We start from the raw sequence: 224,824 nt of genomic DNA on the forward strand, positions 1-224,824 counted from the left end.
GAGTTATCTCCTAAATCAGCTTGCATCTCTTGCAAATTGCTTCATATGTCTCTTCTTTCTTATGCTCTGCAATATACTAGTAATACTTCTTTACTTTTTAAAAATGCTTTGAAACCTATAGCACAAAAGTGCAATTTATGTTTATTGGTCAATTACATTCTGGCAGCTTTGGTCAAGGGTGGCTGGGTTCATCAATCGCAGAGCATTACACAAAGTTTGAGATTTTTTTAAGAAGTGTATTTTATTTATGAGCTCTGTGTTTAATCTTTTGCAAGCTAGCAGAGCAGGAAGTAGTGGAGACCGAACCAATTTATTTTTGAGTGTCTCCTATGCAGACGCTTGAAGCAGCATTAGAGTTAAGCCCTCCAACGTCAAGAAGCCAGTTAAAATGAATGTTGCAACTTTAACTTTACCTCCTTGAGCCTCTGCTTCATGACACTCTTTAATTACAAATTCAAAATTTAAAATTCAAAATGATCTGGATAAACTGGAGAAATGGTCTGAAGTAAATAGGATGAAATTCAATAAGGACCAATACAAAGTACTCCACTTAGGAAGGAACAATCAGTTGAACACATACAAAATGGGAAATGACTGCCTAGGAAAGGGAGCTGGGGGTCATAGTGGATCACAAGCTAAATATGAGTCAACAGTGTTATGCTTTTGCAAAAAAAAGCAAACATCATTCTGGGATGTATTAGCAGGATGCGAGAAGTAATTTTTCCGCTCTACTCCACGCTGATTAGGCCTCAACTGGAGTATTGTGTCAAGTTCCGGGTGCCACATTTCAGGAAAGATGTGGACAAATTGGAGAAAGTCCAGAGAAGAGCAACAAAAATGATTAAAGATCTAGAAAACATGACCTATGAGAGAAGATTGAAAAAATGGGGTTTGTTTAGTCTGGAGAAGAGAAAACTGAGCGGGGACATGATAACAGCTTTCAAGTACCTAAAAGGTTGTTACAAGGAGGAGGGAGAAAAATTGTTCTTCTTAATCTCTGAGGCTAGGACAAGAAGCAATGGGCTTAAATTGCAGCAAGGGAGGTTTAGGTTGGACATTAGGAAAAACTTCCTAACTGTCAGAGTGGTTAAGCACTGGAATTAATTGCCTAGGGAGGTGGTGGAATCTCCATCATTGGGGATTTTAAAGAGCAGGTTGGACAAACACCTGTCAGGGATGGTCTAGATAATACTTAGTCCTGCCTTGAGTGCAGGGGACTGGACTAGATGATCTCTGGAGGTCCCTTCCAGTTCAATGATTCTACATGATTGGTGCCATTTTTCTGGTACAATAGTTCTACGACCTCTCATGCCCACTACATGGTACCATCTATTCATTACCCTTCCTAGGCTAAACAGCCCATCACAGTAACCTACAAAAAGGAAACCTGATCCCTGACCTACAGCTTCTCTGCTCCAACCAGCAGGGCCCTGGCAGAGGGTGGAGGGGGCTCTGTGACACCGGATCCGTCCGCCGTCTCCTAGTGCTGCCCTGACTGTAGTGACACCTGATTCCCCACGCCGAGGGGCCCAGGCAGAGAAGGGAGGGGGCAGGGTGGGACACATGATTCACCCCCCACACACAAACTCCCCTGGGCACTGGCAGAGGAGGGAGGGGGGAATGTGGGACACATGATTCACCCCCTACACACACACACACACACACACAAACTCCCCTGGGCACTGGCAGAGGAGGAGGGGGCAGTATGGGACACACGATTCACACACACACACACACACACACACACACACACAAACTCCCCTGGGCACTGGCAGAGGAGGAGGGGGCAGTATGGGACACATGATTCACCCCCCTCACACACACACAAACTCCCCTGGGCACTGGCAGAGGATGGATGGGGCTCGGCCCTGGTCTGCTCAGCGCCCGCCCTGGGCAGGTGCAGTCGCAGGCTGCGCGGTGCCGCCTGCCTGGGCGGCTGCAGCCGGGCGAGCCCAGGCGGCGCGTCCTACCTGAGGCGGCTCCCGAAGCTGCGGGCTGCGCATGGCGGCGGCCCCCCAGCCCGGCGGGGCCCCCAGCCCGCGGGAGAAGAGGCGGAGGCTCCCGCGGGTGCCGGTGGTGAGGGCGCCCCGGGCGGCCCGGCCCCCTGCGCTGCCGGCCCTGGAGCTCTTCATGCCGCTGGGGGAGCAGCCCCGCGTGGGCAGAGCGGCAGCCCGGGGCCCGGTCTGCGGCCGCCGGCGACCCGGCCCGCAGCGCCCCCGCCACGTCCGGACCATCTTCGAGCCCGAGCCCGAGCCCGAAGGCCAGCGCGGGCAGCGGCACCGCTTCAGGCTGGAGGAGGCGGTGAGGACCTGGTGCGACCTCTGCTGCCACTTCATCTTCTCCCAGAGCCTGCGGTGCGCGGGTGAGAGCGCCTCTCCCCCCCTCCCAGCGCTGGTGCCTCCCCGGCCCTCTCCCCTGCCCTTGGCATCGTCTCTCTCCCCCTTCCCTCTCCCCGCCCTGTCCTGCCTCCTCTTCCTCTGCTGCCTTTCTCACCCCCTCTTCTTCAGTGGCCTCAGCTCCCCTCCTTCCCCCCTTCTGTTCCCCTCCTTCCCCGCCAGGGCCAGGGCGATGTTCGCTTAGAGCCACGTTCAAACAAAACTCCATGGTCTAGGTCTGTACCTCGCCTTGCACAGGGCCTTTGAACATGGTTGGGTACCTGACGCGAACCAGCTAAAGCTGACTAGAAACCTACTTTGGTCACAGTCATGCTTAATCCAGGTGCCTAGTTATGAAATAGGGTTGTAAGGCATCTAATGACATGAGAAATATCTACAAGTATTTGCTGGTGTAAACACCTGCGAGGGCAAGAAGCTGCTTAGGGTGGTTACAAGGAAATACAGAATGACTGAGTAATGAGGTGGAATTTAACAGAAACATTTAGGTTGTACATCAGGAAAAACTGGCTAATACTGAGATCTGTTCCTGTGGAATAGTTATCTAAAGGGCGTGGTGGAAGCTTCATGACTTGGAACATTTAAACTAGACTAGACAAAAAACTGAAAACACATAGTACAGAACAATCTTATATTGGCAGAGGAAGGGATTATGATTTTCGAGATCTTGCTCAGCTCTGACTTCTGTATTACACAGAACTGTTGTAGGTACAATCATTGTAATTATTATAATTTTTCATATTCTATAAGTTAGAGAAGGAAAATGTATTAGGTCATCTAGTCCATCCCTCTGCCATCACAGGGTTGTCCTTGCAGCATGTTTTCCAGTAGCAGGGTTTTATTTTTTGTATTATTTCTGATGTGGGGAAGAGGAAAGCCAACTACTGGGTTTTAAGTACAACCATTTTCTTAAGATCTCAACTAGTTTTAGTTATATCTCCATCATTTTCAGTCTCATTTTTATGTTGTCATTGCTCCAATAACATACTTCATATATTTGTATAGGTGTGTTTTTGAAAGTTTGTACATGTAACAAAACCACTACAAAGAAAACAATAATTATGCTCTGTGAACCTGCTTTTGTGTGTGAAGACTAGAAGGAGATCTGAGGTGGTTTTTAACCTGGTGCTCTGAAACTATGGTAGTTTTATCTTGCTCAGTAAAGCTGTTTTGCAACCCAATTTTCAAACTATACTTCCTCCTTTTAGCAGAACACCATAGCACATACCTTAGATACAACAGATTTGTGATATAATTTATGGAAGTGTGCCCTATGGACCAAACTAACCTTTCCTGAAGCAGTCCTGAGATTCAGTCCAGACAAATATGTTTCCTTCAGATCATTGACACCATAGACAGGTTTGTGGTACATCCTCAATCTGGTTTTCAGCAGTAAGTATCTTAAGTTTGTTGAAGAGACACCATCAGTCTGAAGCCTACTCAAGTCTACAAAATGAGTTAAAAGTAGCTTCAGATACTACACTTGCCCTCGCAGCTACCTGCTAATTTTTGTCATTTTAGGACCATATTTGTAATCTGATGTTAACACTGAAAATGCCTTTTTCTGTTTATGTGTATTAAAATTAGGAGTTGAGATGGGATAGGACACTGGTTCACATTTCTTCAGAGGGGTACTGATATGTCTTTTGCTGTTTACACAACAAACCTAATCTGAAGGAACCGCATGGGCACAGTAGGGTCCAAATAACTATAAAGAACATGTAAGGCCAAGCGCCCTAGCTACATATATACACTGCTGCTGTGGCTGGATTGTGGTAACTTCTGAAACGCAAAAAACAAATGAGGGCCACTAGAGCAGTGGTCTCCAAAGTGGGGTATGCGCAAGAGGATCCTTGGGGGTGTGCGGCAGGAGAAGCGCTTCCCCCTCTCCCCCTTCGTCCGAGCGGCTTTATTTTATTTTATTTTTTTGCTTCAGCAGTTTGGGCGGGAGTCCGAGCGGCTTTTTTTTTGCTTTGGCAAAAATGGTAGAGCCGGCGCGGCAGGGGGTGCGTGCTCAAAATTTTTTTACTGATAGGGGTGCGCGATCAAAAAAGTTTGGAGACCACTGCACTAGTGGGCCAACAAACTCTTTGAAGGGATACTACCCAATTCCTACACACTATCTGTACAATGAAGAGTAGTCATATAATGTAAAAAGAAGAACAGGAGGACTTGTGGCACCTTAGAGACTAACAAATTTATTAGAGCATAAGCTTTCGTGGACTACAGCCCACTTCAGTCCATTCCCATACACTTGAGTTTTCATGTGTCCTCTATAGAGACAATATGCCATTAACTATGTTTCTAAGGCCTTGGCTACACTTACCCGCAAGTTCGACGGCTGGAAATCGAACTTCTGGGTTCGACTTATCGCGTCTAGTCTGGACGCGATAAGTCGAACCCGGAAGTGCTCGCCGTCGACTGCGGTACTCCAGCTCGCCGAGAGGAGTACCGCGGAGTCGACGGGGGAGCCTGCCTGCCGAGTGTGGACCAAGGTAAGTTTGAACTAATTCGAACTAAGGTACTTCGAACTTCAGCTACGTTATTCACGTAGCTGAAGTTGCGTACCTTAGTTCGAATTAGGGGGGGTAGTGTAGACCAAGCCTAATTTGTGCAGTTTCACTAGCTAGTCATCAGCTTCTCATAACTCATTTTAGACTAAGATGTCCTTTTCTTCTACCAGGTGAAATACTAATTAATTGTTCTTGTTCCATTCTTTAGTTCTTTCATTTTAATTACAATACTGTAATATAAAGTACATACACACACCTCCTCATTGTTATTTGTTACTTTAGGAAAATGTTCTGTGTTTAAAATTTTTAATTTAGTGCTTGTGAACAATGCTAGCTTGACATCCTTGCAGTCTGAAGTTTTCTTTTTGTCACATAAAGGATGAGCAGCTGCAGTGTAAGGTTCCCCGCACTATCCTACCAATATCACTCTACCATGTTCGGTAAGGCTTACTTCTATGGCTGTAGCTATACTAGTCTTTGTTTCTAAAATTTCCCACTATTGCTTACAGTGCTGTAGTCCTAATGGTGGTAGGAAAAGTGGGGGTTTTATTGAACACAGTGAGTCGCTTGCATTTTTACCATCATGTCATCTAATCCTGATCTGAGCAAGTCTAGATGATGTGAAAAAATCACCAGCAGTGAGAGCTGCCTTGTCCAAACTACATCTCGCATTGATGGGGGTGCAGTAGGGTTGGCAACATTGGGAAATTTTAGGGAAAAAGCCACTGAAGACAAGGAAAAAGTTAGTGAGAGGGTAGTTGTCTCCATATCCATTCAGTGCTTCTGCTTTAGCTGCTATTGTATCAACACCCCTATGCATCTTATTCAGGTTTGAATACTTGTATACAGTATATTGAGGGGCAAAGGTCTCCTTATATGACGATTGCGGTGAGATCCATTCTTAGTAAAATAGTTCCAGTTCAAAAAACTGAAACAGTTGTCATACTATGCTACTGAGATTAACCTAGTGTAATCCTCAGTGGACTGAAGTGTTAGACTGTAGGAACTGTTATCTCCTTTGCCTTTGATTCACATCACCAAGCCTTTGATTAGCAGCTGATATCTGAAACTCAGGGAAGGACGGAAAGATCAATCAATGGATAATTTTCTTATATAACATTCCATTCTGGCTGAAGAGAAGGTAGTAAACTTGTATTGGTTTCTGTTAAAGCAACTCTTATACTTTAATTATTCTCCTTGCTGTTCCAGCTTTACGCAGTACTGTATTGGTTTGAATGAGAATACTTAATACAACTTGATTGTGTGCGAAAAACAATTTAGGTTTGGTATAACGGTGAGAGGACCCATAATGTTTTTATATAAAAATTGACTTTTTAAAAAAAATATGGAATTTATTAGCTTATGTGAGGGATCAAAAATTTTGGTGCTAGCAGGAAAAAAAACCTTAAAATTTCAGCCTTGATAATATATCCTCCAGCAAAACTTTCCCTTCACCGGCACAGCTTTCAGTGATTATATCTTCTCTAAAACTAGTGCCATCTTTATGTCAAATTGCAGTTTCAGTAGCACAGGAAATGGGCAGATAAATAATTTACAACCTCTACATGAATAAATCTTTTTAAAAGCTGTAAACAATAGCTCAGATATTTCAAAAAGCTGATATTTCATAGTTTTGTAATATTTGTTTTGTATTGAGGCAGTCATTGGCTTTATTTTTTTCAGCATGAACTCAAACCAAAGCCCAAAATACTAGAAAATCCGGGAGAAAGGATGGGGGATGGGAAAAGTAACCATATGGTGAATGATTTTACCTCAAAACTGGAAAATGGTAATTGCCTACCAGGGCCATCAGCATCATATTTTTCACAGCCTACTCTTTGCAAGTATTTTGAAAGGACTGAAACTAAACTAGATCCAATAGTAATGGTTTATATATCTATCTATCGTGCCTTCCATTTGAGGATCTTGCAGCACTTTCCAAACATTGGGCCAGGTCCTCACCTGCTATCAATTGCCATATATTCACTAACTTAATTACAGTGATTTAAACCTGCTGAGGATCTGGACCATTAATGAGTTTACCCATGCTATTATAATTCCCATTTTATTTATTGGGGAACTGAACAGAGCGGTTATTGACTTTCCCTGAAGACATCTCTGATAGAGCCAAAACTAAAACTCAGATCTCCTCGCTCTTAAGATATGTCTATATTTACACAATATTTGGATGTGTAATTCTCTCCTAGTGACATTCTACAGGTAAGTTATCCCCACTCCTTTCCTCAGCTCTTCCTCATCTTCCTTCTTGTTGTCCTCCACATTTCAGTTGCATTTTGTAACTATCGTGGTTAAAATTAAATGAATCAGCAACAAGAGGTAGGGGGCACGCAAAGACAGACATCAAGGTTCAGTTGGAGAGTTCAGATCTTTCACTCTACTCTAGTTCCCAAAAAACTGACTATTTGTAGAGTATATATGTGAGTATTCCCACGTATGAATTCCCCTCCATCAGCTGTGGTACTTGGAGAGGCAGGATAGTCTTCTGATTAAAGTACAGCTATGCCAGTAGTAGCAATGGTGGAAGTTGCAAGGTCCAAGTATTTTTACAACTGTATCATTGAATCCTGCAAGGGGAACTCACTTGTTTTTATATTCCCACAATTCAACAATAAGGTATTCTGACAGCTGAAGCAGAGGGAGGACTGGCTGACTAGTAGGCTAGGTCTGATATTGCAATGCCAATAACCTATAAATGTTTCCACAGTTATACAGAATTTAGCAGTCAGAGGAATTCCTAAACGCTTTAAAACTCACTTTACCCACCACTAAAATGGTTTATACCCCATGTGTTAAATAGTAGATCACACCATTACACCACATTTTAGGAAAGGAAGTGACGAACAACAATAACGTTATATTGAAACTCAGATAATTTAGTTAATCACAATGTAGTTTTCCTAACCATAAACTAGACTAAGATGCCAGGACTAACAGCCCTACTTTTGCCAAAAATGTCTTGGGTTTTCTAATGCCCACAAGAGTTGTATGTCTCATGTGAAAGTCAACACCACCAACACAGCAGCATCTCCCAGCTGGATCATTGGTATGCTACTGGGAAAGAAGTAACCATGTACCAAATCACCAAGATACAGACATTCCAGGATCACCAGAGGTGGTTGGGGTTTTTTTTTTTTTTTTTTTTAATTTTTTCCCATCCAAGTTGTGACCAGGATCAATTCTGTTTGGTTTGACAGCTCAGACAACATCAGAACTTGAGGTGCTCTCACTGTAGACAAAGGAACATACAATTAAAGAGAACATCAAAATAAAATTAACTCAGAAAGTTCTTTATGGCTGTATCAAGACAATGCGCTAAAATAGTGTGCACGCACAGGCATGTATGTAGTACCGACTAAGAGAAAATGACTGCAAGATCTGTGCATCAGGGACTGTCTTTGTGTTTGTTGTATTTAGCACAATGGGACCATGATCTTCATTGAGGCTTTTGGGCATACCACAGTACAAATAATACAGAATTAGTACATTGCTTGAAGAACTGTCAAGGACATGACCGGGATGTCAGGTCAGAAATCAGTCAGATCTAATGGTCAGAGCCTTGGGGTTAGCCAGGCCTGCAGTTTAGAGCAGAGCCAAGGATCAGGGGCACAGGATACCCCAGGGCATAGTCAAGAGCAGAGCTGAGAGGGTCAGAACCACAATCAGAAGCCAAATACCTGAGCCAATGGGTGAGCCAGAGACTTGGTCAGGAAGCAGAGCCAGGGCATGTCAAGGATGGAGAAGGGTAGGGGCGGATGGAGGTACAAGAGCAGGTTGGGCAGGAGGTGGCACAGGAAGCAGGATCAAGCACCACATATTGAGTAGCCAACAAGTTGTGGCTGTTGCTGGATTTAATAGTAGTTAGCTCCACCCCTCCATCCATCAGGAAGTGCATTCAATCAAGCAGCCCCTCTAAAGATCAGCTGTGTCTAGTGTGTTGCTAGGAGACTGCCCCTGCTGCATCTGGCTCCCTCATAACTAAATACAAAATGTTTTGGAGGGAAACCCAAAAGTCTTGTGACTGATTGTTTTCAGACATCTGATACAGACTGAAACATATTTTTGAACAACTTGGATGAATAAGATCAGGATTGAAACATACAGTTCAAAGGAAAATGTTCTTCCATTTCGGAAGCAAAGGGACAAGGTGCACATTATACAAGCAGCAAAGAAGCAGATCTTATTTCTTAGAATAAACTAAAACACTGATTGTATCTTTATCTGGATGGACATCAGCCCAGAAAGACAAATCAAGTGCTGTGAACTACTTCGGTTAACAAGGGACTTTGTGGTTGAGCCCTTGTTGCTGTTTGGGGAGACTTTTCAAGGGAAGTCTTTCATTTTTTTAGGAGACCAGAGTTGCAAACAGCCTTCCGAACCTTCCCATCCCTAATTTTCCAGATTAAGAAATAGATAATACTCCAGATCTACATAATGCTGTTGTCTAATTTGACCTATACAAACAAATTGGTTTGAGACTTGTGTGGTCTGGATTATTCAGATTGAAACTAATTTAATTTAATGAGTTATAATAAAATACATTTTTTGTCATTTTTTTTAAAGATCCAAAATACTGAATTTAAGAATTCAATGAAGTAATAATCATTAATTGCTTGTGTTTTGCTACTGGCATCATAATTTAATGTTATGTACTATAGAAAATGTGGTGTTCTTGCATCATGTGACCTGTTCTGGCATTTGGAAAAAAAAAATAGGTGTTTATATTGTTGTTAGTTGGAAAAGACAGATTTTTAACTTTTGGCTGCCAGGATTTGGAATATTGTTTGTGGGTTTGGAAGAACAACATTTTTTAATCTGGTTCATGGAGTGGATGCATGCTTGTTGCAATGGGAGTAAAGTGAGTGATTTTGTATATACTAGCTCTACATTTCCTAGTGCACATACACATCTCTGGAATAGTTTTTCTTTTTCCCTTTCCTCGGTCTGGAGGCTGGCATTATTATTTATAATACACTAGTTCATTGAATCATAGGAAAATGTTACTGATTATTTTCAGGAAATTTATCCATGGTGATTAAATCTTTTATTTTTTTAGCCTTATTAACAGCATGGTATGTATTTCCATGTATGATTATTATAAGTATACTTTTAAAATATGCAAAACATTGCATACCTGAACAAAGACAAGTTAGGGAACCCAACTGTCTATGCGGAGAAGAGTCCCAACTTCAGGAAAAGATTAAATCAGATGATATTTAGAGGCACCATCAATTAAGAATAGGCAATTCCTTTTAGGCAATTCCTTTTAAGCATTTAGTGATGAAGCAGTTCTGGGAACTGCCAGACACTCAGTTTAAAAGCTGGCACTTATGAAGTGAAATCTAATACTTTTGATGACCATACTCTGTATATGTAATTAAATATATACAAATGTAAAAACTGTAAGGAACTGGGAACCAAATAAAGATTTAAAAACAGGTTAATGCATGTGTTGTGCTTGCCAGGGCTGCCCAGAGGATTCAGGGGTCCTGGGGCAAAGCAGGGGAGCTTGTACTCACTGGGCGGCGCTCCAAGTCGTCGTCGGTGGCAGCATTTTGGCGGCGGGGGGCCCTTCAGTCGCTTCGCGTCTTCGGCAGCACTGAAGGACCTGCTGCCGAAATGCCGCCAAAGACCCGGAGCGACTGAAGGGCCCCCCGTTGCCGAAATGTTGCCGCCACAGACTCAGAATGCCGCCGGGTGAGGAAAGGGATTCTCAGCCAGGGCTCGCGGGGCCCCTGCAGGGCTCAGGGCAAATTGCCCCACTTGCCCCCCCCCACCCCCCCACCCCCCCCCGGCGGCCCTGATGCTTGCATACTAAAAGGAAGAAACAATACTTGCATCGGAGTTCTGACATTTGAAAATCAAATACTCCTCGCTTAACGTTGTAATTATGTGCCTGAAAAATGCGACTTTAAGTGAAATGATGTTAAGCAAATCCAATTTCCCCATAAGAATTAATGTAAATGGCGGAGGGGGTTAGGTTCCAGGAAAAAATTTTTCACCAGACAAAAAACTATATATACATATATATATATATATATACACATACATACACATACACACACACTAGAAGTTTTAAACAAACAATTTAATACTGTACACAGCAATGATGATTGTGAAGCTTGGCTGAGGTGGTGAAGTTAGAGGGTGTGTGGTGGGGCGACGACTCACCGGCGTGGCACCTCCTGCTGGTTGTCTCGGGAATTAGCTCTTCCAGGCCAGAGCACCCTCTGCAGGCCAGTGTCTTGCCTGCCGCTGGCCCCCGTGTCCTTCCCAGACCCCGGTGCCCTTTGTCCAGGTGTTCTGCCCACCGCAGTACCCCTCCAGTCTGGGTCTCCCCTCCCAGGGGAACCCCCAACCCCCTATCCCCACCTTGCCTCAGTTGCTACTGTCAGTCATCATCTAGCCCCTGCTCCCTGGGGCAGACGCAGTTTGTAAACCACTTATCATCAGCAAGGGGGGATTGGACCAGCTGCCTCTGCCTATATCTGGGCTACCCCTCTGCAGCCCTAGTACGCTTTTGTGGACCCTTAGCTTCGCCTGCAGCCTGGGGCTTTGCTAGGCTAGAGCTCCCCAGCTTCCTCTGCCCTTCCCCAGCACTGCTCCACCCTCGACACCCTTCTTAGCATCCCAGGCAGCCAGGTCCTTCTCTCTCTGAAGCTAGAGAAAGTGTCTCTTCTTCAGCTTCTGGCCCGCAGCCCTCTTATAAGGGACAGCCGTGTCACCCAGAGCTGGAGCCGTGCCGCCCCGCCAGAGTCGGGGCCGGGCCAGAGCTGCACCGTGGGGCCGGAGCTGCTCAGCCGGGGCCGGAGGGAGCCGCTCGGCCGGAGCCAGACTGGGCCTCGCCGCGCCTCCTTGGAGCCCTCCTTGCGCCCCCTCGCCCCAGCTTACCTGCCGCTGCTTGTTTCCAGGCTTCCCGCGCAAACATCTGATTCACGGAAAGCGGGGGGGGGGGAGGAGAAGGGGGACGGAGCATTCAGGGGAGGAGGGGAAGGGGAGCTGGGGCCGGGGGAGGGGCGGACAGCTGCCGGAGCTTGGGAACCGGCTCCAGCTCACCACTGGGCACGGGGCCCTCTTAGGCATGGGGCCTGATTCAGGGGAATCGGCCTAAAGCTGGCCCTGCTCCCAGGGCTGTTTTATGCCCTTTATGCTTTGAGCACTATTTTAAAGGGATCTTTTAATCCTTAATCAGTGTCCTGCTTTTATTGTAATGTTGTAATTTATACATAAAACATTGCTTTATGCCATGTTCTAATAGGTTATCTACACTAACCATGCGTAACCAATATAGGAATACCAATGTAACTATACCAGCAAAGTTGTGGTTTGCACAGGTGTGGTAAAATCACCCTCCATGAACAAGACAAATAATACTGGTAAAATCTTTGCTGGTATAGCTGCATCTACACTACGGGCTTCTGCCAGCACAGTTATGTTGGTCAGGGGCGTGAAGAGGTCTGTTCCCTGACCAACATAGCTGTGTTGGTGGAAGCCCCTAGGGTAGACACAGCCTAAAAGATCTGTCAAACTTGGGCTATATAGACTTTCTTGGGCCCTGAGGCTGCAGAGATCTTTGCACAGCCAGACCACTGCTCCCTTGCAGAACTCATTTGACTTCCATACTGGCAGATCTGATTGCAGGATTGAGGCTCCATTTTGTAGTTCCTTTTATATTCTTTAGTTCTTTCTTTATTGCTTAGATTTGATTGTTACGTTATGCTGCATAAAGAATATCGTGTTATAGTAGGGTGTTGGTTTGTCTTTTACAGTTGAAATGCCCCCAACAAGAATCTATTATTTGCATTTCTTTCTCTCTCATTGAGAGGATCTTCTGTTTTCCCCTTCTCATCACCAAAAGGATCATTGTTCACTCAATCTTCACTCAAAACTGGCACGGTTTCTTTTGGAGTTCATTGGTGACATTCCATTTTTCCACCAGAAGGATGTAGTGGAGAAGTACGTGAAGGACTCATTAATATCATAGAATCATAGAATATCAGAGTTGGAAGGGACCTCAAGAGGTCATCTAGTCCAACCCCCTGCTCAAAGCAGGACCAATTCCCAACTAAATCATCCCAGCCAGGGCTTTGTCAAGCCGGGCCTTAAAAACCTCCAAGGAAGGAGACTCCACCACCTCCCTAGGTAACGCATTCCAGTGTTTCACCACCCTCCTAGTGAAATAGTTTTTCCTGATATCCAACCTGGACCTCCCCCACTGCAACTTGAGACCATTGCTCCTTGTTCTGTCATCTGCCACCACTGAGAACAGCCGAGCTCCATCCTCTTTGGAACCCCCCTTCAGGTAGTTGAAGGCTGCTATCAAATCCCCCCTCATTCTTCTCTTCTGGAGACTAAACAATCCCAGTTCTCTCAGCCTCTCCTCATAAGTCATGTGCTCCAGACCCCTAATCATTTTTGTTGCCCTCCGCTGGACTCTTTCCAATTTTTCCACATCCTTCTTGTAGTGTGGGGCCCAAAACTGGACACAGTATTCCAGATGAGGCCTCACCAATGTCGAATAAAGGGGAACGATCACGTTCCTCGATCTGCTGGCAATGCCCCTACTTATACAGCCCAAAATGCCGTTAGCCTTCTTGGCAACAAGAGCACACTGTTGACTCATATCCAGCTTCTCATCCACTGTGACCCCTAGGTCCTTTTCTGCAGAACTGCTACCTAGCCATTCGGTCCCTAGTCTGTAGCAGTGCATGGGATTCTTCCGTCCTAAGTGCAGGACTCTGCACTTGTCCTTGTTGAATCTCATCAAGTTTTTTTCGGCCCAATCCTCTAATTTGTCTAGGTCCCTCTGTATCCGATCCCTACCCTCTAGTGTATCTACCACGCCTCCTAGTTTAGTGTCATCTGCAAACTTGCTGAGAGTGCAGTCCACACCATCCTCCAGATCATTAATAAAGATATTAAACAAAACCAGCCCCAGGACCGACCCTTGGGGCACTCCGCTTGAAACCGGCTGCCAATTAGACATGGAGCCATTGATCACTACCCGTTGAGCCCGACGATCTAGCCAGCTTTCTATCCACCTTACAGTCCATTCATCCAGCCCATACTTCTTTAACTTGGCGGCAAGAATACTGTGGGAGACCGTATCAAAAGCTTTGCTAAAGTCAAGGAATAACACATCCACTGCTTTCCCCTCATCCACAGAGCCAGTTATCTCATCATAGAAGGCAATTAGGTTAGTCAGGCACGACTTCCCCTTCATGAATCAATGCTGACTGTTCCTGATCACTTTCCTCTCCTCTAAATGTTTCATAATTGATTCCTTGAGGACCTGCTCCATGATTTTTCCAGGGACTGAGGTGAGGCTGACTGGCCTGTAGTTCCCCGGATCCTCCTTCTTCCCTTTTTTAAAGATGGGCACTACATTAGCCTTTTTCCAGTCATCTGGGACCTCCCCCGATCGCCATGAGTTTTCAAAAATAATGGCTAATGGCTCTGCAATCTCACCCGCCAACTCCTTTAGCACCCTCGGATGCAGCGCATCCGGCCCCCTGGACTTGTGCACGTCCAGTTTTTCTAAATAGTCCCGAACCACTTCTTTTTCCACAGAGGGTTGGTCACCTCCTCCCCATGCTGTACTGCCCAGTGCAGCAATCTGGGAGCTGACCTTGTTCGTGAAGACAGAGGCAAAAAAATCATTGAGTACATTAGCTTTTTTCACATCCTCGGTCACTAGGTTGCCTCCCTCATTCAGTAAGGGGCCCACACTTTCCTTGATTTTCTTCTTGTTGCTAACATACCTGAAGAAACCCTTCTTGTTACTCTTAACATCCCTTGCTAACTGCAACTCCAAGTGTGATTTGGCCTTCCTGATTTCACTCCTGCACACCTGAGCAATATTTTTATACTCCTCCCTGGTCATTTGTCCAATCTTCCACTTCTTGTAAGCTTCTTTTTTGCGTTTAAGATCAGCAAGGATTTCACTGTTTAGCCAAGCTGGTCGCCTGCCATATTTACTATTCTTTTTACACATCGGGATGGTTTGTTCCTGCAACCTCAATAAGGATTCTTTAAAATACAGCCAGCTCTCCTGGACCCCTTTGCCCTTCATGTTATTCTCCCAGGGGATCCTGCCCATCTGTTCCCTGAGGGAGTCAAAGTCTGCTTTTCTGAAGTCCAGGGTCCGTATTCTGCTGCTCTCCTTTCTTCCTTTTGTCAGGATCCTGAACTCGACCATCTCATGGTCACTGCCTCCCAGGTTCCCATCCACTTTTGCTTCCCCTACTAGTTCTTCCCTGTTTGTGAGTAGCAGGTCAAGAAAAGCTTTGCCCCTAGTTGGTTCCTCCAGCACTTGCACCAGGAAATTGTCCCCTACACTTTCAAAAAATTTCCTGGATTGCCTGTGCACCGCTGTATTGCTCTCCCAGCAGATATCAGGGTGATTAAAGTCTCCCATGAGAACCAGGGCCTGCGATCTAGCAACTTCTGCTAGTTGCCAGAAGAAAGCCTCGTCCACCTCATCCCCCTGGTCTGGTGGTCTATAGCAGACTCCAACCACGACATGACCCTTGTTGCTCACACTTCTCAACTTTATCCAGAGACTCTCAGGTTTTTCTGCAGTTTCATACCGGAGCTCTGAGCAGTCATACTCCTCTCTTACATACAACGCAACTCCCCCACCTTTTCTTCCCTGCCTGTCCTTCCTGAACAGTTTATATCCGTCCATGACAGTACTCCAGTCATGTGAGTTATCCCACCAAGTCTCTGTTATTCCAATCACATCATAGTTCCCTGACTGTGCCAGGACTTCCAGTTCTCCCTGCTTGTTTCCCAGGCTTCTTGCATTTGTGTATAGGCACTTAAGATAACTCATCGATCGTCCCTCTTTCTCAGCATGAGACAGGAGTCCTCCCCTCTTGCGGTCTCCTGCTTGTGCTTCCTCCCAGGATCCCATTTCCCCACTTACCTCAGGGCTTTGGTCTCCTTCCCCCGGTGAACCTAGTTTAAAGCCCTCCTCACTAGGTTAGCCAGCCTGCTGGCGAAGATGCTCTTCCCTCTCTTCGTTAGGTAGAGCCCGTCTCTGCCTAGCACTCCTTCTTCTTGGAACACCATCCCATGGTCGAAGAATCCAAAGCCTTCTCTCCGACACCACCTGCGTAGCCATTCGTTGACTTCCACGATTCGACGGTCTCTACCCCGGCCTTTTCCTTGCACAGGGAGGATGGACGAGAACACCACTTGCGCCTCAAACTCCTTTATCCTTCTTCCCAGAACCACGTAGTCTGCAGTGATCCGCTCAAGGTCATTCTTGGCAGTGTTGTGAGAGGCTACCGGTGTGGTGCTTCTGCTTCCTCCTGTTGATATTACTCGGCTGCGTGCGTGTGTTCCCTCTTTGTGCTGCCCCAGCTCTGCGCAGATAGCTGATACAGCAGACCCGACGAGAACCCCCAATAACCACAGAGTCTACTAAGATACAAAGGCACCTCAGCCAGGTTTATTGCGACCCTGACACAATTTCAGTTCCCCGTAGATTACTTAGTCTACCGGGCATACTGCTAGAAAGTGCCGCTCGGCAATGGACTCAGCTCAGTGGCGGGACTTTCCACTGCCCCCTCAGCCGGACAAAGACACCACCCCAGGGACACATTCTTATACACAGGTACAAACAAGTTACACATCACTCCTGACGTATTGAGGTGCAACCCCTCTACGTAGCAAGGTGCCGCCTCACACCTTGTACCTGTTGGTTCGATCAAAACAACTCTATCCATCATTTTACTCTTTTGCCCCTGTCATTGGGATGGGTCGGCCTGTTCCATGTTATCTGTGGAATGTTCCGGTATAGTGTGTCTTGGTACCATGTTTATACTGTAACTATGCAACATCAGCCCTTTCCTTGCCAGCTTCTGTGAGCAGGGCCTGCCTCTTGCTCACAGCTTAACTTTGCTTCATATTAGCAAAGTCTTGACCATTACTTTAGTTTGGTTCAGGCCTCATACTGGGCCTTCATTAGGCCTTTACTTACTACATTGCCTTCACTTACTACAGGCAGTATCATTGGTGCCCACGTGGAGAAGCAGGAAGGGGTAGCGATCCAAGGGCTTGATGAGTCTCAGCAGTCTCTCCGTCACATCGTGTATCCTAGCTCCTGGCAAGCAGCAGACCTCTCGGTTTTCCCGGTTGGGGCGGCAGATAGATGCCTCAGTCCCCCTGAGGAGGGAGTCCCCGACCACCACCACCCTCCTCCTCCTCTTGGGAGTGGTGGTCGTGGAACCCCCATCCCTAGGACAGTGCATCTTTTGCCCTCCAATCGGTGGAGTCTCCTTCTGCTCCCTTCCCTCAGATGGGTCATCTAGTCCACTCTCCGCATTAGTACCTGTAGAGAGAACATGGAAACGATTGCTCACCTGTATCTCCATTGCTGGTGCATGGACGCTCCTCTTTCTCCTTCTGGAGGTCACATGCTGCCAAACCTCCTCACAATCCTTCTGTCCCTGCTGCGCCTGCTCTGAATCTTCAGAACATTGTGGCCGTAGAAGCATCTCCTGACATCTGTCCAGGAAATCTTCATTTTCCCTTATGCAACGCAGAGTCGACACTCCTTTCTCCAGCCCTCGAACCTTCTCTTCCAATATGGAGACCAGCTTGCACTTTGTACAGACAAAGTCGCTTCTGTCCAACATAGCACTTGCAGGAACCAAGTTTAATTTTTAACAGTATTTTATGATGATACTCAGAATATTCAGTAGAAAGCTATTACTGAAGCATAACAAGCTCAGTGCAGGTTAAAAGGATATAAGATTTAGATATTCTTCAATATGTAGAATATGTATGTAACCAAATGTCTTTTTGGTGTGTGGGGAAAAGAAAAGAAAAACACCTAAATCAAACTGACAAACAAATAAAAATCCCGTGTGTATCAGAGTATTCTAAATGCCTCCTAATTATCAACAAGGTTGATGTCCTCCACTGAAGAAGTGAAGGTAAAATGTGGAGAGGGAAAGCTTAAGTATTTTTAACATGTTCCTCTCACAAATATTTCTTTTTTTCTCTTTGAAACAAATGTGTGGAACGTACTCTTGAATTTTATGCAATAGCAATTTAGGCTCCAGGAACTCTCTTAAAATGTTATTATACACAGTGAGAACTGAAACAGCTTCTGGATCAAACTAGAAAGGGTTGTTAATTTTTTTCTTAGGTGAGTTGTCTTATGACATCCAGATTCTCCATGTTAGAAATATCCCAAAAATGTTTTTTGAAAATCAAATTGCATTGTGTACAGGTCAAACTTGCATTCAGAATATTTTACTTTAAAATTGTTACATAGCAATTAATGCTGCTCAATATTTAGTAAAGAAAGTGTTCTGCTACTTCTTCATTTGGCCTAACAGGCTCCAGGCCATTCATCACTTAATTGTAGTGTACCCATCATTTATTTCCCTTCTCCTCTTGTCAAGTTCTGTCTTCCCTCCTTTTCTCTTGGACAGTTTCTTCCTTCCCCTTGTTAATCTTTCTCCCACCTAACTTGGCCACAGAAGCCGCTTTTGCAATGGTTCCCTCTCAGCTCCATGGGAGGTAAGCTTTTCAGGACAGGTGTATTTGTACAACATCTAACGCAATAGGCCTCAATCCTGCTGACTGACAATGAAATTGAGGTGGGAGATCAATGTGCTATCTCATTGGATGGACCGATCAGGGTATTTAAGTGCAGGTTGGCAAAGTGTCGCAGGAAGTAAGTAATGACACCTTTTTTTTTGTCTAGATGGAGTTTTGGGCTGTAAGACAGTTTAGTTTTTCCTAGCTTACTCTGAATACTGACAAACACCTTTTTGATTTTGCTCATTAGTGTCTCAAAAGAGCACAGAGTGTATGGAATCTTAGGCACAGTAGTCTGAGAGCGTGTGTGTGGGGTGGGGGATTTGAAGGAAGTGAAAGGAGTGTGATGAAAAATAGGTTGTGCATTACCTCTTTGTATGTTTTTCTTTCGTCTTCCAATTCCAGTTAATATGTTCTAACAGCTGCCAAAACTATGTCAAAAAGTAGAGGGTACAAGATACATCCTTCTGTTTTCTGCCTGTGGAGAGAAAATGTACAAGATTCACATCCATTCATTTGAAGTGCAAACAGCTTGTAATCCCTAACTCCAAATGCAAGCTTCAAAAAAGGATATTTACAGCATTACACTACGTAAAGTAGGTTCAAACTAATTTTGTCTTAAACTGACCAAATTAGAATGCAATAACATAAGAACAATAATCTCTAATTGATAGGTGATAGGCTTCATGGTTAACACAGTAATATTTTCTGTTTTCTATCTTTGACCACGTTCCCTTTGTAGTTAGCTCTGTGCAAGCTCCCAAAGAGAAATCTACTCATTTTGGCACATAGTAAACCAAAGCCTACAGGCAAGGTGATCTATCATCCACTGAGTCTAATACTGTGTGTCAAATCATATGATAAGACTGCTCAATATCCCCTCTCCAATCCTAGCCTTTGGCTTTATTTTCCTCTGTATTCTAGAATGTAACTGCTTACAAGAGTGACCTTTCTTGCTGACTGTCAAATCAAATACCAGTCACTTATAATTAATTATTATTATGACAACAGTACCTGATAGCTGGCTAAAATTAAGATTAATTTGCTGTTTCCATTATAAACCTCTCTTTTAATCTATTAGCAGCTTTTTGTGTTTAATTCATATTTAATTTTTACATACCTACACACACACACACACACACACACACACACACACACACACACACACACACACAGAGTACATCTACAACAACTACCTTAAAGAAAGTTAAAGTTGCAATGTGAAGCACAATATAATTTCCCAAGAATTAGCCCATTACCATCATACTTAACCACATAGCGTACATATACCCTCTCTAACTTTCATTTCAGCATTAGCACTATTCTGTCTTGACATCGCCACATTCCAAACACCAAAGAATACAAAATAAATCACATATGCCAAGTTACTTACCTTATCAAAAATGTAAACAAACGTCTCCTGTATATTTACATTGTGAGTTATACAAAATCAGCTGTATTATACTGTACAGCACAGTAACAAACAAAAACAGCCCCAAATATTATTGAAATGTACACAAAGACACTTATCAGAGGGGTAGCCGTGTTAGTCTGAATCTGTAAAAAGCAACAGAGAGTCCCGTGGCACCTTTAAGACTAACAGAAGTATTGGAGCATAAGCTTTCGTGGGTGAATGCCCACTTCATCAGACGCAAGTAATGGAAATTTCCAGAGGCAGGTATAAATCAGTATGGAGATAACGAGGTTAGTTCAATCAGGGAGGGTGAGGTGCTCTGCTAGCAGTTGAGGTGTGAACACCAAGGGAGGAGAAACTGCTTCTGTAGTTGGATAGCCATTCACGGTCTTTGTTTAATCCTGATCTGATGGTGTCAAATTTGCAAATGAACTGGAGCTCAGCAGTTTCTCTTAGGAGTCTGGTCCTGAAGTTTTTTTGCTGTAAGATGGCTACCTTTACATCTGGGTTGTAGATCCATCCTGGACAATGATCCCTCACTTTCACAGACCTTGGGAGGCAGGCCAGTCCTCGCCCACAGACAACCCACCAACCTTAAGCATATTCTCACCAGCAACCACGCACCGCACCATAACAACTCTAACTCAGGAACCAATCCATGCAACAAACCTCGATACCAACTCTGCCCACATATCTACACCAGCAACACCATCACAGGACCTAACCAGATCAGCTACAACATCACCGGCTCATTCACCTGCACATCCACCAATGTTATATATGCCATCATGTGCCAGCAATGCCCTTCTGCTATGTACATTGGCCAAACTGGACAGTCACTACACAAGAGGATAAATGGACACAAGTCAGATATCAGGAATGGCAATACACAAAAACCTGTAGGAGAACACTTCAACCTCCCTGGCCACACAATAGCAGATGTAAAGGTAGCCATCTTATAGCAAAAAAACTTCAGGACCAGACTCCAAAGAGAAATTGCTGAGCTCCAGTTCATTTGCAAATTTGACACCATCAGATCAGGATTAAACAAAGACTGTGAATGGCTATCCAACTACAGAAGCAGTTTCTCCTCCCTTGGTGTTCACACCTCAACTACTTGTTTCCCATGTATGTTCATAATATGTTATATAATGAAATAACAAATTAACTTGTTGGAGTTAAATTTGTACTTCGCAGTGTGATTTTCTTCCTTCATAAAAGCCAGCAGTGGAATTAGAGAATTGCAGGGAGTAGGAAGGCTCCTCCTGGGTTGGGGGAAATCTAGAGTATTTATGACTCTCAAGCAGATGGCTTGAAGAGTTTAATCCTGCAGGGAGTAGGTTAGGAAGGAAAGGGAGTAGAGAGGCTTGCCTTGAATCCCAGGCAGATATAGTCCCATTTTACAGAAGTGAAAATTGGAAAAACAAAAGAGGTTAAGTGACTCATCCAGACTCACCAAGGTTCATTAGAATCAGGACTAGAACTTGAGTTTCTGTTTGTCTGCCCTGGACTGAGTCCACTAGATCAGTGTTTCTCAACAACTGGTCTGTGGACTGGAGCCAGTCCCTAAGATCGCCCTTAGGAAGTCAGCAAGCTGGTCCATGGTATCAAAAAGGTTGAGAAACACTGCACTAGATCACACTGCCAGAGTACTTGAAATCATTTTTGGTTTACTACAGTGGCAGGACTGGACATGGACACAGCTATACAGTAGAGACTCACTTCTTTATTTAAGTCTTTATTTTAGAAGTGTCTTTCAGGATATAATAATAATGATAAGTAATGTATCTCAGGATATCTAAATTATATTTATTCCTTCCTCAACTTGAAAGATTTGTTATTTGATTGGATTTATAGAGATCCTGTTGTATTAAACACTTTTGGCGGTATCATCCCCTCCCACAGGAGAAGGCGTACTTGAAAAACTTTAGGGTGTTGACCCAATGGCATTCCCAGTGCACCAAAGAGTCCAGGACATGGTACTATGTCTCTCCAACTGCTGTGGGCCAGCTGCAGGGAGGACTGGTACATCCATGCTATTCACTGTTCTGCCTTCCCCCATGACAAAATGGCTCCTTTGAATGGGTCAGCATTAACATATCACATGCTAGAATTTCCATGGGTGAACAGAGAGGTAATGCACAGAAAAAGTTGCATAGGTTCATAAAAGAGAACAAAGCTGCTTAAGCCCATCTTTCCCGTTACATGCTTTCTGTCCAGTTTTGGACTCAAAAAATGAAGGCAATATTTTGGCACTTTAACAACAGGTTACATCCTAATCCCAAAAGCACCATTTCTTATGTAACTCCCACTGAAGTCAGTAGGAGCATTGTGTATGGAACAGCTGCAGGATGTTCAGTGCTCAGTGATTTAGATACACCAAGTAATGCATCTTGGTGCACCAGGATGATTGTCCGGTGCAATCTTAATTTAGTTGGTTTTAGCACTTTTTTATGTCTTTCGCTTATAACTATAATTCATGTAATATTTTTATAAGGTTTCTGCCATTTTTCTCCTTTCCCTTCTTAGTCCTTGTTTTCTTTATTTCAGGGTGACATTTACATTTCTGGTATCTAAATAATGAGAAATCTTAGTATTTCAGTGGTAAACACAGGGGCCAATACGTGTGAAAAACCTTTAATCTCACACCTACATAAAAGTACAAAAATAAAACAAAACCAACAAAAAATCCCACCATTGGAGCTATGCCAATTTATTCACAAAGGCATAAATTGTTAAATTTTAGGACAGCTTGTTTTATGTTACTGAGAAGCAGGGAGATACAGTAGATTTCCATTTGTAAAGTCTTTTAAATGGAAGCAAGAGTCTGGAAGAGTCATAGATTACTGATTGCTGGTTAATTTTTAATCCCTTCTCTTTGTGTGTGTGTGTGTAGCTGCTGGGAATTTTTTTTTTTTTTTTAAAGCACAAAGATATAGCTACTTGCTGGAAGAAAGTTTCTGTTTGGAGTGGGTGAACAATTAAGGTGGAAATCTGAACCAGCTGTGGTGGAATTTGCTGAGCAAATATGGAGGAACTTTAGTTTTTACAGTCTTTATCTCAGTGTTTATTTTATAGCAACTGCATAGGCTTGACAGGCATAGGATTGTTACTGTTAAGAAATTATGCTCTGGTAAGGAATCTGTGTCAGAATAGTTTGATGTTGCAATGTAGATATCATCCTGTAGTGCTGCAACATAAGATGACAAGTCAAGAAGAGGGTTTCTTATGTTGCATGGGTGGGAGGAGGGGACTTACAACTTCCCCATGGCTTGGAACCTGTCTTATTTCTATTGTTTCAGCCCAGGTGAATAGATCTAGCAAAGCTATTAAATAGGTAAGTGGGGAAGCTTGTCATTGTGGTAGATGGCTACAACACTTGTAGCCAATCCTATAATAATAATAAACTATCTAAAGATTTATTAACTTGAAAAAGGAAATAAGAGTTATTTACAAGGCTGAAGCAGGTAAACAAACACACACAAATAAGTTACAGTCTTAAGTTTCAAAAGGTAATAGAAGCTTCTGTAATAAGCAAACTCTATGGGTACCTGTATATAGCAACTAGACACCTGCAGCTGGCTTGTGCCAGCCAATTCGGGCTGATGGGTCTTGGGCTGCAGGGCTATTTCATTGCTGTGTTGTGTTGACTTGGCTCAGGTTGGAGCCGGCACTCTGGGACTCTCCCATCTTGCAGGGTCCTAGAACTTGGGCTCCAGCCAGAGCCTAGACTTCTACACAGCAGTGAAACAGCCCTGCAGTAGGTCTCGTTTTCATGGGGTGGGGACAGCCAAGACTTTTGTCCTCTGTTCGACAATGGTTCATTTGGTATTGATGGGCCTTCTTTTGTTAGGCTGCACACTCATGAATTCATCTCTCCTGTCTGGTGATTTACAGTTACAGAGCAAACGCTCAAATATTACCATATAACATGAAATATTGATATTGTAAGTGAGATTAATGCATGCCGCAATTTACAAGCATTCCTTAAAGTCTAAACACTAAGCACATTTTATATAACTCTAATGCCTATTTTAACAATACTAACATACAGGTGAGTCAGGGTGGTTCCAGCTATGTATTTGTCAATGTTTAGTTGAGACTGAGGGGCCTTGGCATGAGCTGGCACCTGGTCTACCAGCATTACAGGGCTCTCGCAGTCTCTTCTGTTGAAGTTGTGCTCTGGATAAATAGTGAAAGGGTAAGGGCCTACTTGAATCTCAGGATGATTGTCAAATAATTGTGGCTGAGTTGTGGACAAGACATGGAAAATCACGGAAAAGTAATAATGGACCTTTATTAATTGCAGTAATCTGGAAAAGCTAGCTGAATGCATCTGATGAAGTAGGCTGTAGCCCACGAAAGCTTATGCTCAAATAAATTTGTTAGTCTCCAAGGTGCCACAAGTACTCCTGTTCTTTTTGCGGATACAGAGTAAATGGCTGCTACTCTACAACCTATCATTTACTGGTATTCTTCCCAAAACCTCATGCTTCCGAATCCAGTGAGGAGAAGAGATGGCACTCCCATGATGTCAGAAAGGTCTTGGCCATTATCTGCAAAGAACAAAAATGGCTAGGAAAACACAAGCCTCTTTTTCACTATAGCAGAGCTTTTTCACAAGGACCAAGCATTATCTGTCCCCAGACTTTCTAAGTGCATTTCTGGATGCATCATTCTTTGTTATCAGTGTCACGTGTTCTCTGCCCTCCCCTTCACAATGGGGAGAGGACCCACTCTACAAGAGCACAAACAACCTCAACTGCATCTCTTTGAGAAGTACTGATGTTGGACATTTGTAAGGCAGCTTCCTGGAGCTCCATCCACACCTTTCTGAAGCAGGATGCCATAGTCCAAGACTCTTCTGCAGATGCAGCTGGGGACAGCAGTATTACAGACATCCGTACCAACTACAGCCTCACACCTTCCTCCTGTTTGAATATCCATGTGTGGAATACTCATAGAGACTAGCACTCAAAGAAGAATGAGAGGTTATTTACCCATAACTAGAGGTTCTCTGTGATGTGTGGTCTCTATCTTTATTATACTACCCATCCTCCTTCCCCTCCGCTTTGGATCTTATCTGATTAGTGATGGAAGAAAGAACTGAAGAGATGTCGGCCCACACTGTTATTTATGCCCTCTGTTCAGAGCACAAGCAGGGCAACTGTACAGGTGAGGACCAAACAGACACTACTTGCTACAAATCTCCAGTCTCAGGAGTATGGTGTGGAATACAGATAGAGACCACAAATCTTGAAGAACCTGCAGGTACAGATAAGTAACCTCCATTTATGAATATAACTACAGAACACTAAGAATTAAAATCATTAAGGTTTATTTAGCAACTAAAATTGCTATCTGACAGACTGGACACTATCTGCCATAAGTAATATATATGTTTTATTAAGATATTGAAAATTGCAAAATGTAAAACTTCTCAGTTGTCATTCTTATCAGTAAAGCCATTTTACCACTTCATTGAGATGATATGTTTTGATTTTTTATACTGAATTTTTAAAATGACTAGTAAAATACTAGTACTAACAAAAATAATGTTAATGTTTTTATTTTTTTAGATGAACAAATATCCCTGTCTTCTGAGCCTCCTGCTAGCAGTAACAGTAAAGCCTTTACATTGAAGTATTAGTTTTAAAACATTGATTTCTGAGTGGACTCTTAATCAAGATGTAAAACTCATAGACTCATAGACTTTAAAGTCAGAAGGGACCAGTATGATCATCTAGTCTGACCTCCCGCATGATGCAGGCCACAAAAGCTGACCCACCCCCTTTCCCTTGACTCAGCTGTTGAAGTCCCCAAATCCTGTGATTTAAGGACTTCAAGTCGCAGAGAATCCTCCAGCTAGCGACCCCCGCCCCATGCTGCGGAGGAAGGCGAAAAACCTCCAGGGCCTCTGCCAATCTACCCTGGAGGAAAATTCCTTCCCAACCCCAAATATGGCGATCAGTAGAACCCCGAGCATGCAGGCAAGATTCTCCAGCCAGACCAAAGTCAGTGGTATGATTTTCATAGGTTTTTAGATTCAGTTTTCAGTGACATAATTATTAATTATTCATTTATCCAGTAATTGACAAATCCTGTTTATTTAACTCAAAATTATTTCATCTGATGAGAGAAACAAGTTATCTAATGGGTCTTTAACTCTGGTTCTTGCATTTTCTGAACTGGTGACCCATTTGTGCTAAAACTGTCACTTTGTTACTAGATGCCTGATGGCACGCATGTGTGCAACTAGAACAATAGACAGCTCTCTCAGCTGGAGTCCTGGCTCCTCCACTTTAATTGACACTGACTGAAAAATTGTGACAGATCTGGTATAAATGGAAATGTTTTCTTTTTCAGAGCCATATTGACCAAAGGAAATGCAATCTATCTAGCTTGTGTCTGAGAAAGGGCAGTGTGTTAAAAATGCCTGATGTATAAAATGGAGTTAAATATTTGACATATTTTAGCCTATAGGAGTACAACATGAGCTCTATTTACTGAAGTTTTGTGAACTTAAAACACTTGCTTACTGCATTTTAAAATTTTTGTCTGAAAGGATCTGTGTTCAATAATTTAGTTAGTGTTGATTTTCAATATGCTGTAACATTTGGGCTTAGCAGAAAAAAGTCAAATAGGATATGAGGAGCTGAATTGAAAGATGTAACATAATTGGAGGAAAACATACCAAAATTTGGAAATGTAAATGTTCATACAGTTTAAAAAATACATGCAAGAACAGATGCTGTGTGTTTGTATATTAGTGCATGGGTGCATATATTAGTATATTGCATCTCTGGCTATATTTAAATTCATGTCTTGTTTGAAAGCACATAGCAGTGAGATGCCACATAAAAACCTTAGAAAACTAGATAGCAATAAACAAATGGACTCTTAAATTACTTTGACTTTGCTTTATAATGCCTTTATACTGTTGGGGTTTTTAAAAAAATAGTGTTCATCTATAGAAATCTCTTTTTTTAATGCAAAGAAGCTTCATAAAATAATTTTACAAGAAGCCATCCATATGGCACCATTTAGAGGAAAATCCTTTTGTCTCAAAAAGAGCTCTTGCGAGGACAATTATCATACAGTTATCTGACATTAGTTTCAGTTTGAAAGCTAGACATGGCAGCTAGAGGGCATCAAGGGATTTTAAAAAGTCTTTCTATGGAATACAGTTTATTTTTTTGAAATTATTGAAAAGACAGCACCAGGTTAGGATTCTTCATCAGCCCTGAAGCATTATTCTTTCTTTAGCCAAAACATCTATTAATATAGCTGCTGTTGCTTGTTTTAAGGAGGGAGGTCTAAAGGACATCCAACTGAATGACTGAGAGGGAGGGGATTTAGGACTAACAGGTGGTCTCGAGACATACTGGCTGAGTCTCAGTTCACATCTAGCATATTATATGTGGGTATTCATGGGCTTTCCTTTCTCATCTCGTCTGCATATTTCTGTTATTCTTGATGTAACTACAGAGTACTTTTAGCTATGGCAATAAGAAATGATTTTAGCAAAACCATAAGAAGGATAGCACAGTTTTTTTACTGGTTCTCAAAATCACTGAGCAGCTCAAGAAGAAGGAAATTCAAGCTTCTCTGGAAGTCTGCTGGTAAGTCTGATGCTGTGATTAAGACAATTATCTTTTCTTTTTTTCCCCTGCTAAGAAGAGAAACTAAAGCTGAAAGTATGTTTACTTTATTGAGAAAACTTTTCCAATATAGTATTCTTTGCTCTTGGGCATCCTGTAATAGGTCCTTATGGACACAACTGTAGAAATTATTTGGAGGTACATATAGTGTATTGGTCAGGATTGCTTACATGCAGGATACTACTACAGCTTTATAATTCAATCTTATTAACTTTCATTTCTACAATATTTGGTTTCCCTTTTTATGGGGTTAGGTTTAATTCTTTGTCTCTCTCACATATGTGTACTTAGGCGCTCTGAGTCAGGAACTTCTGTCTCAAAGATCAATCAATTTAAATTTTAACATCCATTCATTTAGTGCTAAAATGTCGGAATGCTAGATGAAGAGAGAATTTGCTGAGGACCTTGACCCACTATGTCAAACTAGCTGGTCTTACAAAATGGGAAGCAAGTTAGAAGAGGACTTGGTTTGGTAATGAGATACAATCTTTAATTTCTGTTTGCCACTTGAAATCCAGCCCAGCTCAGTAGTGACTGAATGTCATTGAATCTGAAGACTATTTAGTGCTTTATGTCAAATGAGTCAGTGGCTCTATTGAAGTTAATGGCAAAATTCCCACTGACTTCACTGAGGCCAGAATTTCAACCCTAATCTTCCCGTCCTCTTAAAGTATACAGTCGTACTAAATAATAATAATGTCTAAATAGCACTCTCAGAAGATAAGTTTAAACTTTACATATGATGCTTTTTATGTTAAATAATATTCTTGTGTACATACACAAACCAATTAAGAAGGTAACAATAGACATATTACTGAAAACTTTAGTCAGGTCATTTATATGTCAAAATGATTATGCAGGTCTCTTTTACTCAGTGCCACCGAAATGTAAGATTGTCTACGATTTATGAGGAGGAAGGAGGAGGATTCTGAGGTCCAGGCATATAAAACAGTAAACTCCAATGTGTTTTTCTCTCTCCCCTCCCCCTACATCCAGTAGTTTTACTGGAATAAGGCTTAGTTTTCTGCATTAATTTTATATGTATTTTTATTACTTTTGCCTTAAAGGTGCATATGCTGTCAGAAATGCCCTGGGTATCATTCTCCATCAGTTCCTTGTGCTGATAATCACAAAGCCTGTGGTGTTACTGGAAAGATGGCACATAAAGAAATATTGGAGAATGTTGTACCCTAACACAAAAGAATAAACACTAAAATCAGCACAGTATTTTTATAAGTGGTATTCCCTGATCCGTTTTGTAGGACCCAGGCACATTTTTAACACACCAGAGGTTGAAAAAAATGTGAAGGAGAACCAGGGCCGGCTCCAGGCACCAGCGGAGCAAGCACGTGCCTGAGGCGGCACATGCTAAGGGGTGGCATTCCGTCCATTCTTGGGGCGGCACAGTCTGGGCGGCTTTTTTTTGTGTGTGTGCTTCGGCAGTTCTGGCGGCAGCAGTACGAGTGGGTTTTTTTTTTTTTTCCTGCTTCGGCAGTTTGGGCGGCAGCAGTCCGAGTGGTGTTTTTCTTTTTTTGCTTGGGGCGGCAAAAATGGTAGAGCCAACCCTGAGGAGATCCTATCAGTTTCTGTTGCAAAGGAACTGATACAATTCATAATCCTATTTGGACATTAGAAACGTAATAAGAATTGTACTAGAATTCGTGTTTTACAAGAGAAGTGAAATGTGGGCTCCATTGAAGTCTGTTAGAATTTTACCATTGACTTCAATGGGGCCAGAATTTCAAACAGGGTTCCTTCCTCCACCCATGATCACCAAACTAGCCTTTGATGATTCCCGAACACTTTAAAAACAAAAAAACCCTATTTATTTAGGAAATTTTAACAAGTTTACAGATCCTTGCCATGTAAATATCAGAAACAAAACCATCATTACAACAGTTATTCTTTAAAGAGACATTATACAATCTCCATATACACATATTTAACAGACCAACCAGTTTTCCCCCCTATCTAAGCAAGTGGCATATTCCCACCCTGCTCCTAATATGGTACATCACACTTGGGTGGGCCTACTCCAAATCCCATTTATTTCCAGTCCCAATACTTCCCTTGGGTTTGCCTTTATTGTTAACTTAAGCAAGAAGAAACAAGTTAATTGTGTCACATGATGATGGTAGGCCTTGATATTCAAAAGGCATAAATTTGATAATGTCACATGTAAAAAGATATATCAGGGTATATATAATTAGGCTCCTGCTCCTGATTCAGAGGCCCTGTAGATCAGCCTGCCTACAGTTGCTGACCTTGAAGAGAGAGAGGGAGAGGAGTACTATATGAAGTCATTTTGTTTTTAAAAAAATAAATCAACTGTAAAAACATTTTTGGAGATTTCTAATCTACTGCCTATAGATCAGTGAAAATTCTCTATAGCTATCTTACTAATTTTTTGCTTGGATGTTGGAGAAATCAGAACCAATATACCATTTCTTGAGGAGGGCTCAGAAAGAGAGCAGCCTTTTTTTAGGAAGAAATTGCCACAATGAGATTGATTGATTTGTTTCAAGAAAATGTTTGGTAAACTCTGGAATAGAATCAGAGCTGGCCTGCATTACATTAGGAAAGTCAGCAATAAGGGCTTTCAATTCTCAATCTTTACATTACAATTTACAGCACAAATCCTCTAGGCACTTGCTGCACAACTAAAACAATAGGTTCTAGACACTGTTCACATATATTGATTAACTGCTGCTGCTAATGCTTTAAGTGCACTTAGTTTATTCATCAATATATAACATTTTAAAATATGTTAGACTAGGAGAATGCACTGTTTAAGGTTCTGGTTTCCTTTTTAAAATGCATTATGTGTTTGTGCAGAAGGGGAAACTGGGGGGCTGAGTGCAAAGGGAGCTTGTGGAGGGGCTGGGTGCAGGTGAGATGAGGGAGAGCTCTGGGCCCCTCCTTAGGAAAATTGTGGTTGTGTTCCTGAATGCTGGCCACTGTCAGAGACAGGATAGTGGATTAGAGTCTACATAGGTCTGATCTTGTATGGCAGTTCCTCTGGCGCTACGGAAGGAAAGCAAAATTTAGGCCTGTTTGTAGTAACAGGGGCCCCAGTGCATGGTTTCTTCTGGAAAACATATAAAATTACTCCTAAGGGAATTTTGTCCAAAAAATTAAAAATCCTGCGCCAAAAAAATGTAAAGTTCTGCATACAATATTTTAAAATTCTGCAAAATTCTGCACATTTTATTAGTCAAAATAATGCAATATAATCACCTCATTTTCAATTATTTTGGTAATTTATTTAAACTACAGTACAATGAATGGAGCTGGAGGGCATACCGGGTGTACCGCTATAGCAAGCCAGAGGGACAGAGTCTCTCTCATTCGCTCACTTGTATGCACGCCCAGCCCTGCTTCCTCCCCCTACGGTGACTGACGTCTCCCCACACATGCATGCACTCTCCCCCACCCTCACGCTAATTTATGTCTCTGCCAGCTGCTCCAAGCTGCCGGGGAGGAGTGACCACTCTTGCATCTTCCCTTTGCTTCCCCATAGAAGTCATTTTTCTGCAGGGAAGCAAAGAAATCTGCATACAACATGAATTCTGTGCCTGTGTGGTGGCGCAGAATTCCCCCAGGAGTATAAAATACAACAGTTTAAGTGGTGGGGGATGGGTGGGAATTGAATCCCACTTGTTCTGAAACTATTATAAAATGTTCAAACAGGGGCACACATATCAGTGAGATTTATACGGGTCTGTTCTAACCCAAATTGAGTCTTGTAAGAATTTTATTCTAAGGGCTTGGCTACACTTGTAAGTTAGAGCGCATTAAATCATCCCCGGGTACCCTAACTCCTGAGGTGTCCACACTGACAAGGCACATAGAGTGCCCGGACTCCGCGGCTGGCGCGCCCCTGGTAATCCACCTCCGCAAAAAGCATAATGCTTGCTCCGCCCTGGCTGGAGCGCTGCAGCGCCAGTATGGACTTCCTGGTCTATTAATGTGCTCTGATTGGCCTCCAGAAGTGTCCCACAGTGCCTGTTCTAGCCATGCTGGTCATCACTTTGAACTCTACTGCCCTGCCCTCAGGTGACCAACCGTCAGACTCGCCCTTTAAATTCTCTGGGAATTTTAAAAATCCCCTTCCTGTTTGCTCAGCCAGGCATGGAGTGTATCAGTGAAACTTTCCAGATGACCATGTCTCCACGCACCAAGTGAGCCCCAGTATGGAGCAATGGTGAGTTGCTGGACCTCATCAGTGTTTGGGGGGAGGAAGCTGTCCAGTCCCAGCTGCGCTCCAGCCGTAGGAATTGCGATACCTTCAGACAGATATCAAGGGACATGATGGAAAGGGACCATGAGCAGGACGCACTGCAGTGCAGGGTTAAAGTGAAGGAGCTGCGGAATGCCTACCACAAAGTGCAGGAGGCAAAACGCCGCTTTGGTGCTTCCCCCACGACCTGCTGTTTCTACAAAGAGCTGGACGCGATACTTGGGGGCGACCCCACCTTCACTGCAAAGACCACCATGGATGCTTCAGAGTTCAACAAGGCAGGAGGAGGAAAGCGGGCGTGAGGGTGCTAAGGAGGAGGGGGAAAGCCCGGCATCTCTAGATGCATGCAGCCAGGAGCTGTTTTCAAGCCAGGAGGAAGGTAGCCAGTCGCAGCGGATGGTGCTTGGGGAAGATCAAAGAGCAGAGGAGGTGCCCGGTAAGTGGCTTTATTTTGGGAAGGTAGTTGTTCAGTGCGGGCTCTTGGGCCGAGGAGGGTTGCAAGGTTAGGGCTGCATACATGCCTAGATGCGGAATAGGGTGTTGATGTGCTCTCTCACATTGGGGTAATCAGCCTCAGTGATCTCTTCAAAGGTCTCATGCAGAAGCTGGGCAATCGGTTTGTGCAGGTTCCTTGGCAGGTTACTTGTCCCAGTAAGGCTAACATATCCGCGCCATTGTGCCATGACGGGCCGGGGGACCATTGCTGCACACAGGCAAGCTGCACAAGGGCCAGGGCGGAAGCCACATTCATAGAATCATAGAATATGAGGGTTTGAAGGGACCTCAGGAGGTCATCTAGTCCAACCCCCCGCTCAAAGCAGGACCAATCCCCAACTAAATCATCCCAGCCAGGGCTTTGTCAAGCTTGACCTTAAAAACCTCTAAGGAAGGAGATTCCACCATCTCCCTGGATAACCCATTCCAGTGCTTCACCACCCTCCTAGTGAAAAAGTTTTTCCTAATATCCAACCTAAACCTCCCACACTGCAACTTGAGACCATTACTCCTTGTTCTGTCATCTGGTACCACTGAGAACAGTCTAAATCCATCATCTTTGGAAGCCCCTTTCAGGTATTTGGAAGCAACTATCAAATCCCCCCTCATTCTTCTCTTCTGCAGACTAAATAATCCCAGTTCCCTCAACCTCTCCTTATAAGTCATGTGGTCCAGCCCCCTAATAATTTTTGTTGCCCTCCACTGGACTCTTTCCAATTTTTCCACGTCCTTCTTGTAGTGTGGGGCCCAAAACTGGACACCGTACTCCAGATGAGGCCTCACCAATGCCGAATAGAGGGGAATGATCATATCCCTCGATCTGCTGGCAATGCTCTTACTTATACAGCCCAAAATGCCGTTAGCCTTCCTGGCAACAAGGGCACACTGTTGACTCATATCCAGCTTCTCGTCCACTATAACCCCTAGATCCTTTTCTGCAGAACTGCTGCCTAGCCATTCGGTCCCTAGTCTATAGCAGTGCATGGGATTCTTCCATCCTAAGTGCAGGACTCTGCACTTGCTCTTGTTGAATCTCATCAGATTTCTTTTGGCCCAATCCTCTAATTTGTCTAGGCCCCTCAGTATCCTATCCCTACCCTCCAGCATATCTACCACTCCTCCCAGTTTAGTGTCATCTGCAAACTTGCTGAGGGTGCAATCCACTCCATCCTCCAGATCATTAATGAAGATATTGAACAAAACCAGCCCCAGGACCAACCCTTGGGGCACTCCGCTTGATATCGGCTGCCAACTAGACATGGAGCCATTGATCACTACCCATTGAGCCCAACAATCTACCCAGCTTTCTATCTACCTTATAGTCCATTCATCCAGCCCATACTTCTTTAACTTGCCAGCAAGAATACTGTGGGAGACCGTATCAAAAGCTTTGCTAAAGTCAAGGAATAACACATCCACTACTTTCCCCTCATCCACAGAGCCAGTTATCTCATCATAGAAGGGAATTAGATTAGTCAGGCATGACTTGCCCTTGGTGAATCCATGCTGACTGTTCCTGATCACTTTCCTCTCCTGTAAGTGCTTCAAAATTGATTCCTTGAGGTCCTGCTCCATGATTTTTCCAGGTACTGAGGTGAGGCTGACTGGCCTGTAGTTCCCCAGATCCTCCTCCTTCCCTTTTTAAAAGATGGGCACTACATTAGCCTTTTTCCAGTCATCTAGGACCTCCCCGATCGCCATGAGTTTTCAAAGATAATGGCCAATGGCTCTGCAATCACATCCGCCAACTCCCTTAGCACCCTCGGATGCAGTGCATCCAGCCCCATGGTCTGGTGTTCGTCCAGCTTTTCTAAATAGTCCTGAACCACTTCTTTCTCCACAGAGGGCTGGTCACCTCCTCCCCATAGTGTGCTGCAGTAGTCTGGGAGCTGACCTTGTTCATGAAGACAGAGGCAAAAAAAGCACTGAGTACATTAGCATTGTAGTAGAAGACCTTCCCTTGCTTCCCAGGTCACCCTCAGCAGCGAGGTATCTTCCAGGATGAACTCATCTTGTGGAAAATGTGGGGACAGTGTTCAGTATAGGGGCCCTCTGCAGCTGTTGGCTCTCCCCAAGGCACAGAACCCCAGAGGACAGTACGGCCGTGAAACAATCAGTCCGCCTTGCCCCTGTGTTTACTCACCATTTTGGGGCTCCTGTGGGTTATGTGCGCTCCCTTTGGGACGGGCAATTTCTGCTATTGTGTACACTGTACTTGTCTTTAAGTATGGTCGAATCATTGCTCTGTCTGGTGTGAACAATGCTGCCTCTGTTAAGTGTTGCATTTTGGCTTTACAGATGCAACCTTGAGGTCCCAGCCGTCCTTGTTATCAACGTCCGAAAGACTCCAAAGAATCAGGAAGCATCCGTGAAGAAGCAAAGAGGACCCTTAATGAAAATCAAAAAGTGCAGGAGTGGCAGGAGACTGAAAGGAGGCTGCGCCAGCAGAATACGGATCGCCAGCACCAAAGCACGGAGCGGCCGCTAAGCATTATGGAGTGCCAAGCGGACTCAATACAGGCATTCATAGCAATGCAGACGGAGCACATCTGCACTCGCCCCTCCCTGCAGCCCTTGTCCGAAAACTCTTTCCCTTGTGCCCCCATGTCACCGCCAACCCACTTTCCCAACATCCGGGTTCTTATCACCACCAGCTGCCTCCAATACCTGTAGCTTCACCACCCAGACCTGAAAACTACGACCCTTACCCACTGCACTCAACCCCCATCACCATGCATTTTAGCCAGCCAGAAGTGCAGCACTCATTGCACGGCACTCCAGACAGGAAGGCTGAGTGTGATAACAGGACATATGCAAATCTGTGATTGTCCCGCTCCCCACCTTGCTCCCTTCCCTCCTCCCACACAGCACAGATGTGTTGTGCCCTTTCTGTTTCCCAAGCAGTTGTGTTTCTTTTCAATAAATGAATTTTTTGGCTTTGAAAATATTCTTTATTGCATTAAGTAACAGATACCGTAGCCTGGGAAAGCAACAGGCACCGCAAGTCAGAGCATCACATGTAGCAAACACAGATGCCTACTAGTATTGGAACCACTGCACTTCACTCCCGTGCAGGGCACCAAACATTACTGGTGGCTTTCAGTATCAAATTGCTCCCTCAAGGTGTCCCTAATCCTTGCAGCCCCGCGCTGGGCCCCTCTAATAGCCCCGTTCCCTGGCTGTTCAAATTCAGCCTCCAGGTGTCGAACATCCGAGGTCCATGCCTGAGTGAAGCTTTCACCCTTCCCTTAACACATGTTATGGAGGGTACAGCATGCAGCTATAACCGTGGGGATGTCATCAGCCAGGTCCAGCTTCCCATACAGACAGCACCAGCAGCCCTTTAAATGGCCATAAGCACATTCAACAGTCATTCTGCACCAACTCAGCCTGTTGTTGAACCACTCCTTGCTTCTGTCAAGGCTCCCTGTATAGGGTTTCATGAGCCATGGCATTAAAGGGTAAGCGGGGTCTCCAAGGATCACAATGGGCATTTCGACTTCCCCTACGGTGATCTTCTGGTCTGGGAAGAAAGTCCCGGCTGGCAGCTTACTGAACAGGCCAGTGTTCCGAAAGATGCGTGCATCATGCACCCTTCCAGACCAGCCTGCGTTAATGTCTATGAAACACCCATGGTGATCCACAAGTGCCTGGAGAACCATAGAGAAATACCCCTTCCAATTTATGTACTCGGAGGCTAGGTGGTCTGGTGCCAGAATTGGAATATGCATCCCATCTATTGCCCCTCCACAGTTAGGGAAACCCATTTGTGCAAAGCCAGCCACAATGTCACACACGTTGCCCAGAGTCATGGTTCTTCTGAGCAGGATGCAATTAACGGTCCTGCAAACTTACATCAACAGAATTCCAGCAGTTGACTTTCCCACTCCAAACTGGTTAGTGACCGATCGATAGCTATCTGGAGTTGCCAACTTCCAGATTGCAATAGCCACCCGCTTCTCCATCAGCAGGGCAGCTCTCAACCTCGTGTCCTTGTGCCGCAGGGTGGGGGCAAGCTCAACATGCAGTCCCATGAAAGTGTCTTTCCTCATCCGAAAGTTCTGCAGCCACTGCTCGTCATCCCAGACTTGTATGACGATGTGATCCCACCACTCAGTGCTTGTTTCCCAAGCCCAAAAGCGACGTTCCACTGTGCTGAGCATGTCCGTGAAAGCCACAAACAATTTTGTGTTTATATGCGGTACGTGAGTCAACATCATCGTTGGACTCCTCACTGTCACTTTGTAGCTTAAGGAGTAACTCGACTGCAATTCGTGACGTGCTGGCGAGACCCATCAGCATATTCCTCACAAGTTCAGGATCCATTCCCACAGACCGAAAGGGAAGACAGAGCGTGCAGTACAAAAAAAGTTGAAAGATGGCGCCAAATGTGGATGGAAGCACAGGGATTGCTGGAATGCGAAGCGATGCATCACGGGGCATTGGGACAGGATCCAGAATGCTCCACACCCTCCTGCCCCCTTCCCACAAGCCACAGCGCCAGAATGGGAAGAGGTGCTCTGTGGGATAGCTGCCCATAATGCACCGCTACCAATGCTGCTGCAAGTACTGCAAATGTGGCCACGCCACTGCGCTTGAAGCTGACAGTGTGAACACCCGGCAGCGCTTTCCCTGCTGTGGTCTCCGAGGGCTGGTTTAACTCACAGCGCTCTACATCTGCAAGTGTAGCCATGCCCTAAGCTTTCAACTAAAGGAAATGCTTAAAGCTTAGCGGTTCTGTGTACATCTGAAAAAGCTTTCATGAGAAGGAAATGAGAAGTCATTAGCCAATCTTTAAACTACCCTGATCTTTCTCACAATCAGCAGCAAAAAGTTACACTTTACCTCCAGCAGGAATTTGCTTATGAATTTTGGCTTGGATTGCAATTTTGGAGCCTCATCTAAAGCTCACTGAAGTCAATGAGAGTATTTTCATTGATTTCAATAGATTTTGGGTCAGGTCATTGGAACCCAATCAAATAAATCCATGTTAAAGGTACAGACATGTAAGAATACATGTTCTGCACAATAAACTGAAACAAGCATAGAAACATAATGACATCCTTTTAAATGAATGCACCATAAAAATACATTTATGAAGGTTTAAACTTCTATAAAAACTAAAGTTAAAATAACATGAAAACTGACAGGATAAAAGGAAAGCCTGTTTTTAACTACCTATCCAAAATACGTTTACTTGACCAACAGAGCCCCCTGATACCTAATGAGGGCATAGAGCTACTAAAAGAATGCAATAAGAATATCAATTTTTTCTATGTTTACTTTATAGTTATTTGTGAATTAAAGCTTTTATCCTAATAATACACCAGATTATATGGAGTAGCACCCTTGCTTATATTGAGTAGCACTCCCTCCACAAAGTCCTATTGACTTAAACTGGGCTACTCTATTGGAGTAAAGGTAGCGGAATCTGACCTACTATTTGTAAGACTACATAGCTGGGAAACAAAGAAATAAATGGTGTCAGTAGATTACTCTACTCTTGTCAAAACAAAGTATTGCATTCTGATTATTTTCCCTTGTAGGGAACAAATTTAGAATACACTAGAACTTCAGAGAAGTATAAACACCTCAGGTATGGAGGTTGTTCATAACTCTGAAATGTTTATAATTCTGAACAAAACATTATGGTTGTTCTTTCAAAAGTTTACAACTGAACACTGACTTAATACAGCTTTGAAACTTTATTAGGCAGAAGAAAAATGCTTCTTTTAACCATCTTAATTTAAATGAAACAAGCACAAAAACAGTTTCCTTACCTTGTCAAATCTTTTTTTTTAACTTTTCCTTTATTTTTTTAGTAGTTTATATTTAACACAGCACTGTACTGTATTTTTTTTGTTTTGTTTTGTCTCTGCTGCTGCCTGATTGCATACTTCCACTTCCAAATGAGATGTGTGGTTGATGGGTCAGTTCATAACTCTGGTGTTTGTAATGCTTAGGTTCTACTCTAATTACTTTCTATAGTTAAGTATCAGAGGGGTAGCCGTGTTAGTCTGGATCTGTAAAAAGCGACAAAGAGTCCTGTGGAACCTTATAGACTAACAGACATATTGGAGCATAAGCTTTCGTGGGTGAATACATGCGTCTGACGAAGTGCGTATTCACCCACGAAAGCTTATGCTTAGTCTATAAGGTGCCACAGGACTCTTTGTTGCTTTCTATAGTTATAATTGTAAAAAGTGATAGGCTATGGTACACTTATTTAATTCTCTTATCTAGTGTTGAGATGCACATGTAATTTCCATTTTGTTGTAGTAGTTATTTATTAATTATTAATTATTAATATTATTTATTATTATGCAGTGCTATAGATGTAAATGGTACTTCAACAGATTACAGACAAGTTAAAAACAGTGGCCATTCCCTAAGGACTTTACAATCTAATTGCAAATATATGAAATATGTCCATGTGCAATCTTTTCAGGTACACTTATTTGTCTGATTTGGAAAATTCAGCCCTACTGATCTGAATGCTCTTAATATTCATTGAGTAACGTCCACCTCTAATGTTCAGATAAGTATACATAGACTGTTAGTGAAAATATACAATTTTATGATTATTTGATTACAATAAGCGTGTTCTTTAAGGTTCAGTTTCCTTTAAAAAATATTTTCTGCATTTGTTTTACATGTTTCTTTTTATTCAGAGCATGTCTGTAATTTTTTATATTGTGGTACAAATCCTTTGAATGAGACTGCATCACGTGACTCCCAAAGTGCAATATCAGAGGGGAGAGAGAAATGCAATCCTCATTCAGTGTTACTGCTTTCCATTTATTTCCTCTTCCCTTTGCTATCCCTGTACTAGGTTAGTTTTCTCCAGCTATATTTTCTAGGGGAACATTATTTTGTTTTGTGCTCACACTTCTAATCTTTCTAAACTACTTTACATAATTTCTCTGTACTGATTAGTATTCATAACTCCTTCCAGTTTAATACCATCAGCAAATTTCATTAATAGGGTTTTTTACTCCTGCTTTCAGATAATTTAAATAAGATGTTTAATAAGATTAGACAACACCAGTCCCTGTGGTATCCTTGTAGATATCTTTTTTCCCTTTCTCCACTAAAAAAAACCTCCAAATTTACTTGGCAAGATTTATTCTTTATGTCTTGTAACAATTTGGATGGAATAGGAAGCCAATAAAGGTGCAGTTGTAGTATTAAACAAAGCACTTTCCTCATCAACACTCACTTTGGCCGTGTGCTTCAGGATGCAAAATGAGAAGTGGCCGTCAACAGCGTTATCTGGAGAAGAAGCTGTGGACCAGTGGTGTATGTAAAGGAGTAGTTATTAGTTTGCTAGGATATGAGTGACTTACCAAATGAAGTGATGTAGTGTTAGCGTGAGAATGATTATGCTTCGCATTACAAATAACTAAAACTAAGCTGCGTCTTTCATGTCATTTCATTTTGGATAGTTTTGTTTTAAATTGAAGAACAAATGAAAGAAGAGTACACATTTGTGTTAACTTTATGCCTGCTATTTTGGTACTCAGCGCTAGAGGGCACTAGAGTAAATACTTTTTGAAACCAGTTTAATTACAGCACTGCTTTAATTTTCACATCCAACAATTAACTGCTGGAAGAAATTTGCTTAGAGTGGGTGTGTCAATTTTTTCCATTTTATTAGCTTTTTAAATGTAAGAAAGAGAAAATATCAGTGCACATGTAATTCCAAAAAGACAATTATTAGAGATAGTAGATCTGGGCAAATATTGCAAACCATTTTCTATGGTTTTATTTTTAATTTTTAAACAAATTTGCTTCAGCTATCTTCCACCATATTTTGTGTTTACCTTTGCAGAAATTTATTCAGCTATGTTTTATTAACACAGATGTTTGCTGAAAGTGAAAGGAAAGCTTGTTGACTCTACTACTCCTAGAAGGTGAATTTTAAATGCATTTTCTGAAAGTATCCCCTCAAAAATATGCTTGTGATGAGTACAAAACTTATCCAATAAGGAAATGGGAAAAATTACTATAGGATTTAAGGAGCCAATCACAACTAAGAACAGAGATTGAATTTCAAAAAGCAAGCTATAGAATAAATTACTTCTATAAAGGATTTTACCAAATAATTTTGAATAATAAAAAGTTTGAGAAAACCATGATCTGTTCACAGAGGTATCATAAACATTACAAGAGGTGAAATTTGCGTAAAAATTATTTGTTATGAATTATTCATTCATTTCTAATAGATTAAAAATGCAAATATTACTGTTGTCATCTCTCAGTTTAATTTCAAATCTTGTGATCTTTAGTGTTTCTCTCAAAGGCCCAGGTCCGGGAGTAAGTGCTGACATGAGAAATTCAGCTTTTCATTTTTTTAAAAAGTGAGTTGATAGCCTTTGTGGTAGCTTGGAAACTTGACCCAAGTGCACTCTAAAGGGTTAGAAGTCAGAAGACAAATACAATGAATGTTTTTTTAATCTTATGATTTAAAACTAATTTCATGATATTTTGAGGCCTGACTCATGATTTTTTAATTCGTAGGGCTGGCAATATGGAAATCTAAGATAAAATATATGTAGTCTTTTGTATCCTTCCCACAAATAACTACTAGTTTAGGAAAAAAGGTTACAGAGATGCTGACTTCATTGTCATGCAGTTTTCACTAAAACAAGTCCATGTATTATAATAATTTGTGTAATGGTCTTACATGGCCATGAGCTTTACAATTGTCTGGATATCCCATCTCTTAAATAATATTTATGAAGATTTATGCTTTTCCTGAATCAAGCAGCAGGAGTATGAAATTTTAGCAATAATAACCTCTAGGTCAAGCATTTCCTTGCAGTTAATGATCAGTTTGGTTGGAGTTGTGGACCCTTGAGTTTTACCTTGGGATTGTAACTCAGCCACTCATTAGCTACTAGAAAATGCTCAACCCTAGCAATATTTCATAAACAGTGTGAAAATATAAATACTTGTCACAGGATGGCTGGCCGCTGTAACTGAAGTAGGTCCCTGTGCCAGAGCAGGTGCTCCCAGTCAGGCTGCATCTGGTCTATAAAGAATCTGAGGGAATCTAAGAGCTGGAAGGGAACAGAACTGGCTGTGAGAAAGAGAGTGAGACAGGAAGCTGCAGTAAGCTGTAATAAACAATGGGTAAAAAATGTTCTTACAATTATGCAAAATAAGTGTGTTCTTGCAAAGGGAAAGCAATTTTTAAACATACAGGGTCAAATCCTTCAGGCCTCAATTCAGCAAGGTACTTAAATCCATGCACAACTTTAAGTACATGAGCAGGTACACTGAAACACGAGCTTAAAGATGTTGTGCATGTACTTAAATACCTTGCTGAATCAGGGCTCAGTCCTTACTCAGGCACAATTCCCATTGTGCAACATATTTAAGACTGATCGTTAGACTGCATTTGTAGTTCATTTAGTTACAATACAATATCGCAATGTTTAGAGCTGCCTAATAATTACTAGAATCCTATACAAATAAATGAGCATAAGAAAGATATATTACTCATATTACGGTAAATCAGACGATAAAAAAAATCATAGAAACTATTATTGAGGTGAAATTGAACTTAATAGTCTAACGTTAGGTCTGTTATTTTGGTTCTTTTGTGGTGGATCTCTACTCCAGTTGTGCCAACCTATAGCACAGACAATAAAGCTTACAATTTCCTACTTCAGAAATATAGGCCTTTACCAATTGAAGTAATGGAGAAATATAGCTGTCATTAGTAGTAGCAGCTGAAATGTAGAATCTTAGTCTTTCTGCTACAAGATGGTCACAAGCTTGAGACAGTCTGTCATTCCATTTGAAATAGTAGTGATGCACCTACAGGCACCAGCCAATATGTAGGCAAAACCAATTATTAGTACAGTGGCTATACAAAATATATTGCTCCACAGATTCTTAAAAATATCACTACATTCCTGTGTGTTCCACCTATGTACAGTAGGCAAGTGCTCCTGCATTACGAAAGCATCCTTTGAACAAGAACAAACTATAGATGTTTAGTAGCGATTGGACATCTAACATAGTGAATACCGGTGAAAATGAGGTAGGATCAGAGGCTAAAATAGGGAAAGAACAAGTTAAAAATTACTTAGATGTCTTCAAGTCACCAGGGCCTAATGAAATACTCCCTAGAATACTCAAGGAGCTGACTGAGAAGATAGCTGAGCCATTAGCGATTATTTTTGAAATGTCATGGAAGATGGGAGAGATTCTACAGGACTGGAAAAGGACAAAGATAGTGCCAATCTATGAAAAGGGGAAAAAGGACAACCCGGGGAATTGCAGACCGGTCATCTTTACTTTAGTACCTGGAAAGATAATGGAGCAAATAATTAAGCAATCAAGTTGCAAACACCTAGAAGATAATAAGGTGATAAGTAACAGTCAGCATGGATTTGTCAAGAACAAATCACGTCATTATAGCTTTCTTTGACAGGGCAACAAGCCTTGGGGATGGGGGGAAGTGGTAGATGTGGTATATCTTGATTTAACTAAGCTTTTGATACTGTCTCACATGACCTTCTCACAAACAAACTAGGAAAATACAATCTAGATGGAGCTACTATAAGGTGCGGGCATAAGAGGTTGGAAAACATTCCCAGAGAATAGTTATCAGTGATTCACAGTCAAGCTGGAAGGGCATATCAAGTAGGTTCCCACAGGGATCAGTTCTGGTTCTGGTTCTAGTCAATATCTTCATCAGTGATTTAGATAATGGCATAGAGAGTACACTTCTAAAGTTTGCGGATGATACCAAGCTGGGAGGGGCTGCAAGTGCTTTGGAGGATAGGATTAAAATTCATAATGATCTGGAAAAATTGGAGAAATGATCATTGTAAAATTAACAAAGCTGCGGTTCAGTAACAGATCGACTGTTGGCCTCCCTTGCCTTGTGGCGTGCCTGCTGTAGTTCCTTTGCTTTCATGCAGTATTGCTGCTGATCCCTGTTGTACCCCTTCGCCTGCATACCCATGCAATCTGCTCATAGATTGTCCACATTTCTACATCTGCGCCATAGCTCTGCCTGCACAGCCTCTTTTCCCTACAGGCCCAGAAGATCAAATACCTCTTGTCTGCTATAGGCAGGAGCATGTCGGAAGCGTGTAGCCAGCATGGTCGGTTGGGTAGGTGCACGCAAGGGAGCGCTTCTGTGTATGCTTACCAAGCTGGGCAGTCAGGAAAATGCATTTTAAAAATACGCAGGTTTTTAAAGGGGGGAGGGAGGGCTGGCTCAATGGCTTCGAGTCTCTGATCCCTGGGTAGTGGAGTTGACAATTGTGACTAGAACGGTCATTGTTAGGCATTGTGGCAGAGCTGCTGGAGAACTGTTAGGGTTGAGATAGGTAACGCAATGTGTATACTCACACTGTAGGTTGACCAAGGCTCAAGACAATGCTGGGAAGTGATGTTACTGCATTGCCATAATGGGGCCCTTACATCAACCGGAGACAAATGTGAGTGTAGATTCACGCACAACTAGGGTAATGCTAGGTGACTTATGTTGACCCAACTTTGTAGCCTAGACCAGGCCTAAGTCATAGATTTATAGAAAAGTCTTTATTTTCTAATTTCTATTAAGGAGAAAAATAGAGGAAGGAATACAACATTGTTATATATAGCCCTTTCCCCTCATAAGTACAGATTAAGGCAAAAAATTTTAAACTTCGGACGTCTGTGTTCAAGTTATTTTCAAATGCAAACACTTCCACATTGTCCTATCCCCCCACTTTTATCATGAACAATATTGTTAGAATGAATAATTTGGCTCACTGTAGTTTTTCAGTACTACACTCGATTTTAGTAAACTGGACCATCTCTAAGAAGCCAATCAATATTCAACGTGAGGTGTAACATATTACATCCTGGCTTCTATGACTTTCAACAAGATTACAACTCTTTAAAGTTATGGAAAGATTATAGTTTAGTTCTTGTTGCTAAACCATTTATCTGCAGTTGTACCTCTTTGATTTTTTAGCTCAAATTTTAGTTTTATACAGTAAATACACAACTTGTCAGTCTACAGTGTAACCAGTAAAAAGCTTTTGTAGGTGACAGGCATAATGATGGATTAGTGTTGTAGTTTTACATGAATTAAAAATAGTAATAATCAAAATTATATTTGGCAGCTGTATAAAAGAAAAAGATCATTATTTTATCAAAAATGATTAAAAACTGCACTTTGTCCTTTTATACTATTAATATGTACTATCAAATAGCAATTTTTTTCATTTGCAGTTACATCCTTCACTTTTCTGTTTGAAGCTCAGTGGATTTCTATATATTTTATTATTCCTTATAAACCCACAGTGTCCTTTTATGAGACCCTATATCATAACTACATACTTTTTGATCAACTTTTTTTATCTGCTACAGAGCAAAGGTTATATTTTTGAAATACAATAGATCAGCTGTTCCATTTTTTATTCTTATTCTACAATAATGAATAAGCTTGTTGCACCTTTTCTGTTTTGGCCACTGGAGCTTATTTATTTGCATACCAGACAGGAAAGAGATGAAGGTCGGTTGTGCGGCATCCCATGTTCTGATCTGCATTGCAGATGAGGAAAAGCAGATGATATGCCTGGCATGTTGGCCAAAGTTTTCAAACCTAGGCATCTAAATAATCACTTGATTTCTCAGAGGTGCTGAACAGCCTAAACATCACTTGAAGTCAATATGGATTCTGAATGTTCAACACCTCTGAAAACCTGCCCATTTCTAGGTTTCTAAATACGGATTTTGTTGACTAACTTTATGCATCCAGATATTAAACTGTTACTTATTTATTGCTTATATATATTTCCACTAGTATTTTTAAGTGGATTGGGACAGTTGTAGAAAGAGAGAAGAGCTGTGAATAATTGATAACTTGTACTTTCCAGTAGAGCATTAGTTGTTGTTTGAAAGATAAGAGACCTAGGGTATGTCTGAACTGCAATTAGACACATGTGGCTGGCACATGCCAGTTGACTTGGGCTCGCGGGGCTCAGGCAAAGGGGCTGTTTAATTGCAGTCAGGGCCGGCTCTAACTTTTTTGCTGCCCCAAGCAGCAAAAAAAAGCGCCGCCCTGCCGAGCCCCCCCGCCCACCGAGCGCCGTGCCGCCGGAACCCCCCCCCGAATGCTGCGCCCTGCGCCGCCGAGCGCAGCGCCGCCAGACCCCCCCCCCCCGAGCGCCGGGCGCTGCGCCGCCCCCCCGCTGAGCACCGCGCGCCGGAGCGCCCCTCCCCCCCTGCGGAATGCCGCGCCGCTCCGCGCTGCCCCCCGCCACCCCAAGATTGGCCGCCCCTTACCAGGTGCCGCCCCAAGCATGTGCTTGGTTGCCTGGTGCCTGGAGCAGGCCCTGATTGCAGTGTAGATGATCTGTCTCGGGCTGCAGCCCAAGCTCTGGGACCCTCCCACCTCACAGGGTCCTAGAGCTGGGCTCTAAGCTGAGCTCAAATGTCTACACTGCAATTAAACAGCCCCTTATCCTGGGCCCAGCAAGCCGGAGTCAGCTGGCACAGACCAGCCGTGGGTTTTTAACTGCAGTGTAAAGATACTCCCACTGCCACATCCTCTGACCTGATACATCCCCTTTGTGCCATTCAGTGGCACAAAGATGTTGTGAAGCTGGTTTAACAGCCTTCCTGGAGATTCTTCCAGTTGGCTTAGCTGGTTTCCAGCAAATTTCCCTTAGAAGCTGGTTAAGCCAACTTCATAGTCCCTTTATGCCTCTGGAATGGCTATGGGGAATCTCTCTCCAGATGACGAAGGCCTCATGGCCTTTGAAGTGAGCCTGAAGACAGAAGGAGTGGCCATATTACTGCAGACAATCCTTGGCTGACAGAATAACCTTTGAGGGCTATTGCAGATGGGCACAATTTACAGCAGTCGGGAGAATGTTCTATGTTCTGAGACAGATTGAGCTAGCCCTGGGCATAAAGATACTGCAAATCAGGAATAAATCCATTTAGCAAAGGGAATTATAGAGAGGTAAAACCAGCATAAGAGCAGAACTGAGCTGCAAACAACCTATATTTAGCAATTATTTGAAACCCAAGTAATCCAATTTGTTTTTTAATTTTCCCATGACTTCTAATGAACCTGGTGAACCAGCCCCAGTTTGGAAACAAAAATGGAAAAATGGAATGTAATCATCTGAGACTTATTCACTAATGTAAACATAACCAAAACAAGTCCAAACACTTAAGTCAAGTATAAGTTAAGTTCAAATTCAAATGTAGGACATTAATAGTAAAGGCACTATATAAATACAGTGTAAATCAAAAGGAGTCATTGCCACATGGAAATTACTTTGGTTTCTCCTTCCTTCTGTGATCTGTTGCCTGAAAATAGACTTTTGAATAAAAATATGAACCATTTTCCAGGAAGCTCTAAAATAGGGTTACCATATTTTGTGCCTCCAAAAGGAGGACACTCCACGGGCCCCGGCCCCGCCCACGCCCCCCGCCCCAACTCCGCCCCTTCCCCAAAGTCTCCGCCCCCTCCCCTGCTTCCCGCGAACATTTGATTCGCGGGAAGCCTGAAGCAGGTAAGGGGGGCGTGGGGGGAGGAGGCGCGGCCCAGTCTGGCCCCCCCGGCGTCTCCAGCCTGGGTTGGCTCGGGCCCTGGGGTGCCGGCCCCGGGCCCGGCCCCCAGCCGAGCACCCCCGGCCTGCCCAGCACTGCCAGTCCCCGGCCCAGCCCCCGGGCCCCCGGCCGAGCACCCCCGGCCCGCCCAGCACTGCCGGTCCCCGGCCCGGCCCCCGGGCCCCCGGCCGAGCACCCCCGGCCCGCCCAGCACTGCCGGTCCCCGGCCCGGCCCCCGGCACCGCACCGCCGGCCCGGCATCGCCGGCTCGGCACCGCACCGCCGGCCCGGCCCCCGGCCCGGCCCGGCACCGCTCCGCCGGCCCGGCCCCCGAGCCCCCGGCTCGGCACCACCGGCCCGCCCCCGAGCACCCGCACCGCCGGCCCGCATGTCCCGATTTTCCCGGACATGTCCGGCTTTTTGGGATTTCCCCCCGGATGGGAATTTGGAGCCCAAAAAGCCGGATATGTCCGGGAAAATCCGGACGTATGGTAACCCTACTCTAAAAGTATACCTCTCTTGCAGCAACTGTAGCAGTCATCTTGCTTGTGATGCTGGGAAGCAAACCACAATCAATCAAGTAACATAGGTTGTACTGGCTAACGTCCTAATCTATGGAGTAGTAGAACTATACAGCATAGCTTCCTCAGAGCTTGAAATAAAGACTTATTCTGAAGGATTTATTTCAGTTAAAAAAGATACAAGCATATGTCTGTTTTCTCTGTACTCTTTGTTTTGGTTCCACACAGTCTATAGTATGCATATTCATTTGAAAGTCAAATTTTCCAGGTCATCACAGGAATTAGTGTTCTAATTTACAAGGGCCAGAAAAAAGACAACATCAGAATGTAGGGACTTGTGCTCTTGAGCACCATATTTCTTCCTTGCTCCTATCTGAGCCAATGAAGCTCAATTACCAAGGTCTGTTTGTTGTAGCCTCTGCTCAGCTGCCTGCCTGTTCAGTTGCTTGTCTATTTCTGCACAACGCTGCAGAGAATCGGTTATGGGAACTGCTATTTACAAGCTATCAAGCAAAATCAAGTTTCAAGTGAAGAAAACACAAGCGTCAGGTAGGGACTATGCACCTAAATGAATGCTTGGGACTCTCACAGTTTACCACAAAAGCAAAATACAAGTGTTCTCAATATCACATAATTTTAGAATTTATTGAACTGCTTTTTTCTTCAACTTTAGGCTGTTGAATAAGGCAATTTGAATCTAATGCAGTAGTGAAATGCTAAGTAACATAAAACGTTAGATTTTGCCTCAGCAATTGACAACACAATTTTTAAAAGATAATATTTGTATATTTAATAAATATTTACACATTTACATTTGCATTTTTAATTTATAACACCAGTGAGATAAGTATAGCTAAAGTTTTCATTATACATATACCTCACTTTTACAATAGTTTTATTTCAGAAGACAGACTTAATATCCTTACTGATTAATTTGAGCAAGTCCTTTTTTTTAAAAAACGTCAGTGAATGTTTTTGTTAGCAGTACTTGTTAAAGGTTTTGATTTCTTCCAAGGCAACAGACATTTCAGATGCCATCAGAAAAGAATACCAGATTCTAATAAATTTCCAAGCAGAAGTCCATTGATAATCTAGCAAAATACTGATCTTAGAAGCACAGATAATTTTTTCTGAAGTTCAGATATTTTGGGAGTGGGAGTAGTAATAGTTTCAGTAAAGGATCATCCAATAAGTAAATTCCCTTTAGTTTGACAATACCTGTACCTCTGTTGTACATTGTACTCTTATCTGTGGAATAGTTTTTTAAAAAACTGAACTGCGTGGGTAAAATGTTCTAATTGCGTTTCTGTTATAGTAGAGATAATCTTTTCTTTTCCAGTCTCACTCATTAAACTTACATTCTGTCTGTTAAAATCTAGCTTATGACAGAAAGCTTTAATTGGATTTACAGAGATGAAGCTTTTATGTTTTCTGCAATTATGTCTCTAAGAGTCAGGAGGAAGTTATGGGCCTGTCTTATAAATGACATTAAAGTTACACAGATTAAAATGAATTATAAATAAGAAACAAAATAGGATTGAAAGAGAATGTTTCCTAATTTCATTAGTTAATCCTGTCTTAGAATACTATTTAACCAACACACTGTTCCCTAATATGATTTGTCAAAATGATTGTGTATATAATGGGAACAAGCTCTATATACACACACAAACTACATAAAAACATTATTAAGGTTGCAAAGTCAAGTACTCAAAAGTTAGGAATGCCAGTGCTACCTTAATTTGACCCCCTCTCCCACCTAGTGTATATGCATTATGAGACAGTCTTTAATTACATGATCACATGCTGTTTTTCCACCGTAGGACCCCTGCCTCAGTCAGTGCACTGAATGGACCATACTCACTAGCTGAGCATCTATTTAATGTATTATTTTATTCTTGTTATTCATAAGTGTGTGCTTTAGGACTGATTGACTGAATGGCACTCAGACCCTACTCTGAATAGAGAATTATTAACTTCCTCATGGGCTTTTTTATGGTGCTCATCATTATAGTATCTGAGGTCTTCACAGACATTAATGATTTTGTTTTCACAATGCCCCTGTGCAGTGAGGGGTAGTATCTAATATTACAGATGGGGAACTGAGGCACAAAGTGTTCAAGGTCAAAAGTGTTCATATATTTTGGTTGCACAACTTGAGACACATGGGACTTGATTTTTCAGAGGACTTAGCATTATATAGTACTTTATATGTTCAAAGCACATCTATTAATTTCAGATGCAGCTCTTAATGCCTAGCACTTCTGGAAATCAGACCCAGGGTTTCACGTTGTACATCCAGAAAATGAGGAACACACAATTAGTTGATGTTTGGTTGAGGTGCCTTGCCCAACATCACATAGGAACTCTGTGGCAGAGGTATGGATAGAATCTAATTCTCCAGGGCATCATTCGGCTGCCCTAACCATGAACTATCCTTCCTCTTCCTTTAGTCTCCTGCCTTATTGATTACACACCCTGCCAAATGAAAACACAAATTCCATCATGTAGACACCCACATGGCTCATCAGCAGGGTTTGAACTTTCAGATCTACTACATAGACCTCCTGCCAGTTGATCTAATGGAGTAACTGATAGCAGTAGAAAGGGACAAGACACACAAACTTTGCTAGTGAGCTTCACAGATATTTGCTGATAGCTGAGGAATGATGAGACTCAGAAATGTCCTTCCCTGATCCCAGTCTCTTTTCCCAACCAGTCTTCTATCACCACCACCTTAGCTCCCAGTCTCTCCCCCAGACTCCTTGCCCCAGTATCCCCACTAAATTATCATCTCAATCTCTCCATCTCCCCCCAGAAACCTGGTCCCACTCCCAATCTTCTTGTTTAGACTCCTCATGCCAGTGTTCCCTACCCCAAGGCTCCTTGTTCCAGTCTCCTTGCTAATCCAGTCCCAGTCTCTCCGCCCCTACCTAACTCCTTATTTAATGATGATATGGCCCACAACAAATGGGGCAGTTTCAGGGAAAGTCCTACTTGGTCCCTTGGTCCTTAAGCTGGACCATGCTCATTGCAGATGGAATCTTTGGAGAATTTAGCTGCCTAACTCTAACAAGTCTTTACTAAACACGTGAACTGAGATTTTTCAAAGGCTTATAACTTTGCCAAATTTGGATTTTTATTCGCATGAACATGAAAAGGCACAACCCTGTCACCAGAGCAAAGCCCCTACCAAATTTGAAATCTTTGCTCTAAAGGATAGAAATACTAAAGTTTTCAACTAAATGTTTATAAGTTGTTGTTTTGTTTTGTTTTTTTTAACATTCCTAACCTCATGCTCAGAAATGGCTGAACCATTTTAGCTGAAACTTTTTGAAAAAACTCAACTTGAAGCAGACAACCCAGCATGAAAAAATTCAGTCTGAATGGTTAAAGTTTGGGAAAACTTTAAAACAAGGTCTTAAAATGGAAAATGTTGTGAAAACTTAACTATAGTTGGCACTACCAGCTCTGCCGGTTTTTGATTATCTCCGACAATATGAAAACAGCAAAGCTAGCAATGTTTCTGAGCAAGCCAGCAGTTGCTTTAAAAACGGCATAAAAATAAATATTTACAGGTTTGAGGGTAGAAAATTGAAACCTGATGAGCCTTTTGTCAAAATAGAATTATGTTCTACGTACCTATTGTTATTGATTTAAATATCTGTGGTCATCACAGCTGATCTTTGTGAGCCAGGAAGTGAGGTTTATACATCACTACTGAATGCAGGTTTCTGATGGTAATACTTTACCACACAGAGTACCTGTGACTTGATGTGTGTTTGTTATCCAGCTGTCAGTGTGCATTAATTTATTCCTAAAGGGCACTGAAGCTGGGGTCATAGAATCATAGAATCATAGAATCATAGAATCATAGAATATCAGAGTTGGAAGGGACCTCAAGAGGTCATCTAGTCCAACCCCCTGCTCAAAGCAGGACCAATTCCCAGCTAAATCATCCCAGCCAGGGCTTTGTCAAGCCGGGCCTTAAAAACCTCCAAGGAAGGAGACTCCACCACCTCCCTAGGTAACGCATTCCAGTGTTTCACCACCCTCCTAGTGAAATAGTTTTTCCTGATATCCAACCTGGACCTCCCCCACCGCAACTTGAGACCATTGCTCCTTGTTCTGTCATCTGCCACCACTGAGAACAGCCGAGCTCCATCCTCTTTGGAACCCCCCTTCAGGTAGTTGAAGGCTGCTATCAAATCCCCCCTCATTCTTCTCTTCTGGAGACTAAACAATCCCAGTTCTCTCAGCCTCTCCTCGTAAGTCATGTGCTCCAGACCCCTAATCATTTTTGTTGCCCTCCGCTGGACTCTTTCCAATTTTTCCACATCCTTCTTGTAGTGTGGGGCCCAAAACTGGACACAGTATTCCAGATGAGGCCTCACCAATGTCGAATAAAGGGGAACGATCACGTTCCTCGATCTGCTGGCAATGCCCCTACTTATACAGCCCAAAATGCCGTTAGCCTTCTTGGCAACAAGAGCACACTGTTGACTCATATCCAGCTTCTCGTCCACTGTGACCCCTAGGTCCTTTTCAGCAGAACTGCTACCTAGCCATTCGGTCCCTAGTCTGTAGCAGTGCATGGGATTCTTCCGTCCTAAGTGCAGGACTCTGCACTTGTCCTTGTTGAACCTCATCAGGTTTTTTTCTGCCCAATCCTCTAATTTGTCTAGGTCCCTCTGTATCCGATCCCTACCCTCTAGTGTATCTACCACGCCTCCTAGTTTAGTGTCATCTGCAAACTTGCTGAGAGTGCAGTCCACACCATCCTCCAGATCATTAATAAAGATATTAAACAAAACCGGCCCCAGGACCGACCCTTGGGGCACTCCACTTGAAACCGGCTGCCAACTAGACATGGAGCCATTGATCACTACCCGTTGAGCCCGACGATCTAGCCAGCTTTCTATCCACCTTACAGTCCATTCATCCAGCCCATACTTCTTTAATTTGGTGACAAGAATACTGTGGGAGACAGTATCAAAAGCTTTGCTAAAGTCAAGAAATAACACATCCACTGCTTTCCCCTCATCCACAGAGCCAGTTATCTCATCATAGAAGGCAATTAGGTTAGTCAGGCACGACTTCCCCTTCGTGAATCCATGCTGACTGTTCCTGATCACTTTCCTTTCCTCTAAATGTTTCATAATTGATTCCTTGAGGACCTGCTCCATAATTTTTCCAGGGACTGAGGTGAGGCTGACTGGCCTGTAGTTCCCCGGATCCTCCTTCTTCCCTTTTTTAAAGATGGGCACTACATTAGCCTTTTTCCAGTCATCTGGGACCTCCCCCGATCGCCATGAGTTTTCAAAAATAATGGCTAATGGCTCTGCAATCTCACCCGCCAACTCCTTTAGCACCCTCGGATGCAGCGCATCCGGCCCCATGGACTTGTGCACATCCAGTTTTTCTAAATAGTCCCGAACCACTTCTTTCTCCACAGAGGGCTGGTCACCTTCTCCCCATGCTGTACTGCCCAGTGCAGTCATCTACAACCTTTTATCTGAACTTTTGATCTGAAAAATGCGAAGTGTTGTTATGTCCATTTAACAGACTGGTAAATTGAGTTTAAGTGACTTGTCCAAGATCATACAGCAAGTCAGTGGCAATGCCAGGAAAAAAATTCAGGAAACTTGACAAAATCCCCTGTTCTGCTTTGGACAATATTTTCTCTCTGGTAATTAAATGATAATAGTTAATAATACCTACCATATACCATTTGTAGACCTCAATTCTCTCTAGAAAGGTGCGTTTTCATTTGGCAGGGTGTGTACTATTATTAGTCACATTTTACAGATGGGGAAACTGAAACTCAAAGAAGTTAATTAATTTGCCTGACGTCACACAGGAAATCAGTGTCGAGAGATCTGGTTTCTGTTGCTGATTCTAACCCCCAGTTCCATCTCCCATCTACAAGACCACGCTGCTTCTCACAGGTATACTAGATAGTTCATGAAATTCATAAGTTGTCTAAACATAAACTGTTTAAACAGCTTAGGAATTTCACTTTGTAGCTTACTTTGTGGGAGGGATTTTAAAAAAATTATAGCATACATTACATTAAACTCGTGCTATTTTGGAAAGAGACCTATTTGCATTCAGACTCTAATTTGCATTAAAATGATTTATGTTACTCTCAAAGCAACAGCAAGTTCTTCTCTAAATATCTTTTCTTTATATATATGTTTCAGATTGCAGATATACATGTCACTCTCACTGCCGAGATCTGGTGCATCTGGACTGTCAGCAGAATGGAAAATTAATGGAATGCATCTCCATATATGACGAGTTGGATCAAACCAACAACGGTCAGGTAATATGTTTTGCATTTGCAGAATTACTACTATCCAACTGTCAGTTACATAATAAAGAACCTTCTTCCTGTTCCACCCATCTATTCAAGATCAAAATGTACTTCTACTGGTAATTCAGTAGCTGTACCAGAAGTTCGTGCTGCTGGAGGTATTATATTCTGGATAAGAAAGAAGGCCAAAGGCTTGACCGTTTGTGATAAAGATCCTGCTCAAGTTTTGTTGCGAGAGAGTAAGGGTTTTAATCCTTCTGTTGTGATCAAATTCCAGTTTGGGTAATTTCATATTTGCTTATGTAGATACTTCTCAAGTTTTAAATAGACACAATGTGCTTTTTCCTTTCTTTTCCTTAACTATTGTGTTATGTCACTGCTTGCTTTCCACCCCTGAGGAGGACCTCATATCAATGTTTTTGGTTTTACTTGTGGTATACTTCAAAACAGTACAAACAGAGGAGTTTTTCTCCTCACCTGAAAAGGCAAGGAGTTTACACCCTATGACTAATACACTCTTCTGCATGCGTGCACACACTCACTGTCAGTCAGCTCTATAGCTAGGGCAGATAGCGCCACCTATTATTAAGGTTACCCAACACTTCCCATGATAAGACCCTATTTTCAATTGTTTATAGCTTTCCCAAACTTTACTGTTTGGGCTGAAATTTTCCATGCCAGGGCATTGCCTCAGTTTAAATTCTTCTTTTATTTTATTTTTTATTTCAGCCAAAACAGTTCAGCTGTTTCCAAAAACAAGGCTAGGGGAAAATACATTGTTTTGCCCATGTTACATTCTGATGACTTTTTAAAAAAACTCTAGTGCCCCCAAGCTTTGGGAAAGAGACTTGCAATTTGGCAGGGAGTAGCCTTTGTGTCAGGGATGTGCCATTTGCCATCCCCATTAAAATCGACCCAAATTTGGCCAAGTTATAAGCCAAATGGCATAAGCTTTGAAAAATGGCAGTTCATACATGCTTAGTAGAGGCTTCTTAGATTTTGGAAGCTAGATGCCCTAAATAGTCCATCCTCCAGGGCTGGCTCCAGGCACCAGCCTTCCAAGCAGGTGCTTGGGGCAGCAGTCTGCCAGGGGCGGCAGTCCGTGTGTTTTTGCCCCCAAGCAGCGCGCCAAATTGCCGCCGCGGACAGCGGGGGCAGTCCATGCGCCGTTCGGGTGGCACACGTGTTTCCGCGGCGGCGGCAATTCCGCGGCAGCTTCTATGTTCAGCTGCCCGCGGTGGCAATTTGGCGGCAGCTTCTGTCTTCCGGCTGAAGCTGCCGCCAAATTGCCGCCGCGGCGGAAACGCGCGTGCCGCCTTAACGGCGCACGAACTGCCCCCGCTGTCCGCGGCAGCAATTTTGCGCACTGCTTGGGGCGGCTAAAAAGCCGGCCCTGCAATCCTCAATGGGCATGCTCCAGCCTGGGGATGAGCAGGACTCTTTAACTACAATTGTAGCTCCAGGCTACTGCAAGCCATGCTAGGTCCAGGCATCTGACCTGAGAGCAAGGAGCCTGTCTCTCTTGTGTTCTCAAGGACTTCCTGCTGGTGGAGGAGGAAGCAGACAAGTCAAACGCAGAGAGGACTAGGACATATGAGTGATCAAGGGAGTAGATTGGGACAAGGAACCTTGGGGCAGGGGGAATAGGACTAGAGCCTGGGGCTGGAGAGAGAGAGGAAAACTCAGACTGGGAGTTGGGGGGAAACACTTTTGGCCTTAATATCTCTGTGCCTTAGTTCCCCCATATGTAAAATGAGATAACACCCCCTCACCTCATAGGTGTGTTGTGAAAATAAATTCATTAATGTTTGTGAAGCACACAGATACTATGGTGATGAGCACCATAGAAAAGCCCATTATGAAATGTATAATTCTGTCCAGGGCCGGCTCCAGGCACCAGGCACCCAATCACGTGCTTGGGGCGGCACCTGGTAAGGGGCAGCGGGAGAAGCGCGGCGCGGCGCTCGGCGGGGGGGCGGCGGCGCAGCGCTCGGCGGGGGGGGGTTCCGGCGGCGCTCGGCACACGGGGGGCAGGCTCCGGCATGCGGCAGTCGGCAGGGGGGCAGCGCGGGCACGGCGCTGGAGGGGGGTGCCGGCGGCGCTCAGCAGTGGGCGGGGGCGGGCTCCAGCGGCGCGGCGCTCGGCGGGGGGGGCAGCGCGGGGCTTGCGCTGGGGGGGGTGTGTTTCCGGCGGTGCTCGGCACGGGGGGCGGGCTCCGGTGCGCGGCGCTCGGCGGGGGGGGGCAGCGCGGGGCTCGGCGCTCGGCTGGGGGGGGTTCCAGTGTGCGGCGCTCGGCGGGGGGGCGGCGCTCGGCTGGCGGGGGTTCCGGCGGCGCTCGGCTGGCGGGGGTTCCGGTGGCGCGGCCGCTCGGCTGGGGGGGCTCGGGGGCGGCGCTTTTTTTTGCTGCTTGGGGCAGCAAAAAAGCTAGAGCCGGCCCTGATTCTGTCTTCACAGCAGGGTGTGAATAGTGTGCTGTAAATAAGGCCTGGAATCACCTTATTGACAAGGAGAAAACAAAATATTGAATAGCTGCTCATTGAGTGAGTACTGTCCTTTTGGGTCACTGAATGAGTCCCATGTAAAAAATAGCAGGTGATTATATAATTAGTGCATCATACTATATATGCATAAGGTGGCCAAATTAAGGTTGTAGAGGCAACCTTAATTCTGGCATTTCTTAACTTTTTCAGTGATTGACTTTGGACTGAAATAATGTTCTTTCAACATAGTTTTGTTCTCTGTGTGTAATACATATATATATACACACACAAAAAAACTAACTAAGGGACATATTTGGTGCTTATGTGTTATGCTCCTTCTCCTTAATGGAAATTATGTGACTAGGAGAACATATGCCTAAAGTGGCTTACAGGTGAGGAGATGGCTGCAGTGGTAAGAAACCACAGTCTGATGAGAAAATTAAAACATTTGCACTTGCAGCACTAAGAAATGGAAGCAGTCAAATTCAAGAGAAAATGTACTGTGATTTAAAATAGGAGGTGAAACAGTTATTATGACAATGAGTTCCCCATTAACAACATAGGCAGGATTTGTCCCAGACAGCAGATTTCACAGAAACAACAGACAATCTCCAGGGGCTCATTGAAAGAGGCCCCCCTTGGATAGCTGAAAGAAAATTGGGCAGGGAGAGAGAACACCCCAAGGAGATTTGGATGGGAGTAAATCAGTCAGGGTTGGTGATTTGAAGAAGTCCTGGCAGAAAAATACTATGTAAATAGGCATGCTTGTGTCATTTGTAATTTGTAAATTATTTCTTTTCTTTCTATTTGGACTGATGTTGTGGGGTCTGCTCACCACTAGTGCACTTCCTCCTAGTTGCTCTGGGGATTAGCTGATGCCAGGTCTGATGCCCCCTTTCCACCTCTTGCCACATGCCCTGCCTTCTCTTCCTGACTTTCAGTGAGGCAAGATGCTCTGTGTATGTGGCTTAGCCCTCTGGCCAAGTCAAATGTGTCCTACCCTTCTAGGGTATCAAAGTCTCTTCCAAACAGGCTCAGGCAGTCTTCCCATTTGCTGCTCAGCTGGTGCCACTTCCCCAGTGGCTGGCAGGGAAACCCAGGCCCATCCTCTACTCCGGGTTACAGCTCACTGCTAGTGTGCCTCCTCCTGGTCACTCTAGGGATTACATAAACCACCTGATTCCCCTTAGCTGTGGCCTGCCTGGTTAACTGTCCCCCTTCTTAGCCTACATTAACCTCTTCAGACCAAGCATGAGGTGAACACCTGATCACAGTTGGGTCATACAGGGCATCACCATTTTGGACTCCATTGGCACAGTGGGTGGAATTGAGACAGATGGGGGGATGTTGTGCTGGGGATTGGGTGAAATCTCATTGAAGCTGTTGGGTGTGACAGCCACCCTTCATTCAGCACAAATTTAAGAAGCAGTCAAGCTCCTTTTTGGAGCAAGATACCTGAAACAGTAGGAGACACCACCCAAAACACAGGGTACATACGAAACCGGTCAGAAGCCAAGCTCAGAGGCAGATTAAAATTTATTGTGGCCCTGAGCACAAAGAACATTTGGACCCCCCTTGCAATGGGGCCCTGCCCATAGTCTTTCTCTTCCTCCCAAGTCCCCACCCTCTGGCCAGGCCAGAAGCCAGAGCTGAGCAGTGGTAGGAGCCACTCAGGGAGCCACTCCACCTGCTCTGGGCAGCACAGCCCAGGAGGCGGGGACATGGGGTAGGGACTGCTCTTGGGCACCCTGGCACCCTGCCCAGGGCAGGTGGAGGGTCTAGGGCCCCCGACAGCAACCCAGGCTCCTTGGGTGACTCCTACCACTGTCCGGCTCCGACTTCTGACCTGGCCTGCGGGCGGGGACTCAGAGAGAAGAGGAGGAGCAGGGGGCAGACCACTGAGGAGGAAGAGGAGGGGCTGGGGGTGAGGCCACAGTTCCAGCACTGGTGGCCCCCTCTACTTCTACACAAGTTCCAGGGGTCCTATGGAAGCCCCCAAATTGGCTGGGGATCCTGGGCATCGGCCTCATGGGCCCTTGTGTTAATCTACCACTGCCACCTGGGCAGGAGATGATGGAATGCTTTATATTCTGCTGCTCCTTTAACGTCAACATTTGGAATGTGTTGGCCTCAACACTGAGAGTTTCCCTGTTGCGTGGGCAGGCTTATGGACAATTGGCTTTTGGACTTTTTCAGACACCAGAGGATTCAGCATCTACCTTGCTAAGGAAGGCAGAACGACATTTGCCGTGTAGTTTCTTTGAGCCCCTGGCAGTTGCTAACACAGTAGTTCTGTGTTACCTATAGCAAAGTTGTTCAGCCTGTTTTCAGGCACAGGCTGACTCATCTGACACTCTAGTTCAGACTATTCTTACAGATATTCAGTTGCTAGCAATGGCGGAGAGCAAACAGATAGTTTGGCAAAATGGCAGTTGGCATAAGACCTTGTGGCATCAAAATGACCTTTTCATTCTTAGGACAAAGTGTCTGGCAGGGAGAGGGTTCTGATGTTTTCTTTTTTAGCTGTGTATTGTACCCATTGTGACTGTGGTTTGTGGGGTTTGTTTTGAAGTTTTTATTTAATACACATGAACAAAGACAGAGCAGAGCTGTCGGTCCAAAGTGGAGGGGCTGGGATCATTTCCTTTTGGCTTGTTGGTGAGTCACATGCCACTCGCTTACTGTAATGTTTTCCTTTTTGACGGATGTTATAGAACAGCTGGGTTCCTGCTCCATTTTAGCCGGATAAATAATGCAGGGATAGGAAGGCCCATGAAATATTCAGCACTGGACATCCTCCCCTAGCTAGGGTTACCATACATCCGGTTTTTCCCGGACATGTCCGGCTTTTTGGTAATCAAACCCCCATCCGGGGGGAATTGCCAAAAAGCAGAACATGTCCGGGAAAAATACCGCTGGACGGGCACTTCCCCTCCCGCGGCTGCTGTGCTCCCTACCTTGACTCTTCTGCTCTGTTTAAGAGCTGAGCTGCCCGAGCGCTACCGGCTTCGGGCAGCCCCCTTGCCTCCGGACCCTGAGCCGCCGGCCGGGCACTTCCTCTCCCGGGCTCCGGGGTCACAGGGTCCAGAGGCATGGGGGCTGCCCGAAGCCGATAGCGCTTGGGCAGCTAGGCTCTTAAACAGAGCCGAAGAATCAGGGGAGGAGCAGAGCAGCCGGAACCCGGGAGGGGAAGTGCCCGGCCGGGGGCGCAGGGTCTGGAGGCAAGGGGGTTGCCCGAAGCCCGAGTGCTACCGGCTTCACGGTTTGCCGGGCAGCCTCCAGACCCTGCGCCCCCGGCTGGGTGCTTCCCGTCCCGGGCTCCAGCTGCGCTGGGGAAGCGCCGGCCGGGGGCGCAGGGTCTGGAGGCTGCCCGGCAAACTGTGAAGCCGGTAGGGCTCGGGCAGCCCTTTTCGTGTGGCTGGGAGGGAAGAGGGGGAATGCGGGGCCCTCAGGGAAGGGGGCGGAGTTAGGGCGGGGACTTTGGGGAAGGGGCAGGGAATGGGCGGAGTTGGGCAGGGAAGGGGCGGAGTTGGGGCGGGGCCGGGTGGGGAAGGGGCGGGGCCAGGGCCCCGTGGAGTATCCTCTTTTTTTATATTTTAAATATGGTAACCCTACCCCTAGCTCACAGCAGCTTCTCCCCGCACAGTATTCTAAGTTGAACATTCCAGTCACCCTTTCTTCCCTCTTTATGCATGGATGGGCCTGCCAAGTCCAGCTCCTGGTCTGGGGTGGGGTTCTAATGTCGGTTACGCTACATTTTGGATCAGGCCCGAAAGGTCAAAATCTCAGTCCTGTTAAAAGTAATGGCAAAGCCCCTGTTAAGTTCAGAGGGAGCAGGATTTGACACTGCTTGTGTGCCTTTGTTCAGACCTGACCGCTGGGATGATACCCTCTTCTTGGACTTCACCAGCTGAATCTTGGGAGATCCCTCCTCCTAAGCCTCTTGACATTGTCTGACCAGTACTGTCCTTCGCTTGATTGCTGGTTTATACCCCTCTCCATTACAATCGCCTCAGCTTGTATTGGAGTAAGCAAAGGGATTTGCTCTGGGCAATGGGTCGCATTGCATTACAGCTAGTCACAATTATTCCATCAAAACTTTTTTTTAGACAAAAAATGGCCATTTTAATGTTCTGGGGTTTGGGAGTTTTTTTTAAACAGAATTTTTTTTTAAACCTAAAACTGTTCCATTTTGGGTAATTTTTTTCAGTTTTGAAAAATCAAAAAATGTTCCTGCAAACCAAAATGTTTTCACTTTTTCAATCAAAACCTGGAAAGTTTTTGCTTTTTTTTTTTCATTTCTTTCAAAAAAAATTCTGAAAAATACTTACCATTATCTGATCAGCTCTGACCAACTCTTCTGTCTGCCCAGCTAGTGGGGTAAAATCACTCCGGCTATATCTTCATTGCAAAAAAATGTATTTTTACATCGAGATAACTAACCTGAGATAGCGCTCTTGCTATAAAATCCTAGTGGAGACAAAGCACTGTAGCTTTTACCTCCATTGTCTCTGTCTCTGTAGCTAGTTGAGGTCAGCCCCCTAGCTGTGGTGCTTTGTGTTGACTTTGACTAGCTACATGAAGGTAAAAACTACTCTGCCTTGTCTCCACTAGGATTTCACATCAAGATAGAGATATCAATATATTTATTATTATTTATTGTATGTATTCTCATAGCACCCAGGAGTCCTAGTCATGGATTAAGATTCTGTTGTGCTTGGCACTGTACAAACAGAACAAAAAGATAGTTCCTGCTCCCATGAGCTTACAATCTATGGGTATGTCTTCAGTACCCACCGGGTCGGCGGGCAGCGATCGATCCAGTGGGGATCGATTTATCGCGTCTAGTCTAGACGCGATAAATCGACCCTGGAGTGCTCTCCCGTCGACTCCTGTACTCCAGCTTGGTGCGAGGTGCAGGTGGAGTCGACGGGGGAGCAGCAGCAGTCGACTCACCGTGGTGAAGACACCACAGTAAGTCAATTTAAGTATGTCAACTTCAGCTACGTTATTCACATAGCTGAAGTTGCATAACTTAGATTGATCCCCCAGTGTAGACCAGGGCTAAGTATAAGACAAGAGACAATAGATAGATACAGATAGCGAGGAGAGCACAAAAGCAGTAAAAACAACTCTTTGGCATTGAAGACATAGCTTATGATAGGGATTGTCTTTTGGGTGCTGTCTCTCTGGGAGACACTGCTACTTTTTGTATACATAGGAAAGTTGCACCACTTTAATTTAGGCTATGGCTACACTGGCGCTTTACAGCACTGCAACTTTCTTGCTCAGGGGTGTGAAAAAACACCCCCCTGAGCGCAGCAAGTTACAGTGCTGTAAAGCGCCAGTGTAAACAGTGCCTCAGTGCTGGGAGCCGCGCTCCCGGTGCTGTAAACTAATCCCCTCGTGGAGGTGGAGTACCTGCAGCTCTCCCAGCGCTGGTGTGCGACCACACTCGCACTTCAAAGCGCTGCTGCGGGAGCGCTCCCACGGCAGCGCTTTGAAGTTTTGAGTGTAGCCACGGCCTTAAATTGAGTGTTAAACTAGTTTAGTTAAACTGGTGCAAACCCCTCTGTGGGCAGTCTGATTTTAGTTTGATCACCCTATTTTGGTTTAATTTCAACTTGTTCCCAGGCAACTTAAACTAAACTGAAAAAGCCGCTTTCAGATTGTGTTTTAATTGCAAAAAAGTAGTGGCTTTACACAGACGTGGTGAATTACAGATTCCTATCTCAATGTAAAATCCTAGTGGACACAAGGCACTGTAGTTTATACCTCAGTGTAGTTAGATGAGGTCACCCTATATCCCCCAACTGGGGTTTAGCCAGGGGTGAAAGTAACTAAAAGACTTACTGGTACGCAGGGCCAGGGTCCTGAGTAGGGGGCAAGGCCTCAACTAGAAGGGGGCGGGGCCTGAACCAGAAGAGGCAGGGCTTTTAAATCCCCAGGCCCTTTAAATCACTACTGGAGCCCCATGGTAGTAGTAGCTGCGGCGGTGGCCGGGAGCCCCGGGGCTCGGGCGGCCGGGAGCCACGGGGCTCGGGCAGCGATTTAAAGGACCTGGGGCTCCGGTTATTGCCAGGAGCCCCAGGCTCTTTAGATCACTGCCCGAGCCCTGGGGCTCCCAGCCGCTGCCGCTACCCCGGGGCTCCGTCAGCTGGGAACCCCGGGCCCTTTAAATCGTCGCCAGAGCCCTGGGGCTCCTGGCCACTGCAGGGCCTCCCGGGGGAGGGGGGGCAAGTGGGGCAATTTGCCCCAGGCCCCACAGGGGCCCCCACAAGAATGTAGTATTCTATGGTATTGCAACTTTTTTTTATGGAAGGGGCCCTCAAAATTGCTTTGCCCCAGGCCCCCTGAATCCTCTTGGCAGCCCTGGACCACTGCTGCTACCTCGGGGCTCTGGCATCAGGGCTCTGGCAGTGATTTAAAGGACCTAGGGCTCTGGCCGCTGCTGGGAGCCCCGGGCCCTTTAAATTGCCGCCGGAGCCTTGGGGCTCCCGGCCACCGCCACTATCCCAGGTCTCTGGCAGCGGGCCTCTGGCGGCAATTTAAAGGGCCCGGGGCTCTAGGCCCTTTTAAATTGCTGGCCTAGGGAAGCTGCCCCCTGCTGGTACGGTCGCCTATATACTGGCTCTTGCCGGTACACCGTACCGTACCGGCTTATTTTCATCTCTGGGCTTAGTCCTACTAGCTACATCAAGGTCAGAACTACTTGTGCCTTCTCTCCATTCAATTTTATATTGAGTTAGTGATCCCAATATCAAAACACACCATTTTTGCAGCGAACACATAGCCTTAAACTGAAATAAGAGCAGCCACGCTGGAGTTTGCACTGGTTTAACTAAATCAGTTTAAATTCACCCATTCAGTTAAACCAGGGCAACTTTTACATGTAGACAGCCCCCATGATTATTATATTGCCTTACATTTGATGCCATCAAAGAATGAATCAAAAACAGCAATATATTGACAAGGCAACACATGCAGGATTAGGATTACTGCAAGGCCCAGGGTTACAGTTAGGCAAATATTCAAAAAAACATGAGACAGACAAATCAAGACCATAGGCTCTTCCATAGGCTGTCGCTTAATAAATTGATGATCTTACCTCTCCATCTCCTGTTGTCTTATCCTCTTGCACCGCTTTTATACCAGTGTAACTCCTTTGACTAGCAGTGGAATTAGACTGGGGGCCAGAGCCCAAAGTCCTGCAGCCACATCCCAGGGCCCAAGCCTGAAGCCCTGTGGGCTGGGGATGGAGCATACAGCCGAAGCCCAGGCCAGAGAAGGTGGTGGGGGCCAGGAGTGATGGGGAGGAAGGGTGGTGACCTGGGGCCCTGTGGCTGGGGGGACAGAGCCTGCCACTGTGCAGCCAAAGCCCAGGGTGGCAACGGGCACTAGGGCCAATTGGAAGAGGGGGGTGTGAGCTCGGGGCCAACACCCGCCACCACACGGCTGGGGGCCCGAGCCCGAAGCCCTGTGGCTGGATCCCAGGGCCCGAGCCTGAAGCCCTGTGGCCGGATCCCGGGGTCCAAGCCCACAGCCCTGTGGCCAAATCCTGGGTCCCAAAGCCCTGCAGCCAGGGGATGGAGCACATGGCTGAAGCCCAGTGCCAGAAGAGGTAGCAGGGATCAGGGACTATGAGGGGGGGGAGAGAAGAGATGAGTCCGTGGCCGGAGAAGGCAGCGGGGGCCAGGGATAATCTGAATACAATATATATTTAATGTAAAATACCATCTGTGCTTTTCTGTGGCATAATTTTTTTTGCTAACTCAAAGTTGTTAATTTGCCTGTAAAATGCAACTGTAGAGCTAACAGCGCCTACATCATATGTAAACACTTCTTATGGAAACAATATAGGTTTGTGAAATTCTGTAAGTGGGAGGTGGTGCCTTGTAATTTGAGGGGAAAAAAACTGTTGCAGGACTTGCTGCAGTGAAGAGTTTAAGCAGAAATGATTCTATAAAACTTGGCTGTATATATTTGTGCAAATTATATAATATTATACATGCACACACAACCAGGGGTAGCCATACTTTTGCCTGAGGAAAGGGAACACTGCAACTTGCTAAGAGATGCAGTTATGATAATTTGCATTATGTGGATTAGATTGCAGTTTTATTATTATTTCTTGTCTTTAATAGTGCAAACAAGGACAGCAGTGGTTGGGGCAGCACTGGAGACATTTTTTTGTTGGGATGTGTTCAGACAAGTGGGTTTTGGTTGCCTGGAGAAAGAATTGTGGTGAAAGCTGGAAGGCTGATTTTACTGTTATATGATTGAATGTCTTTTTATATGTGTCAGACGCCCAATTGTTTGGCGATAGGCAACAAAATAAATGTCTCAGTATGATAAATAATTAAGTGTCTCACTGATGTGAAGGTAAATAACGAGACTCAAAACATACACCCCCAGGCAGAGAGCCAGTACTACCCAAAAAATGAATGGGTGCTGGCTGGGGAATTTGTGTGTGCAGGGCAACAGGCAGTTGTGCTAATTCAGTGCATCCTTGCAGTCGCCTGCACCAGCTCAGCTCCTATGGAATTCCAGCTGTGACTTCACGCTGCTTTCCCCTTGCAGAAAGCTCCATGTGAGGCTGGTGATGGTTTAAATGGGTGAGAATTCAAAATGTAATGAGTGAGAGAGTAAATGCCTCATTGGACACAATTTCTAGAACTCTTCATTGCAAGAGTGAGGGCTTTGCTATACAGAGAAATTGACCAGAACAGCTATTTTGGAAGAGCTTCCCGGAGGGACACACTGTTCCAAAATAAAAGATTTTTTAAAATTCTAGAATAATTACTCTACTTTGGAAGTGCACCAATTACTCTGGAATAAAAGTGACTTTTATTCTGGAATAGTGTGTGTCCATCTGGGGAGAATATTCCAGAGCTACTCTGGAATAGCTATGTCAGACAATTCCCTGTGAAGACAAGCCCTGAAGTATTAAAAAGGTAGCAAGTAGAACTGGTCAAAAGAATTATCAAGATTTTTAGTGAAAATTTCATCTTTTTTTAAATTTAAATTGAATGTACTTGAAATTTTATTCATTTATTTTTTACCAGCTCTACTGTCAGTGTTCGTCTATTGACTTATCCTATTTGCAGCTGTTGGAACCTGCAGGGAGAGATAGTCACTGCTGACTATTGACTCAGTGCAGCAGGGGCCAGAACCAAAGTCCTTTGAGGTCAATGGGATTCTTCTGTGGGCTTTGGATCAAGCCCTAGGTGTGGCCCGGGAACGCCACTCTGGTTATAAGAAAGGTGAGGAATGGCTTTTTTTTAATCTTAGCCTAGCAAAGCTATGGAAAAACAAATAACCACATAAGGATATAAACGCATGTATTTGTGTAATAAAAATGTGTATTAATTAGTACAATTTCTGTACAATTCTATTATTTAGGTAGTATCAATGCCCTAGCTATTAATGACACATCTATTGGAAGCTGTACTGTCACTAGAGATGTGTCTTTTAAAAGCAATGGCAATGATGTCATGTTGTTTGAACTTTTTGGGTGTAGCCACTGAGTTTACCCAATGTAAATAAGTTGCAGACTCTCCCTGGAGAAAACATACAACCAGATTCTGAGCTCATTAGGAACAAGCTCATCACTTCATGGGCTTGAGGGTCATAATTACCTTATATGGTGTAATGTTTTGGTCTTGATTTTCATTCAGTCTCTTGTATACCTCCATTGCTTGATGTAGGTTCAACTCAAGTAGGGACTTTTCATCTCTTAATTCTTGTGACTATGATCTTCCACTGCCCTACAAGTTCCTTGCAGCATTTGGGGCTACAGAAGCTGTCATAAGACAAAAGGCTGCTACTTTCAAAAGCAGTGTGACAGCAATGCTAAGGAATATCTTCCTGCAAGCATCACTGCTCTGAATTTTTTGTTTTTTAATGCCAGCCAGAATTTAAAAACTGATATGATGATTCACAGATGCCATTACTTGGCTTCTCTAGTTTTCATTTATCATGTGGATGTTATATCCATTCCATCAAACAAAATCCAGCACCCTCACCTAACCTTCTTCATGATCTACATATTCATACTATGGCTGTGATATCTTTAATCAGATCTTTCATCCCAGAAGTGTGTTCTGGGTTTGGATGACTTTTCACAGTGGACCTTTTATTTATTAAGCCACGTTATCTACATTTTGTTTGATATGCTGACCAGAAAATGAATTCAGGAATAGTCGGCCAGAACAAAAGAGGGAAATTGCGCTGTGGGAAGCTTGTACTCAATGTGATACATCCACCAAGTAAATTAAATTAATTGGCTTGCAATCTCCCTCTTACTAAAGGTATTTCCCATAGGTATCACTACAAACATTTCAAATATAACTCCCCAGTTATTCCTCAACTGGCCCATCATGGAAAAGACCAACTGGGCAGACTTTATCTTCATATTGTGTGTGTGTATGGTGGGGTGCAGCTACCTCCACAGCACTATCCTGTTCTGACATGGACAGGCCCTCCATAGTGCCAGGAGTTAGTAGAGGGTTGGCGCAAGGTGGGGTCATGAAGGGAGGAGATATCGGAATGGGGATGCACATTGCTCTGCCCTTAAGACTTATGGAGAATCTGGAGGAAAATGTGTGCATTCTAAGTCTGTGTCAGGTTCTCTGTGAACCTTCTCTGCTCTGTAAATCTCTCTTAAGCGTGAGTTCTGGGGCAGCTGCTGGCTTGGGAGTCCCTGAAGCCATGCTGCTTGACAGCCAGAGAGTGCCCCAGGAAGAGTGCAGAAGTACTGGGCCTTTGTATGTCTCCCTCCCGTGGATACTTCAGGAGGCTGCACGACAGGAGGCAAAAACAGCCTAACCCTCCCTTCCGTTTGTTGGCAGAACTTTAATGAGAGGACCCCACAAACCCTTCCAGAACATCACTAGTAGCCCTATAAGCCAGTGAAGCACTGCAGGAGGAAAGACCTGTGATGTCTGACCCTGTAGAGAAGCATTACACTTGTTTTAAGCTATATTGCTGGCAGAAGTGCTGAAGTGAGTATGGTAAGCAGAAGTACTTGCTACACCTTTGAAAAGGTGTAGCCTGTGCTCCCCTTAGTATTGACCTGCTTTTGCCTGCCAGCACGCTGGATGTGTGTGGAGTCATGGCCTTGCCCCTTCTAAGGCTTTGTCTTCACTGATACAAAGGTGTTTTTAACATTGAGATAATTAATGCACAATAGGTATTTGACTGAAAAATCTGAAATGGTGATAAGGCACTTGTAGTTTTTACTGTGAGATAGATAGGTGATGTCAGCTATATACCTCCAACCCAGGGCTGACCCTGCCTAGTTTACGTCATGATAAAAACATAGTGGAGACAAGCCACTTTAGATAGGTGCTAAAAAGGTGTGGACATGGCAGCATGGGTAGTGGGTAATGTAAACCCATCACTTGCAGTCAAATGATTGATTACTTCTGAGTTGGGGTTGGGAGGAGAGGACCCTTGTGTTACCCCTATTTCACCTCCCAGAATGTGGGTTTCAGCACCACTCCTCCACAAAGTATTCTCATCAACTCTTTCTACTTGCCACCCTGATCATCATCTTTCTTTATAGGATTCCTCTGCCTACAAATATAACTAATCAGAAAGATCATATGATTATTAAGAAGCAATTTGTTGGAAGTGGAATGATGTAGGGATTAGAGCATGATACTAAGAGTTGGGAGACCAGGCTTGTAGGCCTAGTTCTACCACTGATTTACTGTGTGGCCTTCAGGAAGTCACTTAGGCCACAATTTTCTGAAGCACCCATTAATTTTGAGTGGCTCCAGTTTTTGGGTGCCCAACCTGAGACAACTTGGGTCTGATTCCCCTTCCCCCTCCCTGAGTCCTGCTTCAACATGTCTCAGGTTAAGCACACAAAATTAGCAGACATTTAAAAAATGGTGGCATTTACCTCTGTTTGTTTCCTATATAGAAAGTGGGGATACCAATACTTACTATCTACCTACCTCACAGTAATATTGTGAAGATTATTCTTTATAAAGAATTTGGTACAATTTTCATAGTATGTTTAATACTATAGATGTACAATACTATAAAATGGTTAGTAGTATTATATTCTGAAATTTATTTCTTAATCTCTATACCATAAGTATGCTTTTACTGTATTGGAAATCTAGATATGCTTAAGATTCACTCAAGAACTGATGTAGAATGATTTATCTTGGAAGAGGCTTTGATTGTATTTGTTAAAGAAACATTTATTTTGGGGGAGGGAATTCTTGAACCTAAGGTATTACAAATTAGGGCAATTTCCAAGGAGTATCAATTCTGGGGCCAGTCTTTGACTATGTCCTTTGTGAGTGGTGATATTGCAATAGCTAATTATGTCTGAGGTTAGGATCAGCAGAAGTAATTCTCTAGAAGACACAAAAGTGAATTAGAAGCACCTGAAACTCATGCTTCAAACTGAGCATACAGGTACGCTAGACTTTGCACAGGTCACTAAGTGAGGTCGAAACCCTGACTCCATTAAAAAGAACAGGAGTACTTGTGGCACCTTAGAGACTAACAAATTTATTAGAGCATAAGTTTTCGTGGACTACAGCCCACTTCTTCGGCTCCATTGATGCCTATGGCAAAACTCCCATTGATGTCAGTGGGTTCAGCATTTCACCTGGAGACAGTCGGCATTTATTAATTATAATTTGACTTTTAATGCTCCTCTGTCAATAACTTCATTGCCTCTTTAAACTGTGCTTGCCTGCTGCAGATTAGCATATTTTAGTCCCAGAGCACTCATGGGCTGAGGGGAAGGAACCTGTTCCCTCCCTCCTCAGCCAGAAGGCTGCTTGGTTGACCCAAGACCTCTTATGTCAGGAATGTAAGCCTGCACCTCACCCTTCCCAAACCTTTGTAACTTTAAGAATAACTGACATCTACCCATTACACAATGTGCAACAGCAGCATTTCACAAAGAGGTCCATTAGGCTATGTTATAGCAAAAGCTGCAAAAGTAATATTTCCTGGTCATTCTACACTCTTCCGTGCACTTTCATTTCTTTTAAGGCACCTGTGTTTTTTGGCTACAATAAGGAAAGGGAAAAAAAAAAAAAGCTAAATTTTGCCAACTCCCTTCTAGTTTTGGCAGTTTCACTCTAGTTACTTCCAGGAATTATCTCCCAGTCGCAGATAGGCTGTCAGTGCCAGATTTCGGAAAACCCTCCTTCTTTCTTGTTTTGATTAGGAAATGGATTCTTTTCAAAAGCATTCCCCTCCCCCACTCTCCCACATTTTCACCATGGTCATTCGGTGATGGCTGCTTCCAAAATGCAAAGTGTGCTGAAAATAAATTTGATAAGTGCCCTGCAGAATCTGCTGCCAAGGATGCTATAGACAGTTCAATATTTGCTCCACTCCCATCTGTCTGTTTCACTTTGGCAGAGGCTGATACCTGGTGGCTCAGGCATTTGCAGACTCTTGTCAGTGTTACACTGACAAGAGGATGTGGCTCTTAGAATGTTACACATGAAGAATTAAACCAAAGAATACACAGCCATTGGCTCCTGAAGCTATTTTAAAGGGACCCTGTAAAGATGTTTTTTAGGCAGATGATGTTGTAAATACACCACACCCCCAACAAGAAGATGAAGTGAATAAATTTCCCAAGAAGGATGGAAAAGTACCTGCCACATGGATTGTATATGCTGTCGGTCCTGGAGGGGAGGAGCTAGCAGCTTGGCATCTTGAGAAAGCAGGCTGTCAAGGCTGCTTCCCCACTCTGAACTTTAGGGTACAAATGTGGGGGCCTGCATGAAGACTTCTAAGCTTAACTACCAGCTTAGATCTGGTCCGCTGCCACCACTCCCAAAGTGCTAATTCCCTTCCCTGGGTAGCCTTGAGAGTCTCTTCACCAATTCCCTGGTGAATACAGATCCAACCCCCTTGGATCTAAAAACAAGGAAAAATCAATCAGGTTCTTAAAAAGAAGGCTTTTAATTAAAGAAAAAGGTAAAAATCATCTCTGTAAAATCAGTATGGAAAATAACTTTACAGGGTAATCAAACTTAAATAGTCCAGAGGAATCCCCTCTAGCCTTAGGTTCAAAGTTACAGCAAACAGAGATAAACACTCTAGCAAAAAGGTACATTTACAAGTTGAGAAAACAAAGATAAAAACTAACACGCCTTGCTTGGCTGTTTACTTACAAGTTGGAAATATGAGAGACTTGTTCAGAAAGATTTGGATGTCTGGTCCCTCTCAGTCCCAAGAGCGAACAACCACCAAAACAAAGAGCACAAACAAAAGCCTTCCCCCCACCAAGATTTGAAAGTATCTTGTCCCCATATTGGTCCTTTGGGTCAGGTGTCAGCCAGGTTACCTGAGCTTCTTAACCCTTTACAGGTAAAAGGATTTTGGAGTCTCTGGCCAGGAGGGATTTTATAGTACTGTACACAGGAGGCTGTTACCCTTCCCTTTATAGTTATGACACAGGCCTATGAAGGGATTAGCTAATGCTGGCTCAAGACCATCTTTAGTGACAGGACCACTGAAGAAAACAGGCCTGAGAATGAGCTGGAGACGTTTCTGGTCACCTTCAAAAGGGTATTCGGTGACTTCAACAGCTGGGGCCATACCTAAGTAAGGAAACTCCCTCCACCTACTGGGCCCTGGATGCAGTTCATCAGGACTACATGCAAGTGAAGGCAGCTCTTCTAAACCATGTTGTAGCCAGAGGCTGCCCTAAAAACAGGTTCTCGGGCAAGAGAGAAGGCCACATCAGGGACTTGTCCATACTGAATACACACAGAGGGACGCTTTGTGATGAGGACGGAAGTAAGGCCTGGTCCACACTAACCCCCCACTTCGAACTAAGATACGCAACTTCAGCTACGTGAATAAGGTAGCTGAAGTCGAAGTACCTTAGTTCGAACTTACCGCGGGTCCAGACGCGGCAGGCAGGCTCCCCTGTCGACTCTGCATACTCCTCTCGCGGAGCAGGAGTACCGGTGTCGACGGCGAGCACTTCCAGGATCGATTTATCGTGTCTAGACAAGATGCGATAAATCGATCCCAGAAGATCGATTGCTTACCGCCGGACCCGGAGGTAAGTATAGACGTACCCTAAGACTCCATGTAAGACCTACAGCCCTACTAAAGCTGCAACAAGGTCTAAATATTTTCATTAAAAATTGTGCAGGGTTTTGCTAAGAAGTTCAGTTTTCATGTAAAAACTGAGCTTTCAAAGGGTGACAAATTTTTTAAAGAACTCTTAAGTCCGAACACAAACAAGATGGCTTTGTGCAAATAGCTGATTTGCAAATGCAGTATTCTTTTTTCTTTAGCTACTTCACAGCGGTATTGCAAGGCCAAATTAATGTTTTATGAAATACTTTGAAGGTCTCAAATGGACATGCACATTATAATCATTTATTGATTGCTTCATAGTCCTGGACATACAACTGCCCCTTTAACATTCCAGGATAGTTGGAACTTAAGTCCAACAACAAGAGAAGAAAAAAACTTTTAAGTCAAAATCATGGGGGTGGAGGTGAGTGGGTTTTGTTTTGTTTTTTGAGGACTGACTCATGATTTTTGAATGCTTGGGATTGGTAATACTACTATCATTAACACATAATGGTAGCCAGCAGGGTAGGGCTCACATTCAGCTGGTACATGGTACTGGTACCTCTCTTAAGTTGCTGTCTTGTTTGCTGGAATCTCACTTACTTTTTTAAAATTAAGCCTTTAGCTCTATGGTTGCAAAGAAGACTTCAAAACTGTGAACCAAGAGTGATGGATGCAGAGATATCAGCAGAAATCCTGGTTTTATACTGGCAAGGAGAATGCCAGGAACTGGAGAAGAAAGTATGTTAAACAAACAGTGTGAAAATGCAGTAGCAAGATTTACCACTGCAAACCTTGCTACTGCAGTGGTACAAGTAGTAAAGAAAATGTCTTTGGCATCTTTGCTCATTAAATTTCATTTTCTGCTATGGCGATGTTTGTCAACCCGAGCACTGTTTTCACAGTGACAAGGTGGGTGAGGTCATCTCTCTTATTGGACCAACTTATGTTGGTGAAAGAGACAAGCTTTCAAACTTCACAGAGCTCTTCTTCAAAGTAACTAACAAAGCCATTAAAAGTGGTTGAAAAAGCTCTTTTCCAGAAGAGGTGTAAACAAGCTAAAATCACTTACTCAAGCAGTTATTAGCACTCTAAATTTTGACCTTGAGCTATGTCAATTCACTGTGATTCAAACCATCTGCACTCTAGAACAATTAAAAACCTTCAGACCTCCTATGAGTTTCCTTCCTCTGATTATAACTTATGTGGTGTAGTAAAACACAGAGGTAAACAGCTAGTTAGTGCAGACTTTTGTGCCTATTTAATTTTATAGTGCAATTCACATACAACAATTCCCCTTTTAATGGCAGTTAGCTTTCATCTGGAAAACATAACATTTCAGTATAAAGCAAATGCTACAGTTTATATGGCTTCGAAACAATTTGAGTTAGAAGTGCCTGCTCTCACTCATTCACAGACTTCCAAAAAAATTGTCCTTTGGGGTATACTATTTTCCACACTTGATCTTAGCTGAACGGTTAATTTTTAAAAAAAGTTTGAGGAGAAAATCTGTCCACCATTTTGGATATGCAGTGCTGAAATATAAACGGTGTCCACTGTATGTTTAAAAGAGAAAAAGTCCCTCCCTCCCCCTTGACACAGAACTCAAAAAACATTTAAATTCTGAAATGCACGAATGTAAATAGTTCTTCTTTTGGAGTTTGTCCATGATCACATTTGGATAAAGATTCTTACAAGCAATTTGAAAATTCCCTTCTAAGCATGCTTAGTTTGCAACTAAGGTTTTTATTCTTTTTAGCAGAGCCTAAGCCTCCTTTGGGATATCCAATGCTCATGCTCACTTCCTCACCAACTGCTTCCAGGCTGCTGCTGAAATTGTTTTGGTGAGATGTCTACACACATCTCAAGCTCCAAAACAATCAAACAAAACCACTGCTTGGACATCCAGAACTAGAAACTACTGTGGTGTGAAAACATTGAGACCTCTCCACAGAGCTTCCTATAATCTGCAAATTCTGAGCTTTTACTTTAAAATACTGTTTCTCTTAATTGCCAATGTACTTGCATATATGGTGCTGTTCTGTTACCCCAGCCGTTACCCCAGCCTTAAAGAAAACTATCTCCACCTAAGTTCCCTGTAAGCTGTGCCGCCATGCAGCAGCCTATTTAGCGCCACTCAGAGAACCCGCCTGGGGACCTGTCGTGGCCTAGGGAGGGGCGCCGCTCCCCTGGCCCCAAATTAGCCCAACCCTGAACCTGCTGCGGCTGGGGTGCCCGGACTTGCTGCGGCCGGGGCACCCCTCCCCCAGCCCGAAGCCAGTCCTGGCCTGGACCTGGAAGGCTGGGGGATGGGCACCTATCCTGTGGTCCCTGTCCCGGAGCTGCCGTGGCAGGGAGAGGCGCCTCTCCCCTCAAGCCCAGGTGCTGCTGCGGGCAGAGAGAGCTGAGGAGGAGTCCTCTCTCCCTGCAGTAGCCCCGGAGCACCCTTCTGCACCCCAAACCCCTCATCCCCGGCCCCACCCCAGAGCCCGCATCCCCAGCCGGAGCCCTCACCCCCTGCACCCAACCTTCAGCCCAGCCCTGAGCCCCTCATCCCCAGCCCCACCACTGAGCCTGCACCTCCAGCTGGACCCCTCACACCCTTGCATCCCAACTGTCTGCCCCAGCCCTGAGTCCCCCCGCACACACTCCAAACCCCTCGGCCCCACCCTCACCACATGAATTTTGTTATGTGCACCAAGATGAAGGTAATGCATCACACATCACCTCCATCTTGGTGCACATAACAAAATTCATTCCGCACATCGGTGGGAAAAATTAGAGTCTCCAGCCAACTATAACCAGAGTAAAGTTATGCATTCTCTGTTCTCCAACCCATTCCCATCAATGAGGTGTGACCTTCAAAGCATAATACAGATATGGATCATTTAAATATTAACATTAATAAGACCATGCTTTCCTCTTCTGTTTTAAAACACAAGGAAATTATATGTGAAACAAACACAATTTTAAGTTTTTTTTTTTCCAATTTAAAATTATAGGCAGGCGGGAATGCAATACAAGGCACCTAACTCGGACATGTTGCAAATTCTGTAAATCTAACAGTGTAGAGCTAATAATTAAACTATTAGTTATTCCTTTTAAAAAGCATATGTGAAAACAGTTGTTTAGGTTGCAAAGACATGCAGTAAAAATTAGGAAATGCCAGATTTACAGATGCCAGTGCAACCTTAAATTGACCCCTTGGCTGTACCTATAGACTGAATGAGGCAGGGGCCCTGTGGAAAACAGAATGTGATCATGTAATTAAAAACTGATATTGGCGAGGGCTCCTGACCTATGTAATTTGTGAGAATGTTGGATTTTTCTTGTTCTCTGTTCTTGCTGCAGTGCCTATTGCTAGGGCTGAGTGATGGAAAGTAGAGGAGAATCAGAGCTGTACAAAAGCAGGAAGCCTCCTTTCATCAGTGCCTGAGCAATGTAATGCCTTTAGCTCTGCTGGACAACTCATTAATGTAAAGACATTTCCCTCCTTTATTCCCTGCTCTTTTCTGCTGTCTAGGGATGAGTCTAGGCTAAGAAAATTAGAGTTCATAATTCCCCACCAATGGAGCTTTGCCAGTGAATACTGTAGACAAGACTCAAGAGTAAGTCTTACAGCAAGGGAACTCTTACAGCAATCTCAGACATTCCTGTCAGCTTTTTAAAAAGATGAACGTCATTTGTAGTGTATGAGTAGGTCAAAACTTGCAATTTGGGAATCCCCCTGCCATCAGTTCCAAGCCAGGAAATTGATCTTAAATCCATTAAAATGTGAGTTCAAGACACTGTATGTATCACTCTTTAATTTATTTTAATAATATATTTCCATTTTCTTTCTTTGCTTTTTCCTATCTCCATGTTTCCTTCTATATCTTGATACATCTTTTGTCAGTACTTTCTCTTTCTTCCTAAAACTTTCTCTTTAACATTTTACCTATCTGATTTGGTTTTTCTTTGGCCTAATACTTCCTTTGTGTGTTTTGTTCACTGTATTTACCCCATTTCAACCCTCCTTAGTCCACTCCACTTCTACCCTCATCCTCTTTGGATAGAGGCAGTAGCACTCTCACCATCCAAATGTGGTAGGATGAGAACACTTTTGTATGGTGAGCAGGAGATGGAATAAATTTGTAGATGTTGGCTTCCAAATATGGCGTGAGTTGGTGAACCCTGTGTGACAATGCGGTTCTGGCGGAACCCAACTGAGAGTGCCAACTCAGGACAAATTGCTAAAATAGGGCAGTTACAGCCCAAGGCCGGGGTTTTTCCACCTCTAAGGCAAACCAAACCAGCCAGACTAAGACTTCGGTCTCACCCCACTGGCTAACCGCAAGTCTCACAAGCAATCTCCTTAGACACTCCAGTTTCCCAGTATTACCACCAGTGCCACACGTTATGGGGACAAATGGTTATAAAACCAATACCCCAGTAAAAGAAAAAGGTTCTCCTGATCCCAAAGGACCAAGCCCCAGACCCAGGTCAATATACAAATCAGATCTTACCCACAAATCACGCTACTGCCAATCCTTTAGAATCTAAAATCTAAAGGTTTATTCATAAAAGGAAAAAGATAGAGATGAGAGTTAGAATTGGTTAAATGGAGTCAATTACATACAGTAATGGCAAAGTTCTTGGTTCAGGCTTGCAGCAGCGATGGAATAAACTGCAGGTTCAAATCAAGTCTCTGGAATACATCCCCAGCTGGGATGGGTCATTCAGTCCTTTGTTCAGAGCTTCAGTTTGTAGCAAAGTCCCTCCAGAGGTAAGAAGCAGGATTGAAGACAAGATGGAGATGAGGCATCAGCCTTATATAGTCTTTTCCAGGTGTAAGAATACCTCTTTGTTCTTACTGTGGAAAATTACCGCAAAATGGAGTCTGGAGTCACATGGGCCAGTCCCTGCATACTTTGCTGAGTTACAAGGCGTATCTGCCTTCTCTCAATGGGTCCATTGTATAGCTGATGGTCCTTAATGGGCCATCAAGCAGGCTAGGCAGTGCTAATCTCAGCTTGTCTGGGATGTCACCCAGAAGCATAGCATAAATTTGCCATACAGACAGTATAGAGCCAATATTCATAACTTCGACCATAAAACTGATACACACATACAGACAGCATAATCACAACCAGTAAACCATAACCTTGTCCTAGACACCCCATTTGACCCCCTTTATACAAGATTTGGGTGCCACTACAGGACCTTGGTTGCAACAATGATCTATACGGTCCCAGTTTATGTCAATAACGTCACACCCTGGCTAAAGCAAAACTAGAATTATGGTAAAATTTTCAAAGGTACCTAAGTCTCATTGAAAGTCCAGAAAATTTTGCCCTTATAGCTGTGCTGTAGAAGTACAGAAAATTATCATTAATTTGTTTTAGCAACTGCTAAACTTAATTTTGTAAATGAACAAACAGACAATGCATCATAAGGAATGCCCTACTCCACCTAGGTACAGGAGGTATTCTCAGTAGAGGATTATCAGGAGGACCTCCACAGGATGACTTTCAACACAACATCACAGAGATACAGAGTTGTTGATGACCAATGTCAGGATAGTGACAACATCATTTCCTTCTGAGGATGCAATTCTATTTTATGAATTGGTTGATAGGATGACCTCAAACTTTTTTTTTAAGATGGTGGTTGAGGGTGAGTGGAAAAGGCTAGACAATGGCTTTCAACAACTGGCTTTTAAAAGTTAGGTCCAATCAAAAGTTATACACCCTTCTCGTGTCACTGTGTTGATCAACAGTTTCCAATACTGGTTATTAAAATAATACTCTAAGTTCCAAGCTGCAGTGTGGATGATCCCTAAAAAGTTTCCACTGCACCTCTAAGCAAGTTTGTAATTAAATAGAAAAAATGACACATCTCAAGGGTAACAAGAGGATCTCTTTTTCTTTGCCTTAGAAATCACACTGCTGACTTGATTGCGTGACTGGAAGGCCCCACCTCTCATTTATTTCCTGGTTTCAAGACAGATGCTGGGAATCAAATTGCAGTTATAGTATATTAGGACTGGCATTTTCCTGGTATTCATAAGCATGTAAGCTTCCACAGTTGTGGTGTCTATACTTAAAACAGAAGGTCTGGTTCATTTTTATTGCTCCAAATACTCTTGCCTACTGTTAACAATTAGGAAAAGTGTAAAAAGCAGAAGAAGTTTTGTTTCTGTTTTAAGTACACATTATTATAGAATACATTTCCTTAAAGTTGTATTTTCACATAGAGCCTCTACCATTGTTATAGTTTAATCATTATGGAAATTCCTGTGTTTTACTGAAAGTGTGAATCTTGATAAAAGAAGGGAAAATATAGATGGTGTTTCAGTGGTATCAGCACTGAACAAAGACTATTGGATGACAACTGATCAGAGGGGCTCAGCAGCATTCAACAACTTTGTGAAAGGAAAGTTTTACTAACTATTGTTATTTATTATTCATTATTATTATTTCAACCATGATATCTGGGTACACAAGATATAGCAAACACTATTTAAAGTTACAAGACAGAGATCCAAACATTAAATCCGTCTCTATTACCAATTAATACTATCTGGGATTTCTTAGCATACCTCACAAGAAAAGACAATAAGATACTTTGTTATACAGAATTTAGAGGAAATGAATATTTGGCTTTTTTAAGTTTTGAAGAAAAATCAGGATACCCAGCAGCCTTGTAACAGTTTATCAGTGCTCTGTTACCAATTGAATGACTATCAGGTTGATAGAATCTGAACCTGAATCTTTTTCATTTGGCAGGAAGGATTAACTCTCTGTTCAAAGCTTTTCCTATTTTATTAGTAACCCTCTAATTTACAATTCTTCTCAGTATTTCAGAATGCTGATTGCAGACTAGCTGTAATACTATTTACAATGAAATTAGCTTTCAGAATTATATCCTACCGAAATTATTAGCATCCTTATAAAACAATATTTTAGAAATGTGTATGTTGTAATAACATACAGTAGTTACCAGTATCAATCACAGATATTGTATTTATAATCAACATTGCAGGAAACTAATACATTCATCTTTCCTCAGTCACTTTTTTAATGCAATCAATGACATTCCTCAGAGCGCTCTCTAATTTTGGGGATGAATTTACTTTGATTGCCTCTGATTTTTGCAGCTCATCAATTCCTTCTCTTTTCTTAGCTCAGTGATATCTTGCTGAACATGTGCTTATAAAATACAGTTGGATTTTCCTTCATTAATCTGTGTATTTTTAGCTTTCTAAATGTCAGGAGCAGAATTTTTGGGGAGGTGTTTTATGGTGGAGGGTTTGCTTTTGCTTTTGGGAGTCCTTTCAGTGCCCTATGGTTCTCTCCCTTGTCACCTGCCTTACACCTTTTAGGAGGCATTAACCTGATCCTTCAAAGGCTTAAGGACATGCGTAACTTTATGCACAGGAGACGGAGTAGTCCCTATGGGACAGGCTCTGTCCCCCACTGTGCCCCCATATGTCACTTGGGCAGAGAATGGAGCAAGCACTAGAAAGAACTGAGAAAGGATTCCTCTGAGACAGGCATGGTATAGAGCCACCAGAAGTGGTCCAATGCTACACCCCCTCACAGGCCCTGGCATAGATATTGTGCAGGAGAGTTGGGGAGGGAGAGGGCCTATAGGACATTGCAATATGGAGATTATGGGCTGTGACATAGCTCTTGGGAGATTGCCAGGGACTGTTTTGGACCTTTGAGCAGCCCAGAATCTAAGGATGCAGCACAGGATCAGACCTATTATCTTCAATGTCAAAGTCATGTACATGCTTAAAACTCTGCTCTCCTTCCGATTGTTCTGTTGTTTAGCTAGAGGCTCAGTTATTCTTAAACGACGTAGGACCTTCTAAGCCTCACCCCATCTTTTACTTCCTTGCTTCCCAGGGCCCAGTACCTTTCCCATACTCCAACCTTGTGAGCAAGAGAAAAGACTGGGACTGGTTTATGGAGCTGGGTCTTCTGCCCGGTGGTGCAGAGCACTATTACTAGGCCACCCCAACTGGCCAGTGAGTGTCTGGTAAATTTCCTTTTTGATGAGATTACACACTCTTAAATCATCTGACACAGAAAGCAAGAGCAAACACAACACAGTTATTGCTGGAACTGATATAAACTCCACAGAGTTTTTTTTATCAGTGAATAAACTACTACTTTAATGCAAGCAAACAAAAAATGTTTACATAATGAAGTCACTAGACTCTGAAGAACAGTCCACCTTTATTAAATTAGATATCTGACTTCATGAAATGATGTTTGACAATTCAGAGTCCTTGCCAGGTTAGTCAAAATGTTCATGTTTGTTTTCCTGTTATAAGCTTTACTGTGCAGTTCTTATGAAGCTGAACCTGGTGTTGCATTTCAATAAAGTGAACTTCCAAATCCTTGATGCAAGTATAAGGCTGCAGGTTAGCTCTACCTATAATGGAAAATATTCATCTTGTTCTTTGTGTAAGATACAGCTGTATTATACAAAGTTCATATTTTCCTGCACTTGCTTTATATTAATGATTATTCATGAGAACATTGTTCCAGAACACTGTATGCCTGTTACTATTTCTGGTCGCAGATGTATTATTTGGTTCACAAACTTTTTAACTTATTTTGACCTTAGAAGGGCAGTAGTTTAAAAACCTCTTTTAAAATTAGATTTCTATAGACACTATGCTTTTATAAAATGATGTTGTTCTCTAGTCCTCTTATGTGGGTATTTGTAGTATTATTTGGATTCAATTCTGTTTAATTTTTTAAAATGTGTTCTCCATTATCTATTATCCTCTTGCCAGTTGCTCAAATGATCACAACAATGGATTGCCAGACTTATTTCTCAGCAGATTTAGTTTTTCTTTCTTTCTGTGACTGATTGACAGCCAATGCATTCTAGAATATGACCCAATCATTATATTATGATTTGCTATTGTTGTTCAAGAGAAAATATATGGTTAGTAAAGACAGTTCATTAAGCAAACAGAAACCAGCAGGAATTCTGGTTGATTACATGGGCTGTGACGCTTGTTCCATCTGACTTTGGGAACCACTTGAACATCTAGCACTTCTGCCATAGAAAAATATGCTATGTTTGAACTGAGCTTTTCCTAGATAGATATTCACCCCCTTTGCCTCCTTTCTCTTCCACGTATTGCAGCATTTATACAGCTCTATACATCTGTTTCACAAACACTAACTAACTTTATGCTGCATAATGCTTGTAAGTGTTGTTTAAATCTTTGCCATGTTCCTTGACTTCTCACGTCATTATGTTCAGATAACACTTCATTAATTCTGCACAAAAACAAACCTGCCTTCAGCAGAGTTATCAGTAAGTATATCTTCCAACTGTGGATCGTTGTTTTCAGTATGCACTATTACTTTTTTTGGTTAACTAATTGGTAAAGCTTGTCAGGGCGGAGTAAGAAAAAATCTGTGCCTGGTAGTCTGTGCAGGACCCAATCCAATGCCCAATAAGCAAATGAAAAGCATACCTGGAGGAAGATTTAGGTAAAATGAAATCCATTTGGAAGGGGGCAGAAAGACTTGGAGGAAAAGTGCACTTGAGGTGGGTGGAAGAGGAAGATCAAAGTGTTGGTGCAAGTGTAACTCACAGTTCAGTGTGCCTTCAAAACCTTTTTTTTAAAAAGATCAAATATAGGATATAGTTGGGGGAAAATCTGGGATCTCTTGTTTCTTTTGCAGAGTGTTCTGGAGAACAGTCCCACCTAAATGTCTCTGCTTGCGTGGAAATGGAGAGCTTCAAGAAATGGATGAGGCCATTTGCAAAGACAGTGGAGAATGATGGAAATGGAAAATTTAAAAAAAATCTAGTAACCATCAGCCTACTTCTCTGCACTGATCTCTTTTCACTCTTGCCCCAACTGAGCCATTCAAATAACTGCCCCCCTTTGGGCCTCCTACTCCTGCCTCCACACCTTTGCCAATGCTGTAGTTGAAATTCCCAGCTTGATTGCCATTCCTTCATCCGCTCCTTCTTCAGGTCTCTCCTTAAATATCACTCCTCCCAAAGGCCTGTATCTCCTAATCATCCCTTCAAGGAGAGAACTTTTAAAAACAACTAAACAAAAGTTGTAGACCCAGCAACACAGTTACTAATTCTTATGCCTAATTGCTTTGTTGGTTGTGGGTTCCCTTATCTCTATTGTTTAGGTGCATCTTGCTTTAGGACTATCCTGGACTAGAATACTCTAGGGCTAGTCAGTAATGGGGAAGGAAGCAACCAATGTGTGTGGATGGACAGTTTGTTGGTACAAGGACCCCAAAACGCCAAGTGAATTGATATTTATATTGTGCCAATAGCATGCCAGACACTTTAAAGACATGTGTGAAGACAGACACCCTACCCCCTATCTGAGAGTTGGTGTATGCACAGACTTGCCCCAGTTTTAATTCACACCTTTTGTTACCACAGTGCCAGTCTGGGGGTGGACATTCTTCTTGGGGAATAACAGTGTTTGATTTTGCTTAAATTGGAAAATTGCTTTAAACTAAATTGAAGTAAAACTGACAAGCTACATAAGAATGGCCATACTGGGTCAGACCAATGGCCCATCTAGCCCAGTATGCTGTCTTTAGACAGTGGCCAATGCCAGATGCTTCAAAGGGAATAAACAGAACAGGGCAATTATGGAGTGGTCCATCCCATCATCCAGTCCCCCAGCATCTGGCAGTCACAGGCTTTGGATTTGCAGTTTTGTTGTAACCCTGTTGGTTAGAGAGACAGAAACATAAGCCACTTTTATTTCCCAAGAAGAGTATGTGTACACCCAGACTTCGCCTGAAATAACAAGTGGTGGGAGTTAAAATGGTTTTTGTTGCTTGGATGCTAGTTTGAGAGCAGAGCAGAGAAGGGCGGGCCTGGTCTCTTGTCTTCGCTCTTCCTGCTGAAGTGCCTGGCTGGCAGCTTATTGGCACAACGTAAGTAATCAACGCACTGAAGTTGGAGGGTTTTGAGCTATCAAACTGGCTCTCCCACTGCGCTGTCTTCTTCCTTCCCCGTTACCGATCCCACTCTCACCCCAGGCGTCCATAACAGAGGCTTGCGCGAGCGCTGGATGTGGAGTTAGTTGCATAGAAACGAACTGCCCAGCGCTGGCTCTGCAGGAGACGGTGCCTCCGCCCAGCTCACCTGCTGTTCGGGGACTAAAGTCCATCCCAGCCCAAGGTGAGCAGGGAGAGGCGCCGGGGGCTTCCGGGCTGTTTGCATTGCACCACCCGCCCCCTCCTGCGAGGTGGGGGCGCTGCCGGCCGTCAGGCCAGTCCCTGCTGCCGGGGGAGGAGGCAGGGGCGAGGGCGGCGCTGTAGCAGGAGCTCCCCTTTGGGCTGCGCTGCCCCGTGTGAACTTGTGCTGCAGGGAGGCTGGGCAGGCGGGAGCCAGCTGCTGCAGCCGCATCAGCTGTTGCTCCCGCGTCCCGGAAGCCTTGGGAGGGAGAGCAGCGGGCCCCCATGCGGCGGCAGGGAAGGGGGTCTCCGCCTGCGGGCCCCTACAGCAGCGGCGGCCGCTGACGCTGCCCTGGACTAGCAGCATGAGCAGCGGCTACAGCAGCCTGGAGGAGGAGGAGTCCGAGGAGTTCTTCACCGCCCGCACCTCCTTCTTCGGGAGGCCCCCGGCCAAAGCCAGGCCCGAGCTGCAAGTGAGTGCAACGTCCCCGGGCCGGGGCAGCCCCGGCCTCTCCCCCCGGCGCGCGGGCAGCATGTGCTGCCGGGCTGGCCCGAGTCGGGACCAGATCCTCGGGCTGTGCCCTGGCTCCCCCCGCTCCAGGCGGCCTCCCCCCGCCGCAGCCGCTCGCCAGGCACTGATCCCCCCGGCTGTCTGATTTCAGGCCTCCACGTGTCCCGGGCCCGGCTGTGAGGCAGCAGCAGAAGTTGCCGATGTTTTTTCCACCCCAGCGAAGCACCTTCGCCCTTTGGGGACAGGGAATATTTGCCCTCGGTCCTTACTGCCCGCCCACCCCCGATTTAGAAAATGCTCTTTAGGGGAGCTGTGGCATAAGCTCCTCCGTGTAAGGCTGGGATAGCGCATGCACAGCCTGATCCGGATCGCCCCGGTTAGGGCCGGGGTCCGGGTCCGACTCCGCTGCTCGGTCCTGCTGTCTTAGTAACACTTGCATGGATGCAGTGGAACAGCCACTAAACCTGAATAGGCGTTAACCCAGCTCCAGGATTCCCTGGTAGCCGACAAGAGTGGGTGACATATTCCAGGCACCGAAATCAGGAGCATCTGTCTCCTTATTCTGCCTTAGATGGTAATGAGGCATCCTCCTCTCTCGAGGTAACACTGATACCTCCTCTGCACCCTTCCAAACCCAACCCCTTCCCTCCCAGTAAACCCTCTACCCCTCTGGATTAAGGTGGATATACAATATTGAAATAAAGGTTTTCAAATATTCTGTTACAGATAAGCCATAATCAGTAATTTAAAACAGCATGCACATTCCGTTTAGTGACTTGGGATCTCAACAGTTAATTTATTAAATGTGTGGCAGTTCTTTTTTTAATCCTATCTGTTAGACTAAGGTGTGACTTGACAACTTGTTTTCTTTAGTGTTAGCACTGGAGGCATGTTCTATAAATGGCAGTATGGCAGATTTTCCTTCTATATATTGGATTGAAATGAAATAAAAATAGATTTTGTTTACTGACTTCAGTGCTTTAGATGTCCCAAAGTGCATTACAGACACTTCAGATACTGATGCTGGGATAGCAACGTGGCATCATTAAGTACTCAGCAATAATTCACACAGTCTGGATATGAAATAATCCTTACTGAGAAAGGGAAGGTTGTCCAGATCCTTACTCCATTTGGGGAAATGTCTTGACATTTTTAATATACAATACGTGTAGAGAAAAGACACCAGTTTTACTAGTGTGGCAGCCCCTAATAGTGCTCAACAGGTATAATACTGGATATGTTGTTAAAACTGGGACTTGAGCTTTCTGGTCTGGCTTAGAAGCAAGAGTGCTACTGAGAGTGAGCACACTGACACTAGATTGATAATTTAATTTAACAAATATTTTAATTGGGAGTTTAAATTTTTTTTGATACTTTTGTGTTTTGCTTTTTGTGGCAGGCAACCAGATACCAGGCTAATGGGCAATCTTATAAAAACTTAGATAATAAACTCAAAATTCTTCAGTGTGAAAGCAAAGTTATGGAGCCTAGATGTTGAGATAAAAATCACGTTTTCCTAGTAGTGAGTAATCACACTCTCAGCTTTCCGTTTCCCGCTTTCCTTTTAGTTGTAGTGTGGCTCTGTACTTTTGTTTTGAACCCGGCAAGCATGAGTTGAATTGAGGTAAGGACCATTTCTGCCTTTTGATGAGGAGCGAGGATATGAGAAATGTAAAGTGTCTTGTTCAGTAATACAAGATTTTTTTTAAACTCTGCTAAATGGTCAGTACTCGGGTGTTATCAAATAGATATTTCATTAACTAGATGTACCCTAGTCTTATGAGTTCAAAATACTGAAAGTTTGGAGGTTTGAAAATGAAGCAGCAGCAACTCACCTCTACCAGTACCAGGATTCAATTAAAAAATGTCAAGTAGATGCAGTGTCCCATCAAAGATGCAAAATAGGGGTCAAACATTCTATAGTAAACTTTGTTCCTCTTTTTTTGATTGTCTTTAATCAGAGGATTCAGCCCTCCCTCATTAGTCTTTCTGCTTCCAAAAGCCTGAGTTGACTTTTCTAGAGATGGTTGTTCTTGTCTTTGGAAACTGATGAGCCATTGTTTCTTTGTGGATCTTTTCTTAGTGGTAGTTCTGCTTCCATCCATTTTTTAAAAAAATGTTCCCTTTTAAGCCTGGTCTACACTACAGAGTTAGATTGACGTAAGGCAGCTTACATCGACCTAACTCTGTAGGTGTCTACGCTAAAATGTAGCTCCCACCAATGTAATTCACCCATTACAGCAACTTAATAACTCTAGCTCCATGAGAGGCATAGCCCTTAGGTCGATGTAGTTAAGTCGATGCAGTGTGAATGTAGATACTGCATTGCTTATATCAACTGTTGCAGCTTTTCCAAAGCCCTCCCACAATGCCCCACGCTGACAGTTCAATCAGTGGAGGCACTCCTGGTGTGGACATGCACCCTCAACATGAGGAGCAGAGTGTGGACATGCAAAAGTGATTTAATTACTACGGTGGCTGTACATCGATGTAACTTAGATCAACTTAATTTTGTAGTATAGACTTGCCTTTAGTTTTTATTCCTTTTCACTTTCTTACTACTCCTTCTTGCCACTGTTCATCTTCCTCTCCTATGTTGTTAGCCGTTCTAGGCCCTGTGCCTGCAAGCTATGCCCCTTCAAAACTTTGCTCATATGAGTCTTCCTGTTGAAGACTATTCACGTGAGTAAGGCTAGACAGTGTTTGCCCTTGTGTCTAACATTAAAAGCTCTTACCAGCAATAAGTAGCACTTCTAGTGTCTAATCCGGTAATGATGCTTGATAGTGCAACAACACGTTGTCACAGCGTACAAACAGTGAGACTTTGATATTGGGCAGCCTGAAATAGAATTCAGCTCTATCAGTGACTCTGCAGTCCCAGAAATACTCAGCTAAATATTTCTAGTCACAAAGCTTATGCTTATTATGAGTTGCATTGGTGCTCCTTTTTTTTAACCGAACATAGATTTCAATGGTCATGTGACTACTGAAAGATTCTTTTCCCTGGAAGGGAAGCTGTCATAATAAGACTCTTTGTGTATATATGAGGATGTTACTTTGGTTTGGGTTTGAGGCTTAGTCAAAAATGCATGGTAAATCCCCTGATAGCTAGAGGGCAGTTGCTGTTCCTGTGTCTCTTTTCAAATGCACACACTGTAATTTTGCAGTGTCCCCCCGCCCGTGTAAGACTAACCAGTGGTACTCATATTTAAATATAACCAATTTAAGTACTCCATCTTAACTTTGTTTTACACCTCCACACCTCTCCATACACACCCACCCAAAAGAAAGAGTGAAAACTTTTAGCTTGCAGCTTTGCATGCAGAGAGAGACGTTGTACTGGCTTGCAGGCTTCTTTTGTCTAACTGTCTAAAGAAATCAGCACTTGCGTTGGATCTTTAGGTCATGTTTAAGTTGCTAAGGGGGCAGGGAGAAAGGAATTGGAAGCAAAGATCAGTTAATCTGTATAATTAGTGGACTATTGAGTTTTCGTCCTGGAGTTAATTGTCTGCCCACCATAACAACAGGAATTAAGTTGCATAACAAGAGAAATTAAATGAAACCACTTCTGGGTTAGAAATTTAAAAATCTCATAATGGTCTCTCTTTATATCCTTATAAAGTATAATGTCTTCAGTGGAGTTTTTTAAAACCAAGGTAACAGGTTGTGATGTCTCTCCTTTTTTTTCCTTTTCCCACCTTAAAAAAAATCTAAGTAGAAGTATTGAAATTAAAATAATGTGAGATGAAACACTATTTGTTGCATCACATTGCTGTCGCTGAGTTTGAGCACTCTCTCTTCAGGGCAGGGATCTTGTCTTCATAGCTGTCTGTCAAGTGCCTATCATGCTGTTGGTACTCTGTAAATAAGAAGCATGTTCCCTTTCATGTAGTACAGATTGCAATTAATGGTCCTACCTATATGACATGATGCAGTTAAAAGGGCACTCTTGGAGGTGGTAGATCCCAACTTGAATGCCATGTCCATATCATTATTCACCTGTATGGCTTTTTTCCTTCCCAAAACAAAAGCTTTAATGCTTTTCTTTTAGACTAAATAACTTTTCCAAATTCCATCAGCCTATCACTTGTAAAACTGCATGCTGGAAGAACACAAAGTTTTGATATAAAGTAAAATGAAATCACTACTAAGCTTCCAAGGGGATGTTATGCAAACAACACAGTAGCTTTAACAAGATTTCTAAGTAAATTAAAGTATTTAATGGTCAAACTAATTATATACATTTTTCAAATTACATCAGTCATCTTATCAAAAGGGAAATTAAGCTGGGAAGAAAATATGTTTTCATGGTTACGGTAGGGTGCTCAAAATGCAGCTTGCTTTGTGCCACATTGTGGCCCATGGAAGGGGATATTACTTTTTTCTGTGTTTTCTCATATCTTCTGTGGTATCAGTAATACAGAGACAGGAGGAACTGTGGAGAGACTAGACTACATAAATATCCAGGAGGGCCTGGACTACTGTAGCTCCTTGTATCACTGTTATGTTTTCTAGATGAAATGGGAAGAACTGTAGAAAGTTGGGTCCGGAGATTGAGACTATTAGTATGTGAAGTTATTCCGGTGTGTAAGTCTCTGCAATATCAGGTCTTATCGCTTTATATGATCTAGTTTGTGTGGCTCTTCCATTCCCTGTGCAATGTTTCTAAAAATTTTGAAAGTTGAGCTCTTTCTTCAGGAAAACACAATCATGTCTGCCAACCTGTCATGTTGTTAGCGGCCTACAGATCTTCATTTATACATCTTCTAATCTATGCCTTCTCCTTCCCCAGCTAGTCCTTTGCATTCCCCCCTTTTGGGCAATGCCAATGTAGATCTTCATTATACTTCCTTGCTTTTCTTACAGGCTTTGATAGCTGGTGAAATAGTTAACCGTGTCGGCTGGAATCTAATTTAGCACTCTATTGAAATGCCTGGGACAGTGCATATCTCCGAGCTATTGTTTAAGGCTTTCTCTATACTCCTATAGACAGCCATATTTGGTTACAACTTGCTTGACATTGTGAAGGTTTTCCCATTGCACTTTTCATCCACTTCATAGGTCCTTGTGAAGTGTGTACGTGGGTGTTTTCCATTTCTTTGCGTCAGTCTCAGATATTCCTCTCCCACCCCCCCGCAAATCCTCATTCCCTACGTCTTGGCTTAGTCTTTCTTGTCCCACTTCTCCATTCTTTTCCTCCCTTTTCCTCTTACAGGTACAGGGCCTCCATGGCCTCTCTTGCCTTTCCCAAGAGTCAAGTTGTGGTTTTTTCCTCTGCACTGTCTACATTATGAATCTGATGCTGGCTTTATACCTTAATGTCCACAATTAGTCTGAGTTTCACACTGTTGGCCATTGTGACCCTGTCTACAGAATCCCATGGAGTTTCCTCTCAGTAACATTCACTGGAGAAAACATCTCCTCTGATTATTAGAACAAATGATTCTATTTTTAGATTTTCTTTTTACCCAGAAAGGTTAGACTTGTTTGACAAGCAGTCATGAAGTTTATTAAAAGTAAAACTAAAAATATCCAGTAATGTGGCTTATTCTCTTTATAATTCCTTTGGCAGTCAGGGGATATTATGCTATAAACATTCTTTCTTACAGCTAAAAAAATTGAAAGTCAAGAGAGACCTTTTACCCTATAGTGATGAACATAGTATAAAACCCTAGATAAAAATCAGTTGCTGTCCATACTGCTCTTGTTTTATCCAACAGGAGGCAGTGCACTCCAACCACTTACTTTCTCTCCATACCAATGCTGGGAAAGGAGATGCTGAAAGATTTAAGCGAGCTTTTTTACACATATAGTGACACTGTCTGCCAACATCACTAATGGAGCAAACCTTTTTGAGGTTCATGTTTGTATCTTTTTTTGTTTCTGTCATTGGGCAGACTGGTGTGGAGTTTTGGTGCATGTTGCTTGCCTTAGAGCAAGGTTGATGTACTTTAGCATTAAATTATTACCCACCCATGCTTTTGTAACAATCTCAGAAGCCCACAGAGTACTTTTCAATCAAAATGTCATAACGTACATTTAAGTGTTCTTTTTTTGTACATAGCAGAATTATTGCAAGTGGCTTACTATAAGCTGAGCATGATCACAGTTGGGGTCTGATATTCATGCGATTGTATTTTTGGGGCTTATCTAATGTCAATACCTGAACTCCAGAAATGAGGTAGAAGTTCCAAACTTGTGTCTTAAATATTTTGCTTGCCGGTAGGAGATGAATGTAATGTCCCTAAGGTGGTTTGAGTTACTGGAACATCTAACCTATGCTGTTACACTCAGCAAATCAAATTAAAGGTGTCATGGCTTACTTCCGTACAGTGATATTGTAGATAGAAGAATAGGGCATGGAGAAAGGATAGCGTGCAAACGGGGTGACTAAAATGTTATCCTTTTACTTTGTTTTCCTTCTACCATATCAATACACGTAAGCCCTTCTCCTGAAATCTGATCTGTTTGAGCAAACCCATGCAGAGCCCCACTCATGTGCTATAGGATTTGTTAGAAATTTCAGGCTGGTGATACTCATGTACACCAAACATGCACTGACACGTCTTGTTCAGTTACAGAAAACCCTTGGTTTAATATATCTAAATGTTGAAGTACAGTAACTAGACTTATTGTGCTGAAGAGTTCATAAGTTGTCAGAAGTGTACAGTATATCTGTATGGTTATCCATATAGATTTCAGTGTTTCACTATAATTTGCCAGGTGGTAACCAGAGCCAGCTCTCGGCACCGGCAAAACAAGCAGGTGCTTGGGGCGGCACATTCTAGGGACGGCATTCTGGTGCCACCCATCATAGGCACCGACTCCGTGGCATGGAGGAAAAAGTGCCCCAGCTCACCTCCACTCCGCTCTGCCTCTGCCCGCTCCCCTGAGCACACCGCCGCTGCTCCGCTTCTTCCCCCTTCCCTCCCAGGCTTGCCGGGTGGAAAACAGCTGTTTTGTGCAGCAAGCCTGGGAGGGAGGAGAAGCCGAGCGGCGGGGTGCTCGGAGGAGGCAGCGGTGGTGGAGCGGAGATGAGCTGGAGCGGGGAGCGGTTCATCTACCCGACCCCCAGGTTACTTCCTGTGCCCCCTCACCCTAGCTCACCTCCGCTCCGCCTGCGACCCTGAATGCTCCGCTTCTCCCCCATCCCTCACCTGGGGGGGGGGGGAGAAGCGGAGTGGCGGCGTGCCCGGGGTAGCAAGCGGAGTGGAGGTGAGCTAGGGCGGGAGGTAGCGGGGGGGGGTGCAGGAAGCAATGGGGGGGTGGAAATGCGGCAAGCCCGGGGCAGGAGGCGGGGCCGGGGATTTGTGGAAGGGGTTTGGAAGGGGCGGAGTTGGGGCAGGGCTGGGGGTAGGAGGGGACGAAAAAAAGGGGGGGGCGGCCAAAATTTTTTTTGCTTGGGGCGGCAAAAATGCTGGAGCCGGCCCTGGTGGTAACATATGGTTAAAGTTCAGAATTGTCCTCTGGACTTTGTTTTCTAGTCTACAAGACTCAAAGTGTCCAGCCATCAGTAGGAGTGTTGTGTATTTCCCTCTTAGTGCACCTACTATAGACAGAATGAGTAGGCCACAGGGACATCTGAATTAGCGAAAACAAAGGTAAATAGTAACCTCTAATAACTGTCTTAATGGGGAAGAGGGGAACCATGTCCTCCTAATCTTCTTTTCTGCTGTACACTCTCTGTATAAACAGTATCAGGGCAGCCAGAGATAGGAAGAGATGCAAATACCCACTGATGGCTGGAGTTTAAGACACACAGATGCAGAGACGCACAGAGATGCACACAATACTGTATATACACCTCTACCTTGATATAATGCTGTCCTCAGGAGCCAAAAAATCTTACCGCATTATACGTGAAAACGCGTTATATCGAACTTGCTTTGATCCACCGGCGTGCGCAGCCCCGCCCCCCCGGAGCACTGCTTTACCGCGTTATATCCGAATTCGTGTTATATCGGGTCACGTTATATTGGGGTAGAGGTGTATATGTATGAGAAAAGGAAAGTTGAAACTGATACTACTTGGAAAAATATTTTGTCACAATGTGCAAAAACCATTAATGCTGGTATGGATTAACGGTTCTGGGTAAACATATTAGAAGAGGATTTGAGGTGAGGCAATAGATCTGTAATGCAGCGTAGACTCATAGCAATATCCTTAGGAGCCAATTTAAGCGTCATAAAGATATAATTGCGGTGGACAAATCCTCTTGCCTTACATCCAAGAATCTGGACTAAATTCTACTTTCATTCATAGCAAAGTAAATCTGGAATGACATCAGTGGAATTGCACAGGGTGTAACTAAGGGCAGAATTTGTGTAGCTATAATTTTCCTCTTTAAGGCTCCAGTTCAGCAAAGAGCTTAACCCCTTGCTTAAGTCCTATTGACTTGAATGGAACTATAAGCACATGCTTCAAGTTAAGCACGTACTTCACTCAGGCGTACATTCAGCAAAGCACTTTTCTGTTGCTGTTGCAGTTATTTCAGCGTTGTCAAGAGGCACACACACACACATATAGAGGCACACACACACACACACAGATGCACACACACAAATGTCCTACCACATGGTAGGTTTTAGTTACTTTGGAACAAGTGACATCCCATGTATTTCTTTCCCCCTGTGAAGAACTGAGAATTGCTTTTCTGTAAGGTTGGCAAAATGCAGCAGAGTTTTGAAGAGCGAGTGTCCTGTACAATCTTGTATTTGGATAAGTTAAACAGTCATGTGCTTTTTGTAGCAAACCTCACGTAGTGTGCAGGAGAGGAATCTGGGTGCCTGCATATAAACAACGAGGCGTCCTTGTGGCACCTTAGAGATTAACAGGTGCCACAAGGACTCCTTGTTGTTTTTGCTGATACAGACTAACACGGCTACCACTCTGAAACCTGTGCATATAAACAGTCTGCTGCAGTCAGAGTAAAAGGAATAGCAGTTCCTCCATGCCTAGGTCAGAAGAAATGGCAAGTGTAAAATATCCCCACCCATGTGGGAGTATTTTATAGTTACCGTGTGTGGGTTTTTGTTTTGTTTTGTTTAATCAAGTTCACTGTCCTTTGCTTCAAGGTTGCCCTTACAATAGGGTTGATGTACTTACGGTGTGTTAGCATTTCATCTGTTTCATATTTAATAGGCTTTCATTAACAGACATTGTTAGGCTTGGTGTAGTTTGATCAACATTTTCTGAAAAAGTAATTTGGCCATTTTTTAACTTAAAGTTGGGGCGGGGGGAAGTCTGAGGATTTCAAGGACTGGTCTTGTTCTCTTTTCCCTTCTTTCCTAGACAGCTTTGAAAATTCCAAACTGCGTAACTGTTGAAAATGACATTTGGTAAGATATTACCCTTTTTTAAAATGAAGTAATTCCTCTTCAAAAAGGTGTACAACGATAAAAGTAAATATTCTAAAACCAATTGGATGTATGTTTTTATATGAGGTACAGAGCATGTGTAATAACTACTTTTCTTTTTCTTTTTTTTTGTTCTCCTCATTAGTTACTAAGTTTTAAGTAGTACTGGCTGAAAATTTTCCATTGAAACTCTTTCCCAACAGGAAATTAGGCTTTCACCAAAATGAAACTTCTCAAGAAAACATTCTGTTTTTCAGAGAACATTTTGACTTTTTTTTTTTTATTGACAAAAACACATGAAAATAAACAATTTTGTCTGTAAATCAAAAAAATTGTATTCAGAAATAGCGCTGCGGTACCTCATGAGAGTTGTGGTTTGGGTAGGGTTACCATTTTTTAAAATAACAAACAGAGGACACTCCAAGGGGCCCCGCCCCCTTCCCCGCCCTGGCCCCACCCCAACTCCGCCCCTTTTCCAAAGTCCCCGCCCCAACTCCATCCCTCCCCTGAACGCTCCGGCCCCCTGCTCCTCCCTCTCAAATGTTCGCGGGAAGCTTGAAACAGGGAGGCAGGCAGCAGATAAGCTGGGGCGGGGAGGCGCGGCCCAGTCCGGCCCCCTGGCCGAGCGTCTCGGGCCCTGGGGCGCCAGCCCCAGTTCCAGCCAAGCGCGCCAGCCCCGGCCGAGCGGCTCCAGCGGCTCCGGCCCAGCTCGGCTCGGGAACCGGGGGCATCAGGCCCCGGAGGCGCCGGCCCCGGTTCTGGTGGAGCACGCCGGCCCCGGCCCGCCCCGCCCCTGGCGGCTCCAGCTTGGCTTGGGCCCTGGGACACGGGCACCGGCCCCGGCTGAGTGGCTCCGGCCCCGGTGGCTCCAGCCTGGCTTGGCTCGGGCCCCGGGGCACTGGCACTGGTTCCGGCTGAGTGCGCTGGCCCCAGCCGAGCGGCTCCGGCCCGCCCCGGCCCCGGCGGCTCCAGCTCGGCTCGGGCCCCGGGGTACGGGCACCAGCCCCAGCCGAGTGGCTCGGGCCCCAGAGCACCGGCCGAGCGGCTCTGGCCCCGGCGACTCCAGCTCGGATCGGGCCCCGGGGCACCGGCCCGTCCGGCCCCAGCACCGGCCCTGGCCAAGCGGCGCTGGCCGGCAGCCGAGCACCGCCGGCCCCAGCGGCTCTGGCTCTGGCCCCAGCGCGGATCCAAGCCCCACGACGGCTCTCTATTTTCCCGGACATGTGCGGCTTTTTGGAATTTCCCCCGGACGGGGATTTGACGACCAAAAAGCCGGACATGTCCGGGAAAATCCGGACGTATGGTAACCCTAGGTTTGGGTGACTCATGCCCTCATTCTATTTTATGGGTCAGATTCCCCAGCTGGACTACATCTCCCATGATGTAGCATGATGGAACAGCAAGAGGGGAGATGGTGGTGCATCATGAGAGATGTAGTCTGGCCAGGGAGCCCAGCCCATACAGGAGAATGGGGGCATGAGGCACGGTGGCAGCAATTCCAAATAGAAATTCTTGGTTTTCATTCAACAACTCAGAGTTTTTGACTTTTTGTCCCCAAAAATAAAAAAGTCAAATCTTTTCTGTGGAAATTTTATATGAAAATGATTTATTTATTTTTAACTTTTGTCTGAATTTTCCTGAGTAATTTTTTTTATTTAGTGCTTGTTTCAGTACAGTACTGATAATTACTCTCTATTGTCCACAGCTACTGTGGTTACTCCTGTTTATTAAGGCTTTGTATTGATCTAATCGTAGGTGTACTGTATTTCTCTTTGTGTGTACACACTTGGAATCTAGATTCTTAAGCCATGACCCTCTCAGAGTATTTTCGTGGCCATGTCACTCCAAATATCAGGCAAAATCCTGGGATGCCCTCGGCCCACCCTCTTGGGGGATTGACTCTACTAAAGTACTAGTAAAAACTGAGGACCAGATTGTGCTCCCATGTAAGTTAATGATAACTTGGCCATAGACTTACATGGCAACAGGATTAGGTGTTGAGTTAAAAATTTATGGATTTAGTTTTTTGTTTTTGAAAAGTGGGGACATTAAGCTTCTTATGTTAAGCTATCTTTGCAATATTCATACCAAGTTGTTAGGTAGTAACCTTTATTACAGTGCATGTCCTCTTATTACCTTTTTTTGGTAGCATGTGTACTGGACTACAGCTCACCACTTTAGAAAAGATTTCAAGGAAAACAGTAGTATTTAATATACAGAGCATCTCCTTTTTCATACTGCTTAAGTACATTCTGAAGGATGATGTTAATCAGAGCAAAATTTATCTAAAACCCATACAAACTTGGTGGGATTATTTATTACTTTCATATACTTGCATATAAAGAAGTTAAGAATATGGAAATCTCTTTGCTTTGTTGAACTAATCCCATCTAATTGCAAACATCAACCGTCATATTCTTTTTGTGGCATATCTGGCAAATTCTATGTAAATTAATAGTAGGCAGCTGTGCTAATGATTTCTATGTGACATGATCATGTGACCTATGTATTCTGTGGTGCAGTATAAGAGTAAAAATATGGTGTGTATTATGTGACCTGTATTGGGTCATAACTGCGTGCACAGTGATTGCAGTGTATGGGATTGTGCATGGTATAATACTGTAGAGTGACTTGGTGTACGTGTTGATGCAAGACTTATTTGAAATAGATGTTACTTGTGCCACTGATGACAATGGGATTTTACATTGTTGAATTTTTGTGCACATAAATAAGAATGTGTGGATGCTGACTTTTACCATTTCTGAAGCAGGTGATTAATTTGATTGCAACCCTGGTTAGCAGCAGGAGCAGAGTTAACTTGTAATAGGTCGCTTATTGACCTGGTAAGTTAGGAACAGGAAGAAAAAGTATGGGGAATGGCAGAGTCCATCTTAGATATCTACCAGCCACAGAGGGTGCCCTCAATTGAAATAAAGGTTAAAAAGGGGTATTGCACTCTATATTTTTGTAGTGTGTGAGATAGTGTGACACTGGATCACAATCCGGACTAGGTGTGGGCTGTGTCACCCCTACCTTGTAACCTGGGGTGCCCTTTACATTGCCTTGCTGCTCTAGCCTCCAACCTGGACTGCTCACAGGAGCCTCCAGTTTGTAAGTCACTCTCAGCTATGTCTGTGTATGCTACAGTTAGGCACACTTTGGCTCTCACCAGCCTTGGATATACTGCACAGTGACCCCAACACCTACCCCCCAGTCCTGGATCTTCTCATGGAAATATATATCCTCTACTGCCAAGGACAGTATATATTAAGTCTATTATTCATTTAAGGGAATAATATGCCAGTTTATTATTTTAAACCCAGACACTTCAACCTGAATGTGCTGGATTAGATAAAACAGTAAAACAAGTTTATTAACTACAGAGAGAGAGAGATTTTAAGTGAGTATAAGTAAAGAGGCATCAAAGTCAGAAATGCTTACAAGAAAAATAAAGATAAAACATTTACTAGTGCCTATCTTAACAAACTATATTGGATTCAAACAAAGTTTTTCACCACATGCTCCAGCAGATTACTGACCAGTCTCTCAGGTAAACCCCTCCCCCCCAAGTCCAACATCCGTTTTCCTGTATCATCTTAGGTGTATTGCCAGGTGCAGACGGGGAGAGAGGAGGATGTCTTGGGGTGTCTGCCCCTTCTTTTTATAGTCCTGTTCCTCCTTTTGAGATGCATTTCCAATTGGCAGCAAGGTAACAGGCAGTCTGATGAAGAAAGGAAACTCCATACTGTTTTTCTTTGCTAAGATGTAGTTTTTTGTCCCTGTCCACTTCCTTGCCAAAGAATGGCCACTTAGCAGGTAGTGGTCCATCAGCCTTGTTGGCACCTGGCTGAGGCATCAGTTTGCCCTTTGTCTCTGAGGAACTAGTTTAGCCATCCCCCATATTTATTTGGGTAACATACTTCAGTCGTGATTTCAGCTTATGTTCATAACTTTACATATAATGTTGCTATGTGCATTTTGCCATGATGTTATTGCTCCGCAAGTTGAGTGACACTTCACAAGGCATACCTTGTTCAGATATTATTACAATAGTGTGTAGGGTGTGAGGACGGGGGTATGTCCTGTAACAGAGCATCCTTGTTGCAAAGTGGCCAATAGGACCTTGTGCCAGCCCTTGAGAACAAAATGGCAGACTGGAGAGAGTTTGTGATTGAAGTCTCTTTACTACCTTAAGAAAAACAGATGGGAAAAAAGGAAGGAAAGGGGACTACAGCCCTCTGGCTGCAATAACTGACTTAAAAAGGGAGTTTCTGGTGATTTATTATTCGTGTTACTGTAGTGCCTATGAGCCTAGTCATGGGCCAGGATCGGTCATGTACACAGACAGTACAAAAGGAGGAGAGCTCCACTACTCACAGCAACTACAGCATCTAATCCCTATACGCAGTGATTGGCATTGGAAAAATTCCAGGAGTTCAGTCATAGGGGGCGTTATCAGTACAAACAATCTTACACTGCAAGTAATCAGGGCCCCATGTGTTGTACTGCACAGAATTTATCCTTTTGCCATATGATTTGTGAAGCAGAACATAAGGCCTTTTTAAAAAGGAAAGATTATCTTCTCAGCTGTAACCTATCCTTCCCATTTATCACTGGGCATTCCACCCATTCATGATTGCATTTGCATGTACAGCAATTGCTTACATGGAAAAGTAACATTAGGAAAGATTTGTTGAATTAGTATATTTTTAGCTGTCTTTCAGTGTAATTTAGTAGCCAGAACCATGAAGAGCTAGTACCATATATCTAGCCAGCTCTTAAAGCACCAGTAAGTGCTCGGACAACAGTCTGAGTTAAATAAAAACAGTATTTCTTCACTACATTATTCTGTTGTCCTCATTTAAACTCAAGTTGTATTTAATGGTGTTGCCCTTCTTAAATTCCTTTTTTTGCTCTTTACGTTGTGTTTATCTCATGTTGATGCCCAACAGAGGCTCCACAACTGACAAGATGCAGTGTGCTTTTTCTCTCTACTGTCTGCCCCTTCCTCAAGACCTCTCTTTTCGAGATGCAGGATGAAGAACGTCTGATATGCTCATTAAGGTGTGGGAACAAAATCACTCTCCACTTCTGATTTCAGTTTGAGCCCATTTTGCACTGCTATACCTCAGGTTTATTGGCAATTCTGTTATAAACCCCTTCTTTAGAGATTCTGCTGTATCTCTGCTGGAAAGATTTGCTCTCCGCTTTAACTTGTCTGACATGTTCTCAGCCTGGGAAATTTGTTTTTATAAAATTTGAAAAACGGTATTAAGCTGTTCAGCCAATCGTGTGATCTGATTGGCTGAACATTCTTTCGTCCGTTATTATGTAAGAGGTATTTTACCATTTAAAAAAAATAAAGAAAGGTCTGTGGGAGTTAAAACTACCTAACATTCAGGTCCTAATTCAAATATAACGAAGCAAAGAAACTGGAAAAATAGTTCATTTTTACAGTACCCATAGTTTTATATGTGCTGTAACTACAGCATTGTTCTAAAGCCAAACCGCAGTAAAGAATGTTATCAAAGGTAAAAACAGAGTGTGAATGCTCCCTTGCTAGTTCCTGGCATTGTGCATTTTGATTTTGCTGTGGTGGCATGAGTTGGACATGGGTCTAGGACCTCAGCCTGGATTTATTTATCTTAATTCTGAATTCTCTGGCTCTTGTGACTTAAATTCAGACAGCTAATATATTTAAAGTTATTTTTTATTTAATATGATGGTTGTTCAGTGGCATTTTAAATCCAGGCAAACTGGCTGGGCTAGCGCACCTTGTGACCAAGCCCAAGGGTGTAAGAGATCATCTGGACAAATGGTCAAATTTTGGGGGAAAACAGTACTTGTATGAAGATAGTAATCCGATGTGACATGACCCAGGTAGCTGCTAATGCAGCATACCCTACAAAGAATTTCCCTAGAGCTTAATAAACCAATAAGCCATGATAAAATGTGCATTAATAGCTACGGAGATGATATGATGGACATATTATAAATACTGAGAGAAAGAGTGATTGATTGGTTCTCAGCCTCTCCACAATGTGAGCTAGAAAGAGCTTGATTATCTTACTGTTACTGCTTAGAAACTCCATTACAGTCCAGCTGTCAGAGATCCCATTGACCACATGGCAGTTCTGGTAATACAATACTGCCTGAGAATACTTTCATTCCAAAAACACATAAGAATCATAAGATATTAGTCCTGTGTTTTGTCCCAATACTTCCTGGATAGCTTTCTCCAAAATCAATAGGTGAATTTGTGATCTGTTATAATAATGTTCAGTAGCGGTGAAATCTGTTGGCAGTGCTTTGTGCTGGCTTGTTCCCATGGGAAAACATTTGGTTTATTCTTAACTGTTATTACTGCATGACTTAATTGCAAAAAGTGAGCACAAAATTCTCCTGTTCAACACTGCATCTGTTGAGTTCTAGGAAAGCATTTACATCATCTTTTTGTGTGCCATCTTGCCAATTGTTCTGCCACTTCTACAACTATGACAGGTTTATCTAAGAGCTTTAATTAAATTATTGGAAGAAGAGTTTTAGTTTGTCAGATGTCTCTGATGTTGTTCCATTGCTGCTCACAAGCATAGAAAGAAGCATGCCATGTCTTAAAATAAACATTAGAGGGCTAACTGTGATATAAAGTGTTCTAGTGGGATGAAGATTATGAAATGCTTTTGTTAGCATCTTTTTAGTAGTTTCGCATGTTTTCAGCACACATCTATCTAGTCCATGGAATTATGCAGTATTTTACAATAGGAATACTAGAGGAATTTGGTGGCTGGTGTTTTGTTTTAAGTGCAGGGTTGATATATTCTGCCTAAGTTGGCAGCTGCTTTTGATGCAGTTACAAGCTCACGTGATACAAGTCTTATCTCAAGATGGGGAAACATGATTGTTTATACTGTGTTGAAAGGCTGATTGTTATATGCAGTGAAACATCAAAGTGGTTTCCAAATGTAATATCAAGTTCTGAACTTTAAAACTCACAACTGATTAAGAACAAATATGCTTTGAAGAATTTTTTTAATGAAGAAATAAAGATATGCTCCCCTCTCTTAGAACTGAGCTCTTAAAGTTCTAATTGTCACTGGGATATGAAGACATAGCTTTTGAATTGTGAAAATAATAGATCCACAGCTAGACAGGTGTGTGGCTCAAGAATAAGATGATAAAATAACACGTTCCATGAAAATAGCATGGTATTTAGTTACCAGAAGTGCAACAGAGAGCCTAGTGATTTTCTTTAAACAAAGTTGATGGGAGACCTGGAAAGACTTTTTCTCTTTGTAATTACTGCTCAAAATAGCTCTATAGGGGCTATGTTTAATGCGCTCATACTTTATCGTTGGTTTCAAATTTAAATTGGGGGCTCTAGTAGAGTGAGTTTAGTTTTAGCCTTGTCTCAGTTATCAACATCAAAGCACTATCACAAAGTGGAATAGAAGTTGTCTTTTCTCACGATTGGCCCAGTAATGGAATGTTGAGTTGTGTGAAGCAAACAAAAGACCAGACATAGCTGTATTTCCTTGCAGTAATCATTTCTGGTAGTGCTCACAAATACTAGATGATGATGTGCTGGATGCTTTCCAAACAGAAAAGGAGGAATGGTCTCTGCCCCAGGCAGCTTACAATCTAAAATCAGACAGAGGGTTGTGGAGATGATAGTTGAAGCTGTGTGTGATTGACGTTGTCCAAAGAGAGACTAAAGTGAAAAGGTGAGACGGCCAAGGACAGAGCCTAAGGGTTTCCCCCAGATACTGTGAGAAAGGAGGAACCACCAAGAGAGATGCTGAAGGCAGAGTGAGAGAGGCAAGAGGAAAAACTCCGTGAAGATGTCAACAAAGGAGATGATTAACAATGTCAAAAGCAGCAGACAGATAAAGGAGAATGAGGATGGAACAGAGATCCATGCTACAGTGAGTACTATAGGGGGGAGAGATGGGGGGGAGAGATGGAGATGAGTGGTGACAAAGGTTTGGTGCATTCAAGAGTATTTTCTTAGTTTGGAAATGTAGTGGTAATGTTATGTTAATTATAACTGATCTCTTAATTGTTTTAAGGCTTTGACTTAGTTGTGCAGTGAGTAAGTACAGCCCCAGTATGGACACAGCAGCTTGTGTTACTTTGCAGTGTAACTGCTCTCACTCCAACTAGACTAGTTTGAGAAGAGTAACTTGAGTGCAGATAACTCCAGTAAACTCTGCAGTCAAGTCGTGCACTTAGACAAGCATCTTTCCTTAGCCTTGGTCTACGCTACGAGTTTAGGTCAAATTTAGCAGCGTTGGATCAATTTAACCTGCACCCGTCCACACAACAAAGCCATTTTTGTCAACTTAAAAGGCTCTTAAAATTGATTTCTGTACTCCTCCCCGACGAGGGGACTAGCGCTGAAATAGACATCGCCGGGTCAAATTTGGGGTAGTGTGGACGCAATTCGACGGTATTGGCCTCCAGGAGCTATCCCAGAGTGCTCCATTGTGACCGCTCTTGACAGCACTTTGAACTCAGATGCACTAGCCAGGTACACAGGAAAAGCCCCGGGAACTTTTGAATTTCATTTCCTGTTTGGCCAGCATGGCGAACTCAGCAGCACAGGTGACCATGCAGTCCCCACAGAATGTTTCTACGCTCCCTCTATCATCTCCATCCCTGAGGTTATCGCAGATTAGAAGGCGAAAAAAACGCATTTGCGATGACATGTTTTCCGAGCTCATGCAGTCCTCCCACACTGATAGGGCACAGCGTAATGCATGGAGGCATTCAGTGGCAGAAGCCAGGAAAGAATTGCTGTGTTTGCTTAACGGCAGAAGTATCATGCCTCGCTAGCGATTCTGTCCGAGCCAGGTTGCTGTGTCACGTGCACTCCGCGCTGTGTCAGCCTTGGGCGGGGGCATGACCGCTTTGTGAGCAGGAAGGCCATAGATATAGACATTGCATTAGGTAGCTTCTGTAGCGAGAGAAAACATTCCTGTACATTCGGCAAAGTCTGTGGCAAAAAAAGAGAAGCCCCATAGTGTAGTGGTGATCACATTCACCTAACATGCGAAAGCCCTGTAGTGTAGTGGTGATCATGTTCACCTAACATGCGAAATGTCCCCGGTTTGAAACCGGGCGGAAACAGGTCACTGTTCCTTTTTCTGACTCCCCTCCTGCATTTTTAGTCTTAGAACAGACCACGCTGTGAAATTTTACTTTGAATTATATCAATTATGAGTTAAATAATATGGAAGCTCTCTCTAAGTTATAGTCCCATGTTCCTTACCCTTTCAGCTGCTCTGATAAATTAACATTTTTGTTAGGGGTGAGGGGAAATTTTCATGAAGCCTTTTATAGGGACTAAATGCTATCTAGGACTCTGAAATAATCTTAACGTGGCCCATAGAGTGCAATCCTTCGTTCTGGATTTGTCATTCCACAAGTTGAACTGCTCCTTACTACGTCCAGACTTCATGAGCCATGGGAGCAAGGGGCAGGCTGGGGTAGGTGCGACCGCGCGGTGCTGCTGACTGGGAGAGCAGCTTGAGGCAGAAGCCTCCAGCTCGCATGATATTTCAGGCAGGACTGAATCTCCATGAGACAAAACTTAAAGAAGAGAATGACCTGGAGTCACTCCCATTCGGTGCTCTAAGAGGAGGATAGCCATGTCTGTCCAGACATCCCTGATCGACCTCACCGAGGTCTGCCAGCTGAGCGGGACCCCGGCTGGCAAGAGCCAGCGGATGGAGTCCCAGACCGGCAGCAGGCTGAGCCACTCAGCCCACTGCTGGTCTGGGGCTCCGTCCGCCGCCCTGCTCAGCTCACTGCCTGCCTGGGGTTCCGATCATCCAGGCAGGCAGCGGGCTGAGCGGGTCCAGCGGATGGGACCCCTGAAAAAAGGCGCGAAACGATTGTCTGCTGTTGCTTTCACGGAAGGAGGGAGGGACGGGGGGCCTGACAACATGTACCCAAAACCATCTGCGACAAAGTTTTTGCCCCATCAGGCATTGGGAGCTTAACCCAGAATTCCAATGGGCAGTGGAGACTGCGGGAACTGTGGGATAGCTACCCACAGTGCATCTCTCTGTAAGTCGATGCTAGCCGCAGTAGTGAGGACACACTCCACCGACTTAATGCGCTTAGTGTGGACATACACAATAGACTGTATAAAAATTGAATTCTAAAAAATCAACTTCTATAAAATCAAACTAATTTCGTAGTGTAGACATACCCTTAATGTTTCGCAGTAATGTTACAGATAACCATAAGGTGGCATTGTCACTTGTCCCATGAATATTATTAATTTATTTTTCCTCTTCCTGTATTTCATTGATTAGACATTAGGATTAACTAAACTGGAAAAAATTATATACATATAAGACAAGAAGAATAGTAGTTATATGCTGAGCAGGACTATAATAACTAAATTTAACTTATACTTGCTACTTCATGATATAAAAAAAATTGCTTTATTCTATATTTATCTTTTATAAGTCTCTCTTCTGTGGCTTCAAAATTGCAATATATTTAAGGGCTACAATTAGATGTTAGATGCAAGATTTTAGAAGCCATTTTGGTTTTTCATTTAGGGAACAAATGAAAGAGTGACTTCAACTTCACTTAAACTTAGTAACACTTTTTTTTTTTACAAAATCCTGCCAAATCAGAAACTACATCTTGCACTCTTTGCCTGACTTGGATACTATAGTTATTCAAACATATTTCAAATTTTCCATTGGAATAATGTATTTGCTAATAAACATTTAGTACTAAAGTCTTTGATTTACTTTTTAAACCCTGCAGGTAGGTGGGGGTTTTTTTTGGGGGGGGGGGGAGGGAATGGGAGATAGGTGTAAAGCAGGGGTATCAAACTCAAATAACCACGAGGACCACATGAGGACTAGTACATTGGCACAAGGGCCGCATTTACTGACACCTTAGTGGGGATTTTCTCCTTTACCTTAGTATAAATTATAAAAGCAGTGATCTTGGAAATATAAAATTTGTTTTTGTGATATGCTTATTACACACTATGAATTATTAATTATTATTTATCATTACAGTATTTTTATTGCATTATGAAAACGGCAACACTCTTCCAAGATCTCACTTTCGTAGCTTGTATCACTTTGAATAAGCCTGTTATAAGACAAGGCTCCTATGTTTCATCAAGGAGTATTGGATATGAAACAGCATGACGATATTTAAGAAGCCAACTCAAAGAGTTCCTCCTACACAAGCTTTCAGGTCTTGAGCAGTCCAGGCAAACAACGCACGTTACAACAAAGCTTAAACTTGTGCTTCATAATAATTTTAAAAACAATACTAGCTGCCTGTTTCATTTTAAAAACAGCAAAAAATATCAACCTTCAAGATTCCTTATAAGAAATGGAAAGGGAGGTGAAGTCTCCTCAGTGTGATAGATCTGCTTGCTTTGATCTGCTTAGCTTTTGGAAGTCCAGGGGCTCTGGGCTGCTGGCCTCATGCTGCCTGGGAATTGTCTGCCATTAGGGAATTTTTCCCCAAGAACCCCCTGTAACATTTCACGAACCCCCAGGGGTTCACGAACCCCAGTTTGGGAACCACTACTCTAGTGCCACCTACCCTACTGCAGAGACAACTGACCTAAGTGGTCTCAATGTTTACTGCTGTTTTTTTAGAGTTCTGTGAATTCAACAATGAAACCGACAAAATTCTCAGTTCAGTTTCACTCTGCTGTCACTCTGTAAGGATATAGAGCAGAGGTATCTTTCACTCTGGCCAGTAGGCTTAATCTTCATTGGTAGCCTGGTGTTAGTTACTTTTTTTTCAAGTCCTTAAGAGAGTATTGGATTAATTGGTACATTAGTTGCTAATAGGCTAATGTAGAAGTTACTACAGTCACAGCTGATTAATTCAGATTTGTATCCAAAGATGTTAGTGTGCCACCAGTGTAATTTGTTTTGTCCTCCTTATTTGTTAATCTGCATAAAAATTGATTCTGTCAAGTGATTTGCATTAACCAGATCTAACTGTGTACTCTTTTACTACTTTCAAAGCACAATGGAAGTCAACACATTAATTCCGCTTCAGACCTGTAAGAAAAGGTTTTGACTAGAACTGGTCAAAATAATTTGTCAAAATCTTTTTGACAACATTTTTTTGTTTTTTAAAGGAAATTAAAATGTGTGGAAAAAATGTTCCTTTCCTTTGAGTTTTTTTTTAAAGGTTTCAAATAAATTAATGATGGGGAAAAAGTTGTTTGGTTTTCTTTTTTGGTATCTCTTCTCTTGCGTCCCCCCTCTCCCCAATCTCTCTCTTCCCCTTTTTTCCCCCATTGGACCAGGGAAGCGAAGGTTAGAGAAAACCAAAACATTTTCATTTTGTATCGCGTTGAACATTATTATTTGTTTAATTGTAAAATCAAAAATTTCTATGAGATTTTTGGAGTGAAACAATTTTTGTTTTGTTTTGCCCAATATTTTTCAGGGAAAATATTGACCAATTGTTTACGTTTTTTTTTTTAAACCAAGGTCAGAACTATTAAATATCAACCCTTCTCTTGAAAGAGAGAAGACAAAAAATAGGACAAGACTCAGTTGAGTAAGGCAGTGCTCATAACCAGGATGGTGGAGAATGGTTTAGTTTGAGCCAATACCATATCTGGAATAGCTTAATTTTTTATAAAGTGTAAAATGATCTGCTCTTTTATGAGGATTAAAGCTAGTTTCTACCTTGATAACATTTAAACAGCAATTGCAGAGTAGAAAAGTTTTTTGTTTTATGTTTGTCTCCCTCCCCACCCCTTTTTGCCCTGATAAGTCTCTGAAATGGACTCTAATAGTCTATGTAGAAATACCCAAAACCTGCAGGTTGGTAACAAGGGACCCAATAATGATGAGAGGCTTAGAGCCTTCATCTCTTAATTGACTTTACCAAGGGCTTGTCTATACTTGCAGCACTGCAGCTGCGCCACTGTGAAGGGCTTCTCCATTGGCATACGTACTCTACCTTCCTGAGAAGCAGTAGCTATGTCAACTGGAGAAGCCTCCTGTCGACCTAGTGCTGTCTACACCAAGGGTTAGGTTGGTATAATGGCATCGCTCAGGGGTGTGGAAAATCCTACGTAAGCCTGTACCAACATAAGTGGTCTCAACAACTTGCAGGATAAGATTAGTTATTAGCAGCACCTTACTTGGGATCTTTGAAATGGGTTTAAATATCTTGATGTTTATAAAATGAAGTGTGGTTCTGCTTATTTGAATGCTTAGAGCCTTGTGTATACTCCTTTTTGAGAGATGGCATTGGCTCTGTGCTGTGCAGACAAGTCAGAGAAGAGCAGGTCAGTGTATTATTTTTAGTCATCTTTTCCCTGCACATGTTTTTTGTGTGTGTGTGTGGGAGGTTGTACTTGTCCAGATACCTGTTGGACTGGCTTTGAAGCTGGTGCCATCACTTCCGCCTTTGATATTTGTGCATATGTTTTTAGGCCTCTTTCATGGCTGTGCTTCCTTAAGAGGTCATAAAACATTACAGTGTAATTGTTTTTTAGAAAACGTTAATTCCACTTTACAACAGACCTTTGTTAAGCAACTGTATTGGTAAACATGAGTATTCGGGTAGTTATTAATTGTAGTTGCTCCTTTTATCAGAAAATGATTGGTTAAAGCTGGAACCAAGCTGGTCTTTCTCAAGCAGGTCTTCAGCATGCTCAGGCTGTACTTCTACAAATATCTTGTTTGAGACCAAACATAGAAGCCAGGAAATTGTGTGGAAGTGAGTGGGTGACTGAAGTCTGAAATATTGCCGCTGTTAACAGGCACATGCACACTTTTTCTTTGCCACTGCGTTGATATAGAAAAGTGCATCATTTTATTTTGGGCCAGGCAAGCAATCCTGGAGCACGGAGTGGAAGCTGGTCCATTCTGTCACCCTTTGTAGTTTTTTAGATTCTTTGCTTATGACCTTCTGAATTCTGGGAAAGTGTCCAAGTCTTTTACGCAGTCTGAAGTGCTTATCTCCTGAGATTTTTATTCTGTGCAAGAGAATACACAGATCTACTTAGCAAATGCCCACACTATCACAGTTATATGTCTAAGTAATCTCTCTCTCTCGCCTCTACAGAGGGGATGCAGTTACAGTTCTCCTTGCTTTTTCTCCTTCTTGGAAGCCTTTGGTTTTTCAGTTCTTGCTCTTTTCCTTTTGCGGAGAAGCTGTTTCTTTATTTTTTTTATTTAGTAGTGTTGTTGTGTTGACTGTGCATTACTCACCATTCATGTGATCTCTGTCCTCTTATCACTTTGTTGTCTCTGGAGGAAAAAAATAATAGCCAATGAGCAAAGGAACTATTATTTTTGTGTTTGTGTTTTGCTGTGCACTTACGCTTTAAATTATAATTTGAGGGGCTGTGGGGGATAAGACTTCACAAATATTTTTATTTTAGTAAAATAGTATCAAGAATAAACATTTATGATCTGTACTAAATGTAGTCCTGCTTTGAGCAGGCGGCTGGACTAGATGACCTCCTGAGGTCCCTTCCAACCCTGATATTCTATGATTGATTCTAGTCAATTAAAATAATGTTTTAAAAATATTTGTCTTGAAAGTCCCAAACTCCCTCTAGCTTGTTACTCTGTCTGCAGAACACAAACACCATTCAAGTCTTTAAGACATAGACTGTCCTATATCCGTCCCCTCTCACTGATACTGGGAGTCTAGTGCAGTGGTTTTCAAACTTTTTTTCTGGCGACTCAGTTGAAGAAAATTATTGATGCCCGTGACCCAACAGAGCTGCGGATGAGGGATTTGGGGTGTGGGAGGGGCTCAGGGCTGGGGGCAGAGGGTTGTGGTGAGGGCTGCGGGGTGGGGCAGTGAATGAGGGGTTCAGGGTGTGTGTGAGTACTCTGGGCTGGGGAAGGGGGTTGGGGTCTGGGAGGAGGCAGGACTCTGGGCTGGGGGTGCAGGTTCTGGGGTGAGGCCGGAGATGAAGGGTTTGGGGTGCAGGAAGGGGCTCTGGGTTTCGGGTGGCTCAGGACTGGGGCAGAAGGGTTGGCGTACAGGAAGGGATCAGGGCTCTGGACTGGGGGTGCAGGCTCTGGGGTGGGGCTGTGGATGAAGGGTTTGAGGTGCAGGAAGGGGCTCCAGGTTTAGGGGGGCTCAGGGCTGGGGCAGGGATTGGGGCACAGGGTTGGGGCACAGGCTTACCTTGGGTGGCTCCCAGTCAGCAGTGCAGCGGGGGTGCTAAGGCACTGTGCACCGCACTGCGCCACAGAGGCGGCCAGCAGCAGGTCCGGCTCCTAGGCGGAAGCATGCAAGTAGCTCTGTGCGGCTCTCGCCCGCAGGCACCGTCCCCCCCACCAGCTCCTGTTGGCTGGTTTCTAGCCAATGGGAGTGCGGAGCCGGTGCTCAGGGCGGAAGTAGTATGTGGACCTAGGAACCGGACCTGCTGCTGGCTGCTTCCGGGGCGCAGTGCGGTGTCGGAACAGGTAGGCACCACTGATGGGACTTCTAACGGCCCGGTCGGCTGCCGCGACTCAGTGTCTTACATTCCGCGACCCAGTACTGGGTCGCGATCTGCAGTTTGAAAACCACTGGTCTAGTGCACAGTAAGCTTCTTGTTTTGCATATTAACACAGTTAACTGCTGTATTTCCAGTTCTTATTGTAGACAGACCTAATAGTCTTTTCGATTATTTTATTTTTATTTGGAGCAGTCGTTCCATTTTACAACTCATAAAAATATGATGTGAATGTCTTTGACAAGTGAGGAATGGTCTGACAATTCCCCATCCTCCCTAAAATTCCATAAGTTTATTGAAGTGCAGCAGATCACCTTCCAATGCCACATACGTGGCCTTCCTTCCCCCCTAAAAAGATCTTGCATTTTGATATCTGCTTTTCCAGGCAGAAACTGTACATGATTCCCTCTCAAGTGCTACTCTTTATTTGGCCAGAAAGCTTTCTGTTTAGCCTTTTTAGGCTTTAGAGTATGAAGCATTCTTCACCCAAAGACTGAGCAGATGGACAGCATTCAGGATGTCCCGCCATAGGAAGGAATAGTTAGTGGAGTAAAGGGGAAGACAAAATGTGCATCTAAGAGTTACAAACTCTGAAGGGTATAGTTTTCATTTTAAAGCAGGCATCCAATATTAAACTTGTCTTCTCCCTCCTGGAACTGACTGTTGCACCCATACCTCAGTATTGTGCTATGTCTTCTCTCTTCCTCTTCTCTCCCCGTTCCCTCATGATAAATGTTTTGTACAATATTGGAGATGTTTCCTGATGGACACTGTAGCACAGTAATGGCTCCCGGATGCAAACAATGTGGCAGGCTTCTAATGAATTTTCTGGAGCAGCTTCAAAAGTTACTGATATTTAATATAAAAAAAGAATGACAATAGTTTGTTAAAATCTGTGTGTAGGGGGAAAATGGATCTTCTGTCAGGCAAGGTACTTCTATGTGAAGCACACCTTGGCATTTCTTTGTTATGAAAATAGATTTGACCTGTTTTTCCTCTTATCTCATCAACATGCTTGCTGTGTTAAGTGAAGGGAACAGAATGTTTTTGCTTCTTGCAGTGTGTGACCTGAAGAACTAGCAGAGAGAGAAGGGATGAAGTCTTTATAGGGAACTAGGATAACATGCTTGAGACCTCTTTTAAAAAACACAACTAACCTGAAAACCCGCAATTTGGTGCAATCTGGTGTTACAAAAAATCAACAAAATTTGTTCTTTAAAAGTGTATTTCTGAGCCTTGGACAGAAGTCATGTGACAGGGACTACTTATCAGTATCTGGAGCAAGGGATGTGATATTTCTTTCTTCCCATGCTACTCTTACCATGTTCAACATGAACGCAGGGCTACTGGGAATCCTTTGTAACTGCTGGATATCCTGCAACCCTCTACAAAATGATGATTTTAGATCTGAGCCTGACCATTCACATGACACTGCATATGTTCCCAGTATCAAATTGATTATATGAATTTCACATATTTAATACACACCTGAGAGTTACTTTCATTTACTCTTCCCGTAAGGAACGTAACAACCTAAGGAGCTGTGAAGGGAAAGATGAGTATTTCTCATTCCCAGGCTTCAAACCCTGTATATGTGTTTTTTCTTTTTGTAGTTAATACACCATAAAGCAGCAATGTAATATTTAAATAAAAGACTAGGAAAGTCCCCAATCTAACTAAATTTCTATTTCCCTTTTCACACCCAGAAACCCCAATCTTCCTTTTACATGGGAAACAGTCTTATTACCAAAGCTGATCAATTGCATGAAATACTCCTTGGCTTAATATGCAGCATGAAAGAGTGTAATGTTAAGGCTATAATAAAGGTCTAAACAAGGCTGAGGCTTTGTTTTCAATTTTATGGGCACCCTGTCACAAGCATTCTGTGATTTTAAATGTTAAGAACAGACTTTAAGGCTTATCTTTAAAATTCTTGGCACTTGTAATTGTATTACAATTGTTTAAGCAGATACTGTATTTTTGTTGCTTTTCTTCCTGTGGGACGAGGTGAAGGATTTTTGGTGTTTAAATGGACCTGATCATTTGCTGAGCACCACAAGTTCAGTAGAAGTCTGTGAGAGCTCAGTTGCGTGGCACCCTTGAAAATTAGGTCCCAGTTTGCTTGTTTAAATTCCAAAAAAGCCTTCTCTGCATTCTGACCTAATGAGCTGATAAATTTTGTATTTAAATTAAATGTAATTTGAGTGTAACAAACAACATTTGAGGCCTGCAGACCTCTAATTTAAAACTCTATGTAGCTTGTTCTTTAACAAACATATTTCCAGTGCTAAGAAGCTATTATAATAGGCACTTTTAAAAACAAGGAAGTCAAAACAAGTTTAATAATGGAAGTGCTGCTTGAATATGACAGTAGGCGCAATCTTGCTTTTGACCTTTAATTTACACAAATAGAGTTCAAGTCAGTGACACTTGGCAACTTCCAGTTGGAGAATATGAATGGCTCTATGCATTCTGAATGGTATGTTTGGTTGGGTGTGATGTTTGAGTGCTGGCTTCTCCCAGGTTTTAGAGAACATTAGAATTCAGTTAATGTGTGCAAACACTGGCGGAGAATCTACTTTTCATTTCCTCTTTAATGGGCAATTCCAGATCCCTTAGCTCTATGACTGCATATGAATAAGAGTTTAATTTCTGTGCCCTGGTGTCCACCAATCCAAATAGATCCTTTATTAGTCAGGCCAAGTAGCAACCAATATTCTTTCAAGTTTTGGCTCCCTCTGGTCAAACAAAGCTCTCTTGCTTTTTCTGCCTCCAGTTTTCTTCCTGCCTCTTGCTGCAGCAGAGGAAGCGTCTGCCATTTTGGTAATCTGTCTAGTTTTAGTCTGTTCTTCCCCCCCCCGAAGAGAGCTTGTGCTCTTTTCACAGCATAAGCAGCAACCCCAAAGAAAAGAGGTGGCAATGTTTTGCAGCCTCTATAGCCAGCTCCTTCCTGCACTCCGAGAATGCCTCAGGCCTCTCCAAAGAGGCATGGCTGTTGGTGGGAGATCAAAGGCAAGCTTCAGATAACCCAGACTGCACAACACCAGGGAAGCCTCCAAGCAAAGGCAGAGCCTTCCATCGAAAAATCTTTTGAATTCCAAACAGCTGGAGGCTGTGAAGTGGTGGGTATCCAGGACTTCTACTCTGCACAGCAAACCAAGAGGCTGGGCTAAAGAAAAACACTTGCTCCTGGGATAATCTTTTGGATTATCCAAATTTATAGCTCAGTCCAATGTGAATCTTTTTAAGATTCCTCTCCTTCAGAAAGCTCCCTCGCCTGGGTCTGGAGTCCATTGGGCCCCCTTTTCTTACGGCATTACTTTACTTGAAAACAATTTTGTTTGACATAATTGCAGTATTGCCAGTTCTCATAGTATTGCAATCACGTGATTTCCCTCCCCCCTTGTTTCAGAAGCTCTTGTGTGATGACTTGAAGAGTTTCTGGCCTCACGTGATTGGGGAGCGCTGCTGATCTCCCTTCCCTCCCACTTACAGTAGCTACCTGATTTCTCTCTTCCTGTTCCAGCAGCCACCTAATGTCCCTCTCCCTGGCTTCACCAGGTATCCGGTTCCCTGCCACCTAATCTCCCTATGATTGGTCTCAGATCCCTTGAACTCCTGGTGCCCCTCCGCTCCCTCTCCCCCCCCCCCCCCCCCAACCTCGTTGTTGCAGCTCTCGCTACTATCCAGCAGGTGCCTACTACACATCCCCTTCCCCAGCCCACTCTGCTCGCTTCTCCTTAATGCTCTGCTTCCCTGGTCCTTTCCTTTTCCTTCCACTGACCTGGCCTGGGCAAGTACCTGCAACTCAGACCCTTAATTCCATCCCCTCCCGCCATCCCTGCTCTACCTTCTCCCTCCTTCAGAGTTTCTGCTTCCCTGATCCCTCCTCTCAGCCTTTGCCACTCCTTGGCCCTGACAGGTACCTGCTTCCTGGCTCTTTCCCTCCCCAATCTGGGCTCCCCACCAGGAACCTACTTCCCTGAGCCTTCCCTGGGCCCTGCAGCCACTTGCTTTCCCAACCAGCTAGAGCTTCTCCCCCTCCCAAATTCCATCAGCTCCACACTGCCCTATCTCCCAAACTGTTTCTTCTCTCCCTGGCTCAGGTCCCACATCTTCTGCACCAAAGGGATCACTGTCCTGCCCCCCCAGTCCATGCATCCAGTGAGGTTCTGCTGTCATCAGCATCAGAGGAAGGACCGCTTCTCTCTTGCTGGGCTGGTACAGCCAGTTCCCACACTTAACCAGCTGAGCTCTAAAGGCTTGGGATTCTCTCTGGGATAGCCTGTATATGGGTGTGTGAATCCCCTGATATGAAAAACAAGGCTTTCCGAGGGCCCTGTCTATCAAAGGGATGGGGGTGGGAGTTGGTATTCCATTGTTTTCCTCTGCATCCCTCCAGTCCTGACTGAGGGCTTCCTGCAGACGAGCAGCAAGATCTGGGGCAGTAGTAGGGTCCACAAAAATCTAGGTGGCACTAATTGAGTGTTTTGGGAGAAGGAGGTGGCAGTAACAACTGACTTTTTGGAGGCAGTGAAGTTTTGTACAGCTCCATGTGTGATTTTACTCGTCAGTGAGAGTCGCTAATGTCCCACTCAAGCAGTGGAGGTGAGATCAGTGACTTTTTCATGCTGTTAAGAAATGTCATATGTGGAGCTGCACAGACTTTGGCAGCTATGGGGACAGGTGGCTGCCACAGCCTGGGAGGGTGAGAACTAGGGAGTGGGACCTGCTCCAAAATTCTGGAAAGGCAAGAGCTCTTTGCATTATTTTGAGAGGGGCCAAGATCATCTTAGACCTGCAATAAATATTCAAGAGCTGGCAATACTGTACTTGTCACACGCATACGATCGGAGTAGGCCTGGGGAGTTCAAAACTCAGACTAAAGATCATGATTAAATTTTTTTAAAGAATAATGATATTTAGCCTAATCTTGTGATTTGGGGAGGAGTATGTGACCCCTTTTACAGAGCAAGCCTCTGAATGCGACACACCTTATAAATTAAAAATATTTTTTTAATATTTAACACTATTATAAATGTTGGAGGCAAAGTGGGATTTGGGGGTGGAAGCTGACAGCTCATGACCCCCACGTAATAACCCTGTGACCCTCTGTGAGGTCACAACACCCAGTTTGAGAACCCCTGCTCTAGTTAGTACGACTCCAGTAGTACCTGAGTCTAAATACGCTATTTCTTGGTCATGCTGACAGCTGTGCCAGATACCCCAAACTTAGGGCTAATCTTGACTGAGGCTAGGTCTACACTACCCGCCTGAATCGGCACGTAGAAATCGATCTCTCGGGGATCGAATTATCGCATCTTGTCGGGACGCGACAATCGATCCCCGAATCGACGCGCTTACTCCACCAGCGGAGGTAGGAGTAAACGCCGTCGACGGGGAGCCGCGGAGGTCGATTTTGCCACCGTCCTCACAGCGGGGTAAGTCGGCTCCGATACGTCGAATTCAGCTAGGCTATTCGCGTAGCTGAATTTGCGTATCTTAAATCGACCCCGCCCTGTAGTGAAGACCTGCCCTGTGGCTGATTCGTGGCAGCTCAGTTGCATAGCTGCCTGTGTGGACAGAGCTCAAAGTTAGAGCAAACAAGGCAAGTTAGAGATGTGCAGTTTTCATTTCTAGAGATTTGTTTGCCTTTGGCCACCGGACCTGTAAGTCACATTTCCACCTCATTCCAGGCCACTGGCTAAGACAGGGATGGGCAAACTTTTTGGCCCAAAGGCACATCTGGGTGGGGAAATTGCATGCAGGGCCATAAATGTAGGGCTAGGGCAGGCAGTTGGGGCCTGGGAGAGAATGCGGGGCATGGGAGGGGGTGTGGTGTGCAGGAAGGGGCTCAGGACAGGGGGTTGGGGTGTAGGGAGGGGTGTGGAGTGCGGGAGGGGGCTCAGGGCAGGGAGTTTGGGTGTGGCAGGGGGCTCAGGGCAGGCAGTTGGGGTGCGGCGGGAGGCTGAGGGCAGGGGGTTGGGGTGCACAGGGGTGCGGCAGGGGCTCAGGGCAGACAGTTGGGGTGCACAGGGGTGCGGGGTGCAGCGGGGGCTCAGGCCAGGGGGTTGGGGTACAGGAGGGGTGCGGCAGGGGCTCAGGATGGGGGTTGGGGTGTGGCAGGGGCTCAGGGCAGGGGGTTGCGGTGCAGGAGTGGTGCGGGGTGCGACGGGCTCAGGGTAGAGGGTTAGGGTGCAGAAGGGGTTTGGGATGCGGGCTTCGGTCCGGCGCCACTTACCTTGAGAGGCTCTGGGGTGGCAGCGGCGCGCTGCGGGGCTAAGGCAGGCTCCTTCCTAGCCCTGGTCCCGCACCATTCCCGGAAGCGGCTGGCACCACGTTCCTGCGGCGAGGGCAGCGCGCGGGGACCTCTGCGCCCCCTCCCCAAGGGGCCACAGGGATGTGGTGCCGGCCGCTTCCGGCAGCGGCGCGGGGTCAGGCCAGGCATTAGCCCCATGGCACCACGGGGGTGGCAATCCTGTGGGCCGGATCCAAAGCCCTGACGGGCCATAGTTTGCCCACCCCTGGGCTAAGAGGATGAGGAAATTTATTCCCTACAACTCAAAGCAGAATTCTCTGTATCTTCCATGAGAGCACTGTCAGAGGAATGATGTGTCCTATTCTGTCCCCTGAATAGTCTGTTTTAAAATAGATCTTTGTTACAAGATGCAACAGGCGGTGGGACCCTCTGGCTTTCACCCAAGCTGAATTCTCAGTCCCAGGGTACTTCAAGCAGGTTTCTCCCCTACTCCCTCTACTGGGGAAGGCATTGCAAAAATGTTCAAAGGACCAAGTGAAGGTTGGCTTGATTTTTATTTTTGCCGGCCTAATGGAAATGTCCTAGCACCATCAAATTTATTTGTCCATTGTACAAGTTAGTTGTTTGCCTCTACCAGCATCCAGAAAGCTCTATCTATTGTTCTCGCTGTTGTGCACGTCTAATAAGGGGTTTTGGACAAAGTTCTATTTATTTTATCCAAAAAAGAAGGAAATGCAATAGTTGATTATAGAATCTGGACTATTTTCTCTCACTGGTGTTACTGTAAGGATTGCAGCTAAAAAAACTGACCTCCATCAGCCCCTGCTGCATACTTCCTGCAATGTGTGTCTAATGAGGGATTGGCCTCTAGTTACCTCAGAGGCCAGGTTTGGTTCTCACTTCCATAAGGAATATTTCTCACAGATCTCATCAAACGCCCCACCCCTCTTGGGCACTCACCCGACTGCTGTGAGGGAACCAACTGCTGGATCCTATGTGCTTTAAGACTCCACAGTATGAACAGAGTGCAGGCAGTGTCCCTTTCTTAGGGACACCAAGCACAATCTCGGGGTGCCAATCCTCTATTTAGCGCCCTCTCCTGAGAGCTGAGACCTCGTGATCCAGCTGTCCCACCCCTAGACCACTACTGACATCCCAGAGTCCACTGTAGCTTAAGCACACCCTCTCACAAATCACTGGCCACGTGCAGGCTGTGGGTCTGCAGTTTAACTCTTTAGGAGCATGTGATAGGTGAAACATACAAAATGTACACAGAGAGACCTTACATAGGAGTCTAAAAACAACCACTTCTTGCCTTTTATAACATGAGAAGTACACAGATCTATTTCAAAACAAAACAAAACAAAAAAAAAAAACCCTACATACACTTCCCTGCTTTGGTTTCCTCACCATTCTGAATATTCTTGTACTGGGGTCAGGGTTCTCTGCATGTGAAAGGAACCTCCTGCTGCTGCTCATAGCTTGACTTCTGAACAATGGAGCCTCTCTCCCTAGGGCAGCTTGCTTATTCTGACCTTGGTTGGTCCTGCAGCTAAACTCCCTCTCCCTCCCCTTCTTCCGCGCCCCCAGTTATGAAAGCATACCTGGCTCTTTTCATCCTGCCCAAAACTCTGAGGCTTCTCCTCAACCCACCCAGTCTCTGTGATTTGTAAAGGCTAGCATCAACATCTTGGTTTCATTGTCCTGTGTTTTGAGAATTTTCAACTCTCTGAAAGGCAGCAGACAAATAGGAGGAAGTAGCTTCTCCCAGGCATGTGTTAACCCATTGTCCCTGAATAGGTGGTGGTTGAGTTCTGCCAACCCCTCCTTTGTACTTCCTCTGGGAGAATCATACTTACAGCCTTATCAGCACTGTCGGATTCCATGATACAGCAATTTCATAACAACTTCATTATATCAATCAGAATTCATAAGTTGTACAGTCATCACATCACCATTGGGAACTACCTGTTGGTTTCCACACAATAATTTGTCATTTGTTTAGGATGGTGTCCTGCTCTGTTGTTAAGGTTCCACATAGCTCGCTAGTGCCTCCCTGAAACCTGACTGCAGTTTTGAACTCTTGACCAGGTGACCTGTCTATCCACTCTCTTCCCCCCCCCCCCCAACATTGCAAGGGGGTCACAATGTTGTTTTAGTAGGGGTTGCAGTATTACCGTCCTTATTTCTGCACTGCCTTCAAAGCTGGGAGGCTGGAGAGTGGCAGCTGCTGGCTGGGTACCCAGCTCTGAAGGCAGCACCCCACCACCAGCAGCGCAGAAGTAAGGGTGGCAATACCATACCATGCCACGCTTAGTTCTGTGATGCTGCTGGTGGCAGCTCTGGTTTCAGAGCTGGGCTTCTGGCCAGCAGCCGCCACTCTCCAGCTTCCCAGCTCTGGCCTTGGCTACACTTGCAGCTGTACAGCGCTGTGAGGTAAACCTGTCTTCATACAGCTGAGTAGGGAAAAGTGCTGCAGTCTGTCCACACTGACAGCTGCCAGTGCAGTGGTGTGGCCACACTTGCAACATTTGCAGCTGTGTTGGGAGTGGTGCATTATGGGCAGCTATCCCAGCTTTCATGTGGCTGCAACGTGCTTTTCAAAATGGGGGGTGGGGTGGGGTGGATTGTGACAGGGAATGTGGGGGGGAGAGAGAGTGCTTTTTGGAGCATGTCAACTCTCTATTTTGCAATTTCCGAACTCCCGCCCCCCTGCTCATTCATTTACTCACTCAAAGCAAGCTGCAAACTGTTTGCTTTTCTCTGTGGTACGAGCTTTGAAACCAGCACTTCCGCATTCCTGCAGCCGGTCACAACAATGGAGAGGATTGGCCACTTGACAAGGTGATTAGTACAGCGCTGCAAGCGTTTACATTCACACCCGTGCGTCGTAGCCACTCCGCTGCAGCTGTTATTCCTCTTGGGGAGGTGGAGTACCTGTAGCGGTGTACCCAGGGAGATACAGCGCTGTAAGTGCCCTGCCAGTGCGGACAGGGAGTGAGTTACAGCGCTGGGGGAGGCTTTACAGCGCTGTAACTTGCAAGTGTAGCCAAGGCCTCTGAATGCAGTGCCGCTGCCAGCAGCAGCCCAGAAGTAAGGACAGCAGTACCACAACCCCCCCTACAATAACCTTGTGATCCCCCCAGAACTCATTTATGGGCCAGGACCCCTAAAATTACAACACCGTGACATTTCAGATTTAAATAGCTGAAATCAGAAATTTACGATTTTTAAAATCCTATGACCATGAAATTGACCAAAATGGATCATGAATTTGGTAGGGCCCTATGCTGATCACATCTATCTCCAGTGGTGGCAAAGGGGAGAATTTTTACATGCTAATTTCTTTCTGTGTCCCACTTCTGTCCATTCAGAAACTGAACTAGCAATCGCTTCGTGCCACCTGGCAAGGGGCACAGAGGGGATGTATAAGGGTGACAGATCTCCTAAGCATGGTATTTACATTCTAGTTTACTAAAGAGTATCATATGAGATCTCTAATAAAAGCCTGTGTGTCACTGGGCATCGAAGTAATTGTGAAATGAATGTGCAGATGTTGTGTAAGGAGTTATGTATATACAGTGAAAATTATGTTCTTAAGAGCTGTGTCTAGGGGACTGGTCACCAAGACAAGTGAAAAACAGGTTTTCTTTCAGGCAATAAATGGTTATCTATATGTCTGTTTACACATTGTATGGTTAGCAAAATACAGTATTGAGATGCTGAACAAAATTAATCAAGGAATAAAAGGACATGAAGAACAGATATTCTTCAACTGCCTGTACACCAATGCTAGTAGTCTGGGTAATAAACAAGAAGAATTGGAATTGCTCATTTATGAGCATAAATTCAATCTCAGTGTATTACTGAAATCTGGTGGGATGATTTGCACAACTGGCATATTAGAATTAATGGTTATAAACTATTTAGGAAGGATCGAATGTGCAAAAGGGGAGGAGAGCGAGTGGCACTCTGTCAAAAATGGCATGACCTGTTTCCAAGTCACTGATAACCAGGATGAAAATGATCTTGAATACACATTGGCCAGTATCCTAACAGATAAAGCACAAGATGGTATCTGCTACAGGCTACCAAATCACACTGGGGAATGGGATGACCACGTCTTTACCTACCTATGTACAATGTATATGGAAAAAGAACTGTGTGATTGTGGGGGATTTCTTTTAAAGTGGCATAGTCTGGAGGTCTTATGCTGCCAGTACTAAAACTTCCTTGGAACTTCTAAACATTATAGGTGACATTTCCCAACTTCCAAAAAGTGTTGCAGCGAACACTGGAATTCTGTATAAGAACTTGTTCTAACAGATAAGAGGAACTAATCACAACTAAAAAAGTTATTGGTAGCTAGCTTAGGTATAAGTAATCACATTTATAATGTGCAAGCAGAATAAAGTCAAGACCAGTTATAGATATACTTGGTACTTTCATAGGGTCAGTATGACAAAGCTGAAAACAATTATGAGCCAAATCAGCTGGGAGGAAGAACTTAATCAAAAAAATATGAAAGATGATTTTGAATCACTTAAGAACACCTTATTAGATGCCCCAAAAGCCACAATCGAGGAAGAAGGCTGTGTTGGTTTAAAAAAAACACAACCTGATTTGAAGGGGAAGTGAAGGCAACTGTAATATATATATATATATATATATATATATATATATATATATATATATATATATATATATATATATATATATATATATATATATATATATATATATATATATATATATATATATATATATATATATATATATATGTGTGTGTGTGTATATAACTGCCTTATATATATATATATATATGTGTGTATATAACTGCCTTATATATATATATATATATGTGTGTATATAACTGCCTTATATATATATATATATATAATGTGTGTGTGTGTGTGTGTATATAAAAAAAAAACAAATGAAATAAAGTGGAATTTGATAGTAATGAATATGAATCAGAAGTTAAGAATTCTAAAATTGATAAGGGAAGCCAAGGGACACCAGGAGAAGTCCATGGCCAGCAGAGGTAAGGACAATAAGGAGGCATTTTTAACATATATTAGAAACAAAAAGAACTCTGATTCTGGTATTAGTCAGTTACTCAATGGAAATGGTAGAATTATCAATAATAATGCAGAAAAGGCAGAAGTGTTCAGTAAATATTTCTGTTCTGTATTTGGGGAAAAAACAGATGATGCAATCTCATCAAATGGTGATAAAACTCTTTCCATTCCACTAGTATCTCTAGAGGATTTACAGAAGCTACTAAAGACAGACATTTTTAAATTAACAGGGTCTAAATAACTTGCACCCAAGAGTTTTAAAAGATCTGGCTGAGGAGCTCGCTGGACCGCTAATGTTGATTTTTTTCAATAAGTCTTAGAGCAGGGGGGAAGTTCCAGAAGACTAGAAGTTAGTTAATGTTGTGCCAATTTTTAAAAAGGGTAAACGGGAAGACTCGGGTAATCACAGGCCTGTCAGCTTCTCATTAATCCCGGGCAAGATAATGGAGTGGCTGATACAGGACTCAATTAATAAACAACTAAAGAAGGATAATGTAATTAATGCAAATCAACATGGGTTTATGGAAAATAGATTGTGTCAAACTGATTTTTTTTTATGAGATTACAAGTTTGGTTGATAAAAGTAATAGTGTTAATGTAATATACTTAGACTTCTTTAAGACATTTGACATGGTGCTGCATAATATTTTGATAAAAAACTAGAATGATATAAAATTAACATGGCACACATTAAATGGATTAAAAACTGACTAACTGATCTCAAAACGTAATCATAAACCGCAAAAAAAATCAAGCGGTTCTTCTTTGAGTAATTGCTCATGTCCATTCAACTTAGGTGTGTGTGCTCGCCACATGCACTGGTGCCAGAAGTTTTCCCCTCAGCAGTATCTGTAGGGGACTGGCTCCGGCGCCCCCTGGAATGGCATGCACATGCCACGGTATATAGAGCGCCACCGGTTCCGCCCACCCTCAGTTCCTTCTTGCCGCCAGTGACGGTGCTGGAACTGTTGCTGCTTCAGTTAGTGCTATAGCTGCTCATTCGTATGAACTAGTTATCTTCTGTCTTATACTGTATATAGTTTCTATTAGTGTTTATAAATCCCTTAGCTATAGTTAGAGATTTTGTAGGTCCCGAATGGGACTTTGCCTTGTGACGGAGCATGCCCCGATCCCCAGGCTTTAAGCCCTATGATCGCTGCAAGAGGCCCGTGCCCGTTGGTGATCCACACAGCAGTTGTCTGCGTTGCTTGGGCGAAGGACACATTAGTGAGAAGTGCAAAATTTTCAAGTCCTTCAAGCCAAGGGCTAAGAAGGAGCGCGATATCGTTTAAGACCTTTGGAGGCACTTGTCCCCCTGCAGGAGTACCGGTCCCAGCACCTGGTATCTCTGAATCCAGGCACCCGTTGAGTGATTGATGGTACCATTCCTCGGACTGTTGCCGATATCCTAGGAGGGCATCACCGCATGTGGGCGCTTCCTGGCACCAGGCCCGCTCCGACTCCCGGTCCCACTCCTCATCCCGGTGCTGCTCGTCAAGCGCAAGACGTAGATTGCTGGCTCCAAGCTGTCGTGGATCCATTGAGCACCACCAGTCCCTAAGACTCCGCTCCAGATCAGACTCCAGGCGGAGTGACTGGCACTGGTTGGGATAGAGCCACCGTTCCGCTCCGTCCTGATCACCTGGGAGTGACCGCTCAGGATCCAGCCCTGGTTCGGAGTGAAGTTCCCTGATGGCAGAACAAGCTCCGGTATTGGCAGTACCAGCTACATTGTCAGCACCAAAACCAGCCCCATGGCCTCAGGCACAGTGGCTGGCACTGTGGTACCATGGAACCAGTGGGGGTTCACCCAGCTCTTCCAGGCTACCTGCTTAGTATCCGGAGCCCTGGAGAGACCAGTTGCCTTTCCTTCCCGTCCCCCTCCAGTGCACAAAGCCTCGGGCTTGAGGACCCCGCAAGTCCAAGAGGGAGCAGGGGAGCAAGCCACTGGGCCACCAATGGTTGTGGAGGACCCTACGGCACCGGCATTTTCCTTGTCCCTCCCCCATTCCTCCAGATGACGCTAAAGCGCACCAGGAACTACTGAAGAGGGTCGCTGCCAACCTAGGTCTTCAGGTGGAGGAGCTAGAGGAGCCCTCAGACTCTCTCTTCAATGTCCCCTGCTCCACGGCACTGGCCAGGGTGGCTCTGCCCCTTCATGATGGGGGCTCTAAGATCACTAATGCCCTGTGGCAAACTCTCTCCTCCCTGCCACCCATCTCCAAGGACTGAGCGCAAGTACTTTGTGCCATCCAAAGGCCACAAGTACGTGTACACCTACCCTGCTCCCAACTTCCTAGTAGTAGAAGCGGTTAATCACAGGGAGCAACAAGGTCAACCCAGGGCTAACCCTCAGAACAAAGACTCCAGGAGACTAGACTTGTTTGGGGGTAAAGTTTATTCGTCCTTTGGCCTCCAGTTGAGGGTGGCCAACCATCAGGCCCTCCTGGGGTGCTATGATTTTAACATGTGGCAAGCCATGGCCAAGTTCAAGGGCTCCCTTCATGAGGCTTCCAGGAAAAAGTTCTGGGCTATTGTGGAGGAGGGCACGACTGTGGCCAGGGCGATGCTCCAGGCGGCATCGGATGTGACGGACATTGCTGTCTGAACCATGGCCTCGGCCGTCGCCATGTGCCGGGCATCCTGGCTGCTCCTCTCTGGCTTGTCCACGGAGGCTCAGCAGTCAATGCAAGACCTTCCCTTCGATGGGCAAGCCCTGTTTGTGGAACAGATGGACAATAAGCTCCATGGTCTAAAGGACTACCGCACGACCCTTAAAATGCTGGGCCTGTATGTTCCTGGCCCTGCCCGCAAGCAGTTTAAGCTGCAGCAGCCTCAGGGCCAAGAGCCTGTCCATAAGAAATCCAGAGGCTACAAGTGGCGTCCTAGCCAACAGCCTTTGCAGGCCTTTCAGTCAAGCTCGACCCCCAATAAGCAGGCGGGCAAGCGCTCGTTTTGAGGGTATGCCCGAGGGCGACATACCGAACTGTTCCTAGGATCCCTCCATCCCTTATTTTTGCCAACTGCCTTTCTCCTTTCCTCCTTGTGTGGGCATCTATAACATTGGACCGATGGGTGGTGCATAGTTACACCCTTCAGTTGCTTTCTACCCCTCCTTCCCACTCTTCCTCTCCATCCCTCTTCAGGGACCCTTCTCACGAGAGTCTTCTCGCGCAGGAGGTAGAGGGGTTACTGCAGCTAGGTGCAGTGGAGGTCGTTCCTCCAGAGTTCAGGAACAAGGGGTTCTATTCACACAACTTTTTAATCCCAAAGGCCAATAGGTCTACGACTTATTCTGGACCTGTGAGACCTGAACTGCTTCCTAGCAAAGCTGAAGTTCCGCATGGTCTCCCTGGCCTCCATCATCCCCTCCCTGGATCCAGGAGACTGGTATGCCGCCCTCGATCTGAAAGATACGTACTTTTACATCGCCATCTTCAAGGAACACAGACACGCTTCCTCCTGTTTACAGTAGGTCCCAACCACTATCAGTTTGCAATCTTCCCGTTTGGCCTAGCCAGAGCACCGCGGGTATTTACCACGTGCATGTCGGTGGTGGCTGCCTAACTCAGACATTGGGGTGTCCAGATCTACCCCTACCTTGACAACTGACTAGTCAAGAGCAGAGCCAGGTTCCAGGTCAAAAGGGATGTCGCGATGCTGTTAGCCACCTGCCGTTGCCTTGTCCTGTTGGTGAATGACAAAAAATCTACGTTAGTTCCAGTACAGAGGATAAAGTTCATTGGAGCGGTGCTCTATTTGACCAGCCGCAGGGCGTTCCTGTCGCTGGAGAGATTCAGGGCATTGACGGACCTTGTTGTGGAAGTCTATGCGTTTCCCCTGACCACAGCCAGGGTTTGTCTGCACCCTACTAGGTCACATGGCAGTGTGTACATATGTGGTATGCCACGCCAGGCTCTGGATGCGACCCCTGAAGCAATGGCTGGCGACATTCTCCATGTGGTCCCTGGACTGGGGGTAGACCGTCATCCATCATCCCCGCGACAGTACTTACCTCACTGCGATGGTGGACCGACCCCAGAAAAGTCCTGGAAGGAGTTCCCTTTGTCAACACTCCTCACTCAGTTGAGTTGGTTTCGGACACCCCAGACCTTGGCTGGGGGGCACACCTCGGCACCCTCCAGACCCAAGGTATGTGGTCCCCAGAGGAATCAACACTACTCATAAACGTCAAAGAGCTCAGGGCAGTGTGCAGAGAATGCATGGTCTTCCTTCCTCACCTGTCGGGTGGAGTGGTCAGAGTCCTCACGGATAACACAGCCTCGATGTTCTACATCAACGGACAAGGCGGAGCGTGATCCTCGGCCATTTGCCAAGAGGTACTCCGTCTCTGGGACTTCTGCATCGACTATAGAATCCATCTAGAAGCATGTCACCTTCCAGGGGCCAGGAACAGGCTAGCAGATCACCTAAGCAGGGACATCTCCTCTCACCATGAGTGGGTGCTCCACCCAGAGGTAGCCGGCATGATCTTCCAGAGGTGGAGAACTCCCCAAGTGGATTTGTTCACTACCAGGCAGAAGAGGTGCCACAGGTTTTGCTCCAGACGGGGTGTGGGCAAGGGCTCCCTCTCCGACGCAACATCCGTGCGTTGGACTTAATCCAGATGAATGGGCCTGTTTGGAAGGGGTCTGGAAGGTCCTCCTCGAGAGTAGAAAGTCGTCGACTAGGCAGACCTACCTGGCAAAGTGGGCGAGATTCTCCCGCTGGGCGGCCAAATGGGGCATCTCCTCTTTGCATTCTTTGATGCAGTTGATCTTGAACTACCTGCTTCATTTAAGGAGTCAGGGCCTCGCGCACTCCTCTATCAGGATGCATCTGGCGGCCATTTCGGCCTTTCATTCGCCAATCCAGGGGCAGATGGTGTTCTCCCATGACATGATGGTCAGGTTCCTTAGAGGCCTCGAGAGAGACTTTCCTCAAGTTTGGTCCCTGGCCCCTCAGTGGGATCTCAACTTGGTTCTGTCCAGGCTCACGGGCCTGCCCTTTAAGCCTTTGGCCTCGTGCTCCCTGTCTCATCTATCATGGAAGGTAGCTTTCCTGGTGGCGGTGACGTCAGCAAGGCGAGTCTCTGAGCTGCAAGCCCTGACCTCAGAACTGTACACGGCCTTCTATAAGGACAAGGTCCAGCTCCGGCCTCACCCAGCCTTCCTTCCCAAGGTGATGTCCACTTTCCACATGAGCCAGGACATTTTACTTCCGGTCTTCTGCCCTAAGCCCCATGAGACTAGTGAAGAAGATGCCTTCACGCTTTGGACGTAAGAAGGGCTCTGGCTTTCTACCTAGATCAGACAAAGCCTTTCTGTAAGTCAACTCAGCTTTTCATCTCTACAGCTGATAGGAGGAAGGGCCTCCCAGTGTCCACGCAGAGGATTTCTAACTGGATCACCTCTTGTATTCAGACATGCTACGAGTTGGTGGGAGTCCCTCTACCGCCGATCGTCAGAGCCCACTCTACTGAACATTGCAATGCTATGGCCAAAAGAGCTAATGTGATCCTGGTATGCATAAACAGGGAAATTTTGAGCAGGAGTAGAGCGGTTATTTTACTCTGTATTTTGGCACTGGTGTGACGACTGTATCCAGTTCTGGTGCCCACAATTCAAGAAGGATCTTGCTAAATTAGAGAAGGTTCCAAGAAGAGCCACAAGAATGGTTAAAGGATTAGAAAGCCTGCCTTACAGTGATAGACTGAGCTGCTTGGGTCTATTTAGCTTATCAAAGAGAAGGTTAAGGGGTGACTTGATTACAGTGTAGAAGTATCTATAAGAGGAACAAATATTTAATCATTGGCTCTTCAGTCTAGCAGAGAAAGGTATAATGTGATCCAATAGCTGGAAGTTGAAGCTAGACAAATTCAGACTGGAAATAGGGTATAAATTTTTAATGGTGAGAGTAATTAACCATTGGAATAATTTATCAAGGCTTGTGGATTCTCCATCGATGACCATTTTAAAATCAAGATTGGTTGTTTTTCTAAAAGATCTGCTCTAACAATTATTTTGGGGAAGTTCTATGGCCTGTGTTATTCAGGAGGTCAGATTAGATGATCATAATGGTCTCTTCTGGCTTTAGTATCTATGAATGTATGGTTCAAAATGGGTGTCTACTCGCCAGTCTGAACCAAATGCTAATGAAGGATTGAAGTTTTCACAGAGAGAGAGAAGTAACAGGAAGAAATAAACAATGGACGGGGGAGGGCAGGGAACACCCTATCTTGAGGTGCACATCTAAGGTTTGTTCTAGCATATGTTAGGGGACAAAGAAGACACCCTGTCATCCTTCACTTAGGAAGTAAACAGATAGTGAGTTTGCTTCACAAAAGAGGGATCTCAGCCAGGCTTGGTTGAAAACATTGGAAAGAACTGTGGGTGAGAGAGGATTCTTTAGCCAAGAAGATAATTTGTTAATTAAATTTAGTCTCTAGAAAGCATGTTATGATTTTGTTTTATATGTAACCATTTCCCCCCCCTTTGGGAACAGTGGTCCTGCTTAATCTGTGAGCGTTCAGTGGAACAGGGTCTGAGCACTCCAGAGAGTTGGTGGTCTCAAGAGTTGGCGTGTGCCTATTGTTAACCTGCACAGAGAGAGCAAGGCCTGGAAGGCTGGGTTTGTGTTGCCACAGGCTTATTGTTTCAGAGAGCTGTTCCATGGCAGGCACAGGCATAACTTCCTCACACTAAGGGCAATTGGTGGTGAGTTGCCCCACAACGTTAGATACCCTGGGAAGCGTCACAGGTACCCTCTGTTTAGTTCAGAGTCCTGTTTTGTAAGTAAGACTGTAGTTGTAATGATGAGTGTAGAATTTACTGTACTGCTCCGGAAACTCAATCTGCAGAGACAGAAAAGGGAACAGAGCCTAGCTAAACAGGCTTATGCTCTAATAAATTTGTTAGTCTCTAAGGTGCCACAAGTAGTCCTGTTCTTTTTGCCGATACTGACTAACACGGCTGCTACTCTGAAACCTAGCTAAACAGAAGCTGCTAAAATCTAGAAGGATTTCATTAGTTTCTATTCTTTCTGATTGAATGGATAAGGAGGCACTAACTATCGACCTGCAGTGATGGAAATAGAGCAAAGAAACACTCAGGAGATAAGTGTCATGTTTTCCAGGCCAACTGAACCTCTGACCCCCCTTGGACTTTTCAAGCACAACAATCTTGGGCCTCAAGCATTCATCTCTCTCTTGGGGTAGAATTATTGCCGTCTGACTGCATCCTGGGCTTCAGTCCCCTGTTATCCACTGTGATTTACCTCAGCAAGGCTGACTTGGGTTCAGTACCTGCTGTTTGTGTCCTTCCGGGAACAATGACAGTGGTGTCCAGTGATCAGAGAGCCTTCTTAAAGCACAGTGGTATTTATTTAGAACAAAAGTATTAAAAAAAAAAAAACAGATCTTAAAACAAAATAAAGTCCATACTCACACCTGCCTCTCCCATAGGCTTACCATTGTGTGGATCTTGGGAACACCCAACTGCTTCAGACCCCCTCCACAAAGCATCTCTTTGGGTACATATACATGTCAATAAAAGACCCATGGATAGCCTAGGTCAGCAGACTTGGGCTCATGGGACACCGGCTGAGGGGCTAAAAATGGCAGTGTAAACATTTGGGCTAGAGCCCAGGTTCTGAGACACCACGAGGGGGATGGGTCTCGAGACCAGGCTCCAGCCCTAGCCCAAACATCTACACTGCAATTTTAAGGCCCACAAGCCTGAGTCAGTTGATCTGGGCTCTGAAACTTGTTGCTATGGGTTTTTTTTACAGTGTACATGTACTCTTTGTGTCAGACTTAGGGATGCCAGGCATCTGGTTTTTGACTGGAACACCCGGTTGAAAAGGGACCATGGCGGCTCCTGTCAGCACCGCTTACCGAGCCATTAAAAGTCCGGTTGGCTGCAATGGGGCTGGCAGGCTGGGGTGCAGGAAGGGGTTCGGAGTGCAGGCTCTGGGCAGCTGAGCTGGGGCGGGGGTTGGGGTGCGGTAGGGGTTTTGGGGTGCAGGTTCCAGGTGGCACTCACCTCAGGTGGCTCCTGGAAGCAGCAACATGTCCCACCAGCTCCTAGGGCAGGGGCGGCCAGGGAAGCTCCGCACGTGTCCCCACCCTGAGCACCAACTTTGTACCTTCAATTGGCCAGGAACCGTGGCCAATGGGAGCTGCGGGGGCAGTGCCTGTGGATGGGGGCAGTGCGTGGAGCCTCCCTGGCCACCCCTGTGCCTAGGAGACGGAGGGACATGTTGTCTGAGGTGAGCGCCACCTGGATCCTGCACCCTAATCTCCACCCTGGAGCCCCCTCCCTTTAAACTAGGTTCGACAGGGACAGGTGAGCAAAGCCCACAGGTAAGTGGGGAACATGGAGACCTGGGAGATGGGTCGGAAACAAGAGGGAGTGTGGGCTATAATGGCAGAGAGAAAGGAGGGTCAGGGCAAAACTGGGAGGCAAGATCGAACCAGTATCTTAGCTGCCTATATACAAATACAAGAAGTATGGGTAATAAGCAGGAAGAACTGGAAGTGCTAATAAACAAATACAACTATGACATTGTTGGCATCACTGAAACTTGGTGGGATAATACACGTGATTGGAATGTTGGTGTGGATGGGTATAGCTTGCTCGGGAAGGATAGATGGGGAAAAAGGGAGGAGGTGTTGCCTTATATATTAAAAATGTACACACTTGGACTGAGGTGGAGATGGACATAGGAGATGGAAGTGTTGAGAGTCTCTGGGTTAGGCTAAAAGGGGTAAAAAACAAGGGAGATGTCATGCTAGGAGTCTACTACAGGCCACCTAACCAGGTGGAAGAGGTGGATGAGGCTTTTTTTAAACAACTAACAAAATCATCCAAAGCCCAAGATTCGGTAGTGATGGGGGACTTCAGCTGTCCAAATATATGTTGGGAAAATAACACAGCGGGGCACAGACTATCCAACAAATTCTTGGACTGCATTGCAGACAACTTTTTATTTCAGAAGGTTGAAAAAGCTACTAGGGAGGAAGCTGTTCTAGACTTAATTTTAACAAATAGGGAGGAACTCGTTGAGAATTTGAAAGTAGAAAGTAGCTTGGGTGAAAGTGATCATGAAATCATAGAGTTTGCAATTCTAAGGAAAGGTAGAAGGGAGAACAGCAAAATAGAGACAATGGATTTCAGGAAGGTGGATTTTGGTAAGCTCAGGGAACTGATAGGTAAGGTCCCATGGGAATCAAGACAGAGGGGAAAAACAACTGAGAAGAGTTGGCAGTTTTTCTAAGGGACCAAAAGCAAGCTATTCCGCTGGTTAGAAAAGATAGAAAATGTGGCAAAAGACCACCTTGGCTTAACCACGAGATCTTGCGTGATCTAAAAAATAAAAAGGAGTCATATAAAAAATGGAAACTAGGATAGATTACAAAGGATTAATATAGGCAAACAACACAGGAATGCAGGGGCAAGATTAGAAAGGCAAAGGCACAAAATGAGCTCAAACAAGCTACAGGAATAAAGGGAAACAAGAAGATTTTTTATCAATACATTAGAAGCAAGAGAAAGACCAAAGACAGGGTAGGCCCACTGCTTAGTGAAGAGGGAGAAACAGTAACAGGAAACTTGGAAATGGCAGAGATGCTTAATGACTTCTTTGTTTCGGTCTTCACCAAGAAGTTTGAAGGAATGCCTAACATAGTGAATGCTAATGGGAAGGGGGTAGGTTTAGCGGATAAAATAAAAAAAGAACAAGTTAAAAATCACTTAGAAAAGTTAGATGCCTGCAAGTCACCAGGGCCTGATGAAATGCATCCTAGAATACTCAAGGAGCTAATAGAGGAGGTATCTGAGCCTCTAGCTATTATCTTTGGAAAATCATGGGAGACGGGAGAGATTCCAGAAGACTGGAAAAGGTCAAATATATAAAAAGGGAAATAAAAACAACCCAGGAAACTACAGACCAGTTAGTTTAACTTCTGTTCCAGGGAAGATAATGGAGCAAGTGATTAAGGAAATCATCTGCAAACACTTGGAAGGTGGTAAGGTGATAGGGAATAGCCAGTATGGATTTGTAAAGAACAAATCGTGTCAAACCAATCTGATAGCTTTCTTTGATAGGATAGTGAGCCTTGTGGATAAGGGAGAAGCTGTGGATGTGGTATACCTAGATTTTAGTAAGGCATTTGATACGGTCTCGCATGATATTCTTATCGATAAACTAGGCAAATACAATTTAGATGGGGCTACTATAAGGTGGGTGCATAAGTGGCTGAATAACCATACTCAGAGAGTTGTTATTAATGGTTCCCAATCCTGCTGGAAAGGCATAACAAGTGGGGTTCCGCAAGGGTCTGTTTTGGGACCGGCTCTGTTCAATATCTTCATTAACGACTTAGATATTGGCATAGAAAGTATGCTTATTAAGTTTGCGGATGATACCAAACTGGGAGGGATTGCAACTGCTTTGGAGGACAGAGTCATAATTCAAAATGATCTGGACAAATTGGAGAAATGGTCTGAGTTAAACAGGATGAAGTTTAACAAAGACAAATGCAAAGTGCTCCACTTAGGAAGAAAAAATCAGTTTCACACATACAGAATGGGAAGAGACTGTCTAGGAAGGAGTACGGCAGAAAGGGATCTAGGGAAATAGTGGACTACAAGCTAAATATGAGTCAACAGTGTGATGCTGTTGCAAAAAAAGCAAACGTGATTCTGGGATGTATTAACAGGTGTGTTGTGAGCAAGACACGAGAAGTCATTCTTCCGCTCTACTCTGCTCTGGTTAGGCCTCAGCTGAAATATTGTGTCCAGTTCTGGGCACCGCATTTCAAGAAAGATGTGGAGAAATTTGAGAGGGACCAGAGAAGAGCAACAAGAACGATTAAAGGTCCTGAGAACATGACCTATGAAGGAAGGCTGAAAGAACTGGGTTTGTTTAGTTTGGAAAAGAGAAGACGGAGAGGGGACATGATAGCAGTTTTCAGGTATCTAAAAGGGTGTCATAAGGAGGAGGGAGAAAACTTGTTCACCTTACCCTCTAAGGATAGTACAAGAAGCAATGGGCTTAAACTGCAGCAAGGGAGGTTTAGGTTGGAGATTAGGAAAAAGTTCCTAACTGTCAGGGTGGCTAAACACTGGAATAAATTGCCTAGGGAGGTTGTGGAATCTCCATCTCTGGAGATATTCAAGAGTAGGTTAGATAAATGTCTATCAGGGATGGTCTAGACAGTATTTGTCCTGCCATGAGGGCAGGGGACTGGACTCGATGACCTCTCAAGATCCCTTCCAGTCCTAGAAGAATCTATGTATCTCCCACACTCCGAACCCCTCGGCCCCACCCTCGAGCCCCCTCCCACACTCCAAGCCCCTCAGCCCCACCCCAGAGCCTGCACCCCCTTCTGGAGTCCTCACTCCCTCCTGTACTCCCAACCCCCTGCCCAGCCCAGTGAAAATGAGCGAGGGTAGGGGATAGCGAGTGACGGAGGGAAGGGGGATAGAGTGAGCATGGGGCGGGGCTTCGGAGAAGGGGCAGGGGTGGGTTGGGGCCTCAGGTGGGGCAAGGGTATTCAGGTTTCTGCAAATAGAAAGTTGGCAACCCTAGTCAGACTGTCCCTCTGGACAGCTCCTGATAATTAACCTGCCCCTCCTCCTGAGAAGTGGTTTTTAACTGTTTATTTCCCTTTGATCTTGTTCCCAGCATGGCAAAACAGCTGCGTCACTTCAGGCTAGAGCCTGGAAGTATACCATTGTCCTGTAATTGCCCCCTCCCTCAATGTTTGCTGGAAGATTTTCTTATCTGTAGCTATTATGATGTTTTCCTTCTTGTTTTTCCAAGAGCCCTCTATTAAGCCAGATGAATACATTTGTACAGGAAAATCTTATAACCCATTGTACAACAACTTCATCTCGCTGGTCAGATACATCATGTATAAAATTATTACATCTCAGTATTCTTAAATAATTACATAGCTGCTCCATGTCAGTCTCAGAGGGCGTTATCCTGATTTTACAGATAGAGGACTGAGGCACAGAGAGAAGAAAGTCAGAAAATCCAAAAATTAATAGTGCCCAGTTTGAGACACCTAGAATCTGATAAGTATCAGAGGGGTAGCCGTGTTAGTCTGAATCTGTAAAAAGCAACAGAAGGTCCTGTGGCACCTTTAAGACTAACAGAAGTATTGGAAGCATAAGCTTATGCTCCCATTACTTCTGTTAGTCTTAAAGGTGCCACAGGACCCTCCGTTGCTAGAATCTGATAGTTTCAGAGTACTTAGCATGATATAGCACTTCATATGTTCAAAGCACCGTTCCCATTGATTTCGGTTGTAGCTGTGAGTTGCTCAGAACTTCTGCAAGTCAGACTGCAGTGTCCCAAGTTAGGCACACAGAAAATGAGGAACATACAGTTAGCGACCACAGGGGAAAAGCTTTGGTTTAAGTGTCTTGTCCAACATTACGTAGAAACTCTGTAGAAGAGGCAGGGGCAGAATTCAGCTGCCTTAACCAGGAGACCAGCGTTTCTCTTTCTGTAATCCTCTGCCTCATCCACTACACTCCAGCTAACTTCTGCCACAAATGAGGCATAGGTCCTAGGGACAACATCCCATCCATGTTCCCTGTCCCCACTGGCTGCCTGTCCCAATCTCCCTTCCCATCTTCTGGCTTTTATTCAGTGAGCCTTGTTCTGTACAGAATTCAAGTGAACTCAGTAACAGTATTTTATGTAGTTAATAAAGAAACATCTGTGTGCAAAGGCAAAGTTTTGAATAATTTTAGATATTACAGCTATTCTATTTTTTTATTTTGGCGGGGATGCTTTTTTTCCCCACAGATGGTGGAAGAACAGTCCTTGGGTAAGCCATACTGGTATCGAATGCATACCTGAACTTTTTAGGCACAATTCCTGGCTGAGAACATAACAAAGACTCCATTGTGCTGTCACACAGCCAGGGCCGGTTCTGGCTTTTTTGCCGCCCCAGGCAAAAAAGCCTCCCGCCGCCCCCCGCCCCCAGCGGGGAGCGCGACAGGGGAGGGTGCCGAGCCCGGCCGTGGGCCCGCTCTCCCCGACCGTCCAGAGCGCTGGGGGGAGGGCGGTGAGCCTGCCGCAGCTCCGCTCTCCCCGGCAGCCGGAGCGCCGGGAGGAGGGCGGAGAGCCCAGCCGCGGCTCCGCTCTCCCCGGCGGCCGGAGCGTCGGGGGGAGGGCGGCGAGCCCGCCGCGGCTCCGCTCTCCCCAACCGGCTGGAGCGCCGCGGGGAGGGCGGCGAGCCCAGTCACGGCCCCGCCCTCGGGCCGGCGCGCCACACCGCCCCGCCCCCCTCCAGGTGCCGCCCCAAGCACGTGTTTGGTGGGCTGGTGCCTGGAGCCAGCCCTGCACACAGCAAAGCCAATAAACGTGGATGGGTTCTTATATTGATGAGTTCTTAAGAGACAAAGATTGGATTTTCATGCACATGTATTTGACAATGAAGAATGAGGAAAGAGAAATAGAAAAAAGTGACAGCTAAACTTATGTTGTTCTGAAATAGACAGTTTTCAATTTCCTGCATCAGTTTCTACCTTAAAGTTTTGTAAGTAAACTTCAGACTTCGGGGTATGCTATACTTTTCTCTAGAAACATGCTTAACCAACAGTCGTCTCCCCACATGCTCATTTCTAATAAAACTATTGCCAATAGTTTAAGCAGTGTGGAAACTTGTGCCTTACTATAACTCATGCTACCTCATAGACCATCTCCCTCCCCCTAAAACATTTAATTGATGATTGCTAGATTAAAATCATCATTCTTTAAGCTCACAATTACACTCATAGTAAAATCCTAATGGGCTTTTGTTCTTGATTAAAGTGGGGGAAATGCAAACATTGAGTCCCCCTTAGCCAGCTGTAAAGAGAGAAAAATGGAGGAGGGTCTCTTAAGCAATTAGATTGTTCTTGTTTCTAAAAAGGAAGCTTAGTGTTAAGACTTTATAGGTTGGTTTGGGTTCAGAGGTAGCTCTGTGTTCTCTGTTCCTCCTAAAGCCAAATGAAGATGGCTGTCCCCTCCTGGCTCCTTCCACTACCATCAGTTATTAGTTTTTAATCTTGTTAGACTAGAGTCGTCTGACATTTTTGTATTCCAGAGGCAAAGACAGATATATCTACTTAAGCTGTAAACATCAGTGGTTCTAACTAGTGCTAGGAAAACCAATGTGAAAAGATGAGTTACACTGCTAATTATTGTGGTTCGGATAATCTTGTTCAGTAACATTCCCTTAAGCAGACAAATGTAAGCTCTTAAGCACAGTCTTAAATTGCAAAACAAAACAAGTTCTTGAGACTTTATGGGTTAGAGATAATGCAGCTAAATTGTGTAATTGATTTTAAAATGGCTCATTAAGTTTAGCGGGGCCAGTGGATTTTCAAAATATTCCCAGTAATCTTCAGGAGTAGTTTGCAAGGATGTTTCCAATTCCTGAAGGAATAGGAGCCCTGTATATGAATAACCACTGGCTATAAGAAATGCCTTTGATAACCAGAGCAGATGGGCTAATCCCATGACACCACAAATGCCTAAAATGCCTCTGCCTTTGAGGAACAAGTATATCCCGTACTCACAAGATGACTACTGTTACAGTTGCTCTGTGAAACTTCGCACTGTTGCTGAATCAGCTCGTTCTCCATTTTTTCATCACAGTAGTTAGCAAACTCGGTGACAGTTATCCTAGGAAACCTGAACTAATTAAAATTGTAGTACGATTTGGACAGGGTGCACCTATCTATTTGTACAAAGATGAAGTTTTAGGGAAGATATTTCAAGTAGACTTCTAAAATGAAATCAAATACAGATGGTTTGAGTGGACATCACTGGGAAAGAAGAACAAATAGTGATTATTAATCATCCCCAAATTCCCTCATTAGAAAAGTGACAATATTATTATCCAGTTGTGGCTAGTTCATTATCTTAGAATCATAGAATATCAGGGTTGGAAGGGACCTCAGGAGGTCATATAGTCCAACTCCCTGCTCAAAGCAGGACTAATCCCCAGATAGATTTTTGCCCCACATCCCTAAATGGCCCCCTCAAGGATTGAACGCATAACCCTGGGTTTAGCAGGCCAATGCTCAAACCACTGAGCTATCTCTCCCCCCCAAGATTGCATCTATGGTGTGAAAAATAGCCGATGCACTTCATTTCTAATAGAACTGGTAGGCAAATAGTATGAAGCTACTTAAGAAAAAAGTAGTCTTACTTTACCTTCTCATTATGTTGCCATTAATCTCAAGATGTGGCCCTTTTTGACTAATATGTTTTGACTGGATACTATGAATCTTGCTGCAGTTTGGTAGTACTGTGATATTTTCCAGTCTGGCTGATGCTGTAGTATGTATGCTTGGCTAGAAAAGTACTATTTGTTAGCCGTTAGACTTGCTAATTATCCTGTAAATGTAAAATATAATTACTGACTTGTTAGTAAAACTTAATCGCTTGAGCGTGAGAGATGTATACAATATTTTACTAAAGCAAAAACTGGTATAGTTTGCTTCTTAAAAATATATTCCCTACAGCACTGTCTCTTTTTAAAATGACTTACTCTGTGTAAATAGCTTGGTTAGACTAGCCTTGTGCTTCTGAAAATAATTAGATACCACAGCCAGCTGCAGCTGGCTTGTTCCCAGCTTCACATCATAACATACATTTGATTAGAAAACATGTAACTAGTGAGGAACTCCCTTAAATCCCACTATTTCTGCACATCTGTGGTATTAGTACATTCTCTTGGCTAAAAGCTCTGCCCGTTTTCTGTACCCGACTGTGGGCCAGATTCTGCCTCCCTTACTCACGTTGAGTAGTCCCTTTACCACATGAATAGTTCTGTTGATTTCAAGGGGACTAACTAAACATAAGTGAAGGCCAGTTTTCTGCCACCTTCTAAGACAAGACAGGAGTTCTCAAACTGGGGGTCATGACCCTTGAGAGGGTCGCAAGGTTATTACAGGGGGGGTCGCAAGCTGTCAGCTTCCACCCTAAAACCCACTTTGTCTCCAGCGTTTATAATAGGGTTAAATATAAAAAATGTGTTTTTAGTTTATAAGGGGGGGTCGCACTCATAGGTTTGCTGTGTGAAAGGGGTCACCAATACAAACGTTTGAGAACCACTGTTCTAAGAGCAGCTATTTGTTTTAAACCAAAACTTGCCCTCCTTATTGTGAAGAGACCTGAGATTTTTATCTTTATAACTGTAATGTAATTTCATGCTGAATAATGAAACTGAAACTATAGTAAACATGGTATGGATGCTAGACCATGCATGCTCCACCCTGGGTTGGCACATCTTCACACAGGGCAGGAAAGAGTCCACCAGAATGTGCTACTGCACTAATTGGCAGCACTTCCTAGAAGAGGCCCCCCACCCTCCACTCTGTGGACACCGTGAGCATCTCACTTGTCCTGGACTACTTCTTCGCTCTCAATACATCGGGCTTCACTCTCAACTCTATCCGGGCACACTTGGCAACATGTAGTGCCTTCCTCCTACCAGTGGAGGGCACCTTTGTCTTTACAAACCCTATCACTGAGCTTCATGAAAGGCCTGCTCAACACTTTTCCACCAGTTGTGAAGCCAACACCTACATGGAATCTTAACCTCATTGTCTCCGCCCTCACGGGACCACCCTTCGAACTCATGACAACATGCTCCATAGAATCATAGAACTGGAAGGGACCTCAAGAGGTCATCTAGTCCAGTCCCCTGCACTCAAGGCAGGACTAAGTATTATGTAGACCCACCTCTCTGTGGAAGTGGCATTCCTGGTTGCCGTCACCTTGGCCAGATGAGTCAGTGAGCTCTCTGCCATGATGACAGACCCTCCCTGCATGGTATTTCACAAGGACAAGGATTCCTTAAGCCTACCCCCCAAATTCTTTCCTAAGGTGGTGTCCGAATTACAACTCAATCCATCCATCCACTTACTGTGTTCCATCTGAAGCCACATGCCTCCCCTGCCGACAGAGCCCTGTACTCAACATTCACTGTGCCCTGGTGTTCTACTTGTACAGGACTAGACCCTTTAGGAGGTCTCCAAGATTCTTCATCGCCATTGCAGAGAGATCAAAGGGAAAAGCCATCTGTTCCCAAAGGATCTCTAAATGGGCCTCAGGGTGCATGCTGGCATAAACGCTCCAACCTACCCCCTCCTGGGGGTATGACAGCACCTTTTACAAAAGTGCAAGCTGCCTCCTCAGCCCCTCTAGCTGATGTCCCATGGCAGGACAACTGCAAGGCTGCGATATGGCGCTCTGTCCATGCGTTTATAGTGTACTACACCATAACACACATGGCAGCAGTGGACACGGACGTGGGCCACGCTGTATTAGATGGCTGTGTCATTAGCATCCTCGCACCCACCTCTTCACTGATTATGACTCGTAGGTCACCCACCTGTGGAATACACATAGGGACCATCACTCGAAGAAGAGGAGGCAACTCACCTGTAACTTGACGTTCTTGGAGATGTATGGTCCTTCTCTGTGTTCCACTACCCACCTTCCTTCCCCGCTGCTTCAGACTCTATTCTGCAGTGGTAAGAGGGGAAACTGGAGTGGCATCAACCCACACTGCCCCTTATATCCTTGGCCAGGAGCACGAGGAGATGCATTACACATGTGCAGGTCAACAGATACTGCTTGGAAACACCTCTGAACTCAGGCACAAGGTACGCATGCGCACTCACATGTGGAATACAGATAGGGACCACACATCTCAAAGAACCTCCAGTTACAGGTGAGTAACCTCCTCTTCTTCCACCAAGAACATTACATGTAAATAAATTCTAGTCCTGTAGATAGACCAGTCATAATGTTTTGTGAACAAAACCAAACACACAACTTGAATTACAGTTCAGTGGTTTAGAAATCTGAACTCTTCCATCTTCTCTCTAGCTCTTTAAAGTGGCTCCATTTTGCTTCTATTTTCTGTAAATCAAAATGATGGTTGTGTGTTTTGTTTTATTTTATTTTATTCAGGACTTTATATAGCATTGAGGGGATTTTTTTTCAGGAAGTTACCATGTTTTTAAATAAGTAAACATAATGTTTTCAATTAGGCGTTAGACTGGGGTGCATATGTGCACCCATGCAGTTTTATTGTCTGTAAAGTAATTGCTCTTGTATTGAAATTAGGTAGCTATTTGTATCAAGCACATTCCTTTTCTCTCTAAGTATGTTGGCTAAATATCAAAATGCTTCTTCAGTGAAATTGCTTCACACTGGGATAGATTTTATGATATCTGACAATAGCAGAAAGTGAAGTGTCAGACAGTATTTGTGAGGCTCTTAAAAGTAATTGACTGTTTCTGCTTTTTTGTTAATTTTCAGCCTTTAACCTTTTTAAAGGTGCTATTACTGTTGGGTCATTCCCGTGCTAGTTACATCCACTAAGCCTACACAGCCTTTAGTAGTGTATGTTGTCATATGTATTATAACTTCTGTGATTGCCTATCATAAGGCTAGGCTAGAATCTGATTCTACCTTCCCTCTTTAATATTGGTCGTTAGTTCTAGTCACTTTCAGAAAGTGAGAAAGTTTGCATTTTGCATAGACTCGCTTCTCTTCACACACAAACTGTATGCGCCATTATGGGTTTCTCATGTCTTGATGAACTTCATAATTGAATTACCTTAAACATAAGTTGGGTTTAAGGAAAGGTGGAGTAGCAGCAACACTTCCTTGTGACTTTAGTTTCCTGTGCATACGAATGGGGAAATTGCTGTTTGGAATGAAGAAAGAACAACTTTTTTGAACTTTGTTATAAAATCAACACATTCTTCCATGTGCTGGCTTAAGAACAAAGCAACTAATTTTTTGTTTCCTGGTGGCCTTTCTCCAGCTCAGCAGAATAAATTGCTTTTGGATTCTAGCCATTGAATCAGGTTGTGAGTAAGCAGCTCTTTTCGCCCTCTGCAATTTTAGCAGCAGTCTCTTGACCTTCCTTCATTGAGGAGAAAAATACAGTACTTGGGGCAAAAGTCTGCAATGTTTAGGTGCCATGAAATATTAAACTGAATTTTCTTCTGCTCATCATGGGCTATCTAGGTGAAGGTAATGATCCTGTGGACTTCTTGTCAATTTTCCAATATTGATAATTGCACAAATATCAATCTTCTTGATAAAACAAGTTCTGATGTCTAAGACTATTTATGAGAGAGTGAATGAAGAATTTATATTGCTTTCTTACACAGTCAGCACACTGCTAACATTGAGCTAATAGTGGTGTAAAGTGCTTTGAATTACCTAACATACAAACAAATGCAAGTCCTAGACACAGTCTCAACTGCAAAGGCTTCTCTTTTGTTTCTGCTGCATCAAGCTTTTGACTGGGTGCTTGTTTTGAAGAGACTGGCCATTGCGGGATCCAACGTTTTAAAGTATTTCTGTAGCCGTTCAGTAGATCAGTTATTTTACAGGGCCTATTGAGACAGTTAGCATTGCTGTAAAAGTACTTTGTGAAGACTCTGTCGTCTGAAAAAGACAGTTATTTTAATGAAAAATAGCTGCAAAAGAAAAAAAACTTCAGAAAGGAAGGGAGCTTGAAGTTCAGATTAGTTCTTAACTTTACTGCCTTAAAAAGACATCTCAGAAGGTATGTAAGTTGGCTGTAAACTTCTACCAGACTGAAGCTAGACATGCCTGTCTGCTGTGGTCAGATTAAAATATGAAGGAAAAGTTTTGTGTTTTGGGGGGACAGAGACAGGTATACTTTTTTAAGGAGGTTATCATTGTAAAAATAAATTGTTTAATGCTTTAGGAGTGATTATTTTATAATGTAAACTGCTTGTCCTTTATAAAAGAAAAGCAAAATAAAGCTGAGACTTTATTTTTAGAAATAGATAGCTGGCTGCACTTGTTCAAAAAGAGTGGGGGCTTTTTTCTTTTAGTTATGACTGTGATGGGTTTGGGCCCTTTGGAATGTCATCTGATGTGCTGGGGTGCCACAGAGTCATCCTATTCTGCCAGCCTGGGTCCCCTTTACCTGGCCTTGCTGGGTTAGGCTCCCCAGCCTCTTCCAGCCAAGCACACAGGCAGGGCCACACCCAGTTGCACAGAGGGACAGAGATCTGCTCTGGAAAGATTCAGCCTTAGGGGCTCACCCCAACACTCTGGTGCCCACTCCCTTTAAGGGGGACAAACCCAAAGGGTTTATGAAATCCGCCCCCTCCCTCAATGTGGAGGGAGATGTGCACAACTTCTCCCCCCCCCCGTTAGAAATTACATAAACTGGGTTATATTATAAACAAGCGATAAGTTTATTAACTACAAAAGGTGCATTTTAAGTGAATATAAGAGGTAACAGACAGAACAAAGCAGATTACTGACCAAATAAAGTTAAATACGCAAGCTAAGCTCAGTAGACTTAAAAAACAGGTTACAAAATGTAATTTCTTACCCATAATGTTATTTTAGGCAGGTTACAAAGTTTTTGTGGTTCAGAGTTCCTGTTATATTTCTTTTCAGATTGGACCCTTGTCTCAGTCTGGACTCCCCCCTCCCTTCAGCTGGCTTTAGCAGTCTTTTCTCTTGGGCACCCTAACCATGGAGAAGAGGAGTCCCTTTTGGCTTCCTCCCCATCCTTAAATAGGATTTACATAAGGTGTGAATCCTTTGTTTTCCAGACTTGACTCCCCTTCCCTTCCAGTGGAAAGTTACAAGAAGTCTCAGATAATGTCTAGTATCAGGTGACGAGACCATCTGACTCTATAGTGTCAAGCGTCCATGAGTCAGCGGCAGTATGATGCGTCCGCAGGAAGGCCGAGCCTTTTCACAGTCCATTGTCCTCACTGATGGGTCATCAGCCCTGTCTGGCTTTTCCGTTGTTGTACCTGAAGTGTTAGCAGTGGGCATCACCCCAAAGTAGCATAGTTGAAATACAGTTACAAAGTCAATATTCTTAACTTGAGATACAGAAATGATACAGGCATACAAATTGGATAATCATATTCAGTAAATTATAACCTTTCCAATGATATCTTACAAGACCCATCTTGCATAAAGTATATCTGTTATGTCATATTCATATCATAAGCATATTTTTTATGAAGAATATGGGGTGAAACGTCACAATGACTTCATAAAAATGTTCAGTACATGAATGTGGTCTACATGAGTTGCACGCATATTGAACAAAAGAGATCCCATAACTTCTCAAAAGCGTTCCGAGAGCTAACACTTCCCCCTTGAGGAATTTACCTAGTGGACTGTAATTGCTTCAGAGGACTGTCTTTTTTAATTGCTACTGTTTTCTATTAAAGCTATGGCCTGCTTGCACTGGGGAAACTAATTACCTACTGAGTCGAATACCATTTCATGGGAGTTGTAGTGTTAGACAAGGCTCCAGAGACCAGAAACATTTTCACTGTGTGATTTTAAATTTGCTTTAAAACAAGTCTAATCAAAACAGTAACTTAGAAAAAAAAAAAAAAAAAGTTTTGTCAGGCAGAGCCTTGTCTACATTCTAACTTTCCCCAGTTCTAATACCAAAGCTAGTGTTAGAGCCAAGGTGTAGGGAATTCTTTTTTAACTTGGCTCCTTGCAGACATAGCCTGTATCTAGGTGGAATAAAGAATTAATGAGTTAATCTTTCAACTACTCCAACCCAGGTTCAGATTCTGGGTTTGATTACAAGTGAAATGGAATTTGGTCTCATCCTAATTCTCTGTTAGTGCAAATTGTAAAACTCCAGCTCAGCCAGTGGCTCCTTCCCCCCTCGGGAGTTTTAGACTATGAGTGTTGGGCTGGATTTTTAGTTTTCCCTCTGAATCTGCTGTGCTTATGGTTATTAACTGAGCCCCTGACATTATTTTAGTGCTCTTAGTAACTGAATAGTTCAATTTTGGCAGTGCTTAACCTTCTTTCCAAGATACACTGATTAGCTTTACACTGTATCTCATATAAGCTTGTTTGTTAAGTACTGTTACACCATATAACCTTATCAGTTAAAATCCAGACCCTTTGAGTAGGGTCAGGAGAGGGTGCTAATCCGTTTCACTACATTAAGCCACTTGTATTTGGATAGCCAAGTGTCTAACTTACACTTTTCCTATGCAGGGTATTTGATAGTGGCTGATTATTTTCTGTTCTTGCTGGTTCATAAATCTAGTTTGATTAAAATCTGTGCAAGACCTAAACAGTTGTGAAATGTTCATTCAAAAACCATACAATGTATTACTTTAAAAATGGTGTCAGAATGGCTTGTAACCTGCTATGCCTTTTAATAGAAAATCTAGGGCCACGGCTTCAAATGCTATTCTTCATACAGTTTAGTTTAGGACTCTAAACAAATGATTGCTGTTTAACAATTGGCATGCAACCCAGTTTTGAAGTACAGCCATATAGGGTCTGACAGAATTTGTGCTAAGGGGTTTTCAGAGTGAGGTCATGATAAACATAAATGAAACTTGAGCTGCTGTTTTAATGTCACTAGCAAATATAATTAATCTTTCTAACAAATACACTCATACAGTGAAATGAATACTGTATTTATATTGCCTCTGGTTTGTGGAGAGGAATATTTAAAGGAGTAAACTGTAAGGATTTTTGGCTTGTTTCTGTGCTTCTTAAAATAGCTAATTTAAACATACGTTCTGGAGTTCTGCTAGCAGGTTGTCACAGTTCAGGTTATGTCTTAGCCCTCTCTGGTCTACACTAGGGGAGGGGGAGGGTGTCGACCTAAGATACGCAACTTCAGCAAAGCGAATAGCGTAGCTGGAGTCGGCATATCTTAGGTCAACTTACCTGGCCATGAGGACGGCGGCAAGTCGACCGCTGCCACTCCCATCGACTCTGCTTCCGCCTCTCGCAAGCTGGAGTCCCAGAGTCGACGGGGAGCACAATTGGGGATCGATTTTATTGCGTCTACACTAGACGCGATAAATTGACGCCCGATAGATTGATCACTACCCACCAATCCAGCGGGTAGTGAAGACCAGTCCTTAGTTTTCCCTATGATAGGGCTTTGACGGTATGTTGGTAAATACACAAACTGGTGTTTTTCTCTTTTTAAATAATGTAAGGTAACAAATACTCTCTAGAATGTCTGTACATTTTTTAAAGCATTTCTGCAAAAAAAAAATAAAAAAAAAATTACACCTCTGATTAGCAATATAATCCCACAAAATCCTGTATTTGAGTATTTAATGATGTGAATCTTTTACCTTTTTTCAGAACCCTTTCATAGTGGCCACACAGCACAGACACCTGAAGCGTTGCAGTGTTAACAGGCTGTTGTGTAGAATGCTTTTGAAATCATTCTGTCTTCTAAAACTACTATTCAGCATAAGAGGAGGCATCTCTGCCCAGCAAAATGACGGGTTTACATAAACTGCTTCCGATTCCTAGGGCAATGGAATAGGAGGCAGAGACCACAAGCAGCACTGACTGCAAAAAGAAAACTCAGTTGGTAGAGTCAGTTACCTCCACCCCATCATCTTTCTCTTTCCCAAGAAATGTCTCCTTCCCAACTCCAGAAAGAGCCCTCTGTGGATCATAGATAGACCATGGGCCTGGGCAGGAGCAAAGCTTGGAGCTGTTTTCCTCATAGCCCCTTGCCTAACACCTCTAGTCTCTTCTGTTTCCTCCCTGCCTCTGGTTTGGAGGTAGTATCTGTTAGTTAACAGATAGCTACAGCCAGTCTCTCCACTTGGTGATCCACAGATGGGTTGCCAAATGAAGTCTGAGAGCATTTTCTGAGGACAGGGTGGCATTTCTTGGGTAGGGGGAAGGTGGTGTTGAGTTCCTTTGTTTCCCAGGAACATCAGTGTATGGAGGAAACAACATGTTTACTTCAAAAGTAATTCAAGTCAGTGATTTTTAAATTTTATATCTCTCTCTGGTGGTAGTAGAATGTGCTTTCATTTTATTTAAGCTGGCAGCTCACTTTATTGAGGTCAGTGCATAAGAAATCAGGATATGTTTCCCCCCTCGTTCCTCTTCCCCCGCCCCAGAAAAAAAGCCCCCAACAAACACTGACTTTTCCGTGTTCATCCTGGTACTAATTAGGTCCCTTTTCTAATGAAGATGTGATGTAGTTAGTTAGTTTGTTTTTCATTGTATTCTTCAGAGCTATACATGTCTTGGTCTCTGATGTGGAAGAGTGGATGGACTTTATACTCTTGGTCAAACTTTAACCTCTCTGTCTTGAACCATATGTTCAAGGTCACCAGTTATAGCGTAATCCAAGATCATGGAGTCTTCATGATATGACAGGATCAAGTGTTGCTTTGTGTTTGGGGTGAGCGTGGGTCTGAGGACAGGAGTGGGTAGAGTGCTGGCATTGTTTAAAAGTTGGCTTTAGCTCCCAAGGCTATTTGGTTCTTTGAATTTCTTAAGAAAATACTTTATTCCCTTTTTGGCTCAAATACAATTTTCCTCCATTATGTCTCCCTTCTTCTATCAAGCCTTTGTGATGTGTTCTGTTTAGTGGCGCTTGCTTTTCCTATACTAGAGCTATTGCTTAAGGTCACTGCTTCACTGGAAAAGTTGGTTCCCCTTGTGGATTCAAGTAGAAAAGTAGAATTCAGTTTGGAATGTGATCTAGAACTCATTAGATCAAGTCCTGGCTTGTTGTTTTTTTTCCCAAATTTAGTGTGAGGGCCTAGTTTGTCTAGCTGTTTGGGTATAGCAACAAGATGCTCACCTAAGACCAAAGCTTGGACAGGTGGGATCACAGTTTGTTCTGCAGTTCACTTGAACAGTTATTTTCGTGATGTTAATACTAGTCATGTGCACCTGTATCATATTAGCATCTAGAGGCCCTGTCAAGGCTGAATCCCCACTCTGGCACTTCAAGTGCAGAAGTGAGGCCCGCAAGGATTTTAAAAATGAATACTGGCCACTCCAGGCTTGTATCACACTCCCAAGGTTAGAGCTTTTTTCTGACCCTGGCTTGGTAAACGCTGCCACCACCCAAATGCAAAAAGCCCTTTGAACCCAGGAAGGAGCACTTGGGAATTCCTCCCTGTGGGGTGCCCTCAAGCCCTTCCCCCCCTCCCCACCCCGGGGAAGAGCTGAGAAAGAAAACAAAGGAAATTTAGCTGTTGCCACCAGCTAATCAAACAATATGCACAAACCTCTTAGGACACCAAAAATCCAACCCTGTTCTTAAAAAAGGTAAATTTTATTAAAAACAAAAAGAAAGAAAATACATCTGAAACTTAGGCTTTTACTAGATTTTAAAGGAGCAATTCCAAAAATTAAGCACCCAAAATAGCTTTTGTGGGGGTTCAGCTTAAAGGTTACAAGCAAACAAAAGTATCCGGGGTTAGCACAGAAGAGTCCACAAGCCAAAATAAAGAAATAAACCTGATTGCGTCTATCTAAACATTCCAGATCCCAATGATTCCTTCTAGGTACCTGGTTCAAACCTTACACAGCATTCCTGCTTCTAGCATTGCTGCTCCATGTCCCTGCAGCCCATTGAGAAGAACGGAGAGACAATTTCCCCCCATTTTAAAAAGTTCTAGCCTTCCCATTGGCTGTTTTGGTCAGGTGCCCACTCCCTTTTCTTTTTAACAGGTAAAGCAAGCAGCCACCAAGAGGGACTTTATAGCTAATTGGCTGTCTGGGTGTCCATAAAAGGGAGCTCCCCCCCTTCATTTATCACAGGCCCCAACTGAGATTGGGGTTCTATTATGCTATGGACTGTACGTGCATGTAGTACGTGTCAGTCCCAGCCCTAAAGACCTTACAATCTAAGTAGGCAGGACAGAGGGTGGGAAAAAGGAAGTGTTATTTTTCCCCATTTTGTAGATGGGGGAACTGAAGCATGGAGAGGTGGTGACTTGTGAAAGGTCATGCAGGAAGTCTGTGCGAGAGCTGGGAACTGAACCCAGTTCTCCAGTATCTTAATCACAGCCCAGCTGTTCTCCCTGATGGAAACAAATGCACACGCGTCCCCCTCCTCTGCTGCCTGCTACTACTGCTTAGAAACTTGTGTTTGAGACTCAAAGGAGCTCTTATACTTAGTTTGAAGGTTTGTTACCAAATTTAATGGAAATTCTGGGAACCAGAGATGTGTGCTTATTTCATAGACTACTGAAAATATTTCTTGAATTTCATAGCAAATTAACAGGTTGGCCCTGGGCTGAGAGGTTGGTGTTGTGGATCTGAAGAAATTATACATAGGCTCCATAGAATTGTCCTGAATATTGTTTTTATCACCATTTATAATTGTCCTCAAGAGGAGAAAACAACAAATGTGAGGCACAGGAATGGAAACAGGCCCAGAACACTGTGCAGCAAAACACATTTTCTCAGTTGAACTGGGAGGAGCAGATGATGATGACATGGCCTGCAGCTGTTAATGAGAACATCATTCCAGTGTTCTGGCTTCAGTATGACGCCACACCTCGTATAGTTCCCGTGTTTTGGTCAAAATACAATTATACAAAAATATTGTAAAACTAAACCCACTCAGCATAGTGGCCTTGTCTAGCACTGGGTGAAGAAGAGCTTATGGCCTCTGCCAGGATGGCTTGACGTGGTTGTGTTTCACTTCTGTGCTCATGACACATACTGTAGGTAGGACAGACCATTGGAAGCAATCACTGGGACTAACTACTGAAGCAACTATTTGCAAAATCTGTATTAGCAGATGAAAACATAAATAAATCTGTTTCAGTGATGTATGCTGGGTTAAATGCACCATATGCATATATCAGTTGTATCTGTTTTATGGGGGGAGGGATAGCCCAGTGGTTTGAGCATTGGCCTGCTAAACCCAGGGTTGTGAGTTCAATTCTTGAGGGGGCCACTTAGGGATCTGGGGCAAAAATCAGTACTTGGTCCTGCTAGTGAAGGCAGGGGACTGGACTCGACTCAATGACCCAAGGTCCCTTCCAGTTCTAGGAGATAGGATATCTCCATTAATTAAAAAAAAATATATTTAATTAATTTATTTATTTATCTATGTAATACATTAAATGTATTGTGAGGTATGCATCTGTTACTATTTGTACACTTGTAATGCACCTGCTCCAAGGAGCTGTGCCAGGATTTACAGAACAGGTGCTCAGGTCACAGACAAAGCAACAGTTGGGGGTAGTACTCTTATCTATTTGGGGATTAACTGAACCGGTCTGTCCTCTCACTGGCCAGCAAGAACTGTTGCAGGAACAAATGGAGAGAGACCTGCTTCACTGCAACAAGTAATCTGCAATAATTTTTCCCTCCAGTTAGTGTAGCTAAAGCAATAGAGGATGAATGAGTTCCTTGCCAGCACTCCCAGTCTTAGAAAGAATGTATTTACATAGTCATTGCAGAGAAGAGTTTACTGGCCTCTCGATCAACCCCCATAATCCATGTGAACAGCATGGTACTTAATTGCTGCCATTGTTAATTTACTGTACATGCTATGTTGGATGCATACAAGGTTTCCAAACTGTAGTGGATATTTATTTCCTTATAAATCAGTGGAGTTGTACTGATGTAACTGAAAATGGACTTATACTAGGGTTACCATATTTCAGCAAGCAAAAAAGAGGACGGGAGGAGCCCCGCCCTAGCCCCGCCCCTGCCCCTCCCACTTCCCGCCCCCCCAGAACCCCCAACCCTCCCCCCGTTCCTTGTCCCCTGACTGCCCCCTCCTGGGACCCCTGCCCCTAACTGCCCCCCAGGACTCCACTCCCTATCTAAGCCTCCCTGCCTCTTGTCCCCTGACTGCCCCAACCCTTATCCACACCCCCACCCCCAGACAGACCCCTGGGACTCCCACACCCCATCCAACCACTCCCCACCCCCTGACAGCCCCCCCAGAACTCCCAACCCATCTAAACCCCTCTGCTCCCTGTCCCCTGACTGCTCCGATCCCTCTCCCCACTCCTGCCCCCTGACAGCTCCCCCCCAGAACTCCCAGTCCCCCACCCCCCCGCTCCTTGTCCCCTGACTGCCCCCTCCTGGGACCCCTGCTCCTAACTGCCCTCCAGAACCCCACCCCCTACCTAAGACTCCCTGTTCCTTGTCCCCTAACTTCCCCCTCCTAAGACCCCCCCAACTGCCCCCCAGGACCCTACCCCCTACCTGTACCCTGACTGCCCAAAACTTTCTCCACTCCCCCCCAAAAGCCCCCCCCCCCGTTTCTTGACTGCCCCCTCCAGAACCTCCCTGCCCCTTCTCCTGCCCCCTGGCCCCCTTACCCTGCTGCTCAGAACAGGGTGTTGGGCTCTGTGCGAGCCCCACACGTGGCTAAGCTCCCCAGTACAACAAAACCCGGTCCCTGGCCCTGCACAGTGCTGCCGGACCGGGCTGCAGGGGAGAGCTGCCCTTGTATCAGCACAAAGTGCTCTCGCTCCCGTTTTGCTACGCTGCATGGCAGAAACCGCTCCCAGTTGCAAAAGGGGAGGGCTGCACTTTGTGCTGATACACTTGCTCAGAATGCAGGGCGGATCCGGCTCCTCTACAGCTGCTCCGGAGTCCAGCCCGGGACTTTCCTGCAGCCCTCCCAGCCGCTCGCTCTGCTCTGCCGGGGGAGGGGGGAAATCCCGGACATTGTGAGTGCTTTACAAATTCCCCCCGGACGCTATTTTTAGCACAAAAAGGCAGGTTGGGTTCTTTTAGTTATCTCCACTAATAGCAGTTCTACAGGCCAAATTATGCCCTCCATGATCTATGTAGCCCTGTCAAGGAAACAGGAAGCTGGTTTTGGAACCAGATAAATGGGTTGAGGCTTTTGACACTGGGAAAGGGCGGATTAATCTTTTCTTTCCCTCCTGTTCCCTGTTGTTTTCTCCTCTGGACAGTAGTTGTTGGATGGTGATGCAGCAATCCTTGACAGTGGTCAACTCTCTCCTTCCCCATCCATGACTGCATGCAACAAAAATGGGCAAACACATTAGCTAGAAGTATCTGCTAAACAATCAGCAGTAAAATAATTATACATTTTGATTTTCAAATGGCATTATTAGGGTTCAGAATGTCCACTATTGAGATGAATGGGGCAGTTCAACCTCTCAAAGCTAATGTTTCAGGCCGTCTGCCCCTCAGGAATATGGATCTGAATCAGTGCCCATTTGGAAGAACATGTTCACAACTATAAGGGCTAGAAACTTTTAAAATTTAAGTTTAGATTCTTGAGCACAATTCTGTGGTAGGTGCTTGCTCCATAAATTCTGTGGCTAAATAATTGCAGAATACACCGTTCCCTACTCATATCTTTTGTAATGGGATGAAAATTGAGGGTGCAGTAGTTGCCTCAAAATATTTTTTTAAAATTTAAAACAAAAAACATAATGTTTAGGATGCTGGTGTTTTCAGATTCTTATTATTTGCTACACATGTAATATTGCTACAATCTTTTATATTTAATAATTTCTAAACATTAAAATTGCTCCAACAAATTTGTTCTTATTTTAAAGAAAAAATTACTGATTTTATTTGTTTATTTTTAGCACAAAGGTGCTAAACTATAGAAGTCCCTAAAGTAGTAAGGGAATAAAAAGCATTATATTAAAGTGCTAAGTATTACTGCACTTACCACTCTCTGGGAACAGGCTACAGGAGGGGAAAGAATAAAAGGATGATAAATATTCTTAATTTCTCTAGTGAGAGGGGGGGAGTCTTGATTCTGAAAACTTCCAGGTGGTTTGGTCCTGCTTGTAGTGGTGTTGAGCACTGTGCCACAATATTGTAACTTCATGATAAAAATGCTGTGATTAAGGAACTAATAGCATTCTTATCATAAAAGCTGTAATGTTCATATCTAAGCTAGGCAGTATCCTTATTTTACAAATGGGGAAACTGAGGCAGAAATTGTCTTATCGAAGACCCCAAAGGAAGTTAGTGTTTGAGCCAGGATTAGAGTTTGGGAGTTCCTTGTTTCCAATCCTTTGCTCTGACCACATCTCTTTTTTAGCTGTAGGGAGGATGGCAGAGTCATGTGTCTTTATTCTTGTATATAGTAAAAAATCAAAGAATCTGAAGCTCTCAGCTTTGTATAGGCTTTCTGGCAAGCAAAAATATATCGCTCTGCATCAGATACAGTGTTGTCACAGGGTTCGGTTCTGGCAAACTGAAATGCCTGCCAGCTGTGCTGGGAAGTCTCAGAGAGATTATGTTATAGGAGTGGGTTTTGAGGTCAGGAAAATCCTTTTCTTAGGCCAAACTCCTCCAGGGTCCATTTGGATGGGTAGTCTAAAATACTGACCCTTGACCTTTGTGCACGTGGTGCATGAGTACTCCTGTGCTCAGAGGTACCCAGATGTTTCCAAGCCAATGTATTCCTCTCCTAAGAGAGGTCTTAAATCATTAAAGTTGAGAGCTGAATCAGTTTCATACTATATATGGTGTTCATGCAAGTGATAGAAATCTGAGTGTATTTATAACACTGGTTTGCCACAGTAATGTGGATTGGGAACAAATGCTTTTTTGGATAATAGCCAATGCTTAGGATTGGTTTTACAGTGGCGTGTAAAATCAGTATATCGCTTGTAAAGCCATCAGTTGAAAAACTGATGGGGGCTTCTTAAAAAAACAACAAAAAACTTGAATTTGGAGAAGCAATATATGCCTAGATGCATACTTGTGATGTATCATATAAGCAGGAAGATAGACTATTATAAGTTGATGAATGCTGAGGTGCCCATATTCCAATACTTAAAATCAAGAATGTATACTTATTTATCAGGTACTGGATTTCTTATATATTTTTCTGCTTTGTGCAGAGATAGTTTCTTTTAATTACATATGCCTTAAATGTAATTCTGTACAAACTTTGTGATTGGAAAATATTACATCACATTGAAATGAAAAAATCTAATCATGAAATGAGTTGAGCTGCTTTGCATGCTGCTAATAAATATTTGAACAAAAATAGTTGCCAAAAAATGACACACGTGTTTTTGGGTGTGTCAGTTTAACTGTTTATGATCAGCACAGCATTTTTTTTGACATACCTCATTTGCTAGATCTTTGTATTACTACATGGATAACTGCTGTATATGGAGCCTGTATAAGGTAATGATTGATTTCACTGTTGGCTCATAGCCTAGAACGTAAAGGAACTGTTGTTTTTTTTCTGGATTTTCTATGATTGTCAATGTTTGTTTTGTTCTAGGATGTTCAGAAAGAGAGAGAAACCCACACGTATCTCAGTAAAGAAGAAGTTAAAGAGAAGATTCAAAACTATAATTCATCTGTCACTGACAAATTAAAGATGACCTTGGTAAGATTCACATAGAACTGCTGTAGTTTATAATTGAATAGCTGAATGTAACTCCATATAATGCATTATTTGTCACTTTGTCTTTAGCATTTTTCGTGTGCAACTATGGCTTAATGACTTTGTAGTGTACTACAGGAAAAGGGCCATTTCTTAGCCCTGAAATGTATTTAAGCCACTTTCACCCCTCATTTGTTTGGGGTTAATGGGATAAGGGTAGAAACCACAAACCTATACATGGTGTTGTGAAAAGTTAACATTTTTAAAATACTCTCAACTGTCAATAAATAAATGGATTCCTTCCATCAGAACCTCTCAATTATACCAGTACAGCCAGCACAGGGAGAAGATGGCTGTTTATTTTTATCAGACTGTCTATAAGTATGTCTCTTATAAAACTACATTACCATGGCACCCAAATATGTTAAATCAAGCAAAAATAACTTTTAGTTATGACAGTTTTTACATTAATTTCAGAAAGTTTGATTTCTGGGGATGGTTTTAAGAAGTAGGTTTTCAGTGTGATAAGAATATAAATAAACTTTTTACATAATAAAGAAGTTAAGATGCACACTGATTCTTAACTTCTAAATCTTCTATACTAGTTCTGTGATTAAGTTTATTAATAAAATCCATATTTACCTGGCTAAAATGTTATAACTCAATCTATATATAAATTGTCAGATCCTTTTATGTTCCATTAGATGTACTGTACATCCAAACTTTGAAGTTCTGTTACATTCTAAATTACTTCATATATGCAAGCCTTATCTACTAAACTGATGTTTATGTATTTTCATATGGTTTGGAATTAATACTTGTAAAATCACGTTGCCAAAAGCCCTGTAACGCAGTAACATTTGACTAATCACTTGTTTTCAGAACTAATTACAATAAGAAACTTTCCATGTTGGTTGGGTTAGCATAAGCGTTTAGCCTGAGATATTCAAAGGGGTAAGTCTATTAGGCACCCAATTCCCATTGAATTGCAATAGAATTTGGGCATCTAACCCCCTTTGACAATCACAGCTTTAAGCATTGCACAACTGTGTGTGACCTTGTGTTACGTATGTATACAAAGTTATATTGTAGAGTGTGGTTTTAATATAAAATATATGCAAATATATCTGCACATATATAATATTACAAACAGAAACTCTGTTAAAAACATTATTCCGGTTGCAAAGTCTAGTGCCCAGAAGCTAGGAAATGCCAAAATTTCAGCTCTCTTGTGCATATGCATTATGCAGTCTTTAATGAGCAGGTATTCAATATTTTGTCGTCTCATTTTTCAGTGTTTGGCCCCCAAGCTGTATTTATATTCAGAGAGGGTTTGAATAGAATTATTAATTTCCTCACAGGCTTTTCTGTGGCACTTATCACTATAGTATCTGTTTCACTAATATTAATGAAGGTATTTTTCACAACTCCTCCGTGAGGTGAGGGACTAGTATCATCTCCATTTTATAGATGAGGAACTGAGGCACAGAAAGATCACAAGTACCTACTAATTTTGGGTGCCCCATTTGAGACACCTTGAAATCGACTTTTCAGAATACTTAGTTAGCATTATATAGCACTTCACATATTCAAAGCACATCTCCCACTGGCTTCCATTGCAGCTGTGAGAGCTTAGCACTTCTGCAAATCAGACCCCAGGGTCTCAAGTCAGACCCCTAGAAAATGAAGAACACACAATTAGTGACCACCTGCGTGAATTTTTTTGGCTTACATGACATGGCTAGCATCCCATAAGAACTCTGCAGCAGAAGCAGGAATAGAATCCAGTGCTCCAGGGCAGCATTCAACTACCTTAACCCTTGCTTCATTTACTACACACCTTCCAGTTTCTGCAACAAATGAGGTAGGGAACCTTTAGACAATAGCTTCCTTTACCACACAACTCGGACTTATTCCCACAGCCAGTCCGTCAGGAGTCCTGTGGAAAAAACAGTATATGATCAGGTAATTAAAGACTGTAACATAATGCATATGCACAAGGGGGCCAAATTAAGGATGTACAGTAACTTGTGGCATTTCCTAATTGTTGAGTGCTTGACTTTGCTACCTTAATAATGCTCTTTTAACACTCTGTGTGTGTGTGTGTGCTTTTTCCTAGTTTTTTTTTAAAAAGTAAACAGAAAAAACAAATTCCACCATGTTGACATGGGTCATTAGCAGGATTGGAACCTACAGACACACCCACCCACCCACCTGCTACTTGAGCTAATGTAGTAACTGCTAGCAGTAGTAGGATGTCACCCTCTGTGGACCAGCATGCGGAGCAGGGGAAAAGGGAGAACAGATGGATGTGCTTTCCCAGTGAGTTTCACAGTGGGTTTGGCAAAGTTATAAGCAACTTAAAAAAAGGGTCTTGTAATGGGAAATGTTGGGCAACCTTAATATTAGGAATTGCTACCAACTCTGCCTATTTTAAATAATAAAAAGTATGTGAATGTGTTTGTGGGGAAGTTCATGACTATACTAGTTTGACAATCTCAAAATGTATTCTCTCTAGTTTAGATTTTGTTTCATGTGGAAGTATACCATAGAATAAGTCAAATAAGTGGAAGAGGGATAGGTAAAAAGGAGATGCTTTGGTTTTATTCTTCTTTCATACAGAGTCTTTCAGTGGCACTTTTCTCAAACCTGTTAATTTTTTTCCTTTGTGCTTTAAAAAATATATATTTATATTTAAAATTGAAGGAAACCACTGAACAAGTTTTCATTTGTAAAATTTTGTAAATTTTCTAACATCTGTGTTATGAACTGTAAAGGTTAATTTGAGGTCACAGTTTGAATTACAAGATCTCACATGCTTCCTGACTAATATGAATAATAAATTTATAATATAAAATAACAAGCCAGTATCTTGCAAACTTATCTCAATTTTTTCCCCAATTTTTTAACCACAGTGTGAGCTCAAAACATGGATTAATTGTTTGTATGCAGTAGTGGGATCTCCACTTTGTAACCTGCCAAAGCAGAGCTCTGGCAGCTTGTTGGGAATACCAGTTCTCTCTCTGCAGTTGTTTCCCCGTTTCCACCATCAGTTTGTAGCCTGGTGAGGCGGCTGCTTAAATTTTCTACCAAGACTGAAAATTTACCATTAGCTTTCATAGGATTATTTGCTTGATGCCTATCTAGATCTCTTAGTAATTCCAAAAACTAAAGTGAATTTTGTGGCAGCCATGGAGGAATAGGTGAATGTGTCTGACTGCGTAAAACACTGACTCTTAGAAAAAATATTTGCCTCATGTATCATAGCAGCACATTTTAAAGAGTCCATTGCAATCTGTACTTTATTGCTATTGATGCTGTCATAATAAATAGGTCACTATTAATTTTATAAAATATTGTGCTTGTCTTCCTGCTGCAGAACTCAAATGGGACTTACACTGGCTTCATCAAAGTTCAGATGGAACTATGCAGACCTATTACTGTACAGACTTCTGTGAATCCAGGAGAGCATGCTCACAATAACAATGAGACTTCCTTTTACCTGCCTCCAGGCTACGTGAATAAGCTTCATATAAGCAGCATTAACACTGTTCGTGAAGTTATTGAGGCATTGCTCAAAAAATTTGTAGTGTTTGACAATCCTGCCAAGTTTGCACTTTATAAACGCTGTCACAAGGAAGATCAAGGTATAATTTAGATGTGTTGTCTTTTGATGTTGGAATGGGCAAAGGGTTGGGAGGGGTACTATAGCTATGTTTGAGATGAGCAGGATGGGAGAGGGCAGATACGGGAGAGGTGACGATAACTCTCTCATTTCCATAAATTCAGGTTACAGGTTCTTATTTTGTGCTCTGTGAGAGATGGTGTGTGTGGGGGGATGATGTCTTTTCTGGTTGTGGGAGCAGATTGGCTATTTTTCAGGTATTTGGAGAGTAAGATGAGAAAGCATTATTATCTGAGGAGTGAGGCCCTGGGGTTTGTTCCTTTGTAGAGCCATCTTGGTTTAGGCAATGGATGGTAAGATGTTTTGGGAATAAGGACATAGGGGGATAAGAATATATAAAGAGAAAGGTATTTGTTGTTTTATAATTATACTTACAGGGAATGAGGATTTGCTGGAATGGGTAATAGTATGATGGGAGTGTAAGTCTCTTAGGTAGGTGATGTGTAGGAATAGGACTTTGCAGTTTGTCTGTGGTCCCTCATAGAAAGGAGTGGGGAACCACTCTGAGGTGGCTTCACTCCTATCTAGGAGGATCCAGAGAGTGATTTTTGGCTGACCGCTAGTCTCCTCGAAGATGCTTTTCATTGCGAACGTGAGGTTGCTAGGGTGGGTGGTAGAGACATGAGTTATGGTGGCTGCAATGTACAGGCAGTTGTAGATTTCCATAATGGTGGATCCTGGTCGTACAGTGGAATGGATTGACTCAATATCTGCTAGAAATTGGGACTTGGAGCAGATGTACTTGGTAGCTGGCTGAGCTTTATGATAAGACTGAGATAATAAATTGGAGGAAGCAAGCAGAAGAATTGGATAGTTATATAAACTTATTCTTTTAAAATACTGTTTTAGCTGAATAGCTAATGCTGCAAAAATGAATAGGCATCTATATACTGTCACCTACAGTCTACAATGTGGCTCAGTGTCAAGATAGAAAATATTAATTTCTTATGTTTTTTGACTTATGCTTAGTGATATTGGAAAATAGGTAGCAGTAGAGTTCCAAAGGTAACATTCCCCTGGAATGTAACAGGTGTTTTTTCAGTCTGTTAATGTGCTTGATGTGATTCTCTCCTGGGTTAGTTCATCTGTACACAGAGGAATCTCTCCTTGCACTAAATGCTGTTAAAAGCAAGGAGTGCATGTACATCAGGAAATGCCAAATGAAAAGCAAAAATAGATACTCAAGGGGCATTTTCATTTTGTCAGCTTCTTGCTCTCACACTTGGAATCCAGCTGCTTGAACTGACAATGACAGCAGCCAGCTGAAATATGACACTTCTTGCCAGCAGTCATTCCATCTAAACAGGCAGTGTTGTCTTGTAGACAGTGTGCATGTCTCAGAGAGTGTATGTGGAACCTTCACTGAAGCCTTTTCTTTAGAAGTTCTAATGGCGGTGGCCTGCCACAGCAAGAATTGGACCTCAAATACAAAATGCCAGAAGCTCCAATCCTATAGCTTTCAAATAGGGCCCCCATATCATACAGACATGGAAGTGGAGGGAAGGCTCTTGCTTCCCTCAACAAGATTTAAGCCCTGTGTTTGTCCTCCTGTCACTTAAGGATCCTTGGGATGGGTGAGGGTGGGAAATACCTGTAGCCACATTGTGCCCTTGGACACCCTGTGTAGAATGGTGATGCAGAAGGAAGTCTGAAAATTACCAGCTAATTTCCCAGGTTTAAAACTTTTGTTTCTGTTCTTGTTATGTGCCATTATGCTGCTGGGGTTTTTTCTGTTTTCTTGTTTCTTTTGCATATGCATTAAAATAAATATTAACGTTGGCTAAGAACCAGTTCATTCAGTTTTGAGTGTCAGTTATTGCACTCTATTATGCACAACACATTCTGCTCAGCCTTCCCAGCAACAGCTGTTTGTACAAAAATCTCCCCAGCAGTGCAAAGGTTTCGTAGCTACAAGTGTATATTTTGGGGTGGAGAGTGGATTGTTTGTTTTTTAAAGATTTTGATCCCTAGCACACTTTCTATTAATAGTTGAATATTTTATTTGTAAAACTGAATAATAATTGTAACTTCCCCTTCTGCAGTTTATACATGCAAGCTCTCAGACAGAGAACATCCCCTCTATCTGCGTTTGGTAGCAGGCCCCAGCACAGAAACACTCAGTTTTGTTCTGCGTGAGCATGAAACTGGAGAGGTTATGGTAAGTTACATCTGTGTCTTTTTTGTTTAGCTTCACTGATCTATTAAATACACTCATTCTCTCTCTCTGAAGTGTCTTTTCATGATGATCCATTTTAGTGTCTATATAACTGTACACAAAATTGTGAAATACTGACCAAAAGTAGCTATGCAGGTTATTTCAAGCATGGAATATTAAAGCAGTGAGTACTGCAGTGCAGCTAGAAGAGAGTGTTCGTTTTAGACCCCCTGCCCCCCTTTCACATGGGATACACCTTTCTGAACAATTCACCTTGGGCTGAATTTTTCTATTCTTGGGCTTTGTTCAAGGCTGAATACATACTTTTGGAGGGAGTACAGGGGAAGGGTGAGCAACATCTCTTAATGTTTTGAGTTCTGCAATGGTGAGAAAAACTTCCCGTTTTGAAAACAAACTCTCCCGCTCCCTCAATACTAAAAAGTTACTGAAATTTAAATTAAATAGTCCTCAAAGCACAGTACATCCACAACCAAGTTTTAAAATAACTGGTTGGATATTAAAATTATTTAATTATGATAATTGAGTATTAAAGTTATTATGTAAATCATTTGTGAGCATACTTGGGTATCTCACATTTTTAGCAGCATTTAATCAAAAGCCCCACTCTCTTTGTGACATCACAATGTACATTTTCCCTGCCTAACCTGGCCAGGAGGTTGGCTGGTGCTCTTAGGCTGCTACCGGAATGGTTTGCATCACAGTGATTTGTAAATATTTCATTGAAACAAAATCTCCTCCACCCTCACCTCCAAAGCAGATCCCACTGGGAATCAACAATTGGAAATGGTTAGGGACTAGGGACGAGTGTATCTCTAGTCACATGAATAGTCCCACTGTTAACCATAGTTAACCAGACAACTACAGCAACTGCAAAGGTTGGAATTCTTCCCTCCCAATCCTTTTACCTCAGTCAGATGTGAAGTTCAAAGCCTACTTGGGACCATGTCAATACTAATATTATTAAGCATCAGACCATTTAAAAAAAGAGTTTTTTGCATTTCATTTTCTTCTATGTCAGTGCAATGTTTTTAAAGTTCCAAGTTGTAATTTAAATTGTCAGTAACCATGAAATTTAATGTAAATACAGCAACATTAACTGCTACTCTGCACATTCTGTATAGTTTTAATTTATTGCCATTTGTCAAAATGTATACTACAAGAAAAACAGGGATAGAAATTTATACATATGTGTAACGTGGCCAAGTTGACGTTTCTGTAGGAAACTTAACTTTATATTTCCTTTTTATTTTAACTGTGCAAATTGTGTTAACTTGGCTTTTGTACACCATATAGCAGGAGTAGTCAATTATTTTTTGCCAAGGTCCACGTTTCTTGGTCAAGGTATAGTCCAGGTCCAGACTCCAGAAAACATAATTAAAAAAATAACAATAATAAGTAAATAAAAAGATTCCGGGGTCAATTCAAAAGTGTTGGTGGTCCGGATTTGGCCTGTGGTCTGCCTATTGACTACCCCTGCCATACAGTAACACTTTTATTAGGACGTAGATGAAATTACTTAGTTCCAACTTTCATTCATTGACTTCGTTAGGATTAAGTGGCTACCATCAAATTAAAACTCAGTCTTGTGTCTGGAAATGCATTGTATTAATGTATTATTTGTTACAGGTAATGTCTAGTAATGCTGTAAAAGAGTGTAGAGAAATTTTTTTCTGTTTTTTTCCCCCCATTGTGTTTATTTTGTGGATTTGCAGACACTTCCTGAGTAGTTAGATTCCCCATTGTTCCTCACAGAGAAGAGAAACGTTTAAAAAAGAAAAAAATGTTTGCAAAACCACAGAAATTGGCAGGAGGGACCTCCAGCCTAGTATGAAAAACTATTTTTAGCTCTTCTCTTGATGCAGAATAGATTTTGAGTTGACAGTGTCTCTCTCAAAATACAACCTGAGTAACTTGTGTATTTCTGGTTCACTACATCAGTCTTTCCCATTTCCCCCCCCCCAGTGGGAAGCCTTTAGCCTTCCTGAACTGCAGAACTTCTTGCGTATACTGGACAAAGAGGAAGATGAGCAACTACAGATCTTAAAGAGGCGTTATGCAGCCTACAAAGACAAACTTGAAGAAGCCCTTGGTGGGGTGTGGAAACCAGGTTAAAGTGGGGCCAAAGAACACTCAGGAAAAATGCCATGGAGCATGCCAAACCCAAATGTACAGAACAGCAGCAAAGATTAGTTTTCTTTATTCAGAAGACTGGTTTGTCAAGCGAGGGTTACCTGTACTTTTCTATAGATTTAGACCCATAAATCAGGGCACTTAGAGTCTTGCACCTATAAGTAAGGAATTCTGCATGTTTGTACATCAACTTGCAATCCCCTCTTGTGCCTTAGAGGGCTTTCCAGGTTACCTTTGTGTAAGCTCTGAATCTGTTATCTAGGATGCTAACAAATAAGAATTTTTTTACCTCTTTTTATTATTTGCTTTAATATTAATGATAGCTTTAAAAGTAAGGAAGTGCAAATTGATCATTTTAAAAATTAATAAAACCGCTTAGCCATGTGTGAACAAAAATCAGATTGGAGCACTATGTTTGAGGTTAAATAGATTTGCACTACCTTTCTGTTTTCAAATATTTACTGTGTAATTTGTGAGAAAACAGTTATAGGTGGAAGGGATGTAAAACCTTTGAGGTTCTGTGAAATTGTGGAAGGTTTTAAAGTAGTCTTACTGGAGAAAGTAAAGAGCAAGTTGAAAAGAAGGCAAGAGGTGAGGAAGTGCTGTAATAGCTGATGGAAGATTGATGTAGAGTGGAAATACAAATATAGAAGAAGAAATGGAATTTTATTTTTCATAGTGAGTAGTTATAAAAAAGTTTTAGGATGTTCTAATATTGTGAATAAGTTTTTAGAATTGTGTACATTCTCACTAGAATAGAAATGAGGATAGAAGGAAGGAAGGAAGCTAAGTATTAGTGGAAATTAAACTGCCTATAGCGAAGAAGCTAGTTCCTAAACATGTGAAAGCATGTGTGGTTTGAGATGTGCAACAAACTTAATGAGCTGTTACCTGCTTGAATTTTGAAACGTGGGTAGTGAGTATATCTCATTTTTATAAGGAGCACCCACCTAATTGGTCACTGAATGTCTAGGTTAGAAATATAGATGCAGGTACACTGGTTTAACTGAAATCAGATCTTTCAACTGAGGACAAAGAGCCATTTTTTAGGATGGACAATTTGAAATTGTCCAATCTTATGAAGACATGAAAGCATCCTCCACTAGTGTGTTTACTTAAAGAGAAGTAGAATTTCTTGTTTGTATTTCCAAGGAAGCAGAGAATTAGAATATATTGGTCATGTTGTAGATGAATGGCTTAATAACTCCAGTTCTGGTCATTTGAATTTTTTTCTAATAATTATATTTTTAAAAAATGGTCCAACAGCTAATTACCAAATTCTGTACACTGCTGATTTACTTGATTAAGAGTAGGAAAAAAATGTAGCAAAAGAAAATTTTGTACTTTACTGTAAATTTAATTGTTATTCTTTCAGAAATATTTATCTAAAGAAGCACGTTCAAAGATACCAAAGAAATGGGTGTGCAATAAAAGCATGAAGAAGGTTTGAATAACTGACAAGTTTTAGTCATAACCACATGGGGTGTGTGTGTCAGGATTTATGCTAGTAAAGAAATGGATAAATAGTGATGACAATTCAAGAACAGCAGTTGTTTCTCTTACCGTAAAGATGTTCATTGTGAATTCCCAAGGAATAGTTGACACTTTGGTGACACCTAGTGGATACGCTGTGAAACTCCAAACTGTTTCTGTTCTTTATATGAATTTGACATAATTGTGCCTTTTTGGAGGGGGGGGGAGGGATATTTTTTGCAAACACATCAAGACAATCATACATTTTAAAGTGTTAAGAGAACTTAAAAAGTAGGACTAACTATAAAAATATATATGGTATATCTTGTTTGTTTTTATTTTATTTCACATGTAACATTGTAGGGCATGTGGGACGTTTATCATCAAAGTGAGACACTTTACCACAATGGTTCAGGGAGTACTTTTACATTTTGTTAACATTGTTTTTCTATAAATACTACAGCATATGGATGGGTATTCTATTAACATCCACTTAATTTATGTAGTGTTACCCATAACAATGTAATCATTAGATAATAGTTAACGTTGAACCATTTGTTCTTCAGATTTCAACACTGTTTGAGTCTGTAGTTTATAGATATGTGAATTTTTTTACTTGAACTAAATTATCTGTCTTTAAAGTGGGCATCTTCATTTGCTTTAGCCAAAACCTCAATCAGTGTCTTATGCACTACAAGTTTTAATTTGGAAATAAAACCTTACTGTATTTTAATTTTGTCTTAGTCCACAGTTAATTGTTAAGACTGTTTTGTTTTATTTTTTTACACACTGGTTACTACAACAGCTTTAATTTAAAAGAAATGGTCAAATCTGGCCCATTTTTTTGTTTTTAATTTTATTATCAAATGATCAAGCTGTCAAAACTTTGTTACAGAACTGTTTTGTATTCATTATGTGATGGTACCAGAATTATGATTAAATGACCTGGGGGCAATGCAGGGAAACCTTTAAAATTTATGTCTTTAAAAAAAAAAGTTATACTATTTATAATTTTGACAAGTTTAATTTTATTTTTATAGGGAAGTTTTTATTCCCCTTGATGTTGTTATTGAAATGGCAAATGATAGTTCCATTATTAAAGTTGAAGTTGGCAGTACTTTGTCATTTGTGTGGTGTTTATTTACCTTGCTAATATTGTATTACCTGAAGTTCATGCTGTGTTCATTTAATGCTAAATAAGACCTCTTTATAAGGAAGGTACTTGGCAAAATACAGCCTCCTTTTAAGCACAAATTAAGCTTTATTACTCTGGGGGGAATTCTGCGCCAAAAAAAAAATTCTGCGCACAATATTTTAAAATTCTGCAAATTTTATTTGTCAAAATAACACTACATAATCATGGCAGTTTCAATTATTTTGATAATTTATTTCAAAATACCTGTCAGCAAGTATGTCTGTAACAATACACACACACACAAATTCCCCCAGGAGGAGAGAGTTAAAGAAACCCCTATGACAACCCAGTTCCTGTTTCTCTGCCCTCTCTCCTCCAGAGCCCAGCCAGGGGGCCAGACACCTGCAACCCCTCCCCCCAGAGCCCAGCTGCAGGGCCCCCCATTGTCCAGATACCCACACCTCTTTCCCCCCAGAGTCCAGTCATAGGGCCCCCCCAGCCCAGACACCCACCCCCACTCCCCTAGAGCCCAGCTGCAGGGTCCCCGCAGCCCAGACACTCACCCTCTCTACCTCTCAGAGCTCAGGGATCCAGAGGGAAAAACAGCCTGATGCTCAGTCCCGGGCTTGTGTGGAGTTTCCTGCACACCACTGCCTCCTTCCTTCAGGGCATGCTGGGAACTGAAGCTGCCGGGAACCCTCTAGCTCTCTCCCCCTTCCCCGGCAGTGTCTTCTATGTGAGAGTTGAGCTCTGCTGGGTCCAGCGGCCTCTAATGCAGGCCAGCAGCACTGCAGCCCATTTCTGTGGGGGAAAGGAAATTTTGCATGCACATTAATTTCTGCAAAATTCTGCATTGTTCAGTGGTGCAGAATTCTCCCAGGAGTAATTTATATGAGACAAGAAATATTTACTTTGATATATATATGTGCACAGTATAAAGTTATTTTTTATTTTGGCTCCTGGTTTGATTAACAATATAAGCACTCATGGTGGCTTAGTTGACAGTATTGGATTAGGATTCTGGAGATTTAGGTTCTGTTCCCACCTCTGCTATTGTCATCCTGGGTGACGCTGGGCAAGTCACTTCACCTTTCTGTTCCTTAGTTTTCCTATCTGTAAGATGGAGGTAACTAGGAACAGGGAGGTGAAGTGTAAAGCACTGTGAGATCTAATGATGAAAAACGCTACTTAAAAGCTAGCTGCTATTTATTTATTTATAAAACAAAAGAAAAATTCCTTGTCTCCTAAGAACCTTGTTAAGAAAAGGCTTAATTCAGTACATTATTTTCTAGCACCAGCACTTGGATTAAGGGTGCTTTGAATTTGTAAGGGACACGCTCAACTCAAAGGTGACCCAAAACGTAGGTTTTGGAAGAACATGATTTTACAAAACATAAGAGCAGAAGAAATATTTTCATGGATTGTTTTCTTTAAAATTCCAATAGAAAGGGTAGTTTTTAACAAAATAAACAGGTTTTTTGGTAATGGTTGTAACTCTAAACATTGCAACATTGAGATTTTGTCACTGTCCAAATTGATGATAAAATGGAAAAAGTAAACAAACAGCTAAACAAACAGCAAAACCAACAAGGGATTGGAGTATTTCAAATTATCTGGTTTTAATATTGTATTAGTATCATGATTGAAGAAACTGACATTTGAAATCCTGTTTTTAAACAGTGTACCTCTTAAACCATTAAAGGACATAAAAGTTAAATTATTTTAAAATCTGCTGTCCTTTAAAATTTATTAAACCTTAAATGCTAATTTTCTATGTTTTTAATTTTGATGACAAAATACTAGTCAAACTTTTAAATTATAGATGAGAGAACCATCGAAAAAGTGTAAAGGGTGGATTATTAAAGCATGGGTGGTTTGATTTTAAATCAGTGATTTAAAGCACCAATTTTAATCATGACAAGCAGAAAACCTTAATTTAAATATTTGATTTTAGCCTTATTTTGCATTGGTACTTTTTAGTTATTTTCCTAAAGATAAGTTCATTCTCGCTGGTTGGTATAACTATTACAAAATGTTGATTTGCAATCAAACATGGCCTTTGTACTAAATTTGGCACTTATTGCTAAATAGGAGAACACTATCTATACACATTTAAGTAATTATATAGCATAAAATACATCTATTCCTTCTCTTAATTTTTAAATGTTTTATGTTAGAGAATGGTGAGTAACACATTTCTTATTTACTAGATAATGTTTGTTTACTGATGATGTGTGTCAAGACGCATTTGGATAGAAATTGAAATTCAATTAAATGTACAAAAAATTGAGCTAAATAAAACTACATTAAATGTGCTGGATACGTAAGAAAAAAAGTTTAGGTAAACAAGTTTTGCATTTAAAACTACCTGATTTATTAAACAAAGGAACTATTAAGTATAGTTAGTGAATTGACAGACTGGTTCTGGTCACCGGGGCCAGATTTTCAAAGGTTTTTAAGTCTTTAAAGATGCAGATGGGTACCCAGTAGAATTTTCAAAAGTATCAAAGCAGTGTCATGAATTCATAGAGTTTAAGGCCATTAATGAAAACTTCCAATTCCTCTTGCTTGCTACCTAGACTCCTAGTATTGGTATATAAGCATTTGAAAAATGTCTTCCATTTTAAATCAGTGGGAGTTAGGTGCCTAACCTTCATTTAAAAATCCCACTAGTCACTTATCTGCATCTTTTGGTGCCTAAATATTGTTGAAAATCTCACTCCATGAACTTCAATATTTTTAGAACTAGCAGATCTCATCCTCTCCCACTGGTTTTTATTCATAGATTGGAAAAGAAAAACAGGTTTTTCTGCTCTTTCAACTCCCAGTTTCTCAACTTTTAATTAACAAGTCCAAATGATGAAAATACTCTCTGCATCTGCTAGCAAAACTGAAACCAAATGTAATTAAGGGAAAAGCTTTTCTGCACAAACGGAAACTGAAAGTACTGACTTTTGGAAATATGTAAATGTCAACCTTTGTGCCACCGTAAAGACTGAAAATAATGTAGAGACTGAATGTAATATATGACATATGTATAAAACTTGATTTGACCTCAAAAGTTAAGATGTTTTTCTCCCGATTCTGTATGTAAATAACAAAGGAGAACTCTTTAACTCAATTGGCAGAGGTAACTTTCTTGCTGTCATTGCAAATGTTATTGGTATTTACCTTTTGCCGTCGCCTATTGATCCAGAGCCATTCATGTAGATCCTCATTTATTTTTACTTTTAAGTTCAGTAATGTGTATGTTTTCTGAGAAGTAATTGTACTTTCTTCTTTGAGGAGTGTCCCTGTGGGTGCTCCACTTTAGGTGTCTTGGCGCCCTGTGTTTCTAATCAGAGATTTGTAGTAGCAGTGCCCCGGTTGGCTGCGCACGCGTGGCAACCGCCTCGCCCTCTCCAAGCGGTTACCCCAGGTGCACAGCCAACCGTCCCCCAGTTCAGTCAGAATGACAGCAGCGCCTTAACAACTCTAGATATTCCCCTTATTTCAGCCCAATCAATCGCCACATCCGTCATCACGCAGAGAGCTTCCTGGCTCTATCTCACCGGCTTCCCCAGGGAAGTTCAGGCTACCGTAGAGGACTTACCTTTCGAAGGCCAAAAATTGTTCGCAGAGAGCACGGATGTATCCTTACACACCTTCAAGGACTCCCGTGCAACATTAAAGACACTGGAAATATACCTCCCTGCGAACAAAAAGAAACTATTCCGGACTGCCCCATACAGCCAGCCTCAAAAAAATTATGACCAACACCACAAGCAGCGCCAGATGAGATGCCGACAAATGCAAGAGCAGTTGTCTACGTCTCAACCACACACTTCCAGGCAAATGTTTTGAAGTGTTGGTTGAGGACACAAGAGCCCACATTCTCCAATTCCAGAGTCACTTTTAATTTCCAGCCCATTTAGGGACTGCCTTACAACTTTTTACCCAGTCTGGAGAACCATCACCTCAGACAAGTGGGTTCTGGCAATGATACAGACAGACTATTCCATCCCCTTTGTCTCTATTCCACCTACCCACCCTCTTCCCCATCCCTCTTCAGGGACACATTTCACGAGCACCTGCTACAGCAGGAAATAAACCATCTCCTGCAATTAGGAGCTGTGGAACCCGTACCAGCTCAGCACAGAGGCAGGGGATTTTATTCACATTACTTCCTTACTCAGAAGAAAACAGGCGGATGGAGGCCCATTCTGGACTTGCGCAAACTAAACAAGTTCATGGGAACCCAGCGCTTCAAAATGGTTAACCCTTATCCCACGCTAGGGGACTTGACCCATATGTGGGACCTCAACCTTGTTCTCCATGCCCTCATGGGCAAACCCTTTGAACTACTAGCGACCTGCTCGTTCTTGCACTATCCATGCACCTTTTTAGTAGTGATCACATCAGGAAGAAGGGTGAGAGAGTTGGGTGCTCTAATGGCACACCCACCTTATACCACATTCCTCAAGGACAAAGTAGTCCTACAACTACATCCTAAATTCATACCCAAGGTCGTCTCCCCCTTCCATCTCAACCAACCCATTTACTTATCTGTATTCTTCCCCAAGCCACATGCTGACAACAGGGAGGCGTCCCTACACACACTGGACGTCCACAGAGCGCTGGCGTTCTATATATAGAGAACAAAAACATTCAGAAAATCATCCAGACTATTCATATCCACAACAGAACGGTCACAAGGTCAAACCATTTCCAAACAGAGACTTTCTAAATGGATCTCTAACTGTATTCAATTATGTTAACAAAAATACAACGTGCAAACTCCTTCCGGACTTTGCACACACTCCACTAGAGCTATGTCCACATCAATAGCCTTTCTCAAAGATGTACCCACCACTGATATTTGTGGTAAAGCAGCTACCTGGGCATCACCCCATACTTTCTCCAAACACTATGCCCTAGAACAGCAGTCAGCTGCAGATGCTCACTTTGGACACTGTGCTCTTCACCGTACATAAATCAACTCTGAAGCCCCTCCTCTCCACTGAGGGGCACTGCTCTACAGCCACCTAAAGCGGAGCACCCATAGGGACACTTCTTGAAGAAGAGAAGGTTACTCACCTGGTGCAGTAACTGAGGTTTTTCGAGATGGTTGTCCCTGTGGGTGTTCCACTACCCTCCCTCCTCTCCTCTACTTCAGAGTTTCACGTCGATCCTCTGAGGTAGAGAAGAAACCGGGGGATGGTTGGCTGCATGCACGGAGCAGTGTGAGGTGGCTGCCCTGCGTGTGCAGCCAACTACTACAGGTCTCCAATTAGAAGCACAGGGCACCAAGACACCTAAAGTGGAGCATCCCCAGGGACAACCACCTCGAAGAACCTCAGTTACTGCACAAGGTAAGTAACCTTCTCGTCAATACATTTTCTATATTCTTGTTGTAGCAGCAAATAAAGAACGTTAGTTGGTCTCATGCACAAGAAAATGTGCCACACGTTTCTCAGCTGAAATTACACAAGAAAAACATTGCTAAAAAGAGTATTTAAATCAATATAGTATTAACCAGTACAGTATTAATGTTTTAATAAGTTGAGAGCTCGTCACAGTGAGGCTAATGACTGACCTGACCCTGGACTCCCTACTTGGACAAAACTCCCATCAAAATTCCCCTCAAAGCCAATGAAAGTTTTGCCCACACAAATACTTCAGGAAGAGGCCCCAAATAGCTGCACGTAGGGTATCTTTTAATCTGGGCCCTGCGTACTCCACCGCAATATGAATTTATTCATGAAATACTCTTTATTCCCATTTGTTGCCTCTCCCTAAACATGACTAATATCAATTGGTGTTATTAACTAAGCAACATAAAATTCATTGATGAAATATTTTCAACAATGGTATTTTGGAGGATGGATTTTTCAAATGCTGTCCAGGCAGCTCATCTCCTGCACAGTTGTTCATGCAGCCTGACTTAAAATCTCCCTTATGTGTGCCGGGGATTAGGGGCGCTTTGGCAGGAGTGGAGGTTAAGATGGAACAGCTGCAGGCAATGATGCCAGTTGCATCTTTTGCGGGCTGGGGTGGGGTGGGGAGGGGTAAATTATAAGATATTCAAATAAAGAGGGAATTTCAAATTGAAAAAAAAAACTTGACTGTTTAAACAGCAGTCTGCTTTGTAATAGCATCATACATATCTGAAGGCTTTATTTTTAAAGAGAACTTTTTTCCATTCTTACACTCTAACTAATTCTTCTCCTTGGTGCCACAGCACAGTCACAAACTTCTCTTAGGGTCATCTAGTGCAATGTTGAAAGGACTGATTATCTCAAATCTGTGAGATCTGCTGCATGATTATAGAAAATTAGAATATAAAGAGAGGTAAACAATTATTTTTAACAAACATGATTGGAATGGAAATTATGAAAAACACACAACAGTGAGTTTGTTTCAAGATGACTGTGATGGGGTGGCTGCCCCTCATTGGCAGAAAAGGGGTTAAAAGCAGCCCTAGGGAGGCTGTGCTGGAGGCAGCCAATCAGAGAAGGGCTGAAGAGGAGCAGCCAAGCAGAGGAGTTCAGCTCTCTGATGGCAGCCCAGGGAGGAAGGACTGAGTCTCTGGAGGGCTGAGAACTGCCAGCACCCTGAACAGAGCAATGCTGCTAGCAGGACCAGGGGAGTGAGAGACAGCTCCTGGCTAGCTGCTGGGGTTTGCAGGCTAAGGCCCTGACGCAAGGGCAAAGAGGATGTTGGAGCCATGAGGAAGTGGCCAAACAATACATTGCAATAGCCACTAAGGGAAGTGGCTGAACAGCGGACTGTAGAACCCCCTGAAGGGGGGAGGACAGCGTGTGGCACGGCCGGAGGGCTGGATCACTGAAGAGGATGCCGCAGTCCTTGGAGAGACGTGGGTCCTAGAGCAGGTGAGGCAACACCCAAAGAGGGCACACTACCATGCAGAGCTAATTCCCAAGATAATCAGCAGGAGGCGCCAGAGTGCTGAGTTAACCCCGTTACAATGACATTTTAGAGAATTTCTTTTGAATGAAAATACCTTGTTACTTATATCTTGGGAAGAAAACATATAAACATTATTACTGTCTTTTTCATGTCAATTGCTACTTAAAATCATTTTACAGTCTGATATCTTCCTGTGTGGTTAAGCCTTGTTTATTGTTCATTTGGTACAGATTTGAAAAACCATTTCTGGTCCTGGTTGGACCTTTGCAAGTAAATAAGAAACTTCACAAAGGGTGAAGAATCTTCCAAGGATATGTGAAAGGTCCTTAATCTTTTACTGTTGATGATGAAGGTAAGTAGATAATCTACACAAGAGTTAAATAATGGATATGGCCGGTTGGTGTAAGTATTAAAAAAGTCGATTTGATGAATGAAATTTAAAGGCAGAAAATAAGGCTGTAGTAATGACTGGTTTGCAAGATCAACAATCCAAGAATAATAAAACAACCATTTGCTCTCCCAACTGCTATTATGTATTTATAAATTACCTTTCTTAAATTTGAAAATATTTCATGATGATTTATTGTTGCTTGGGAGGGCAACATTTTTTCTGCTCCAAAGAGGGTACAGCCAACATTTCTACTACTGAATTTTAAACAAAGCTGGCAGTCTATATGGAAACCGTCTCAAAAAATCATTTTATGATAAGATGGAAAATAGGGTACCCTTTAAAGGTGATCGGCAAATACTTAACAAAAATTAAGCTAAGTGTTTTTATGTGAATTCTCCAAAGAGTGAGGATAACACGGACAGTCAGCACAGAACTAGTTATGAATCTACCTTTAATTTTTTCCATTTCAGGTCTCTCACTTAGCTGTCAAATCCAGCATACAGCATACTGCTATTTCACATTTGAACATGGAACAGCGGAGGGACGAGTAAGTCGTGGGTTTTTTAAAAAACTTCATTGCACAATTGTTCCATAATAATTTTTAAGCCCTTTGGGGATATAAAGTAACTTTGCAAAATTCTGCATGTAATACAAAACCTCTGCTTACCTGTCTACATAATCCACCACGTCTCTGTGGTATCTGTGAAGCAACAGAATGGTGTGTGCAGGGACATTGTAGATGAATGGGAGACTTTATGGACCATGCTATTACTAAATAGGTTCTACATCTTTTTCATCAAGCTTTTTCAACCAGCTGTTTTCCTGCTTTCACAGTCCAGGTGAGGTAGGAACCTGGATGAAAGTTTAGTTGGTTTAGGCTCAGTCCAGGAAAGACAGGTGATGTTTTTAGGCAAAGCAGAAGCTCTACAGGAATTAACAACTCCACCTTCTATTGAGGGAATATGTCCACTGTCAAAATTGCTCACAATTTTTGGGGTCTTACTGGATTTATCTGTGCTTCTAAATTTCTCATGTAATTGCAGAGAGCGATGACTTTTTAATAATGTTTAGCTGCCCAAAAGAAAGACTTGAGGAATTTATGGGATGGGGATGGGGGTGGGGAGTGGGTGGCTTGCACCCTCCTGATTCCAGGCCTGGGAAGATTAAGTAGGTTACTGCACTGTGCTCTGAAAGGGACTATTTTTGAAGACCTCAGAAACTTCAAATGTGGCTGCTTTCCTTTTAGGTAGGGTAGAATGATGAGAGCACATTACACCAGTGCTCTGTGTTCTGTACTGACTGTTTATTTCTGGCACAATTAAGTTTTGATTAAATTGATTTTCCCTTTAGCCCCTGAATAGCCTAGGCCCTTTTATCTCTGAGATCTCCTCTCTCACTGTGTTCAACAGTGGTAGCTGCAAATCAGCTGGAGCACTCCTGCTTGTCAGTGCCCAGTGTGAAATGCATGGCAACTTTTCAGGGGCGCATTTTCAGTTTGGGAATTAATTCCCTCCAGTGGTATGTCTTGCTGAGTTTTGCTTCTTTTATGGTGCAATATGACGTGTATCTTTGGTCAGACTTTCCCTGATGGTGGCTGTTTGCACTCCCCTATCATGGGTTTGCCTTAGCTGGTATTCTCCTATTTTGGCTTGGGGGGGGGGGGGGGAGTTTATAGGGCAAGGGAGATGGGTGCAGAATGTCGAGTTTATAGAGGATGGTGAAGGTTGGAATAAATTTGGGTATGTTCCCTGGTATAGAGAAATACTGTTTTAACTGAGACTGGACCCAGATACTATGGTGATGAATACTTGTAGTAAATTGTAAACTAAACATACTGTTTAAGAAAAATCTACTGCAAATCCACTTACAGTCTTTGCATTAACTGAAATAGAGCAAATCAGCATAATACACAGGGTGATAGGAAATCACACTGCAAATCTAATATTTCTCTTTGGAAATATGAACTTTGGTATGCAAAGCACTATGTATTCTAGCTAGGGTGACCAGATAGCAAGTATGAAAAATCAGGACCAGGGAGTGGGGGTAATAGGTGTCCATATAAGAAAAAGCCCCAAATATCAGGACTGTCCCTATAAAATCAGGACATCTGGTCACCCTAATTCTAGCTACTACCAGCATGCCTGGGAGGGAGCTGAATGCCTGTATATTTGAGAGTAGCAAGTTCAGACTGACTTTCCCAAGAAAAATTAACTAGGGTAGTGAAGTGTCTCAAGTACTTTGGACAAACAGGTGCCTCCTGCATGCTGTGAATTCTCTATCATTCCCTTAAGCTTTTAGATCTAGATTTGACAACTGATATCTTGAAAAACTGTCCATCAGCTGACAACATTTTTCCATGGGCTTGCACACTCCCAGGGTGAGTAAGTGCTAGGAGTTTTTGTAACTGTTATCAGCCCTAGTGAAAGTGCTCACTTGAAGTAGTTAGGGCTCAACATTTTTACCAGTCTCCTGGCCATCAAGTCAGAGAAGACATAGTGGTAAAACTGCCTGAACCCTGTATACATTAGTGCTTGCAGTATTGCTGGATAAGAGGTACACATTTTTCTAGAGAGGACAAGGCCAAGGTGGCAGTGCAAGGAGCATATAATCAAATCATCCTGTCAACTTTACTGCAAATCTGTACAACTACAGGGATGGCAGAGGAATATTTCCAACATGGCTGATCCATGATATAGTTAAAGCACATTGCATTTTGCAGAGTAAATAGGACTTCAGTCATGTCCCTGAAACATGCCTTGAACTATCACAGTGCCCTAACACAACTGTAACTGTAGAGTAGACCAATCTAAAAGGTTGCAGAATGTACCTGCTTTCTTTCCAAGATGTGGTTTAGCTAGATCATTGATAGCATTTTTCCAGGACTGTGATGTAATAAACAAATACATTGCATATCCCCCACAGATGTTTTTGGGGTGACAAGAAATTGTCATGGGACTTGAAGTAGAACAAGTTCTAATACGATATTTTTCCTCTTTCTTTTATTTTTTAAGAACAGAGAAAAAGTAACTATAAATTACTCAGCCTCAAAGAGTGAAATCTTCCCTCTCCTGGCTACTCAAGAGGTTCTATCGGCTGTGCAAATGACAATGTCCTTGTTTTACAATTTAGGCCTCCAGATCAATCTCAAAATCTGTTTTGATCCTGGTTCAATGGATAGATTTCATACGAGTTGCTCTAAAGGCCATGTAAACCAGAGCTTAGCTACCTGTGTTCAGACTTGCAAATCTACAGAATCTTATTACAAGCCCAGGCTCAACAAACAGTTTGGGTTCTGGACTGGTGCACAGCCAACCAGATAGTCATCTCAGCTTCTTACCTTCTGGGTGCACCGAACACTACAGCTAATGACCTCATCAGACATTTCTCCCAGCATTACAAGTGACAGTTGTATTCATGAGTCCTCAACAACATATTTCTAATCTGGGGATTTCTAGAAGTGGACCTTTTCGCCACTGCGGCCAATGCAAGGTGCAGGAGTTTTGCTCAAGAGGAGGTTTGATCTTCAATCACCAGTAGATGCCTTCCTCATTTCATGAACAAAGGTCCTTCCCAACAATGTTGTTGCTCTTTTCTCAACAAGATCAAGCCGGACATGGCCAAGGTCATGTTGATTGCGACAACTTGGCCGAGACAAGTCTGGTATCCTCGTTCAACTTACTTCTTGCCTACTACTCTAACTTATCAGTCCCCTATGTTGCCTCAGGAGGTCCATCCACTTTACCCCAACCTAGAGGTACTATGGCTTCAGGCGTCGCTCCTCATTGGTTCTCTAGGATAGAGACTTCCTGCTCAACAGAAGTGGAACAGTAGAAATGAGTCCATGAGCCATACTACCTTCAGAAATGGAGGAGATATCAGCTCTGCTGTATCAGTTGACAAGTTTCTCCTGTCTGCTCTTCTTCTATCGTCCTAAACTACCTGTTAAAATTAAAAAGATCAGGTCTTATTATGAGTTCTGTTAAGGTTCACTTAGCAGTTGTAACAGCCTTTCATTCACCAATAGGTTTTTTCCATTTTTGCTCACACCATTACAATCAAAATTTCTCAGAGGTGTGATGAATCTTTTTCCACAAATTAGAGAACTTACTCCAATATGGGACTTGAACCTTGTCCTTAATTGCCTTATGAAACACCCTTTTCAGCCCTCAAGTCACATGTTCATTGCTTCACATATTGATGAAAACAGCTTTCTTGGTGGCCATCACTACTGCTCAAAGGTTTGGAGAACAAGGGGCTTTAATGGTAGACCCCCCCATTTACAATGTTCTTCAGAGAAAAGGTTTTGTTACAACCACAGCCTAAGTTTTTACCTAAGGTCAGGTGTCTTTAGAGTTTCATGTTAACCAGACCATTCATCACCCAGTATTTTTCTTCAAAACTACATCAGACTAGCAAGAAGCTGCCTTCCATACCTTGAAGATCAGAACCATCACTGTCCTTCTATTTGGACAGAACCAAACCATTCAGAAAGTTCCCCAGACTGCAGTTTCAATAGCAGACAGATCCACAGTCTCCACCCAGAGGCTTTAAAGATGGATCTCTGGCTGTATCATTTCATGTTACGACTCTGCCACCATTCAACCTTCTTCTAGAGTATCAGGCCATTTTACAATGTCTCAATGTACTTGTATACGCAAGAATATTCCAGTGACTGAGATTTGCAAAGCGGCAACTTGGGCACTAGTACATACTTTTTCCAAGCACTATGTCGTGGTGCATGCCTCTAGATCAGATGCTGTGGTGGGCAATGCAGTTCTGTCTTCAGTATTAGACTATGTTCTGAAGCTCCCTCCTCCCTTTGGGGATACTGCTCAAGAGTCAACACAGGAACATTACCCGAAGAAAAAGGAGAGGTTACTCACCTTGTGCAGTAATGAGTTCTTCGAGATGTTTTGTCCCTATGGGTGCTTCACTACCCGCCCTCCTTTCTCTCCGCTTTGGAGTTTTCTCTGCAGGACTTTATGATGGAGAGAAAACTGGAGGTGGTTTGCCCACGCAGCCCTATATATCATCGTTATGGAGCATGAGGACGTGTAGGGCACATGCATGGGCTGAATGCTACCAAAAATCTCTGATCCAAGGTGCATGCGCACCTGAAGTGGAGCATCCATAGGAACATGCATCTTGAAGAACTCATTACTGCTCAAGGTTAGTAACCTCTCCTTTTGGAGCTGTGCTTAGAACGTTAACAATTCTATAAGCAAGGTTACCTTCCTGTACTGGCCCAGCCATTGCAATCCACCTGAAAATGCAGATGCCCTGCTTTCCTTTGTCAACCCCACATTCTGCGGATTACAACTATAGAACCTTTATGAGCTGGGACAGATTGTATGTGCTTCACTGATGCTTTCCTTAATGTTAACTGACAGGACCACATTGCCCTGGCAAATCCAGGCAGTCCAGCTCTGTGTTTGTGCTTGTTCTACCCTGATCCAGCAGAGACCTGAGATAACTCTTAAATGTTTTCCTGAGTAACCTACACTTTGTCAAACTCAGATTTCAGTACAAGACCCCTTATAAAAATAATTCATTGTTGCTGTCTCTGCTCTATTAAGCTCCTTGTTAAGGTATAGGGTTTCTTACCTTTATGCTGGAGAGAACAGTGTTTGTGTTTGGGGGAGGAGGAAGGGAACAAATAATGCCAGGTTCTCCACTCCAATAGTGTATTTTATCTGACTTACAGAATCACTTCTAAACTAATCTTTTTTTTTTAAGGTAATCTTTACATTGGCACTGTGGATGGGAAGCTGTAGATGATCCATGGTGACCAATTTAATTTCATTACTCAGTAGAGCAGGATGTGTTTGAATGTGGTGAGTGATCTTTTTTTTTTTTTTTTCCCAATGAGATCAAGACTGACTCCTTTGTATGACAATGCTGAATGGGGGGCAGAAATACTATTTTAATTGCTGCTAATGTTTTCTGAGTTTTACATGCAAAGTTATTAAAGACTAATAACTCTACATAGTTTCTTGTAGAATCATCACTTTCTACAAGGAGTTACCTCAAGACTGTGTCTGCACTAGCTAACTTTGGTCTCATAGTTCACAGCCAGATATTGCTATCATGAGGGGATAAATTCTGCATACAAACTTTCCCTAAGGCACAATGGGCCAAATCTGCAGCCCTTACTTGGATTTATTTGGGCAAAATGACCACTGAGTTCAATTAATGCCTCTTCAGTAAAGAGAAAGTAAACACTAAGCAGGATCTTACCCAAATATGTCTTTTATGGGTTTTCTAAGAATAAGCTTGGTAAATTTCTCAACTACTTGGCTGCTGCAGTAAAAGCAATTGACCTTGGAAACACCTCAAACTATACAAGGTAATTGTGGATTTTATACAGTGTCCTAATGTCATCATAATTCCAAGTGGATAGCAAAGCTGAGTCTTATTGGTCAAGTTAAAAGGGCCTGCAAAGGAAACAAAGGTATGGGTTTGTACCTTTTTATTCATGCCTTCTGATGTATAAAGAAGGTCTGAAGGTGGTTTAAATTATGCTTGTTTTTCTTCTTCTTCTTTTATGCCATTCTTCCTGGTGAGGGTCATGACAGCAGCATGGAGAGTAGGGAGGACCAGACCTCCTTTTCCTCTGCAACAGATTTCAGCTCTTCTTATAGGATTCCCCAATGTTCCCAGGCCAGTCAGGCAATATAATCCCTCCAGCATGTCCTGGGTTGGCCTCGGGCCTCTGCCCAGTGGGACGTGCCTGGTAGCATTCCAACAAAAGCTTCCAAGGTGCATCCTTATCAAGTGCCTAAATCACCTCAACTGGCTCCTCTCGATCAGGAGGAGTAGCGGCTCTACTCTGAGGCCCTCCTGTATAGCGGAGTTCCTCACCCTATCTCAAATAGTAAGCCCAGCCACCTGCAGAGAAACCTCATTTCCGCCACTTGTACCTGCGATCTCGTCTTTTCGGTCATTATCCAAAGTTCATGACCACAGATGAGGATGGGGACGTAGAGTGACCTGTAAACCGAGAACTCAGCTCCCGCTTCACCACCACGGATCGGTACAGTGCCTGCATTACTGCCGCCACCAATCTGCCAGTCAATCACACACTCCCACTTATCATCACTTGTGAACAAGACCCCTAGCTACTTGAACTCATCCACTAAGGGTAGCTGTTCCCCCTCTCACCTGGAGAGAGCAGTCCACTTTCTTCTGGGAGAGGACCATGACCTCCGATTTGGAGGTGCTGATTCTCATCCCAGCCGCTTCACACTGAGCAGCAAAACGTTCGAATGCGCATCGGCGATCACAGTCTGAAGAAGCAAGAAGGACAACATCATCTGCAAACAGCAGAGATGCCACCTGCAAGTCCCCGTACTGGATATACTCCACAGCTCAGTTGCGCCTTGATATCCTGTTCATGAAAATCACAAACAGGAGTGAGGACAAGACACACCCTTAGCGGAGTCCAATGCCCAGCTTGAATGAACTTGACTTAATGCCAAGAATACGAACGCAACTCTCACTCCAAGAATAGAGGGACCTGATAGCCCACAAAAGTGGCACCGGCACTGCATACTCCCACAGCACTTCCCACAAAATGTCTTGGGGAACGCAGTCATATGCCTTCTCCAGATCTGCAAAGCAAAGATAGACCAGATTAGCAAACTCCCACGACCCCTTGCGTATCTGCAAGAGAGCAAAGAACTGGTCCGTTGTTCCATGGCCGGGACGGAATCTGCATTGTTTCTTCTGAATCTGAGGTTCAACTAACAGGCATAACCTCCTGTCCAGCACCCCTGGCATAGGCTTTGCCAGGGTGGCTAAGGAGTGCGATCCCCCTATAGTTGTAACACAACCTCTGATCTCCTTTCTTAAAGATTGGGACCACCACCCTGGTTTGCCAGTCCAGAGTGACTGCTCCCGTCTTCCATGCAACACTGAAGAGGTGTGTTAACCATGACACCCCAACATTGTCCAGTGCTTTCAACATCTCCGGGCAAATCTTGTCCACCCCTGCTGCCTTACCACTGCAACCGCACTTTACTGCTGTATCCATCTCAGCATCAGAAATAGATCCAATCTCACCAGAGGTTTCCAGCACTGCCTCCTGAAAGGGGTGTGTGTCCATCGGGGTTGAGGAGATTCTCAAAGTCCTCCTTCCACCTCTGTTTGATCTTCTCAGTCGAGGTCAGTGTTTCACCACCTTTGCTGAGTACAGCCTGGGCAACGTCCCGCTGACCCCTCCTAAGGCAACAAATGGTTTGCCAGAACACCTTTGAGGCCATCTGGCAGTCATTCTCCATAGTCTCTCCAAACTCCTCCCAAGTATGGGCTTTCGCTTCAATGACTGCCACAGCCGCAGCCCTCTTAGCCAGCCAGTACCTCTCAGCCACATCAGGAGTCCAGTTCGCAAGCATTGCTCGGAGGCCTCCTTCTTTGATTTGACAGTTTCCCTCATCACTGGAGTCCACCAGCAGGTCCTAGGGTTGCAACCATGATAAGCGACAAGCACCAACCACCTTCAGGCCACAGCTTTTCGTGGCTGCCTCAACGATCGATACCCTGAATATGGTCCACTTGGACTCAATGTCCAAGACCTCACCTGGAATGCAGGAGAAGTTCTTCCAGAGGTGCAGAAGTCTTTCTGCACAGGGTCCTCCACGAGATGTTCCCAGGCAACTCGCACTGATGGTTTGGACCTCCCGTGCCTATCCGGCCTGCATCCCATGCATCGGATCCAACTCACCACCAAGTGGTGATTGATTGCCAGCTCTGCCCCTCTCTCCACCTTAGTGTCCAGAACATACAGCCTTAGGTCTGACGAGATGACTATAAAGTTAATCATCAATCTTCAGCTAAGGTGTTCTGGTGCCAAGTACATTTATGAGCAACCTTGTGTTCGAACATAGTATTTGTTATGGACAATTTATGACTAGCACAGAAGTCCAATAACAATTCACCTCTCAGGTCCAGACCGGAGAGGCCTTCCTGATCACTCCCCTCCAGGTATCTTCATCGTTCCCCACATGAGCATTGAAGTCTCTCAGTAGAGCTACAGGGTCTGTAGGTGGCACTCTATTGAGCACCAATCCCACTGTCTCCAGATAGGCCGAGGAGACTGAACTACTGTTAGGTGCATAGGCGCAAACAACTGTCAGGGTTTTCCTCTCTGATACCCGAAGTCTCATCAAGGCGACTCTCTCATCAATCGGGACAAACTCCAACTGCGCATCACCTAGTCAGGGACTTGTGAGTATCCCTACACCCGCCCGGGGCCTCTCACACAGGGCCACTTCTGAGTAGGAAAGAGACCACCCTCCATCGAGAAGTTTGTTTCCACAGACAGCCAATGCTATGTGTGGAGGTGAAACCGACTGTATCTAGTTGGTACATTTCCACTAACTCTGGCTCCTTTCCTGCCAGCGAAGTGACATTCCACGTCCCTAAAGCCAGTTTCCATTGCGGAGAGCCAGTTTGTCATGGTCCGTCTCTCCTGCTGGCGTTCAGGCATCGCACCCGACCCTCACCCTTCGCCTCGCAGGTGGTGAGCCCACGAGATGGGTCCAAGTCATCTTTTCAGGCTGGGCCAGGCTAGGTTACGTGGGTAGCCCGACCACCAGATGCTTATCTGACACCACCACCCAGGGTAGGTCCCAGTATCCCTAGTCCAGGGGAGGTTCATGTGGTCATTTTTGGGCTTTCACGAGAGTCTTGAGGTGGATCGTTTTTTTAGTCTGGAACCTCCCCCCACATCTATTCGCTTAGGGTGACCCTACCAGGAGCACTAGGCTCCAGACGACATAGCCCTGGGGTTCATCGAAACATGCAAGCCCCTTCACCACAACAAGGTAATGATCCTCAGAGGGGATGCTTGTGTTTTTACTTTAGAAATAATCGGGAATGTCCAATCTGGTGTTTCCTGTTTGCTGAAGGATGTGCTGGAAGTCTTATATGTGACTTGTGGGACTTTGTACCCCTTCATTGAAGAGGAGTATTAGTTGAATCTTTAACAAAGGCAATTTTTCTCCAAGATTTTCTTCAGGATTTGAATTAAACAGCTATTAACAAAAACAAAAAAGAGTTTGAAACAGTCTGTTGAGAGATCATTTTTTGTTTGTTTCACAGCTTCACTTGCATGATCTTTCTGGTACTATAATTATAACAATTCTTCAGTCATCCATAAACTCTTCCTGGAAAAATGAGGGAGACCTGCATTTTTTAAATGGTGGGGGGACAAAGCCCATAAAAATGAGGCAGACAAAACAAAAGAAGAAAAAATGTTCAGCCTGTCTTTATAAAGAAGCAAAAAGGGCACAGAACAATTTTTTTTCCTTTGTAGATTACCTTTGAGGGGCTACCAGAGAATCCTTGTAAGGATCTGAGTTATTGAGGGAGGTGATACTCATGTTAACACTTTTCTATCTGTGTGCCACTGCATCTTTGGTTTCTGAACCCACTGGTTCTGTAACTTCTCCTTTGTTTCTCAGGATTTCCAGACAATGAACCTGTGTGTGGCCGGCTTCATGGAGTACAAATGTAGCAGGATGGTTACTTGATTGTGATAGATTTTTATTTTGGTCTGTACAGAGTCAATCCATGGACAGGAGAGAGAACCTTTCTGCGCTCCAGTGAAAAAAGTGACACCAGTCTGCTGACTTAGGGAGTTAGATTTGGCCTGCTTTTTGCCCTAACTTTTAAGTACATGGAATAAAGGAGCAAGAAATTCTAATCCTTAGGGACCAACATCATATTTGCAATACTGGGCTTGGGCCTGATTGAACATCCATTGGCTTCAATGTGTCCTATATTCTTAATAACCAGGGATTTGTGGAGGGGGCGTAGACATAATGTTGAGCTGCAGTTTATTCCCTAAAGGTCAAGGGCATTCAGAGGTGGGATTTTAATTTGGGCCAATTTTAGAATATGGCGAGCCATGAAGTTTGGATCTGAACTTTCAGAAATTTCAGAGTTGTTCAGATCTGGAGTATTTCTAGTTGTTGTTTGTTTGAAATCCATAGGGTGACTGAAACAAGAGTGTTCTGGATTTCGAAAGTAGAGAACTACAGTAGAACCTCAAAGATACGAACACCAGGGTTACAGATTGACCATGTGAAACTGGAAGTAACCAATCAGGCAGCAGCAGAGACCAAAAAAAAAAAAAAAAAAGCAAATACTGAACTGTGCTTGTATTGCATCTTAAAGGTAGGCACATCTGGACTCTCTGTCCCTACCCCACCCCCATGCACAGGGCAGCCACCTACAGCTAGGAGGTGAAGACACTGGAGCTGCCAGCCCAAGGTAGCCAGTCTGCACTGGGGTCTGTGCCACTTACACCCCTTCCTCTCCCACCACCCGAGAGGGATGCACTGTTTACACCCACCCACCCCCATCGGCTGGGAGTGGGACAAGCTTGTAAACTCAGTCTGACTCAGGGAAGGAAGCTGCTGCTGAAGCCTGGGCTGGAGTGTCAGCGTTGGATCTGGAGCCCAAACTGTGCTTTGTTCACAATTCCAAACATTTCAGAGTTATGGACAACCTCCATTCCTATCTACACCAATAATTGAACCACTATAGACAATAACTGTTGTTTACATTGGTTGCTCCTTGAACCAGTGCTGAAAACTGTTTAACTATTAGTGTACAGAGGACTAAAACAATTTCTGCACTGTTAAAATGTCTGCAGAGGCTGAGGCCTTGTCTATATTTTGACTTTTTGCACAGTTTGTCTAGCATTGCTGTAAGTGCAGAGTTAAATGATGCACTGATAAAACACTTTTTGTTGAGCTACATTAGTGCTTCCAACATTGCTAGCATCAGTGGAGCTGCACTGGTGCTAAACCCATGTGAAAGGCCACAGAGATGCATCCTTACTGACAGCAACTGGTCAGTTTCTTAGACACCCATCTTCCACCTCCAGAATGCCCCTCTGAACTTTGGAAAAATGTGGTATTGGAGCTATTCAACTTCTCTCCTAAAAGAAAATTCTCAGAAAATAGCAGTACTATTTTATAATTGAAGATACATCTGACTTCTAAGAATATCAGCCTTATGAATATAGTTTCTTGGTCCCAGTTTATAGCCCAATGACTCATAGGCATGTAGTGCTTAAAATGATTCAGTAAGAAAAAAAAAAAGTATTTGAGGGAGACCAAGATGCTATATGAGGAGACAATAATTTCATGTTTGTTTCTTTTAATTAAAAATTAACATTTTGTGACATTAATTATAAAACATTTGGCATTCCATGCCATGATTTTTAGTGTCCAGCAAAGTTATGAATTTACACTCCCAGGCTCACTTTTTGAAGTTGTTGTGCAGGTTTCCTTTGAGGATGAGTACTGAGAGGTCAGGTACGGAGAGATAATTTTGTGAAAAGTGTTTCCTCGCAGTTCGGAAACCCTGCGAGGGGGGAGTGTCTTGGAGCCTAGGTTCCAGCCCAAGTGGGAACATATGCACTGCTATTTTTAGCCCTGCAACCCCAGCCCTGCAAGCTCAAGTCAACTGATCCAGGCTCTGAAATGCGGTGCTGAGAGTGTTTCTTTGCAGTGTAGATACACCTCTCTGAGTGCTTCTCTCTTTCCCCAACAGAAGTAGGTCCAATAAAAGATATTCCCTCACTCACCCTGTCTCTCTAATAGCCTGGGACCAACAGAGATACAACACTGCAAATATTGTGTTTTTACTTTTATATCACACATATAGTATGTTTCAGGATAGTTTCACTTTCAGAAAGCTGACTGATGAGATGAGTGAAAGTGGGTAGTTTCATTTAAAAGATAGATCAGGTACACTTTCTGACTTTGATTTTGTCCGTTGCATTTGATCATTGGGTATTTTTGTTAATCAAGTGTAGATGGAATTCCTTTTAGGTTCTTGAATGGACTAGAAATATCATGTAACAAGACCATTTATTTCACTAATTCAAGTAGCAAATGGGGACATCGCAGATAGGAGGTGAGATGCTCTCCTTAGCTATTTGTAGGGGTGATTAAATATATTTAAAGCATCATTTGGTGCTGGTGGTACTCTGAACTACCACCTGGAAGAAACAGGTTTGATTTCCAGTTTTGGTCTTTTGCTTGTTTGGCTGGTTTGAACTAAGCAAGTTGTAGAGACAATATGCTCAGCCCCGGAGGTGGGGAACATGCTGCATTGCTCTATAGCTTCCTCCCTGGCCATGTAGAGAAGTAATGTTAATGAACTTTCAGCAGAGTCTTATCCAGTCTTCCTTGGCTGTAAGGATGTGAGAACTTAATGACTGGCAATTTAAATCAGAGGAATATTAGGGTGCAGGGAATCCAAAGAGCTTTTTATGATCTGAAGTTTCCTCTTAGAGATTGGAAATCAAGTGATGGAATTTAATAGTCCTTAAATCATCAGTGCTGCAGTCCTATAGTATAGCGTAGTCTCATCCTTATTTAAATGCTGACAAAGGGTTTGGCAGCACAGAGATAGACATAAAAGCAGCCCCTGCCTTGTGGAGTTTACAGTTAAAGCAATCTAAATTTGTCATGCAGATCATTTAGTAAAGGAAGTTTGCTTAAATTATCTGGGGTATTTTGAAGTGAAATGTCAAATCTTTATTTGCCATGACAAGCAGGTGTGATGCTGTTTCCTGATTTTCCTGGCTTGAGGGAGAAGCTTCAAGCAGCTTGGCAAAGCAGGATATGCCTCAGAGTGAGTTCTGATTCAGGGCTTTACTGCCAAACTTTTTCCTCTGGCTTGTAGAGGAAGCAGAGAGGCTCCCTGAGGGCTGTGATGAGCCAGGTGTACAACCCTGGAGATTCACTGAAATAAACAGTGAACAGAGCAGTTTGTTCCTTCAGTGTGGCAAACTTGTCTTTTATATTAAGATGGTGGTACTATATGTAAGGTCTGCTTTTAACTAAATTGTTAAAACAACTGCTGCCTATTTTCTGTTAGTAATTGAATCCAGATTTCTTTTAAAATATCTAGCTAAGTCCTTTCATTTTTTAATGACTTGTTTTGGTTAAGGTCATAGAAACTAACCATCTTGGATGTCTGCTGGCCTATGACCTTGTAACAAGAACAGCCAGAACTCTGCTCAGTGGCAAATGCATTGTCTCCAGATGAAGACTACATATTAATCACAGAAACAAGCACATGCAGAATTATACCATATGTAAAACCTCAATTTTCCCTCCTGGAATTAAAACATTGCAAATCAGGTTAGGCTGTTGACTTGTTGATTTAATTTCTAGTCACAAGCATAATTTTCTAATGCTTTAGCTGAAACTGTCCATTTAAAAATGATAATATTGGAAATGTTTAAAATTAATTTTTTGAAGGCCAATGCGTGAGGTTTAGTTAATATTGAAATGGAAGTATGCTTTAAGTGGAGGTGGAAAGCCACTCCACCCAGTATAAACTTTTTATAGATACTTGCTCATATAAGGCTACTGTACTTTGGTTCCTAATTTCATCAAACCTGGACTTCCTAAAGCTACCCTCAGAAAGTGGAAACATTTGTGTGATTAGCATTATTAGCCAAATACCCCATTCTTCAAATTAAGATAAGTTTAATTTACCCTGGTTTTCCATTTTTAAAAATGTTTTACAGTGTGTGGGTGGATGGGAGGGGGATTAAAAGGATAACTTAGTACAGCGGTTCCTACTCTTCAATTTTGGTCATCTCATACAACATCAGAGCTAATTTTAACATGATAGAGCAGAGTTCTCATTTTACAAAGAATGTGTTGAGTTCTGCAAGTGGTTTTCCCTGCCTGGAGCGATTATATGGTGCAGTTCTGAGGACCAGATTTAAGTTATGTAAATTGTATGCAGTTAGCATTGTGATGGATAGCCAATAAATAGTATCCCCTTTGTTCAATCAGATTTGCTGCTTCTGGTGAAGCCCCTTCCTCTACATTTTGAAAATCCTCTTGTGTGAATTGTACAGCAAATGATATACTGTACTGTTTCACTGCCTCTCTCTCTCAATGGCTGCTGTACCTAAACAGATATAAAAATATGAATTCACTTTTGTTGACAGCTACTGGCTGAGTGGATCTAGTGCTGGTCTGAAACCTACCTGGCTATCCTCCTAACATCAGCCTATCAAAGAGAGGCACATACAGACTGGGAATATTTACTCCTTGCTTTCCTAGTTTCTTTTGCTCCTTTTCCGAACGCTTTAGGACCTTATCCTTGAAGAGACTTATTGCAAAGGTGAATTAAATCTGACATTGAGTAATAGTAGTACTGCAGTAGCATGTTCGAACCTCAGGCCTGACCTATGCTTAAAACTTATTCTGGAGCACTGTTGGTTCGGGCTATTGTCTTTTGTTTTAAATGGGCTTTGCTATGGTGATGTTGGCAGTATAGCTTTCTTGGCCAGGGAATTGATGTAAATGGTGCTGGCAAAAGCACTGTTGTTGGTATAAGCTATGTCTGACCTAGGAAGGTGAACCACTACAGCTTACCAGTATAACTATAGCAGCAAGCCCTTGGTGCAGACAAGACATCATGGACCACGACCCCATTGTATGAGTTGCCATACAAACATGGTCCCCATTCAAAAGCACTTATAGTCTAAGGCCTGGTCTACACTAGAGGGGAGGGGAGATGTCGATCTAAGTTACACAACTTCAGCTATGTGAATAACGTAGCTGAAATCGATGTACTTAGACCTACTCACCACGGTGTCTTCACTGATAAGTCGATTCTGCCTGCGCCTCTTGTGGCGCTGGAGTACAGGAGTCAACGGGAGAGTGCTTGGGGGTTGATTTATTGTGTCTAGACTAAACGCGATAAATCGACCCCACTGGATCAATAGCTGCCCACCGATCCGGTGGGTAGTATAGACATACCCTAAGCATGCTGCCTTCTGCCTTTTGATTACTTCTATTCTAAGGCAGTTGTAGAAGCCTTAAACTATGATGCCCAGCTGGGATTTTACTATTGGAGTGCCGTTATTTGCCTGCACGTACAGAAAGTCAGCACTAAGACTTTATCTTTCTCCCATAGAGTAAAATTATCACCCTGCAGTTGGCTGAAATTAAGCAAGTTGCTTAGGGAAATTTGAGCTCATCTTTTCTTTCCTAGTACTTGATACATAATTTTGATTGGGATTGGTAAGTGATTTCAACTCTGCTTTAGCAAGTCCACATTATGACAGATGGCCAAAAAGGGTTAAGCAGCTCGCAGTAAATAAATAACCCAGATTTAACCTTTAGAGACATGTTGGGAAAGTATATAAATGGTAATTAGGGCCATTCCATGTTAGATGGGCTAGAACTTTGAAATACAAACCTGTATTGTTAGAGAATTAGAGGTGATACTAATTGTATGTTTACTTATGTCTTGTTAGATATTAGCTATATAAACAGACATTTCCTGTTTTTTACTATAGCTATTGATTCAACAATTAAAAGGGATTAACATTTAGATGAATCTTGAGTGAAATAAAGTCATTGTCTCTTTAAAGTTTGTGATAAAATGCTTAATGGCTACATTTTCCTTAATTTAATCCATATATAGTAATTATTGGTGATGTTTAGGAAATAGAAGGATACTTTCAAAAGCCTATTGTTCACCCAGGACTGTATGGTCAAGAGGCTGTCAGAAAACAGTATAAAAAGACTCTTGAGACCTGATCCTTTCATCTCAGATCTGCTTAATGCTTTATACAGGGGAAGCTTGAGTCATAAGACTGAGATATCCAGTCCCACCTGGATATGAACATTGGATTATAGCCTATGGATTAATTGCGAAAGCACTCTTTGCAACTACAAAGCTCACCATCGCTACTATGAAACTGATCTCCAACTTATATTCATGATCTTTTAACCAATACTCTTTTAATAAATTTTAGTTTAGTTAAGAATTAGCTGTAAGCATGTATTTGGGTAAGATTTGAAATATTCATTAATTTAGGAGGTAATGTGCCTAATCCTTTGGGAGTGGTAGAACTTTCTGATATGACGAATACAATTTTCAGTAATCTTCATCATGTGTGACTTGGGTGTCTGGGTTGCTAAAGGGAACTGTGTTTTCTGGTTAACCAGTAAGGTATTATAGAAGCTGTTTTGTGCTGCCTTGGTAAATATAAGTACTGTATTGGAATACCCATCAGCTTTGGGGACTGTCTGCCCCATTCTTTGTAGTTTGCCCTACTTGAGTAACCTCAGTGTGGCTCCCCTGGGATCCCAGTCTCTCACACATTATAGAGCAAGTCCTTTTTGGCAATTTATAATAATCCCCATCACTGCCCACCCTTTCCTGAGATGCTAAGGCAGTGGCTGTATTTCAGGAGTTACCAACCTGTTACTTACCATAGAGCTATCAGACATCCAGCTGTGGCAGAAACAGTTGAGTGAAAGTTATTATAGTGTGCTTTAGCTGTTGGTTTATTTGCATCTGCCCCCAACAGTAATGTTATCTGGTAAGTGACAAATCTAAACGGTTACAGCTGTACCTACATAATCCCTCTTCTATTAATACCAATTTTCCTTTAATGGAACATGTTCTGACATAACCAATGCCTTCTTACATTTTTACAGGTTACTCCAGTATCACTCTAGAGCATCTTTCTACATAAACATGACTTAAGGACCAAGGAGAAACTGTAGAGAGTTTTCATGACCCTGATGGTAGCATGATGGGCCATGGGATGTCTTTGAGCACAATGGGAAAATACATTGAGGTAATACAGAACAGCCCTTTCTTGTGGTGCTAAACTAATGTACAAAACTTGACAGTTAGGTATGATTCCAATATACTTAACTCACGTACATGGAAAGAAAAACAGTGGTGTTTCTTCAAATGACTTCAAAGCATTTTCAGAAATACAGCTCTTCTGCACACTACTTTAATATTGGAACTTTCCTCCAACACTGTACAAGTATTTCAGATAGAACTTAGATCAGATAATGCTCCATTTTGGCTCTGGTTGCAGAGGGATTATACTGATAATTAAGCAATTATCCACTTTAAATGAAGGCTGAAATCCAGTAATATGGGATTGTGTAAGCTGTTAAGTTGTACAGGCAAATGTAGAAGTTAAGATTTCCTCTGATTGCTTGAATATAGGCTAATCTCTATAGGTCCTAGACCTCAGTGATACTTAGGTTACTTTGAGTGTAATAATAATTAATGGAGATATCCCATCTCCTAGAACTGGAAGGGACCTTGAAAGGTCATTGAGTCCAGCCCCCTGCCTTCACTAGCAGGACCAAGTACTGATTTTGCCCCAGATCCCTAAGTGGCCCCCTCAAGGATTAAACTCACAACCCTGGGTTTAGGAGGCTAATGCTCAAACCACTGAGCTATCCCTCCCCCCATTTCATGTTCTTTGTAGTCATGTTCTTCTAACCCCCTACTTAAGCAGTAGGGTGCTCATTTGCCCTTTAAGAGTGTGGGAAAAGTTAGAACTTTATTCGGCAGTAAGGGTTTGTAGTACTCATGGTCATTGATTAACTAGGTTACTTACAAACACTTATTTCATGGTAAACTGGGGTGTAACTCTACCCCATAGTAGCCTGCTACACACTAGAAGTCCTCTAGTGTGCTTTGACATACTCCCATTTCAAAGAAGGGTAGATCAAAGTGTGCTAGGAATTTTAGTGTACGGGAGCAGGGTCCATATCAATACTGACATCACGTCAGGCTAGGGTGGGGCATATTTACTAATCAAAGGTCTTATCTACACAAACAAGCTGGGGTGTAAATAGGCATGGATTTCTGGGTAAGCCACAAGGAATCTTCTATAGCTGGCAATCTTAGGTATGAACTATTTTGACAGAAATGCTCACACTTCGGTATGACAACTGGCCTATGCTCTAGATACCTGACTGGGTCCTTATCTGGACATAAGTATAAGTGCACCTATAAAGTTGTTATACTAGTTTATCTAAAGTAGTTTAGAAATGGGTATAATTAAAGTGAGCATAACACTGTATACAGCTTCCTGTGGACACATTAACTTATGCTAAATTGGTATTAACACAATCTTAATTTTGTGACAGCTAAGGTTGTGTATAGAGATACCACACCCACCCAAAATCTGAAAAACATGGTAATAAGTTAAAGGGAAAAAAAGTCTCCTAGATTCTTTGCTACTTTCAACAGGCAATAGCATTCCAATACTTTCACTTCCCTTTCCAGATACTAAAAAGCAAGACAGCATTGCCAACCTCAAGAGATCAAAAGTCATATTTTAAAGATTTTTTTTTTTGGCCTGTCTTGATTTTTGATCTCTCCTGAATCTATTATCAGAGGGGTAGCCGTGTTAGTCTGAATCTGTAGAAAGCAACAGAGGGTCCTGTGGCACCTTTGAGACTAACAGAAGTACTGGGAGCATAAGCTTTCGTGGGTAAGAACCTCACTTGCATCTGAAGAAGTGAGGTTCTTACCCACGAAAGCTTATGCTCCCAGTACTTCTGTTAGTCTCAAAGGTGCCACAGGACCCTGAATCTATTGGGTAAAGTGTTTCTAGCCCCTGCTGCTGAAGCTCTCACTCCCCACCCCAATCTGTCTCTTTCCCAGCAATTAATCCTGTCTCCCAATACCTACCCACCCCACCCTCACCTCTGTGCCTCCTGGGATTCTTCATGCTCCTGTTCCTGGTCTGGGAGCCGCAGATGTGCCATCTTGTCTTTTTCTTATAGAAGGGGTGGTAGCACTGGAGCTGCTGTGAGAATGGTGAGCAGATGGGTGAGACTGCTGGTTTCAAGCACGGCTCTATGTTGCCAGGGGGCTGGATCTTCTCATGTCATCACAAGATGAGCTCCAGCACTTTCTAAAGAGTTGGCAATAGTAGCAACATGTACCTCAACTTCAAATTCACTTAAGAACTTTACCAGCAATGTTAACAGATTAGTTCTCCCTATGTTAAAATCAATAAGGCACTTCAACCAGTCTGAGTATCCACCCCAGGGTTTTGCACCAATTCAACATCCGTTTCTAAGCAGATTTAGATGAATGCCAACATTCCCTGCAGGGATAAATCAGTCACTGTCTTAGTAATGGAGCTTTTAAATGGGCCTGCAGCTGTTCCTGGGGAACAGATGGAGAATTAGGTTCAGACATGGTCACTATTAGGAAGAGCTGCAAGGTATACTTTTTTCCTTAGGTCTTCCCAAGTGATTAAATACTAAAGACTTTTGCTTTTGGTCTTAATGAAATCTTTAATGTCTCAATTTAAAGCCTTGCAAGGTGGATAGATACCAGAGCACTGGGCACTAGAATGTTATAAACTAGGCAGCAGACTTCTAGAACTTTTGACACATAACTACCTCCCTTCAAGATGTTCACAATTTCAGTTCACCATAAAAAGGTATGAGAGAGGTTCATAGTAGACAATTTTTATTTTCAAAAGGTGCAGCAGTGAACAGGGTCCTTTGAAGGGCACTTTCTAAACAAAACAGTTATGGTACAATAGAGAGCAGAAATTAGTAAGTCCACAGTGAAGTACAGTCAGACACTGTACAAAAAAGGAACAAATTAGGAATACATATAAAGTTGCACATTAAAAAATAATTTAACAGCCATCTTCATTGATTCAGCAGCATTACAACCAAATGTCTGTATTTGCCTTGTGTAATAGATCAATTTAAACAGATTTAGACTTTACCAAGTTATTTTAGTCTTTGAGACTACTGCCCCTACTATAGAGGATTTAAGATCAGCACTCTAGGGAACAATCTGTGAAAACAACATTTACTCCCTGACATACAAGAAGTCAATTCTCTGGCCCTATAAGCACTTATCAGAGATCTTCACTCATGCTAAAGCGACAATATTTTCAGTTAAGTGAGTAAGGATATTTGTGTTAATAGATGCAACAGTTTTGCTTCTTCTGCAATGTTTTGCAGAATACAGTATCTGCTTAATCAGATTAGACTATCATGAGAAACAGTTTACATTTAAAAATGACCTATAATCACATTTTATATGAAAGACTAGTACTTAGTAAGGCTTCTATTCATTTTCAACAATTAAATGGCTCAAGTAATAAGGTGCAAGTGGCCACAGCCATGTTCAACCAATTATTGAATGGAACATAGGAAGGCTCAATTTTTGAACCACTTGTGTTCTGGAATTCGGTCTAGCTGTAAGGTAACTGAAATAACATGCTATTCCAGTTATCAAGAAAAAGTGAATATTGACCATTCAGGAGTGTGAAAATATCCATAGGATTTATTGTATCCTGTGAAAAAACACTGAACAGTTAAATCAGAACAAAAACAGGGCAGCAGTTGATTGTTACTGTTCTTCCTTCAGCTAAGCTTAAAATGCACTTCCAGTGCACATTTCTTCAGAAGTGTTTGCATTTTTGTTAAGTCACAGCAGGACTGATGAGTAGAATGTAGTGAGGTGAAGGTTTTCTGTGGTAAATCATTATTTCTTAACTGGCAGACTTCAGATGTGGGTGTGGTAGACTCATGGTCAGTTGAGAAAAAGGCAATGTAAGGGAACAAGTCTGGCTGCAACTGAAATGACTGACCGGTATGTTTTCTGCATGAAAATACTAACAACAACATGTTAAATTAGGGTGAAATTCTTCCCACTGATCAGACTTACTAGATATTCTACACAATCAATTTCCATGTCAATGAACTGTAGAGGTAGAATATGCAAGATACATAGTTATCATTAAAGAGTAAAATTCTTCATGCTACCCAAGTATGCCATATCAGGAAACGTGGTTATATCAAATTATACTTTTGGTCATGAATATATACTAGCTTTTTCTACAAAAAGAGAAAGGTCTACTTAAAAGACCACCACCACCATGTTGCAGACAATGACAACCATTGCATTGCTGACACTTAGTAAACATACACACTGGAACTTCAATTCTATGACCAGCTAGAATAGTTTGGACATAGATGCTCAGAGTTTAATGCATACATCACTGACTGAAGATTTCTCTCACCAGACCCTTCACAATCTACAATTAAGTACAGACACCAGCAAGTTTAACTAAAAAGCAGAACACAAATCTAAGTGTAGTAGTGTTAGACAAATATTGTTAAATGAGCGTTTAGATCACTTTTGGCTTGGTCAAAGAATAGGAACAAAAACTTGTTGCAGGATCTAACAGATGGGTAAGGAAAAAGGTAAGATGCCAGGGAACACACTGATTAGGAAGGAGAGGTGTTTGTAGAAGAGACCAGAGGCTCAAGGACATTGAAGTGGGATAAGATGTTTTGGTGAATGGAGGAGAAAATAAGTTGAAAATCATAATTATGGTAGATAAAGAAAATGGAATATTTCAAAGGATCCAAGTAATTTAATGGGAGGAGACTGAAAGTAGTGGGCTGTTGTAATATGCATTCAGAGAAACAGCCTCTCATATGTTCCCTTAGTTTTAGGGTCCTTTTCAGCAGCTGTTAGTTTTCCCCAGGCATCTCTAATGCCTCTGGAGCAACAATAAATATGTTCTGATTTGGGAGGCAAAATTAAATCTGTTCACCATATGATTATGGATGGAATCAAGTTTACCTCCTGTTGGAAGTCACACAAGGAAGAAGGATGAGTAGCAGCTGGTCAAGTTTGTCAATACTGAAGTAAAATGTAGTTAATACCATGTTCATAAGTGTTGCTTTTACCAGATTCAAGAAGCTGTAAAATGGGATGTACTTTTTGGTTTCTGAAATTAGATATATCCTTATGGTTCAGCTATCTGAAATAATACTTACTTGGTATAGGGCTTCATGTACTTGACAATGCACCAATTCAGGAAGTACCTACTCTTCTGACTTAAAGATATTGTTTTCTAAATGGATAAGTAGATATATTAAAAACAGAAACAGTAAATAGCAACAGCTCAAAATGAGGAGAGCTTTAATTTGACAATGAAAAATATGTAATATCAGTTTTTTCCTTAAGCTACAGTTCAACTGCCTTCAAGCAGGATGATTTTCTTATAGGATCCTGTGAGATCAAGATGATAATTCAGTAGGTTTCTAGCTGTTGGTTTGGTAATGCATTTCTATGGAGACTAAATTTAGTAAGCTTGCTGGCTCTTGAATTTAAGTGATTTTCTAAGTTTAGAAAGGCAGTCAATATTTTGAAAACGTAATCACTTATTAATTCCATATGAATATTTTTAAGGGTGAAAATAGTGTCATCAGTAAGCTGAAGACAGACAACTATCTCCTCACCCAAATACCAAAGCAGTAACATACCAGAATCCTTTGGCATGAAGGGCATAACAGAGGTAGTTTTCAGCACAGAAGCAGCTCTCTGGCAGAGGCACTCAAACTGACCTAAGCAGTCATCTTACCAGGATCTCTGCTAAGTGAAGATTTGTGATTTTTATATTTCAGGAGGCAAAGTCAATTTAACTGTATGCATCAGGTCAATCTGAAATGTTTAATTATTCACAAGATACTTGAGAAGGCTGGAGATGACATGCACATGACAATTACTGTGGTGCACATTTCTTTGTCTTCTGATGTTTACTCCTGTTCAGATTAGTGAAGCAAAGCTGGTTCATCATGACCAACATACAGGCACTCAGTTTTATTCCAACACTTCAGATTAGTTTTAACATATTAATAAAGCCTATTTCAAAATATATGTTCTGTTAAAACTTAAGTAGTTACCACTGCATCTAATAACCCGTTACAATGTTCTGAATTGGAAATGGGCCTGAAAGAGTATCCTTGTGTCTGAAAGCTGCTTAAGCAAACCTGTGAGATGAATATTTTTACTGGTCTAGAGATTAAGTATAGTGCTTTAAAGTCTGCAAGAGGGACAGTTTCTAGTCAGATCCCTAAACTCTCTGGCTTATACTCTCCCATGCCATACTATGGTAGTTTGCTCCAGCTTAACTTAATTATAGGTGTTCAACACTGCTCTTAAACACTTCGCTTTTAGGAAAGTCTTTTCAAGAGTGAATGAAGATGGGTGAAGATTTCTGTGCAATGAGTCCTGCCCTGGGTTAACATGATTCAGTTTATAAACGCGGTCTTTATTCATACAAAAACAAAATAAATCCAAGTCAGATTTATAGGTCACAAGTCAACACTATATCTCTGATATGAAAAAGTATTTGAAAAACAAGGTATATGAGCAAGACAGATTAGCCATGTCTGACTGTTCAGAATTACAGGTCAGTTGTAAAATATACACTGGGCACAAGGCAGCCCTCTAAAGACTAGGGATTCTGCCCTTCCCCACCGCTAAAAGTTTTAACAACCAGTTGATTGAGTATTCCCGATGTAATTAGATACAGACAGACAGACCTGCTGGAGTCCCTCTGAAGAAATGAACACAGGAAGCCAACTGAAGAGGCTGATAAATGCTGTTACAGAGACCGTGTGGAAAGTTTGTGAGCCCAAATACCATGGCTGAACATGAGGCGTGGGTCAAATCTGTACCTAAGAGTGGGGAGAAGGTTTGTGTGAGCTACATTTAGATCAAGGATTACCAGCAACATAACAGATCTAACATATAGCACTAAACCGGAGTTCATTGGAATGGCAGCCTCCCTCAGCAGTGCACAATAGGGAACTAGCAACAGAGGGTTCTGTGGCACCTTTGAGACTAACAGAAGTACTGGGAGCATAAGCTTTCGTGCATCTGAAGAAGTGAGGTTCTTACCCACGAAAGCTTATGCTCCCAGTACTTCTGTTAGTCTCAAAGGTGCCACAGAACCCTCTGTTGCTTTTTACAGATTCAGACTAACACGGCTACCCCTCTGATACTTAATAGGGAACTAGTTCTCCTCTACCAGGACAGTGCTACAACATTTCAATTTAGTCACAAACCAATACTACAGAAGTTGACAAAAGTCAGTGTAGTGGCACTTTTAGCTAACAGTGTAGATGTTGCATCTAAATACAACACTAGGGTGTATCTGCAGTAGCATTACATATGAATAAAGGAAAAAGGGTGTCCAGAAGCTGCATTGTCAATATTTTGCAGTACTTACAGCAGTAAAATGTTATGGCAGTTTAGCATGCAAATGCAAGCTTATTATAAATAACAGCCTTTTAAGTGCTGCAAAAATTCTAGAAAAGCAGCAGTCTTTTAACTGGAGAGAAGGCAGGTGTGACTGACTCACACAGATGGTTTTGCTGCATGTTACAAGCTCTGTTTTCATGGCAGTTTGATAGTATTCCTTGTTTTGAATATTCTTGAGAACATGACCTATGAAGGAAGGCTGAAAGAATTGGGTTTGTTTAGTTTGGAAAAGAGAAGACAGAGGGGACATGATAGCAGTTTTCAGGTATCTAAAAGGGTGTCATAAGGAGGAGGGAGAGAACTTGTTCACCTTAGCCTCTAAGGATAGAACCAGAAACAATGGGTTTAAACTGCAGCAAGGGAGGTCTAGGTTGGACATCAGGAAAAAGTTCCTAACTGTCAGGGTGGTTAAACACTGGAACAAATTGCCTAGGGAGGTTGTGGAATCTCCGTCTCTGGAGATATTTAAGAGTAGGTTAGATAAATGTCTATCAGGGATGGTCTAGACAGTATTTGGTCCTGCTATGCGGGCAGGGGACTGGACTCGATGACCTCTCGAGGTCCCTTCCAGTCCTATAATCTATGAATCTATAAGACTTGAATCCAAAAAAGAAGTGAGATAAGGCTAGCAAATACTTTAGTTGGAACGTTCCTGTGTGGAGCAAAACACGTAAAGCTTTTAATAAGCTGCAAGTGATTATTTCCTTATTTAACCCATTGTTCCTTTGATTAGTCAGCACAGCTGAAGAGCTATACAGGCAGCATCCTTTTCAAACCAACAGTGACTGATAAAGTTACCTGGAAAGGGCGTTTAATTACACCATTGCTGAAGATACATTTGATATGTCCATAGTTTCTCATATCTTACAGCCACCAAGTACAGTTAATTTATCTACATTTAGCCTTTATAGTCCCAAGTTTACATTTTAAATTAATTGACATTAAATTAGAAGTCTAGATGGAGTTTCCTGGATGAAAAATGCAATACTAGGTCTGAGACAAAACATTCAGCTTTAGAATTTAGTTTGTCCTATACCCACCTTGCTTTCCGTTAATACAGTCTCCTCCTCAGACCACGTGTCTACACTGCCTGACAATTTCCAGGGATTTAAGTTTAAAAGTATTTATGGCACCATCCCTTTAGAGAGAAGGGAAGTCCCTACTTCCAACAAAAGGGGAAAAAAGTAAGACTTTTGAGTCTTATGTCAAGAGAACTGATTTTATAAGACACAGTCCTAAACTGCTACACAATTGTGAATAATGATTACAAAATTAAAAGCTGAAATAGTCAAAAAAAGTTACCCTGGGTCAAAGACACCTGGTGTGCGACAAGTTGCTCCTGAGCAGGACTGCAACATCATTAGTCGATAGTTCATCTTCTCTAAAATTTCTTGATCTATTGTTTTAGCAATGTTAGTAAGCTGGTGTGGGTCTGCAGTCAAGTTGTAGACTTCAACAAACACCTGTTTAAGTGGAAAAAACAGTTCCTGTACTGTATTAAATGTCAACGATTATAAACAGAATACGTCCTACACAATTAGTGGGGAAACATATGCTGGTAGAGTGACAACTTATTTTCTACTCCTATGTATTATAGTTAAATTATATCTTCAGTTAGCCCGTAGTGCCCACTATGTGCTAAGAACTTACCACACAGCCATGAAATGGACCCTTCCTTGAGGAGCTCACAATTTCAGGACAGTCTTGAGGGGTCAGTGGCAAATTAAAATAAGGCAAATATTAAGGAGTGAATTATCTACATGTCAAATGTTAGGTTTGTCATCTTATGAATGGAGCCCAAGGTAAGCACATGAGGTAATAATTAACACTCCACACATATAGCTGTGGTTAATGAAACTCCCACAGAGTACATCTTTTTACCCAGACGACACTGCATATAACAGAGAATTGGACACAAGTGTATTATATAATCTCCAACTAAAACAGTAAAACCTTTGTATGGCCTGCTTAGAGAATCACAATATTTATTGTATTTTCTTAAGAGTTTATGGGGCAGCCAGGTGATGGGTTAGCATGCAGTGACACAAGACACTGGTTCAAAATATACCTCTGATCATTCTTTGGGGCAGTAAAGTCAGATATGCCACAAGAATTCAACTAAAGCATGCGTGCAATTAAATCAGCAGCTTAGATCAGTTTTGATGTCTGCCTTTAGGAAGGTAGAGCACTCACACAGCTCCCCAATCAGGGAAGAAGGGCTTGATCATGGTTTTCAGAGAATGGGAACAGGGAAGGGATTTAAGAGAAGAGCTGGGACTTTGGGTGCACTGTTTACATTCCTTGGTGGCACCACACACACTACAAGTATCTTCCCTGGGATAATTGAAGCTAACATCCTACTAATGAAATTTAAATTTTGCTTCTAAATGGAAGAAAAAGTCTGTCCTATCGAGACAGATCCTAGTAGGCCAATTGTCCTAAATCTTTCTGGAGAGCTGGCCCTGTCATTTTCAGACCAAGCAGCTGCATTCCTCTAATGTAAACCGCAATCAGCCTATTAGAATGCAACTTGCTTAGTCTCTCCTCTGTGGTCATGGCCTGAGTTAGCTGTAGAAATGTGATCTCCCCATCAGTGGGCTTTAGATCATTTGGAAGTGCTCAAACAGATTTTATATGCTACACTTTTCCACTCAGCCCCCTTGATCTGCTAAGGGGGCATGTACTTTATCCCTCCCTTAGCCTTTGTCTAGTGGGATCTCTCGGAAGCAGGAGCAGGTCATTCCCAGATCAATGGTGATGCACAAAGCTCACTGAGGGTCCCCTGCAGTGCATGAATAGGAGTCCCAATTTGGCATTGCGGTGAACACAAAGATGGCAGTTTGTTAGGGATTGGTAAAGCATTGCAGGGTTCCTGATTCTCCTTGGCAGTCTTAACGAGGCAGTTTGAAAACATGGTTTGGGACAAATACTGTTACAACCTTATTTATCATGTGACTACATGCTGCCCCATACCAACTGCTCCCCAACTATTAACATTTAGCAGTTTACCTCAGGAATTAAGCAATTTAAGACTAAGAATGGCCTCGTCTTTTGCTAAACTGAAAGGGGTTGATGACAATGTATTATAGGGGAAAGGTGAAATTACTGTTTTGCTGGCAAGGCCACACACTTGCACCGCTTGAGAACTTGCTAGGAATGTGCAGTGAGCTCTGAAATACGTGGCTAGCCACCAGTTTAGTCTATGATCTACAATAAAGTTGTCTCTGTCATTTAGATACGGAGGGCCAAATTCAGCCCGGCTGCAACTCCTACTTAAGCTCCACTTACACCAAAAGTGAATTTGGTCCTAGATAAGTTAACCCATTTCCCCCTCATGATTATGCAGTATGTTTTGGTTAACTATTTCCACCAACAGTTAAAACAATTGACTATTTAGCCTACGAGCGAAGCTACAGTCTCATTTTCAGAGTAGTTTATGCCAACCTTGAGAGTAGATAAACTTTGCAGACAGACCTCAATGGAGTTACACTATAATAGATGTTAATTATCTCAAATAGTGAGAACTGCAAGAGAATTGAACATTTAACACACTGTGCCATTGAAGTAAATGAGCCAGAAAGTATTACCTCCCGGTCATCAAATTCACAGTACTGCAGATCCCAAGAAGTTGACAGTGTCCTCACACAAGCATATGTATTGTTATACGAATCTTCACACACACAGTCTGGAAAACAATGCTGTAAGGAAACAGAGGTTAAAGAGAAAAAGGAGCGTGAACATTCTTTTTTACTTCATGTGGTGAAACTGAAAGCAATAGTTCCCCACCCAGAACTTGTACCCGCTGAAGCCAGCTGCAAGTAGTTCATGGACACTAGACAGAATACTGAAAACTAAATGTTAAAAATCCCAGGTAGAGATATATGGAACAAGAATACCAGTTTTTCTAAAAATTAGAAAGTGTAACTGTCAGGGAAGTTTTTAAATGGGAGATAGCTTCTTTGTATTATTTTTCTGGTGAATTAATACAGTAGCCAGGAAATGAAAACAATGCTCAATACCCCAAACAGGCTACTTAGACACAGTGGGAACAATACCATAAAATGGAACATTATGGTAGGGTCTATTTACAGTAAGCATTAGTATGACAGAATTACAGAGCACAGCTAGTGTATTGCAGAATGTAGCCACCTACTTACTGGCTTCAAATCAATATTTGATTGTGTGATGAGGGCATCAGTATTGCAGATGTAAAAGATCATGGCCCTATGTTGCAGCCACCATCTTTCCAATAAAACAGACTAACACAGCTACCCCCCGATACTTGACATGGGATTCTGGGGGCACTAGATATTTTAAAATCAAAGAGGCAGATGTTCAGCCATTCAAAACATTCTACTCTGAACCAGGCATGTTGTACTCAGAACAGGCATAGCTCCTACTGACTTACAGAGAAAGATATAGTAAAAACCCTATTTTAGCATTGGGTATTGAGGAGTTCATAAAACCAAAAAGTTCATAAATTGATCTTGAAGTTACAACGGATACCACGCATAAGTTGCAGTACAGTACACTGCATTGCCTTCTTGTCCTTCAAGCCACTGCAAAGCAATTTCCAATGTTCTGAAGGGACATCAACTTGTTCTTTGATATACCTTTTATTGTTATTTCCCCCCCACTCCCTGTCAAGAAAAATGGTTTGCAAAACTGGTTGTTTGTAAAATCGAGGTTCTGCTGTCCCAGGAAGTAAATCCAGATCTCCCACATCACAGGAAGACCATTTCTAGGCTACTAAAAGGCTGACTCTGAACTGTGATTTTAGTTTAAACGATTTCAGGAAACATTTACAAATAATTCACGCTTAAGTTCAGTTCTGCTTACAGTAACACCAGGTCCCAGGGCAGGGCAGGTAGGATCACTGCTGTTATGTCCTTCTCCTTGGTACTCAATCAAGACATCTGATCTCCAGGTCACATTTTTGTCTCCTCTCTAAAACAGAAAATAGTAAAATTTACTTTTTAATTGTTTGTTCTTCTGACAATGCCATAAATAAAAATCGTGCATGCCTGAGATTACATACTCCTTGCTGGTTACAGAGTAATTTAAGACACATCCAGTGGCACCAATACAAAAGCATAACGAAGCTTGGTGAAAATGCCCTGTGTAACAACAACTGGAAGCCACATTAGAGATCCAGTCCCAAAAACTGGTAAGTTGCTTTAGGAAGTGGGTATTTTGTTTCGTTTGAAGAGAGTGCTAATGACAGTTCATATACAAGCTAGCACTAACTGAAGGATTATGATCATCATGAAGTACAAGCCATGTTGCCAAATACCACTAAATTATAACCCAAAATCTCTAGAAAAAGATTTTTTATATAGCCTCTTCCTTTAGTGGTACTGCCACAGGTGAAGAATTACACAAGACAATCAGAGATACTTGCATAAAAGGGCACACTCAACTGGAAAGCCAATCAGTGTATTTCAAAAAGTGAGTTGAAAATTTTAAATCCCTCCCACATGTGCAGTTTTAGAATAATTTTTAAAAAGGCATGTAAAACCTATACAGAGGCGAGCAGATTACAGAAGAGTAACAAACTACACGAAGTACCGTCACAAATGCACGCCATAAACTGACAGAAGTCTAACACCCACAATCTTCATTATTTGTGACAGCAGGTAGAATTTTAAGTCAGACATGAGATTTAAGTTGATGTTGTCCCTTTAAGGTTTCACTAGCGAAACCTTATACCACAAAAGTGCATTGGTTCTAAATCATGATGACTCATTGCAATTTCTTGAAGGCTACCTCCAACTTATAGACCAAGTATAACAGTAAAGTGACCTGCTACAAGAAGCTTCATTTAAATAGGTTTCTGCTCATCTGTAGGAAAGGTTAGTTCCCTCCCCTCCCCGTCAGTGAGGAAAAGACGACTAATATCCCACTTATTAGGATTTAAATAAATATCAAGTGGGCATTGTGACGTTGCACCCCATAATGCTTTATGGAAATATGCTTATGAGTGTAAATATGACATAACTGGAATATGTTTTATGCTAGATATACCGTGTAACATCTCTGCAAGGTTATGATCTACTGAATATATTCATCCTAAGTGTATGTGTGTATCATTTTTGTATTTGAAGTTATGAATATTGGCTATGTACTTTGATTTTAAGCAGCCTCAGTGAAGCATTTGGTCAGCTTTTTGAGAAAAAACTATTCTCACTAAGTGCCCAATCAAGAAACACTTAAGCTGACAATGGACTTGGATGTGGATTGGCGTCTTTCAGAGCTTTCCTGGGAACGTTCAAACTAACATGTAAGCAATGGCGTCTGCCTGTTAAGAACTGAGTCATGCATGGACATGTGACTTGCCCATGTGACTCCAAAACTCCATCGTGTAGCTGTGATTCTGCATAGGAAAAAACACAAGGGGTTTCCCACACGAGAGACTATACAAGGCCCTGGGAAACCCCTCCATTTTGTCTTCAGCTGGCACAAAAGATAGTCTCTCCCCCCCAAAGAGAGGCCTGAAAGAAACTGGAACAAAGGACAGTAACTAAAGGGGTGTGAGTGATAGCTGGACCCAGACTACAAGGAAGTCTAGTCTGTAAAAGAAACTTATTGGAACATCTCTGAGGGTGAGATTTACCTGCATTTAGTTTCTTACTGTATTAGGCTTAGACTTGTGTGTTTTATTTTATTTTGCTTGGTAACTTACTTCGTTCTGTTATTACTTGGAACCACTTAAATCCTACTTTTTATATTTAATAAGTAAAAAGTTATTTTTATTAATTAACCCAGAGAAAGCAATTAATTCATGGGGGAACAAACAGCTGTGCATCTCTCTCTATCAGTGTTATAGAGGGTGAACAATTTATGAGTTTTCCCTGTATAAGCTTTACACAGAATAAAAACAGATTTATTTGGGGTTTGGATCCCATTGGGAACTCGGGTATCTGGATGTTGGAGACAGGAGCATTTCTTAAGCCGTCTTCAGTTAAGCCTGCAGCTTTTGGGGGACGTGGTTCAGACCTGGGTCTGTGTTTGTAGCAGGCTAACTTGTCGGTACTGAAGTCCCAAGCTGCCAGGGAAAACAGGCTCAGAGGTGATCCCAGCACATCAGGTGGCAGTTCCCAAGGCAGTTTCTGTGACCCAACCCGTCAAAGGCATAATTTTGTCTTGGTCACATATGCAGGTCTTAGAGCATTTCAGAATTGAAGAGCAAAGTAGTACAACCATCAAAACAGGAATCATTCATTACCAGTAGTGCAACTAGTCAAAGAAAAAGCTTTCCATTTAAAAAAAAAAAAAATTATCCTCCCCGAGGAGGGAGTTTCAGAGTTTATTGGAATGTATAAGCAATGAAATGCTCTACCTGCATCTTGTTACTATTTTCATTAGGCCAGAAGGGTTCTGTGTGAAAATGCCATGAGGAAGAAGAGAGTTGGAATGCACATCTTCCTAATCCATTTTAGGAAACTTTATTCACTCTTAAGAATAATCTGTGTAAGAGTAATCTGCAAATTGCTTGGTTACTAATCCTGTCTGAACTCTTACCAGAAGCGGCAACAGTGACATCCCATCCATCTGTGTCTTGTTTATGTCAAACCCTGCGATATCCAAAATAGTGGGACCCAAATCAATGTTTGCAACCAGCATCTGGATGGTGATGGGAAACAAAGTGTTACTGACTCACAAAAAGATTAATGTTCTTAAACTGTCAAGTTTTAGTGTCTGTCTGAACAAGAAAGTGAGGTCCCTTTATACTACAGAACACTAATGTGTTGCTAGACCCCTTTGCAGCATATATGTCAGACACTGTCTGATTACTACAAAAGAATATGAAGACCTATATTACTACACCTTCACTTATAATCCTACCTTGTTTGTCTGGTTTGGTTTGATGCCTGGTCCTCGAACTAGCAATGGAACTTTAATGTCAAACTCATAGAGCTGCCGTTTGTCTATTGGCAAAGAAAATTGTCCTAGAAAACATTAAGAAAAGAATGAGACACCATTTAATTGTGGTTTAATTTATAAAAAAAAAAAAGAGGGCTGCACATGACTCAGGATCTGGCCTTTGATGAACAATGACTTGTTTAATAATATAATATATGTGGCGATATACCTATCTCATAGAGCTGGAAGAGACCCTGAAAAGTCATTGAGTCCAGCCCCCTGCCTTCACCAGCAGGACCAAATACTGATTTTGCCCCAGATCCCTAAGTGGCCCCCTCAAGGACTCACAACCCTGGATTTAACAGGCCAATCCTGAAACCACTGAGCTATCCATCCCCCCCTTAAATAGGTCCTTTATCTTGACCTTACATACACAGACCCTCAGTCCATATTCACCCACAGATTTCCTTTATTTCAGTCTATTACTGTAGTCAGATTCTGATGCTGTACAACTTCGGCCACTTGTACAACTTCAAATCTACATACAAGACGACAACAGAGGGCAGCTCTAACACTGAGAAAGGAAAGAGATGCTATAATGAAATTCACCAGTAAAAATATCTTGGTATTTCAGAGCAGGAATGGAGGAAAAGTCTATATTTATACATATCATTATTACATTTTAGGGACAGAACACCACTTTATAAAATCCAGAAGATGGATGGCACTGTAGGTTTGCAGTCAATTAGTTTAGCTTCATAGCACCAGAGAAATATAGTTGTCTTCATTTCACAGATGAGTAAATAGGGGCAGAAGTTAGATAACTAAGATTTCACCAAAAGTTTGCAGCAGAATTGCAAAGGACAAGTATACATACCAGTATGGAAGCCATTGTCTGAGGTATAAAAAATGTAAGTATTATCTAGCTCTCCAAGCAATTCCAGTTTCTTCACCAGTTTCTCTATCAGATCATCTACTGACAGTAGTGTTTGCCATCTGTATGGGAGCAAAAAATGTTCCAATTAGTATTAGTTGTAAATGGGCATTTATATTAGACTACAAATTGATTTGGACTTCTGTTATGCACTGTAGGCATATCATGTCTATCACCACAAACTCTGGAAACAAACCAAACATATAGCGAGCTGCATTTTATAGTATGAGCTGCAGCCATTCTAAAAGAGACACAGACCTTTTGTTTTGTCTTATTCTCCTTTTGTTGGTTTTACTCTGTAGTGCCTGAAAGGTCAAAATGCAGATTGCATTTAATCTTATCTAGAAGTAGCCACAGACCATTTCTGAAGTAATGCAAACTAGCATGTTAGCGTCACAATGTTCTCCTGCAAGGTCACCATTTTATAAAAGCAGAACTAAAGTGTTCCTAAAAGTATGTCATGTTTTAAAACAGTTTCTATATGAGGTGATCTTTTCTGCACAAAAGAGAGTAGCAAGGTCTATCCACTTCTTCATATTGCTCCTGCAATTCCAGGATCCATTATTCTGATGCTACTAGCCATCTTCTCAGCAAGCAGACCTCGTGATAGAAAAATGATGTTTTGTTACAGGAGTAGTCAATCTCCACAAAGTGCTTAGATTCATTACTTCAGATTAACCAGTCAGATTTTATTATTGGGTTCTGATGTCTCCCAGCATGCACTCAGTGTTTGATTTAAGATTAAATTGAATAATTTTACCAGTATGCTTTATAAAGCAATGACCTGAAAACCAGCTCCAAGTTTTCCTTCTCCAAGATACCAAGCTCTACCCTGTCAACATGTACAAAATACAGTTCTACTATTTAAAGTAGTGTTAGCATTTGTTTGTAACCCTCTTTAGAATTAGAATTTAGCCTTACAGCAAAGATGGAGAATAAAGGGGAGACTAAAAAGCTTACTTAAACTTACACACAGTAGTTAGCTATGCCTTCATATTGTGCATTTCTTAGCTGCTGTTGCCATCGATAATGTATCACAAGTAGTAACTGAAAAGTGCCCTAAAATATCACATCTCCCTCTATAGAGAGACTACCCAAGAATCCTATAAGGTTAACCACTAGACAGATCAGCTCTGAAAACAGGTAAATTGCTTCATTAATTACCAGTGAATTTAAAGTAAGGTTTTACTCTGATTCTTTGCCAGTGAATTGTGGAAGAATTCTGAGTTCTTCTGAAACAGACCGAGAACTGTGGGAAGGCAGTGGAGGACTATTAGCATTTATCATCACTGCAAAGTGCACCAGTTACCAGCCCAAGTGAAAGCAGAACCCAGGCTCTAACTCACGGTCCCAGCTATGCCAGGTAGCCCCAGTTGAAAGCACCATTAAACTTGTGAGAGGGGTGTGTAGGTATGGGAACAATACCGAGATGCTAACTCTGCAGAGGAGATCTATGTATGGTATATCCAGGGGGCAGTTCTGCTGAGTAAGATACTCTTGCTTCCACCACCACTTGTTCATTTTTTACTTAGCACTACAGAGCCAGTACAGCTAAAAGGAGGCTGGTTCCTAAGTTTCAATCATTCACACTTGTCTAAAAACTTACTGAATTCAATGGGACTGCTCAAGTGCAAAATCAGAACCTTTATTATTGACACTATTATACAAAGAGGAGAGAACAGACTCAGATCCAAGGTTAGCTGGCAGGGGAGCTAAACGTTAAGATATTTTCTAACTTGTTAACTAAGTACATTTGATATGAAAGTCATTGAGAGAATGAATTCTCACACTGCCTTAAAAAAACAAACAAACCACAACCAAAAAACAGATTAGATCATATTAGTCTACTCATTTTGAGAACGTGAATGCATTTTACTGTCTCTCATGCACTAACATTCAGAGAAACAGTAAAGAGACCGAGCAGGACTTCCTATGTCTCTGTATGTTGAATGACAGTAGCAGTTAGATACAAGGGATTTGTATGGTCTAGCAGACTACTTATAAGTCTGCCTACCAAAAAAGGGGTGGGGGCATGACTCTACAGGCAGCATCCAGAAAACTACTGCAGGTAATTTAACTCTTATGATGAGACCTGTTACCCATTTTAAATTAGCTTATTTTTGTTTTCATCAGAATAGCCTCTGGGCTATTAGTCTTGCCAGGACACCTATTAAATGGTCTCAAGCAGCAGTTCCTACCTTTTTCTAAAAGCATCATCTAGAAACTGTATTGAAGAATTAGTCATTGGAGTCTTTGCTTGCCTGATTAGCCAATGCTTGTCCTAAAAAAGAACACATTAAGATTAGCACAGAAACAACATAAAATGAGCTTTTTTGTTAAGTGCTAAATCTTCAATGAATTGTTAATTGCAATAGTAATAATTTGAGTGAAGTATTTGCATTATGAAGTATTTATATTAAAATAGAGTAACCTGTCACTTTAATAATAGAATCATAGAACTGGAAGGGACCTTGAGAGGTCTCACCCCGATCTAGTCCAGTCCCTTGCACTCAAGGCAGGACTAAGTATTATCTAGCCAGGGGTGGGCAAACTCGGGCCACATCTGGGTGAGGAAATTGCATGCAGGGCCATGAATGTAGGGCTGGGGCAGAGGGTTGGGGGGCGGGAGGGAGTGTGGGGTGTTGGAGAGTTGGAGGCGTTGCAGTGTGCAGGAAGGGGCTCAGGGCAAGGGGTTGGGGTGCAGGAGGGGTGTGGGGTGTACAAGGGGGCTCAGGAGCTGCGGGGGACGGTGCCTGCAGGCGAGGGCAACACGTGGAGCCCTCTGCTCCCCACTCTCCCAAGGGCTGCAGGGATGTGGTGCCGGCCGCTTCCAGGAGCGGCGCGAGGCTAGGGCAGGCAGGGAACCTACCTTAGTCCCGCGGCGCCATGGGGTTGGCAATCCCGTGGGCTGGATCCACCCCATGGGCCATAGTTTGCCACCCCTGATCTAGACCATTCCTGACAGGTGTTTGTCCAACCTACTCTTAAAAATCCCCAATGATGGAGATCCAACCACCTCCCTAGGCAATTTATTCCAGTGCTTAACCACTCTGACAGTTAGGAAGTTTTTCCTAATGTCCTCCCTTGCTGCAATTTAAGCCCACTGCTTCTTGTCCTATCCTCAGAGGTTAAGAAGAACAAATTTTTCTCCCTCCTCCTTGTAACACCTTTTATGTACTTGAAAACGGTTATCTCCCCTCTCAGTCTTCTCTTCTCCAGACTAAGAAACCCTTTTTTTTTTTTTTTTTTTTTTTTTTAAATCTTCCCTCATAGGTCATGTTTTCTAGACCTTTAATCATTTTTGTTGCTTTTCTCTGGACTTTCTCCAATTTGTTCACATCTTTCCTGAAATGTAGCATGCAGAACTGGACACAATACACCAGCTGAGGCCTAATCCGTGCAGAGAAGAGTGGAAGAATTACTTCTCGTGTCTTCCTTACAATACTTCTGCTAATACATCCTGGAATGATGATTTTTTTTTTTTTTTTTTTTTTTTTTTACAAAAGCGTTATACTGTTGACTCATACTTAGCTTGTGATCCACTATGACCCCCAGATCCCTTTCTGCAGTACTTCTTCCTAGGAGAGTCATTTCACATTTTGTACGTGTGCAACTGATTGTTCCTTCCTAAGTGGAGTACTTTGCATGTGTCCTTATTGAACTTCATCCTATTTACTTCAGACCATTTCTCCAGTTTGTCCAGATCATTTTGAATTTTAATCCTATCCCCCAAAGCATTTGCAATCCTCCCAGCTTGGTATCATCCGCAAAATTTATAAGTGTACTCTCTATGCCATTATTTAAATCACTGATGAAGATATCAAACAGAGCCAGACCCAGAACCAATCCTTGCGGGACCCCGCTCATTATGCCCTTCCAGCATGACTGAACCACTGATAACTACTCTCTGGGAATGATTTTCCAACCAGTTATGCACCCACCTTATAGTAGCTCCAGCTAGGTTGTATTTCCCTATTTTGTTTATGAGAAGGTCATGCAAGACAGTATCAAAAGCCTTACTAAAGTCAAGATATACCACATCTACTGCTTCCCCATATCCACAAGGCTTGTTACCCTGTCAAAGAAAGCTGTCAGGTTGGTTTGACACAATTCGTTCTTGACAAAATCTATGCTGTCTTATTTATCACCTTATTATCTTCTAGGGGTTTGCAAATTGATTGCTTAATTATTTGCCCCATTAGCTTTCCAGGTACAGAAGTTAAGGTGACTGGTCTGTAATTCCCCAGGTTGTCCTTATTTCCCTTTTTATAGATGGGCACTACATTCTCCCTTTTCCAGTCTTCTGGAATGTCTTCCATCTTCCATGACTTTTCAAAGATAATTGCTAATGGCTCAGATATCTCCTCAGTCAGCTCCTTGAGTATTCTAGGATGCATTTCATCAGGCCCTGGTGATCTGAAGACAGCTAACTTGTCTAAGTAATTTTTAACTTGTTCTTTCCCTATTTTAGACTCTGATCCTACCTCATTTTCACCGGCATTCACTATTTTAGACATCCAATCGTCACCAATCTTCTTGGTGAAAACCGAAACCAGGAAGTCATTAAGCACTTCTGCCATTTCCACATTTTCTGTTATGGTCTTTTCCCCCTCATTGAGTTCAAGTACAGGTGGGAGTTAGACTCAATTTTCCTCTTAGATCATGTACCTCGAGAACTAGACAGCAGGACTGTGTAAGTTTCTGCTCAGTTTGAGAGGGACCCTACAGTGTATGTTCACATGGCATCTAGCAGCGAGCCTCCCAGCTTGAATCCACTGATGTCTGGTAGCAGGGCTTGCACTAGCATGCGAAGAATAGCTGTGCAGACATTGTGGCTTAGGATGGAGCTTGGAGACTCAAGCCCAAACCCACCCCAGGCTATTTTTAGCACTAAGACTGAGGCTCACTACCAGATGCAGTGTAGACATACCCACAGGGAGCAGAAAGTGCCTGGTAATCACTTTAGTGGCCTAGAAAAGAGAACTGTGAAAAGAACTCTGCCTGGAGAGAGAGCTGGGAAGGATAGCCGTTGCCTGGGGAAGACTCTCTGGACTGACACCAGTGATGATTCTCTACCTGACAAGGAGACAGGAAGGAGTCCTGCAAGGGTGTAGTAGAGAACTGCTAGAAGAGGCCTAAGAGATTAGCAACATGATAAGAAACAACTTTAGGATAGTGGAGCAGAGTATTTTTGGGCTTAGAACCGATTGCTGCTAAGGCCTTTTGACACTACCTAGAGTGGTGGTGCACAAACCCCCTGCACTGAAGGAAAAAGACTACTGAGCCCCTGCAACAGGAACAGGAGGCAGACCCTGGTACAAGGAGAGAAGGTGAGCCCAGGCACTTAGGGATGGAGACTATCAGGGCCCTGCCACAGGGTGAAAGGATTTTATAGCTTTTCATTTGGACTTTTAACACTAGAAGGAGAAGGCCTCTTGCTTTGACCAAAAGGCCAAATCATCCTCCCAGCCTGACCATTTTCAGAGGCGAGAAACTGAGGTAACAATCATGAACCTGACTAGGACAGGTAAGCCACACATTCAAGCAGCCAGAAACTCCAGTCAGAATTGTGCTTGTACACGCACGCACACACACACACACACACACACACACAATTGGCCCTGAAAAGCTTGCTATCCAAAACCAATCCTAATGAAAAGTGAAAGAAAGGGACAAAATCAAGTGTCTACAAGTTATGTAAATTTACACTTTCCGTTTCAAGGTATAAAGCAACTGAGATCAGCAGAGTTGATTACTTGTTATCCCAAACACCAGTCTGGATTTAGCTTGAGCAGGGTCTTCTCAGTGGTAGAACTTCACCTTTGCAAATTCCTCCCCTAGACGCAATCTGAGGCTGTAAGAACTCCTAAATCCTTTTTATGAGTCATGTAATTATGACCATTTAGATTCCCCATTTCTCTATTTTTGCCCAGACTGGGGAGGGTTTGGTGTTGGAGCGTGGGGAAGAGCTAATGAATCCAATTTGTAACGGAGTTAAATTGCATGCAGCACCCATGCACCTTTTTGGCAATTGTTCTGTTTCTGTTATTTAAATTAAACACCTAAATGCTTGAGATTTAGCCAAGCAAGAAAGCTGATTTAGGATAAGTAAGACCAAATACCTAGTCTGCAGTTACAGACTTGACCAAGAGAACTAAAGATTTATTGAGGAGCTGAAAGTCTTCCTCTTGTCCTGCAGTACTCTGCTCTTCTTAGTCTTACCCCTCCAACCTATTTATGAATTTAGGCCACATTTACAAGATTATTACTTAATTTAACTGAGCTTAGATTAACCAATAGTGAAGGTGAGGGAGTGGGAGGGTCCACAAGGCCTCATTACAACACCCTGTTGCAAATTAAAGGAATAGTCTCACCTATTACAGTTCTGTCAATATGCATTTGACTGTTGAGGACCATATGCAGCTGTTTCATTTCAGTCTCTAGCTGGGACTAGGGCTATGTCTACACTACAGCCTATGTTGGCAAAACTTATGTCCCTCAGGGATGTGAATATTCCATCTCCCCACCCCGAGCAACATAAGTTACACTGGCATAAGCGCTCATGTGTACAGTACTATGTCAGTGGGAGAACTTCTCCCGCTAGAATAGCTTATGCTGCTCACAGAAGTGGGTTTTTTATGCCGATGGGAGAGCTCTTCCCCATTGGCATAGTGTCTTCACCAGACACACTGCCGCGGCTCAGCCATACCGCTACAGCTGTGCCACTGCAGCGCTGTACATATAGACATGGCCTAACATTTCCTTCTTCCCCTGTTGCGGAATCCTCAATATCTATAGATGGAGTAAGTGCTGTAAGCATGACGTATTAAGAAAATCCCTATGGTTTTCCTTGTGCATTGCACTGCTATGCAGCCAAGTGCAGAGGTTTTTGCACTTAAGGGCAACTCCCACACTATTAGCCAATCAGCATTGTATTTTTTAGCTGGTTATGACCAAATAACCGCTTCTAGCTTTCTATTTTTAAAGCACACAACCCCTGTAGTACCTAAATCCCAAATAAAACTAAGGATCTTTTTATGGAAAAAAGGTGATTCTGCTTCCTACTGCCTGGTTTAGACACTGTTATTTAGCATAAGCCACTGTCTTCCCTCTTTCTATTCACGCTCCCATCATTATCAAAGGACTTGCAAAAAACTGGGTTGTACATCATGCTCTGATCAGTTAAGCTTGGAGTCATTTTAACCCCTTCTAGTAAAGAGTTCCATGATCTAGAGCCCTTTGCCTTTTGCCCTTGGGCTCCATCAGTCACAATAGCCCCAATGCACACAGATGTCACTGGGTTGCAAACAGTGAGAAAGTTTGAGATTCCATATAGCCCACTAAGGTTCTTCAAGATTTGGACTGGGATTTTGAACCAAATCACAGTTGAATGTATATCTTTGCCCCAAAAAGCCTCAAGAAGGCATCAACATGTCTTACTAACTGCCATTTATATGGCCTTCTCCTTCAGCCACAAGTAGAACAAACTGCAAACATCTAGTATGGAGCTGACCGTGATTACTGTGGCTGGCTTTTCAGATAGGAGACTGTAGCCATTCTTAGCTAAAGTGAAAGTATCTTGTCACACTCATTATCCATGTGTTTTATAAACAGATACTAATTCAGCGAGTCTGACCCAAGACTGCAAACTATCTTGACAACTGAAAGGCAAATATTAAAAGTCAGGTCATTGCCCAGTTACTTCCTTTGAGTGCTTTTGTCTTACCACTGGTTTAAATTCGACTCTACCAAGACAACTGTTCTCATTTACATTAACTTCATATGCTGACACCTGGATGGTGCCACCATGTCTACTGAAGAGATGATAAAACTTGATGTCAACAGCATTTGGTGGCATTGGGACCTATGATTCATGACTTAACCAAGAGGTCTTCTAAATAGTTTGGTAAAATTGATGACTGGTAACGTTTTCCATTAAAAAGGGAGTGATTTGAGTCTCTTTGGTAGAGACAACAGTGCTCATCAACACCCATATCCATTGGCCACTTGACAGAGCAACTTAAGGCATTTCCCTCTTCATTCTGTGTGAAATCTATTTAAGGTGGCACTCTAGCTGAACAAGTTTGCAGATTATGGAAGCACATCATTAGAGCTTATGCACGTGAGTGATGATTCTGGCAGAATAAAGTTCTTAATGGTTTGGAAGCTGAAGGTAAAATGTCAAACTTAGTAACAATCATAATTTCTATCCTATTGCATAAATTCACTCCAAAATTAAAGAAACATTAAGTTCTTGAATCTTAAAATACAAGTGTGTAGCAACAGGTGTTTATTATTGAAGGTCAGGATAGCCAGTCTCCTATCACCAATAGGGTTAGAAAAATCAAGTTTTTAAAAGGATTGTGATCTTAATCTCAGATGGCTACATCAGATGTTTCACATAAGAGTTGAAAGATGAAGATCACAATCCTTTAAAAAATGTGATGCTGGAATCAGATGAGCACCAGAACAACATTAACCCATTCTTCTCACCACTTAAACTTCAGTGTGTTACACATGTAAATCAGACCCACTGTCTAATTATTTCCACCAATTAATGTAGTAATCTGTTTGGATTCTTGCAAATCATCTTACCTTTCCATGAATGTTAAAATTGCCATTTCTTGGTGCACTGACATTCTGGAAGCTCGTTTTATATTGAGGTGCAGGTATCCAGGGAGAGTGTGGTGCTGGAGTGGAGATCATCATGAAGAAGGGTTCAAAGTTAGATTTATATTCCAAGAAATCCAAGGACATATTAGCCTGCATACACAAAGATAGTTGTTTAACAACTCTCCAACAATAGTCATAACAAACCCTAATGTTAAGCTGTGAAAACTGTCCGAAAAAGTTAAGACTAGAAGTGTTTGAATACAAGAAGCGCTTGTAAACTATTTTATAATCTTGTTGATTGCACTTTTACAACTGTTTGAAGTAGAATGTGTGGTAAATCAATCCCAAATGTTCTGAGTTACTTATAAATCCTATTTCAACGTAAGATGTCTTTTGTCCTTCACCCCTCTAATTGCCTCAGACCTTCATGTCATTCAGAGCTGGAAAGCTTGATGTAAAGAATGACTCAAATCTCTCATCTCACTCAGTCCTTGTATTGACAGAGCTCCCTTTCAAACCCTGCCTTCACTTACATTTGTGTTTTTTTTTTTTCATACTGTCAAGTACAATTCCATTTCATGCACTTCCTAAATCTTTCTACATTTCAGGGGATATAGGATCCAGATCCTGAATGTATTTTTAGATGAGAATTTGACAGTTTGTTCTCCTCAGAAGGGAATCATTCTGTTGGTCAATGTTTCATTCCCTGCTCTACTGCTGCCAACTTATTTGTTACATTCATCCTCCAAACACAAGCTAGTTTGATGATGATCCACTTTTAAAAAAAAAAAAGAGAGAGAGGTGATTAGGGAAGAGGCACCAACAGGGTATAGCTAAGCTTCATTCACTTGTGCTGCTCCATTTGATCTCCCTCACCAAGCCACTCATTTTCAAGTCTTATCTTGAATACTTCCTGTTCACCTTAGCCTACATGTGACAGCAAATCTCACTTACTATTCCTTTCAGCCCATTACTGTAGCCTTCCCTTTGCCAATCATTAGAACTAATCTTCGTACGTGCAGTTACCACTTCCATCTCAGTTCTTCCCTATTCTAGTCTCATGTTTTTCCTTTTCTGCCTGATTAGTCATCCAGCTCTGCAGTGCTCTCTATTCTGCCTCTGAAGCAATGGACTTTAAGAACTCTACATAAATAGATTGTCTATTGCCCATTTGACAGAAGCTATTAAAATCAATTCTGGATTTTGTGACTCACTGGTAATAAACCTATTCCCCCCAAATAGAGCCTTATTGAACTCTAAGCAAATTAGAATAAGATTAGAGGCCTACAGGACCAATGAGAGACCAACTCCTGTCAAAGAGGCAAATACCGCAGCTATTGACAGAAGACTGGTATTTGGTAGTCTGGTGCTATACGTGACCACATTAATATATTCTCATCTTCCACGCAGTTCAGGATATGTCAATACATCCTCTGAAGTCTGTGTAGTGAAGCGCTGTTTTTTGTCAGTCCAGAGTCCCCAATGCTTAATGGCCAAAAGCAACAAGCTAGCAGGCACCAACACTTAAGCCTTTTTCATAATCACTAACCCAGACAAGGTTAATTTGAAATATTTAACATTAAATCACATAGCATGTCAATACTGTTGTAAAATGCTCTATACCCTTTCAGTATCTTTGGTATACCTTTGGTATAGGTAGGAACTGAAGCATCAGTCAAATGAAAAAGTCCAATTCAATTACATCACATGAAGGCAGACAACTAAGTATTTTACAAAGGTATCGACAGAGAACTGTCCTGAGAATGTATAGCAGGGCAGGAGGGTTCTCTTCACATAGATAGTTAGTAATCCTATGTGATTTACTAGGCATCACAGAAACTTGATGGAATGATGACAATCAATGGGACACAGCAATAACACGGTATGAAATATATAGGAATGAAAGAGTAGGTTGTACTGGTGAGGGAGTGGCACTACATGTGAAAAAGCACAGAGTCAAATATAATAAAAAACTTAAATGAATCAAACTATCTCAATCTCCATGGATAGAAATTCCATGCTTGAATAATAAGAGTATAGCAGAAGGAATATACTACTGAGCACCTGACCAGGATGGTGATGGTCATTGTGAAATGCTCAGAGAGATTGGAGAGGCTATAAACATAGAAAACTCAATAATAATGGGTGATTTCAACTGTACCCAGTCAATATGGGGATGTGTCACCTCAGGATGGGATGCAGAGAAAAAGTTTCTAGACACCATTAATGACTGCTTCTTGGAGCAGCTAGTTCTGGAACCCACAAGGAGAGAGGCAATTCTTAATTTAGCCCTAAGTCGAACACAGGGTCTGGTCAAAGAGATGAAAATAACAGAACAGCTCAGTAATAGCGACCATAATATAATTAAATTTAATATCCTTGGGAGGGGGAGGGGGGAGGAAAAATAGTAAAGAAGCCCACCACAGTAGCAGTTAACTTCAGAAAGGAGAACTACACAAAAATGAGGAAGCTAATTAAATGGAAATTAAAATAAACAGTCACAAGAGTAAAATGTCTGCATGGAAAGTTTTAAAAACATCACAACAGAGGCTCAAATTAAATGTATACCCCAAATTAAAAAAAAAAACAAAAAAAAAAAAACACACAATACAAGGACCAAAACGTCACCATGGCTAAATAGAATAAAAGAGGCAGTTAGATGCAAAAAGGCATCCTTTAAAAAATTGGAAGTCAAATCCCAATGATGAAAATAGAAAGAGCATAAACTCTGGCAAGTCAAGTGTAAAAGTATAATTTGGTATGCCAAAAAATTTGTCTTTTGCTAGTTTTCTCTTCAAACAGCAATTCCCCCCCCCCCCCCCCCCCCCCCCGTACAGTAGAACCTCAAAGACACAAACACCAGAGTTATGGACTGAAAGGCCAACCAGACACCATGTGAAACCAGAAGTAACCAATCAGGCATCAGCAGAGATTAATAAAAAAGAGCAAGCACTGTACTGTGCCTGTATTTCATCTTAACGGTGGGCACATCTGGGCGGCTGCCCCCACCCCACCTCATGGACAACCACTTACAGCAAGACGCTGGAGCTGCCAGGGCAAGGCAGCCGGAGACAGCAGAGGAGGAGCAACGCTGGGGTCTGCGCAGCTCATACACACACCCCCCTCCCCCCCCCCCCGGAGGGGGACATGGTTTTTTACCTCCCTCTCTCCAGCCAGGAGGGGGACACGTTGTTTTTACCCCCCATTCTCCCGGCTGGGAAGGGACCCACGCTGTTTTCTCACACACACGCCCCCTGCTCCCACCGTCGGGGCTGACTAGGTTGCTCAGCTGCTGCTGAATCCTAGCTTGGAGTGCAAGCTGCTGGATCTGGAGCCTGAACTGTGCTTTGTTCAGTGCTACAAACATTTCAGAGTTACGGACAACCTCCATTCCTGAGGTGTCCGTAACTCTGAGGTTCTACTGTACATCAGAAACAGGAAGCCTGCCAAACAGTCAGTGGAGCCACTGGATGATCAAAATGCTAAAGGAGCACTCAAGGAAGACAAGGCCACTACAGAAAAGCTAAATGAATTCTTTGTATTTGTCTTCACTGTAGAGGATATAAGGGAGATTCCCACAACTGAGTCATTCTTTTTAGGTGACAATCTGAGGAACTGTCCCAGATTGAGGTGTCAATAGAGGTGGCTTGGGATCAAATGGATACATTAAACCATAATAAGTCACCAGGACCAGATGGTATTCATCCAAGTGTTCTGAAGGAACTCAACTATGGAACTGCAGAACTACTAACTGTGGTATGTAACTTATTACTTAAGCCAACCTCTGTACCAAATGACTGGAGGATAGCCAATGTGATGCCAATTTTTAAAAAAGGCTCCAGAGGCGATCCTGGCAATTTCAGGCTGGAAAGCCTAATTTCAGTACCAAGCAAATGGTTGAAACTACAGAAAGGAACAGAATTATCAGACACATAGATTAATACAATTTGTTGGGGGAAGAGTCAACAGGGCTTTTGTAAAGGGAAATCATGCCCCACCAATCTCTTAGAATTTTTTGAGGGGGTCAACAAACATGTGGACAAGAGTAATTCAGTGGAAATAGCCTTTCAGAAAGCCTTTGACAGGGTCCCTCACCAAAGGCTCTTAAGCCAACTAAGCACTTATGGGATAAGAGGGAAGGTCCTCTCAAGGATGAGTAACTGGTTAAAAGAAAGGAAATAGGGTAGGAATAAGTAGTCAGTTTTCAGAATGGAGAGAGGTAAATAGCAGTCTCCCTCAGAGATCTGTACTGGGACCAGTGCTGTTCAACATATTCATAAATGATCTGGAAAAAGGGGTAAACAGTGAGGTGTCAAAGATTGCAGATGATACAAAATTACTCAAGATAGTAAAGCCCAAATCAGATTGCGAAGAGTTACAAAGAGATTTCAAAAACTGGGTGTCTGGGCAACAAAATGGCAGATGAAATTCAGTGTTGATAAATGAGAAGTTACACATATTGGAAAACATAATCCCAGCTATACATACAAAAAGATGGAGTCTAAATTAGATGTTACCACTCAAGAAAGATCTTGGAGTCATTGTGGATTGTTCTCTAAAAACATCTGCTCAGTGCGCAGCAGCAGTCAAAAAAGCTAACAAAGTTAGGATCCATTAGGAAAGGGACAGATAATTAGATAGTAAATATCATAATGCCCTTATATAAATCCATGATACACCCACACTTTGAATATTCTGTGCAGTTCTGCTCACCCCATCTCAAAAAAAGATATTTAAGAAACAGAGAAGGTACAGAGAAGGGCAGCAAAAATGATTAAAGGTATGGGGCAGCTTCCCTATGAGGAGAGATTAAAAAGATTGGGACTGTTCAACTTGGAAAAGAAACAACTAAGGGGGGGGGGGGGGGAATATGATAGAGGTCTATAAAATCATAAATGGTGTGGAGAAAGTGAATAAGGAAGTATTGTTTACCTCTTCATACAACACAAGAACCAGGGGTAACCCATCAAATTAATAGACAGAAGGTTTAAAACAAACAAAAGAAAGTACTTCTTCACACAATGCACAGTCAACCTGTGGAACTTGTTGCCAGGGGATGTTGTGAAGGCCAAAAGTATACCTGGGGCAAAAAAAGCATTAGATAAGTTCATGAAGAACAGGGTCATCAATGGCTATTAGCCAAGATGGTCAGGGATACAACTCCATGCTCTGGGTGTCCCAAAGCCTCTGACTGCCAGATGCTGGGACTATATGACAGGAGATGGATCACTTGATTGTTGCCCTGTTCCAGGGTTCGCCAACCTGTGGCTCCGGAGCCACATGCAGCTCTTCAGATGTTAATATGTGGCTCCTTGTATAGGCACCGACACCAGGGATGGAGAGATGGGCGCCAACTTTCCAGTGTGCCGGGGGGTGCTCACAGCTCAACACCTGGCTCTGCCCCCACTCCACCCCTTCCCACCCCCTCCCCTGCTGTGCCCTCACTCTTCCCTCCCCTCTGCCGCCCACCCCGATCCTCCTGCATGCCACGAAACCACTGATCGGGAGGGCTGGGAGGTGGGGCAGGGAGGGGAAAGCTGATTGGGTGGGGGGGGGGGCTGCTGATGTATTACTGTGGCTTTTTGGCAGTGTACATAAGTAAATTCTGGCTCCTTCTCAGACTCAGGTTGGCCACCCCTGCCCTGTTCTGTTCATTCCCTTTGAAGCATCTGGAATTGGCCACTGTCTGAAGACAGGATACTGGGCTAGATGGACCATTGGTTTCACCCAGGATGGCCATTCTTAAGTTCTTATGTTAATAGAGGTCTCTTGAAATCACATATATAGACATACTATAACATCTAAAAACAAATGAGAGCTAAGTTAGAACTCCGTTACAACAACAGTTGGCTGAAGTGAAGCATATTCTCTTAGGTCTTAAGCCAAATTGCCATTTCACAGGTTGGTACTTGTTCTAAATGGAAGTCTATGACCTACCAATCAGCAACATTTTGGTCAAGCACCCTGAACTACCACTGAAGTCAGTGTTCACCTCCAGATCTGGCCCTTGGCTAACAGCTATCTAACAATATACAACCTTGCCCTCTTTAAATAGAGCTGGAATCTTGCTTCACTGGTTATGCCTGAAGTAAAGACAACACCAAGATTAGGCAATATCCATTCAGTAACACAGCCAGGCATAAAGTAGTGTTTGGTCAGAAATCGAACAGTAATGCAGCTGTTGTGATGTTTCTTACCAGTACATCTGTCAGGTAATCTGCACTGTAATTCTCACCATGCCTTCGTGCTTTTCCATTTACTGAAAGAGTGTAATTATAGTACTTTGAATTTTTTTCCTATGAGAAAAGAATATATCATTTAGATATAGAAAAAGACAAGAATCTACTATTTCATTGACCACTTTAAATAAACTAAGTTGTCAACAAGTATTTGTTAAGCCTGATTTTATCAAACAATTTGTCCTATTGAAGTATTTGTAGTATGTGCACTGCAAAAGGCCTACAAGCTTTGCCTTTTGTAAAACCAAAGTGATTCTATACTATAATAATAGCAAGTTTTCCTTTGTTGAAATCAGGTTTTCAGATACTTCTTTAGAAATAACTCATCAACATCAACAGCCTCCTTACAAAGCTGAGAAAATGCAACACACTATGAAGGAAGGGAATTTCCTCTTAGTTAACAGAAGCATGCAAAAAGCAGACCGGTTCTTAGATTGAGCACAATTAAGCTAGATTTACTTTTGTAAAGTATCTACAACTAGGTATTTAATAGAAGCTGTCACATACCAAAGCATACCAAAAACTCCATCCAGGAGGAACATGGCCTATTCCCCCTGCATCTTCTGCTCCATACTGAAAAAAAAAAAAAGGGAAAAAAAAGAAAGTGACCAAGCACAGTCTCAGATGTGACTGAGATATAAGCTATATTTAGGGAGGGTTGTTTTCTTCCACAGCAACCAGAAATGCAAAGGCCCAGTTCTAATCAGATAAACACACACTGACTTGTACGACATACAAATACTCCTACATTAAAAGGTTGCAAAGAAAGGCGATACCAGATTTACAGTTGCCCAAGCAACATTAATTCTATTCCCTTGTACATCCAACCTGTGCACTGAACTATACAGGAGTCCTGCAGAAAAATATAGTATATCATATTAAAGACTATTAAATGCATACACATAGTGGGGCAACCTTAAATCTGTTATTGCCTAACTTTTGAATGCTCGACTTTGCAAAATGTTCTTTTAATTGTTTGTATGTAATTTTTTAAAGGGAAAAATTAAATTGTATACAATTAACAATTCCCTCTCCAACCCGCAGATGTATAATCAGTAGGGGATTTGAAATATTCTCTTCTCTTCTCTCCCTTGCCAGAACCTCCTGGACCATGTGGTTTCTATGATTGGGGGGGGGGGGGGGGACACGGACCCAGCACATGACCTAACCACAGAAGTCCAGTCCCACATCCCTTCCCCAAATATAATCCTCAAATTCTAGGTACTCCTGAAGTGGAGGACTAAACTACTGACTCTCTCAACACGTCTGTTAGTCTATAAGGTGCCACAGGACTCTGTCGCTTTTTTACAGATCCAGACTAACATGGGTATCCCTCTGATACTTGACTCTCTCAAGACTACCTATTACATGGATGTGATACTTTGGCCAAACTAAGCTGAGAAAAGTTAGGTTGCATGTCTTATTTCCTCCATTCCTTTAACAATTCTGAGAAAGAATTTTTCATCTAAACAGTAGTATTTTAAATATTATGGGGGTTTATTTTATCTACAGAAATAAGGACTAAGACTTTATTTCACAAAGTTATTTTCAGTACAGGCAATTCACTTGTGTAACAGCAAATATGAGTAAGATATACCTCATTTAAATACTTCCCAGCAAAGAACGTTTGATAGCCACACATGGACTTGAGGAGAGCTGGGAAGGTATATGGTTCCTGTATTTTCTGCCATGATTTGCTGCTGCAGTTTCCCTCCAGAGTGTTATTGACAACATGATGATTATGTGGGTACTTCCCTGTTAAGATGCTAGCTCTGCTGGGACAGCACAATGCACTGGGCACATACTAGAACACAGGATGAAAAAATACAAATTGTAAATTGACTCGTTGAAGCAAAAAAAAAAAAAATCTAGTTTTTAGCAAATAGCAAAAGACATTAAAAGATATGCAAATAAGTCACTCACATCACATAGATCAGATTACTCCCATTTATTTAGGCATATAGAACTACCACCCAAATATTTTTATCAATTAGAGGTTGCACGTGGGATTGGGTTTATATTTTCTGTAGAGTTTACAATTTAGAAAACGCATGTTATACACACAGCAGAAAGCACCAGTTATTTGAGAATGAACAGTTATTTAAATACTACTTATTGTAACAATTCCAGTAAACAAGAATGGGGAACCATTAGTCAATTTTCAAACCTGTACAAAGCCAAATCTTTGAAAGATTTCCTTATTAGTTTACAGCCAAAACTTTCATTTTCTAAAAATATTCATTAAATTAAGTGTTCTGAAATGGTCCATCCCAGGCACAGAAAGTGATCTTGGGTCCAATTCATACCTTACCACAGGAATTAATCTGCCCCCTTGTATTCTCCATATTTAAAAAGTTGAAATTAAACCTACTTCAGAGCCAAATTAGAGATTACATCTGTTATACCATTACCACCATAGGTATTTAAATTACAATAGCTTCAATAAATACATGCCACTGCAGGTTACAGAAGTCAATGTCAGCACTTACTGCATTTGAGAAGCTTATCCCCATATCTGCAATAAGGGCACTGGTCTTCTTTAGCGGTGTCTGTAACAGAGATAGTAATTAGTACAATGAGCTAAAAATATCTGGATACTGAGATGCTAGTGTGCTATCTAAACTGGCAACCTTAAGTTGATTTTCATGGGAGGTATTTATAGAGTACCAATCACCACAGTATTTAAGCATTGGCTAGACCAAACCAAAGCCTCCATTTCTTTGCAGTGAAACTTCAAACTCTACATCTAAAATGCAAGGCTAAAGTTATCAAAATTCTTAGTTTACTTTTTGCAAGTTTTGACAGAATTCTCCTTTTAAGTTATTACATTCTACCCAATGTTTCTTCATTCAAATGGATCAACCAGACATCATTTTCTAGACAGAAAATAGTGTTTTGTTGTTCTTAAAATGCCCCTTTTCATCCTGGAGCCAGACTGCTACAATCTCATAGTGTGAATTGATTCCTCATATGTCGTTAGTGAAACAATCTTTCAAAATGGTTATTAAAACACGTGTCTGACAAAGTGGGTATTCACCCACGAAAGCTTATGCTCCAATACATCGGTTAGTCTATAAGGTGCCAAAGGACTCTTTGTTGCTTTTTATTAACACTAAGTAGCCCAGGCATAAGGTTTACTTTCCCACCCTCACTGGAATGAAAACCCTAATATTTTACTCTATCAAAAACAGGTACTCACCCTGGGCAAGTAGAATTTAACGACTACAGTAAAATGAGCCTTTTGGGATCTTTGAAAGAAAAGTGCTCTAAGTAACATTCATTGTTTAATTTGTGGAATCTGTCAAGTCACAGGCCCTATTTCTGTTTTAATGTTGATTCCTTCAATGGACATCCTGAAGCACTCAACATCCCAAGTGAAGAACTACATACAGATAGGTTAATTAAGTGATCCTGATGTAATAAACACTATGCATATAGCAAACCGTGTGTGTATTGATGCTGGTCAGTTTAAGACAGTAAACTGCAAATCCTAACATTCTGGACTGATGAAGACCTGTTACTTCAGGGTGTGATGAAAAGTGAACACGTATACTAAAATAGAATAGAATCTCAGGGTTGGAAGGGACCTCAGGAGGTCATCTAGTCCAACCCCCTGCTCAAAGCAGGACCAATCCCCAGACAGATTTTTGCCCTAGATTTCTAAATGGCCCCCTCAAGGATTGAACTCACAACCCGCGGTTTAGCAGGCCAATGCTCAAACCACTGAGCTACCTTTTTTTAGAGTGTTTAATCCAAAGCATTGTGAGTGAGAATTTTCTCGTTACCTCTCTCTTTAATATGGATAACTAAGTGTGAAGTTCTGACTACACTAGTTCGCTTCCCAAAAGGCATATATATTCTTTTACCTCATGTTCTTGGGAACAGTGCAGAACTTGCACCCGAGAATGCAATATGTTGCCTTTCTGATAATTGTATCTCAATATTTGCCCTACAAATTAAACCCCATGAAGTCACGCTTGCAATAACCCAACGAAACAGGGTCACAGAAAGGCACCGGCAGAATTAAGAGCTATTGCCATTTACACACCATCCTAGCTGATTCTATGGACTTTCTAGGGGAGAGCTGACACTCCGCCTGTCTAATAAAGCCGCAAACAAGGCAAATCCCACCCGTTCTGTCAGGGACGCTGCGCTAACGACGAGCCCCCGGTCAGCCAGCGCACACGGGTTCCTTGAGTGAGAGGCGACATCCCGGCCCAGACACACACCAAAGGGAAGTTGCACGACAGCTTCCAAACACCTGTTATGCAGCCAGTTGCTCCCTTCAAACTGGTCTGGGCTCAAGACGCTTTTCCCTCTCCCAAGATTCAGGGTCCCCACTGCCAAAGCGGAGATGAGCGGCCCTGGCCACGGCAGAGCCCCTCCCGCCCCTCTGGCGAGGTACCTGTAAGGGGTGCGTCTGCCCCACCGAGCCCCCGCACAGCCCCGCCCCTCACCCCGAGCCGGGTCAGGCCAGGAGCAAACGCTGCCGCGCCCAGCGGGCTCGAGCGCGAGGCTGCCTGCGCCCGGGCGCCCAGCACCGCGAGGCCCACGCGTGACACAGCCGGGGGCAGGACCACCCCTGGGCCGGGGGCAGAGCCCACAACGGGGACACAGGCCCCCCCAAGCCCAGGACTGGGGGCGGCCCCCCAGGACATCCCGGGCGATAGGGAGAGCAGGTTACCATGCCGCCCAAGCAGACATCCTGGTCATCGGTGAGGATCAGCACCACGCTGGGCTTCCGCGCCCCGCTGGTCCCGGCCGCCTGCGCGCAGCCCCAATGGCGGCTCAGCACCAGCAGCGCGGCCAGCGCCAGCCCCAGCCCCCGCACCGCGGGAAACATCGTGCGGGACCCGAGCGCAGCACCGTAGCCTCTGTCCCGGCGCTATCCCAGGCGAGCGCAGAACGAAACCGACTCGAGCGGCGCCCCGCCCTCGGCATATGACCAGGGAGCGCAGCAGGCGCTGTCACGTGACCGTCCCGGCTTCAGCAGCGGCCTTGGCCGCGAGGGGAGCAGCCTACCCCACCCCCAGTCTCGCTCCCACCCCCTCAGCCAGCTCCGCCCTCAGCCTCATTCCCATCCCCTCGGACAGTCCATCCGCCTTCTTCAACCTGCCTCGCGCCCGCCTCACTCCCAGGCCCTCAGCCAGCCCCGCCCCGACTCACTCCCATCTTCTCAGCCAGCCCCGCCCCCACCTCACTCCCACCGGACTGCCCCACTCTTACAACCCCCTCAGCCAGCCGCCGCGCCCCTGCGTCACGCCCACCTCCTCAACCTGCCGTGTCCTCTCCCACCTCACACCCACCCCTCAACCTGGCCTACAGTGCCTCACTCCCACGCCTCACTGCCCCCCTCGCAGGGGGCATCCAGCTGCAGCGTGTGGCCTGGGTTTTCTGACATATGCTCTCTCGGACCTAGGGTGTCCAGATGTCTTGATTTTATAGGGACTGCCCCGCTATTTGGGGCTTTGTCTTAGGTATGTGCCTCTTACCCCCACCCTGTCTTGATTTTTCACACTTGCTATCTGTAAAAAGCAACAGAGGGTCCTGTGGCACCTTTGAGACTAACAGAAGTACTGGGAGCATAAGCTTTCGTGGGTAAGAACCTCACTTCTTCAGATGCAAGAAGTGAGGTTCTTACCCACGAAAGCTTATGCTCCCAGTACTTCTGTTAGTCTCAAAGGTGCCACAGGACCCTCTGTTGCTTTTTACAGATTCAGACTAACACGGCTACCCCTCTGATACTTGCTATCTGGTCATCCTACTCAGACCTGGCGCTGCTCCTGGAGCTTGGGACTCTGTTAGGCAGGCCTGTCAAGCCCCCACGTTTGGTGCCCCCTGCTGGGAGGCAGCCAGGTGAGGGACGCAGGTCCAGTGTGTCCACAGAGCCAGTGACTACCCACAGCAGCACTATGTTTGGCATTGTTGGTACTCCACACTTCAGGCCATACAGTCACTGGTGCATGCTGGGTAAAGCTAGCAACTTGCCTGTGCTGAGCCGGTGGGTCTTTTTCACAAGGCACCATGACCACACGCCTGCTTGGGATGCTGGGATTGCTCCCCCTGGCTGCAGGGATTCACCTTGGGGCTCATTGTCAGATGTGCTGAGCTCCCACAGTTCCAATTCAAGTGAATAGCAGCTGTGGGTGTTCCCCTCCTCTTTAAAATCTTCCTGCCTGAGTGCCTGGCTCAGTGTTTTATACTGCTGCCCATCACTGCAGTATCTGGAACCTTCCACTTAAAAACAATAACAATTGCAAAGTCCCTCATGGACATCATGGAACCTCTGGCTCTTCTCTTTTGAGGGTAAAAAAAATCTGTTTGTGGTAGGATTGTTATTTTTATTATTTGTTTTGGTTAATTGATTTTTGTTTCTTGGTTTTGGTCTTGTTTGTTTTTGTTGTTTTTAATTTTGTTTGTTATCCTTTAAAAAAAAACAGCTCCACTAAATGAACTTCTAACATGATATTTATGAGGTTTGTGCTTGTTATTCTATTCTACTCTGGTTTTTATTTGGCTCTCATGACAGAAGAATCTGAACACTTTCCACTAGTGCATTAAGCAATATAACTAACATCTGTCACATGTGATACACAATGTAGTGTTTTGTCTTGGTAGCTCTTTTTTTATTTTAAGGTGTACATGCCGCTGCAAAATTCCTTTTGGTAACAGGTAATGCTAACAACCCTCTTTTCAAAGATGATCCAGAGGGTTGTGATGTGTCAACAACTGCTTATCCTCCCTGAGGAATTCTAAATAGGATGCCATGTGAGATTCCCGCAGATAGAATGAGGTCTTATGATGATAGGTATTGTTTGAGGGTGAGGATGACTATTTGGGATCCCACTAAATGCAAGTGAATTGAAAGGGCTGTTCATGATATCTAGTGATAGTGTTTTTTCAAAGTGAAGGTGGAAAAGTGGATGTATATAGCTCCCAATTCTGTCCCAACTGAAGGAAGAGATAAGATGGGTGAGGTAATATCTTTTATTGGACCAACTGCTGTTGGTGAAAGAGATAAGCTCTGTGTAGCTCTAAAGCTTGTCTCTTTCACCAACTTGAACTTGGTCCAATAACATTACCCACCCATCTTGTTTCTCTAATATCCTGGGACCAAGACTGCTACAACAGCACTACAAACAATCCATTGAAGGAAGTCACTGGCAAAAATCCCATTGACTTCAATGGGAACTGGCATAGGTTCAAAGACTAAGGGCATGTCTACATGCAGAAATGTAACAGCATAATTATAGTGGTATTCTGGTATACCAGGATAATTATATCATTATAGATATACCAGTATAATTCTTCTTGTAGATGCTCTTATTTCAGAAAAAACATAACTACGGCTAAGATTATGTCACAGAGGTCATAGAAGTCACAGAATCTGCAGAGCCTCCATGACATTTTCTGCTTCAGCCCCGGGTGATACCAGTCAGCTCTGTGTTCTTGGGGAACCAGGGCGCAGTATCCAGCCTATCTGACTCATGAAGAACACACACACACACACCCTCTGCTTGAACAAAAACCGATCAGAGAAAAGACTTGCAGGGAGCAGTGAAGGGCAGCGGGAGACACACCTAGACCCCTCCTGACAAGGGTGACAGGATTAAGGCAACTCCCCTAGCCTCATCTGCATCAAAGATGGGACAGGGAGGCATCTCCATTAGCAGGGTGGCTCTACCATTTTTGCTGCCCCAAGCAAACAAACAAACAAACAAACAAAAAGCTGCTCGGACTGCCGCCTGAACTGTCAAAGCAAAAAAAAAAAAGCCGCCCGGGCTGTGCCGCCCCAAGACTAGATGGAATGCCGCCCCTTAGCATGTGCCGCCCCAGGCACATGCTTCCTCCGCTGGTGCCTGGAGCCCGGCCCTGTCCATTAGCAGAATGGAGAACAGCGATTCCAAGGCAAGAACCGCACTGAACTCTGGGACCAGAAAAGCAGGGAAGCATTGCATCATGGGGGATCTCTGCCCCAGATGTTAATGAACCTACGCTTGTACACACCCAGCTCAGGAGTTATCAGGCCAATTCTAGTGATGAATCCTTGATTGATATCCAAAAT

General features: G+C 43.0%; 2 protein-coding genes and 1 pseudogene across 5 annotated transcripts; 2 read left to right on the forward strand and 1 right to left on the reverse strand.

Moving 5' to 3' along the window:
• The first annotated feature begins 1,916 nt into the window (after nucleotides 1-1,916).
• RASSF3 (Ras association domain family member 3) lies at nucleotides 1,917-160,880 on the forward strand. Of its 4 annotated transcripts, none has more exons than XM_065558248.1 (6): nucleotides 1,917-2,362; nucleotides 53,593-53,714; nucleotides 150,195-150,302; nucleotides 153,679-153,946; nucleotides 156,027-156,142; nucleotides 158,123-160,880. In XM_065558248.1, exons 1-6 carry the CDS (start codon nucleotides 2,002-2,004, stop codon nucleotides 158,270-158,272), a joined length of 1,125 nt encoding a protein of 374 aa, XP_065414320.1. In that variant the 5' UTR covers nucleotides 1,917-2,001; the 3' UTR covers nucleotides 158,273-160,880. The 4 variants fall into 4 exon arrangements, with proteins under 4 accessions (XP_065414320.1, XP_023963835.1, XP_065414332.1 ...); XM_024108067.3 differs by lacking the exon at nucleotides 1,917-2,362 and adding an exon at nucleotides 27,357-27,517; XM_065558260.1 differs by lacking the exons at nucleotides 1,917-2,362; nucleotides 53,593-53,714 and adding an exon at nucleotides 78,908-82,447.
• Nucleotides 160,881-163,964: 3,084 nt separating this feature from the next.
• On the forward strand, nucleotides 163,965-187,399 carry LOC101953637 (adipocyte plasma membrane-associated protein-like; annotated as a pseudogene).
• A 1,083-nt stretch (nucleotides 187,400-188,482) lies between these two features.
• On the reverse strand, nucleotides 188,483-221,766 carry GNS (glucosamine (N-acetyl)-6-sulfatase). Its single transcript, XM_005303194.5, has 14 exons — nucleotides 221,444-221,766; nucleotides 219,249-219,308; nucleotides 218,357-218,563; nucleotides 217,267-217,332; nucleotides 216,718-216,816; nucleotides 210,503-210,670; nucleotides 204,106-204,188; nucleotides 201,851-201,969; nucleotides 200,956-201,059; nucleotides 200,632-200,733; nucleotides 197,950-198,057; nucleotides 196,698-196,808; nucleotides 194,413-194,573; nucleotides 188,483-192,524 (listed from the first exon to the last, which is right to left on the reverse strand). The coding sequence occupies exons 1-14, from the start codon at nucleotides 221,600-221,602 to the stop codon at nucleotides 192,452-192,454; spliced, it is 1,620 nt and encodes a 539-aa protein (XP_005303251.1). The 5' UTR covers nucleotides 221,603-221,766; the 3' UTR covers nucleotides 188,483-192,451.
• Nucleotides 221,767-224,824: the final 3,058 nt, after the last annotated feature.

This window comes from Chrysemys picta, chromosome 1 (assembly GCF_011386835.1).
Source record: "Chrysemys picta bellii isolate R12L10 chromosome 1, ASM1138683v2, whole genome shotgun sequence".
Taxonomy (NCBI): Eukaryota; Metazoa; Chordata; order Testudines; family Emydidae; genus Chrysemys; species Chrysemys picta.

Excerpts from the sequence above, each read along its gene's own strand:
- RASSF3 (XM_065558248.1), top strand. The coding sequence starts at position 2,002 with ATGGCGGCGGCCCCCCAGCCCGGCGGGGCCCCCAGCCCGCGGGAGAAG. Across the intron at positions 53,715-150,194 it reads ATCAAACCAACAACGGTCAG|GATGTTCAGAAAGAGAGAGA; the intron begins GTAATATGTTTT and ends GTTTTGTTCTAG. Across the intron at positions 156,143-158,122 it reads ATGAAACTGGAGAGGTTATG|TGGGAAGCCTTTAGCCTTCC; the intron begins GTAAGTTACATC and ends CCCCCCCCCCAG.
- GNS (XM_005303194.5), bottom strand. The coding sequence starts at position 221,602 with ATGTTTCCCGCGGTGCGGGGGCTGGGGCTGGCGCTGGCCGCGCTGCTG. Across the intron at positions 217,333-218,356 it reads CTGGGAAGTATTTAAATGAG|TATGGAGCAGAAGATGCAGG; the intron begins GTATATCTTACT and ends TTTTTTTTTCAG. Across the intron at positions 216,817-217,266 it reads GGAGTTTTTGGTATGCTTTG|GAAAAAAATTCAAAGTACTA; the intron begins GTATGTGACAGC and ends CTTTTCTCATAG.